We start from the raw sequence: 243,793 nt of genomic DNA, 5'->3' as shown, positions 1-243,793 counted from the left end.
TTTCATCCACGGGCTGACTCAGACAACCTCCTGAGCTCTCCAGCCCCTGCCACCCTTAAACCGGACAGTCAATCCACAAGCAGGCCCAGGCACTCCTGACCCAGGCTCACCAGCCAATCACACGCCAGACACAAATTACACAAATATGCCAACTTCTAAAAGTGGCACTTCTAGACTAGACACAATCATGCCGCATATACCATTTCTCAGCATTCAGTCTCACGAGTTCTCTCATACCAACCTCGCCCCTGCACTCCCCACACATCAGGAACTACCATGGGCATACATATTCCCCATTCATTCCTATGGGAGGGCAGGTCACTCACCACACATACACAGAGAGCTCAAGCACTTTACACGGTACCACAGTGAAAAAGTGCGCAGAGGTCTAAAATCACAAACACCAGGTCACAGAAACAGGCTAGGAAAAAGCAAAAAGTCTCGGGGTGAACCTGCCTAAAGGGCCGGGTCCAACAGGTTGCCTATCAGAAAGTGGGTTGTTTTTCAAACTTTGCTGTCCCACAAGTAAGGCACTATACAAGGCCCACCCAGCCTATCCGTACTCAATCACTATATGCCCCCAGAACGCTAAGGTCCTCAAATAAAGCACTTTCGCAGATTCCAAGCATTCGCACCCCAAGATTTGTGGGAAAATCCTTTTCTGCTATGGCCTCATACCACTGGAATAAACTCCCTCTTCATCTTCATATCTGCCCAGCTTTTATAAACTTCAAGAAGATGATAAAAACCTGGCTCTTTTAGAATGTCCTTGCTTGTCTGATCAACACAGTGCCAACATATTCCTCCAGAGGTGAGCTGCGTGCTATACCAAGATAGCGAAATAAATAAATTCGGAACAGGTGACACTACCCGATGCAAGTGTTGGACTCTTTGCTTAAAGGTGGTAGGTTTAATAACTTCATGATGCTGCTAGTTTGATTTGCCTTGATTCGCTGTAGATTTCGTTTGGCTTGTCGGTGTGTGTGAGACTCAACCACCACTCAGGTTTTCCAGTTGGAGCAGGAAGCCTGATGTTGTTGATGTTAGGCATGTCTTTGCTTGCCTTCATGGATGGGCGTTCTGCTCTTTCTTTGTGGTCTCAGTAAGAACACAGCTGAATTTGCTGGCTTTAGCTTGCTGTGTCCTCTCATGAGAGCAGATTTGGTTGCTTAGCAACCTATATAAAGGCAGAGGTTGCTGCTTCAGTGTGCTTTACGCTACTATAGAGGCGATGCTACTACTTTGGATGCTGGCCAAGCTGAAACTGACGAGATGTCGACTGCTTCAGACAATGATTTAGAGGCTATGATTGGTGAGGGTGTGGCAGCAACTTTGACACAACCAGCTGCTAAGCATCAGAAACTAGACCCAAACGATAATGATGATCCTGATGTGGGTCACATGCGGCAGACATGTTCAAGGTATACAGTTCCAGGACATGTTAAAGTTTGTGAGATACATCTTGAGTTTCCAGGAAAAGCAAGTCCAGGAGGTCAACTTCTTCTCGCAATGAAGTCTCCTGTGGCTGATGATTTGCCTATCCATTATATGGCTGAAAACATTTCTCTGCAAAAAGGGAAGGAACTTCATAAAACAAGTTTCCCTCATTATTTGGTAAAACATTGTGTCTTGCTGTCTTTTTTAATAAATTAATAAAAATGTCATAAAATACCGAAGGTCAACACAATTATGCCCAGCATGGTCTCCCCTTCCTCTTTGGTATTTAAGTATGAGTCTTTATCAGATGCTACTGAAAGGAAAGTGGAAACAACTTCAAAAAGAGCATATGTAATCTCCAATTTTTTTCTTCGGGTGGCTACAGATGCAACATATTTATCTCATGCTATTTTGGAAGACTTCCAACTGTTATTTGATGCCCTTCATGAACAGAAGGATAATAATGAAATTTTAACTAATATAGACATTTTAGCTCAATTTCTCTCTTATGCTTCTTTTGACTTCATATGGTCTTCAGCCACAGCAGCAGGTGCCTCGATCTCTGCAGCTGGAGGAACATCCCAACTACAGTTGTAGTCTCAGTAGCAGCCCCACCAGCTTAAATGACAATCACGCCTCTATGGTGGGAGAACCAATGGTCCACTTTTTTTCAAAAGAGGCAGAAATTGGTGTCCGACAGATGTGTTCTCTAGATTGTCTGTCACATATATCAAATTCCTTTTAACACTCCCCCTCAAGAACCCTATTTTGTGAAAATCCTTCTCCCAAAGGATCCACGGAAATTGCTGGTGATTCGCCTACTGGTTCAAACTCTCTTGCAATGCCCACTCCACCAACATTGGCAAGGCTTCAATTCTGTTACCCAAGACAGATGGCCCATTTTATCCAATTATGGGTCTAAAGTTCCTCAACAGTTTTGTGCAATGCCTCTCTTTCAAAACGGTGACACCGCAGCAAATAATTCCTGCAGTTTCACAAGGGGCTAGATGGTCATGCTACACTTACACATACCCAATCATCACAGTTCTCTGAAGTTCCTTCATTTCGCAGAGGGGATGGAATATTTTCAATTTCGAGTACTGCGTTCTGCTCCCCAGGGTCTTCACGAAGGTACTCACTCCAGTTGTTGCTCATTTGCATTTACTTGGAGAACAAGTATATCCATATCTAGACAGCTGTCTAAATGTTGCATCTTCTTTTTTTTAATGCACTGGAGGGTGTCCAACGGACCATTCAAGTATTGTCTTTGCTGGGTCTTCTTCTCAACAAGGACAGTTCACATCCCCTTCCAGCTCACCAGTAACAGTTCATGGGGTGCATTTCGATTCCAAGAGTGCAAAGGTTTTTCTTCTGGTGAACATAATGTTGACTCCCCAGCAACATCACCTTTGGTTACCTCAGCAGCTGTCAGCCTTGGCCAGGCAACAACTGCATATACAGGGACGTAAGTCCTCATGTACGGCAGTGGTTCCATGAGCTCAGTTCCACCTCAAACCATTGGTGCCCCATGTTCTATCCTATTGGCCTCTGTCTTCCCTGAAGCGCAACATTCAGATACCAGTGACACCACTCATTTGTCAAGGTTTTCAGTACTGGGTTTTTCTTATGAATCTCCTAGAAGGGCTAAGAATGTTGGACCATTCACAACAGATGGCAGTCAGTGGGGATAGAGTGCCACATTGAATGAGTGGGAGGTTCAGGGGCAGTGCTAAACTTCTCTGAGACAGAACTCTTCAAATTTGAGAGAATTGGCTACCATTGGAGATACACTCCTACTGCAGAAACCAGTTCTAATCAGGACAGACAACCTGGTAGTGAAGGCTTATGTAAACCGGAGAGGGTGAAAACACTCTATAGCTCTTTGGTCTTTAGCCATGGAGATTCTTACATGGGTGGAGGCTCATCTTTGCTCACTCAGTGCTGTTTATATTCTTGGGTCTGCCCATTCCCGTGCAGACTGCCTGAATTGCAATCTTCATCCCTCTGCATAATTTCACCTGACTCCTCAGACCTTTCAGTTGGTGGTGGATGACTTTGGGCTGCCATGTATCAGTCTTCTCCCCAAATTCTGTACAGAGGGAGCTCATGTGGAAGCCTGGGTTATGGTGACCATTTGGTGATTCCATGACCACAGGCTCTGTTGTGTTCCTTCGCTCTGTTTCCCCTCCTCTAGAAAGTGCTTTGGAGTATTCGGCGGTAGAGTGCTCCAATCATAATCATAGCCCTTTATTGGCCTCCAAGACAGTGCTTCACTTTGTTTACTCAGGTAGATGTGGAACCATATCTTCCTCTACCATTTTCTGAGTCCCCTTAAATTTCTAGATCTGACTGTGCCCTCCATGAATTGCCTTTTACGTCCTGGAAATTGAACCAGCTCTCAGTATATGCATAGGCTGTAAAAGGATACTGTCAGTCCTTATCAAAATCAAGAAATTTGATGTATAGATGGAGATGTGAAAATGGGAGGTCTGGAGTTTGAACGGATAGTCAAGATGAAGGCAATTCAACTAGAGGAATCTTTGCACAGTAGTATTTATGTGAATGCTAACATGAGGGAGTGTGGACAAGGGCAGTGCAAAAGTAGTTTGCAATTTTTTTACCCAAGCTATGCCACAAGTTTTCTTAATCTACTTTCATAAGAACATACTGTGCTTGCCTGGATTAAAAAAGCAACTAATCAAGAATATAGATAAGCATGGTTGTAGACCGATGGTCTGCATTGTCAAAGCAAAGATGTCTATTGAATTGTGATCCTATTCATCATTCAGAATGACTTCACCCATCCTTGCTATTTTGTCCTACATCTATTCTGCCTCTATGCTTAGAATTTGTAATGGACCCTCCCCATATCCCTAGCTTGAAGCAGAGCATGTTTGTCACTCCCAGCAATCATTGGGTACGGTAAGTGATGCAAATATTTATTTACCTTGCACTGATGAAAGACTGAAGCCTGAAGAATAGATCTTTTTATTTTAAAATGAGTTCCAGATTTACAATTTTTTTATATTTACAAAACAATTCTACGAGTGATTTAAAAATTCTAGAATCGATTACTTAGAGTACCAAACTGTACATCCCGTGGCCCAAGAAAACAGAAAATGTGTATTGTTTGTTGCAATCATAGGCAAACACCAGATTCATCTTTCTGTTTACATGACTGATGACTAAATATTATAGAATAGGCGATACTTAACCAGTGGTCAGTGTAAAAGTAGAATTTGTTATTTGCTAGCCTTTCTGTTAAGTAGTAGACAAAACAAGCTATTTAGCCAGAAAATATATATATAGAAAAATGACAGAATTATTTGTTGCTTGGATACATTCTTGCAGCTTCAGGAAAAGTTGTTCTATTTGCTGACTAGCTGCTGGCCAATTACTATAGAATCCCTGCTTCTTTTGTGAGTATTGTGTAAATAAACACATTGATTAGCTATTTGCTTAGTTTCTCATCAAATCGTACTTAATCTCTGTTGCTGGGCCGGTCCATAAATAAATGGTGTTCTCTCTCCACAACCATCCCATTGGCCAAATCATGCATAATCTTTGCTATTTACCCAGCAGCATGGTAAAAATGAGAGATTATTTGCTCTTTGCACAGGTGCTGGCCTTATAGTGTATAATCCCTTCAATGTCATCAGCAATCTGGATATTAGTGCTGTTTTTCTGCTATTTGCCAGATAGCCAGCGAATTTATTGCTTGACCAAGTGTTAAATTGTGCATAATAACTGCTACTTAGTTTGTGGGTGGTAGATGGTGAAGGTGTATCTGGCCAAACAGTGCATAATCTCTGCCATGTAGCTTGCAGCCCAGAAAAAAGTGAAGTTGTATAATGGTTTGTATTGCTCCTAAACAACTAGTGCATAATATCTGCTATATAGCAGCTGCCTTGGACACAGTCACGATTTTACTATTTGCAAGGCTGCTAGCCAAACAGTGAAAATTATCTCCTTTTTACTCTGCAGTCAACTAAATATTGATATTATTTTGCTAGTGCATAATCTATGCTGTTTTGCCAATTTCTGGGTAAATAGCAGCGACAATTCACTATTTACCTGGTGGCAATACCCATCGCCACCACTTTGTTTTACAGCTATGTTCATGCTTTATAAATACCATAAATAGCTATGGAATTGCAAAATGTCCTCTGTAAAATAACAACGGAAGAGTAAATTTATCTCCTTAATTCATGTATATTCCTCTCTTTTACAGCTCAGAAAACCACAGCAACTACCAGAAAAAACACTTCACCAGGTATGGCCTTTGATATAATTATCATGTTCAAATAAATTAAAGAAGAGAGTATCATATGCATGTTATACTGAAGAGCACTTATAGGTGCATTACTTGGATTCGCCTCAGACTGCTCTTGGATGTAATTGTGGGAGGCTGAGTTTAACAAGTGGCACAAGAAGGTGATGATGGGGCTTGGATATATTTCCCAGTTGCATATAGTGAAAGGCCCTAGACGACCCTAAAGATATAAGTGATAAAGTGATCTTCACTGGACACTAGTGCAAGGATGGGCATGAGAGGACTTTTGCACTTATGCATATAGATATATATAGTTAAACTATCCCAAAAATTCCATTGATAGGCAACAGTTGAAATAAAAACAAACAACACGTTGGTTCACATCCAGAGGAAATGTAACCCTATCGAATTTTGAAGCTTGGATCAAATCCTAATTTATGTGCACCATTCATAGTGAACGATGCAACCACAGTCAAGAATACATGTGAAAACAGGCGGCCCAAAAAGAACGGATTGCCCACTAGTCAGAGTTCAAACTCTATACAAATTAAAGATGAGAAGGTTAAAGTGCTCATCTATGAATTGTTGAAGCATAAGCACCACCATAAATTGGTGGGGCTTTCACCCTGCCGCACCCACTTTTCTCTTTTAGAGATGGGTTAACTGCCAGGGTTAACTGCCAAGTTTCTGGTGGGGAAGCCTCAGCTGCCTCTGTAGCCAATATCCTGAGTCCCAGCAACCTATCTGCCACAGAACCAATGGGTCAGCCCATCAGAAGGCCTGTCCAATAAAGGGTGGCCCCAGACTGCTTTGAAGAGCAGTACAGACACAGCCATGAAGAGTCAGCACCATGTGCAATAATGCCAACAGTTTCTTTTATTTTAGAAACAAGCCCGCCCCGCCATCATGTGACAGTTGGCCAACATTTCAGTTTTAATAAACTGGTATTGCCATGGTAGTGGAAGCAATTTTGCAAAAACAAGTTTGTGTGAACTATATTAACAATGGAGATGAAACTGCCATACAACATTTAAGCATAGGAAGTTCAAAGTCCTTTTTTCTGGTTTTATTTTCCTTCTGTCTTTTTGCAATTTGATTCCCATTTTATTTCACCCTACCTTTCTTTAATTCTATCAATTTCATCGTTCCTTATATCTTTTTTTGTTTCCCCTTCTTTTTTTAGTTGTTTAGTTCTTTCCTTTTGCGCTTTCCAATGTGCAAGAATTCCCATTCAAGATACACAATGAACTGTGACTTTTTATTTTTTCTATTCACTTTGCCTTCTCTCGCGTTTTGCAACCACAGCTCCTACCTACAAATCCACAGCAGTGACATCCCCATCATCTACTGCTATTATGAATAATTTATAAGTTAGCACTGTGGACACAATTTTCAGTGGTAAAAAAGAATCTTAAGGCAGAGAGTACCACTGGACCTTGTGTCACCTGCAGTGCAGACCCTCCCCAGGGCTCCTAGTCCTGTGAAGTTCCTCTTCTCCCACCTCTCATCCTTGCCTTGTATTTCTGGGTTTGATGGGGGCCCACCACCCATTGATGTACCCCCACTCCTAAAGTTTGCCCCTTCAAGATGCTGATCAGATCTGAGGGACCTCGAAGTGAGCAACCCAAGTCGTGTCTCTGTGGAGGAGGGCAAATGAGCCTAGGTGTATGAAAGAAAAATGGTAAATAGGCTTTTTTATATCGTTTTTAGTTTAATTTTTGTCCCTCTTCCGTATTACCTCTTACCTACTAATAGAGAAGTCCCTGTTTATTTTATGACTCATAGGCTTCATATCGCATACCTTCAAGTATTTTCACTGTTGTATACCCTAAGGGTCAGTTATAGATGTTCCAAATTCTGGCCCTCATTACAATAGCCATTGCTGTTGGCAGGTGTCCGTCCGACAATGAGTCGACTATCCCACCTGCCCTATCATGATCATACCACCGTGCAGACGGTTGGAAAATGCCTTTTCCTAATTCAGCATGCACTGTGGCCCAGGAAAAGGGCCACAGCACAAGGCACAATCGAAAAAGGCACTTTGTGCACATCCATGCACCGTGTACCAGGCAAAATGTGGTGCATGCCACGCAGTGCATGGATGTGTAGTGTAGGGGGACACTACATGTGCCTCAAGGGCCATTCAGCAGTGGCCCACAGGGGTCAGGGGGCCATGCTTGGGGTCCCCAAAGGCCCTTTCCAAAACGGCAGTTAGAAACAGACATCCTAATCCCTATGACGGTCCCTGTATTAAATAGATCAACCACAGTCTGTAAGTAGTTAATGGCAAAATCCTATTAAAATGAATGAATGAAGCACTAAACTTTTGTTGCAGCTAGTGATCTTTGATAGTGTGGGACATTAACACCTGCCCTGACGTAACTTGTGAATCATGTTAGCCTAACTTGTTCCAGAGATTCTCCCCTATGTAAAAGTGTGAAAACTTATGTCAAACAAATGCTGTACAATTTTCACTGAAGTTGACTAAAAAGATATATGGACACCGATGAAGTTTTCAAATATGGAATTGTTGGGTTTTTCCCCTCCCAAGATGCATTAACAACATTTTGATATTTAATTACATATGGTTTACCATTAAAAAGAATTACATACAACAGTCTCCTCTCTACTGACTCCACGTTGATTAAAAGTCAATTAAGAACATTTGTCAGTTTAAGAGTGGAAACATTTAATGTTTTTCAGGTCTCACAATTTCAGTAAATGCCAAGAGTCATGTTAATCGATACCTTTTTGGACCTACAGATATCTCAGTAGTAGCATTGTTGGATAGTAACACATGGAATGCTTGTTGATAGACAGTGAGCCACTAAAAATAACATTCCCAAGAGAGTTAAGAAGTTATTTGAAGTGCTGGCTCACCATTAACTTTAGGACACAGTTGAAAGATATCTGCTCCATTTCAAGTCTTATTTGGAGATTATGTAGAAGGGTTACCTTTTGGCATTATCGCCTCTTCTAATTACAGTGGCATTTTTGGAATTCCTTGGTTAAGGAACATTAATCTATTATATTCAAACAACATCTTTGTCATCACATTCTTGCTATGATCACGGTTATGCCTGTGTAAGTTATTGGGCACTGGGTGATTAGGTATAGGACTCCAAATGTAATTAGATGAGGTTAATTATTCTTCTGTACCACTGCAGTACTTGTACCTTTCCTCCATTTGTATCCAAGCCTAAAGTGTGTTCACTTCCTCTTTATATTTAATATAAATTGATGCATTCCAATTAAACCTGAGGCTGTTGTTCCTTTTGGACATATCTATTCTCTAACTGAGAAAGAGAAGGTGATAATAAGGGCTTATGTACAGGACAATTACAGAATATGTTAACTGTGCCATCTTTGGCCCCGCTGGAGCATTTACACACCTTCAGCACAAGGGGCCTAAACCCCAACCTTGTATTGATTGTAGAAGCTTAAATCAGACCAGACCATTATCAAGGATATATACTGTTTACATCTAGTCAATGCTTTTTTGACATTAGTTCAAGGAAGACAAGTTTCAATCAAACTTGATTTAAAGGGTGATTTTCATCTTCCAAAAACAAAGAATGGCAATGAGTTGACAATAGTCTTTACACTCCTATTTGGCATTATGAATACAGTGTAATGTCAATTGGTTTGTACAATGCTCCGGCCATTTTTCAATATGAAATTGGTTTAATATTCGCAAATATTGTTAACCAGTTTGTGTTCCTTCATTTGCATAATAGTCTAGTGATTTCAATCCATTGTGAAGAACATTAGGAACATATGATTATAGTATCAAAATTTCAGCAAAAGTATTTGTCTCATCAACCTGCAAAATTGAATTTGGTAGGAATTGAGTATGTTGGGTTTAAATTGAATGCCTCTGATCTCTGTGATTGTAGCCATGTTTTGGAAGTCCGAATATGATGAAAGAGTTTTTTTTTAATAAATTCTGTTTATTAAGAAATGGGCAGTTTGAAAAACTCATTACAAATTGAAAAATTGTTGCTGTTTGTTTGGTGCAAATTCTGATTGCACATACACATCAACAATACAGTTAATACATAAAATATAAGATTGAACAATCTAAATCCCCTAGTTTCCCATCACCTCCCTCATACAGAACCTTCAGCAGATGCTGTCATAGGCGGAGTACAAATATATCCTCTATATTTGTTCCATGCTCGCCATATTCTCTCCCATTTGTGGGGACAGCCCCGGTGGACATATGCAGCTTTTTCTGCCACCATGGCCTCATCCATATCTGTGCACCAGTCATGGAGCTTTGGCGAATACCGTGAGCCCCACAATCTAGCTATATTGCGTTTGGCTAACATTATTCCGAGGGCCGCCCAATCTTGTGCTGCATGGGTAAGATCTGTGGGCTACGTGATGTTCAATAAACATCTTTTGTGCTCCAGCATAAGTGAGACTCCACCAACTTGGGATATAGTTTGCATTACCGCTGTCCAGTATGGCTTTATCTGCGGACAGTGCTACAGGGTGTGATCGAACGTACCCTCCTTCCAACAGTCTCTCAAACAAAACGGATTTGTGGCATTCCCTATCTTGTCAAACAAAAAGGATACACTGTTCCCCAAAGGTGGGAAAGAATAAGAGAACCAAGCAAAGGTGGGAAAGGAGAGGGAAGCCCCCTTTCGGAACTAAAACCCTCACACACCCAGCAAGCTAGGTGTCATGCTTCATCATCTGGGTTTTGCTCCTCGTCAGACTGCCGGTGCAATGTCTGATGGGCACCCGTGAAGGGGCTCTTTGTCGGAGATCTTTTGTTCCTGCCAGTTGGTGCATGTGGGTGTGAGGGCTTAGGTGGAGTGTAGGCGTAAAAAAGGTGATAATTAAAAAAGGTTAGGTAATCCACAAGTAATTTTTAATGGTGTGGTTAACTACCTTAATAAAAACAGGAAGGAGAATATACACACCGGTACAAAGATCCAGTGATGTGTGTTCTATTTATTCCCTATCTTGTGTAATGTCACCCTGGTATAGTATGTGCAGTGCAGTATCTTGAGTTGTATCAGTCACAATCGTGAGGGTATTGCTACTTCACTCGGAGATGAGAGTGCCTTCTGCCAGTCCGTGTCATCTAATTCCCACAGCTCAGCGGACTATTTTATGTGTAAAGAGTGCATTGGATTCAGTAAATTGTTGAAAGGTTTACGGTAAGTAAGAGAGGTAGCCTTTTTATCCATGTAGTCAGGCAGCAACCTATCTTCCAGGGGGTAGGCCTCCGGTAGTGCGGTGCCAGGTGGTATAGCGGCCGTAAGTGCATGCCTGATCTATATGTATCAGAATATTTCAGAGGGTGCCAACTCGTATTGTTCCTGCAGGTGTGCAAATGTAGCCATCTCACCCTTAATCCATAAGTCACCCACCGTAGAGATTCCTTCAGCAACCCATCTGTGGAAACCTTTACTATTTCTAAGTCATCCTAGCCGCTGCGTGTCCCAAAGTGGGGTGAGTTGGGTAATGACCCCCCTTCCAGCCTAATTTCGTAAGTGCTGTGTACCAAATCTGAACTGCATATGCCGCCGTTCCGAATAAGGGGTAGATCACTTTTTGGAATATGGCGCCCTTATGACTCCTCCCTCTCCTAACCCATATCTGTCTGCTTTGAACCCTGGATATGTTTGCGGGGCTTTTATCCACTGATTAAGCACTTTCAACTGCAAGGCCCAGTAATACAATAGTATGTTGGGAAGAGCTATGCCTCCATCATACCAACCTCGGACCAATTTGTACATAGCAACGCATGCCGGTTTGTTCCACCACAGTAAACTAGAAACCTCTGCCGTTATCGCTTTAAAGTAGTTTGGTGGCACTAGAAAAGGAGTATTCTCCAGAGCATAAAGAAGCCTGGGGGGCGTCATCATTTTAAAAAGTGCAGCTTCCCCAAGCAACGTCAATGGTAGGGAGAGCCGGTGTACTGTGTCACTTTTGAGAGGTTCCAGGGGAGGCATGAGATTATTTTTGATAAATTCATCGGGCCTAGGTGTGATGTGGATTCCTAAGAAATTAAAACTGCTCTATGTGATCTGCAATGCACAGCCTTTTGGGAGCTACAGTGGTGGGCCGTGAAGTAAATATATATAATCGGTTTAGACCATTTAATGGTGTAGCCAGAGACTTGGCCATAGAGGTTACAGATATTCAGGAGCACTAAGATGGATCGCCTGGGCCATGTCATATATAATAATACATCATCTGCATATAGGGAGATGCGATCCTCCCAGTCCGCCGCCCATTTGAGCCCTCGTATAGTTGGTTCCCACATAATCCATGCCGCCATGGGCTCCAAAATGAGGGCGAATAGTAATGGTGAGAGGGTACACCCCTGACGTATTCCTCGCCCAAGTAGAACATCTTCTAATATGTGACCGTTTGCTGTAACATGAGCCAAAGGCTTTGGGTAGAGCAAGTGCACACACGCACAAAATTTGGGGCCAAAACCCAACTGCTTCAAGACCGCGAAGAGGAAGGGCCACTCCACCATAACAAACGCCATAGGTGCGTCCAAGGAGAGGATAACGGCTGCTTCTTGGATATAGGGTATACGGGCCATCACCCCATGTAGGCATCTCAGATTGAGGGCCGTGTTTCATCCAGGCATAAAACCCGATAGGTCAGGGTGTATTAGGGCAGCGTGATGGGGGGTTAATCTAGTTGCAAGGAGTTTAGAGAGGATTTTATCTTCAGTATTAATCAGTGATATTGAGCAGTATGAGGTAAAGTCCTCGGGAGCTTTACCCGGTTTAGGGATCGTCACTATGGTGGCCGTGCGTTGATCCTGTGGGAACTCCTTCACCTACAGACTTTCTAGATACATATTTAAAAGATATGGGGCGTTTGTGCTAGTTGTTTATTTGTAGAGTTCTATGTGTATGCCATTAGGTCCCACTGCTTTTCCTGATTGTATGGCCCCAATAGCTAATTGTATTTCATCCACCGTAAGGTCAGCTTCAAGCGTGAGGACCACCTCTGGTGTTAGTTTGGGCATGTGGATCTCTTTAAGGAAAGCTTGTGATTCCTTGATCGTTGTCTTGGATGTCCAGGTATATACTTGCTGAAAGTGTTTAGCTAATTCCTTTACAATTCCCTGGGGATCCATTATAGATTCGCCCTTCCCTGTTCGTAATTGTGCAATCCACTGATCAGAACATTCCCTCTTATCGAGAGAGGCCAGAAGTTTTTCTGCCTTATCACCAATTTCATATATCTTATGCTGTGTGTCTCGCAACCTGGTCTTAACCGTCTCTTTTAAGATATTCCCTATACTCCTGCTGTTTGAGAAGTAGGAAGTGGGCCGATCCTGTTGTCAGGTTTTGTGCGTGGTGTTCCTCGGCCTAACATAGTCCTTATTCCATGGTTTCTAACAATTTGCTCTTTTCGAGTTTATAACCCACAATGGAGGCAATAGCTTGGCAACGGACAACTGTTTTGTAGGTCTCCCAGAGGATCGACGGGAACCAGACTACCTGTACATTTTCTTGAAAGTAGTGTGTGTTATGTTAGTGATGTCCTTGAGAATTTTGGGATTATTTAGGTAAACAGGGTATATGGGGTAGATGTGACGTCTCACCGTGTGGTGATACGTGTATGTGAGCAATAGGGGGGAATGATCCACAATGCCCCTGGGTAGGGTATCAATGTCTACAATATTATGCAAACTATCTGCCTATGTGAAAAAGTAGTCAATCCTCGAGAGGATGTTGTGTACCCCGGAGTGAAAGGTAAACCGTTGAGTTGATGGGTGACGGTAGCGCCAAGCATCCATTAGACCAAGTGCGTCTAAAAATCCTGCCAGTTGGGAGGTTCCAGTACTTTGGGCTTTGGGAGGGGTGGCGGTCTAGGGTCTCGCAAATATTAGCATTAAAATCACCCCCAATTATGAGTTCCCCCTCTGGAAGGAGGAGCAAGAGTTCACTAAAGGCTGGGAGGGCTACTCGGTGGAGTGCTGGAGGAATGTATTTAGACACTATATTAAGGGCCAGTCCCTCACATTGGCACGCAATAGCCGCAAACCGACCCCGATCATCCGTCCATGTGCGTTTAATTAACAGTGAAAATGGCTTTTGTACTAAAATACCTACTCCCCGCGACCCAGAGGATAACTCAGAATGCACTACCATTCGAAATCCCCACCTGTCCATAGCTTTACAGGACAGGCCCGTCAGGTGCGTTTCTTGAAGTAAGGCCACTGCAGGTGCGTGGCGTTTCAAATATTGTAGGACTAGCCCTCTGTTGATCTTGTTGCCCAGTCCATGGACATTTCACGCAATTACTGTTAGGGGAGCAACTGCAGTAGATCTCCCCTACATCTTCCAGGAGGTAATCAAGAAATGTACATTCCTGGTGCCACTTGTGTCTTCGCATGGTGTTTTAGTTTGTGATCTTTCAGTCATCCTCAAAAGGTTCTTCTTTAGAGCGCCTGTCACTTAACAGTATTGTTTAAGTGTCAGCCGATTCAGTCAACAAGGCATGAAATTCCGTCATTTTCTCAGAGTCGGGTTTGCTTCACATCTAGGTTGTGGTCATTCCCTTCCACTGGCGCTTGAAAATTGTGTCGTAGCACTTGGCTACTCCAGTTTGGCTACTCCCTCACTGCAGTTCCAATGCGTTGTCCGTTCCCTTCTCCAGAGCGATCTGATCGCAAAGCTCGAAGCCAGCCCTCCAGCCATTCCCAGGAGTTTTCATGTGTCAGAAAAAAACATGCTTTACCTTCGGCCTCTATCCTTAGTTCCGCGGGGAACAGCATTGAATATTTGAGACCACAGTCTCTGAGTGCTTTTTTTACTTCTAAGAAGCCACGGCGCTGCTTCGTGACTGCCGCAGTGTAGTCCGGAAAAATTGTAATGGTAGTGTTGTCAAGACGCAACGGAGGGGCAGCTCGTGCAGCTTGCAGTATCACATCTCTGTCTCTGTAATTGAAAAAACGGGCCAAAATGGGTAACATGGGGCCCCCGGTCTCGGTTTTCCTCCGTGGATCCGGTGTACCCTTTCCACGGAAAAATAGTTGGAGAGGCCTCGTGGCTGGAGATGCTTCGTGACAAGGTCTTCAACTAATAGGTCGAAGGCTGGACCACCTGTCTGTTGCGGCACACCTATAAGGCGAATGTTGTTGCGCCTCGACCGGCCTTCCTGATCTTCGAGTTTTGCGACCAGCAGTTTGTTATCTGCCTCAAGCTGGTGTACTTGCTTCTTGAGAGTTGAGGAATCACTCACAAGGGTTGTTGCCGTGGTTTCTACTTCCGATACTCTGGCGGACATTTTGTTGAAGTCAGCCCAGATTAATGAAAGTTCCACTGAACGAGTCCCAATGCGAGAGTCCAGGGATGTGTGCACGTTATTCAATGTGGTCATAATGTCTTGCAATGTAATTTCACATGCCTCTGAGTCCTTTGGGTTTGGTGCAGATGCAGTGTCCTGCCCAGCGGGGTCAGGCTGCGATTTAGTGTATGCATCTTTTTCAAGCTTCGTCTGGTTCTAAGTGGCGATAATTCTATCGCACTACTAGCCAGTTGTTGCTAACTGCTGTTAGCGACAGCTTGTAGGCGATAGCGAGCGGTTTGGGGCCCGCTTTGCATGTCAGCGATATTTATCTCTAATGACATGCAAAGTGGGCGTTCCAAACCTGTTAGCGACTGTAAGCAGTCGCTAACCTCGCTATCGCCTATTACCAACACAGGCGTAGTGTTGCAAATATTCGTGCTAAGCGCGAATATCTCCAAAAACTAACACCTGCTCAGACCAGTTCTTAGCCATTATATCCAATGGGAGTTGGGTATAATGGCTAAGACCCTGTTAACGATAATGCGTGGATATCGCTGTATTCTCTGCGATATTCACTGATTTTGCCGCTATCACCTGGAATTTTATCGCTTTTGAGATAAACTTTGCTAATAGCACGTTATGTCAGCAATACATTTCAGTGAGGCGCGGCAATAAAAAAATAGCCGCTAAGCCTAGATAGCAATAAATATCGCTATTTGTTGATAATACGCCCCCTAGTCTGTTGTGCCTGCGCTCCTGCTGTTTGCCCCAAATTGCTCCTAATTACTCGATTAGGCTACTTGCCCAATAATAAGTTCCAAGAGTAATGCAGATTTACTGAAATTACTCCTATTACTGTGGTGTAATTCAAATTTCACCCAGACCTAGTATGATATTGTCCAAGTTACTTTCATAATTTTGCTCCTTTGCCTTTCAATATGTACAAGTCTAATGTCTTCATTGGAGATAGTCCACTGTACCATGCATGGCAGGAATGTGCAGTACAACTTCTATTTATGTCAATTGTATTTCCTCAGTGGTCTGAAAAAATTCCCCATTGTTAAAAAACAGTCTGTACTGTTATCAATGCATTTGAATATCTGGATCGATTGTCTCTAGTAGAAAAGAGATCCTCATTCCCGAATTATGTATAACTTTGAATTGACAACAGATAGTTTCCATTTGAGGATCCCTTTTTGCACACAGAAATTCCATTTAATCAGGCAAACCAAAGATTTCTTTGAAACTCAAATTCCAGATTTCTTTGAAGCCGCAAACACAGATTTATTAGAATCAATAGAAACAGTCGTGTAGAAGGCAAAAAAAACTATTTAGGACACCTGTTAGCAGATTTGTCAAGTATCAGAAGGCTGGTTGACAATGGGATATAGGATTTGATACACATATGGAATCATTTTTGGAACCTAAAAGTAGGGTCTGAGATTCATAAGATGAGTCAAATGCACAACATCCGTAGAAATAGGAAAAAGGCAAGATTGAGAAGAGGAGAGAGGGATGGGAAAGTGACGTGAAGAGTCGCAGAATGGGCTAGATAAGAGAAATAGAGAGGACTGAGAAAAGGGGAAAAAGGCAAAGATCTAGAAAGGATGGCATAAAAGCTCCAGAGAAAGAAGAGGAGATAGAGAAGAAGCACAGAAAAAGTAAAGAACAAAAACTAGGAGGCATATAAAATACTCAGTGAAATGAGAGAGACAAAAAGAAGACTTATGGATAAAAAGGACACATCTTGCAGGTTTTCCAGGAAATACTGCCCACTTTTAGGCATCCAAAACCCTCTGAGAAGTACAGGGTGAAGCCAACTTAACAGTTCAAGCTAGGAAGTAAGACAGGACTCTACATCTACATATCTACTTCAGGATGAAATGTCCAAGGTAACAAATTCAGTCATAGTGTGAGACAAGGGTATTATTTATTAGTGAGTTCCAGTGCTCGTTTTTTCTCCAAACATGAACACACACAAGAAACCACACTACATATTTAAAAAGGCTTTATTAATAAGTAAAGCCCTAATCTAGTGCAGAATATGTGAATCGATGGTATTAACAAATAAATATGATGGCTGCAATACAAATAGCCAATTAAGTACTTGTTAAATAATCCACAGGAACTGGTTCAGGAATAAGCTGATTTAATGAGCAGCACAGCAACATGTAGATCAGTCTCTTGGATCCAGGAACAGTGCAACTGACCAGAAACCAAGAACATAGTGGTGTTCTAAGAACACTTGAAGAATAACATGTAGGATTTAAAGGTAGAGGGAATATGCAATGGGATAAGATGTAAGAGTACTTCATTTAAAGGAGTTGCAGCCTATTACAATGTGTTTAGATGGTGTTCATAAATCATAGCATTTTGGAATTAAATCAGCCTATGACAAAAAACAAAAGTCCCTCCCTTTCTAGCATTTTGCTAACTCCGTCTAAGTAGCAAAGTGCCCACATAGCTTTGCTGGATAATTAATGTGTTTGATCCGCTAGTCCGCTTGGAGAAGATTGCATTTTGGCTTTGGTATGGTGTTGCTAGCTCCAAAAAGCATCAAAAAGGCTGGCCGTGCCAGCCCTTGACCTTCATTTCAGCTACGTTGTCTGTAGCCTGTTTCTCGTTTGATGCTTCCAGAAAAAGATTAAGATGTCTTCAACAAAAGATGCCTTTGCAACAGACTTAAATACCCTTTTCTAAAGGTTATGAAATGTCCAGACCTTATGATTAGGGATGCGAAGTGCAAGAATTGGCATGTCAATTTGTTGCACATTTACTAGAATCTACTACATAATATAATTCATTTAAATTGGTATACAATATAGGATCAGTTGGTGCACTCCCAATCTATAACAAAGCAAACATTGTTTGATAGATGTGCAATTAATACTAGCAGGAACTTGTTTATATATGAGAAATTTCATGCAAATATTACGAGTACACAAAATGCAACTGAACACATAAGTAGGGAAAACGCAAAGCTTGCTACTGAAACGGTGGTGGGAGATAATGAAGATTCTTAGATGGTGGAGAGAGAAAGATGATGGAGGAGAAGAGTATGGAAGATCCAAAGAAAGGTTGAGGGGGTAACCAAAGAAAATCTAGAGAATGATTTCAATGAGAGATGGGAAAGGCATCCAGGCATGCACAGGAGAGAATTAGAGAACATCTGCAAAATGTGAAATGAGAACAGCAAATGAAGAGTCAGATAAGATGTGTTGGGAGGAAGAGACCAGAGGGGATTTTATTAAAAGATTGCAAGGTGAAAAGCGAAAACAACATGCAAGGGAATTGAGGTAACCGAGAGAACTCAACACAATTAATTTACCTACTTTAATCATAAGGGTAAAAAAACCCTTATAATGCATTTTCTGACAATAAGTACAGTTAACAAATAGATCTCAAAACTACACATTTAGGAATCGATAAAAGAATGCCAGCACAATTATTTAGCTCAAACTGTATTAGTTTCAATACCAAGAAAATTAATTTCATTTTAGAAAGTGTATCTAATTGTCACCTTCCAGTGGCCTACACCACAAAAAGGGAGAGTTTGTAATATTTCTAACTGTACCATAGGATCAATACTGAGGACTATCGTAGTCCCCACCATTTGGTTGCCCCATACTTTGAGTGAGGTTGTGTTTACTATAATGTTGATACAACCAACAGTCATTTATTTTGACATCATTTTCATGTAGTAAGTAGCCAGACATTTATCAGCAGCACGAGGCAAAAATGGAGCTGTAAATAGCTCCATTTTTGATTAATCCTAAAATGGCACCTACTTGGTAACCCTAAACTCCACAATAGTAAATGCCTACGTCACTGGTGATATGACTACTGTGAAAAATTAGATTACTAAATTGGGTAGACCAATGTATGACCTCTTGCACAGTTACTTAATCAAGTAACCAAGTAGAAACAAAAGCTTGCAATGCCAATAGAGCTCACTTGTTATTTATGCAAAACGTAGTAGCTGTTAGTTTGTTGAAAAACATAATTTGAAACACTTGAGTATATTTTTTCTCACATTTATAAAGTTTTGTATAACATGACCGTAGTGGGTATCAGAATGCTTAACATGACGAAAAGTAGAGTAACACTTGGCCTGGTAAACAGGAAACACATGCGTGAGAACCAAACAAATGACAAAGTAAAATAGGATAACACAGATTGGTCTTGAATAAAGTCAGTAATAGGAAGGTCAATCCCTGTAAGAGTTTGGCAGCTATACGTTCAATGTCACCGATATATTGTCTCAGGGTTTAAACTTAGTCCATAGAAAAGATTTGGCTTTTTTTGGAGGGAAGCTCTTAGAGGGAACAATTTGTTTCGGGGTAAGCCACATAGTGTGGCACTAAAATAATCCTGTCTGGTTAATACTAAGGTTTGGACAGCTTTTTTTAGGTCTTCATATGGTAGGTAGGGTTTAGGTTTCTGCAGATTTCACATTTGGTAGTTCTCTCCTTTGGTGGCTGCGCTGATGGGATCCTGCATATTTAGGTGTTTGTCTAATGTAATACCTAAGGATCTGGCGGAGTCAATGATGTGAGGAGAGAATATGAGGTCTGTAAGATATTTACCAAAGATAAATCTTGGGGCTGTGGTTCGATGGAGAGATGAGAAGAATTGGGTTTTGGTAGGGTTGAGCTTGAGATGGTTAGCCGTGAGCCAGAGGTGTGTATTTTTTAGAATGGAATTGAGGGATATAGTGTCCTCTGGGGAGACAATTTTGAGATACTGCTGAGTGTCATAAGCGTACATATGCTATTGGATGTTAGAAGGTTTTAGGAGGTAATCCAGTGGTTCCAGGAATAGGTTAAAGAGAATGGGTGGGAGAGCAGATCCTTGAGAAAGGCCAAGAGTTATCGTCTGGGACTTAAACAGAGATTGATCCATTTTGACTCTTAGGGATCTGTTTTGGAGGAATGAAAAGAACCAGTATAATATTGCCCCCTGATAAGCTTTGTTCTAGTAAGTTTAATAGTTTATCATGTCTGACAGTGTCAAAGGCAGCCGATAAATCAAGCAATATTAGTTGGCATAATTCATTATGATCCAGAATTTTTAGTATGTCATCCACTATATGAGTAAGCGCAGATTCAGTGCTGTGATTGCCAGGACCCCTGCATGTTTTTTTAAAGGACTCAAGCCGAGGGCTTAAATCATTAAAGAAACCTTCTACTACCTCTGTACCGAAATGCCTGTTAGATACAGTGGTGTATACTACCCCTCCCAAAGTAGAAACCCAAACCATTCTCAATAAGTCAATTCCTTTCCCTGCACCTCAATTATTAAATACTAGAGACACCATTGGGACCCCTAAACAACTAAAATGGCTTTATTACAAGTCCAGGTAAATCCCAAAGCACGCACTGGAAATATGGAGCTGTCTCGACCTAGAAACAACAGATATTTGTTTCATTACTGAAACCTGGCTCCATGAACAGGCCTTCCCTGATGTAGCAACTGCATTTCCTTCAGAATGTCATCTAACTAGATTTGATAGAGTTGCCAGAAGAGGTGGAGGGATTGCAAAGGTCACCAGGGAGGGACTAGAAATCACCACACTAGACTCCTCTACCACAGAAACATCCGAAATGCTAATTTTCAAATGGTAACTTAATCAAAAGGAACATGGAGAGGTGCTCTAGTTTACAGACCTCCAGGCCTGAAAACTACTTTTATAAACCATCTATTTGAGTTAATTGCCCCACATGTATTGGCTGCTGATAACTTTCACCTCATTGGAGATTGTAATTTCCATGCAGCACTGTAGTCAGACTCCGACACAAGTAACTAGTGACGAATTTGAACAAACTGGGACTAGTCCAGATGGTGGTGGGACCCACTCACCTGGCTGGCCATACTCTGAATCTCTTGTTTACCAACTTAACCAATGTTAGAGTTGAGCAATCCCATTCTCTACTTTGATCTGATCATAATTTACTAAAATTCTTCTTACCAATGGGCAACTCAAAAAATTATCCCAGTAGTGAATCCACCTGGATAAGGCCATGGCGCAAAGTAACCTTAGCAACTTTCTCAGCTAATTTTAACCTTCATTCCTTATCCCACACAGAGAATATTGATCATACAGCTACAGCCTTTGAGGACGCAATTATGTCAGCCCTGAACAACGTGGCGCCTATGTCTAGGGTCAAGATTAAACCTAGGACATCACCCCTTTTCACATTAGCACTGAAAGACAAAAAACTGTCTAATGCCGAGCGTAAATGGAGAAAACCAAGGCCAATGAAGATGGTCAAAAATATAAACAGATCCATAGAGGATACCTAGATAACATCAGACAGGCCAAAAAGTTGTATCTCCCTGACAGGATTAACAAAGCTGCTAATTCCAAAAAGTATCTTTACAAAATATTAAAGGAGTTCACTACTCTCTCTGACCAGCCCGGTAATACATCCTCACAAGAATATGTTGACACGCTGTCTACCTTTTTCGATGAAAAAAATTAAATCTATTCATAGGTCCTTTCTCCACCATGATATCAAAAATCCAGATAATAATCTAGTTACTTATTGTGACCCCACTGTTCCTCTATTATTGGAATTCACTGTGCTTGCATCAGAGGAAGTTTTCACCGACCTAGCTAAGATTAAATCAGGTTCTGTAGCGGACCCACTTTCACCCCGTTTCTTTGCAACCATTGCTCCTTTGCTGATGGATAAACTCTCGGATTCATTCAACATGTCACTAACACAAGCCATGGTCCCACCCAGATGAAAAGCAGCACAAGTTAAGCCAATCCTAAAAAGCCCTCTGCTGATCCTAATGTACCTGGCAACTACCGTCTAATCTTGCTGCTTCCAAATTTTGGTAAGTTACTTGAGTCCTTGGTTAATAAACAGTTTACCACCCAACTTGAGAGTCATGGACTCTTAAATCCATCACTGTCGGTGTTTAGGGCGGCACTAGGCCTGGGCAGTAAATTCCGTTCCGTTCTCGGAATTTGCGGAATTTGCGGAATTTGGGTAATTCCGCGTTCTGTGGAGAACGCGAAATTGCCCAAAATTCTGCGTTCCGCGACTTCAAGAAATTTGTTGCTTGTTTGCATTCTCAAATGCGTGTTCGCAAGATATTTCTCCCCGAGTACGCAAACATTGATTGCGAACAGTAAAAAAAGCATGGCGAACAAGCAATTCCGCATGTTCACGGAATTTCTGCATGTTTGTGGAGAGTTTTTTACAGTTTTGTGGAGATTTGCGTAACACAATTACGCAAATTACGCCCACCCCTAGGCCGCACATAGTACTGAAACATCATTGATGCAGATTGTAGACAACATCAGACAGGTCTTGGAGAACGGGCAGTCAGCCATGCTTGTTCTGTTGGATCTATCAGCTGCTTTTGACACCATCTCCCATAACATTATAGAGCAGTGGCTCTTGGAAGTAGGTGTCAGGGGTACGGCCTTGGACTCATTCAGGAACTATTTAATGAATCGAACCACCACTGTAAAAATACGCACCCGGGCCTCGTGCAGTCCATCTGTAAGCATAGGAGTCCCTCTAGGCTCCATCTTAAGTCCCATGCTTTTCAACCTGTATGTAACACCCCTGGCCAGGGTAATCAGGTCCTACGGCTTTGATGTAGTGTCAAATGCTGATGACACTCAGCTATTAATTACTCTTGGCACTGGCCCCACTGACAGGAATATATGTTTTAAAAATTGCATGACCCATATTGAAAACTGGATGTGCACCAATCACTTACAACGTATTGGAAGTAAGAAAAATGTCATCCTTTTTGGTAAGGCGGATGAATACTGGTCCAGTGACTGGTGGCCTCAGAATTTAGGCCCATGTCCATCTCCCAAACCAGTAGTGTGGAACCTCGGAATGATGATTGACAATCAGTTGTCAATGAAAAGCCATATAAATCATGTAATTGGCATCTGTTATGGCATTTTGTGTAAACTGGGCAACATTTTGCAATGGATTCCCATTGAATCCAGGAAACTGCTCGTCCAGGGGCTTATCATAAGTCATATTGACTATGGCAATGCCCTGTTGGCCTCCATAAACGAGGAGCTCTACTCCAAGCTTCAGGTTTTGCGGAATACCGCCGCTAGATTAATATTAAACCTTCCATCAAGAGCCCCATCAGTGCCCAGTTTGTTGACTCTTCACTGGCTTCCTGTTAAGAAGCGATGCCATTTCAAAATCCTCTGTCTCGCTCACAAGAGCTTGTATGGAACCGGGCCAAGCTATTTTGCCAAGAAACTCAACTGGTATCATCCTAGTAGGTCGCTCAGATCAAGTTCTAAATGTCTCCCCACCCCTCAAAGAATCCTCACCGCAAGAAACCGCAGTCGATCCTTCTCCTTTCTCGCACCAGCTTTCAGGAACAAGCTTCCAACGCGTCTTCTTTCCACTTCTAATCATAAACGTTTCCGTAAGGAACTCAAAACGTGGTTATTTGACCATCTATAACGCCTCCATATCTGATTTTCAGACCTCACAGAGTCTTCACAAGCGCCCTGAGACCCTATGGGGATATGTGCGCTTAATAAGTTCTTCTGACTTGATCTTGACGGAAGCCTAATTGGTGTTGGTCAAGGAGTTGATATTTGTCTATTTGATTGCAGAGTTGACTCTGGACACATTTTTATAAGAGCTTTGCCAGAGTAGAGTTGTTGGGGGATTGGTCGGTAGTTGGTAGGATCAGAGCAGTCTGCCATAGTTTTTTTTAAAATGGGTGTTACATGCCCTACTTTAAGGAAAGCAGGGATAGTGCCTTGATGTAATGAGGTGTATGCAATCTTGGTCCGGAGGGGGAAAACACAGGTTTGATCTCTTTGAGTATGTGAGGTGGTAGAGGGTCAGTGAGTGGTTAGATGGCTTTAAGGAAGAAAGAATCTTGTAGATGTCATGTTAGCTGATTGGAGAGTAATTGTTCCAAGTGACATTGTTTTTGGAGGAGGGCCAGGATGGTTCATCCCCTACTGTGAACTGTGAGGTGTACGATAAATTGAATGGGGTAGCTGTTTTTTCTGTTGAAGGGGTGCGATGGAGTCCATGACTTCCAAGATGGAAGTATTGTATTAGCCTATGAGGTCATTGACATCATTCATGTTGGTCTGAGGGATCAAGATATTATTGCATAGGGTAGTTAGTTCATTGTGGTCCATATTATGTAGATTCCATTTCCAAAGTTTTATTTCTTTGGTTGGCAATTCTTTGGGATCACATTTAAATTGATGAGGAAGGTGATGCGAAAATGGTCTGTCCAGTCAGAGGGGCTAATAGACGCTAAGGAAATAGTATCTGTTTTTGAGATGATAAGGTCCAGAGTCTCACCCTTGTTGTATGTTGGCCTGCAGCAAATTTAGGACAACTCACTGTTTAATAGGAAAGATTTTGGGCTAATCACTGCTTTAAGATTGTCATTCATTGTGATGATTTCCATGACTTGTTCAATGAACAAAGAGTTATCACCCGAAGGGTGAAAGAAGGTATGTATATTACAAATAGATCTGCTTTTGAATGAGATGTTGATGCTTTGATATTTGCATGTTGTTACAGGTATTGTTTCCAATTAGCGTACTGAAAGAGTATTGTGATAGATGCATGTTATTCCACCCCCATTTTCTTGGGTCTATCAAGTCAAATGCGCTTGTGACTAGGTGGGACTAGTAGATCTATGGTGGGATGAGATGAGTTGTCTAACCACTTTTCCGTGAGGATAACTATGTCAAACTTGTGTATATATAAATATAATAGAATGGAATTGTAAGACTTTTAAAGGACTTACAGACAAATCAATTAGCATTTTTTATATTGGTATAAATTGTTTAATTTAATATTGCTAATTGTGTAATTGTACTGTACTATCCAATAAGTAATGGAGAATGAGAGCACTCGAAGTGGGTTGGTAGAAATGTATCAGCTGTTACATTTATTTTATGTTTTGTGATTTTTTAGAGCGTGGTTGAAGTGTTAGTAAGTGTTGAAGTTGATGGAACAGTAGTGTAATGTGTTTAATCGTATCTCTTTTGAGCTAGAGAGTGGTGGTTTTGAGAGTATTTATATGTTGTTAATTGTATGTTATCGTAAAGTACATTGTGATTGTAAAGGTTTATGGTCAGTAGCTGTTAGATTGTAAGCTGTGGCATGAATGTTACTTTATGAAATAGTGCAAAGGAAGAAGATGTAAGAAGTATGTGATTAATATATGTAGGTTATGTTAGTTTTACCAGAGTTTGAAAGCATCCATGATACTGTGAATGCAAATTTTTATTTCAATTTAGAAAAAAGAAATGTTTAATGCTTCTTCGTTAATGTTCTCAAATTCAAAATAACTTGGGTCAGGTGAGGTTAGGCATGGTAAGTTAGGTGTGGTTGGTTTGCTATGGTACATATGATAAGTATGGCAGGGTAGGTATGGCAGATTAGGTATGGTAGATAGGTAAGTTAGGTGTTGTAGATTAGTCTTTGTAGCCTAGGTGCAGTTGGTATTAGTAATTGGTAGAACTAGGCAGTAGTTACAATAGGTGGGGGTTATCAAAAGTAGGTTTGTTAGGTACTATAGATAGTTATGGTAAGTAGATACAGTAGGTACATATTTATGGTATGTAGGTATGTCAGGTAGCTATGGAAGTTGTGGCAGTTTAGGTGGTATAGGTTTGGCAGGATATGATAGAAAGGTTAGGTATGCTAGATACAGTCTAGCAGTTCATCCTGGTCAACAGTTATCTTCTCAATATATTCTCAACAACCCGCCAGCTGTTTAAGTTATGATGAATGAGAGGCAGGGCGAGGCCAAGCAACTTTATTGCGCTCTTAAGCGCCCCATTAATCCTGCAGCGTGGGTCTTACCTGGTGGTTTCCCTGCCCACATACAGCTGTTCCAGAACCTTTCTTGCCAGACTGGGGTGGGACTACGTTCCCAGTGCTCCAAGGGGTAGGCGGGGCCAAGCAACAACAGTGTGCCCTTAAGCGCACCATAAATCCTGCAGCGTGGGTCTTACTTGGAGCTTTCCCTGCCCGCATACAGCACAGGCCTCTGCCTAACCTGAAAAAATGAAACAGAAACATTTCATTCTTTATTTGAAACAAATCTTGTACTGCACTTTTTTCCTCTTGATGAAGAAACTTCTCCTTTCTTACTGGCAATTTTAGCTCTAACCGAAAACATTTTCAAAGAATTACAGTATGTATTTTCAGGGTATTAGATCGAATGAATCCCATTTGTTAAAGAGAACATAAATGGTATACCATAGAGTGCAAAACATTTCAAAAAGAGCTAAAGAAGGTTATCAATGACCACAATTGCACAGACATTTCTGCAGCACGGCATAGATATAAAGTGACCTTAGATAAGGTCAAAAGTGAGTGGGTCGATAGGAATTGGCAGGACCTGTTGTTGGCTGCTAAAACTAACAACAGCAGATCCTTATGGTATATCATTTCCCACAGGAGCTTAGAGACTGTTAAGACCCATCCCTATTATATTGAGCCAGAGAAATGGTTTGACCACTTTTTCACATTACATGCAGAAGAAACTGTTGGCTCCCAGTCACAGTCCCTGAGTTAGAGTGCCCCCACTAAAGACATGCTACACTCTAAAAACAATAATGACCTAGGGCCTCATTTATGAAAAGTGACGTATCGCTGCGTAAAAACAGCGATGCGCCACTTTTCATTGCGCCCTCCTTGTGACACTAATGATGCACCATATTTACAGTATGACGCATCATTGCGCAAGGAGTTACAGATACGTCAGTATTTTTGACGTATCGGTATGACGCAAAAGTGACGCATTGCTGGAGTGTGTCACAAAAGTGACGCAACTCCAGCAATGTTTCCTTTCACATGGGGCAAGCCCCATGTGAAAGGGCCTGTGTCAGTCTTACGCCTGCTGTGAGGCAGGCATAAGAAATTGACGCATTTGCGTCCTAGAAGTGGTGCAGTAAAATCTTATAGATTTCTTTCGTCACTTCTATGACCTTTTCTTGCGTCAGAATGCTCCCCTGCGTACATTATACCTGGTGCAGGTATGATGTAGCATAGGGGTTTACAAAGTGACGCATCTACCTAGATGCGTCACTTTGTAAATATGGTGCAACAAGGCACATTTTTTACGCTGCTGGTGTGTCACAAAAAGTGACGCACCGTCGGCGTAAAAGTGACGCACGGCCTCATAAATGAGGCCCCTAGTCTTTAGCCTGGCATGTACTGATTCTATCAATAGCTGTCCAAAAGCAGGAAAAGTCCATGGCCCAAATCACATACGAGGAGATTTGTTTAAACCTGGACCTCTAATCTGGGCTTCTTTTGTTAATCTTTCAACTAATGGAATAGCGGCAGGGAGAGAAATCCAAGATTTCAGGAGGGGGGCGGAGATCACTCAGTTTTTTAAGACAGCTGATGCTCCTAGTCCATCTAATTATAGGCCTATCAACCTAATTGATAATTTGCATTAAATCTTTGTTAGACACCTACTCGATAAGCTGCAAAAGTGGATGACAGTCATCGGATTCTGTCTCCCCTCCAAACGGGTTTCCATGATAAAACCAAAGGGCCTCATTTATGAGAAATGACGTATCGCTGCATGAAAGCAGCGATGCGTCACTTTTCAGTGCGCACTCTTTGCGACATACCTGATGCATCATATTTACTGTATGACGCATCATGTCGCAAGGAGTTACAGATACGTCAGTATTTCTGACGTATCTGTATGGAGCAAAAGTGACGCATTGCTGGAGTGTGTCACAAAAGTGACGCAACCCCAGCAATGTGTCCTTTCACATGGGGCAAGCCCCATGTAAAAGAGCTTACGTCAGTCTTACACCTGCTGTGAGGCAGGCGTAAGATTTTGGCGCATTTCAGTCGTAGAAGTGACGCAGTGAAATCTGGTAGATTTCACTGCGTCACTTCTATGACCCTTTCTTGTGTGGGAACATCCCCCCTGCATACATCATACCTGGCGCAGGTATAATGTAGCGCAGGGGTTTACAAAGTGACGCATCGACCTAGATGCGTCACTTTGGAAATGTGGCGCAACAAGGCGCATTTTTTACACTGCTGGTGCGACACAAAAAGGGACGCACCAGTCGTGCAAAAGTGACGCAAGGGCTCATAAATGAACCCCTTAAACTGTATGTTGTGTTTATCGATTTGAGTGCAGTGTTTGATATTTTCTCCAAGAAGAGCCTGTGGAAAATGCTAATAGAAATGGGAGCCCCTGCAATCTGAATAATCTGATTGTTAGGCTACATGGAAATAACTATGCTCGGGTGTGATGGGGAAACCAGGGGGAACTGACCAACCAAATCCCAACCCAACACGGAGTGCACCACGGTTGTGTCCTTGCACCTATCTTACTTACCCTGTATATAAATGCTGTGGACAAGGAACACACAAATTGCAATAATGACTCCCCTGTCCTGAATGTAACAAAGATTCTGATACTGCTCTTCGCAGATGATTTGTTACTCATCCCAAAGACTCTTATAGGTCTTCCGAATGTCATAAATACATTTCTGGGTTTCTTTGTTCCCTGGGGCTTAGAAATAAATGCAACAAAACCAAACGCATGCTACTAAGAAGGGCAGAAGAAGAAATAGTATTGTTAAAGTTGCTAATGAACTCCTAGAAAGAGTTTTCTGTTTAGACCCTTTGGGTTGTGTAGCTGTCAGATAAGCTTTGCTGGGAACCCTAACTCAGCAAAAGCTCTTTGAAACAAAGATCTAAAGCCATACTGCGACTACACGAGCAGACCCAGTCTCGATCTATAACCCTGACTCTGGGGGGCAGATTTATGAGGTTGTTGCGCCTCTTTGCGCCGCAATTGCGTCACTTTATTTGACGCAACTGCGGCGCAAACAATGTGCCCTATTTACAACGTGATGCATCTAGGAGATGCGTCACGTTGTAAAGCACTGCGCCATAAGGAGGCGTTCCTGCGCAGAGGGGGGGGGGGGGGCGTTCCTGCGCAGGAACGCCTCCTGAAAGTGGCTGAGTGAAATCTATGAGATTTCACTCAGTCACTTTCAGGGCAATGCTGCGTCAAAAGCCTGCGCCTGCTTGAAGCAGGCGTAGGTCTTGACGCAGCATTGTGCAGATGGTGTACCCCCGAGCCTTGCTGGAGCTGCGTCGCGCTTGCGACGCAACTCCAGCAATGCGCCACATTTCCGGCACTGATGCGTCACGCATCTGTGCCGTTTTTGCACCATGGGTGGCGGAGCTGTGGCGCACTGTGGCGCACGTTAACTGGCGCATCCCTGGGGATGCGCCAGTTAACATGAATCTGCCCCCAAGTGTGTTGCAGACATGGCACAGCTAAAACCCCCGATGTATTGTATATGTATATGGTGCAACACTGGATTACTGGAGTATCCATTGTGGGACAATCATGGGGAAATTAAAAAACCTGAGGCTACAGTTCTAAAAACAAGATATTGGGCATTTATGTATGATCAGTATTCCACGAGGGTAACTTCACGAATCACGACCAGTCAGTTTCTTGGGTTCAATTCAAGCCCAAAGTTTGAATTTTTTGTAGATATGATTAAATCACCTTTGGCAAAAAGTGTGTATGTGTGATTTCACCTAGGCAGTCTACCTTTAAAAGCCTTCTCCAAGAAATAGGCAAAAGACAGCGACTCGGATAATTGCCCTGCCTGTGGGTTGGCCCCTGAGATAGAGGAACATTTTTTGTTCTTCTGCTCTGAATACTGAGACCCCCGCAGGAAGGCTATATGCCCAGTATGCTTGAACCAAAGGATTACTCCCTACTTGATCACACATAGAACTTTAGATATTGATACCTCTGGACCAATAGTCTACTTTTTTAGTCTATGTTTATCAAATGTTTGGTTCAAGCATGCAAAGATTGCACTTTAGCTAGGAAGAAGAACATATGTTTTATTATACTAACTGTTATGCTGGGTCTGGTGGCTTAGTAGACTGTGTTCGTCTTATGATCACAGTTCAAATTCCGGAGGGTCCACTCAGCCTTTCATCCTTCTGAGGAAGGAGCTGAGATAGATGAACTATTACTTTTAGGGAACGTTTTGTGAAGATTCCTCAAATAGCTACTGCCACTGTGTAATACATATACACCCCTTCTGCAAAAATGTTTATATAACAACAGAACAATACTACTTAATAATGTTCAGATCACAGCAATAATATCCAAAGATGCGCGCATGTACATACAAGGTAAAAAGGGGTGACAGCACATAGTTATTGATTTGCAACAAGATATAAAAGAAGCTGAGAGGAACAAAGCAATAAATCTAATGAAGGATTTCCTCACAGCTCAGCCCGCTCTACGTCTTCGGTCCTAATTACAAGCTGGCGGCCAAAAGTGCGCCTCTGTGAAAACAGGAGTGTGCTCATGGATCGGATTTCCAAGCTTTGTGGTAATTATCACAACCGTCACTTTCTCCCCACAATAGATTTCATTAAGTCAAACCTCCCAAATTTTATTGGGAAAAAAGCCTCGGAAAAGCCAAAACATGCAATATCTAGTTTTGTACCTGGTTATTTAGCATGTAATGCCTTTTTAAGTAAATAACATGTAAAAAAAAAGAAAGCATTCATCACACCTGGGAAATACCTCAACTAAAGGTAATGAATGAATGAATGTCTGCCAATGCTGGGATCTGTTTCTGACTTTCCGGAACCTCCTGTCCTGCAAACACTTCCTCGCTTTTTGCACCTTCTGATATTGCTTGAACCTGAGAGTACTGTGTCCGCACTCCCCCTTCTCTTGTATAGCACTCCAGTGTTTTATAGTTATGCTTGTGCTATGCAAGAACCATAAATACTGTCAGAAACTGGTCCCCTAAAAAATAATGAAAGGGTATAAGCACAACTTCTATGTTCTTATCTATTGTCCTCTCTTTTATAGCTCAAAGGACCACTGCAAGTTCCAGAAACACCATTGCACCAGGTATGCCCCTTGTCGTAATTATCATGTGTGAATGAACGAAAGAGCAGAGCCTCGTATGCATGCCAAATAAAACTACATTTCTAGATGTAGGGCTATAATTCATAAAATGGGGCAGTAGGAACAAATTAGGGTGGTTGCTGTCAAATAGGAGCTCCACCAAAGGCGACAGCCTGGAGTTAAATGGGACAACAAGAGAGCCTTCGCAGTAACCATAAACTGCTGGAAGGTTGGTAGGGGCACAACAACATCAAGTTATGGTAGTTTCTGGCAGTAATTGAAGAATGCTATGTTGTTAGTGACTATTAGTACGGCTGGCATGCCTTAAACCTCCAACTGAATGAGAGTTTTGGAATTTGATTACATTCTTATTGTAAATTAGGAAGGCCCATGATTGAAATTAAAGAGAAAAGAGAAAAATTCCTGTCCTTCACTGGAAACGTATACAAGACTCAGACATATTTAACAAGTTCCATGACCATTGATGCCACTACCTTAACCCAGTGCAGCTAAGATCCCTCCCTCACCATTACATGCCCATTATAAACACATGCTTACTATGCTGATTACTTTGTGCTATTACTGATGCCTGATATTTCAAAATGGAATGTAGGCTCTTCTGTATCTGTGGAGCACAACTGATGTGTCCTTAAAGTGGAACATGAAAGGGTGATGTCAGTCAATGGAGGTGGGATGGTGCGATGCTAGAGCATGTGTTAGCATGTTTGGGATATAGGGGGTTGGTTAGTGGTTTTGAATTCCGAAGATGAATGGTGCTGTCTGTGTATTCCCCGGGTTGTTTGAATTCTAATTCTAACTGTACTTTCAATGTATTAAAGTGTATCTACATCTTCCATCTGTGGAACTATTCTACACTGCTCCATTTAGTGACATTTTAAAACCCTGTTGTGTTTTGATGTACTTCAGTAGTACTTTATGAGAAATGCTTGCATTGAGCAAACATTCTTCAGATTGAGCCTTGCCAAACTTCCGGTATCATGGATTATTGTAAATATCCTACCAAACATCTCAATAATGCTTCTCCTGTTGAGAGGAAAGTGCCAGAGCACTGTTGATCTCTCCACGTCCAACAAAACCATGAAATGCTCATGTGGTCACTTCACTACTCAGCAGCCAGTTGTCCCCCTCCAGCTGGAAGTGCCCCGCCAGCTGCAGGTTCCCCTCCAGCTGGACGTCCCACCCCACAAGCCGGTTGGCTACAGAGATTAAATTACATTGACAACCATTAGTAGCTGTCTCTTTCAACGTACTGAGTGTCAGCAGGTACACATAAAAATGCCACCTGTAGGCTGTCCAGTAACGCCATTCGCACATTTTTTCGCTGTTGCCAGGGTCCCTTTTTGCCACTATGTTCTTTAAACTTTCCCAAATCTCAACTTTTTAAATCTAGTACAATTTTGAAATAAAGTCATACAGAGACACAAGACACTTGTTTCTACAAGATCCGAAAAGCAACATTACCCTACCTCTGTCCTCATTGTCATAGCTGTTAATGTGAGGCCCGGCTCCTGAGAGGGAAAGGCTTCCCAAGTTTTCTTTTATTTATAATTTTAAACCCAATGGGATACAAGCCCCTCACCCATTGAACTTCCTTCCTTCCCTTCCTTCATGTTATTTGGCAAACCCAACATGACATGATAGGCGGACTGGTGGCCCCCCAGAGCTTGGTTCAGATCCTGCACCAAAGTAGGTGGTGAAAAATCTTGGAGATGAAAAAAGACCAATCACAGTCCTTGAAAGATCAAGGAAATGCCACACGCAGCACTTGTTATGCCACTAAAAGAGCTTTCCTTTGGCCTCTGGGCACTTCCAGAAAAACCCTCATCTAGGCTGTCATAACCAACCGCCTGCTCTATGGGAATGCTTTACTGGTAGCAGTAATGCCACCCTGCTGACCAAGCTGCAAGTAATGTAGAACACAGTGGCACATCTGATTTTTTTTTTGGTAAATATTTTTTATGATTTTCAACACACACAAACCCCCCATTTATACGACACATTATCGATGGGGGCACATCCCTTGGTACATTTGCATGAATATTCCTTTTCTTCTGTTGAGCTTGTGTTCTATCATAATCACTATCGCATTAGCCTTCCCAACCTCCCCAACTTCTGTCAATGACTTCACTATTACACGCGTTCTAGAACATCATGCTACATTGCAGTGTCCAAGCTTGGCGCCCCCTTATTAATCTGCATCTCCCTCACTCTCCCCCCTTGCCCTATCCACCTGTGTGCTTCAATTAATCTAAACAAGGATTATCAATCACCACCATTGGACAAGGTGCGCAGTTCTTCTACTGTATTAGCGCTGCGCTCAGACTCATGCCATTCCTGATCCCGCTTCCATAACTCAACAGCCAACCTGAGCCTCGTTAAAAGCTGTGTGCTCAGGTAGTCTCATGAGGGGCTTCCTTGGAGTCAGTGTCCGGCTCAGACTACGTCAGCGATACTACCAAGGCTTCCCATGCCTGTGCAGGTTCCATCGCTTTTTCGTTGTTCGCTCTTCTAGCCTGCTGGAGCCGAACCATACTCTCACTGGCCGCCTAGGTCGTGAACTCCGTCCTCCACTGCTCTATGCTAGGTCCCCACTTGGATTTCCACTGTCTTGTTAGTTCCCTTTTAGCTAGTAGCAACCCCAAGTCAATAAATTTGCCTGTGACCTTTGTTCGCGCTGTATGCGGAAACCAGTGCAGTATCTTCCCAATATGTTCCGAGCTGCGGGCAACTCCACAGCATATGTTGGAAGTCTGCCGCATTTGATTGGCACCGGGGGGCAACAGGCTGTATCCACCTTAAAGTATATATCTCTCTGCTCTGGGGTTAAATACGCCCTGTGTATGATATAGAAATGAATACGTTGGAATCTAGCATTCCGCATGCTTTTCCACGCCATTTCCACTATTTTAGCCTAAGTCGTTTCGGAAATATCCTTGCCCAGGTCTGCCTCCCACTTTCCTCGCAACTGACTCAGTGGTTGCAGTCCCTCCTCCACCATTCTCCTATACAGGCATGTCACTGCCTTTACCGTCCCTGCTGCCAACACAACATATTGACATGTCGGGGACATCTGTGGTTCCGATAGCCCTTTCCCCCAGTGTTTCTGAATCGCCGGCACTAGGGCGGCATGCAGCAAGAAGTCACCCCTGAGCAAACCATACCTGTCTTGCAGTGCCTGAAAAGGCACTGGTTGACTGGTTGGGGACGTACAGGTCCCCAACCATTTGCAGCCCCAACTCCTCCCACTCTGCCAGTGGACCAGTCTCCCGGTGCGGGAGAGCTGTGCACATGCCCAGAGGTATCTCCGGTGCGTACGGGCGATTGACGCCACACCTGCGCCTGCTTCTATTTCAGCACGCTCTCAGCGCTTTCTCCTCATGCATCAATGAATCCACTCGCATCCGCTGGCCAAAAACAACAAAGGACAGAACATGTCATGGGAACCATCGGTCCACTGTGCCATATGGGCCCCGAAACTCCCGAGCTACCACCTGCGTAAGACATTGCAACTGGGCTGCCAAATAATACAATTCAAAGTCCGGGACCGCCCATCCTCCCTCTGCTTGCGGTCTCATCATTGTGTTCAGAGCCACCCGCCGCCTGCCGCCTGCCGCCTGCCGCCTGCCGCTCCCCCACAGAAATCCCCCCACCATGGACCGAAGCGTCCTGAACACCGAGCCAGAGATCCAGATCGGTAGCGTCCTAAAATAATACAACATTATAGGCAGTGCTACCATATTCAGAAGTGCTAGTCATCCTGCCACCGAAAGTGGCAGTGTACTCCAAAATGCCATGCTCCCTTTGATCCCTCGCACCGCTCTGTTCACATTACCCTCCAAAAGGTCCGCCTGCCCATGATAGATGTTAGTTCCCAGGTAAGGCAGGCAGCAGGGCTCCCATCTTATTCCGTCCCTGCTAGCTGGGCTCCCCATCGCCCGATGTACCGGGAACAGACAAGTCTTCTCCCAGTTCACTCTCAAGACCTCCCCAAACTCCCGTAACAGTGTCGTCGCTCCCACTAATACCTCGCCAGAGGCGGCGAAAAACATCAGCAGATCATCTGCATAAAGTGATATGTAGTGCATGTCCCTGTGTATCTCCAGCCCGACATAATGCTTCCCCGATCTAGCCTGCACCCCCAGTGGTTCCATCGCCAGTGCGAACAGCAGAGGAGAGAGCAAACAACCCTGTTGCGTTCCCTGCTCCACTGAACAGGATGACTTCACCGTTGCTACCGTCCTCACTCGAGCCGTCGCTGATAGTATTTGAGTCCATCCCACAAACGCCTCCCCCAGGCCCATCTTGCGCATGACCTGGTAAAGAAACGGCCATTCCAGACTATCAAAAGCCTTCTTAATGTCTACCGATAGAAACAGAGTAGTTGAGGGCAGACTGTGCTGTTCCTCCAGAATTCGAAGCAGCTGCCTCACATTAACAGACGTGTTTCGCTTAGGTATAAAACCCGATTGATCCCAATGTACTAGCTGTGACATATATGGGAGTAGTTGGGATGCTAGGATCCTGCTCAGAATTTTGTAGACTGTTGTCAACATTGAGAGTGGACGATATGCCTTCATGTCTGTAGGTTCCCTTCCTGGTTTCAAGAGGGGGTGATAATAGCCTCCCTAGTGGTCACAGGCAACTTCCCCACCCTACGTGCCTCCCTATATATCACTTGTAAGCACGGGGCCAACAATCCACGTACCTGGAATAAAATTCTATGGGGAGACCGTCGACCCCCGGGCGTCTTGTTACTGGCCATATGCTTAATCGTGCTCCTGATCTCTCTCACCGTGATCTCGCTTCCCAGCAGGTCTTCCTGCTCTTTACACAAGCTCGGCAGGGCCACCATGTCTAGATACTCCCCTATGCCGTCCACCCTGTGTCAATTGGCTATTGTAAAGCCCAGTATAATACTATTTATCTCCAATTGAGTGTTCACCATGTCCCCTGTGGGGGCTGTCAATCCCAGTATCGGTGCCTCCCTGGGAGTCGGGTTAGCCAGCCACGCCAGCAAGGCACTCAATTTTATGTGTGCATCCTTGCCCTGTAAGTCTTATAGTCAAAGGAACACAATCTTTCCATCTGTACTGCCACTGCCTCTCTAGTCTCCAAGACCTCATTCTGCGCCCCTGGATCCCCAGATCCGGCTCTCTTCGCTTCACGTAGCCTGCGTCCAAGCACCTTTGCCAACTCCATACATTCATACCTCAAAATTTGGGGGCAGATCCTTTACAAATCCTTGTCATAAATGGCCCCATAACACTGGATTTTATAAACTGTCTGATCAGCACTATTTTTTTATTTTTTATTTTTTTAAACATAATTTTTATTATTTTGTTGCCAACTTCCAATGCAGTACTAGTACGTGTCATAACAATCTTGTATATCGGCAGTCCCCAGTGTACTCAGTAAGAAACAGAATCATTTATACTGTTAAGTCTATTGCTTTGTCTGCAGCTGTCTCGATGTTCCGGTCCTGGCGCAGTTTGTTAGCGGGTGCTGTGCTAGTATCCATTCTCAACTGCCCCCAACCCCAAACCCAGCCCCGACTCGGTCACTCCCAACCACCTCGCTGCTTCCCTCCCCACTCCCCCAGGCGTTTCATAGTAGAGCATTCGCCGCTGCCCTGAGGGGCCAAAATCATGAGTGTTCTATGCAACTGGATCAATGAAAGCGCTGAGGTATTAAGCGTCCTACATGTGGGGCGAGTGCAGCACTTCGCCGATAATCCATAGCGTAACCCTACCGACTGCTGTGTTGTGCTATGTCGTGTATGCCTCAGGGCTTTCTACTCGGACATCATCATCTGCATCTTCAGGGACTGTAAGTTCCATACCTAGCCTCTCCCAGGCTCTCGCCCTCTCCAACGCCTTCTCATTTCCCGTTCTACGTGCAATTTATAACCGGACAGTGCCCTCACACTCAGCCCACTTTCGGAATTCCGCCTTCCACTTATCTACACTAGGGCCCTTTTTCGCTTGCCAATGGGAGGTTATAGTTCTTTTGGCCAATAGGAATCCCAAATCTATGAATTTGCTAGTGATTTTGTTCTTTGAGGTGTGGGGAAACCAATGTAGGATACAATGTGCCATGGAGGGTTGTAGGTCTCTCTCAGTTACAGCCATCAACAGGGCCGTCACCTCCCTCCAAAGGAGGTCAAGAGATGGACAGTCCCACAACATGTGTTGAAAATCCGCTTAAGCCATAGCGCACCTCGGACAGGACGCCGACTGGGTCAAGAAATATTTATGCAAGCGGGCTGGTGTTAAGTATGCTCTATGTAGGATGTGAAAGTGCACTAACTGAAATCGCGCATTTCTTGTGCTTTTCCAGGCCCTCTACTATCCCACTCCATGCTGCATCTGGGATGTCCTTCCCTATGTCCCGTTCCCATTTAAGCTTCCGGGCTGTCAGACATGTCACCGCCTTTATGGTGCCCGCCGCCACCTCAACATATTGGCACCCCATGGAAGTGGGTGGCTCTGTAAGGCCCGTTTTCCAGTGTTTTCTAATAGCTGTCGTGAGGGCAGTGTATTGCAGAAAGTCGCCACCTGGCAGGTTATATTGGGCTCGTAGATCGTCAAAAGGTATCAGGACTCCGTCCTCGTATAGGTCCCCTATTGTCAGTAATCCCTGCCGTTCCCAGGTCTCCAATTTCTGCCAGGTGCCCCCATGCGGTAGGGCCCTGCACATCTTCAGCGGTATATCAGGGGTGTAAGGGGTCCTTATAGTCAGTCTCCACAGGTACCTATTCCAGCATTTCCGGGCTATGGCAAATTCCAGGGTAAGGTGTGTGGTCCCGAGCGGGACCCATAGTACTATGCGGGCTAGGACAAACAGGGGACCCGACATCTCTCTGGGTCCACCTTCTTCCCTAGTGACCCTCGCCACCCATTGTGTATGCCATTGGAGCTGGGCTGCTAGATAATACATTTCATAATCCAGGACCGCTAGTCCTCCCTCCGCCCAGGGTCTCATGAGTGTATCTAGGGCTACTCTGTGTCTGCCCTTATCCCACAGAAAAGAGATGACCATCGCCCTGAGCCATTTAAAATAGGCTGTCGGAACCCAGATCGACAGGGCCCTGTAGAAGTACAGTAGATGCAGATGGGTCACCATTTTAAGAAGCGCCACACGTCCCGCCACTGATAACGGCAAGGTTCCCCAGAATTCGAAGTTAGCCCTGGCCCCCCTAATCGCCTTCCCAATGTTCCCCTCAAGAATATCTGCCTGCTCGTGATAAATAAGTGTGCCTAAGTAGGGCAAACATCTTTCCTCCCATCTCACCCCTTCAGTGGTCTGGGGGCCTAGCCTGCTCTTGCGCACCGGGAAGAGACACGATTTTGCTCAATTGACTTTTAAGCCAGCCACTCTACTCAGTGCCCGCATCAGGGACTTCGCCCCAGCAATGCTTCGCCTGTGTCCGCTAGAAACATCAACAGGTAATCCGCAAATAGTGTGAAATGGTGGATCTGCCCATATACATTGAGACCCCGGTACGCCCGCCCCAAACGACCGTGCGCCGCCAGGGGCTCTATTGCAATAGCAAATAATAATGGGGAGAGGGGACACCCTTGTCACGTGCCCCTCCCCACCCTGCATGCCTCCAAGATCACCCCTCCCGTCGTGACCCTGGCGGTCGAGTCTGCATATATTAGGGCCGGCCACCTCACAAAATCAGGGCCAAGGCTAATTTGCCGCATCACATGGAATAGGTACTCCCATTCTAAGCTGTGGAAGGCTTTCTCTATGTCAATAGCAAATATAGCGGCGGAGTCCACATTGTAGGAATCCGCTTCCAAGATATGTAGGAGCCTTCATACATTAAGCACTGAGTTGTGAGCTGGGATGAATCCAGATTGGTCGGCATGGATGAGGGTAGGCATGTGGGGAAGCAATCGAGTGGCCAGTATCCTGCTCAGGATTTTGTAATCAATGTTGAGCATGGATAGCGGTCGATATGCTGTTCTGTCCCACGGTTGTTTGCTTGATTTTAATAAGGGAATAATGATCACCTCCCTAGTGGAATCCGGCAATCTGCCTATCCTTCTAGCCTCGTTATATAGGCATGTGAGGTGGGGGCAAGCAGATCAATGTAAGTGAGATAAAATTCCACTGGGAAGCCATCTGAGCCCAGAGTTTTATTACGGGCCATACTTTTGATGGCTACTCACACCTCCCACACGTCAATGTTCCATCCGAACAATTTCGCCTCCTCCTCGTCCAACCTCGGCAGGACAATGCCCTCTGTGAATTCCTGTAGTTCGTCCTCAGAAGGGGCTACCCGGCTGCGATAAAGCTGTGTGTAGTAATAAAAAAACAGATCATTTATCCCCTGCTGATCAAAGCGGGCAATCCCCTTCTGATCCCACAACTCCAGTATGACTGAGCCGCGACGAGCCGGATTGGCCAACCATGCTAGAAATGCCCCCGACTTATCCCGCTCCGAATGCGCCTGTGTGACATATTGTTTATAATCAAAGCAATGCAGGTGCTCTACATTGGCTGCCACTGCTTCTCTGGCTTCTAACAGTTCACCATGCTTGGTCGGATTTTCAGGGCATCCCCTCTCCAGGGTACGCAAGCGCTCGTCATCCCTTTGGATGTCTTGCAGGAGGACTTTTCTGGTCCCAGCCACAGCAGAAATGCATCTCCCCCTAATGACCGTCTTACAGGCGTCCCACTCCACGGTCACTCCCCCAGCCGTTCCCTCATTAAACTGGAAGTATCCTGTAATAGCTGTTGCAATGGTGGTGCGGAAAACCTGATCATCAATCGCTTCCGGGCGCAATCTCCGGGTGGGTATTTTGGGGTGCGCTCACGACCATCCCAACTGTACTAACACCGGATTAAGGTCAGAAATCGTCCTAGTGAGATATTCACTACTGCGGATCTCCCCATGAAAGTCCGGGGAGCACAAGAAGGCCTCGAGGCGAACATGCAATTCATGTAGGGCAGAGAAAAAGGAGTAATCTCTGGTCAATGGGTGTTGGGCCCGCCAGGTTTCAACTAATTCCCATTTCTGTTGCCAGTTGCTACGCACTTCTGCTAGCTTATGCACTGGCGCATTCGGGAGAGGGGGTGAGAGCGATCTAAGGTGACATCCGCAATACAATTAAAATCACCCCCTATGGTCCTGTGAGGGCAGTCGCTAGTTTGAGCGATAGTAGGGAGAAGAAGGCAGGCTGGTCTGCATTAGGCGCATATACACACCCCAGAGTAAGGTCCCTACCATCTAACTTCCCCTGTACTACCACATATCTGCCCTCCAGGTCGATCAATTGTGTTGTGCATTGGAATGGAACCCCAGCCCTTACCCAAATCAGGACCCCCTCATGTATGCAGAGTATGCAGTGTAATAAACCTGACCCCTCCAGCGGCGCTGTAGCACTTTCCCCTCTTTCGCCAGGAGGTGGGTTTTTTGAAGGAATGCAATTTGTATGCCCCTACGGATCAGATATAAATGTATCTTGTGGCGCCTAACCATAGTGTGCATGCCCCGTACGTTCCATGTGAGACATGGGTAATCTAATATGGGTCCCATTGAATGTAGTGACATTGAAAATGTTCAGCAACTCCCACCCCGTGACACGCCTGGGTTCCCTAAAAAAGAAACAACAAGTAAAACATCCCCAACACCCCCTCCCCAGGAAAGACACCCAACGAGGCAACCCCATCCAAACTATGGAAATGTTCATACAAAGATCTATCAAGAGAAGGCGGCTCTGGGCTCTACCACAATGTCCCCAGAACCCCCCCCCCCGGCCCCCCATTCGAGCTAATACATCCATTTGGGACCCCCATAGACCTTGCGGAGTGTCCTCGCAGCCCGCCACCACATGGCAAATGAGTCTCGAGGTCCAACAGTCAGAGCAGACACCTTACCAACCTCTTCAGGCTGCCCCATCACCCAAGCATCCCATCCGCCATTTGTGGAGTAACAACTGGAAGATCTGCGTCCGAGAGCCCCTGGGCACTACTCAAACTTGGGCCCTCCACTCCATTCTTCACGTGCTCCGAGTTGCTGCTGGCTGGACTAATAGCTCCCTGGCTGAAGGACGCCATTGCTTAAACTGCCCTGTCTCACTCCTGACGCCAATCCTTGGGAGATACAGGTCTCTGTGTCGGCGGTGCATTAGGCGGCCGTCTTCGAGGCGAGGCTGCCTGTGGCGAGCGTGCACCGGTTCCTCCCTGGGCTTCCAACCAGTCCCAAGCGGCCTGCGGTGTGAGAAAAAAGTGTGTGTCCTCCTCTGCAGTCACTCGTAGCCGAGCGGGGAACAGCATGGAATAAGGGAGGTGAAGTTGGTGCAGCTTCCGTTTAACAGCCAGGAAGGAGGTTTTCTGGTGCTGTACCTCCCTAGATTAGTCTGGTAATATCATTACTTTGCTGTTCCCAATCCGTTAATTCTATTGCTCCAGGGATCTCTGCAGTATGAAATCGCGGTCTCGGTAGTGTAGCAGTCTCACCATCATTGGTCGGAGCGGAGCCCCAGGTTTAGGCGGGCGAGCTGGGATCTTGTGAGCCCACTCCAGCGCATAAAGCGGGGAGAGGCCCTCCCAGCGCCACCTCCGCTTTCAACCATGCCTCCAAGAACTGTACCGCATCTGCTTCTTCCTCTCGCTCTGGGACTCCTACTATGCGGAGGTTGTTGCGCCTTGAGCGCCCTTCACTGTCCTCCGCCCTCACCTCCAACACTTTAACCCTTTGCACCACCTCATTCAGTGACTTTTGCAAGGTGGTAACCGTATCAGGAATGTCTTTCGTGGTGGTTTTGTTGGTCACCACCCTCTCTTTGAGTTTCCGGTGGTTGTCCTTTAACAGGGTAAGATCCGAGCCAATGGCATCCATCCTCTTCTCCCGCCCCTCCCTCAAGGCTATTATGGTCTGCATGATTTCTCCCAAGGAAGGGTCTGCGGGTTGTTTGGGTGCCACACCCCCAGTGGTAGTACAAAAGGGGGTGGTAATGGACAGAGCATCTGAACCAATCAAACACTCACACCCAGTCAAAAGATCTGGGTTTAATCCATCACCGTTCTTTAGCCCACTCTGCCACCCCAGTTCAGACATGGCTATATGCAAATCAGTCTGACCCTGTGCCTCATGGGAACAGTCCAGCCCGAACTGCCAAGCCATGCCTTCCCTGGGCCGGAAACAAGCTTCAGAGGACCGGTTTCTGGCATTCCAGCCTTCTTCAGCCCAGCTTGCTTGAATCCAGTGGCAAAGTGAGCAAGGGACTCACGTCTGAGCATACCCTCCCACACTTATGGCGGCCAAAAGCGGTACAAAAGGGGGTGGTAATGGACGGAGCATCTGAACCAATCAAACACTCACACCCAGTTAAAAGATTTGGGTTTAATCCATCACCGTTCTTTAGCACACTCTGCCACCCCAGTTCAGACATGGCTATATGCAAATCAGTCTGACCCTGTGCCTCATGGGAACAGTCCAGCCGGAACTGCCAAGCCTTGCCTTCCCTGGACCGGAAACAAGCTTCCGAGGACCGGTTTCTGGCATTGCGGCCGTCTTCAGCCCGGCTTGCTTGAATCCAGTGGCAAAGTGAGCAAGGGACTCACGTCTGAGCATACCCTGCCACCCTTATGGCGGCCAAAAGCGGTACAAAAGGGGGTGGTAATGGACGGAGCATCTGAACCAATCAAACACTCACACCCAGTCAAAAGATCTGGGTTTAATCCATCACCGTTCTTTATCCCACTCTGCCACCCCAGTTCAGACATGGCTATATGCAAATCAGTCTGACCCTTTGCCTCATGGGAACAGTCCAGCCCGAACTGCCAAGCCATGCCTTCCCTGGACCGGAAACAATCTTCTGAGGACCGGTTTCTGGCATTCCAGCCGTCTTCAGCCCGGCTTGTTTGAATCCAGTGGCAAAGTGAGCAAGGGACTCACGTCTGAGCATACCCTGCCCTACTTATGGCGGCCAAAAGCGGTACAAAAGGGGGTGGTAATTGACGGAGCTTCTGAACCAATCAAACACTCATACCCAGTCAAAAGATCTGGGTTTAATCCATCACCGTTCTTTTTCCCACTCTGCCACCCCAGTTCAGACATGGCTATATGCAAATCAGTATGACCCTGTGCCTCATGGGAACAGTCCAGCCCGAACTGCCAAGCCATGCCTTCCCTGGACCGGAAACAAGCTTCCGAGGACCGGTTTCTGGCATTCCAGACGTCTTCAGCCCGGCTTGCTTGAATCCAGTGGCAAAGTGAGCAAGGGACTCATGTCTGAGCATACCCTGCCACACTTATGGCGGCCAAAAGCGGTACAAAAGGGGGTGGTAATGGACGGAGCATCTGAACCAATCAAACACTCACACCCAGTCAAAAGATCTGGGTTTAATCCATCACCCTTCTTTAGCCCACTCTGCCAACCAAGTTTAGACATGGCTATATGCAAATCAGTCTGACCCTGTGCCTCATGGGAACAGTCCAGCCCGAACTGCCAAGCCATGCCTTCCCTGGACCGGAAACAAGCTTCCGAGGACCGTTTTCTGGCATTCCAGCTGTCTTCAGCCTGGTTTGCTTGAATCCAGTGGCAAAGTGAGCAAGGGCTTTACGTCTGAGCATACCCTGCCACACTTATGGCGGCCAAAAGCTGTACAAAAGGGGGTGGTAAAGGACGGAGCACCTGAACCAATCAAACACTGACACCCAGTCAAAAGATCTGGGTTTAATCCATCATCGTTCCTTAGCCCACTCTGCCACCGCAATTCAGACATGGCTATATGCAAACCAGTCTGACCCTGTGCCTCATGGGAACAGTCCAGCCCGAACTGCCAAGCCATGCCTTCCCTGGACCGGAAACAAGCTTCTGAGGACCGGTTACTGGCATTCCAGCCGTCTTCAGCCTGGCTTGCTTGAATCCAGTGGCAAAGTGAGCAAAGGACTCACGTATGAGCATACCCTGCCACACAAAGAACGGTGATGGATTAAACCCAGATCTTTTGACTGGGTGTGAGTGTTTGATTGATTCGGATGCTCCGTCCATCACCACCCCCTTTTGTACCTCTTTTGGCTGCCATAAGTGTGGCAGGGTATGCTCAGACGTGAATCCCTTGCTCACTTTGCCACTGGATTCAAGCAAGCCGGGCTGAAGACGGCTGGAATGCCAGAAACCAGTCCTCAGAAGCTTGTTTCCGGTCCAGGGAAGACATGGCTTGGCAGTTCAGGCTGGACTGTTCCCATGAGGCACAGGGTCAGACTGATTTGCATATAGCCATGTCTGAACTGGGGTGGCAGAGTGGGCTAAAGAATGGTGATGGATTAAACCCAGATTTTTTGACTGGGTGTGAGTGTTTGATTGATTCGGATGCTCCGTCCATCACTACCCCCTTTTGTACCGCTTTTGGCCACCATAAGTGTGGCAGGGTATGCTCAGACGTGAGTCCCTTGCTCACTTTGCGTTTGGATTCAAGCAAGCCGGGCTCTCAGGTTTTAAATTTTAATTTCAGCTATCTGCTTTTTTCTCCCCTTTTCCTTCTTCCACGCCAACAGGCGGTTGTTAAATTGTTATAATTAATCTGGCAGGCAAATGCTGTTAATATGTCAGTCCTGATGATGGTCCCATATAATTGAGCATAAGGGATCGAAACGTCGACTATGTACAGTGCTTTCACGACTTAACTATTATGTTGAATCTTGTTGTGTCTGGCACTTTTTTGGCATAACTTTAATTTGACACTGATTGAAAAGTGGCCAATATATGCTCTTTTTTTCCTATGAAACTCTTCTTAATTGTTGTTTGTCTTTTCCTCAATACGGTTCAGGATTGTGCCTTATTATTACTTTTCCATTTTCTTTACACTGTTGATAATAAATATCCTGTCCGGGTGGGCTATGATTGAATATAGTTTCCTATTATGGCCTATATTTTATTCTTTTGTTTGATTTTGAAAAGCTAAGGACCCTTGTGTTCAATAGCAGTTGACTGACTTCCAGCACCATCATTTCTTGATAGCATAGTGATAAATGAGAGACTAGTCAGAGAACCTGGTCCTTTGGGTAAATGTAGCTCTCATTATTGATCAGTTTCAACACTTTTTTTATTGGAAAAGCACTAGCGTCTAAATTCCATACCATACATTCAGTTTTAGCTGTGTTTATTTCATATGCCGAAACACAACCGAAATGCTGTGCTTCTTTGTAAATTAACGGGATTGTAACCTTCAAGTCTGATGTAAATACCATTAAGTCATTGCAGTATAACGCCACCTTCCTTTCCCAGTTCTTAATTTTAAAAGAAGGTATACTTGGAAGTTGTCTGATCTTTTCAGCCAAGGACTCAATGTATAAGTTAAAAACCAATGGAGATAACTGGCAATCCTGCCTTGTGCCTCTCTCGATTTTTACTGGAGGAGATAGGTTCCCCATTCACTGCAATTCTGGCTACAGGGGCTTGACATATCAAGGAAACTGTCCTACAGACATGTGTTTCCTAAATTACTCTCTTTTAATATATATTTTAAGTAGGCCCAGCTTACTCTATCAATAGACTTCGTGGCATCTATAGTTATTATGGCCAGAGGAGTTTTATGTAGAGTTGCTATATTGATTGCCCCTATCAGATTATAAGTGAGATCCCTGATTCCTCTCCCCGAACAAATTCCTTTTGATCCCTATGGAGTAGGACCTCTATCACTCCATTCAACCTCTCTGCCAATATTTTTGCAAAGATCTTATAATCAATATTGAGCAGAGAGATAGGCCGGTATGAGTCACATGAGCATGGTGATTTTGAGGGTTTAAGGATCAAAGCTACATTTGCTTCATTCCAAGAAGGTGGTTTATCCTCTCCCTCTTCAAAAATGTGAGAGAATAATGTCGTCATAACAGGGATAAGTACTACACTCAAGGCTTTATATTGTTCTGCAGGTAGTCCATCTGGGCCTGCTGCTTTCCCGGTTTTGCCAGATGCTATGGCTTTTCTGATCTCAGCACTTGAGATCCGCATATCCATATTGCAAGATTTATCCTCAGCAATCCTGTTCTGGGGGCCTGGCCCATCCAACCTCTGATTTACCTTTCTTGGACAATTAAGTCTTCACGATAGACTTCCTCAAAATGCAACTGAGAGCCTTTTTCGATTTCAGCTGGGGTCTTAAGTTAATTCCCTGTGACAACAGAGTTTACCTCATTGATGGTGCTTCTGGCCAGATCTTGTTTGGTCTTCCATGCCAGAAGCTTTCCACATCTCTCCCCATACTCAAAATGAGCTAATTTACTGGCTTGACATCTCTTTTTCAACCTTGAATCAAGCTCACCCGCCAAGTCTGACATAAGAGACTGTAGCTTTGATGACATATCCGCATCTGGAGAGCTACTTTCAGGAGTGGTAAAGTAATGCTCTGTTTCTTGTATTTCCTTCTGTATCCCCTCAACTTTGGCTCTATACTGTTTGTGCCAGGCAATTTGTAGAGATGTTATTAAACCCCTTAAAAAGGCTTTGTACGCATCCCAGACCACTTGTATCGGAGCAGTACCTACATTTATTTCTAAAAAGGCTTTTGATTCGAGAGGTAACTTCTCAATTATACCCTCCTCCAGAAGGATGGCACACTCCAGTGCCCATCTCTTGAGGGTCGATTTTACAGGTACCTTAAGTGATAATATCACTGCTGAATGGTCAGAGAGATGTTCCCCCACATGGTTTATATTCTGAACCCATTGCTTTAGGTCTGTGATCAACAGGAAATAGTCTAATCTAGACTTGTGACCATATTTTTTATTAATGAAGGTGTAACCTCTTCTATTTCCCATTTTACTCCTCCACACTTCATACCAGGCTAACTCTTTCTTTGCATTTTTAATCAGTGCACTCATTTTAAGATTTTTCATTGCTCTGCTTTTCTGTGATTTATCCAACATTGGTTCCAGGACCACATAAAAATATCCAGCCAGTATTAATGAATCCATATAATTTAACAAGTGAGAAAGTAGATTCTTAAAGGGAGTAGGGCCATCTGTATTTGGGCCATAGTATCCTGCTACTGTGAACTTATATGCATATATGCATAGCATTGATTTTAGCCATAGCCGATCTCCCCATCTTATCCACCGTACTAGAATCTAGAGAGATAGCTGAGTTCTTTTTAATAAGTATTGCAACTCCCTTAGTTGAAAGTTGTTGCATTGTACAGATCACTTCTCGAATCCACCTTCTGTGTTTACATAAGGATTTTAACCCACTTTCTAATAAGTGGGTCTCTTGCAGTATAAGGATCTGTTCCGAAGTATCTCTCAAATATTGGAGAATTTTCTCCATCCTATATTTGTTTTTAGATCATTCAAGTTCCAAGAGAGAACCTTTAACCTAAAATTCTGACTTTCTAGTGTTGAGGTATGTGAGAATACTGATTACCCAAAAATTTTATAATACTGCAGAAACAAATCTTCAGAAAATCAGAAAAAAAATACATAACTCTTTAAGGGGCTGAGCTTATTTACCTTTGACTCTAATAGGTAGAGTCAATTTAATAAAAATAATGCTGCTTCCTAAAATAATATTTTTATTACAAAATATCCAGCTGGCATTTAATGAAAAAACTCTGAAAAATCTCCAGTCAAAAATAAATACCTTTATTCGGGCCTCGAACGGTATCAGAATATTGTAGACAAAGCTGTGCAGAAAGAAAAACAAAGGAGGCTTATGCCTACAGACCTAGTTCTGTATGCAAGAGTTTTTTCATGGAGGGAGAGAAAATGCTCATGGACTTACCAGACGGCTCAGACATTGGTGTAATGTTTAAAGAAATGCTGCTAGATGTTGAGAGAGGAAATCAGGGCTTCCTATATGAATATGGAGACCCAAGATTTTTTAAGAAAGTTAGTCTAAAGATACTAAAAGGCTTAGTTGGTACTTGGGTTAAAGTTAAGAAGGCCTTAAAGATGAGCTAATTTAGCACACTTGCACCCATTTGGAAAACCCGAGGCTCACCAGGGTGGACCAGAGATTCTTTCAATAATGGTAAATTATTGAAAATTTGTTGTACATATGGAGTTGGTACAAAGACTGTACCGCAACACAGACGTTAGTATTATTATCAATACAATAGAGGTGGGGAAAATCAACATCCTGCGTGGAACCCGATAGGGCTGCCCGCTATCCTCTGTTCTATTTGCCTTTTTTATTGAACCACTAGCAATCAAAATTAGAGAAAACGTCGATATCCGCCCATCCTACCATTAATGGCGGAGATAAAACTATATACCGACAATATTATGTTAATTCTTGATTGCAGTAAGGGCATTCAGAAGAAGGTATCCAAGACTTTTGCACATTTCGAGGGATTAGGAGATTATCAAATTAATAAAAAGAAAACCAAAATAATATTATGTGGGTTTAACCCGGACGTTCTGCATTCAGATGTCAGTCTATACGTGAATCAGCACCCTAAAAGATATCTAGGGATTAAGTTATCATCACCGACTGAGAATCTATCAATCAATCAATCAATCAAGTATTTGTAAAGTGCACTACTCACCCGTGAGGGTCTCAAGGCACTAAGGAGCTGGGAGAAGCAGCTGCTGGTCGAACAGCCAGGTCGTGTGAAGTCTCCTGAAGGTTAGCAGGTCCTGGGTCTGCCGAACGGGGATGGGGAGGGTGTTCCATGTCTTTGCAGCGAGGTGAGCGAATGATTTGCCGCTGATGGTCATTTGTCGGATGCCTGGGACGGTGGCGAGGGCGCGGTCGGTGGATCAAAGCTGGCGGTTAGGGGTGTGGAAGTATAGTCGTTTGTTGAGGTATGCAGGTCCGGCGTTGTGGAGTTCTTTGTGTGCGTGAGTGAGGAGTTTGAAGGTGATCCTCTTGTTGATCGGGAGCCAGTGCAGGGCTCTTAGGTGGGTGGTGATGTGGCTGTGGCGAGGGAGTCCGAGGGTGAGGCGTGCAGAGGCGTTCCGTATTCGTTGGAGTCTCTTCTGGAGTGTGGTCGTGGTTCCTGCATAGAGGGCGTTGCCATAGTCCAGCCTATATTATCTCAATTTCTATTCTCACGCTGGAGTTCTCTCCCCAAGACCATTGTGGGGAAGGTCTCCTTGATTAAGATGTCTATTCTTCCACTGTTTAACTGTTTATTTTCAGCTATCAAATGTGGTTTAACTGCATCCTTTAAGAAAAAAATTAAAGTCCATGTTTATGTCCATCATCTGGCGAAAACACATCACTAGAATTGCACTAAACACTTTACATGAGGACCTGGAGAAAGGTGGGTTAGCGCTCCCCAACTGTAGGGATTATTATTTTGCCTACTTTGCACAGCATAAGTCTAGGTTTAATGTAAAGCCCCACATAAAAATATTGTTTAATTATTTTATGCAGTTGATCTGTGCAGAACATCAGATAGGCAATGTGTTTAAAATCAAAAAAATAACCCAAAAAAGTTGAGTATATGAGCATGCAGTGGTATCTTTGAAAATGCAGGGATTTTTTTCTAAAATACGCTAGTCCACAAAAATAATGCCACAACAACTCTGTCAGAACTTGTCATAAAATCAAGGAATAAATTACTGCCGAATTTAGAGCGCCAGAGAGCTGAGAGACGGAAGTGCCAGAACGCCATTCCAAGCTAATCCTACAGCGCAGCGCAGCTAACCGGCATCATCTTTGCTACTTGCCCGCCGTGAAAACCATTGCCTGGCCAAACCCCCGCCGGTGTGAAAAGAACAAGGAAAATACCCTGCCGCTTGATCAGAGGAGGTCCTAATAAAAGGATCCTATTTCGATAGAAAGAGGGGGTGGTTAACACAGTGATTGAAGCTGAACACGGCAAAATTATGTCATTCCAAGAAGGATCAACAACATATTATGAAAAAATATATTTTTTATTATTATTCTTATTTTTTTCTTTTAAATATATTCAAATCACATACATATAAGAATTTATACATTAGCTGGTTATAGAAAAGAGCACAAGAACAAAATTTCATTTCAAAATTAAGAACTGCCCATACTTCATACACACTACCACAGTCATTCACACAGGGGTTTTCCTAACTAAGGTAAAGACATTCAGCTCTCATTAATCCAATTATCTAGTCCTGATATAGACAACAATAGATCTTAATTTGGTTGTCTAACGCGGGAGATTGTTAAAATCCAGGTAGATGTTATTAATACGGGTCCCGATGTAATTGGAGGGGGTTGCCGTATTCCTGGGACAATGTGCCCCCGCCGGTGTCCGCTGGAATTGCAGAAGCCTGCTGAGCTCACCCGCACCCGCACCCTCACCTGAATCCACTCTGCACCCGCGAAGCTCACCGGGATTGCCGAGCTGCAGAGGCTCGCAGCAGCACCTCCTCCTCTGCGGCTCCTGAGCATCTGAAGCCGCCGTAGCTGAGCCGCGTGAGCCAAGAGTGTGAGGGGGGGTTCGGCTCCAGTCCCTGCTCCAGCCTCGGCCCGGCTCAGCCCCAGCAACCAGCCCCACAAGTCAGCAAACAACAATCGCTGAGAGGTGGGCTACCAGTCCAACAGGTTATCGGATAACCGGCCCATCATTTGACCACCGCCTGCCTGCCTGCCTGCTGCTGTGACGGTTTAGGGGGGCCCCTGACTGTCGCAAAAGCGGTACAGTGCTTACTGTTGCTCACGGAGGGCAGCGCCTCCCCCTCTCACCTCCCTCCTCCCCTGCAGCTCCGGAGCCATGAGAGCCGTGTGAGTGAAGGGAGACCAGCTCCAGCCCTGCTCCGGCAACCAGAACTGGCAACTGCGGGGGGGGGGGGGACTGAACCGGTAACCACGGGGGAGGGTCAGCCGGGAAACCACCGGGTACCCGCTTGGTCCGCTTGGACTGTTTTGGAATGGAAGAAGTCATAGTGGTAGCGGTCCTGTGCGGTAACAGTCCTCTGCTACATTAAGCTGCATTAAGCACTAAGCTGGATCGAGTAGGACGCCCTGCTGTGCAGGCTGAGGGCCCCAGCACCAACTACGTGCCTCCTGCGGGGATACTTGCCAAGCACTGGAGACTGTTTGGTGTCCTAGAATGCCTAGAGCACCTCTGAGCACCTCTGAGCGCCACTGAGCCCCCTCCTCTGTGACTCGGGGTGACTCTGGGGGGAAGTTGCCCGAACTGAACTTCCGGGGCGAGGTGCACATCCGCAGCAGATGAGCCTGTGACCGGTATCAGGAACCGGGAGACGGGAAGGTGAGCCTCGACTCTCACGAACCGTGGATCCTCCACTGTGACCCACTGACCCACTGAGACCCCGGCCGCGACTCACGGAAAAGGCAGCAGGGTCCCTGAACCTTCCATCACCACAACCAGCAACCAGCAATTCACCAGCAAAAGGGGAGGTTAGTGGTCACTCTTAATCCCCCCTATTGACGTTCCATTTCCATCTTGCATCAAACTAAAACCTGCTAGTCGTCAAACTACTACAGCTTCAACAGTTCTTTGTGGATCGCTTAACTCACCAACTCGCTTAAATCACCAACTCGGACAAAACGACCTTCGTCCCTACCCTGCCAGCCAGCCAGCCAGCCACACAGGTCAGGCCAGTAAGCCAGTCCCCCAGCCTCAGCCTCAGCCTCAGTCCTCCGGCCTCAGTGAGCAAAGACCCTGCGGTAAGGGTGCGCAGCAAGTTGGGAAGAAAGTTGGGAAGAAAGTAAGGTCAAAGACAAGCGTCTCATAGGACATCCAGCACCATAACATTCTGACCCCTTATTCCCTTGGGAGTGGTGCGCGACTACCCCTGACAGCACCGCAGAGGCCCAGCAAACTCAATATGAGGTCAGGAACGAAAAAAGGATCCACCCCGAAAGCAAGCCAAAGTCAAAGGCAAAGCTGGAGACCACAACAAGCATCAGCAAAACAGAAAATGTCAAAGAAGTCAGTGGGAGTTGGGCAGCGTCTCAAGGAGAACTTGGAGCATTCAGCGATCGAGTCTCTCCAACTGCGATCCCTCGTCCCAATCTACGACAACCAAAAATCACATCAAAATGTAATTTCCTGAAAGATCCTTTTTCCACTATCTTCTCGTCCAGTGGAAAAATCCAGGGCCTCCAGGACTCACTTCTTCCCCTATCCCCGGGGGACCTGCATCTTGTTCAAGCTTCGCAGCAAGCCAGCTGCACTTCATCTCACTATTCCACATTGGCCAGCCAACCAGCATTGAGTCCTGTGACAGCAGGGGCAACAGGGGCCTTGGTTGAACGCGAGCTCTCCAACAAGGCCACTTGCAGACTATCACCACCCCTAGCAGGCGACTGGGGGGCAACGTCTGTTATTCATCTATCCTCCTCTGTCACGGATCTAAATTCCCCCCCGGCACCAGCAGCCTCATCCCAATGTACAACAAGCCAGAGACATAATCGTTCCTTGCACAACTCTCCCACCAGCAGCGGCGCGGAGTTCAATCAATGGCAAGAAGCCCCGAGCAGTGATGACCCAGGACACCCAAACACCTTGCCGACTGCAGACAAAAGCCATCTGGTCCAACTGGATAGTATAAGACCCCATTCACAGCCCCTAGAAGGAGCAGTAAAAGACCAGCTAGATCACAGCAAGGAGGACTGGGTAAATAAACCAAACCTTGGGAGCAACGGCCTCGCCAACACAACCTACTTGGGCTCGCAAGAATGGGCCGATCTAGTTGTTACATACATTCCACCTACGCGTATGAATCCATCTTCGCCAAAGGTGGAACCAACTAATAAAATCCAGGCCTCCAGACTGGGCCCAATCCAGGAGGGTGCCCTCTCAAATTCAACCTCTTTTCTGAATTCTTCACTGTTTTCAACTCCCAAAAAAGGGGCCAACGATATGGGGTCACCAATAAGATCACAAGCAACAGAAGTGTCAAACACGTGGGACATCCTGCTCAATACTATGCAATGAACCGTTGACACTCTCCATTTTTATTCAGACAAAATGGACCTACAGCTGACTCTACTCGACACCCTGGCTGTTTTTGTAGGGCGGATAGACGACAAACTCGGCCAATTAAACTTGCGAATCAGTAGGGCCCAACAGGAGGCAAAGCTGGCATGTAGTTGCGGTCCCATTATCGACAAACTTGCAGCACTCCCAGAAATCGTAACCTGCCTAGTAGAAGGGCTGCCAAAAGGGACAAACGCAATGCCACAGTGCACCAACCCGGGCGAAACAGCCTTCCACGTAGCACCAATAGGAGGGCCCACTACATCAAGCACCTCTGACAAAGTCTCACCGGTGCCGCCATCGGGGTGCCTGCCACCGGAACCGGCCCACACTGCAACTTGTTCCACTCCGCCTCCAAACGCCAGCAAGCTGCCCCTCAACGCAAAAGGGCGGCGTCAGCTGAAAAGGAAAGGCCGGAAAAAACAAACTCTAACAAGTATACCAGAATTTTACCCACTCTTTCAATCAGGAAAAAGATTTGAGCAGCTGCCCAGGAGTCCTAATACAGCAAGCATTGTCAGAAGGGACCTACTTCCTATGGGTCCCAGACTTTCCCCCAATGGAGTACCCGCAAAAGCAAGCACTACTGCTTCCACGTTGGAGGATGGTAGAGTCTCATCCGGCAGGAAGACCGGAATCCCACACAAGTCTGATAAACACAGCCTCTGTAAAGGGACTGATGAAAGCCCCCTTATTCTACTTCGGACATCTGAACCTGCAGCGGTACAGTCAACTCAAAACTCGGATCCTGCACGGGAAGAATCAACCACGAACACCTGTGTAAGCTCACATGCCCTAGAACTGGTGGAACCACGGCTCCTGAGCCCTCAAACTAAGTTTTTATCCACCACAGCTAGCATCACCACAGGTCCTTCTGTGCCCGTTTCAATATCTTTCCCCTCTGGAGAGAATCCCATTGAAATCCTGCCTCACTCTGAGCACAACAATTTAAGCCCTCAAGCCCCAAATAATCGGCTAATCCCTCTGCCGTATTATCCAAACGAGCTCTCTACCAGCATCCTCTTTACTCCTGAGTATCAATCAAAGGGCCAATTTGATATCCTGAGCAGAGGGAACTTACTACGGCTACTCAGCACTATACCAGCAAGGACTTATCTTCAGCGGACCTTCTCTCCATAGAATTCATAAGAACTGACAGGTTGGGACCAACTACTACCGACCGACATGCCGGGAATGGTCAGTCAGTCTGGGGAAAACATGGCGGCCGCCAGTTAAGGGGTCGTAGTGCTCCGTGACCGGCTCCCCGGGAGAACACTGCAAATACAAGAATTCGTAAGAAAACTTTTTGCGCGATGTACCTAGAAAAAAGGTGAGCGTTGGCGGCATCTATCCAATGCCTTTCAGGCTTGTTGGAGTTTTTTGGATTCGGGAAATAGCTGTTTGTTTGCTCCTCAGCGATGCAGTGGAGCCGCCCAGCTTCTGACCTAACCGCTCAAGCAGTCCGCTTTCTCTGTTTCTCCGGAGCTGCAACGGTGATCGAGGAGTGCGCTCTAGACAGCAGGGCAGAGCGGAGTGGTTTCCTAGCCTCTCCTGTCAGGTACGGTGGGCTCGGTTTGCATGAGCAAGGTGGAGATGGGTGTCAGTCGTTCCCTCCTTGTCACCCCCCACAGTTAGAGCAAAGTGAGCCGATATTTTGCTGCTGGGGTGACGCCGTTTTCAGAAAAACCAAAGTTAAAAGCGGGGGCCTGCACAACTTGTATATTCGGAGGTTCCCTAACTCTGAGCATCAAAGTCCTTACAACCTACTCGACCTTATCCAGGGGTCGGGGCCAGAAGGTAGTGAATCACCACAATTGCCTCTCTGGGCAACAGCGCTGGAGCAGAGGAGAGGGAGACTGTTGAGGGGCCTGGGGCTTCCCTATCAAGCTGTCTCTTCGCCCGGTATATCTCGAGCTCCCCCAGTCGATTTAATCCCCCAGGAAAGACTTGATAATACAGAAAAAGACACAGAAAAAACGGAGGATTTTCTGAGAAAAGTTTTGCCTGCTGCATCCTCAGTTCAGGAAAGAGTAAAGCGGTCAATACCCCCCCCCCCCCCCCTGATTCTGTAGGAGGGGTGCCATCTTCCCGTAGTAAGACTAGCGCCAAAAGCTACGGCAAAAGAGGACGGAAGAAGCAAGCTCAGTTGCAAGAGCGAAAGGGTCTTACTCTAGATTTGGATAGTAGAGGGTCGGATCAAATCACAGCAGTGGAAGGAAAAAAATTATCCTCCTACATCAACACAGAGATTAAAACTAGAGGTACTAAGTATACCGCCAAATCTATATCTAAAGCTAAAACTAAAATACAGCAATCAGAGATAGAGAAAGGCTCTAAAATTACGCCATCTTTAAGATCCTATTTCAAGGCCATCCCCCAGATATTACACCTTTCAGGGGACCAAACAACACTATCCGAATTAGAACTGGAGTCCTCTCCTTTACCAGAAGACCACAATATGGCCTCCTCTCTTCCTGGAATAGAACCAGAGCATGAAGCCATTGAAGAGGGGGTCATTGAACGCGAAGATTCTATGTGCGATTCAGGAGGGCGGGGAAAAAATCAACCTCTTCAGCCTCCCAGCCAGCTAAAGAAAGGGAGATTATTTCACAGGTTCTTTCCGGCCAGTCGGTCTCAGAGCGGGGGGCTTCACTGAACACAACTCCAGGAGTCTCTGTCTCCGATTTCCAGGTTCTCACTACAATTCCTGTTAGTGGATCTGGTGAAACAGCAATGGCCTGTGGAGGAGATCTTATTGATCAGATTGAATGCCCGGCTGTATTTCATATGGATTAAATTCTATCAATACCTAATGACAATATTACTTCAGCTTCTATTCTAAATATGTTCTCAGCCCTCACGATGGAAATAAGGAAGGGATTTGCGGAGTCATCAGCTAACCAAGCAGAAATAAGAAGCTATTGCGAATCCCTGGATAACAAAATTGATGGGCTCACAATTAGAATTGGAGTTCTTGAAGAGACAACATCGTCACTATCGGTTCATTTAGACCAGGCAAAATTAGACATTCAGAGGCTTACTAGGGAGGAACAAGCACTCTCCGATAGATTGGAGTCTTTAGAAAACAACGCGAGGAGGGGGAACCTTCGCATTTTGAATGTACCAGAGGGCTCTGGGGGGTCAGACATAAAGCAATACATAGCAATATTGCTCAAAGAATCCTTAAACTTAGACTATGCATTGGAGGAGCTTGAGAGAGTTAAACCTCGTAAGATCTTGGTTAACTTTCACACATACGTCCTAAAGGAGAAAATCCAAGCAGAAATCCTTGCCTGGAAAGGGGTTTTTTTCACAATAAGATCAGATCTCTCAAGAATCACTCTGGAGAAACAGTGGGAGTTTGGGAGGCGCCTTGAGGCCTTTAGAGCACTGGGAGCTACAGCTCAACTTGTATTCCCGGCGGCAATGAAAATCATGCACAACAATAAGATGACTAACATTAGATCAATCCAGGCAGCAGATGATCTCTTGATGCAGATGGGAAGTAAAAGTAAAACTTAAGCATTAGCTGAATAATCTAACTAGTAAAAGTCTTTAACTTTTATGATCTCTTATTCTTATTCTGATCTAATAGTCTCTAACTAGAAAAAATGGAAAGAAGGAGAGAAAGCGAAAAATATATAAATAAATAAATAAATAAACTGAAAAAAAAGGAGAAAGGAGAAGAAAAAGGGAAAAAATATAAATATAATTTAGACAAGTAATTCCTAAAAGACCTGAAAAGGTAGAAAGGAGACTGATATGATTAGATATTAATAAGGTATTGTTTTTTTTTTTTTTTCTTTCTCTTTTTCCTTACACTTTGAGGTTGGCGTTCTTCTCGGGAGCTCGCGGAGGGGCGCTATCAACCGGACATTGTTCCGGTTAGATATCGCAAGGGTTTTCCAAGGGTGGGGAGGAGGGATAGGGCGGGGCACTTGCTAGGGAAGGTGTTGGGGGGTAAAAAATTCGGTAAAAAGTCCTCAGTAAGCCAAGTTATTTTGAAATCTTATGGAAAGCTTTTTGGTAAAATGGGGTTCCATTTTCACGATATGATTGTATCTCTGTCATTTATGAACAGTTATGACAAAGTTGGTTAATATAAAATACTTCTCCTGGAATATCAATGGCCTGCGCACCTAACCTAGGGCAAATAAAATCTTACAATACTTGCGGGATATCGATGCGCAGGTCATTATACTCCAGGAGACGCATCTCACTTATTCAGAAATGGCTGATTTGACTAAGAAAAATAGATAGATTGATTTTACAGTTTCTACCACTCAGACGTCAAATACAAGAGGTGTCTCCATAATTTTCAAAAAAAGGGGCCAAAGCCAGATTGATATCTCAACAGGTGGACTCGGGTGGCAGATGGGCCATCGCATCCGTGGTGATCGCGGGATCACAAATTACAATTTTGGGCTGTTATGGGCCAAACCAGGACGATCCATCTACACTCGAGTCCATGTTTTCACAGTTGCTGTCTTTCCCTGAACCAACTATTATAGCGGGCGATTTCAATGTGGTACTGGACCCGATCTTGGATAAATCCCCCAATAGTAGATCCTTAGTTTTGTCAAAATCTAGGGTTTTACTACAATCGATAATGAAAACATATGGATACCTGGATATATGGAGAGACAAGTCTGGGAATCAGCAAGGGGTGTCTTTTCGGAATTATAAGTATAAACACCAATCAAGGATTGACTTTATTTTAATTAGCCGGAGGTTGGTGGAGTATGTTAGATCCATTGTATATCTCCCAATACACCTTTCAGATCATTCCGCAGTGGTAATGGATCTAGCACAAGGAAAGGAGGGAGAGCTGCAAAGATGGTCCTTCGATCGCTCACTTCTCTCTTCAACTGAGGACACTATACATCTCAACCTTGAAGCGCATAACTTTTTTTTGGATAACAATAACTCTGCGTCCACTAGGATTATCTGCAATTCATTTAAAGCTTTTTTGAGGGGGGTTATAACAAAGACGATCTCATATAAAAGGAAAAAGTATAGAGAGCAAATTACCTCAATTGAAGAAAGTATAGTTACCCTTCAAAATATCCTGGATACTAGTAGAGGGGCAGATGAATCCATCATTGAGGCACAAAGAAAAGAAATGGCATCTCTAAAGACTAACCTTAGAACAGTATTAGATCTCAGATTGCAGAAGAGATGGCAGGCAAGCAAGCTGGCTCATTTTGAATACAGTGAAGGGGCAGGCAAAATGCTTGCCTGGAAAACCAAAACAGATCAGGCCCGGAACAATGTAGCTAACATTAATGTGGGGAATACATCTTTAACATCAGATGCTGAAATAAGGAAGGCCTTTAAAGATTTCTTTGAAAGCATCTATAGGGAAGAAATTGCAACTCGCCCCGAAAAGGTCACGGATTGGTTATCGCAAATAGATCTACCTAGATTAACGAACGAACAATCTTTTTCTCTGGATAGCGCTATAACTGAAGGAGAAGTAAGGATCGCTATAAACAGAAGTAAGAAGGGTAAAGCCGCAGGGCCTGACGGCCTTCCTGCCGAAATATATAAAATCTTAGAAGGTGAGACAGTTCCCTTTCTTACCAAGATGTTTAATCAAATCCTCCTGGAAGGTTATTCCCCGCCGCCATCATGGGACAATGTATCAATCACGCTTATTCTGAAACCCGGAAAGCCTAAAGACGCTTGCGAATCATACAGGCCAATTTCAATTTTAAACGTGGACTACAAGATCTTTACCACAGTATTGGCCTCCAGACTGGCCAAGGTAGCTCCATCAGTATTACACTCAGACCAAAAGGGATTTGTAAAAGGCCGACAACTGTATGAACTGATGTACGAGCAAATAGGGGCAATTGATACAGCGGTTTCACAGAATCTGCCCCTGTCTGTCCTCGCGCTGGACGCGACCAGGGCCTTTGACAGGGTCAATTGGGTTTACCTGTCGGGGGCCTTGGCTAAATTCGGCGTGGGTGAGGCTTTTCGTCGGACAGTTGGTCTGCTGTATCGAAGTCCGAGGGCAAGCCTTTTGATCAATGGAGAGCTGTCGGATCCCTTTGACATAACTAGAGGGACACGGCAGGGCTGCCCGCTCTCCCCACTCTTGTTTGACTTTTATATTGAGCCTCTTGCACAACAACTTAGGAGAGAGAATACCATCAGATCGTTTGGTTATAATGGGTGGGTCTATATGCCGATGACTTGCTTATCTTTACACCAGATGTCACTACAGCCCTCCCTGTAATTTTCGAAATTTCTCACCGTTTTGGTCAGATATCGGGGTACCAGATCAACACTGTCAAGACTGAGATGCTGATTTGGAACAATGATGTCAGGGCTTTGGAAGTGCAACCGGGCCAGTCAATGCGCTATCTGGGTTTAAACATTGTAAAAGACCTTAATAAACTCACTATGGTAAACTTTACAGCAGTTGCCAAAGAGTGTAAAAAGTTGATGCAATTGTGGTCTCATCAATTTGATTAAAATGTCCATCTTGCCTAAAATATCATTTCTGTTTAACACCATTCCTCTTTATTTCGAACAGACACACATTTCTAATCTACAATCAGATATTATCTCTTTTATCTGGAACAAAAAACTTCCAAGAATTGCCAGGAAAAAGCTTAGGAGGCGATGGGATAAGGGGGATTGGCTGCCCCAGACTTAAAACTATACGCTTGGGCATTTCAGTTGTCGCACACCCGAATGCTGTTGAAAGAACCAATAGACCATGGGGTGGGCCTGATGTTTTCAGCTATGTTGGAGGGGGAAGGCCTTAGTCAGTTGGGGTACCTATTCAAATTTGGCAATCCGAAATTTTTTTAAAAGATTAAACTGAAGATCTTATTTGGACTAGCGAAGATGTGGAATGAGTTAATCAACTTCATAAAACAAGGGTATTTTTGTGAAAAGACACCGCTCTGGGGACTACCTGAAAGTCTGGCCTGGTTAGAAGATACGCTAGCCATACCTTTGAAAGAGGCTGGCCTTAAAGTTTGGGGAGATCTCTTCCATGAGGGAGATTTACTCTCGTGAGAGTATCTCCAGAACAGGACAGGGTCAACAATATAGAGCTTTAAATATCTACAAATGACTAGTTGAACACAGGCCTATAACTCTAAACCCTTAAAAAGAAATAGATTCTCTCTTGGAGGGTACAGTCAAATGATAACGATCTTGGTGAATACTGGTCCCATAAAAAAGGAGGTCTCAAAATGGTATAATTTCCTGCTTGAGGAATCAGACGGCGAATTTAAATTACCAGTCCATCTGTGGAGAACCTTGATTGTGGGACAGGATCCACTAAACCTTTGGTCATCCTCTTTTGAACTCCTAAAAAATTTAGTAAAACCCTCATGGCTCCGTAGGAATCACTTATTTACCCTACATAGAGCATATTTTTCTCCCCAAAGATTATCTAAATTTTCTTTAGGCAACCCAGTGGCATGTCCTAAGTGTGGATTCCAGGCAGCACCAGACACTCATATGTTTTTTGAATGCCCTCGTCTCGCTACATTTTGGGAAGCAATAGGGAAGACCCTTACAACATCATTGGGTTTCCCAGTTACCATAGATTTGTCTTCAGTAATTTTTGGAATCCTGACAGGTGCACAAGGAGCAGCAAGAAGTCTTGCCTTCTACACTATTCTCTTGGCAAGGAGAGAGATTTGCAGAAGGTGGAAGGGCCCTCTACCCCCCTCACATGGGGACTGGCTGGCATCTTTCCTACAGACGGCCAGAATGGATCTAGCTAGATTGGGAAATAAGAATAAAAGAGCTTTTTGGCACATGCTGGTTTGGGCACAATAAAGATCCGGGGTTTTTTTTTTTCTTTTTTCTTTTTTTCCCCAGGTCCTATGATTACACTACTATGGTGCCCATGATTCAGCCTTTGATCCTGTAGATAACCGGTTAAGCCCGGTATAGGACAAGCTGAGGGTTTTCCCAGTGGTAGCCAAACACGAGACTCAGCCATCAACAGCTGTGGGATTTTGGCCACTCCCCTTCTGGTAATGACCCCATCCAGTAGTATACTGAGACAGCAGTTCTTGGGCTTGTTTCTAGATGGCTTTCTTCTACCATGGTGGATATGAGGACAAAAAAAAATAAAAAAAATAAAAAGAACTGACAGGTTGGACGGGAATGAGGCGACAAAAGCTACATGGACTTCCCCTGAAATCGTCAATAAAATCTTCGAGGAGCATGGTCTCCTTAAAGCATAGGGGATCAATACAGCTGCCCACCACAATATAGGATACCTGTTGCCTCTGCTCGAGAGGCCCAAGCAGCGACCGCCCAACACAACCTCAACTACAAGGTCCGTGCTGAGGGGCGCACTGGGTCACTCTGCTACAGCAGCCCAGGTGATACCCACGGAAAACAGTTCAAGGTTCACCAACTCGCACCGTATGATTGAACATCAGCTCTTCAGGATATGTAACTCACAAGCCAATCCCCAATGACAAGGATATCCAACAGAGCCAGATATGCGCACGGACGCACCGCACATGGAACTATGCTCATGGAATATTAACGGGCTCTACAACAAAGCAGCGGACACTGACTTCCTACAATACGTCAAATTGTTTGACATCATCCTCCTTCAGGAAACATGGTTGGAAGAGCCGATTCATCTAGAGGGCTACACCTGCTATCATTCCCCAGCCACAAGGAAAAGCAAGTTTGGTCGTCTGTCAGGTGGCCTAGCAACCTACCTTAAAATATCAACTATTGGCTATGCTCAGGTACTCACCACAAATTCCTCAGTCATAAACACAGTGGAGTTATCACTTAACTTCGGGGGCAAGAAGAAGGAGTTCCAGCTGACCAACACCTACATCAACCCTAAAAACAAGAGACAGGAGGGGAAACTCTTAACGGACCACTTACACTATGTTATGACTACTCGAACATCACAAAATCTAATTCTGTCTGGAGACTTCAATCAATGCATCTTAGGGTCTTCCGTTAACAGTGACATCCAGGCCCAGTCGACCTACTGGAACATACCAACCCAATCATTTAGCAGCCAATGCAAGGCATCTAAGTCTGCAAAGGCGCTACTGGAAGATCTGGAACACATGGGCCTAAGGGTCTTAAATGGAAGATTCCCAGATGATTCATCATCTGTGGCCTCATTCACCTCAGGCAAGACTATTTCTTCAATTGATTACACGTTAGTCTCCCTCACGCTATTTCATGACGTTTTGGGCTTCAACTTAGGAGACAAGGGTGATAGTGACCATCGCCCTCAAGAAGTCAGTCTAGGAGCTCTTCCTGATGATATTCATTTAAACGCAATAGGTCCGCAGGACAGTCACACCATCAACCTTAAACGAATCACATCTTCAGTAGCAAATACTGCGGAGGTACTTCAAGCTGCAAAAATTCAACTGAACTCCTCAAACTATCCTTCTGGCAACACAGTAGCAGGCTGGGAACTATTCACAACGGAGTTTGTAAACAATTATTCAACAACCGTACGGCATTTTCCACCACTAGCATCTGGTGTCAGAAGGAAGATCTCGGGCACCCAGAAACTGCCCATGAAATCCCACAAAAAAGCGATTAATAAATCTTTAAGACTGTTGAAGAAAAGCCCAGGGGATAGAATTCTTCGAGCACAGCTTCACAAGCACTGTGCGGATCTCAAAAAGTTGAAATGGGCAATCAAAAGAAAAAATGGAGAAGACTTATAGGCCAAAATCCACCATGCTTCCAAGGGCAACAACAGTGCCCAGTTCTGGTCGATTATAAACAAATTGTTAAATCCGAAAAACAATGGTATAACATCTCACATAACGAAATCGTCTTGGGAATCATTTCTTGACAAACACTTCAATCATCAGGACGGCAAAACAAGTGACCACCACAATCTTCTGGAGGGCCGACAACCTCAAATATGCTCACCACGTGAAGACGACAAACTGGTACTCCTGCGGCCCAAATCAGGAAATTAATTTGCAAAGGTAGGAAAGAAGGCGCAGCTGGACCTAACGGTATTCCACCGGCCCTCTTCAAACTCGAACCGGAATACTGGGCTGACATGTTGATCCCTCACTATTCATCCGTCAATAGCTCTGGGCACCTTCCTGCCTCATGGAGGGGCTCAATTATCTCACCGATTTACAAGGCGGGGGACAGACTCCTTCCAAAAAGTTACCACCTGATTGCACTCCTTGACATTGAGGCTAAATACTTTGCTGGCCTTTTATTGACCCCGCTGCGAGAATGGGCTGCAAACCAAAGCTTAATACCATCTAGCCAAACAGGTTTTTGCAAAGACACGGGAACAACAACTAACCTGGTGGCCATCTCGTTACTCATCGACAAGGCCAGGGTGACCAAACAGGCTCTCCACCTTTGCTTTGTGGACTTCAAAGCGGCCTTTGACAATGTCAACCGAGAAATCCTCTGGCGAAAACTGGCCTCCTGGGGGATCCCCTCGCCTCTATTAAGCCGTGGATCCAGGTAAAGCTTGGGAACGGCTCGCACCTCTCTAGGCGTATTTCTACCACAAAGGGCCTAGAGCAGGGGTGGGTGCTAGCTCCAACTCTTTTCAATCAATACACAGCTGACCTACCACCTGCCCTAGAGGCTTGTAATTCTCACACCCCCCGGTTAGGGGGCAAAGGGCAGCCCAGCATTTCCTACGCAGACGAAGTGGTCCTAGTCAGCCACACGAAAGTTGGTCTTCAAAACCTTATTAACACGCTTCATGGTTATGCCGCTGAAAACCTACTAGAAGTGAATATCAGCAAGATAAAAGTTCTGTCCATAACTGGGAACAAAAAATCGCACACTTGGTCGCTTGGCACAAAAGTAATTTCAAACTGCTCTGAATACAAATATCTTGGGATCCTAGTCGACAAAGGCGGCCGCTACCTAAACCAACTAGAGGCCATCAAGAGGAAAGGCATGCTAATAGCCACGACACTGAAACAGCTAAATTCCAACTTGAGCGGCGAGACTCTACTGCTATTACTTCGAGTAGCTAAAATCAAAATAGAGTCATCAAATACGTATGGCAGCGAGGCCCTAAAAGGAACTGACGCAAAACTTCTGGACACAACTATTTCAAAGGCCTATAGACTTCTCTTCAACCTGCCATCCTATAATTCACAAGCCCAGATTCGGTTGGAATTCGTGCTGACGTGCCAATCGCTTGCATGAAGAGGGTCATACATCAAGGTCTGGCACAGATTAAAGAACTCTCCAGAAAACACCTTGAACCGACAGCTCTGGCAAGACATGATTAGCTCATCCAGGATGCCGGCGAAAAAATACTTAGAGGAGTCCCTGACATCACAGGACTAAAAGAGCTATGGGAGACTCCTCTATCACATGTGCAATTCAAGCACACAGTGAACGAGAGCTTAAAGAGACACTCTCATGTGGAGGACAAAGACACGCATTCTCAAAGGCGCCATGCCTGGATGAGCCTGTGTACATACAAAACACCGGGGCTCCAAGCATATTTTGGTCTGGGGTATGGCTGGAAAACTAAAGAAGCCTTTTTAAAACTCAGGCTAGGGATACTACCTGCCATTCCTCACCTACCACCGTGGCTGAGACAGAACTACGGGACTAAATGCTGGCTTTGCGGAACAGGGACTGAAGACTTAGAACATCTACTATGCACTTGCTGGAGGCTGAACGAGGAAGAGCAGCCCTGTTGAAAACAGCATTTAACGAACTAGGAGTCCGCTCATGCAGACGAGCCGTCCTTGCCTGTTTCGATCCTGGTCTCCCGCCACTAAATGGGAAGCTGGTAAAATTCCACAAACTAGCAGAACGGAAACAAACAACCCAGGCACTTGGCTAAGAGGAAACCTCGGGCTAGGACCAAGTTGCCACGAACAATATACCCCATCCGCATTTTTACTGTCTTTTACCTTTGCCATTCTTTTAATCAAAATTCTTGTTTTTAAAGGTTTTCTTTAATTTCTCTTGTGGAGACCTGTTTTTAATGCATTTTTTGTAACGTTTTTTATTAACCTAAAAACAATAAACATTTACTTACTTACTGCCAAAAATAGTAAAAAAAATCGGCAAAAGCAATGTTTAGGAAAATATCAGACTCCCTTGTGACAGAAAGAGGGCTCACTAGTTCTGAAATTCACGAGTTTATGCAGAACTATTTTTTGTCTTCTTGGCTCGTACAGAATATTTTATAAAGATTTCAGCAATCTGGAACTGGGCCAGATAGACTTCAGTAAAAATATCGGGGCAGATTTATGAGTTCTGGCGCATCTCTGCAAATCAGCAGGGATGCGCCAGAACTGATGCGTCACGCAATTCCCTCCTTGCGGCACCACAGATGCGCCGCATTTACAATGCGGCGCACCATGGTGCAAGGAAGGACAGATGCGTGACGCATCTTGTGGTGTACGGGCGGTGCATTGCTGGAGTAGCGTCGCAACTCCTGCAATGTACAGAGGCCACCCATACATAACGTGGTGCGTCACTCCTTACGCCTGCTTCAAGCAGGCGTAAGGATTTGACCCAGCAGCGTCGTAAAACTGACTCGGTGAAATCTTGTAGATTTCACTGCGTCAGTTTTACGGGGCTTTCCTACGAGGGAACGCCCGCCCTGCCACAGAACGCCCACATGAAACTTGACGCAGGTTTCATGTGGCACAGGGCTTTACAACATGATGCATCTGCCTAGATGCGTCACATTGTAAACAGGTCGCAGGGATGCCCCAGGTTTCCGCGCCGTTGCGTGACGCAACTGCGGCGTAAACATGGCGCAAGTCCGACATAAATCTGCCCCATTGTATTGGCATTATGTGATGCTGACAAAGATGCAAATCCTACTGGGCTCACATCTAACTGGGCTCATATCATCAATCAGCGCCCTCTTATCCAGGAGTTCTGGAATGATATATTCCTGTGCCTGGAGACTGAACAGCAAATCAGACAGGTATCTAGCACTTATTTGAATGTTTTGGGATATGATCCATCTCTCGGCCTAATTATCAAATGGGCCAAATTAGTTTATATCACAATGGTAGTGGCCAGATCCGTCTTGCTCCAACAATAGCAATCACGACAGGTTCCAACAATACGTGATTAGGTAGGGAAAATGAAGCAATTTGGAAACAGTGAACAGTTATTTGAAATGCGCAAAGGAGGGACTAAGAAGTTTGATAAATTATGGTAAAATATCTTGAGTAAAAACAAAGGTTAGAGCTGAGGATTCGATTGCCATATTGCTATATGGCACATCTTGTTCCGCATTCACTTTAGGTACTTGACATCGCCAGCTCAGGAGGCGGCTGCATCATTTATTTCATATTTATTTCCTAGGTTTTTTTTTAGCTACTACTATTCCTCCTCAGAACGTTGGTTGTATTATCATTTTTCGATTATGTATGCTGTATTAATGTATGACTAGTGCATGCACAATATTTATGAATCGAGTGTACTGATATATTGGTGACTATATTTCGAATCTCAATAAAAATGTAAAGAAAAAAGAAAATATATTGTAATATTCTATAAAGAGAGGAAGAGCGGGTAAGAGTCCTGAGAGGTTTGCCTGAGCGATGACTACTTAATAAAGCAGTGGGATTGTCAGTCCTGTCTTCAAGTTAAACTATCCTTTCCCTTTATATTTTACACGAACTGCTGCAGTCAAAGGAAACTCACCTGGGGGAGTAGGCATGACACCTATGCTTTGTGACCCGTTTTACACGTTTAAACCATGTATTGTCTATTATTTCCTTGTTATCAATGATGGTTATCGTTTTTGCTATGTACGATTGATTATACTTTATATCGCGTATGCAAATAATGTTTACAATAGACTAGCTTTTCCTTCATGATTATCCTTTTTCCCCACATGCGTCTATAATTTTTTATCTTGAAATGTATGCGTTTGTCATCAATATTTCCTGTATGTGTATGACTATCCTTTTCATTTTATAAGACTTTACTTTCTCTTTTGACTTTACTATGATTATCCTTGGTCTATCTTATTCTTTTTATTATGCATGATTTCCCTTCATATAATTTATGATTATTTTTTTAAGGTCTGAATTGTCTCTTTTAAACTTAAGGGATTGCACACATAGCATATAATAATCATTGATTACCTTGATTAGTCTGATTACAAAAAATGCATTAAAATTAAATCGTCCTGCACCATAACTATCAATATATGTTCATTCTTGGTTTCATACATTTTCCTAATGTATGAGACAAATTAATATATAAACACTAAAGAGTTTTACCTAGATTAAGAAAAATCATGTGAATAGCAGGGGCACAGTTATCTTATTGTAGAATGACTGACTGACTGGATGAATGAATGATTTAAGTCATGTCTAGCTCTTAAATATTCTACTCTCTTATTACTTGCCACAATAAGTTGTGCTAATGCTCTGAAGTACTCCGTTTTCTGGGTGATGTTTCCAGTTTAGTGGTCTCATCCAGGCCCCAAACGTTTCTGAGCACTGTAAACTGAGTTCCATTTTTTGTTCCTGTGACTATGGTGTTCACTTTTGCTTAGATTAAAAGTAAAATGTTTCTAAACCATTTAAGGCAGAAGTGGGAGTGAGAAAGGTTTATTATTTGGCCTAAATGGGTCCTTAGAGCTGGAACGACGAGCAACTAAGTGGGCAGAATCGCTGTTTCCCTGTCTGCTATGTTTGATACCCCAACATGATTAGCAGCGAGTTAGATAATTTCCCCTTGTACCATACTCATTTGGAATAGTGCCGAGGAACAAATAGTCTAATTCATATATGCTGGATTTTAAAATAGCATACATTTCTTTTTCATGTGCACTGCATCCTGGACTTTCAAAGATCTGGTATGAAGAGCGCACATTGTAGCGTTTGAAGAGGTGTCCAGGCCATTAGAGTGGTTGGGGGTATTCATCTTCTAATGGCGTTTTAGAAATATTTCTACTTTCCTTAAATATGACTCGTGCCCCATTCATTTATTTCTATATTGGTTTCAGTGTGAGTCAATTGTCGCCATCTAACATTTTATGAAACTTCTATAAACTAATTTCAAGAAATATTTATTGGGGCAGATTTACAAGCCCCTTGCGCCTCATTTACGCTGCTGTTGCGTCACTTTTGTGATGCAGTGGCGGCGCAAATCCTGCTCCATGGTGCGGGGGTACTTACACTGTGACGCATCTGGGAGATGCGTCACGTTGTAATGCCCTGCGCCACATGTAGGCGTTCTTGTGCAGGGGGTAGGGGCGTTCCGGCACAGGAACGCCTCCTAAAAGTGGCTGAGTGAAATCTACAAGATTTCACTCATTCACTTTTAGGCCCATGCTGCGTCAAAACCCTGCGCCTGCCTGAAGGATTGACGCAGCATTAACTAGATAGGGCCCCCCAGAGCATTGCTGGAGCTGCGTCGCGTTAGCGACACAACTCCAGCAATGCGTCACTTTTACGGCACAGATGCGTCACGCATCTGTGCAGTTTTTGCACCATGGTGCGCCGCATTGTAAATGCGGCGCATCCATGATGGTGGAGCTGTGGCGCACAATAACTGGCGCATCCCTGCTGATTTGCAGGGATGCGCCAAATATTGTAAATATGCCCCATTGTATCTAATGATCACAGCTACAATAGCTGGCAGGCTTCACTCATCTTGGTAAAGATTCTACTCAGGCATCACCTGTTCATTGCATCATCCAGTCTGGTTGAACATCAGCCATCCCCTTCTCTTGCTGTAAGCTTCTTAGAACAGTAAGTCCCAATCCGGTTGAGAAGCACACCATGCAATAGGATCCTCTGCATGCTTCATAGGGGTTATAATTCGGGTTGATGACAATCCCACTGCCTTTACTGAGCTGTCTTTGACCAATGAGCATTCACTCGCCCATGCAGTGTTCAGTCCCACTGCCTACACTATAGTTGTTCCTTGAAACCCTGGCATGCGTGTGCAATTAGTTGGTGATGTCCCAATTTTAAACCTGTTCACAGAGTTTGGACATCATTAATTAGGTACAAGCAGCTGCTGTGTACAATGCCAAAATCTGACAGGGATTTTCAGGAGTCATTCACTGTTTTCAAAACTTTCCAGAAGGTGATTTCACAAAGAATTATTGTCCTGCCTATTTTAAGGTCAAATTTCAAAAGCCAATTCAACTGGAAGCAAATGTTGCCTGTATTGTATTAGTACACCTGTGTTTTGTCACTCCTCCTTTTAGGCAACTCCTCTTGTGGCGGAATCCTGTCTCAGCCCACGGGGACTTTTGCCAGCCCCAATTATCCCTTCGGTTACCCCAACAATGTACAGTGCAACTGGCAGATAGAAGCAAACAGCAACTTTTGCATCAAGGTTATCATCCCCAGCCTAAGGTAGGTAACACTCAAAAGTATACTAGAAACCTTCGCCGTTAACAAATGTCACGTTAACCCATTGTTAGGAAAGAAGGAAAAATGGAAAGAAGGAAAGAAGAAATAAAGGAGAGAAGGGAAAGAAAAAGGACATAAAGAAAGACAGAAGGAAAAAGGAGTCACAGTATAAACTATTGGATACTAAAACCCAGAGGCTTAAGTAGGTTGACCCATTGCCCCATGCTGTATGCTGTAGTGGGCCGACACAAAACGGAAATGACACAACAACAGACTAATGGGTGAAGAGAGGTAGCTGAAAGCCCCTATTAGTAAGTGTATTATGCATATTATTTTAGTAAAATCATAAGATCTTGGCTTAAGCCAGACCCAATCAGTCTTGGTCTTTCTGTCGCAGGCACAGTCCAACCCAAACGACTGTGACTACGAATCAACTTTACACTTTAGCAGCTTTTGCGTTTTGCATGCACTGGTTTTTCTATAATGTTATTGTTGGGGAAATAGATAGACAGGTATAGACAGACTGGTAGAGAGAGAGGTAAATAGAAAGATAGGGTAGATAGATGGAAAGACAGACAGGAAGACAGGTAAGTTGACATGTTGATAGTTAGGTAGACACAGACCAACAGACAGCGACAAAGATAGGCAGTCGGGTACATAGAATGATAGGTAGGCAGACTGGTAGATAGATTGTTTTGCAAAGAAAGATAGAAAAGAACATTGGAATAAACTGCACATTTTCAATTAGTGAGAGTAAAGTTAGTTGTTATGTAAGTACAACATACTAGAGCATGGCATACTTACAGATTGGTTTAGAAAGAATAACTAGTCCTAAATTATAATTCATAACAGCATGACATGAAGGATTGCAGTACTAAATGAACTTTATTGCGTGCATACAAAAAAGAGGATAACTTTATTAAGAACAGTTTCAAATTAATGCAATCCGGTATGCTGTGAAATAGCATCAATCAGATAAAGGCCGCTCCAAAGGGAATTTACAACAGCATTAGCAGGAGAAAGGCAGTGAAAAAGCTGGAATGTATCATGTGTTCAAATCTGGGAGAAAGTAAAAACGCCAGCATTGGCACTCAGGGGAACTACCCTATTTGTGGATGTGCTTCTTGTGAAAGAACAAAATGCAGTCACTCAGGAACGTTAGCCAGTGGCGGAAGCAGGCTGACTCAGTGCCCCCATGCTCTATTCATAAGTGGGCGAAAGCAAAATGTGAATAACATAACAGACCAATGATTGAAGAGTGCTGGTTGAAGGACGCTTCAAATATGCACATTATCCATATCATTTTAGTAAAACTAAAAGCTCTTTGCTAATGCTAGACTTACAAATGAGGGTGCTCCATTATATAATTGGGTTACAGTTTGCTATAAATAGGAAGACCTGATGGCTTTGCTATTGCTTTTTAAGCCATTTATTTGTTATGTAGCTTCATTTCCTCAGAAAGACACGAGTAGTGAATGCAATGAAGAACATTAATCACCAGCACTAAACTGTGCCCCAACACTCATTCACTACTTACACAACTTTGTCATGCTCTTGGCAAGAATCACATGCCCCAGCTTGTAATCAACCCTTGCAACTTCAAAAGCAGTGTGTCCTATTTGCTTCCTTGAAGCAACCCAAGGCCCTCTTGTGTCTCCAGCAGGGTTGAATTGGCAATAGGGCAATCATGCAGTACCCGATGGGCTGGTCTGACAAGTCAGGGTGTGGGACAGTTTTTGGGCTATTTATGGACCTGTTTTATGGTCTACTGTGCTGTTTATTCCTGTTGATTTCCCTGATAGTAAAACAAATATTGACTGCCACATTGACTGCCACAAGCTTAAATCCTTGCAGTCTTCTATACCTTACAAAACATTTGTACGGTGTCTTTACAAGTTGAAAACTGCCCCAATTTTCAAACAGTTTCAGCCTTCCAATTCAATAATGAGGCCACTTTTATTTCGATGTTCGGTCCTGTGTACGGTCCCAGTGCCACCCTGATCTCCAGAGTGCTCGATATGCTCTACAGTAGGTCTTTGGATCTGTACAAGATTTAACATGGATGCTCTGCGGATAAGCTGATGGAAATTATGTCTATATCCAGATTTCCACAAAGAAGAATCAATGGTCCTTACGGCCCCTTCCCCGGCACTGGTCACACTCCTACAAGCTACAAATCGATCATATTCAAATTTTCAAACATAAATGTTCCCATGAGTGTAATGGAAACTTTGTTTTCTCTTCACAGCTTAGAAGTGTCTTCCAACTGTGTCTTTGATTCCATTTCCGTCTATGATGGGCCCTTCAATACAGCACCACTACTGGGGAAGATCTGCAGCAACTCTCCATACAGCTTCGTGTCTACCTCCAACAGCATGAAAGTTGTGTTCAGAAGCGATGTGAGCGTCACAAGCTCTGGGTTCCAGGCCAGCTATTATACATACCGATGTGGCTCCAATGACACATGTAGGTTCAGCTTAAGATGAAGAGCTGTAGAATAATTCTGTTAACTGTCCCCAATTTATCATGTAATCAAAATAATTATCCTCAACTTGTGGAAGCGTAAGAACACTTGGTTTCTCAATGAGTCTCTCATCTATGGCACTATATCAGTTCTCTAGGAAGACAGACTGGTCAGAATTTCAGGCTATGCAAACATAGAAGTGCCCTATATAATGTGTGCAGTGTAATCTTGCTCCTGCTAAAGGGAACTATATGCAACTAGCAGGTTGTAGATTTAAATCCCAGATGTAGAGTATCGGAATTTTTAAGCCTTGCTAAAGAAAGCTGTAGCCTCAAAATGTGAACTTGAAAGGGTGGGTTCTAAAAGGTATCATGTACCATTTTTCATTGCAAGTTAAATGTAGCACCATCCTTGAAGGACTATCATGTAATGTATGCTCCACTCACTGTGCGCACACCGCTGGCACCTCTGTATTTTCCTCAGGTTCTCTGCATATACAGGCAGGTGAATGAATGATGGTGAGCAGGTGTTGTAACAGATTCCCTTGGGTAATCAATGCACCCAATATCTGATGTCTCTTGTAAGTGTTCAGAACATTTAGACACATTTGCAAATTATGGTGATTTTATAAAAGCATTAAATGTAGCAAGCCATTCAAGTACACTGTCTTAAAGTGGAATGATCTTGAATAATTCAACACAAACGAAATTCTGTTAAATCATGTTATAATGTAAAACTACAGGTTTCGTTTGAAGAACAGTGCAACAGTTTGCCTAACCCTTTTCTAACTTCTACCGGCTAGTTTTCCTTGCAAAAACTTGTCATGACTATTCTAAAAGTATTTGGAGGGACTTCATCAGGACAGAGGATCAATTATGAAGTCATTGCAATTTTTTGAAGAAATGGAAAGAGGTACAACACTGATCTTTGCTCTCTGGACATTCTCACTTTAAAATGTGAAACCTTTTGGATTAGTATACTAAACTATATCTTATAAAAATCTTTCATTGGAATTGGGCTATAATCCTTGTAAATCGTAATATAATTTAAAAGAAAAGATTCAGTATCATTAATGGATTAACCACGTAAGTACCGAAGCTCCATTGAACTGAACCATTTTTTTATGTTTGGGGCACTTAAGCATTCATAATCTTTTTTTGCATATAAGGTATCCAGGACAAATTTGCATCCTCCTTTACCCTCATGATAAAGATTCTAAACATACCCATATCTGAGAAGGTGGAAAATTCATTGGAGTGGGTGTATACCCACGACAAAGAAAAATAACTCTAACTTGTCAGGGTAAGCACCAAAAGTCACTAAATACCATGTGCTCAGCCACCTGGTACCTATGACACAGAGCAGACAGGCTTACCCTAGGGCAATGTGTAAAGTATGTATGCTGTACCAAAACAGTAATAGAGTCAAAACACCAAAAAATTAAAATCTTAAATGGAAATAGCAAAACTGAATCAAAATGATAAAAATCATTTAGGAGTAACAGGAGATATGAATTTTTAAAGTTTAAGTGAAAGCAGAATCAAAAACGATATTTGCCCGTGATAGCCTATGGTCATAGTAAACTAGTCCTAGGCGCACTTTGAGGATGACTAGGAGGGATCCCAAGGTTAGATACACCATGTGGAACAGCCCAGTCAAGGATGTTACCTTCTGACTTGGACTGCAAAATGGAAGTTTGAATCTCTCAATGGGGCAAGCAGCAGGCTGTATCCAGGAAAGTTTCACCAAAGTTGAATAGGCATTGAGCGAGGTCCTGATGAAGCCATTGATTTTGGAAGCTCTGAGCAATAAAAGTCAAATGTTATGGTCAGGGCAGTTGTAGGGTCCGTCAGATACTTTCAGTACCTTTACCCGATCAAGGTTTCTACCATGGGACTTCGTTTTTTAAATAGAGATCCATTGGGACAAGCTGGAAGACTGCATCTGAAGAGGGATTCATGGGGTTGGATAATTTCTCACCAACATGGATTTGCACCTGCAGAGAACCTCCAAGCAGGACAAACCTCTTTCTTCAGCCCTGCAAAGTCTCACCTTCACTGGATTGCTACTGGTGGTTGGCCCCAGTCAGACAGTCTACTGGTGGAGGCCAAGTCAGAATGTGTCTGACTACCAAAATGTTCAAGTGGTTAGCCCCCTTTTCCTAAGCTCTACACCTAATGTTCCCAGGTTTTATGGGAGCTCCTAGGACTTCAAGGCTTGATTTCCACAAAGGCCTTGCAGGGTCCTGTTAGTTGCTGCAAGAATTGTCTTAAAGAGGAGATTTGCTCCTGAAATTAGACATAGCATGCTTCTACTCCATAGGCAGAGCATTTTCCTCCAATTTATGATTTCAAGGCTGGAAATCTCCATGGGTCACAGAAAGATCTCTCTATGAGTGACCCATTGTTTGCTGTGATAATTATTGCACCTGATCAAATTGAACACTGCAGGGGGCAGAATTCAATGGGTTTGGGAAATAGCGCCCATTGCATATTTTGCCCCTGGTAATAGGGGATACCGTGTGATTTTGGTATATACCACACCAATATCTGCATATCCTTGTTATTACCAGGTGTTTTCACCATGTAAAATTTCAGCAGGCTTGACCTGCTGAAATTGAACAAGGTTTAGCTGGTGCAATAAGCATCATGCCACTTGTAATTCTGATCCACAGGGATCGCAATTATCAAGCCCCTCATTACTGGGGCCTTAAATGTCCTGATATTTTATCACTGGTTTTGCAGAAAATTACACTAGTCTGTCACACACTCACTCATATCTTCATTCATCCAAACTCTTTCATCCATGTATAAAGACACTCATCTCTTGCGTCACACACTTGCTTACCCATCCTTTAACTCAGTCTTGCATTCAACCGTCTGCATAACCACCAATACAAAATCAATTAATGAAGACACACTTTCTGCCAAAAAACACCTAGATCTGCTGGCTCGGCCAATGCTTGTTTCAGTTACCTCTGATCCTTAAATGACTAGAATTGGTGCACAATGTGACCTTCTCTGCTCCAAGCCCACTGACCATATGAGGTACCTGTCCACTCATGGATCTCATAATTTTCCTGTCACCATTCAGGATCTCTGTTCACCTTATTGAGCAAGACAATGACAGTGGTAACCCATTATGATACACCTTTGTGCTCATTTACCTCCCTACTATTAATTGCACCATAACAGCTGTTGTTTCTTGTGCCTAGGTGGCATGCTAAAACTGAAATATTTCCTATTTACAGTGTCTCTCACGTGTTCTGCTGATTTTATGCAAGCTGCGATTCCCATGGCCTATCTCCAGTCGCTGGGTTATTCTCCAGGAGATGTGTCTTTGAATCAACCCTACTGTTTGCCTCAGGTCACACAAGATCATTTGATATTCAACATCTCGTACAGCAGCTGTGGAACAGTTAAACAGGTGAGACCAGAAACGTCTGTCTACATGGGAGACGATGAGGTGGGCTGACATATAATGCTTAGTAGCCGCAGACTTTGCTGAGTGTGAAATGATGCCCCCAAAAACCTGGGATATATGGTATGACTAATGTCATTTTTCCTGTGTGCAGTCCATGTTGTTTTATGTTATCACAAATAAGTTAGTGTGCTGATCTCTTGGTTCTCTGTCATGAAAGTCTTCATGTACTCGAGCATTATTTGTAAATTCACTATTACACAGACACCTAGGGTATGAGGCTTGAAAAATATGGTCGCAAAATGTAGTCACAATATGCAACCAGACTCCAATGCTAGAAATACAATGTTGACACTATCCTGCTGGTTGTTGAATGAGTCCTGCAGGAACGATGTTCATCCACCGGGACCTCCTTTGCTTGTCCCAGATTACTATTACTGGAGCACGTGAGCTAACCACCACCCATGCAGGGCAAAGGGGAATAGGAGAAGGAGGGACAGACAGGCTGGTCATCGTCTGATATTCTATGCTTGGGAATTTTGTTGCCAACAGTTCATCATCATCTACCTGTGTGAGTCAGAATTTCTGAGAATCAGAAACATCTAATGTTATCTTCAAATATTTCTTCCTAATCCCTACTTTATTTATCTACTTGTGGACAGGACTATTGTAAACCTGTTACATGTTTCTGTTGACCTTACATTGAATGATCCCACTGCTAAGTATATGGATCAACAGGAGCTTTTGCAATGCTTAGCATTGCAAGATAAAGGAAGAGCAAAAGTGACCCATCTCTCTCCAATCGCTACTGTGTACGATTTAAAGTAGGAAAAAATGAGGTGAGCACATTCAGTCCTGGTGAGAATAAAATAACTACTGTCAGTAATAGATTGGAGAGGATACTACCAATACGAAATTGCTCTGAGCTGTACTTTCTGTCTCTCTAAAGTAACATAAGAAGTCAACAAGTCAGAAATGCAACAGAATATTATCTTGAATGACTACTAGAGTCAGTGAGGGAACACGACCTGAAGTAGCAGTAACTAAGGATTCTCAATAGGCAGGCATGGATACCTCTGGTATCACCAAGAGAGATGCTGGAAAACTGGCAAAAACACTTGATTTAAAAGCGGTAATACATTGACAACTGCAGAGCCAGCCTTACCTGAATGCTCCGCTTTAAACCCTCCTACTTTGAATGTTGTAGTAATTGAATACATGATATCTCGCACAAAGTGAGAGAGGATGTGAGTGTCTGACAACCCCACTGGCACTTGGATAAACTAAGTGTTGTGGGAATGATGGTGTACACATTTAAAGCAAGGTCTTTTTGCAGCACAATACAACACAAGTACTAATTGGTCAGATAGCACAATCTCCTGCTACAGGGGGTCACAGAACAACCTTGATTATGAATATTAATTAGGCAGGTTGCTCTTAGTAACCCCTTATGGGTACCAGGACTCTCTAGGCATCTCTGTCTTTGACTTTTCTTCAATCTGACTTCAGGTGTAGCCCATCTCTTTGCAGTCATCCTCAAGGGCTCAGAGCCAGGTGTTTCTTGGTCTTCCTTTTCTCCTTTTCTTCTGAGGGCTCCAGGTCAGGACTTGCCTGGTGGTATTTGATATGGGCTTATGGAGGGTGTTACCTGTCCATCCCCAGCGTCTTTTCAAGATTTCTTCATTGCCAGAGGTTAGGGAAGTCTACCGCCAAAGGTCATTGTTGCTCATGATGTTGTCCAGCAGATTTGGAGGATTTTCCTCAGACAGGTGTTGATGAAGGTTTGGACTTTGTTGGTGGCGATCACTGTTATTCACCAAGTTTTTGTTCCATACTGAATGACATGATTTTATGTTGGGGTTAAAAAGCCTGCTCTTCGTTTTCAGTGTTAGGTCCTTGGAGCTCCAGATTTTCTTTAGCTAAATGAAGGCAGCCCTCCATTTGCAGATTCTTGATCTGACGTAGGTGTCTATGCAGCTCTGTTTATCTCTGACACCTTCGAGGTAGGTGAAGGCCTCAACCTATTTCTGTTCATCGCCTGCAAGAGTGACTGCAGCTGGGCAGGCCATGTTAGCCTTCAAGATCTTAATTTTCCCCTCTGGATGTTGAGGCCAAGTTGTGTATGCTAATGGGTATTGGAGAGTAGGGCCAGGTCATCTGCAGAGTCCAGATCAACGAGCTGTGTGCAAGGTGTCCACTGGATTATATTACTTCTCCCTGCTGGGGATTTCTTCGTGATCCAGTCTATGGCCAGCCGGAAGAGAAAATCTGAGAGCAAGCAACACTGGCAGAGTCTGGTCCTCACTATCATTCAGGTCATTCCCTCAAAAGAGTTACTTATGATTCTTAAGAGTTTGTCTGACACACTGTAGTGGTGGAAGAGTTTGCAAAGGGTCTCTAATTCCACGTAGTGGAATGCCTTCTCATAGTTCATGAAATTGACATAGAGGGGGGAATTCCTGTCCATCAACTGCTTGGTGATGATATGGACCAGTATAAATGATGCAAATAAAACAAATCCTCTACGTCAGCTAATCTGATAGATATTCTAGACAAAATCGAGTTGGAGGTTAAACACACAAACTAAGGTTTTCTTAAATGACTTGTTGAGATTAAAGGTAAATTAGAAGCTCTGGATGTATAACTGGGAGCATTTCCAACCAAGGTGGCCAACCAAGGTGGCCAGAGTTGATACTGGGATTTTACAAGCAGAATGTGTGGTAAGGAAAAAGGATTTGGATTCTGCCTAGAGAAAACTGCAGATGAAAACAGAAGATCTGGGAAATAGATTATGCATGGCTAACCCTTCATTTTATTGGCGTTTCCAATGGATGAAAGTTTATTTCAAATTTGGAAGAATTTATTTTGACACGGCCAAAAGATACTGCAAGATTACCGAACAAAGTAATCTGAGGCCAGAGAATCCTACTGCAGAAGACTCAGAAACAAGGACTAAATAGAATAGTTAGGGCTAGTTCCAAGACTTTAACGTAAAAGGAAACATTTCATGATAGATTTATTGTTGTTAAAACACCCTGAGAATATTTCTGTACCTTTCCTTAGAATTAGTGCAGAGATGAAGGAAAAAGGATTAATTCTTCATTATAAAAAAGCAGAGGCACATGGCAAGAGATCACAACAATATAACCTAAGCACTTGATAGGAAGTTGAATTTTAGATTTTTAAAGATGTCTCATAAGCCCAGGAATGTTTCAGTGGAATGCTGTGGTGACAGAATGATGAGAGTGGCATGCCCTGAGCTTATTAACAGTAGGTGCAATGAGAAAACGGGTTACACAATAAATTGACTATTTTTCCTAGTTAGGGATCATGAACCTGGAGGAAATGGCTTTCATGAGGATTCCCCAGTGATAAAAGGGAGTGAGGACAGAAAAACTAAGGAAATCAAAATATTGGCGGACTGAATAGATAGGCGTGGGTCTCACATTTGAAAATGAAGTTATTTTGGTACTGGTCATGAAGAGGTGAAGAGACGTAGTAGCTTTTTCTTTTAGCCTTCAAATAGAATGAGCTATTTACAACTATGTTTCTTTATGTTTACTGATGGTTTTGCTGGGTGGAGAGAGCTGTGAGTGGTACACTTACATAGAATCATTTTTCTGCAGCAATGATTATGTCAATAGATTCTTCTAGGAATCAGAGGGTCGAAAACATGCTCTGATTTTCCAGAACACTATCTCACTATATGAGGCATTGAAGGGGGTATGGTGGGAGAAATCAGAAGGAGGGGCTTGAGCATCATGAAGTGGGGGGGGGCAGAAAAATAAAGTATTTCGGCCAAAAGGGGGACCACAATATGAGTCTGACACACAACAGGAAGTGGAACGTATAGCAAAGGGAATTAAAAAATAATATCAGTTTAAATTGAATTCTAAAGAGAAAAAGGAGCATGCAGCATTTGCAGGATACTAAAAAAGAGAGCTGACTCCCACAAGAAACCCATTTAATTAAATAACATCAAGATTCTTTAAAAAATATTCATCTATGCAAGAGGGGAGATTCTTGGATGCAGGGTTCTCTGTCAGAGGAGTGTCATTTGTAGTAAGGAAAGAAGACAGTGGGAGAAAGATCAAGAGAAAACAGATGAAGAGGGTAGATGGCTTGTCCTGGATCTCTTTCGGGGGCAACTGACATTTTTAATGGGATATTATTGAGGATTAATAAGTGATAGTCTGGTGTTATGCTATAGAAGAGGGCCTAATTAAGATCTGGGGGAAGCTTCACTCCAAGGTGTTGGTTATATATTTATATGTTTGTCGCAGTTATGCAACCCAAGCCCAATATTGTTTTGTTTCATCTCTTCCTTGATTAATTTTATTGAGGCAATTACTCTACCAATCAGATCATATGACAATCATTAGTAATTGCCAATTTGGGAGGTTAAGATCTACTATGGAAGATCATCTTTTACAAGAGGAGGAAACTCGTAAATCCTTTGGAGTAAAGATACAAAAAAGTATTCAGTATATTGTGGGTTTGACATCTAAAATCATTGTCTTGGATACCTTAAAACACTACATTAGTACAGACATCTTAATAAGCACAATTATTTTCATAAATGCAGCAGAAGAGATTTTCATTCCAAAAATAGCTAATTTTATCCATAAGAGGTATGTAATTTACGGTATAAGCAGCTATCGCTTGGTTCTTGAAATAAACCCCAAAATACCTTTTAGGATATTGATTGTAGTTTGCCTTTAGCTTTGATGTTAACATTCCTGGAGAAATGTTACATAAGAGAGATTCAGTCTTTGAGTCATTAATTTTGCACCCCTCCCCCGCAAGGTATAGCATTTTATGATTGGAAGAGCTGTTTCGATATTACTTCTCTCTTGGGATAAAAAAGAGTAACACTATCCACATACATTATCCACATACAGATTCATCTTAGGACCCCCAATCCCCAGGAAGGAAAGTGGCGGAGAAATCGGTGAGGACAAATATATTGCGCTAAAGTTTCAATAAAAATAGCATAAAGAACAGGGAACGGGGCAGCCTTGTGAGGTGCCTCAAATAAGGAATACTATTACAGCACTCTGTTTATTGATTATGACTTGTTCAATGGTGCCCTGATAGATATTGACCATTGGCCTCCTGAGTTTCACAGAAATCTTAATTTTTTGTAAGATTTTAATAGAAATTTCAGACTCATGAGGTTGAAAGCTTTTTCCACATCAAGTAAACGTGATGCAATTATCTCCAGTAACCAAGTCAATTACTCAAAAAGATGATGAGTGTTGTCACTCAATGTTTGACCTTGAACAATACCATTTTTATCTTTATCAATAATTTTGCTGATTATTTTATTAATGTGATTAGTTTATATTTTTATAAGACTTTTATAGTCTGTGTTAAGCAGTGTTATTGGTCAGTATGAAGCTGGTTTTGTTTCTAGTTTTCATTTTTCAAAGAAATTGATTAATACCCTTGTTTCCAATAGTTTAAAATACTTTAAGGATTTATTAATTAATTGATAAATAAAGTGCAGCCCCAAAACCGTCTTCTTTGTGAGTCTTTGAACCAGGCAGATGTTTATTTGCCTCTCTTATTTTTTCCTCTGATATAGGATGTACTAAAAGATTTGCAGCATCAGGATTCAAAGAGAGAATAGATTGTCCTTATAGAAAGTGTATTTATTGCTATAGAAATCTAGCTTCATATTCTCCAGCTTTCTTTGTAAGGGCAGAGTAATGCTCCAGATCCACAAAAACTTTCTTAATTTCTTAGGAATCTCTAGCTATGCTATTGGTATCAGGACATCTTAGCTTGCATTTTTTTACTTTCTTTTGATAATCAGGCCAAGAGGAGAGGGGAACCTCTCACCACATCATAAACCCGATATTTTCTTTGCGTTCCACCAATTTGTGTTCTATCCTATCTTTTAAAGCATTTTTCTATGCCTGAGCAGCAGTGGATTTTCTGCAGCTTCACTCTCTCTCTCTCTCTCTCTCTCTCTCTCTCTCTCTCTCTCTCTCTCTCTCTCTCTCTCTCTCTCTCTCTCATCATGATAAGAAGATAATGAAATATACACACCCTTAAATGTGGCCATAAAAACTTTACAGACCATTGCTATGTCTGTGGAGCTTTCATTTTGTGTGAAGTGATATTCAATGTCAATTTTCAATGTCTTTATGCTTGCTTCAGTTGTTAACAAGATCTTATCCTATACCCATCTATTAGGTTCTAGGGGGCAATTGATTGAAAAGTTCATGATTACAATAGAATGATCTGAAAACATGCTAGTGTGATGTTGTATGGAGATTTCTTGGAGTGATGAAAGGACAAAAAATATAATTTCTAGAAGCCAGGCCAAATTTCTTAGAAAAACAAGTATATATGTTACTACGTGGACTCAACGTGTCCATATTTCAATTACCTCTAATCAGGTAGAAAATGAATTGTGTTTTTTTTCTTTTCTCTTTTGTGTTGACCATGGTTGGGATTGGGAAGCAAATGATTAATAATGCCCACCTATGATGCAAACACCATGGAAACTGCATATTTCTCTTTCTAAAGACTGTCAAGGTTGGATAGTATCCTGTATTGGACTGTTTTAGGACACTGTATAGTACCTACATTTTTTTATTAATAACCAGTCAAATTATCCAAAAACTCTTCTTACCTGTTATAGGAGTGAGGCAGCTGATATCAAATTTCCCATTAATTATAATAGCAGTCCCTCTATGTGGAGCAGTTGCAGATGAAAAAAGCCATTTAGAATCTAAGGGTATTTCTATGCATCTTTTTTCCTTACCTGCAAAGAAATGTGCCCCCTGTATGAGAATAATGGCAGGCTTAAATTGTTGCAACAACATGGAAGTGGCACCCCTTTTCCGTTTATTATTTTTCCATCTGCTTGGTAGCTAATAATCTATAACTTTACCATTGAATTTGTTTTTCAATGTTTGATTTTTTTTTAAAGGATCTGTTATACCCAAAGAGAAAAGTTCTCCTAGCCAAATATGAATGATACACCTGACTTAGCTTTGTGACTACTTCTTAGGCTTTCCTTAAGCACTTTTTAAAATGTTTGCTGTGCCCAAAATTTAGTTACCTTATTTCTACCTGGAGTTGTAAATCTCACCCTCACCCTTTTAACCAATCTGTGCCCTCCCTAATGAACCAATGTGACCTATTCGATGCGCCCTGAACCCAGGAGATCATTTGCACCAGTAGCAACCCAGAGTACCCCCCCATTTCTTAAAATGTCGTATTGTAGGAAAAAAGACTGCACTTCATATATTTATTTATTTATTTATTTTGAAAGTTTTATATAGCGCGAACAAGATCTTCGCAGATATCAGAGCGCTTTACAGAGGAGGGGAGCATATATACACAGATACATCAATAGTGTTAAAAAGTACAGTGTAGTGATATCATAAACAATCAAGTAATTCAATTTCAAAGTCATACAAAAATGCAAAGGGTTCGAACAAGTAGTACAGATCAGTATCAAGTCTTTGAAGTTGATCCCCAGTAGTGGTTCAGGTGTATTTAGCCATGAGGATTGCTTTTACTTCTTTCTTGAAAAGTGTGGTAGAGGGGATGAGCCTGGTTTCAGGGGGGAGTGAGTTCCAAATCCTTGGAGCCATTCCTGAGAAAGAGCGTTTATAGGTTTTTTCCTTGCGGAATCTTTTAGGCTTTAGCAAAAGATTGTTTGTGCCTCTAGTGTTTCTGGAGCCTCCAGAAATCGTCAGCTTCTGAGCGAGGTATCTAGGTGAGCTCAGGTGGACAGCCTTATGCGTCAAACAAGCGATTTTCAGGTGTATTCTGGCTTCAAAAGGCAGCCAGTTCAGGGATTTGAAGTCAGGGGAAATGTGTGAGTGTTTTTTTGATCCAGTGATGAGTCTCGCTGCGGCGTTTAAAGAGGCTCTTATGGGTGCCGTAGTAGCTAGGGGGAGACCGCAGAGGGCGGTGCTGCCGTATTCTATTCGAGGTATGACTAGTGATTGTACCGCAGTTTGGAAGTCTTTGGCTGGAAGGAAGGGTTTAAGTTTCCTAAGGGTGTTGATTTGGTAGTTCGCTCCCTTAGTTGCTTTGTTGATGTGCTCCTGCATGCTGAGATTGGTGTCAAGTGTTATGCCCAAAGATTTTGCTGAGTTCACGATGGTGGGTTGAACATTGAGGGTCGTTAGGTGTTTAAGCCACATTTGTGCGGTAGTGATCTTCGCGGGAGGTGAGATCAGAAGGAACTCTGTTTTAAGGGCATTGAGTTTGAGATGATTAGCGGCCAGCCAGGATTGGGTGCTTCTGATCGTTGAGTTCAAGAGCGTGATGTCTTTGGGTGATTGTAGTTTGAGATAAAGTTGGGTGTCATCAGCATACATGTGGAAGTGTACATAGGATTCTTGTAGCAAGGTGGTGAGAGGTTCCATAACTAGGTTGAACAAAGTTGGGGATAGGCAGGATCCTTGTGGTACGCCTAGCGATACAGGTCTTGGCGCGGACATCAAGTTGTTGCTCTTGAATTTCTGCGACCTGTTATGCAGAAAGGACGTGAACCATTTGAGCACAGTTCCAGATAGGCCCATTCTTGTGTTTAATAGTTCGAGTAAATTCTCATGTTTGACTGTGTCAAATGCGGAGGAGAGATCAAGGAGGATGAGGAGGCAGGTATCGTTATGATCTAGGATTTGAAGGGCGTCGTCTATTATGTGAGTCATAGCAGTTTCAGTACTGTGATTTGCTCGGAAGCCTGATTGATGAGAGTTGAGGAGATCAAACTGAGTAATGTGTTTAGTCAATTGTATGTGTGCGCATTTTTCCAGCAGTTTGGCAAGAGTCGGAATGTTGGTAATGGGACGGTAGTTGTTTAGGTCAGAGGGGTCGGCTGTAGGTTTCTTTAGCAAAGGTGTGACTTGTCCAACTTTGAGAGAGTCGGGAATGGTCCCTTGCTGAAGTGAGCTGTTAATGATTTTAGTCCAGAGTGGAAGGAGCGACGGGGTAAGGACTTTGACAGCGTTAGCAGGAAGGGGGTCCGTGAGGTGATTGGATGGTTTCAGAGTGCTGAGCAGTCTGCCAATTTCTTCTTCCGTGTAGGTGACAAAGGTTGACCAGGTGGCATTGTTTTTTGGTTTAGTGGGTGCTATGCAGTGGGGTTTGGGATAGAGGCTTGCGTCCATGAGGAGATCATTCTTTATGTTGTCAGTTTTTTGGTTAAAGAACGAGGCGAAGTCTTCGCAGGAGGGAGCTTCGCACATAGTGTTGAGAGGTTGGGAGAAAGTATGAAAGTGCCCGGGCCGGAGTACCTTCTATTCTTCTGGTTGAATAATCTGTGTTTAAGCACAGTTGCCTTTAATTTTTCCATCATTTGCTTAAATTTCCATTGATACCAGAAAGTCTCATACCAAACAATAGAGAAAGTGAAGTCATTGTCCACACTGATGCTTTTAATTTGAACTCCCTTTAGTAAACCTTTTTCAAAAATTCTGCAATCTCGAAAATTAACCAGGATGCTCTGAGGTTTAGTCTCCTCTTTTGGTGGGAAAAATGAAACCCTGTAAGATCTTGCAATTGATATGTCTGTTTGAGGTTCTGTCAGAACATAAGTTGAGATCAATTTAGAATTCAGAAATTGCCCATGGTGTTTCCATATTTTTTCTAATTTCTTCAGCACACTGAGTAGGTTTTACAATGTCCTACAGTTCAGTATTAGACATTTTAATTTCCTTCTGGAGTTGTAAAACAGCCTGCGAGTGGTTTGTTTGAATGTCCTCTGTAGCCAAGACTCTTTGCTCAACTTATTCTCACTGTGCACTTAAGTACTGTAGTTTCTTGTCTAATAAATTCAGTTGTGACTCCATTTTACCTGTCATCTCTGCTTGCACAGCTTTTATTTCTTGCACATCTGCAATCAAAAGCAGGAGTTGTGAGAACATCTTATTGCAGGATATAGCCGAGTCATCTAGTGGAATACCCCCATCTTGCATAGTTTGCTCTCTGTTTGGAGAAGAAACATCCACAATATTATTCATACTTAATGGTATCTCTATATATGTTGAGTCTGGATATTATTGGGCCTAATAGTTAGAAGTATTTAGTCATTGCCGCTAGTATTTAAGCCCAGTACTTCAGTCTGGGCATGGGGCACAACTCTTGAGAGTGGGCATGCCGCTGATTGAACTTATCAGAAGCAGCTTGAGATGCGATTGGCCTGTCCACTTTAGGATTAAAAATCTGATATTGTTGTACAGGAATATGGCAGCCATCATTATGGATGACGAGAAGTGATCGAGTAGTTCCGTCACCTGTAGTATTTTTCCTCGCACCTGTTATACTATCAGCACAACTTTACATGTCTGTTCCTCAACATCTCATTATTCTCTCATTTCTCTGTGGGGATGCGCATTGTATAGCTGTAGTGTCTGTTCTTCCCTCATTTTAAATTCTTTTCGCTTGTGTCCATTGCAACTTAGATTCACATTTTCCCACATTGGAAAGCTGTATTAAATCTTTCATATGGATCACAGGAAGCTGTGAGTCTATATAAAGATATTGCAAATGTCAAGACCAGAAGGTGGGTTTGGGCTTCCCAAATTAGCTATATAATGTGGCCTCCTACTTTCTCTTGATGCGCCACTTTTTCGATGTCAGTATCTCCATTGGATGATTCTTTCATTTTTGGTGGAAATCAGCAGCTGGTTAGAAATATTTCAAGTTTGGCTAGGCACTTGTTAGAGGGGCCAAGTTTTATAGAATGCTTCTTGCAATTTGTGCCTGTTGTATTATGCTCCTGCAAGACTGAATAAGATGCTCTCCACTGTCAGTACTGATGAAAACGCCTCTTTGACAATATTTTTATGGGCCGATCGAACTAAAGGCTGTATTGCTCATATTTAAAGAACTCGCTTCGATTTACTTCTTTCAGATCACTCTAAAATTAGAAACACATGGGCTCAGGAACTTCAACTCGAAATGTCAGAGAATAAGTGGTGAAACTTAAATTTTGATATTTACAGATGGTGAGCTGATATTTAAGGCAAATACAATATTTTTGGTTCTACGGACTTGTTTTTACACTATTTATTTATTCATAAAGTTTTATATTGGTATCTATTCTACCTTTGAATGGTTAAACAAGATTTTGCCTGAATATAGTAATCTTTGCTCAGGATGAAGTACGACGACAGGTGTATGAAAAGGGATGTTTTGGGATTGTTTGAAGTTAAAAGGAATTTTGGGGAATATTATCAAGCATGGGCGATAAAATAATCGCCGCTTTATCGGCAGGAAACTGCTGATAAAGTGGCGATAATGGGCTTGATAATATGCTCTATGGAATTCCAATCGAAGCTCATGTTAGATGTCCTTCACATTTAACATGAGCTTCGATTGGAATTTCATAGAGCATATTATCAAGTCCCTTATCGCCACTTTATCGGCAGTTTCCTACCTATAAAGCGGCGATAATTTTATTGCCAAGGCTTGATAATATGCCCCTTTGTTAGCAGGTTTTGAATTGCTTGAGAAAGGCAGGCAGACAGAATGTGGGAATCGAAGAACCATTTCCCTTGACAGTATGAAATATTAAAGAAACTTTGAGGGCAAATAGCTTACTTACCGATTGCTCAGAAATAGAGGAGCCTTCCTAGTACACGTGGCTGAATCCATAAAAGGAAAAATGTTAAGAACCTTGAAGACAGTTATTATAAGAGGAATGGTTTCTGGATGGAAGTTTAAAAATCTCTGGGAAACTTTTCAAAAAATAAATTAATGTGTATAATGTGTATAATGTATACATTTTATACCCAGTGTCTAAAAATTAGGAACATTTTCAAAAGCCATAGTACATTTAGAAGAATGGTACAATGGTAACAAAGCAATTTCTTCACACTTGTAATGTATAGGCGCCAATTAAAAAGGGTAGTCACCTTCCCCAAATTCACATCATCAAACAACACACACCTCACAACAGGCTACTAAATACGCCTTTCATATTTTCACACCTCAAGAAGACACGCACAAAGTATGTAGTCCCGAAACCAAGAAGATGGCTAAACTTCCCCTCTAGTCTTGCACATTTAAACAGTAATACACTAAAGCCCAAATGTGCTTTTTTATTTTTTTTAAGCACAGGTAGTCTTGTGATACAAGTGTCAACAACCAATATCTTTCTCGCACAAAATATAATTTGAGCTAAAAAGTTGATGCAAGCACCCGACAAGATTGCTTTACATTGTTGATCCCTAAACCCCATAGACTACATGCAAAGGAGACCAAATGGCATCAGTGGGCCCCCTGATGGCAGCGCGCTCTGGAAAGAGGAAACGGTCCGGTGTGCCCCCCCCCCAGACATCCTCCTACCGACAGGTGCAGTGACTTACTTCACCCGCCTCCAGGGTTGTCTCTAATCCCTTTTTAAAATACAGGTGGATTGCTGCTTGCTTAAAAGATACATAGAGAGACTTTTAAGGGACCGCTCCGTATTTCACTGAATGCACTGGCCCCAGGGCAGCACATCCATCATAATTGGGTGTGTTGTCCCTATTTACACCCAGCACATCTGGTTAAAGGTGTGCCTTGGCGCAAAGAAGGACAGTATGCCCGATCAGTATAGACTATCCAAGTATCTGATAGGTAGGCCTTGGCTCTACTTGCATCCGGACTCACCAGTACTCATTTTGTGAAGCATGACCCAGAAGGGAGCTGGAGGGCTTTTTCTGCATTCTAGTCTGCCTTCGATTGCAGTCTGCCTGTTTTACTGTTTAACCCCAGGTCAATTCTTTGCTCAGGTCAATAAAGTGACAGGGATGCCACTGCTGGCGTCACATGTGTGTGCAATCTATTAAAGGCTAGACTAAATGTGACATGGCCTTGCTTGAGGTGAAGGATCGAAGCAAGAGGGAAAATGTTGCCCGAGTAGGGGTTGATAAAGTATGTTGCCATTAGTCATGAACAACAGTGTGTTTTCCCTGTGGTGTGGTGGAACTGTTGGGCTGTTCCTACTGTGAATGTTTCTCATTGCTGCTAGGCTATTGAAAACACGTATGAGTAAACAACACAAGAAATTGAGCTTTCTTCTTTATTTACAGGTTGAAAATGGCACTATCACCTACTCCAACACAATTCGCGCTTACCCACGAGATCAAGGAATCATTCGCCAGAAGATGCTCAGCATGGACGTGCACTGCCGAATGTCGCAAGAGACATCAGTGGAGTTCATGTATATGGCAGATGACACCATTGAGATCAGTAAAACAAAGTTTGGTCATTTTGACGTGCGCCTTTCCTTCTACAACTCCTCATCCTTCCGTCAGCCAATCAGCCAGTTTCCTTACTTCGTCACCCTAAACCAGGAGTTGTACCTACAAGTCACCCTTCAGAACTCTGACCCCAATCTACAAATATTCGTAGACACATGCGAAGTCTTTCCTAGCTCAGCAAATTTCACGTCACAGAAGTACGCCTTAATCCGGAATGGGTAAGTATCTCCTAATGTGCTTCCTGTTAATATTGTACCACGCAAATTGTCTATAAATATCCTCCATGAGCTGTGCACTCAGAATTTCAATCCCAGTATATCAGGAATTCATTCCCAGTATAACCGGCATCATATTTACAATACATGAATTCTGCAGTCCTAGTTTCTAATATTCCTTTCCCCCTGACCCCAGCAGCACACTCTTTTTTCTCCAGTGTTTCGTTCCAAGTGACCCCAACAGTACGCTCCTCTTTCCCCAGTGCTTCATTCTCAGTGACTCAATCAGTACACTCCGCATCCCCCAGTGCTTTGTTCCCAGTGACCCAAACAGTACACTCCTCTTTCCCCAGTGCTTCATTCCGAGTGATCCAAATAGTACACTCACTGCTCTTGCCCCAATGCGTCGTCCCAGTGGTCTCCAACAGCGCACTCCTCTTTCCCAGTGAGCTCCAGCAGCACACTCCTCTTTCCCTGGTGATCACCAGCAGCACACTCCTCTTTCCCCAGTGATCTCCAGCAGCACACTCCTCTTTCCCAGTGATCTCCAGCAGCACACTCCACTTTCCCTGGTGATCTCCAGCAGCACACTCCTCTTTCCCCGGGGAGCTTCAGCAGCACACTCCTCTTTCCCTGGTGATCACCAGCAGCACACTCCTCTTTCCCCAGTGATCTCCAGCAGCACACTCCTCTTTCCACGGTGATCGCCAGCAGCACACTCCTCTTTCCCTGGTGATCTCCAGCAGCACATCCTCTTTCCCAGGTGAGCTTCAGCAGCACACTCCTCTTTCCCTGGTGATCACCAGCAGCACACTCCTCTTTCCCCAGTGATCTCCAGCAGCACACTCCTCTTTCCCTGGTGATCTCCAGCAGCACACTCCTCTTTCCCCGGTGATCTCCAGCAGCAGACACCTCTTTCCCCGGTGATCTCCAGCAGCACACTCCTCTTTCCCAGTGATCTCCAGCAGCACACACCTCTTTCCCCGGTGATCTCCAGCAGCACACTCCTCTTTCCCAGTGAGCTCCAGCAGCACACTCCTCTTTCCCTGGTGATCTCCAGCACCACACTCCTCTTTCCCCGGTGAGCTTCAGCAGCACACTCCTCTTTCCCTGGTGATCACCAGCAGCACACTCCTCTTTCCCCAGTGATCTCCAGCAGCACAATCCTCGTTCCCCAGTGATTCATTCCCAGTGACTAAAGCAGTACACTCCTCTTTCCCCAGTGTTTTCCCCCTATTGACCCCAGCAGTACACTGCTCTTTCCCCGGTGTTTTGCTTTCGGAGTGATCCCAGCATACACTACTCTACTGTAATATTACTGAAAAGGGACAATCTGGGTAGAAATAAATTCTTATTAGGAAGCCAACCACAGTTCTACGATTTAAATCCAGTCTGTTTTCTGCAGACCACGCACTCTTAAAATATACTACCTACCACTACGGATGACATGTGACTCCTACACCTTTGTCTCTTACCCTCTTTGTCTTGTGTAACATTTCATGTCCACTGATTTACACATGTATGATTCATTGTTTCTTTATAATGTGTGCGATGTAAAGTGCTCTGACACCCTACACTGGTATGATTAGCGCTATGAAACACATTATTTACGTGTGTAAGAGGGGCTATGGAGAGATGAAAGGCATCATTAGAGGTGCTGGTGAGGGAATCCGTGAAGAAGGAGGTTACATGGAGGGGGGGCAACAAAAACTGTCCACTGGGCGCCACCAGCACTAGAGCTGGCCCTGTTTACAAGGTATGCTAATGCCCAGGCTTCTTTCCTGTAAATCTCCTGTCACTGTTTTATTTTGAGATTCAAATGGTATTTCATGCTCGATTTGCCTCAACATTGAATTTACTCCGTGTTTCATTCAAGGTGTCACAGAATATTAAATTCGACCTACTCTCATTCCACCTTTTCTAGCACATCAGGGGCTAGATGTAGGTAATTCTAATTTACCGACTCATAAATACCGAATTTTACCGATTTGGTATTTATGAATCGGTAAATTGGAAGGAGGGAGATGTAGGTAAATCAAAAATCTGATTTACCGAATCAATAACATTCGGTATTTACCGATTCGGTAAATACCGAATCGGTATTGCCCATTGATTCCTATGGGCTTCAAGGCCCATAGGAATCAATGGCCAATACTGTTTCGGTATTTACTGAATCAGTAAATACCGAATGTTGCAAGGGTGCAGGGGGTGTCACTTTGACACGCTCTAGCACCCCAAGTTCGGACTTGTGTGCCATGTGGCACACAGACATGCCCTAAGGGCATGTCTGTGTGTCACATTGCACAGATGTGCATGCACACCTGAATTCGGTATTTTACCTCCCAATAGGATTGGGTGGTAAAATACTGATTCTTAAGGGCCTGTGGCACTCTTAGAAGTGCCACCTACATGTGGATTTACCGAATCGGTAAATATACCGATTCGGTATTTTACCGATTCTGTAAATTTACCGATTCGGTAAATTTACAGAATCGGTAAAATATAGGCCCCCTACATCTGAAAACCCTAATACCGGTCGGTAACGGCCGAATTCGGCCGTTACAGACCGTTATTAGGGCTCCTACATCTGGCCCTTAGAGCTTTCATTGTGTCCCCCTCAGCATTAACTTATTTGTGCTTTCAGCAGTGCACTCCAGTGAAGCCACTATTTCAGCCACAGTACCTCCATCACATCACATGTGTACTCCAGCATCTTACTAGATTGTCCCAGATGGATGCCCTCGTTCTTCCCATTCTACAGATTGAAATGGCATTCTGTTTTAATCATGTCACCTCTTTAGAGCAACCTGACGTCCTTCAAGGAAACCATTTTATCCAAGCTTAATTTCTTTGTTACAGGGTGTCTGTTTAGCAGAGAGCATCTCTCTGTCATCACTGTGTTAAAGGGTGCAAATGAGACAGTAGTTTGCAGAGGACGGTCATGAGTAAATAATATGTGCTGCTTTTATTTTAAACAAAAACTGAAATGATTTTGTTTGTCATCTAAAATAATTATTTTAAAAAAAATATGAGTAGCACTTTTTTACTTACTCATAACTGTGGTGAAAAGTGTATGTTTTAAGCAGGTATCATGCCTAGTCACGATAGGACGTATCTGTGCTCGGACCTCCGTCCAGGCAAGGTCCTTTTGGACCCCCCTACAGGGCGTTGAGAACCTGCCTCAAACCTCCGCTGGTCACTCTTGTGGTCTCTCGTTTGCCAGCTCCTCCTCTAGTTGGTCCCAGCCTTTGTGTTTTGCTTTTCTCCTTTAGTTTGTGATCTTGCACTGCCTGACCCATGTCTCTGTCCAGGCAAAGCCCTTTCGGACCCTGCTCCATCGCGTTGAGACTCCCGCCTCGCTCCTCCCCTGGTAGCTCAATGTCTTTGTTTCTCTCTCTCTCCCCTCAGGTCTATTCCAGTCTTTGTGTTTTGCTTTTCTCTTTCTCTTCTTTTTTATTCACTCACTTGCCATCTTTCAATATTTGTGCGATTTATCGTTGCACTTTGTCTGTGCCTTTGTTTCTGATTTTCCCTTTCTTTGTGCCATCTCTCATTGTCATTGCCCTCTGCCTCTTTTGTTATTCCCTTTTTCGCTTGTTAAGTTCCTTTTCTTTTTGGTTATTGCCCTTTTTTATGTCCTTTGTTTTTGCCCCATTTCTCTTGTTTGTCCTTCGTTTTTCCAACTCTTTTCACCTTCCCCAGTGCTCTTCATCTCTTCCTGCTGCCCCGCTTCCCACCTACTGCTCTTCTCCCCCCTCTCAGGACCTGATGCTGTCCTCTGTGCTCTTCACCCCTGGCCAAGTTACCAGAGAAAATCATGAACCCTTCACCGTAGACGCTTGTGACCGCTTTGCGTAGTCCCACAAGGTTCCTCACTGACTCTCTTCAATGCTTACCTGATCTCTCTGGATATCCTCATTCCCTTTCACGATGTCGATGTCACATCCTCTCCTACGTAAATTACACACATCTTATCTTCGCCCTCAAGGACAAGACTCCTAACACCTGAAACAAGTTTAAGACAAGTATGACCATAATCGCTAACTGGATGAAGTCCAACAGTCTAAAACTGAACAGAAAAAAGCCAGAAGTTGTGTTCTTTGGGAAGAACTTCTCACTGTGGGTCTCCACCAGGTAGGCAGCAGAGCTGGGACGACACCCATCACCCAACACCAACACCAAGAACCCCAGGATAATTATCGACTGCAAACTAAACATGAAAGCCCAAGTCAACACAGTGACTGCCTCATACTTCCACACTCTGAAAATGTTAAGAAAGATTTTCAAATGACTTCTGACTGACACACAAAACACAATCACCCAGCCCCTCAACACCAGCAACATGGACTATGGGAACACCCTATACTCTGGGATCAACAAACATCTCACCGGGAAACTGCAGACTACTCAGAACTCAGCAGCCAGAATACTTCTCAATCTCGCATGCCACATGCACACCTCACCTCACATTAAGGAGCCACACTGGCTACCCATACACAAACTACCACAATTAAAACTCTTCCCCCACACCTACAAAGCACTACATAACATGGTGCCACCACATCTAAAAAATGCCATCTGGTTTCACAAATCCCCAGATACCTCTGCTCGGTTGAACAGATCCCATGCATTTCAAAAACCAGATCCGGCAGTTGAGCCTTTTCCCACATCACTCCTAAAGCATGGAACAACCGGCCACTACATATCCCAGGCTACCCTTCACTTTTTGAATTCTACAAGAAGCTGAAGACCTGGTTCTTTAAATAGTCCAAAACCCTTCGATGGATAGGTTTTTCCTCAGTTTTGACAACATAATGCATTTAGGACCAGTTGTAGGTAATCTCAATTTACCTATTCTTAAATACCGAATTTTACCGATTCGGTATTTAAGAATAGGTAAATGGGATGTAGATCATTTTTCGGTAAAAATTACCGAATTGGTAAGATTCGGTAATTAAGAATCGGTATTTACCGATTCGGTATTTACCGAATTGGTAAATACCGATTCGGTAATACCCATTCATTCCTATCGGCTTGGAGGCCCATAGGAATGAATGGGAATTACTGATTCGGTGAATACTGCGGGGAATGAGATTTTGATATCAATTTATGATTATGATCAATTTAATAACTTATCTCATTCGTCAATTTCGGATCGAGTTTTATCTGTCATCGAGTAAAAGACAACTCCCACATAAGTTTAGTTAAACCCCATTAAATGACGCCACTCTGAAGAACCACTTACAACTGATAAAGTTTTAAAAGGTTTATATAAAATCAAATTTGAATGCAAATTACAATCCTCTCAGGATAAATCTCAAAGTATACAAAGAATACAAAATCAATTAAAGCTTCGATGTAAAGTGGTTCCTTTGCGTCATCTACAGAAAGAGAAAATAATCAAGTTAAATCTGTCCCTACTCTATACTAGGTGACATCCCTTCTGCGCAAGTTTCTTCCCTAAAAAGGTGTCAGCAGTTTGACTTCCAAAGAAGTTCAAACTCTCTTAGCCTCTAAAGGTAACTTAAGTTTAAGAAGCAGTACCCTCTCTGCCTACCCATCCGCTCTTCTAAGGGTCCTCGGCCTACTGCTCCCTTGCGCTCTGATCTCTCTCAGCGCATCTGCTCAAGGCATCTACCCTTCTAACTTGCCTCTCGCTGTTCTCTCTCTGAGCTCTTCGCTATCTTATCCCCGGGGTGCTGTCCCTAAAATACACAATCACAGTGTGGGTGGAACGCCCCTTGACGCCCACCACGGACTTTCCCCGATGATGTCAGTTTCTGGCTCTTTCCATTGCTTCATCTCTTCGCGTCGTCCGTTAGGTTGACCCTTCTCCTTAGATGTCATCTTCATCTTCTCGTTGGCGACTTTTAGTTGACACTTTCATCCAAAGTCAGATAACCTTAAACAAGACCTTAACATTATAACTCTTTCTCTGACCTTACTAGATCCTGTGAATGGTCATTCAAAACAAATCTCAAATTCCAATCGCCTCTTCTCATGTTTAGGCAATAAACTTCGTTCGACATTTGTCACCTTAAATCTAACAAATGCTAGACTCTTCGGCTCGCACCTTCATGTGAAGACTATTCACGACTCCTGTGAGCCCACTAAATTACATACATTGGACTACACTCTTGCGAACCCTTGGTCATTCAGGTTATAATCACAAATGACCTAAACTCTTCTAGCATTCCTACAAACTTCTTCTACACAGTATAACCTTTAACATACATTTATATGTGAACGCTTTTAGCAAACACGTTTCTTCTAAACGAATACAATTTTACATAGAATATAAAGTTCACACAGAATATAATCTCATACATAGAATATAAACCCTATACACAGAACATAACTTTATATTCTCATTGGTTACTTCGTTATGTATGCTCTCTGCACGTTTCTCCATGTTACATTTCTCTTGCCATTTCTGTATTTAAAGCTACACTCGTACATGAATTCTACTCTGCACGTTCTACTGTTCGTAGGCATTTCTACATTAGCCCACTACGTATACGGCCTTCTAAATCTAATACATTCTAAAGTGAATGCAGTTATACATTTCCTATACCATGTTGTCACTTTCCGTTGACTTTTATACTATAGTCATCAACTTCACATTGCGATATGCATTTCATTCCTACGTTTATAATATATACGTCTAAATATGGCTACGATATACTTTATATTCAAATTGCGCTCTCTCAGTTCCCCCCTTTGATGACTTTTAGGAGTCATCACTAAAAGCAATTTGAATACAACCCTTTATACAGAACTAGTTACATCATTTCCTCTTTTCATCATTTCAAGTGCTCTCAAACTTCTATACTGTTGATCTTGTAAAACAGCTAGTCTCCTTTCTTGTTCTTTCATCGATCTTTGTAACCGGTTCGTCTTATACCATTTATATAGTTTCACAAATCCTAACAATGAGATTATGCAAATTAATACTATTAATACAGGTTTTAATATATACCATATAATACTTTTGCCAATGTTAGCAAACCAACTCCCAACTTTTCCTACTCCATTACCTACTTTTTCCCAAACATTTATTTTTGTCAAATCTTCGATTTCTTGGTGAATCTGTGTAATGTTTCTTATAACCTTCTCAAGTGGTTTTGAATTATCAGGAATATAAGTACAACATTCCTGAACCTTCAAAGATTTACAAACTCCGCCTTCTTTTGCTAATATTACATCAAGAGCAAGTCGATTCTGAAGAACCATTGCTCTAATCGATTGCATCTCACCTTCTATTAGCATTAATGATCTTGCAGTACTTGCAGATAATCTATCTACGACTGTAGCTAGTCTCCTGATCTTAACATCGTTAAGTATTAAACCTAACATAGGAAACATCGCTCCAAATACGTCTCCTACTACTTCTGCATCTCCTACTTCCCTTTTCGTTCTTGTCGAAGCCTTTCTTTCTATTATCGCTAAATCCTTTGCATGGTATATTTTGGGGAAGACAATTGCCAAGTAACATGAACCATACCAATTGTCAGGTAGTTTTACATAGGCATTTCTCCCACATACAAAATATACATTAGGAATAGCTTGCATTCCTTTCATGAAATCTTTCGTGTAGTACTCTAATTTAAAAGAGTGCTCGCAACTAACTTCACCTACAAATTCACTCTCATAATATGTCTTGCTTCGAGTTAAACATAACTTTCCTTTCTGCGTTCTATCCAATGCTATTGGACCATTGCTACCTTTCTTTTTATGTGCCTTCTCTTCTTCGGTCCAATCAGTTTTCCACTGTCCTGACATTTTTAAGATTTTCTGCCTTCTGTATCGATCATCTACTTGTCCTATAAACTTCTTTTCTACCTCTGACACTTTGCAAGTCAGATTATTTCTGCGTGCATATGATGTATCTAACGTATCCCAAGGAAGAAAGAATTTTGCTAGTCTATCCTCCTTTTTGTAATAGTCCCACTTATTCATTTGCTTATAATTCGGAACTTCAGGCAGTACCGAATCATAATTTGAAAAGTAGTACTCGAATCCTTCTCTACCATAAAATATACTAAGCAGTAAGCTACATGTTATCCCATAAGTCAATGGGAGATGATGATATCGAATGCCCTCATCTACAGAAGCCGGCAATTGCATACAAACGTAGCAATCCTTGGCCTCCATGGCATCGATATATTCATATAATAGTTTTGCATATGCGTTTGACCTAAAGTTTCCCTGTGACTCATCTACGTGTAATCTACGAGTTTCATCTGCTAGCAACGCCTTTTCACGTATAACATTGCTCTCCTCCTTCTTTCCCACAAGAGCAGGTTTCAAAGTCGTTACAAATTTTACATTTGCTATTTCTTTATCGTTTTCATGTCCTACTATGTATGATATTGTCACTACTGTAATTATGAGAGATATTACTATCGCTATAAGTGTACCTATTATACATCTAGCTTTTCTGTTTGGGTTGCCGTTCTCCATGTTGTCAAAACAGCGTGACTCTTTCCCTTGCGAAAAAGTTTATCAGTTCAGTCCTTCGTTTGCTTTGTTTTCTTCTCAGTTCGTAAAGTGTTTTTTTTTCTTTCAACAAAGTCTCTTTTTCGCAACAGTGTCTCTTTATTTTTAACAACAGACAACCCTAACCCTTCTCCGTCCTCTAAATGTAAACCCTAATTTTATTCTTCTTTCCACTCGGCGCTAGGTTATCTTCTTCTTATAACTTATATACAAAAGTCTTTATACATCAACAATTATTCTCGTACCTGCAGCTCTTGCAACAAGTTCCAATAATTCAAAACGAATGATTTTGTCTTCTTCCTCTGATATTTGATGACCAAATGTTGGAAATTGTAATCTGTTCAACACTAAATCCTTAATCCGACTCAAGTATGGGGGTATGGGAAGTGTGAAAGTCAGTAACCCCTCAGTCTCGAGTCCAGGCGTCAACATCCATATCTCCACTGCCACAAATGGATCGAGATCGATTACTTTCACACTCTTCACTCTCCCAGATTTCTGTCCCCAAGACATCTGATAGATAAGTCCACTCTGGGGTGGCGTACCTCCTGCAGGGCACACGTACCCTTCTCGACCTTCGTGGACTCTCAGTTCCTGAGTCTGTCGTTTCTTCCTCCTGATCCGATTCTTCAGCGATCGGGACAAGAGTTCTTTCTTGCTTTTCTTCCGAGCTTGGCCTTTTCTTTCTCTCCGGCCAACTGGCTTCTTCACTCCTTGTTCTTCTGCTCCTTGTTCTTGGACCAGTCTCTTGGTCGCTCTCAGCTTGTTCGGTATCCGATTCGATCTCCCAGTTACTCTCTTCTCCTGAGGCGACTTCGGTCTCGCTAGTGTCTTGACCTTCGTCGACTTGTTCCAACACAGGTTCAGCCTCTTCGATCACCTCCACAGCTTGGCTTTCCCCCTCTATGGCTTCTCCGCTTTCCGCCGGATTCTCATCCGAGAGAGGAGCTGTTTCTTCTAGAGGTGTTGGCACTCTTCGAGTGTGTGAGGCATGTATCCAGTTTGGCAGGCCTCCACACTTCACCGCTGTGTTCGTGACAAGTATGACTTGAAACGGTCCTCTCCAGCGCACGTCTAAGCAGTTCTTCCTGACATGCTTTTTCACCAGGACCCAGTCTCCAGGACTCAGGTCATGGCACAAGTCTTGTGCTGATGGAACCTCTGCAGCCTGGACCTGGAGGGACACAGAATTAATGGCATCAGATAGTCCCTTGCAGTAGTCCAAAATCAAGTCGTCTGTGATGTTCACTAGCGCTGCAGTCGGAACCGATGGCAATCTCATAGCTCTCCCCATTAGCACTTCATGTGGAGAGAGGCCTGTTTTCCTATCAGGTGTGCTACGTATGCTCATAAGAACCACTGGAAGTGCGTCTGGCCAACTCAGGGATGTCGATGAACAAACTTTAGCCAGTCTGGACTTGATTGTACTGTTGATTTGTTCTACAATCCCTGAAGCTTCGGGTCGATAGCTGCAGTGTAACTTCTGATCAATATTCAAAGCTGAGCACAACATCTTCACTATTTCGCTGTTGAAATGAGTTCCTCTGTCTGATTCCAAAGAGGATGGCACCCCAAATCTCGGTATTAACTCTCTAAGTAACAGTTTCGCTACTGTAAGTGTATCGCATCTACGTGTAGGGTAAGCCTCAACCCATCTAGAAAATATACAGACAATCACTAAAACATATCTGAGTCTGTTACATGGAGGCATTTCTATAAAATCAAGCTGCATTCTATTGAAAGGCCCCCCAGACCTTCCAATGTGACTCAATGTAACGGGCGTTCTCTTTCCCACGTTTAGTTGCTGACAAATCGCGCATCGCTGACATACTGCTTCTGCCGCTACTCTAAACTTAGGATTAAACCACGTTTGTCTGAATACTCTCACCATTGCATCTCTTCCTATGTGTGCTGATCCATGCAATTTCCTTGCCATTGGACTAACAAGCTCATTTGGTAAAACTGCTCTCCCATCGGCAGAAACCCAAAAATTCATTTCGCTTTTCTCACAACCCGCTGTTTCCCAGCCCTTTTTCTCATCATCTGGTGCATTCTCCTGAACACTCCTTAATTCATCCCACGTATCCACAGTGTCTAACAACATGGTCAATTCAGTTCTTTCCTGTACTCCCCCCACTTTCACATCAGTGTGAGAATAACCTTGCTCTGCGCAATAACGTGCTACTTCATCAGCATAGCGATTGCCCTGCGACACAAAGTCTACGTTCTTCGTATGCGCGGCACATTTGACAACGGCTATGGCTGACGGACCTTGCAATGCATCTAACAGTAATCTCACGAATTCTCCATTCCTAATGGGAGAACCCGAGGAGGTCATGTAACCTCTTTGAGACCATAACTGCCCATAATCGTGAACTACCCCGAAACCATACTGGCTATCGGTGTATATGGTGACTCGAAGTTTGTCGCCTGCTAAGCAAGCACGAGTCAAAGCAACAATTTCAGCTACCTGTGCGGAGCGTACTCCTTCCAGGCAAGCGGCTTCTATAACTCTGGTAATCGTGCATACTGCATAAGCTGCTCTCAGCTGACCGATATCGTCTCTTACACATGAACCATCAACAAAGAAAATTTCATCAGGGTCAGTCAATGGCTCATCTACAATATCGGGTCTCGGTTTGGTGCATAGTTCAGTCACATCGAGGCAGTCATGATCTGTACAATTTTCGTCATCCACCTCATTTGGAAGTGGCATCAAGTTGCAGGATTCAAGACAGAGCATCTTTTTAGGGTCACATTTTCGGCAGCCAGTATGACTTGCTCGTAGCGTGTGAGCCTGCTATTCGTCAGATGCTGAGTCTTCGTCCTGGTCATTAACAATTCCACAGAATGCGGTACGTACACCACTAACTGGTGTCCCATCACCACGCTTTCAGATCTTTCAATGCTGACACCCGTTGCAGCTACGGATTTGAGACATCCGGGCAACGCTGCGGCTACCGGATCTAATGTAGCCGAAAAGTACGCCACTGGCCTACGCGCATCTCCGTGGATCTGAGCTAAAACTGCTAAAGCGCATCCCTCTCTTTCGCAGCAGTAAAGCAAAAATGGTTTCGTATAGTCAGGCATTCCTAAAGCCGGGGCGCGACATAAGTCCTCCCTCAGCTGCAAAAACGCCATCAAGCAGTCTTTGTCCCATGGTACCGGATCACTCACTCCTTTGTGCGTCAGTTGTAATAACGGTTTTGCCTTCAGTGAGAAGTTGGCTATCCACTGTCGACAATAACCGACCATGCCTAAAAACATCCTGACCTCTCTTTGTGTGGTAGGCGCGTTCATTTTCATAATCGCCTCTATTCTGTCTGGAGACACCTTCCGTTTCCCCTTTTCAATCCTGTGGCCCAAGTATTGCACTTCAGTCTTACAATATTGCAATTTACTTGGTGACACCTTGTGCCCGTTCTCGGCCAAGTGATTTAACAAGGTTATGGTGTCTTCTCTGCAAGCTTCCTCTGTTTCTGACGCAACTAGGAGGTCGTCTATGTACTGGACTAGAACTGAGTTCTTGGGCAGTACTAGACTTTCAAGATTTCTCTTTAAAAGCTGGTTAAAAATCGATGGGCTTTCTGTATACCCCTGAGGGATACGACACCATGTTAAAACGCGATCTTCCAGCTTAAAAGCGAAAAGATACTGGCTCTCTTCATCTAAAGGAATCGAAAAGAAAGCCTGACACAAATCTATCACTGTAAACCATTCAGCTTGGAACGTTATCTGAAATAATATCACTGATGGATTCGGTACCACTGGACAACATGAGACAACAATATTATTAATCTTTCGAAGATCCTGCACTATTCGGTATTTTCCACTAGGCTTCTGTAAACCCATAATCGGTGAGTTACATGGACTACCCACGATCTCCTTCAGTATTCCCTGTTTAATCATGGATTCGATCACAGGCTTTATTCCCGCAATCGTCTCTGGTGTCAACTTGTATTGTGGTGTTCTTGGGTACTCAGCATTGAGTCTTACCAAGATCTTTACTGGTTCTACTCCTTTAATCAAGCCTATTTCTTCTCCAGTAAAATCCCACACCTCAGCTGACACTTTCTCCCTCAAATCCTGTGGAAGCTCCTCCACTGTTAAGGTAGGATATAATTCCACACATTCCTGCGAATTTACAACTTTGAAATCTGCATCCTCATCGTTGGTCTGTACTTCTACTCCTTCAGGTGTGCAATGTATTGTGCAATTCAGTTTACACAACAGGTCTCTTCCTAACAAACACACCGGACTAGAATCACAGATCACGAACTGATGTTCGTCACTGTAATTCCCTATCTTTACTGACACCGGTTCTGTCAGAGGATTCGTCATCCTCTTGTTTGCGACTCCTACCACCTGAATCATTTCTCCTGATATCGGCAGACCTGGGACTACCGCTGATCTCAACGTGGATCGAGTGGCTCCCGTATCCACCAAAAAGGTTGTAGGACATCCAGCTACTTCAGCTTCTACGTATGGTCCTCTCTGATCTACTTCCAGGGCTGCTCCTAAGGTACAATCTTCTTCCCTATTCACTCGTTGCCCTGTAAGACGATCAACGTAGTAGCATTCTTCTCCTCCTACGAACAATGGCATTTGTCTGTAGGTTTTCCCTCCATTCGCAATTCGAGGCGGTTGAGGAAACGGGGCTCGAGGAGTCTGTGTCCCCCCTTTGATAAACTTTCCCTTCGGGACTGTTGCTCCCTTAACCACGTTGTTCTGTACCTCTTCCTCCTCCTGTTCTAATTCCCCTGTCTCAATATTATAAGGACACTCGCGTCTCCAATGTCCCACCTCGTTACACTGATGACACCTGGTTGTCCTTTTCAGCGTTGCGATATCCATTCTCGGTCTCGGTCTTTCTTCCTCTTCTCTGCTCTGATTATTCTGTTTCTTTGCTTGCGTTCCTGTTCCCTGCTGTCGCTGTCCACCCTTTCCAGCTGCTTGCATCTGTACTAACATTAACTTTTCCTTGAGCTTCTTCGCTTTCGAGTCTATCTCATCGCTACAGTATCTAGCGTACCTCAGAATTTCGTCTAAAGGTTTGTTCTGCCAACAGATCAAGTGCTGTTGAATCATTAGGCTTATGTCTGGTCTCAGTCCGAGAACAAACTTCGACACAAACTGTCCTATGTCCTTAGGATCCATTACGTCCAACCCACTATACTGTTTGAATGCTTTCAGTAACCTCTCATAGAACTCGTGAACTGTCTCTTTAGGCTCCTGAGTTGTTCGATCTATCTTAACCCAGTCTATGTCTTGCACCGGCACTTTCTCTTTTAGCCATGTTATTACCCTTTCGTATTTTTCCATGACTCTGTCTGATGGACCACCTGTCTGGGTATCTCTCTGAGGCTCACAAGTGGGCCATTCAATACTAAGTTTGCATGCCGTCCACAAATCTCCGGGTACCACGATATCGAACAATGTGTTCAAATCGATCCAGAGAACCTTAGAGATCTTCACGAATCTCTCTACCTGCTTGTACCACTCAACGGGATTTTCTCTAAGTTTCGGGAAGGAATTAGTGAATGCCGCTAAATCCCCCCTACTCCATGGTACATGCACGTAGTTTCCGTTCGCGATTTCTCGCAAAGGAAAAGCTTCCATTCACATTAAGTCTGTATCCTGAGACTTTACAAGTGTACTCCGTCTGACAGATCCCTTCTTGGACCATCTTTCCTCCCATCTATCCAGATCTCTCCAAATTCTAATACACATGACCAATTCCCTTATGTGTACTCTCAGCCCAATCGTTCTGCGCTCATCTAAGTCTAGATCCGTGCAATTCAACCTATGATTGGCCTGCAAAGCCTTAGTTCGTGATATGTCTATCATGTACTTGTCAGCCAGTTCAGATAACTTCTCATGAGCTGCTCTTGCCTTTCGAGTAACATCCTTGGATAAAAACAGTATCTCATCTGGAGCGTACAGCTCTAACCTCTCGATTGCCACTGTGCTGTCAATGATTTCATCTAAGTCTGATTTTAAACTCATTACATCTATGCGTCTTGCTTTTATTTCGGTTTTCAGTACGTCAGTCCTAGGTTGTTCTCTTGCGTCCCTCTCTCCTCCACTATGCGCCCTACGCCTGAGCACAGGTGAGTTATGAGGAATCTTTCTTCCATCTCTTTGTTCCCACCTCTCTAAATCCCAAGCCTTCCCATCTTCCCTTGGGGTGTGGTGGAACAATACTCCATCCCTTAATCCTACATTCCGTCTTTTCGATTCGGTTTCTCCAGACACAAGATAAGATCCTCCGTGCTGTTCTAAACCACTGTAACTCGCTTGCTGTCTGGTATCACTTAACAGACGATAAGGACCTTCATGGCTCTCCATGCTCCCGCGATCTCTTTCGTGATCACCGGATGTATGGCGAGACGTTTCGCGACTCCCTATATTCTCATGACTTCGTTCTTGATCACCGGACGCATGGCGAGATCCTTCGCGACTCTCCATGTTCCCGTGATTCCAATGTTGAACATTGTCATCCGGAGTATGGTGTGTGCATCTGAAAGTGTTTCGGTATTCCTGCGTCCTTCGTTCTCCCTCATTGAAAGTGACGCGGGGCACTTCGCCACACCCTGCACTCCTGTCATCGCACATTTGCCTATTGCCACTAATGGTAGGGCAATTATCTCTTCTGCTTCCTTGACTCCCTCTCTCCCACTCTGGGCTGCTTTCGCCAGCTCCACAATGAGAGAGGACCTTGTTATCCTGGTCTCTCCATTCAGCTCCTGTTTCTAAACTTTTATTCCTAGCCTCCTCAGCAGTGTCCCATTCTTTCAGATATTCCCTTAATTCCTTATAGGATTTCGGTTTTGGTCCCCTCAGATCCATTGATCCTCTCTGACCCCCTTGTTCTATCCAGGGACCCGTTGCGGAATCTAATGGGGTACTCCGACTTACTGGTGCTAATCTCTGTCTTTGAGGATTCATCGTGTTATTCCTATTCTCCATCTCTGCCCTTTCCCTGTCCCATCGTGCCTGTTCCTCCTGCTGGACCCCCTCTGGGTTGTAGATTGACACAATAGGGCCTATGGTAACAGGTACTTGTAAAGCGTCTGGCATTTGGTACGACCTTGCACATTGCGTCTCTGGCACCTTCTGGACCACGAATCTTCCCACTACTCTCTGTTCGGAACTAGTTTGGGGTATCTCCTCACTCTTGTTGGAGTCCCACTCTGTTACTGGGATCGATTTATATTCTCCCCATCTAGCTCCTTCCCCTTGCTGTAATATGGGACTTGCGGATTCACCGCTATACGGAGGTGGTCTATCTGTTAATAGCCTCTCTAACAGTTCTTCTTCCGTTTCGCTATCCTCGTCTTCCTCTTCTAGGGGTTTCTTTTCTCCCGTGGCTTCTATCATGGTGAACAGTTTGTCTGCTTCTATCTTTTGCACTCTCCACTTCTTAGCTTCCTCATCCCATTTGGCATCCTGTAATGCCTTTACTGATCGTCTCACTCTTTCTTGGCGCCTCTTTACGCCTTTTGCGTGTGCTGCTCTAAACCATGCACTAAGAGCTTCAAATTGTGTTGGCCTCGGTAGAGGTCTTGTTGCAAGCATTACCGCTTTCAATTGGTTCAACACGTCTAGCTTAAACGTTCCGAATCTTGGAAACGCCAATTCCTTGTCTCCTTCTGTTAGCCTATTCCACTCGGAAATCCATAATATCGAGTGTAAGCCTACATTTACTGCCATATGATAAGCTGGTGTGCCTTCTGGTGGAGCTTCTTCTCCGGCATATAAGTTTCTTCTATTCTTCCTAAACATCTTTCTTAAACCCTTAAAGCACTTCATTTTTGATGATCTACGATTTTCCTCTTATTAATTCTCTTCCTTATTTACGTCCCGATGACAACCACCAATCCCGGTGCGACTCTCGCTAGTCAGCCTATCTCAACGCTGTTCTACGCCGACTGACCAATCTCAGCGCGACTCTACGCTGACGTCACTTGTTCCCTCTACAGCAGTTTCCTTCGTTTCTCAACTCGTCTCGCGGTCTCACATGCGTTTCATTCATACGCCGAAAAATGACTACTTCCGTCCAAGCGATCACTTTTCTCTGACTGTACGGCCACAGTCTAACTGTAATTGTCACCTCAACTGGCGAGACGTCTTTCCTCGTACGGTCAGACGTTCACCTCAACTGATAGGTTACTTTCACACAGTAAACGTACGACCAGCATGCGTTTACGCATACACTCACTCAAACGCTCCCCCTATCATCGGTCTGCGGGCGATCAATGGTACCTCATGACCCCCATTAAATGGTAGACAAATTACTCTGGGTGTTCGATACACCCGAACCACTTAAGCCCTCTGGACATAAGATTTTATCCGGTTGCGCGCGCTCACAACCTTCCCTCAATCACACTACAGGCATTCAACTCCGCTTGACATTACAACACAGGAACAACATAAAACACCGCAATCTTACAACGCATGACCCTTATACTCACTCTCGACCGATTCTGCTGCTTTTCTCTCGACGCACCGTCAGCACCTTCTTCGGCAGGGATTCGTCTTCTGGTCGTCGATGACAAGGGACCTTGGGGTAAACTAGACCTGGCCTAGGTCGTCTTCCTCAAGAAGATAACCATCATACTCTGCTACCAACTGCGGGGAATGAGATTTTGATATCAATTTATGATTATGATCAATTTAATAACTTATCTCATTCGTCAATTTCGGATCGAGTTTTATCTGTCATCGAGTAAAAGACAACTCCCACATAAGTTTAGTTAAACCCCATTAAATGACGCCACTCTGAAGAACCACTTACAACTGATAAAGTTTTAAAAGGTTTATATAAAATCAAATTTGAATGCAAATTACAATCCTCTCAGGATAAATCTCAAAGTATACAAAGAATACAAAATCAATTAAAGCTTCGATGTAAAGTGGTTCCTTTGCGTCATCTACAGAAAGAGAAAATAATCAAGTTAAATCTGTCCCTACTCTATACTAGGTGACATCCCTTCTGCGCAAGTTTCTTCCCTAAAAAGGTGTCAGCAGTTTGACTTCCAAAGAAGTTCAAACTCTCTTAGCCTCTAAAGGTAACTTAAGTTTAAGACGCAGTACCCTCTCTGCCTACCCATCCGCTCTTCTAAGGGTCCTCGGCCTACTGCTCCCTTGCGCTCTGATCTCTCTCAGCGCATCTGCTCAAGGCATCTACCCTTCTAACTTGCCTCTCGCTGTTCTCTCTCTGAGCTCTTCGCTATCTTATCCCCGGGGTGCTGTCCCTAAAATACACAATCACAGTGTGGGTGGAACGCCCCTTGACGCCCACCACGGACTTTCCCCGATGATGTCAGTTTCTGGCTCTTTCCATTGCTTCATCTCTTCGCGTCGTCCGTTAGGTTGACCCTTCTCCTTAGATGTCATCTTCATCTTCTCGTTGGCGACTTTTAGTTGACACTTTCATCCAAAGTCAGATAACCTTAAACAAGACCTTAACATTATAACTCTTTCTCTGACCTTACTAGATCCTGTGAATGGTCATTCAAAACAAAGCTCAAATTCCAATCGCCTCTTCTCATGTTTAGGCAATAAACTTCGTTCGACATTTGTCACCTTAAATCTAACAAATGCTAGACTCTTCGGCTCGCACCTTCATGTGAAGACTATTCACGACTCCTGTGAGCCCACTAAATTACATACATTGGACTACACTCTTGCGAACCCTTGGTCATTCAGGTTATAATCACAAATGACCTAAACTCTTCTAGCATTCCTACAAACTTCTTCTACACAGTATAACCTTTAACATACATTTATATGTGAACGCTTTTAGCAAACACGTTTCTTCTAAACGAATACAATTTTACATAGAATATAAAGTTCACACAGAATATAATCTCATACATAGAATATAAACCCTATACACAGAACATAACTTTATATTCTCATTGGTTACTTCGTTATGTATGCTCTCTGCACGTTTCTCCATGTTACATTTCTCTTGCCATTTCTGTATTTAAAGCTACACTCGTACATGAATTCTACTCTGCACGTTCTACTGTTCGTAGGCATTTCTACATTAGCCCACTACGTATACGGCCTTCTAAATCTAATACATTCTAAAGTGAATGCAGTTATACATTTCCTATACCATGTTGTCACTTTCCGTTGACTTTTATACTATAGTCATCAACTTCACATTGCGATATGCATTTCATTCCTACGTTTATAATATATACGTCTAAATATGGCTACGATATACTTTATATTCAAATTGCGCTCTCTCAATACCGATTCGGTAAATACCGAATCGGTAAATACCGAATCGGTAATAGGGGGAACCCTTTCAAGGGTGGCAGGGTGTCAGTCACATTGACACCCTGTTGCAGCCCTGAATAGCCCTAAGGGCATGTATGTCTGCCACATGGCACGGAATAAAAAGCAAAAAATTGCTTTTTTTAACGGTTTTCGTCAATAACGAATCCTTACAGGTGAAAACACTCACTTGAGTGCTTCCTACATTTCAGTTTCAGTAATTTACCGAATCGATATTTAAGAATTCGGTAATTTACCGAATTCTTAAATACCGATTCGGTAAATTACCGAATCTGAAATGTAGCCACCTAGGGCCAGATGTATGAACACATTTCCCCATAGACACAGAATGGGTAAAACTGTTTGATACATCTGGCCCCTACATCCCAAATGCCTAATACCGGTCGGTAACGGCCAAAATTCGGTAATTTCGGCCGTTACCGACCGGTTTTAGGGTTCCTACATCTGGCCCTTAGACTTTCTCCCCCCCCCAATTTTTTTTTTTTTTATATCATTTCAGATTTTGTTTAACAAATTATTCAAAAATCAGGGTGCTCCAAATAGTTTGATGGTGTAGTGCAGGTGACAAAGTGAATATGACATGTGCTAGTGCCATAGAAAAAGTGACTGAGAAGGATAAATGGATGACTTGGAGAACACTAGTGTAGGAGTGTTGGTATCCTTAATCAAATAAAAACCATTCCACTATAATAGATGTCGACGTTTCAACTCAAAATACAGATTATTTAGACAAGGCTCATCATCAGTACGGAACAATATGTAGGAGACAGCAGAGAATTAAATAATCCTGTTTCGATAAAATGTGTTTGAGCGGTTTAAGAATATTCAGTACGTTTAATATTGTAATATACTGTTCAGTTGTACTAAAACTAGCACGATTAGTTTGTTTACCGTGAGAGGTGGTCTTTTTGAATCATCATCATGGCTTGCGTTTGATTTAGCAAGCAGTATGAGAAAAAAACATTCTTTTAGTTAGCTTAAAGAATCTAGGCACAATGCATTTGACTGCTTCATTTCAGAGGGACTCACTAGATAGAGTGAGCAACCAACACTATCTAGTAATAAGTGAGAAATATAAAGGTCCACTCGGTCAGTCAAGTACTTGTATTCGACTAATAGCCATAACAAGATAGAAACATCGGCCAAAGCACAATTACATACAATCCAATATGCAGAGCAAAATCATAAGGAGTTAAAATGTGCATGAATCAAAAAACAGAATACGATTTAATATCATACAAAACCTAATCGCTTACTTTTGAGCAAGTCAAATAATTTTGGCTAACCTGTTTGGAATACACAATAAACTAGGTGACTCAAGGAAGGGCAGACGATTAAGAGGTTTAAAGCTCTCAAGATTTCTAGAGGTCTATTTCTCATCTTATCCTATGTGCTTGTTGTACACAACTAATGACAGTGTGGCAAGTATACTGCAAATCTAGGTGCTGTTATATTTGCAGACATAAAATGGGTGATCTAAAACCAGTTAAGCGCAATATTGGACATAAAAACAGCTGTAAGGGACATATGTAAAAGCTGCAGAATAACATAAAATGGGCGAGTGACTGCTGGGAAATGTTGCCACAGGGGCAATAGGGTAAAGTAGTGAACCAGGTGACCTGCTGAGGGAAAGCTACCAGAAAATGCAAGGTGCCTAATCTACAAAGGGTCAAATAAAATCTATGTTCGTGGTTCACAACCCAAGATACATATGATTCCATCTCTTCTCTATGTTTTATCTCTAAATAATGACAAACCAAGTTCAAAGATAGAATATTGGAGAATCTAGCCTGGTTTCTATGTTGATAAAAAAGAGATTTTAATAGGTTCATTGAGTTGTTATCAATTTCATTGGGTGAGTAAACAAATGTGTTAAACTATTAACGGTGAGAGCTCTCTTTTAAAAAAAAAAAATGTTAAAAGACCTTTATTGAAAATCGTGCACATCATATTACAAGGTAATCATATAGTACTGCATCACATGACAGGAGAAAATAGGAACATCGCATCAATCATAAACAGCATGGAGGTAATGGTACAAAAGCGGCACATCGTGGGATGAAAGGCAAAGCAGAGCATGAGAGGGCATCAAGGGGCATCAAACAGTGAGGAATAAGGGTGTGAGGGGCACGAGTGGACAGCAGCGAGCAAGGTAAGGTGGGTTATACCTATGGACCAGCACTGGCGGTCGCCGTGGGAGAGGTCGCAGAGGGAGAGGCATTCCGGGAGAGGAGGTACGTAACAATAGGGCCCCAAATATCTCACGGCCGACCAGTAACTGGCTTTAGTTCCCAAAATTCTGATAGAACCGGCTGACACCGTGCAGCATCTTCGAGCGAGGCACTTGCCTTGGGTGCGGGGCCTCCAACCCCAATGTATAGCAACTCTACGACGCGCGAGAACGAGCAGCATAACCGTGAGTCGGCGGGAGGCATCAGGGCATTGCCTCACCAAGTCGAGTAGGCTGGTCAGGGGATCTGGCAAACCAGGTGAGGAGGTTATCTCTGTAATAATAGTGCACACTTCGCACCAGTATGTAGAGATCAAAGGGCACAGCCAAGCAAGATGATAGAAGTCCGCCGCGGGAGACGAGCACCAGAGACATCTATCACTAGGGAAGAGACCCATTCTAAATTTACTGAGCGGGGGGGGCGGTACAGCCGGTGAAAATATTTAAAAAAGATGAGGCGCAGGCGGTAGTTGGGAGACAAGCATTTATTCTGCTTACAGCAGTACAGCCAGTCCTCCTGAGAGAGATCGATGCCTTAGTCCTTGCTCCAGGCCATGCGGGACAGATCAGCAGATATTGAGTAGCCCACTAATGTGGTGGCATAGAGCCTAGCGACCAGTCTGCGTGGAGAGGAAGAAGTGTATGTCAGGCCAAGGGCAGCCATCGAAGGAGGGGGCAGCGGGAATGCATATCCCGACAAGACGCTCTAAGTTGATAATATAGCATTGTGCCCATTCCTGCCATGTGCAGTGAGGGGAAAGCTGGGTGGTATTCCACAGGCATGGCACTGGCAGAAAGCAAACCTGAGCCTGAATATTTGAGGAAGACTGTCCGAAGGCAAGTGCAGGGTCTACACCTGTCTGTAGGTGCCAAGGGGGCCACCAGGTCTGCTTCGACTGCCACATGAGGCTGGAACAGCGTCGAATGTAGCCAAAAATTAAGGAAGCTGGCCTGAGCACTGAGAGCATATTATTTTAAATCCGGGGCACCCATCCTGCCGCACGCAAGGGGGAGCGATCAGCAGATATTGAGGAGTCTACTAACGTGGTGGCATAGAGCCTAGCGACCAGTCTGCGAGGAGAGGAAGAAGTGTATGTCAGGTCAAGGGCAGCCATCGAAGGAGGGGGCTGCAGGAACATGGAATGCATATCCCGACAAGACGCTCTAAGTTGATAATATAGCAGTGTGCCCATTGGGCCAGACTCGGCCGGTAGCGAAAATAAATTGCATTGGTGTAAAGGTCAGGTAGAGTGGTCAGACCCATGCCAGCCGCACGTTTCGCCATTCCTACTGTGTGCAGTGAGGGGAAATCTGGGTGGTATGCGACAGGCATGGCACCGGCAGAGAGCAAGCCTGAGCCTGAATATTTGCGAAGACCGTCCGAAGCCCAGAGCAGGGTCTCCACCTGTCTGAAGGGGCAAGGGGCCACCAGGTCTTCTTCGACCGCCACGTGAGGCTGGAACAGCGTTGAATGTAGCCAAAAATTAAGGAAGCTGGCCTGGGCACTGAGAGCGTATAATTTAAAATCCGGGGCACCCATCCTGCCGCACGCAAGGGGAAGCGTAAATGTAAATGTAAATGTATTGGCATTTACATAGCGCACTACTTACCCGTAGGGTCCCAAGGCGCTTCGACCGCTGCGAAACCCTTCCTGGCTTCCCTGAGAGATGGTCCCTTAATGGGTATCTCCAGGGTGAGACCAGGCATCCCCGGCGGTCTGGTGGGGCCGTTAGTGAAGATGAGGCAATCTAATGCCCAGAGTTGCCGAGTGTGACCGCTGATCAGAGTGGGCACCGAGGCGAGATTATTATCGAGTCCGCTGACCCTGGTCCAGAAACCTGCCATGCCGGGAATCGAACCCTGGTCCCGGGCCGTCCTCTGCTCTCGGGTCTGCCGCCTCTAACCAGTGAGCCACACTACTTCACTCGTGAGGATGTCATACGCGATTCTGGGCTGACGCCCGGCCCAGACAAGGGAGATGATGAGGGAACGGAGAGTGAGGAAAAAATGAGCTGTGAGAGGAACAGGCACATTTAGAAATAAATATACAAATGTTGGGAGCACTACCATCTTAGCGATGGCAATACACCCCGCCCGGACAGAGGTGGGCGCCGCTAAAGGGGATTCTAGTTCTCCTCTCCAGTCCATCACCCAGCCGACCAAAATTGGCTTTCCAAAGTTCATCCACTTTCTGAATGAGCCAGACGCCCAGATATCTGGTGGGCCCTGATGCCCACACGAAAGGGTAGTCCGGGGGGAAGGGGATTGTGGCATCCGTCAAGGGAAATAGAGTAGACTTGCTCCAATTAACCTGGATGCCGGATAGACCCCCGAATCGCACCACCTCACGGACCATGGGGCCGAGGCTCTCTTGAGGATGGCAGACATAGAGCGTGAAATCCTCCACGTACATGGAGATGACCAGGGCACGGACCATGAAGCCCAGGCCCCTCTGAGTGTGGTGCTGCCTGAGCCTGGCTACAAGAGGATTCATGGCCACAGCGAAAAGCATAGGCGAGAGTGGGAATCCCTGCCTAGAACCCCTCGAGACTCAAATGGGTGCTGATATTTGACCATTGATCCGGAGTTGGGCCACCTGGAGGGCCTAGAGGAGATGGACTTTGCGCAGAAAAAACGGTCTGAAGCCAAGACGGGGAAGGAGATAAAAAAGGAAGGGCCATTCAAGAGTATCAAAGGCATTGGTGGTGTCTAAAAGAGCTGCCACAGCCGGTAGAGCGGGGTTGATCTCATAAAGTACAGCAAAGATTGTGCGAAAGTTAGGCAATGTTGCGCGCCCGGGGATAAATCCGGACTGATCCGGGCGAGTGATATTGGGCATAAGGGGCAAGAGGCGGGAGGCCAGAAGCTTGGCGAAGATCTTCTTGTTGGTGTTGATGAGTGATAAGGGGCAATATGAGTCCAGAAGTTGAAGGAGTTTGTCTAGTTTTAACAGCAGTGTCAACAGGGCCTCGCAAATGAAAGGGGGAAGTGACCTGATTCGAAGGAGTCATTATACATAGTGGGAAGATGCGGGATAAGGATGGGCACAAATGCTTTATGGAAAGAAGCGGCCAGAGCGTCGGAGCCGGGCGCCTTACCCCAGGGCAGACTATTGATAGCAGCTAGGATCTTTTCCTTAGAGAAGGGTTCATCGAGGTATTCCCGATGGCCATTGTTTAGCAAGAGTAGCTCAAGAGTGTTGAAGTACTGATCCAGGAGGTCACACGATGGAGTAGGCCCTGCGGTGCAAAGTTTTGTATAAAAAGCTGTGACTCATGAAATGACCTCAGAGGGAGAGGTAGTGCATCCCGGACCCCGTCCTGCAGTGCTGTGATGTAGGAGGCAGCATGAGGCTGTCATAGAAGATTGGCTAAGGTCTTACCGGAGCGGTCACCCTCACAGTAACAACACGCCCTTGCTTCCCTACCCAAAAAGGAGAGCTCCATGTCGGCTTCTTGCTCGAATTCAGAGACTTTACCTCAGAGCTGTGCAAGGGTTTCGGGGTGGGGGCTGACAGAGTGTAGAGAGTCAAAGGCCTTGATTTCTCCCTCCAGGCACTCAAGAGTTCCACGGATAGAGCGCATGACACCTGACTGTTGGGAGATAGATGCGCCCCGAACCACCACCTTGAAACCTTCCCAAAGTGTGGAGCGAAAATCCACTGAGCCGGCATTAAGTTCAAAATAGTTCTCTATTACAGTTTGAATCTCGCCACAAAACACTGAATCGCGGAGTGCATTGGGGAGCATGCGTGGGGAGCAGACTGAAACTTATGGGTGCGTGGTCCAAAAGGGTGCGCACCACATGCTTGACCGATGTGAGCCATGCATATGCATTGCGAGTGGTAATCCAAAGATCCAAGCGGGACCAGCAGCCAGAAGTGCCTGTAACGTAGGTGCCCTCGCGCATGTCCGGATGGGTATGGTGCCATGCATCCAACAGGGAATTGTTGACCAGGTTGGAGCGCAAAAGAGAAGTGGAGCATAAGTGCAAAGGGCATGGCCCAGAGCGCCCCAGGGTGGCTAAGGGTGTAATATTAAAATCGCCCCAGCATGGCAATGCAGCGGCCCCAGGGAGGATATGTATCAACAGACCTGCGCAAGGTAGTTGGGATCATTGGAGTTAGGGCTGTAAATCACTGTAAGGATCAGGGGCTGGGCTAAAAGGGTACCCTCAGGATCGGCAATGACCTTAGTGGTGCACCAGGGGAGCCCTCTATATAAAAGGATAGACACCCCACGGGAGTAGCTAGAGTAGAAAAATGAGTGGATTTCATCCCAGTGCCAAGAGTGGAGCCTGGAGGCGGTTGCGGGGAGCAAGTGAGTTTCTTGGAGGAAACAGATGTCGGCTTTGTAACGAATGAGGTTTTATTGTTATTGTTAGGTAGTTTTATAGAGCGCGCAGCTGCCCCAGCAAAGGGGCGTCCCGGCGCTGAAAGTGGAGTCAGAAAGGCAGCAGGACTAGCCCATTAGAAATAGATGAGTTTTGATGGCCTTGCGGAAAGGAAGCAGGCCATCCAAGCGACGGGTCTGAACGGGAAGAGAGTTCCACAGCTTAGCGGCCAGGTTACGGAAAGACCGGCCCCCGGCTCTGAGGCGTTTCACCCGGGGGACCGCCGCCAAGTATTGCTCGGCAGAACGTAACTGGCACGTGGGGACAGAAGGGACCAGTAGATTAGATAAAATCTCAGGGGACAAGAGTTTTAGGATTTTAAAGGTAAGACAGAGTGCTTTAAATTCAATTCTCTTCGGAACAGGTAGCCAGTGGGGATGCCGCACTGCGCCCGACGTGGAGCAGGTTCTAGGGAGCCTGAGCAGGACACAGGCGGCAGCATTTTGGATTTGCTGAAGGCGATTCACCTCCGCCTTATTGGCGGCTAACATCAAAGAGTTGGTGTAATCTAGTCGCGACAGAATAGTCACCTGGATAATCAGTTGGCGTGTGGCTGGGTTGAAGAACCCCAGGATGGGCCTCAGACCCCGTAAGAGTCCAAAACAGGTACCCTCCACCTTTTCGGTATGCTCCTAAAACCCAAGAGTGGAGTCAAACAAGATCCCTAGGTTCTTCACCACCGACTTAGGGGTTGGGGCACTGCCAATGGACATAGGCCACCACTGCGTGCTCCATCGCTCTTTGTTGTGCCCCACCAGCAGCACTTCAGATTTCCTAGCATTAAGTTGAAGGCAATTGGTGGTCATTCAGCATGATACCGCCTCCAGCCCATTTCGGAACTGCGTGGGGCCCTGTTCAAGGTCATCTGAGAGGGCCACCACCAGTTGCCTGTCATCCGCATAAGAAACCATTGTCAAGCCGTGGTCATGCGCTACTCCTGCCAGGGGCTGGACGTAAAGGTTGAAAAGGCCTGGACTTGATGCTGATCCCTGAGGAACCCCCTGCTTGATGGGATGGACGTGAGAGAGAAAAGGGGGGGGGGCTGCAACCTGGAAAGCTCTGTCAGAAAGGAAAGAACGGAACCAGTCCAGGGCCAGACCAACTACCCCCGCCTCCTCTAAGCAACGCAGAAGGATCTGAGGAGAGACAGTATCAAATGCAGCGCTGAGGTCGAGCAGTTTCATCACCGCAGTCTGTCCCTCATTCAGAATGGTCCGCAGATGTTCGCACACCGCTAGAAGCACGGTCTTGGTACTATGACTGGGACGAAAACCATTCTGCGAACGGTCAAAGATACCATTGCTGTTCAAGAAGCCCGAAAGGATGTTGTTGGTGTGGGCCTCCGCAATTTTGGCGACCCAGGGCAAAAGGGATTTGGTCAAAAGTTTTCGGCTTACTAGGGTCCAGAGAGGGATTTTTCAACTGGGGGACCACCCTTGCTTGCTTCCATGACAAAGGCACCACCGCCGTTGTGAAAGAAGAATTGATCGTTTGACATAGGGGTGCAAGAAGGACCGGATGGGATCTAATGGGGACCCTGATTTGACCTTCATACTTAGTGCGAAGAGCTCATCCAGAGTAATAGATGGCATTGCTTTCAAGGTGGCAGTAGGGGGAGAGGCATAAGGAGCTACCGGGTCCATGGGGCAACTGGGGAAAGATTTATAAATGGCTTCCACTTTCTGGACAAAGAGCTTGGCCAGTTCCTCACATTGCTGACCTGACATGATTGTGTGAATAGGTTTTTTTTTCCTGTTTTTAAAATCGTTAAGCATTTTTAAAATACATTTAGCGGGTTTTTGCTAGACTTAATCTCATTGGTGAGGTAGGTTGCATGTGCCAAATGTATGGCTTTGTGGTAGCGTTTTATCTCGTCCTGGTGCAACTTTTTTGCCCCAGGGTCATATTTTTTTCTCCATGCCCGTTCTAATTTTTTACATGCAATCCGCAAGGCAGCTAGAGAGTCGTTATACCAGGGGTTGGAGCTAGAGCAGCGACCAATGGACTGTTTTGCGGAATCAGGGTATCTAAAGCACTTATAAGCCAATAGCAAAGTGCTTTATATGATTGTTCAGGATCAATGCCTAACGTAGGGGGACAAGAAGCTAAAACGGCAAGTAGGTCCTCCAACTTAAGTTTATGCCAGCAGCGTCTATGGGTGGCCTTAAAGTTTGCTCTGGGAAGTGTGTCAGGGAGTGGAAAGGAGAGGGACACTAGGAGGTGATCTGACCAACATACCGGGCTTGGAGCATTAACCGTGAGCAAGGGAATGTTGGAGAAAACTGGGTCTAGTAGATGTCCAGCAGTGTGGGTAGCACCCACCACCAGCTTTCTCAGTTGACAGGCAGCGAGGTCGGCAAGTAAGCTACTGATTTCTGGGTCCAAAGGACGATCAAAATGTAAGTTAAATTAGACGCAGTCAACGCTAGGGAGCTCACAGCAGGCCCGGACTGGCATAGCAGGCACCGGGCAATCCCCCAGTGCACTGCACGGGTGGGGGGCGGTTTTGGGCCCCTGGGGGCCGATTTTGTTACAGGGACGTTTTTGCAGCATAGCTGCAAAATCGGCCCTTTAACAAAATCGGCCGAAAACCGGCCCTGGCAAAGAGCTCGGCCGCACCCCGGGGGTGGGGGTTTGCCCGAGCCCTCTGCCAGGGCCGGTTTTGGTTCCCAGTCTGGCCCTGGCTCACAGCCTCAACAATGGCTGATTTGATTTCTGCGGTCGGTCCTGGGGGGCGGTAAACTAAGAGGCCAGTGATAGAAAAATGCACACTAGCTGATATAACAAAGCGGGCGCATTCGCACCCCGCTACGTCCTCCCTAACAAATGAACAGAGGAGGCGGGAACTGAAGATGACAGCTATGCCCCCACCTCTAGTCTCCCTGTTTAGAGTCTGGATGCTGCACCCTGGGGGGAGTGCGAGGCCCGGCTAAGCCACAGTATCATCGGTTAGCCAGGATTCTGTTATAAAAAACACGTCAGGAGATTCATCTTCAATAAGGTTGTAGATCTCCATATAGTGTTTGACCAGGGAGCGGACATTAAGGAGCAAGATTTTCAAAGTGGGTCTTTGTGGGGCAGGGGGCGGTGAGGGGCAGGAGTTAAAGCCACAATTGCGGCAACAAAAAGGCCCTTCCATTTCCTCTCCCAGGCCCAGGTTGCATGGGTGTGTCTGCTGACCGATGGACAGCAGGTGCTTCCTAGTATAGGCTGACACCCCTGATTTCAAACCACCACATGTCTGGCGTTGCCCAGGCGCGGACGGGCACAGACGGGCTTGCCTTTGGCACGCCTTCGGCGCGCCAGCCATGCGCCCCCTGCGCGTCCTTCCTGGCATGCTCCTTTAGTAGTCCCCTCCCACCTCCAACTAAACCGCTGAATGGGCCCAGACCGTGGAGACCGGAAGCACTACTGAAAGACCGGGGCGGGAGGAAGCAGCAACAAATTAAAACCAGTGAGTGAGTATCAGGTAACTGGTGCAGATACACAGATTTTATAAAACAATCAGCGCGATACAAAGATGCCCAGTAGATTTTACTGCGACCAAAGAAGGTCCCGGCAGACTCTGCCACTGTCTGCCTTTCGCCGCAGCGCACTTTGCCTGGTGTGCGCCTTTAGTTGTCCCCTCCCACCTCTAACTAGACCGCTGAATGGGCCCAGACCGTGGAGACCGGAAGCACTACTCCTGCCTTCCCTGCCCTCCGTTCAATCGGCACTGCAAACGCCTTGACATTCAGGGCGGGAGGAAGCAGCAACAACTCAAAATCAATGAGTGAGTATCAGGTAAGTGGTGCAGATACACAGTTTTTTAAAACAATCAGCGCGATACAAAGATGCCCAGTAGATTTTACTGCGACCAAAGCAGGTCCCAGCAGACTCTGCCACTGTCTGCCTTTCGCACCAGCGCTTTGCCTAGTGTGCACCTTTAGTAGTCCCCTCCCACCTCCAACTAGACCACTGAATGGGCCCAGACCGTGGAGACCGGAAGCACTACTCCTGCCTTCCATGCCCTCTGTTCAATCGGCACTGCAAACGCCGTGACGGACAGGGCGGGAGGAAGCAGCAACAAATTAAAACCAGTAAGTGAGTATCAGGTAACTGGTGCAGATACACAGATTTTTTAAAACAATCAGCGCGATACAAAGATGCCCAGTAGATTTTACCGTGACCAAAGCAGGTCCCAGCAGACTCTGCCCTGTCTTCCTCTCGCCGCAGCGTGCTTTTCCTGGTGTGCGCCTTTAGTAGACCCCTCCCACCTCCAACTAGACTGCTGAATGGGCCCAGACCGTGGAGACCAGAAGCACTACTCCCGCCTTCCTTGCCCTCCGTTTAATCGGCACTGCAAACGCCGTGACGGACCGGGTGGGAGGAAGCAGCAACAAATCAAAACCAGTGAGTGAGTATCAGGTAAGTGGTGCAGATACACAGATTTTTTTAAACAATCAGTGCGATACAAATATGCCCAGTACATTTTACCACGACCAAAGCAGGTCCCAGCAGACTCCGCCACTTTCTGCCCTTCACCGCCTGTGTGCATGTACAAGACGGGCCTTTCGATGATCATTAATGCTACGGACATTCCAAGTTCAGAGTGTGGTGGCTGTCATAATGCTATGCCAGGGCGGTGAATGCCGGATGAAGCCAGGTGCAAAAGAGGAACCTGAGAAGTGTAAGGTGCAATGTGCAGTACAGAGAGCAGTGTATAGGACGGCACGGTACAAATTAGGTCATAAAAAAAACACAACAACAGGCCTCAGAGGAGAGGCAACAACACCCAAAGACCCCCCCCCCCCACCACCACCCACACCAACCCCCAATCAGGTTGAGAGACCAAACCCACCCGTCCAGGGAACCCCCAACTGGGAAGGGGAAAAGCTGAGTAAGAAAAAAGGGGAATCATCCCATAGAGACGTGGCTCAGTGCAGCGTATGCCCCTGTCGCTAGGACCGGGTGGCCAAGCCGTGGGTAAAGACAGAAAGACCAGGACCAAACATATACACAAATAACAAATATGGTGCATCAAAAGTGTCAAAGCTGCATAAAGAAGGACAGAGAAATGTAGGGCTATGGTGTCCGGTGCAGTAAAATGTCCCATTAGCAGAGAAGATTAGCCGGTTCCAAGAGCTAGGGAGCTTGAGGGCGACAAATGTGGGTCAGTGTATGAGTAGTGGAGTTACAACAGGAACTAGGACCAGAACGACAAACTCATGCCATATAGTGCAGGAGATCAGAGTATATGAACAAGGTTTATTCTGAGTCATTGTCACTTAGATCGTCAGTCGCGGTCGCTTGGGAGCTGGAGGGGGTGGATCGCTGTGATTTGTCCAGTTTTTTGGCATGGGCAAAACCGCTTTTGGTTCCAGAAAAGTGTGGACCTGCGAGCCGTGTCTGATGCGCAGTTTGGCCGGATACACCAGAGAGTAAGACACTTTGTGTTTTTGCAGCAAACGTTTGGCTGGGAGAAATTTGCGGCGGGCAGCCTGAACCGCCATTGTATAATCAGGGTAAAAGGAGATCATGTTCCCCTGATGGCAAATTTCCCCTTTCTCCCTGGCAGCTCGGAGGACCACGTCCATTGATGGAAATTCAATAGTTTGGCAATGATAAGTCGAGAAGGAAGAGAAGGAGCAGGCGATGGGCACTCTCGATGGTTGTTGTCTGTGAGGAAGAGGATGAGCGCCTGTGTCATCTGCGCCGGATACAATGTTGATTCTGTAGGATCTTAACACATGGGCGAGTGGCTCCATGTAGATGTTGAAGAGTTTAAGATTGATAATGGACCTACAGGACCCCAGTGCCAAGACACTTCTGACTATTTTCTTAGAGTGGGAGTGGACTCTTGAGTTAAGATCTACTAGTGAGGATTCCCTGGATGCTGCCACCAGTGATTGGGGAATAATTACCACATTGTGAGGATGCTGGTGAGACAGGGATTTACCAGTGAACACTATAGCTCCGACCTCAAGGAGAAAATGTGTTGTTGTCTATATGTCGTAACCTACCTGTGAATGTGTAGAGTTAGAAATAAAATACTCCTTATTATTATAAAAATAGGTATTTGACTGGACATTGATTTGTTGATACTGCTGTGCACTCTTTGAATTATGAGTCATGTTCACTGAACTGTATCTACACTTTTCCCGAGGAGCCTTTCTTTGACTGCTCGTCCACAGCTACCACTGAAAGTCAAGTTCAGGATGGGTACTTGACCCATTTGCTCAGGATCCACTGTAGGTCAGGCCAAAGAACATAGGGAGTAAAGACCCTCAAACACCACAGTGGGGCCCAGTAACCCCTGCATGCCCCGTGGCCCTCTGAAAGTGGTTCTGACAATACTTTACACATTGTCCCTAAGTTAAGCCTGACTGCTTTTGCGTAAAGCTACCAGAGGATTAAATGCAGGTTTATTTAGTGACTTTTGTGTTTTACCCTGAGAAAAATGTTGTTTATTATTTGAGTGGGGCTTTTTCCCCTCAACTAATAACCCAATTTATTACATGTTATATTTGGGCACTACTTAAATCATCCAGGTAAAAAAAATGTACATTTTCACTACTAGCTCACATTTTGTTTTGTTTCAGATTTGTTTCAAATTATTAAATGTTTCTAATGTTTCATTCGAACATCTGGTGTTAATTGAATGTTTCCTATTTTCAACTTTTCCTCCATTTTTCCTTTTATCCATCCCTGTTTCCTTCTTTTTGATCTTCCTTGCATGTTTCCTCGTTTGTCTCTACTTACCCATCCTTTCCTCACTTACATCTCTTTAATTCTTCATCCTTTATTTATTACCCATGTGCCTTCATCACTTTTTCTCTCCCCTCTCCTCTTCTTTTGCTTCTGGCATCCTTCCATCGCCTTCTCGTTCTTTTCACTGTTTCAACCTTCCTTCCCCCGCACCATGTATTCCATCTCTTCTTCTTCATTTACTTTCCCTCCATTGCTTTAACCTGAATATTTCCACACACTCTCCTTTCCTCCTCACCTCCCTTCTGTTCTCTCTATGATGATTCTTCCTAGGTGTATTCGAGACGCGACATACCAGACGTACCCCTCTCCATCCCTGGACCGCGCTCGTTTCTCCTTCCGGGCCTTTGGGCTCCTGCACCAGCACTCCAGGGTGTACCTGCAGTGTAAGATAGTGATCTGCGACTTGTTTGATGACGCATCACGCTGCCGCAAAGGTTGCCTCGTGAGGCGGAAGAGGTCAACAGTCTCCCACCATCCAGAGGTGGAAGTCGTCGTTGGACCCATCGAAATTACGAATTAAATAAACGGCGAAAAAAATCTTTATGCTTAGATGAAAGAATGACATTTGGCGAAAGCCCCTCAAATCATATATCTACAGAGAATTGCTTGTTTAATGACATTTAATGATTTTCTCCTTTCGACAGACATTATGATTTCATATTGCACAGGCTAACTAGACTGTAGAACTTCAACAGAGAAGTTGCTTTATTTTTAAAGACATGAAAAATCTATGCACTTAAATGATTACAAAGGCAAAACAGTAAAATGAATCCATGTTCCTATTGTACATCATTTCCCTCATCATCAGCCATGCGGACCAAATATATGACGCTACAGTGCAATACATCGATGGCAAATCAGTTCTTTAGCAAAGTGCCAAAGTGCCCTCCTGGTTCCTAACGCTGTAAGCCATACAGAGAGCAGTAACAGTCTTTTCATTCGTACAGAAACAGATCTGGTGACAAAGCATAACGTGCACGGCAGTTCTTGCAGTTCTTGCAGTTGCTGCAGTGCATCGTTGCGCAGGGGTTCTTATGAAACCTGGCTTGAAGTCAAGCAGAATGTAGCGAGAGCTTGGTCCAGGTACACAGTTCAGACCCATTTCAACCCTTAATGGTGGCCCCCGGGCGCCATCGCAAAAGGCCTCCTACAAAGTGGCTCCCAGTTTTTTTTGTGTATGGCCCACACTATCCAAGCCCCATGTGTCTGACAGAAGCTGATCTTACTGTTTTGTGTGACAGACAAGGCTGATCATTCCATGTTACAGTCAATGTTCGCATTTTTTGGCTTCGAGTGCCAGATGATTTTTTGGGGCACAAGTCACTCACCTCGTGCGGATCCTCTCTCGGACACGTGTCAACAAACTGTTTCACTGTTTTAATCCCTAATGACATTTCGGATTACGGAAATGAATTGATGGCACACAGATATCCAAAGAAAGTCTATATTTCGAAAGTTACCTTAAAATTCGCACACTGGGAGTCTTGTTGGTATGGTATCTGCATATGGAAAATATTGGCTACTGAAGGTTTCATGGGATCCGTCAGTTTCAGAGTTGCGTACGCACTGTTGAGTGAATATCTGGGAAATGTAATACGGGTTACAGCCAACAATTCTACTTCATACATGTGATTTCTGAATGTGCCTTTGAGTATGTCTCTCATTAAATAAATCACCTGAATATTTCTTGCAATAAACAAATCACCTTTACCTCCTTGCGTTTTATTTCATTTTAATCTGACAGCATGTGGGAAGTTTTAGGTCCTCGGGTACATTTGCCACCTCACATTAACATTTTGGCTGCAGCATCCGTGTCCACGTGGCCCAGGTATGGTTGACCATGGTTTTGATGGGGTCTACAAGGTGCCTGTATGAGAGGCTCCAGAAATTACTTGTCATGAAACAGCATTTGTCATCAGTCCCAATTTGAGGATTATTGGGGCCCTGGGCAAGACCTAACTTGGAAGCAGCTCTTTGAATCAATTTGGAACTTATTACCCACTTTCAAACAAATCCAACCTTTATGATATGAAACAATATTGAATTATACATTAAACATTCAGAAGCAGCAGCGTGCAAAAGCAGCCACGCTAAAAGATCAAGTTGCAACATCTTCCAGTCAAATGAAAGACTGAACTAGCATTGATAAGGCTAATTATTTCTGTGCTTCGATCTAGATTTTTTTTGTTTTGTAACAAATATATTTTATGTGGAATGCATTATCGAGCCAGCGTGTTCTCCCATTCTCGGGAGGACAAGGTAAAGTTGACTTGGTAGATGTTTATTGAACTACTTCATAATATCAAAATAAGACATATGTATTAGTGCTTGACATTGTACCCTAAGTTGGTAAATACATCACCCTTTAAAACTGGAATTCTTGTGAACTACGACAAATCAAAGCTCCGTAGCCAGAATCTTTACAGTTCTATTGAGTGAAATCTGATCACTTTCCCATCTATTCACTTCTCCTTCCCTGTTGTCTCCTCTTTAAACATGCCAACTTATCTGGCCTTGTGCTCTCCAGAGTAAGAGAAATGGGATAGGGACAGGAAACAGGCAAAGTACACAGAGGCAAAGAGAACAGAGTAGCAAGAGAGGCGAGGTAGAGGGAGAGAGGAGGCACACATGAGGTTGCCAGATAGGTGAGGTAAGGTGAGAAAAAAAGGAAACAGAGAAATGAGAGATTGTCAGAAAGAAATACAGAGCTTAGGGCTGATTAAGAAAGAGAGGTTGTTAGATAGGTGAGTGTTGTAGGTAAATGAAGATAGATGACAGGATACTTCTAGTTGATTACATGTAGATTTATTGTAGGACACAGCTGAGTACAAAACCTCGCCAGCTGACCAGACCATCAACTGACACTGGTAGAACACACTGGTACAGGTTAGAACACACACAGGTATACAGGAAGGCTGAGAAGGTGAAAACACTAAGGAAGGACTAAAGACTACAGTCAGCCATATTACAAGAATAATCAATCTACAACACATCTCCCTCCTTACAGAAAAGAAATGAAACAAACATTAAAATAAAGCTTGATGCATGGGAGACAACAACAATAATAATAACAACAGAAAGGAGGTCTAAGACGACATGAACCAATTTCTTATTTCACGAAGGCAAAAGAGCATATTGGGGCAAAGAGTGTAAAAGTGAAGTGTGAGGTGAGACACAACACTTAAAACAACTAATAGGCATCACCACTACCTCCTCCCCGTAGACTGACAAAACAGGAAAAAGATAGTGCACTCCCTCCAAACTGTCTTTGACCAGCAAAACAGGAAGAGACAGGCCACTCTCTAAAAATCTGTTTCCGTCCACCAACACTTTACGCTCTGAGTTGAAGATAGAGAGTTCAACATACGCCTTCATGCTTTAAAGATACCACATTCTTACATAAACTTAGAAGATTCCAAACGTAGGTACTGCTGAAGATTACTAAGAGCAGTATCGCAAGCGATGTAAAGAAATTCATTTTCCTTCTTGAAGCTTTCACTCCAAAAGATGGATTCATCCATCCTTGCTGTAAATCTTGAAACCTTTGTCCCAAGTACGGGCTTTCTGACTTTGCGTCCGTTGTGGACTTCATGTCCAAACTCTGACCTAGGACCACAGTTCCTGTTGTGGACTTTCTGTCCAGACACTCACTAGGAACCTTTGCCCCCGTTGTGGACTGACCGTCCAGAGTCACACGTGGATCCTCTGTCCCCATTGTGAACTCACCGTCCCGAGTCTCACCTGGAACCTCTGTCCCCGTTGTGGACTTACCGTCCAGAGTCTCACGTGGGACCGCTGTCCCCATAATGAACCTATCGCAGAGACTCTCACCTGGGACCACTGTCCCCATTGTGGACTTACCGTCCAGAGTCTCACGTGGGACCGCTGTCCCCGTAATGAACCTATCGCCGAGACTCTCACCTGGGACTACTGTCCCCATTATGGACTTAAGGTCCAGAGACTCACTTGGGACCAGGACCTTTGTTTGTTTCATTTCTTTTGATAATGTTACTGGCAGCAGATAGGTGGACCGCAGTGGGTTCTTTTCGCGAGGTGTAGCTCAGGCTGTGTTAGATGGTTTCCTCTCTGGTCTGGTCAGCAGAAAACGTCGCCAAAATGTTGTAGGTAAATGAAGATAGATGACGGGATACTTCTAGTTGATTACATGTAGATTTATTGTAGGACACAGCTGAGTACAAAACCTCGCCAGCTGACTAGACCATCAACTGACACTGGTAGAACACACTGGTACAGGTTAGAACACACACAGGTATACAGGAAGGCTGAGAAGGTGAAAACACTAAGGAAGGACTAAAGACTACAGTAAGCTATATTACAAGAAGAATCAATGTACAACAGTGAGTTATAGTAACATCAGGTACAGGAAACGAAATATAGAGCGATGGAGCTGCGGGGTACTTCCAAGGGTGGAGTAAAGAGAGAGAGCTAATGTAGAAAGAAAGGCGAACTAGCAAACTGTTGACAGGCAGAAAGGTGAGGAATGAAAGGAAATATAGAGAGATGCAATGTAGACTGTCAGAAGCCAGAGAGAGGGTCAAAATGAGTGAAGTAGAAAGAATGCTCAGGGAAAGATTAATGAGGCTAAGACAAAGGTAGAAAGAGGCAAGAAGGACTGAAAGAGAATTAAGGTGTAGAAAGAAAAGATGTGCAGTATATTGAGTGGAGAGAGAGCACAAAGCTGAGGTTGATACATCTATAGCAAGAGGGTGAGGTAGAGTCATTGGTGAGCTAGAAAGTGAGCAACAGTTAAGGGGGAGAGATGTATAAAGAGAGTCTGTAGCTAGAGTGGGTAGTTGAAATAGACAAGGCAGAGATATAGATGAAAGGGATGATTTAAAGGTAGAGATATCCGGAAAGGAATAAGGTAGAGAGGGAAGTGACCCAGGGTGACATAGATAAAAAGGAAGAGGGGACGAGGCGAGTTAGAGAACACATGGGGTGGTAAATTGAGAGATTAAGTACTGTGATAAAGAGGTGCATTCGTGTTGAAGTAGTGAAATAATTAGGCTGGGAGAGATGAGATATAATGAGAGTAATGAGAGAGAGGTAGAGATGAGGTATAGACAGATAGAGATATGTAAAGGCATTGAGAGAAGAGAGATGACATTGAGGAAGGTTGAGGAGAGCTACAGGCAGATGGAATTGTAAAGCCAGGTGAGATAGAAAAGAGCAGCAGGAAGGTGCAGAGAAGAGGGGTGGGGTAGAGAGATGAAAAGAGGCGGGCCTAGAGAGAGAGAGACACATATATAGATGCAGCCACGGAGGACAAGAGATTAGTGTGCCATGAAGGACAAAGGTTGGATAGGAAGAGGTATATTGAAAGTGATCAAATAGATCGGTTTTGCAGCAGATTTAGATCGTGCTGATCTTAACTGCACATTCAAGTAAAAGCAGCGCTCAAGCAGATGGACCTTTACTCCCAGACTGAGGCATACAAAACACATCTAATACAGTTAATTGACTTGAAGCATATTTAGCCCCACAAAAATGATGGAGGGTGGTAGATATAAAAAGCATGAAGATTTATTAACAGATTAGAAAGTTACAAACTCATGCCCGTCAATTTAATCACATTTCAGTAATCAGTACATGGATCCAATAGCCAATATAATTCAAAGCAATTCAAAATCGCTAATCACCAAAAAAAACGGTTGTCATGAAATTGATGAAAGCCGCAACAGTTTTCCATGAAGGTAAGTTCCCTAATTTGCTAATCTAGACAAGATGGGCAAGTTGGTAAGAAATCAGGTGGAACGTGTCAACATGTAAAGCCTCCAAAGGTAGAATCAAATGTAGATTTAATCAAGTAAGTGACAAAGGAATGTGCTCAGTAGTCTCGTTAAAGCAAGGGTATAACTGAACTTTCAAAAAGAAAAATCTTACTATCCGAAGAGAGCACGAGAAGAAAAGCTGTAACCAGTAGCGCCCCTCCAAAGTAGAACTGGACTGCATATTATTTGGAAATCTGTACCAAGATCAAAAGAGACAATTTGCCAAATACAACACCACAAACCTTTAGCCCTCATCCTTACAAATGTGACATAGGTCACACCTACAATGAGCTGCAGGATATATCTATCGACCACAGCATGAAACTGTTTTTTTATTCTACAAACAGCAGAGGCAAGATTGTGGTTTATTCCGCTGAATGATGGTTAACCTGAGACCAGTCTATTTCATTATGATCATATTATGATCATATTCTAAACACTGGCAGCAAGTAGTCTTGCAACACCACAGAGCACTACTTACCTCGCCTGAGTCCTGCCGGTACATTTCTTTTCTGGATGCCATTGCAACACAGAGCTCCTTCCCTAAGAGCCCGGAAAGACTCAAACAGTTCTTCCTTAATATTCGTGATTGTTTATGACAGGGCCGGATTTGTGGGGCCCCATGTAGAATAGGAACATCGAAGGCCCCTATAATTTGCATAAGATTTAACCTGACAGGAAGTGACCTCACAGGAGGTAATATCAATCTGACATTAATTATATGGCATTGTTTGAAGCCGCTTTGCAAGAAGCTACTTACTTAGTTTTGATTTAAGTAAAATGGTTAGAAATAGCATTAATAATCCTAATAAAATACATACATACATTTTAACTCTCTAATAAGTGGAAATACATTAGATGAATTTAACTTAGTTATTGTTCTCTTGAATGTGATGAATGAAAATTATATGCAAATCGGGTATTCTGGCACTAAGAGAGCTCTAAAGGAAAAGTGCAGACTTTACTAATGTGGAGAAAGGACAGTTTTAAGTGTTTTTCCAAAAAATTGGAGTCACGCCATAGCTCAAGAGGGAGAGAGTCAAAGTTCAGCACAACTAGAAAGGAGAAGGATCTGTCTCCAATCAGGACTATCACAATTTTAGGATGGCACAGGAGATTGGATGGCACAGAGTATAGGATTCTGGAATGAACAGTACAGAGTGCTGCCGAAAGAGGGAACCCTTTTAATGCAGTGCACAACGACAAATGGATAGTGCCTTGCAGATGTAGGGTTTCAAATAAAAAATACAGCAAACAGGAGGAAGGTGATAAGGAATAGCATTGCGATGCAGCAGTCTCAGATGAGGAGTCTAGCACTGTCCTGAATGATTTGAAGGGTATTGAATGCTAAAAGGCAGGAAGCCCAAGAGAGAAGGCATACTAATCTAGTGAGGAGATAACTGACTGCACAGCAGCCTCACTGTAGTGAGAGGGGAGAAAAGACATGATTATGTGTAACTTATGAATGTTGTAAAAGCAAGTGGATGAAACATGGTTCATCTATTCCGAATAAAAAAGTGAAGATGCTGGAAGATCAATTGAAGATTTTTTTTGCTGACCCCACCAGTGTGGGCAATTGACCCAGCTCCACCAGCCACCAAAGAGAACACCATATGGTATGAGATCCTTTACAAATGAGAACCCTTGATTTGTCACTTCAAGGTTTTAATGACTTTGTCTTCATTCAGAAATCAACTATTAGCATGCACGTACAAACATATTCTTCGACAAAGACCAGTTTGCCACTGAGGCAAGTGATGTTTGGGTATCAATATGTGCAAAATATCAGCAAGAAACCAAAGTACTGAACGAGTAAGACTAAATGGGAATTATATAGATTAAACAGTGGAGACCCAATAAATTCCACAAGTCAGATGTTTAGAACATTAAAGAAATAGGTGTTGAGTGGATTATTTTAGATTTCTCAAATCAGATACAGGCAAAGAACACAAGGGGGATGCTTAAATTCCAGGTGGTGCTAGTTGATTTATAAGCCCTGGCTGGGAAACAGTGTCAAATGTGGTGCTAACCTTTAGTAGTATTAAGGCTGCTCTAACTCTGCGATCGAGAGTCAGCCACAAATCATCTGACACAGCACAAATGCTACTTCAAACTCCTAGAGTTGTCAGAAGCTGGCACATTGTCAAAAAGTAAATTATGTTTTATGGAAGAGATTTGGAAGTTGACTTCTTTTTTTCGAGGATTCAAATTTCTCTTGCTGGTTCTGACCCTTCTAACTTCAACCTCTCCCCTCCTGTCTCATCCCGCCAAACCTCTGACATCTTTCAGTGGTCCTTCTTTCTTCCATCCACCTCTCACCAATACTTCTCTCTGCACTCTGCTTATGTTCCCTTGCTGGTTCTGTCTCTCTTATAACCACACATCTTATCCATACACTCCCCTTCAACCCACATCTCTCCCCAGCCTCATTACGTCTTTCCTTGTTCTGCTTCATTTAAATCCACCTCTCCCCTTCCATCTTCCTGGAACATCTTATCATTTCTTGTTGATGATGACCCGTTTAAATCCACCTTCGAGTCAATGCTAACCTCTTCTTCTCATCTTTCCCTCAGCTTTCTGTGATTGAATCCAGAAATATAAGACAACAACTGACTTGCATCTGAAAACAACTAGGGGTATTGGTTTTGTCAATGGCTGTTTAAGATATACGAGTAACAACAATAAATTATTTTAGGTTCACCCTGTCACTGTTTTGACCAATGAGTACCTCCTTCACACACATTTGCACAGAATACCAACTGTAATAGGAATACAGGACTGTTGCTCTGCGTGCTCTGCAGAGAGGCCAAGTATTGAATGGCAATGTATTCTGTACACCTTTTTGATCCACAGGCAGGCACAGTGTGAAAGTTGTACTGCCTTCAGCCTCAACTCCAAAGTACTCAACTGTAGACTGTTATAAACACCTGGAGGCGACTCACTACGATGTGTGCCTGTTAGATCTGGGGGTCTCTAGTTGGCAGAGGTGGGTACCACTGTCCAAATAGGGACCCTTGATTCTAGTCAGGGTAAGGAGGATACACTCTTTAGATAACCCCTGCTCACCCCCTTGGTAGCTTGGCATGAGCAGTCAGGCTTATCAAAGGCAATGTGTAAAGTATTTGTACCAACACTCACCGTGACACAGTGAAAACACAACAAATGGACTCCACAACAGTTTAGAAAAATAGACGTATTTAATCTAAACTAAAACAAGACCAAAACGACAAAAATCCAACATACACAGTTCAAGAATATGGTTTCAAAAGAGTTCTTAAGGTTGCGTTAAAATAATCCACAGTTGCGTCACGTTTTAGCCAACAGTACCTTTAGATGCGACAAAAGTTCCAAGTGAAAGCTGCAGCGTTGAAAAACAAGCAATGCGTCACTACTAAGACCGTGGGAAGGCGATGCGACAACCCCGCTGGACGCAGCTGGCGTGTTGCGATGAATCCGGTCTCTATGGGGAGGGAGGCGATACCTTGTATGGATTCCGGTGCGCAGGTTTCGTAGGAAGCGTCTCGCAAAAGGAACTATGTGACAATCTTCGGGACGATGACAATCTCAGGTGCGGCGGCGATGCATGGTGCAGTGTCGATCTTCTCCTTTCGTGGCCCCTCGATGTGATGGCTCTGCGACGACTCTTGCAGCGACGTGATGCGGTTCGAAGCAGGCGGTGCAACGATCGCACCCAGTGACAACAGGCTCTGCGACGATATTCACAGCGATGGTACTTTTCCCGCACCGGAGCGATGCGTTCCGCAAGCGAAGGATGTGTCGGTTCTTGCAGCGGCAACAGGCGCTGCGACGATCTCGATCTTCGCGTCGGCGGTAATTTCCTCGCACTGACGGGGATGTGCTCCACAAGCGAGCAATGCGTGACACTTTGCAGAAAGTCTTTAGTATCTTCTTTTCCAGCTCCCCAAACACAGGTACAGATTCCAGAGGCACCACAACTGGCCCAGGCACTCTAGGAAGGACAGAACTCTCTGGGTAGAGTTCAGGGAAGCTGGGGGTGAAGTCCTTTTGTTCCTAGGACTTCTTAAGGGGAACCCAGCTCAACTCAGGCCCTTGGAGATCTCTTCAAGCAAGGGGACACAGCACAAAGCAAAGTCCCTCCCCTCTCCTTGGCAGCAAAGCAACTGCAGGTCAAACCACAAGCACACAGCAGGACAGTCCTTTTTCATCAGTCTTCCAGCTCTCTCCATGGCAAAGGTTGATCTAATTTTCTGTAGTCTGGGGTCCTGTACTTATACCCCTAAAGGTCTTTGTTCCCTTTGTGCAGGAGAGCTCTGAGCCCGGTCTGAACCAGTTCTGGGTGTTTCTTGAGCACTTTGTTTTCATGGCTTCTTCTTTCCTTTCAGAGAGAGGGGATGGGTCGTCAGCCGCCCAGCAGGAGGTGGAGCCAGCATTGTGAAAGGCAGGCACAGCCCTATTCAGGCCCAGCTGCTATCCCCTCCTACCACTCTAGATGCAGATGGAGCTATTCAGCCCAGGGATGGCCCACTCAGCCTCTGGGAGCCACCCAGCCCCTGCCACTCACAAACCAGACAGCCAACTCACAAACACGCCAAGGCACACAGAAAGGTCAGACAAGAGAACAGCCACTTTCTAAAAGTGCTGTTGCCAAACACAGGATTTAAAAACCACCTTTCCAAAAAGATGTGTTATTAAATTCTGAGTTCAAGGATACCAGACTTGTATGTCCTATCTTGCTCCTATGGGAAGATATGCAGGTAACCACTGTAGTCAGCTTTCCCCATGATAGCCTACGGGCAAGAAAGCCTTACAATAATGAAAAACGAAAATGGCTGTAATTCAATACCAGAGCATGTCACCTGCACTAGTACATGCTCTACCTTTCACATACATCTCATCCTGCCCAAGGGGGTACCTTGGGCCTTCCATAGGGGTGACCAATGTGTAAAGAAAGGGAAAGGTTAGGCCTGGTTAGTGGGGACACTGAACAACTACAAACTTAGGGGTCTCCAAAGGGATCCAGAAGTGATCCGCTACTCAAAGTATCCAACATCATGTGGTAGTACCGAGTGATTGTGGGTCGCTACCCCGTATCTGGTTATCTGGGTATGCCGGTCTCAATGATCTAGAGACACAATACCCGATAAGGATTACCAAATGATAATATTGATCATCACAAGACCGTTGATGGGAATCCTAAACCAGGGGTGACTCACGTTATTGGTTCTTCACATCTTGTGATCTGGTCTGTGAGTGTCACTGTCATCGTACCCTTGTACTGTTGATAAGGTTACTTTGAGTAGCGGATCACTTCTGGATCCCTTTGGAGACCCCTAAGTTTGTAGTTGTTCGTTGATTTCTACGGGGGATAATACTTAGGCATGGTCTATAAACATCCCTCGAGCCCTGCAAGATAGTGTGTTTTTCCATAGTGGGGACACTGGCCAGGTTGACATGGCAGTTCACAGACTGCACACAGGCACTGCGGTGGCAGGCCTGAGACACCATTTTAGGGCTACTCATGTGGGTGGCACAATCAGTGCTGCAGGCCCACTAGTAGCATTTGTATCACCAGCCCTGGCACACTCAGTGCACTTTACTAGGGACTTCTTGGTGATACAAATAAGCCAATCATGGATAACCAATTACAATAACAATTTACTCCGGGAGCACTTGCATTTTGACACTGATCAACAGTGGCAGAGTGCCCAAAGCATCTAAACCAGCAAAAACGAAATCCAACGCAGCGTTACAAATACAGGAGGTAGAGGCCAAAAGACTGGGGAAGCCACGCCAAAGATGTCAGGTCTAACAGTGCCCCATACAAGAGTAATATGCTGTGAAATGAAATACAGAAACACACATCCTGGACACAGCTAACACTTTTGGGGAAAGCAAGATTAAGTAAAGCATGTGAAATATAAACAGGAACAACATTGCTGCCATGGCTTACCCTAACATGCAGTGTGAGACTGGGTCAGGAAATAGGCCATAGCACCAAAATAATAGTGGTCCCCATTAATGAATTAGTTATCTAGAAAAGTATCCCATGTATCAATATTAGGGCAGTGCGCAGGCAGCAGCGGGTGTCCGGCTGCTGATGGACCCACTGCCCCAGCACCAAGCCGTAGTCCTGAGTGCAGACTCCGACGGTCTGTAATCACAGCACTCATGCAAATGCCTTTACACGTCCTTCCTGTTCAGTATTTTGTGGCAACTCAGCTGGGGGCACTTGCTGGGGCTGTACTCAAGGAGCCCAAGTGCTCATCCAAGTCTTGCAAATGGAAGGTGTTGCTGCAACCCCTTCCCCGGTTACCAGACTTTAACTCCAGCCCCTGAATGAGATCTCTAATCGGGGGCACCTGGTGCAGCTCCCAGACAGAGGTACGGTGATATCTCAGTGAGCAGAGCCCCTGCTTCACCGCTAACAGGTGCAGACAGCCGGGACAAAAGATGTGCCCACAGGGTGTGGACAGGGGTTCCTCGAGCACTCGCGTGCCTCTGTAAAAAGCTCGGAAATACAAGAGCATGCGCGAAAACTAAGACATACGAGACGCGGAAACAGACAATCTGCACATGAGTTTTGGGAGTCCGGAACATCTATCAAAGCTTATCGAGACACTGCCTACCTGCGCAGGCTCAATCAGAGCTCGAGTACTTCATTTTTGTTTGCGCAGTAACAGTGATCCACGTATGTAACATCACTAACTGCTTTGGTTCCAACTGGAAAAAAGCATTTGCAAAGCAATAGGACTCGCATTTACCTGAGTTCTATTGCAATGCAAAAGTCCGTACAGTGTAACACTTAAAGTAAAGGGGCCAGTAGCCACGGAAGGATACAAATGACGACATGGCATAATAAGGCAGGACTTAACAAGTCTCTTTATCAATCAGAGGACAGAATTGACGAACGACAAACACAGAAGCTAATGAAAAATATGGGCGGAGAGTGAGAGCAGCTTGTCTCCCTATACTGGACTATTGCATGCCTCGTAGAGTGAGCAGCGCATGCGCACTGCAGCTAAAGCTAGACCTAAAAAGTAAACCAGGGATCTAAAGGTTTTTAAAATTCCAACTGTGAACCAATCCATGATCTTGACCAAGCCCCTCAATGCCTGAAAAACCTTTGGTTTCCTCTCAAAGGGGTCCATTAGGATGGAGGACGGATGCATGACCGCTGTGCTGGAGGCGGCGGAAAATGCACCTCACCGTCCGCCAGCAGTGGGCCTTCCGCCCGCCATATCAGGAAGGGGAACTGGGCATATTTACCATCCGCTGCGGAAAAACGTGAACTGCCGCGGGAACACACCAGACACCACGGCGGACGGAGCCAATCCAGCGTACTTGAATGACGTCCCGACCGTCCGCAATATTACGTAGTCGCAAACAAACCAGAACACCGCAGCGGAAACACCACCATCTCATAGACGGCGGAAGCACCACAACGCATAGGGAAAGCAGTGACTCGAGACCCACCGCACAGACCCTACCGCCATGGACCCAGCCCTACACGCCTTCCGGGCCCTGTTCGCACTTCACTTCCAGCAAGCCATGCACCGACAAAGATGCCGCAGCAGGTACGCAAGCATGGCAATACACACATACCATGCCACAGCATACATGAACAGTGTTACCTGTTCACACCAGCAGGGTCGGATTAGCAACGAGAGCACCAGGGCACTGCCCGAGGGGCCAGTGTCCAGTCCCAGCTGAGGGCTGCTTTTGAGGGCAACTGTGGTGGACCGATTTGGGCGGTCCCTGCATTTGTAAACGACCGCCAGCAGCCCAGTGGGTGCCTGAGAGGCCTTCCTGCAAGTAAATGTGCGTTCATTGCCACTCTCCCATCAATAGTGTCAGGCAAGCTGATTGAAACGCTGCCTAGAGGAGACTCCGCGTTCTTAACTTGAAGACCAAATATAATCTGGCATGAACCTATCCTGATGACAGTCAATTCCAACAGCAAAATATTGTATCAAGAATAAATAATTCCGTCCATCTTCCTCAAACAAACAAATTTTTACCAAAGACAAGACACCTCAAGGATAACCGATTAATTCCACGTATGGTCGGGATGAGAATTCCACCAACGTTTGGGATTCGAAACGCGTCAACCTTTCTTCCTTTTCTCCTTTTCTTCTTTTAGGCTAATCATTTGTGATTTATCATGAATGAAAAGACTGTGTGATGGCCTAATATTATGATTATGAAAATATTTGAAAATATTTCTTTGTGATAGATGCCCCACCCTACTAAAAGAGATCAAACAGCACAGGGTCACCCATACACATTCTTCGAACAAAGAGCTTTTTTCTTTTCCTTCTGGATGTATGAGCAAGGATGTATGAGCAAGTTTTTTATGAATGTATCACAGTATGATAGTTGACGTTGAGACTGACATTTGAAGTACGCTTGATTTTTCCTTATATTTTTTCTTCTTATTGCACTCATGTACATATTCACACATTTTACATAGAAAATAGAAGCCCTCCGCTCTCCTCAATGAGAATTTAATGTCTCAGTTTGATTAGAAATAATTGTCAAATATTAAAGTTTTCTGTACACATTTGAAAAAAACAAAAAAACAGAATAATAGAGCTTTGAAATAATAAAAATGTTTTTTTGAAAGAAAACTTGGACTGAAAGAGTGGTCCATGCAGATGAGCTGCTTGTTCCTCGTTTTGCAAAAATAAAAAATAAAAAATGAGCAGTATTGGCACATTGTTTTGTTTATCACCCTCCCATCAATGGCAGAGGTGTCACTGCCTTACTCTTGCTGGGCCGGACCAGTAATACATGCATATTGAGAGGTGCAGGGGGCATGATCAAAAGCCTCCTCACTTGTTGTCAGGTGCGTCACCAGTGTGAACTAATCCGTGGTAGACAGGGCATGTTGTAAACACAAGAAATCCACAATGCAAGTACACAACAAGCACGGACACTGACAAAGTACACAACATGAGTAACTGACTTTATTAAACATCACAAAGATAGCACTCTGATGTACCCAGGAGCCAGCCCAGTGGCCAGTACACATTGCAAAGCATGTCCATGAGAAGCTGCACAACCAAGGGGCAAGAAGCAGCACAGTTCTAAGCAGGCCAATGAGAGAGTGCAGAGCATGTCCATGAGAAGCTGCACAACCAAGGGGCAAGAAGCAGCACTGTTCCAGGCAGGCCAATGAGAGAGTGCAGAGCATGTCCATGAGAAGCTGCACAACCAAGGGGCAAGAAGCAGCACAGTTCCAGGCAGGGCAATGAGAGAGTGCAGAGCATGTCCATGAGAAGCTGCACAGCCAAGGGGCAAGAAGCAGCACAGTTACCACAGAGCCAGTGGCCAGAACAGAGCAGGTCCATCTGAGGCAGCAAATGAGAGGGCACAATGCAGCAGCAGAACAGCAACAGGGCAATGTTCACAACAGAGCAGGTACATCTGAGGCAGCACATGAGAGGGGCAAAGTGCATCAACAGCCCATGGTACAGAACAGAGCAGGTCCATCTGAGGCAGCACATGAGAGGGGCAAAGTGCATCAACAGTCCATGGTACAGAACAGAGCAGGTCCATCTGAGGCAGCACACTAGAGGGCACAGTCCAGCAGCAGAACAGCAACAGCGCAGTGTTCACAACTGAGCAGGTGCACCTGAGGCAGCACAAGTGAGGGGGCACATTGCATTATAACTCAAACATGGGCAGTGGCCAGAACAGAGCAGGTCCATCTGAGGCAGCACATGAGAGGGCACAATGCAGCAGCAGAACAGCAACAGGGCAGTGTTCACAACAGAGCAGGTACATCCGAGGCAGCACATGAGAGGGGCAAAGTGCGTCAACAGCCCAAGGTACAGAACAGAGCAGGTACATCTGAGGCAGCACATGATAGGGGCAAAGTGCATCAACAGTCCATGGTACAGAACAGAGCAGGTCTATCTGAGGCAGCACAAGTCTGTGGCATATTGCATCATAACTCAAACAGGGCCAGTAGCCAGAACAGAGCAGGTCCATCTGAGGCAGCAAAAGTCAGTGGCACATTGCATCATAACTCAAACATGGCCAGTGGCCAAAACAGAGAAGGTACATCTGAGGAAGCACAAGTCAGTGGCACATTGCATCATAACTCAAACATGGCCAGTGGCCAGAACAGAGCAGGTACATCTGAGGCAGCACAAGTCAGTGGCACATTGCATCATAACTCAAACAGGGCCATTGGCCAGAACAGAGCAGGTACATGTGCACGGTCTTAGTCGACCGTGTCAAAGAGGCGGGTATCACTGGAACGGCCCTTAACTGGGTTCGCTCCTTCCTGGCGGACCGCCACCAATCAGTCCGTCTTTCCCAGTTTACGGCAGGCAGGACGAGGGTCACCTGTGGTGTCCCACAGGGTTCGTCCCTGTCACCCCTTCTTTTTAACCTGTACCTTTCCCCCCTGATCCGCTCCCTCCGCGGCAGGAATGTCACTGCATTCAACTATGCAGACGACATTCAGCTCGTTTTCAATCTCGACTCCTCGGATGAAGCGGCCCAAGATTTCCAGTCCACGCTTTGCCACATCAGTAATTGGATGGGCGTTCATCATCTTAAACTTAATCCCGACAAGACGGAGCTCGTTCTTGTCGGAGGCCCATCCAATCCCTGGAACTCCACTTTTTGGCCCCTTTCCCTTGGTCCCCCCCCCCTCCCTGCTGACAAAGTGAAAAGCCTGGGGGTTTACATCTCCCAGGACCTATCAATGAAGCACCAGGTTAGTGCCACTGTGTCTTTCTGTTTTTTCCAGCTTAGGAAGATCCGGAAAATCGCCCACTTTCTGACTTCTGAGGCCCTCACCCTAGCACTGTTGGCATTAGTCATCTCTCGGATTGACTACGCCAATGCCCTGTACGCTGGCATCCCACAATATCAAATTAATAGACTACAACTGATACAGAATCAGGCAGCTCGCCTGATTTATCACCAACCTAAACACCACCACGTCCGTCCCCTCCTCAAAGCCCTACACTGGCTTCCAGTCTCAGAGCGCTGTAAGTTCAAACTGGGCTGCCTGACTCATAAATCTTTGGCCGGCATTGGTCCCTCCTTTATTTCCTCTCTCCTGCATCCTTATGCTCCCTCTAGGCTCCTCCGCTCTTCTCATCTTGCGCTCCTCCAGACTCCCCGTTTTAGACGCAAAAAACACGGAGGCCTCAGATTCTCCTTTCTGGCACCTTCATTCTGGAACTCTCTCCCGCTGGAACTGAGACTCTCTCCTTCCTACCTTCACTTTAGGTCTCTCCTAAAAACTCATCTCTTCCGTAGCATCTACACATAAGCCTTCCCCCTCCCGCCCTCTGCCTCTACCAAACAAGTGATCAGCGCCAAGAAACCGTCCGGTGAATGCCGCGCTTTATAAGTAATTTTTACATTACATACATTACATTACATTACATTACATCTGAGGCAGCACAAGTCAGTGGCACATTGCATCATAACTCAAGCAGGGCCAGTGGCCAGAACAGAGCAGGTCCATCTGACGTAGCACATGAGAGGGCACAATGCAGCAGCAGAACAGCAACAGGGCAGTGTTCACAACAGAGCAGGTGCATCTTAGGCAGCACACTAGAGGGCACAATCCAGCAGGAGAACAGCAACAGGGCAGTGTTCACAACTGAGCAGGTGCACCTGAGGCAGCACAAGTGAGGGGCACATTGCATTATAACTCAAACATGGGCAGTGGCCAGAAGAGAGCAGGTCCATCTGAGGCAGCACATGAGAGGGCACAATGCAGCAGCAGAACAGCAACAGGGCAGTGTTCACAACAGAGCAGGTACATCTGAGGCAGCACATGAGAGGGGCAAAGTGCATCAACAGTCCATGGTACAGAACAGAGCAGGTCCATCTGAGGCAGCACAAGTCCGTGGCACATTGCATCATAACTCAAACAGGGCCAGTAGCCAGAACAGAGCAGGTCCATCTGAGGCAGCAAAAGTCAGTGGCACATTGCATCATAACTCAAACATGGCCAGTGGCCAAAACAGAGAAGGTACGTCTGAGGCAGCACAAGTCAGTGGCACATTGCATCATAACTCAAACATGGCCAGTGGCCAGAACAGAGCAGGTCCATCTGAGGTAGCACATGAGAGGGCACAATGCAGCAGCAGAACAGCAACAGGACAGTGTTCACAACAGAGCAGGTGCATCTGAGGCAGCACAAGTGAAGGGCACATGGCATCATAACTGAAACATGGCCAGTGGCCAGAACAGAGCAGGTCCATATGAGGAAGCACATGAGAGGGCACAATGCAGCAGCAGAACAGCAACAGGGCAGTGTTCACAACAGAGCAGGTAAATCTGAGGCAGCACATGAGAGGGGCAAAGTGCATCAACAGTCCATGGTACAGAACAGAGTAGGTACATCTGAGGCAGCACAAGTCAGTGGCACATTGCATTATAACTCAAACCTGGTCAGTGGCCAGAACAGAGCAGGTACATCTGTGGCAGCACATGACAGGGCACAATGCAGCAGCAGACCCGAACAGCAACAGGGCATTGTTCACAACAGAGCAGGTACATCTGAGGCAGCACATGAGAGGGGCAAAGTGCATCAACAGCCCATGGTACAGAACAGAGCAGGTCCATCTGAGGCAGCACAAGTCAGTGGCACATTGCATCATAACTCAAACCGGGCCAGTGGCCAGAACAGAGCAAGGCTGTGGGAACTCGTAGCTTCGGACATAGTAGCAGGACCTGATACAGGAGTGTGAGAAACAGCCACAGCTCCAGTGACTGACACATGAGTGATAGACCCTGACACACTGGCAGGACCTGATACAGGAGTGTGAGAAATAGCCACAGCTCTAGTGACTGAATATTGAGCGATACACCCTGACACACTGGCAGGACCTGATACAGGAGTGTGTGAAACAGCCACTGCTATAGTGACTGACATATGAGCGATAGACCCTGACACACTGGCAGGACCTGTTACAGGAGTGTGAGAAACAGCCACAGTTCTAGTGACTGATACATGAGCGATAGACCCTGACACACTGGCAGGACCTGTTACAGGAGTGTGAGAAACAGCCACAGTTCTAGTGACTGATACATGAGCGATAGACCCTGACACACTGGCAGGACCTGATACAGGAGTGTGAGAAACAGCCACAGCTCTAGTGACTGACACATGAGCGATAGACCCTGACACACTAGCAGGACCTGATACAGGAGTGTGAGTAACAGCCACAGTTCTAGTGACTGACACATGGGCGATAGACCCTAACACACTGCCAGGACCTGTCCCTGGACACTGACCAACAAATACCATGCCAGCATCTGGGACATGAGATTGGAGGACACACACAGTGGCAGTACCTGAAACAGGAGAGAGCACAAATGACACAGTGCTACTACATGAGGCATGACAGTGAACAACAGGCACAGTGCCACTATCTGTCACATGAGAGTGAACTACAGCTGACACACTAGGACCACTGAAATGATGAGCCACAGGGCTGTATGGGCCAGGAGGCAGTGTGGCTTTGGGAGCTGGTGACAGCTCTACTTGTGCGACATTGGGGTAGTCAGTTGTCACCGGTGTGTGTTTCCGTTTCTTTGGGACTTGGAAGGGCACCCTGGACATGACTGGACTGGTAAGTGTTGTGGGCTCATCTGAAACATCACCCATCAAAGGGCGATCATGTGCAAGTGGGGTTCTGCTCTCTGGGGACGTGCTGGAACCTGCTTGACGCTTGCTCTGGCCCTGCCTTCTGCCCTCTGCATCATGTGTAATGGGGGATGCAACAACAGTACACTCCTTCCTCTGCTTCACCGGGGTGTGGATGGGAGTAGAGGTATGGGGGGCCTTCAACTCTGACACATGTGGTGTACGTTCCTTCACCAACACCAGCTTCAAGGGACGCATGGTTGATGGATGTCTGTCCTTGGGAGACGCCGTGGCCCTGGGAGTTGCCTGCTCCCTGGAAGGTGCCTTGGGTGTGGGAGACGCCTTGGCCTTAGGAGGTGTCCTGTCTTTGGAATGTGCCTTATCCGTGGGCGGTGCTCTGTCCCCGGGAGGTGCTCTGTCCATTGAAGGTGCCCTGTCCTTGGGAGGTGCCCTGTCCTTGGTAGGTGCCTTGTCCTTGTGAGGTGCCCTGTCCTTGGGAGGTGTCCTGTCCTTGTGAGGTACCCTGTCTTTGTGAGGTGCCCTGTCCTTGGGAGGTGCCCTGTCCTTGGGAGGTGCCCTGTCCTTGGGAGGTGCCCTGTCCTTTGTAGGGGACTGGTCCTTGGGAGGTGCCTGCTCCTTGGGAGGAGCCGTGTCCGTGGGTGGTGTCCTGTCCTTTGCGGATGCTCTGTCCTTGGTCTGTGCCTTGTCCATGAGATGTACCTTGCCCTTGTTTGTACCTTTTGAGGGGGATGTCTGTGTGTAACATGAATCTGTGCCCCCCATCACCCCTTGAGGGTCCTGTGTGTCATCTCCAGGGTAGCTGATGTTGTGTTCTGTGAAAGATATCAAGATATCCCTTTCCCAGGGGATGGTGTCTGTGGCCTCCATTGCCTGCCTTGCTGCCGGTGCCTGCTTCTAGAGCAATACCCTGAAAATGATGCATGTTCAGAAGTGTCACTCTAACCTGAGACAGTAAGTGGTGTGGATAGGGGAACTGAAGTAGAAGCTTGTCCATGTGACTGTTTAATGGCTGCAGATGCTGTGTTGGATAAGGACTATACTGTCCTGTGGAGACCAGCAACATCACCATGCATCCCCTCCATGAATGCTACCACCTGCCCCAACTTCCTATTGTGGTCCAGGAATGCATGTATCATGTCCCTACATCCAGCTGTCTCAGCAGATCAACCGCCTCAGCACTAAGGACAGTTTGTGTCACAGGGGCAGCGGCAGTGGTACCTGCACCAAAGGCCACTCTGCTCCTCCTACTCTTGCGAGCACGAGCAGTACTTTTCGCAGTTGTTGGCAGTGTGGGCCCAGTGTGCTGTGTACTAATTGAAGGTGTAGATTGTCTACTTCCTGTGTCTACCAACAGTGCTGACTCACCACCGCTGTCTGAAGATGAGGGTGATGGTGTCTCCACATGTGAGTCCTCAGGGATAGTTCTGTCCCCCTCTCAGGGGGGGGCCCTCTTCAGTCTCAATCTGCGTTCGTGTGATCTCTGATCCTGAATGCATTGTCACCACTAGGCTCCATCGTTTGTGGGTCAATGCCCTCGTCCAAAGCTGAAAGAGAGAGATAAGAGGTATACCTAAGTGCCTCACTCACGTACTGCAAATTACAAAATCAACACTTCCTTGACTGCTAAACAACATGTAGCACCCATCCTGCACATGAACCACCCCACCAGACATCCTCATGTCAGAGAATTAGTTGGCCCTGTGACACATGTACATGAAACAAACAGGGAAAAGTGCATGCAGCCCACCACACATGTGATGGCATGGGACCACAGACCTGAATGGCATGTCCTGGGCCCCTGCACTACAATGCAACTGGTATGTCCAGCTGGCTGACATGGATTCTAACTCTCACTCTGCTAATGCCACCAGCATGCAATAACAGCACACCATATACACCACAGAGGTCACTACTGTGTCTGACCAGCAATACATGCATGCTCTCCCAAGTCACAGACCCATTCAGTGTGCTTACCGCTAGTTTGCTGCTGCTCCCCTCTCGACCGTGCGGACAGGTCAGGATGTGTCACAGCCGTGATACGTAGCATTAGATGGGTCATGGTATGACGTGCAAGACGGCCTGATCTTGGAATCATCCCAGTGTCATCTCATCCACATTCTTGCTGAGCCTGAAGATGTCGTCCCACCGCTTATGGCAGTGTGTGTGTCGCCTGTTGCACACCCCCACCTCCAGTACATCATGTGCCATGGCCCTCCACACTGCCTTACGATGGTGCAGGCTGACCTACCATGATGGGAGACAAGAGGGGGCAAGTCAGTGACCAGTTGGCCGTTTACACAGATAGAAGGTACAGGTATCTGTCAGCAAGCATGCACAGTACAACGTATGGGACGGACAGGTCGATATAGCAGCATTAGTCCATCATGGAAAGCAGGTGAGGTACACACCCACAAGATAGATGCGATAGGTCGTGACCCAGCACAGCCACAAGACTACACATGTCATGTTTGTGACCCCTCAAAGATAACACTTTGCAGCATAAAGGTAAATCAGTCAGTGACAGAACCAGGAACACATCACAGCGTGCTATGGCCTGCTGGGGCATACCCACACTGCCTCCCACAGAACACCTCCCAGATTGCAGAGGCCAGGAGTCAGGGACCACCTCATGCACACCAACATGTTCCCCACTGCACTTACCACCTGTCCTGGGACACCGTAGAGCCTTTCATAGTGGTGGAGCACACCGTCCACAAGGACCTCCAGCTCCTCTGCACTGAATGGACGGGACCGGATCTGTCCAACTCTCGCCATGGCAAGGTCCAGGACACTGGCACAACAGCAGCAGTTGGTGGAGTGGGCAGCAGCAGCAGGTAGAGGTGATGGGTGCAGGCAGCAGTGGCTGGAAGCAGTGGATGTGTAGTGCTCAGACCCACACATTTATAGGGCCCTGAGCTAATATCAGTGGCACACGTCTTGTCAGAACTCAGTACCTGGTCACGTTCTCCACGGGAACTGAATGGCTGAAGAACAGTGCTGATATTTTCCCAGCTCCCCAATGCCTCTAACCACAGATTATGGGCCTGATTACGATTGCGGTTTTCCCGCATCCTCTGGGCCGGCGGAAGCCACCGCCGGCCCGGAGGATGCGGGAAAACCGCTGCGTACTGAAAAAGACCCACCGCCAGATTAGGATGGCTGGGGGATCGTTTTTCAGTCCGCAGCTTTTCCGCCGCGGTCGCCTTCCGACCGCGGCGGAAAAGCTTTAACATGGCTGGCGGTGTCTATCAGACACCGCCAGCCATATTAGGATGTCTGCGGAAAGATGCCTTTACACGGCGGCATTTCCGCCATGTAAAGGCATACGGATTTGTGTTTGGGGGCCCGTTGCGGGCCCCCAGGGGTGAAGGGGGGTGGGGGGGTGCACATGGGGGTACCTTAGGTACCCCCCTGCATTTGCCTGCACAAAGCGGCAGGCACCGCGAGGTGCCTGCCGCTTTGTGCATGCAAATGCACAACTTACATTTTTATGATTGCGGCGCTCCGCAATGATAAAAATACAGGGTGTGACCGCCAGGGTGGCGGTCACATCCTAATTTGCACGGAGGGACTGCCGCAACCCCTGCGGACGGTCCCTCCTACTCTATGGTGCCGTCCGCCATCATAATCGGCCCCTTAATCTGGTGTCAGAAACAGGGGGAGAAAGAGAAGTTGAGAGAAAAAGAGAGACTGCTACACTGGTGTTTTCACTGGGTCGTTCCGATAGGAGCAAACTGCACCTGCAATAAGAAACATAACATTACTAAGCTCAGAACACCCAGGTGAACCACTCACAACTAATGCTGTTATCCTTTGAACGTATTTCCTTGACTTGTGTGGAATCTTGCCTCTCTCTTCTACTATTCCGGAATGTGTGTATGTAAGATTTTTCTTTTCAGTGCTAGACCTTGGTTTCAGCAAATACATAAATGAAAATGTCTTTAGGTTCCAATCCTTGTAGAGATACCTCAGGAAGAGGTACAGGAAGTCTGAGAACGTGGGTAAGAAAAATTTATATATGCATATATAACTTCGCTTACAAGAACAGCTAGAACTGGAAGTGCTTGAAGGAAAATACTCTGTAGAATGGAACAACTGCTTTGCAGAGTTCTTTTGTAAGTCTTTACCAACAGTAGCAACTTTTCCCCTCCTGAGGCGGAAGCCGGGAGGTCTCTCTCCTTTACTTTGTGCAATTTAGCATTCTGCTTGCATTTTTAAATTTGTGTGTTTTAATTCGCTTGATTAATAAGCGTTAGAGACTTCCTTAGCACTCCTTTGCACTTTGTCTTCCTTCCCCCCTCCCCTGCCTCCGGACCGCTTTCGGCCGAGTATCGACGCCAAGGGCAGGGTTCCCGGTTTTTGGCGGCCATATTGGGTGTGGGCCAGGCGGGTGATGCACTCTAGCAGCGCTTTAAAAAGGAAATAGTGAGCCTGCTCTAGTGATTACCAACAGTAGCAACGTTTCCCCTCCTGAGGCGGAAGCCGGTAGGTCTCTCTCCTTTACTTTGTGCAATTTAGCATTCTGCTTGCATTTTTAACTTCGTGTGTTTTAATTTGCTTGATTAATAAGCGTTAGAGACTTCCTTAGAGCTCCTTTGCGCTTTGTGTTCCTTCCCCCCTCCCCTGCCTCCGGACCGCTCTCGGCCGAGTATCGACGCCGAGAGCTGGGTTACCGGTTTTTGGCGACCATATTGGGTGTGGGCCAGGCGGGCGACGCGCTCTAGCAGCGCTTTAAAAAGAATGGCTATGACTCCGTGCAGCGGACGCGTACTGCGGACACGCCGGACCTGCGCCGGAGTCGTGCCAGAGTCCTGCCCGTCTGCGCCCATCAGCGACAGGACGGGACCAGGGGCCATGGGCCCGACATCTACGCCTAACACATCTGCAAGGACCCCTCACATCAGGTATACGGCGCAAACTCTGTTACACCTCAGACCAACCCCTCTCACAGAATGCTCCAGAGTTTCCTGGCCGTGCCCCGAGGGCCCTTTCTCTTGCATTCACTGCAAGTTTCAAGCATCACACACCAAACCCAGTACTGAGATGTCCGATAAAAGGGAAAACTCCACCCAAAGGGACAAAAGGGACAAAGTGCCTCCTCCTAAATGTCCGCTCCCTACCTAGACACTAACTAGAAGTATGGGACCTAATACATACAACACAACCCGACCTCTGCTTCCCAACGGAAACTTGGTTGAAACCACATACGGTCCCTGCTATTGCCGTGGGGGTTCCTCTAGGCTATAAGTTTGTCCATTTTGACCGCCCAGAGAAAACAGGTGGTGGCCTAGCCATCATGCATAAAGAACATCTGAAGATCACAATACTAGAACAGAAGCACAGCCCTCTCCTTGAGATAATAATTTCTAAAATGCATTATGCCACAAACAGATTCTGGAAAGGAGCCTTAGTCTATCGCCCCCCGGGGCCCACTACAGACTTCTCCCTTGCACTACTGGAACTCCTAGCCCCACATTTTAAAGCAAAGGAAGACTTTCTCCTTCTTGGCGACTTTAATATTCACGTTGATAATTCCGCACTTCCGGAAACAATTTCCCTGGTTTCTGAATTATCTTCCCTCGATCTGACTCTGCAAAACCACAAACCCACCCATATAGGAGGTCACCTCCTTGATCTGCTATTCACCAATTTCCCCAAAGTACAATGTCTTTCCCCGGTTCAAATAATTTGGTCCGACCACTTCATTGTGGAATTTTCAATATCTAAGGCGGATAAGCCCTCTCATGAAAACTCCCTACCACCTGTCTGGCGTCGACAGTGGCATAAAGTCACCGTAGAGGAATTGCAAAAGGAATGGAAGCAGCCCATTCCCACAGAGACAGATAGTATAGAGACCGCATTGACCAAATTCAACAACTCTCTTACAGAAGCTATTGACAAAATAGCACCTCTAAAGCTACACAAACAATACCCTGCCACCAAACAGTAAATATGGTATACTGAGGAGCTTAGAACAGAAAAACAAAAATGTAGGAGGATAGAAAAGAAATGGAGAAAAACACGAACTGAAGAAAACAAGATAGCACATCATGAGGCCCAGACCAAATATTATAAAAATATCAAACTTGCTCAGAGGAATAGCCTCTCTCAACAACTTGCAGAAGCGGGTAATCGATCTAAGGAATTATTTAAAATTCTTCAGGAGTTTGTAAAACCTACCGCATGCAAAAGCCCTGATGACTTCTCCCAACAATTATGCGACGAAATCTCCTTGTTCTTCGAAAATAAAATCAATTTCATTTACGAAAAAATCTTACAGGCCTCCAATCAAAAAAGTAACAACTCTCTCTCTTCTCCAACTCTGCCCACACGGAGTAAAACCACACCTACGACATTCCCAGCAGTCAATTACTCAGATCTCACCTCCCTTATGAGCCGCATAAAATCTGGATCCCCAGATGATTTTCTATCAGCCAAAATAACTGCCTCCCTGCAAAATCTGCTTAGGCCCCATATTCAAACACTGGTTAACCATTCTCTTAGGGAAGGATCTGTGCCCACAGAATGGAAAAAAGCTGTGGTGAACCCAATCAGAAAGAACGCAGCAATTCCATGGACCGACCTCTCCAACCTCCGACCCATCTCCCTCCTACCCCTTCTCAGCAAGATGACCGAGAGACACGTAAACACTCACTTGTCCAAATACATCGAGGCAGCGGAGGGCCTAGATTTCTCTCAATCTGGATTTAGGCCCAATCACAGCACAGAATCTGCCCTCCTCTCAGTGACTGATAACATCAAGATGTCACTGGATGGAGGAGACTCAATTATTCTAGTGCTGTTAGACTTATCCGCTGCCTTCGACACTGTGTCTCATGAGATACTTCTCGATCGTCTGAGGGAGAGGAGAATAGAAGGTGTGGCTCTCTCCTGGCTGGAAAGCATTCTTTCGGATCGCCAACAAGAGGTAAGATTGGGCTCCCATCATTCTATCTTAAGGGAGCTCACCAAGGGAGTGCCACAGGGCTCATGCCTAAGCCCCACACTCTTCAACGTGTACGTGGCCCCCTTGGCGGACATTGTAAGATCTCATGGTTTTACCACCGTGTCGTACGCTGATGACACTCAGCTTTTGTTCCCCTTTAAAACCCTAACGCCCGCAATACAAAAATCTTTTGCGGACGGAATGAGGGCAATATCTTACTGGATGGCCACTAACCGCCTCCAGTGCAATGTAGGCAAGACTGAGGTAATGCTGTTTGGGGAGTCCACACTTTTGTGGTCCCACGGATTGGTGGCCCCCGGATTTAGGACCAACACCAAGCCCCAAACAGATCGTAAAAAATCTAGACAAAACACTTCTGTTTAAAGAGCACACAAATCAAGTAGCAGGTTCCTGCTTCCGGGTCATTGGACTGCTACGACGAGTCTTCCCATTCCTATCAGATTCTTACAGGAAGACTCTTGTCCAGGCCTTGGTTATAAGTAGACTGGACTATTGTAATGGCCTGCTGATCTCGGCAAATGAGGACCAACTACAGAGACTACAGGTGGTCCAGAACACTGCTGCGAGACTAGTTCTCAACGCCCAGCCAAGGTTTGCCTCACTCCCCCTCTTGACAACACTCCACTGGTTGCCAATTAGACAGCGTGTAAAATTTAAAATCTGCTGCACTATTCACAGATGTCTGTTTGGCAATGGACCTAAATATTTTAAAGAAATATTCAAACCCTACAAACCCAGCCGTACCCTGCGCTCCAGCAGTCAGCAACAACTCCAGGTTCCAAGGATAACAAAAGCTAGGCAGGGAGGGCGAGCCCTGTCCTACAAAGGCCCCATCCTATGGAACTCACTGCCCCCTGCCCTCAAAAATACTACCAATTTTCAATCCTTCAAGAAGTCCCTGAAAACTTTTCTATTCGTCGCCTGTTAGGATTCTCCCCCCCATCCTTTTCACAGTTCAGAACTAGGTCCTGGCCTCTTGGTAAAGCGTAAGCGCGGAAATACCCTTTCGGGGGTTGAATTCCAGCGTTATACAAGAATATAAATAAACTCTTTGAAATAATAAGAACAATAGCGCCTAACAATGTATTCTTGTAGAGAACTATTACACTGAGTCTCTCTTTTGAATAAAAGTCTCTCAGCAACTGTTGCCAAAATAATAGATACAAATAGGCATACCTTGAACTGTCTATTTGAGATTAGAACAAAAGCTTCACCGGAATTGCAGAAAAGGAAAGTGAGAATATCACCTCACCAATTGACGCCAAACGTCACAGAAACTAAAGCATTTTCTTCCCTAAAAAATGCGTGAGGAAACCTGGACGCTTGAACTTTCACACTGGAAGGGCCGGAAAGATGCAAGCGTGAAAACACCTCGCAAAGTCCACAAATGGTCTCAGCTAAGACTAGAAAATCAGGAACCAAACGTTGGGAAAAGTTCTCCGTCGATCTGACAGAGAAACGCGTCTCAACCGGAGAATTACTTCAGTTGACGTGCGCAGAATAAACAGGTGAGCGCACTCGAACAAGATGAGCTGCCACCTGTTGGATCAAACACTAGAACGCTAACTGAGAAAGTGAACCGCCATCTTGAGTCAGTGCAAATCAAAGTTTTTGCCACCAAACGACTCCAATTAGAAGCAAAGGATGGCAAAGCGTAACCCTGTTTAATCTTGAAGGTGGGACCGGACCTCTTATGTCTGTGTAAAATCTGACCGATCCTGACAGTACCCCCCACTAAAACCCCCTCTCTAGGCTTCTGCGGATAGGGTTTGTGAAATTCTTTGATCAGTCTCGGGGCATGAATAATAGAGTTGGGTTCCCACGATCTTTCCTCAGGACCAAACCCCTTCCAGTCCACTAAATAAAACAGTTGACCCTTCTTGACCTTAGAATCTAAAATTCTCTTAACTTCAAATTCTTCTTCAGATTGTACTTGAATTGGGACTGGGGGTGAAACCTGTCTCAATTCAACTGGGCTTCTCTTTACCAAAGATACATGGAAGGTGGGATGGATCTTAAACTTACTAGGCAGTCTGACTCTTACACTTACTGGGTTTATCATCTTTACCACTGGATATGGACCCACAAATCTAGGCTGGAATTTCCTATTCCCTCTCAACCGCATATGTCAAGTAGAAATCCACACCTGCTCTCCAGGTTTAAACTGTGGGCTATCTTTTCGTTTTTTGTCTGCCTGCTTCTTCTGAGAATTCTTGGCCTTAACCAGATTAACCGAAGCCTTCTGATAGGCTTCTTGCACATTCTGTATTACTTCCTCAGCTACAGGAACATCAACCTCAACCTTACCAAATAACATGTTTGGATGTATACCTGCATTTAAATAAAAGGGTGAGTAACCAGTAGAAGAATGGACGTAGTTGTTGTATGCAAACTCAGCAGTTTCAATGTAGTCCAGCCACTCTCCTTCCTGATCCATCAAATATAGATGCAAATATTGTTCTAGATCCTGATTGACCCTCTCAGTCTGCCCATCAGTCTCGGGATGAAAACTGGTGGACAAACGAGAATCCACTCCTAAACCCTTTAAAAAGGATTTCCAGAATCGAGATGCGAATTGTGGGACTCGATCAGAAATCACCACCCTAGGAATTCCATGAAGTTTCACAATATTCTGAATGAACAATTGTGCCAATTGGGATGCATTTGGTAGGGCTTTTAACGAAATGAAATGGCTCACTTTGGAAAAACGGTCCACCACAACCCAGATCACTGAAAATCCCTGACTGGATGGTAAATCTACTATGAAATTCATGGACACCGTATGCCAGGGATAAGGGGCGACTGGCAACGGCATGAGGAGGCCCTGTGGGATGTGACAATCTACTTTTCCCTTCGCACACTGCTCACAGGAAGTGACATGCTGCCTCACCTGAGCTTCCATACCAGGCCAACGTAATGATCTCCTCACAAGTTCCAAAGTTTTTTAACACCCTTATGTCCAGCCAACGGGGGGTCATGGAATACTTGAATTACTTCTTTTCTGAGATCTTCATTTGGCACAAACAATTTTCCTGGTTTACCATCCTTTACTTCTGGATCTGGACCTTTCAACGTCCAAGATTCCAAATCACTGTGAGAGAAACTTTCCTGGATGTTTTCTTCAAGCCTTTCAAAAACTGTAGTACTCACAAACTTCTCTTCCAGAATGATGTAACCTTCTTTCACCTCTTCCTTCCGGTCACCAACATTCAGTTGAGACAAGGCATCAGCTTTCCCATTCAATGAACCTGGTTTGTAAGTCAGGACGAAATTATAGTCGGCAAAAAAGAGAGACCACCTAAGCTGCCTGGGGGTGAGTGTTCTGGCAGATTTCAGAAACTGCAAGTTTCTATGGTCTGTAAAGACTGTGACCTCGTGTTTTGCTCCAAAAAGATAATGCCTTCACTCCTGAAAGGCATTCTTGACCGCCAGTAGTTCCTTGTCTGCAATGGAGTAGTTAATTTCAGCAGGTGATAGCTTTCGAGATCGATAAGCTACTGGATGGAGTTGTCCAGTGTCTTTATGTCATTGAGACAGAATTCCCCCAATTGCCAGATTGGACGCATCTGCTTCAACAAAAAAATGGTTCAGATAACCTTGGATGTTGCAAGACTGGCGCAGTAATAAAAGTTTCTTTTAATAATTGGTAAGCCTTTTCCGCTTCATTGCTCCACACAAATTTCTCGTTCTTATTAAGTAAACATGTGATGGGGCTAACCTTTTCTGAAAAGTTCTGGATGAAGCGTCGATAAAAATTTGCAAACCCCAAGAAACTCTATATTTCCTTAACTGATCGTGGAGCTGGCCAGTCCTTAATAGCTCTGACTTTAGAGTCATCCATAGCAACCCCTTCAGGAGATAGGATAAACCCCCAAAATTCCACCGAGAGGAATGGAAGACACATTTCTCCAGTTTCACAAACAGCTGATTTTCAAGCAGACGTTCCAAAATGGCCGAACATGTCGTACATGTTCCTCCTTATTCTGGGAGAACACTAGGATGTCATCAATGTACACTACGGCAAAGCGATCTAAAAAATCACGTATAATATCGTTAACAAAGTGCTGGAAAGCAGACGGGGCATTGCATAGGCTAAATGGCATGACTTGATACTCGAATAGGCCAAATCGAGTTCGAAATGCCGTCTTCCACTCATCTCTTTCCGCCATGCGAACCAGGTGATAGGCGCCACGCAAGTCCAGTTTTGTATAGACTTGAGCCTCCTTTACTTGGTCCAAAAGCTCGGAAATCAAAGGTAAAGGATACCTATTCTTTTTGGTGACCAAATTTAATGCACAATAATCTATGCATTTTCACAAACTCCCTTCTTTCTTAGGGATGAAAAATAGAGGAGAGGAGACGGGAGACCGGGAAGGTCGAATAAATCCACCTGCTAGGTATTGATGTAGGTAATCCCTTAAATGTTTGTTCTCCGCTTCTGATAATGCATAGATTTGACTATAAGGGAGTGAAGCTCCTGGTTCCAACTCAATCTTACAATTGTACTCCCGATGTGGAGGTAATTTCAAAGCTTTTTTATTGAACACCTCCTCCAGATCTCGATATTCTTCTGAAATGTTCTGAATTTCCACAGTGCAAATCATTCGGGCCTGTTCAGCTAAACAAACTGATGGGGACGGCCGAGCTTCAGCCTGATCAGAATGAAAACAATGTTCGATACAATATTCTGAATTAATTTCTATCGACCTCTTGGCCCAATCGATCCTCGGATTGGTTTCTGTGAGCCAGGGCAATCCCAGAATTAACTGAAATTGAGGGGCATCAATCAGATTAAAACGTATTCGACTATGATGCTTTTCTGGGCCAAACACTGTAATTTCCTCAGTATCAAAAACTATAGGACCAGAAGAAAGATTGGTCCCATCCACAGCTGTCACTGGTTCAGGTCTTTCCATCTTGATAAAAGAGATTCCCAATTATTTAACAAACTGGATGTCACAAAAATTTCCAGTCGCTCCAGAATCAATCATAACTGAAACATTCTTCTCCATCACCTCTCGAAACGAAATCTGACTGGAAATAATTAAATGTGGCGCAGAAAACTGGAGAGTGTTTGCTAACTGCTGAACATCTGGAGTTGTCTCTTTGACAGCGCCCACCAGAGCAACTCCGTCTACTGGTGGAGCCGGTCTTTTACCCATGGTTGACGCTTCGGTTTCTTAGGACATTCTCGAACAAAATGGCCTGAAGCCCCGCAGTACATACACAGCTTTCCTTGTCTCCTCTTTTCACGTTCTTCTTTAGTCAACGGCCCATGTACTGTGCCAATTTGTATGGGTTCTTCCGAAGTTGCTCCTTCGCTGAACTTTGGTACTTCCAATCGACTCCTATCAAATCTGGGGGAATCAACCTGGTTTCTTTCAGTCGTTCACATCTTCTTTTCGATTGACGCTGATCAATCTGCAGCACTAAATCAATTAACTCCGATACATCGGTAGGTCTCTTTGGAATCTGAGAAAGCCCATCTTTCAATTCATCTTGAAGGCCTCTATAAAAGATGGCAGCTCGTTTTGCTTCTGGCCAGTTAGTTTCTACAATTAATTTGTTAAATTGAGCTAAATAAGCCACTAACTCACGATTCCCCTGTTTCAAATCCAGCAGCTCATTATCCTTAGTTTGGGAGACGGTTCGGCGATCGAAGATTCGTAGGAATTCATCCTTGAATTCTTCAAAGTTGAACAAAACTGGGCCATTAGTAGTAACTAGCGGCATTGACCAAGCGGCAGCATCTCCACTCAGGTAAGACAGCATGAACGCCACCTTTGACTGATCTTCTTTAAAGATAAAGGGTTTGCACAAAAAATGCAGTGAGCACTGTGTCAGGAAAACTTGTGCCTTATGGGGGTCTCCCTGAAACCTTTCTGGAGATGCTAAAGGAATAGTGGGAGACATTTCGTGGACTACCGGAGTCGTTAATTCTGAGGTTGAAGGAGTTGGTGCAAAAGAGGAGGGTTTTGGCCCACTGAAATTCGGACTTGGAATAATGGCGAGTTCATCTATTCTTTGTCTTTAATAACTGGCCTCTTGATTTGGTTTTCTGACTTTCTCCCTAGTTTCATGTAATTGTTTTTGTAAGCCATCTAAAATTGATGCCAACGTCTTGACATCTAATCCTTCAGCCATTCTGCTCGGGTAGAGTTTAAGTTATTTGGGCACTTCAATCTGTCAGAATTCAGTACCTGGTCACGTTCTCCACGGGAACTGTCTGCATGGCTGAAGAACCGCGCTGATATTTTCCCAGCTCCCCACCGCCTCTAACCACAGATTATATCTGGTGTCAGAAACAGGGGGAAAACGGAAGTGGAGAGAAAAAGAGAGACTGCCACACTGGTCACTGGGTCGTTCCGATAGGAGCAAACCACAACTGCAATAAGAAACATAACATTACTAAGCTCAGGACACCCAGGTGAACCCATCTATACTAATGCTGTTATCCTTTGAACGTATTACCTTGACTTGTGTGGAATCTTGCCTCTCTCTTATACTATTCCTGAATGTGTGTGTGTAAGATTTTTCTTTTCAGTGCTAGACCTTGGTTTCAGCAAATACATAAATGAAAATGTCTTTAGGTTCCAATCCTTGTAAGATACCTCAGGAAGAGGTACAGGAAGTCTGAGAATGTGGGTAAGAACGATTTATATACGCATATATAACCTCGCTTACAAGAACAGCTAGAACTGGAAGTGCTTGAAGGAAAATACTTTGTAGAATGGAACAACTGTTTCGCAGGTTTCTTTTGTAAGTCTTTGGAATAATAATGACAATAGTACCCAACAATGTATTATTGTAGAGAACTATTACAATGAGTCTCTCTTTTGAATAAAAGTCTCTCAGCAACTGTTGCCAAAATAATAGAGACAAATAGGCATACCTTGAACTCTCTACTTATGATTAGAACACAAGCCTCACCGGAATTGCAGAAAAGGAAAGTGAGAATATCACCTCACCAAATGACGCCAAACATCACAGAAACTAAAGCGTTTTCTTCCCTTCAAAATGCGTGAGGAAACCTGGACGCTTGAACTTCCACACTGGAAGTGCCAGAAAGGTGCGAGCGTGAAAACACCTCGTGAAGTCCCAAATGGTCTCAGCTAAGACTAGAAACTCAGGATTCAAACGTTGAGAAAAGTTCTCCGTCGAGCCAAAAGAGAAACGCTTCTCAACCGGAGAATTACTTCAGTTGAAGTGCGCAGATCAACAGGTGAGCACGCTCGAACAAGATGAGCTGCCACCTGTTCAATCAAACACTAGAATGCTAACTGAGAAAGTGAACCACCATCTTGAGTCAGCGCAAAAACAAAGTTTTTGCCACCAAACAACTCCAATTAGAAGCAAAGGATGGCAAAGCGTAACCCTGTTTAATCTTGAAGGTGGGACCGGACTTCTTATGTCTGTGTAAAATCTGACCGATCCTGACACGTCTGCAGCAATTGGTGTTCCCGGGCTGCCTCATTCAAAATGAAAGGGTAGGGAGGCCTTCAAGGGATTTGATTCAAAGCAAAAAATACGTGGTTCAATTTACTATGAGGCTAAAATCAAATAACCTAATGTATAAATCGTGTAATTGAATACATACAGTCAATTTATAAAACACATAAAAACATATAAACATATAAACAACAAAACACACTCGGCTGTTTTCTTCCCCGTGTTTGCAGTCAGATTGATTTTGACCCGCGTTTCGATTTCTAAGCTAAATTTGAAGTGAAGCTGACAAGCGCGTATTCAACCATCGTTTGGATAACAGCACCAACCCATAAGATCCCATATTCATGGACTAAAATATCCTGCGCTAATAAAAAGGCTCCTTGGTCTCCAAGCTCCATTCTATAGAGACTGTTCAAGCATCCCCCATGGTTTGAGCCATTCATCTTCCTATACTGATCAACCAAGGTATCCGTGGCGCCCTCACCTATGGGACAACTGTGCTCTCTCACATAGGACTCCTGTCCAGGCTTCCATAGCGTGACTTTTGCCGCAAGACAAACACTGTGGTATCATATTTGGATCTCAGCACAGTTTATAGCAGTGTTTGAATGACAACAGTCCTGAAGATGGTCTCGATAACTTTGTTGTAGAGAGACCGAAACGTCGACCCTCATCTTATCTCTACAGTGTTTTATTCACTTTGTTTTTTGAGATAGATGTTTTCTCTAGGTTTTGCTGTATTATTGATCATTTGCTACTAGGTTTTGTCATACCAGCATTTCCTTACCTGCTTCTTTGATTCTTTGCTGACTTAATGAATTTTTGATAAAGCTCTTTTTTGATACACCTTTGTGTTTTGTTGTTTATATGTTTATATGTTTTTATGTGTTTTATAAATTGACTGTATGTATTCAATTACACGATTTATACATTAGGTTATTTGATTTTAGCCTCATAGTAAATTGAACCACGTATTTTTTGCTTTGAATCAAATCCCGTGAAGGCCTCCCTACCCTTTCACTTAACTACCCAAGCCCTCAAGGGTATATTTGGGTTTCTCACTTTTTGTGAATCATCATTCAAAATGAGCCAATGACTGGCCCGCTGTAGTGGTGCACGGCTTCCGCATTTTTAAAATTTGCTTACGCGTCCCGCGGTACCTGTTTCCATTGGCTGCATGTGCAAAGACCATCACAGTCACACACCCCCAATCGCATGTGCGCGCTACCGCAATGGTGCATCATTTGAAAATCATCACTTGCTGGCATCACAATGGCAGAGCACGCATTCATTGGGGGTGGGGCAGGCTAATAGATACATTTGAATGTGCAAGAGGCAATGGCAGTTGGTTTCCCCTCATTCAGTCACATAGCGGCACCCACTGCCCAGTCCCGGCGGTGACCATCCATGCCCATTCAGTCCTGGGTCCCGCCATGCAGATAGCGGTACCCACCGCCGTTCCCTGGCGGTGACTCACCACCCATGCCAATGCCCATTCAGTATAGGCGCCCGCTTTGCAGCTAGCGGTACCCACCGCCGGGGCACCGCCCATGCCCATTCAGTCTAGGGGCCGGCCATGCAGCTAGCGGTACGCACCGCCGTTCCACGGCAGTGGGTACCGCTATCTGCATGGCGGGCCCCTAGACTGAATAGGCATGGACGGTGAGTCACCACCAAGGAACGGTGGTGGGTACCGCTATCTGCATGGTGGGCCCCTAGACTGAATGGGCATGGCCATGGGTGGTGAGTCACCACCAGGGAACGGCGGTGGGTACCGATATCTGCATGGCGGGCTCCAGGACTGAATGGGCATGGATGGTGAGTCACCACCGGGGAAAGGCGGTGGGTACCGCTATCTGCATGGCGGGCCCCTAGACTGATTTGGCATGGGCATGGGTAGTGAGTCACCTCCGGGGAACGGCGGTGGGTACCGCTATCTGCATGGAGGGCCCCTGGACTGAATAAGCATGGGCGGTGAGTCACCGCTGGGGAACGGCGGTGGGTACCGCTATCTGCATTGTGGGCCCCTAGACTGAATGGGCATGGGCATGGGTGGTGAGTCACCACAGAGGAATGGCAGTAGGTACCGCTATCTGCATGGCAGGCCCCTGGACTGAATGGGCATGGGCGGTGAGTAACCGCCGGGGAACGGCGGTGGGTACCACTATCTGCATGGCGGGTCCCTGGACTGAATGGGCATGGGCGGTGACTCACAGCCAGGGAACGGCGGTGGGTATCGCTATCTGCATGGAGGGACATACCAACTGCCATTTCACAATGTAGATTTAATTGTTGCGGAAAACCTGCCCCGCCCCTGCGGTATGCATGAACCTCCATCGTGGTGCCGGAAACTGGATGCTTTTTAAAGATGAACTCTAGCAGCAGCGCACGCATGCCCACGCCGGTGTGTCCCCGCCTTGGCACCCTATTCAACAGCCAATGGGAACCGCTTTCGTGGAGGCTGAATGCAAATTTTGGATTTGCGGCAGGCGTTCACTGCCAGCGCGAGGCCAATTACTGCATGCTCAGGCACACATTCCGTGTTGGCAAGGGGACATGGGTGGCTGAGCAGGTACATGGTACCTGCCAGCACATCATGCTGTGGCGCGGGCGCTGTCCAAGGGTATCCATTGGCCACCATGATCATGCAACAGGGCAGTGCAAACATTGCAAGTTACCCACCCAGACCAGTGCTGAGTGCACATGTCAGGCCAGTGCACATCTGTGTCAATATAGTGATGTGGTGGCTCACATGTGACATGGGTTGTTGGTTAACATTTCCACAGTTCAGTGTTACCATGGACCTGCAGATTGTGTTACATGTGAGTCTGTGCATGGTCTCTGCAACTACATGTGATGATGTGATGGATGCACTAAGAATTTGTTGCTGTGTGATGTGTGCTTGATGGATTGCCCTCTCATGTGTCCTTGTCCAGCCTATACAAGTCCAGTCAGAGGTGCATGACCTCATGGACTGTGTATTTATGTATTGGCATGGTGCAGCACAAAGATTGTGGCCTGTGGGGATGCAGATCCACACATGAGGTGTATGTTGCACAATCAAGGATGTCTGTGCTACATGTGGAAACGTGCCTTTGTGCATACACATGTCATTGTGGGGATGTCAATGTGTGGCAAGTCTGCAGGTGTGCCATTGTTGTGTGCCAGAGCCAACCCACATGTAGTCTGTGGTAACATCACTGGTGATGTCAGTCATTGTTATTGCTGTGTCTGTCATGATCACAAATGTGGGACAGATGTGTTGTGTTTACAATTGACATGTGCTTCCATCCTAGGAGGGCTCTGAATGTGCACCGTCCATACACTGTGCTGGAGGACATTGTGGCCAACGAGGTGATACACAGATTTTGCTTGGACCGTCCCACATTGCAGATCCTGGTAGCCCAACTGGAGCCCCACCTGCAGCCGTGCAGGGAATATTCCGGGACAATCACGCCAACGGCCAAGGTGATGGCGGCACTTCACTTCTTCGCTACTGGCACTTTCCAGCACACACTTGGTACAGCAGGGGGGATGTCCCAACCCATGTTTAGTGTGGTACTGCGTGATGTCCTGGCAGCCATGATGTTGTTTAAGGATGAATATATCCATTTTCCAGGGGCAGCGGAATTGCCAGATGTGAAGGCTGATTTCTACGCTCTGGGTTGGATTCCACATGTGGTGGGTGCCATTGATGGCACACATATTGGTCTGGTTCACCACAGGCACGTGAACACATTTATCGTGATAGGAAGCATTACCACTCCATCAACGTCCAAGTGGTGTGCCAGGCCAATCAGATCATCATGCATGTGTGTGCCAGGTTTCCAGGCCCTGTACATGACTCCCACATCATGCGGAGCAGCATTGTGCCCCGACTGATGGTGAATATGCCTCCGGAACATGGCTGGCTTGTTGGTGAGTTATAAGTGTCAAACACTGTGTTGTATGTGTGCCCTGCTGACCCCCACACCAGTGGTAATGTTGGATGTGCCTGTCCACCTCTCCCATAGGTGACTCTGCGTATCCGAATCGCCCATGGTTGTTGAGCCCAGTACGGAATCCCACTACACCAGGCGAACAGCGATATATTGTGGCACATGGCAAGACACGTCGGGTGGTGGAGCGCACATTCGGGCTGCTGAAGTCAAGGTTCCGTTGCCTGGACAAGACCGGAGGGGCCCTGCCTTACTCACCTGCAAAAGGTTTGCAAAATCGTGGTTGCCTGCTGCATGCTCCACACGTGGCCCTGCCCAAGGGGATCCCCCTGATCCTGGATTCTGCAGACCAACAAGTGGCTCCTCATGCTATCCTGCCCGTGTCTGGTGATGATGATAGTGGAGAGGAGGAAGGTGTGGAGCAGAGATGTCAGCTCATTTAGCGCTACTTCCCTTCAAAGTGGGTGTCAACGTATGGTGTTGACATGGAATGAAGGAGGGGTGGTTGGTGATGATGTCTGGATGTCTGGATGTGTGTTGTGACTGCTGCCTGTGGTTGGCTCTGTGCTGGTTGCAAATGTGTGTGGGACATGGTAGTCATGCACGGCTCACGAATGGGTATGTTGTGACTGGTGCAAATTGTGGAGTGGATAGATAGCTCAGCCGTGAAATGCAGGGTGGTGTGAAGGCTGTGATGCAGTCTCCTGACATGTATATGTTGTTCTCTTTTTCTCCCTAGGTCGCTTCATTTTCACCATGAGTACAGACAGGCATTGCTCCTTTGACATGGTAACGTTTACATCATTGTACACCCTGTGATTAGAACATAGAGTACAAACAGACATGAGTGTTTCAAGGGTGTTTATTTACAATGGTGGCAGTGTTGGTTGAGTGTATATTTACAAGATGCTGGGTGGGGATCAGGAAGTTGAGAGTCATGGAGGTTGAGAACATCGTGTAGAACCCACATTGTTGTGGGAACCCAGTACAACAGATATATGCGATGGCCTGGCGGTGTGGGGGAGGATAGTCAGCAGAGTGAATCCCAGGCTCAGGGTGTTGAAGTCAGCGCTGGCTCCTCGTCTGACGGCTGGCTGGTGCTTTGCCACTGGTTTCGCCTGGCTGTTTCCTCGGACGTCCCCTCTGTATTTTGGCTGGAAGGGGGGCTGCTGTGGGGGCAGCTTGCTCGGGGGCCACATCCCTCTCTGTGACCTCAGGGGATGTTTGTGTAATGACATCCTGCAGGCCACTGGGGGGAGGTGGAGGGGAAGGTGGTATATGGCCTGCAGGCTGCTCCCTCCGAGATGCTGCTTGCTGCCCCATGGTGTTGACCAGTTGTGCCAGCCTGTTGTCGATGGTCCTCAACAGCTGCCGGTGCTCCAGTGTGCCTTGGTGTGCCTGTGCCTGTGCACGCTCATATACGTCCACAACCCTGTTGATGGCATCCAGGGCCTCGGCACCACAATTGGGTGGGTGTTGCTGCCCACCTGCCATTGCACCTGCCCTCCTGTCCAGAACCTGTTTCCTTACCTGGGTCCTAGCCCGGACACTCTCCCTGGTCTCCTGGGATGTGGACGGTGTTTCATTGTCCAATGGGTCTGGGAGGGTAGCTCAGGGAAGACTTGTTGCAGTGGTGGTGGTGGTGGTAGTGGTAGTAGAGGTCCCGACGGCAGGGGCCACTGTTGGTGTTGTGGTCAAGGTGGTGGTAACAGTAATGTCATGGTACCATGGAGTTACTGGCGACACTGGTGTACTGGCTTCATCCACAGCGTCCGAGGCGTCAATGTCATCTGCTCCAGAGAGTCCATGGTCTGAGGGGGGTGCCTGGTGTTGCTGGTTGCTCACATTTCCTGCCAGTTCACGATCACCTGTTGTGCAAAGGATAGAGAATCATTGATGTGTACTGCACAGGTTGGTTGTTGTGACAATTGGGATGTCATGTCATGCAGCACAAGATTGACAAACTCATCACATTGTTGTGGTACACAGTACTGGGCATCATGACGGGTTGGCTAGGTGTTATACTGTGCTGGCCCCTCAACCAGATACACCCCTCCCTGTGAAGATGGCTACCTACCTGTTACTTTGGTGAGGCTTGCACATGGTGGAGGGACTCCATCTTGCTGGGCTGTGGGTGAAGGGGGCCTGTTGGGAGTTGTAGTGCTGGCCACTCAACCAGGTACACCCCTCCCTGCGAAGATGGCTACATACCTGTTACTTTGGTGAGAGGGGTTGAACTGCTAGAACATGGTGGAGGGACTCCATCTTGCTGGGCTGTGGGTGAAGGGGGCCTGTTGGGAGTTGTAGTGCTGGCTTCTCAACCAGCTACACCCCTCCCTGTAAAGATGGCTACCTACCTGTTACTTTGGTGAGAGGGGTTGAATTGCTAGCACATGGTGGAGGGACTCCATCTTGCTGGGCTGTGGGGGAAGGGGGCCTGTTGGGAGTTGTCGTGCTGGCCCCTCAACCAGGTACACCCCTCCCTGTGAAGATGGCTACCTACCTGTTACTTTGGTGAGGCTAGCACATTGTGGAGGGACTCCATCTTGCTGGGCTGTGGGTGAAGGGGGCCTGTTGGGAGTTGTAGTGCTGGCCCGTCAACCAGGTACACCCCTCCCTGTGAAGATAGCTACCTACCTGTTACTTTGGTGAGGCTAGCACATGGTGGAGGGACTCCATCTTACTGGGCTGTGGGTGAAGGGGGCCTGTTGGGAGTTGTAGTGCTGGTCCATCAACCAGGTACACCCCTCCCTGTGAAGATGGCTACCTACTTGTTACTTTGACAGAGGAGTTGAATTGCTAGCACATAGTGGAGGGACTCTATCTTGCTGGGCTGTGGGTGAAGGGGGCTTGTTGGGAGTTGTAGTGCTGGCTGCTTAGCCACATGTGACCCAGGAAATGGTGGTTGCTCCGTGTGTGGGTGGTCATGGTGGATGCATTTTGGCCCTGGCATGCACACATTTGGATTTATGTGTGCTCAACATGCATGGTGTGGGGCCTAGGCGGAGTATCTTAGCAGTTGTGCAAAGCAGTACTTGGCATTGTGATTGTGGTCATTAGTTTGTACTTACCAGCCTCCATTCTCTCTGCTATTCCTTCCAGGCTGTCCGGGTGCAGTATTCCAAGCACCTTCTCCTCCCATTCAGTGTATGGTATTGGCTGGATGGGACTGCCGGCGCCAGTACGCTCGGCCCGCTCACGTTTCTTGATTCTGATTGACTTCACCTTTGCCTTGAGGTTGTGCCACCGCCTCTGGATGTCTCTTTTGTTGCATGGCGCGGTCCCTGATGTGTTCACTCTGGTGACTATCCTTTCCCACATTTTGGTTTTGTTGGCCAGTGTGGTCTGTTGTACAAGGGTTCCAAATAGGTTGAGTTCTTCATGTATAATCTCATCCACCATGACTTTCAGCTCACTCTCTGTGAATTTAGGCTGTTTCTTGTGGGCCATGGTGTGTGCTGTGCAGGGTGTTGGGGGTGAAGGTGTGTGGTTTGTTGGGATGGTTTGTGGTGGATGGTGAGGTGTGTGTGTTGATGTGCAGGTTGTTGTGTGGCTAATAATGTATGTGGTGCTGTGCTAAACTGTGTACCTCTTCCTCTCAGTTCTGCTGTGATGCAAAGGATTGTGGTGATGGGAGGGGCTCCTTTTATTTTCTTCTTTGTGGCTGTGTCCCAATGGTATCTTGCAGTCAGGTATGTTGTGGGTGTGGACCCTTGCCTGTCAGGTGTTCCACCATGAGGGGTGTGTTTTTGATGTGGGTTATTGGGGGAGGGGTGTGTTCATGGTAGGTTTGGGTCCTGATTTGCTGGATTGCATGGGACCTTGCAGCTGCCATTTTCTTGCGGTCAGACCGCCGCGGGGGATTAGCTTTGGGCCTTCCGCTGTTACTTACATTTGTCGATGGTATTTTCCGTGAGGGTCGTGGATGGGAAATCTTTACGTTGCCCTGGCGGTGTTATCCTAATGTGCGGCTGGTCACTCCGCTCCACTACGTCCATGGCGGTCGTTTTTTTCAATGGTTCCGTCAGCTGTCTTTGGTGGCATCCCTCCGCCGCGGACAGGTTACTATGCTTCCGTCCGCGGTCGGCGGTCTTTGGTGAGATCTGTCCGCCGCAGTCTGCTTTTGCTGGAGGGCAATCCTATTTGCACAGCCGGTTTCCCCACGGTTTTGGTCGGACGGTCAACTCCCGCAGGACTGGCAGTCAGGACGTTTTCCGTCCGCCATCCTAATCAGCCCCTTAGTGTCGCCAACCCTCCACCAGGGATCAATCACTTGGCAGATTGATGTTACAATCTCCCCATAAAATAAGTGGGAGAGGCCATACTGTTAGTTCCGTAGAAACAACTTTGATTGCTCCAGGGTCATCAAGATTTCTCCCATACATTACGCATAACATCATTCTCCCCAAGAGATTAATTAGCATTCTGTTTAATTATTTATTTAGTTAATTTTATTTATTGCATGTTATGTTATGCTTTGTTATGTTAATATAACTTATTGCACGCATGAATACCCAGGTGTCTTGGCACTAAGGAATTGCAGTAAGCCGTGGAGATTCTTGCCTTAATTCAGGAATAGCCATGTCTTCAGACTCTTTCTAAATAAGTCCTGAACTTGCAGACCAGATGTGTATAGGATACGTATTCCAGAGCTTTGCCATGGCATAGCCAATGCTTCGTCCACCCCAGTTAGAGGTGCGAATCCTGGGAACCAGCATAAGTTTGGTGCCAGTAGATCATAGCTGTCTACCAGGGCAGTACCAATAAACCGATCAATCAATCAATCAGGACATTTGTTAAGTGCGCTACATACCCTTGAGGGTCTCAAGGCGCTGGGGGGGAGGAGGGTGCAGCTACTGATCGAAGAGCCAGGTCTTGAGAAGTCTTCTGAAGGCCAGTAGGTCTTGGGTCTGCCATAAGTTGGTGGGGAGGCTGTTCCAGGTCTTGGCGGCGAGGTGGGAGAAGGATCTGCCGCCGCCGGTCGTTCTTTGGATGCGGGGGACTGTGACGAGGGCAAGGCCGGCTGAGTGGAGCTTGCGGATAGGGGTGCAGAAGCTGAGTCATCTGTTGAGGTACGCTGGGCCGGCATTGTGGATTGCCTTGTGTGCATGGATAAGGAGCATGAAGGTTATCCTCTTGTTGACGGGGAGCCTGTGTAGGTCTCTCAGGTGGGGTGTGATGTGGCTGCGGCGGGGGTTGTCCAGAATCAGTTATGCCGAGGCCTTCTGGATGCTTTGCAGCCATCTCAGGAGCTTGGTTGATGTTCCTGCGTAGAGGGCGTTCCGTAGTCCAGCCTGCTGGAGAGGAGGGCCTGGGTGACTCTTCTCGTTTTAGTGGGGATCCACTTGAAGATCCTGCAGAGAATTCATAGGGTGTTGAAGCAGGATGAGAAGACAGCGATGACCTGTTTAGTCATGGAGTGGGTGGAGCCGAGGATGACCCCCAGGTTGCGTGCGTGGTCAGTGGGTGTCAGGGCTGTTTCCAGTGATGTCGGCCACCAGGAGACATCCCAGGCTGAAGGGGTGCAGCCGAGGATGAGGACCTCCGTCTTGTCTGAGTTCAGCTTCAGTCGGCTGTTCCTCATCCATTCGGCGACGGCCTTCATTCCTTTGTGGAGGTTTGTTTTGGCGGTGTGAGGTTCTTTGGTGAGGGAGATGATCAGCTGAGTGTCATCGGCATAGACGAAAATGTTGAGGTCGTGCTGTCGGGAGACGTGGGCGAGGGGTGCCATGTAGATGTTAAACATTGTTGGGCTGAGGGAAGAGCCCTGGGGTACGCTGCAGATGATCTCGGTGGCGGTGGAGCGGAAGGGTGGGAGGCGGACGCTCTGAATTCTGCCGGAGAGGAAGGATGTGATCCAGTCCAGGGCCTTCTCTTGGATCCCGGCATCATGTAGGCGAGTTCGTAGTGTGCGGTGGCAGACCATGTCAAAGGTGGATGAGAGGTCCAGGAGAATGAGGGCTGCTGTTACTCCGTGGTCGAGCATGGTCCTGATGTCGTCGGTGGTGGCGTTGAGGGTGGTTTCCGTGCTGTGGTTGTTGCGGAAACCGGACTGGGATAAAACATTTTCCTTGCTAAATGACTAGCAAGCATTTGCAATGCAATAGGTCTTTCATTTGCAAAGGTTTGAGCTATTGGCATTGTCTTTTATTTATATCTTTAGAAAAGCTGCAAGTGTTGCGTAAACACACACTTTCTACTTATAGTCCTTGCTTACTTGAAGCAAGGCTGACAGTAAAAGAGGCGTAGGTACTGCCAGTGTTGCTTCCCATAAGCAAAACTGTATGTACAAGCTGTGTGTTTATGCACCACTTGCGGGTTTTTAAAATAAATAAATAAAAGGCATTGGTGTTTAAAATGCTAATAGCTCAACCACTCGCCAATGCAAGACCTATTGCATTGCAATTGCTTGTTATTTATTTTTTGCAGTTTATATAGCCCAAACTCGGCCCAGAGCATTGGAGTGCTTTGCGTGAGCAAAAGTTTACATTACACAAGCCCAGATTCCTTTTTTTATTTTTTTGGTAAGGCATTGGAGATTACGTTATTTGGCCAGATACCGTAACCTGGTTTCCGAGTTGCTAAGTTTGCAGTGGCTTTGGCCGTTAGGCCATATCTCCTACAGTCGCCTTCAACTATTGTGGGATGTCCACAACTTTTGTTAACCATTCGTCTGAGAAATGTTTGGGTAGGAGACTATTAACCACCTTTTAGCATTTGTATCGTAGGTTATGATTGGCTAAAGGATGAAAATGTAATTAACAAATTTTCTTATGTACCAATATAGTTTTTTCGTCTATTTTGTTAACTGTTACATTAAATAATAGCTTTGTTGAAATGTGCATGAGCTACACAAATGGGGACACGATATGTTTAAGATGTACATCTGAGCATGAAACGTTGGCAAATTACTATTAAATATATTTCAGACTTGTTGAGCTGTGCCTACACTCAAAACCTGATAAAAGGTTGGATTAAAGTATATCTAAATTAGGCAGCAATATTAGCATCTGTCACGAAAGTCAAAAAAATACACAGCACTACAGCTTCTGAATGTAAGGACATTAATAGATACATCTATACGGCAGTCGCTTAGACAAGGGCAGACTGAGGGGCATATTACCAAGCAATAGCGATAATTATCGCTATTGCTTGGTTAGAGAAAAAAATTTACCGCAGCGCTGCGGCGATTTTTACCGCAAATAAACCTTGGTATTATCAAGGTTTAACGCAAATGCGGTAAAAATCGCCGCAAAGCATGAATATCGCTGAAAAGTCAGCGATATTCATGCATTAGCGAGCTAATGCTCTTAGCCATGTTATCCACCTCCCATTGGATAACATGGCTAAGAACTGCTCAGGGCAGGTGTTAGCTTTTGGAGATATTCCCGCTTAGCACGAATATCTCCAAAAGTTGGTAATAGGAGATAGCGATGTTAGCGACTGTTTTCAGTCTCTAACATCTTGGCACGCCCACTTTGCATCTCATTAGTGATAAATATCACTGACATGCAAAGTGGGGCCCAAGATGGTCGCTATCTCCTACTAGCTGTCGCTAACTGGTGTTAGCGGCAGCTAGGTAATAGGGAGATAATTTTATCTCCGCTTTCTTGGCTTTTAAAGCCAAAAAAGCGGAGATAAACCCCCTTGATAATATGCCCCTGAGTTCTCAAAGAGCTAGCACAATTGGACCCTGGCGATTCTCACCTGTGTTGTTTCCATCTGGCGCCGACAGGTGGAACATTAATTAGTCTTAGTCACCGGCGTGCAGAGAGCATGAGCGCCTCGGATCAAGCCACCCTAGACTCCCAAAATAGCAGCTGAGGCCAAGCCCCAGGGGAGGCTCCTTCCTTCGAGTGCAGACACGCTGGAGTGACTGCTGCCCCTGCCCTTCGCATGTTTAGAATCGATGACAGAGGAGAAGACTTCACTGAGGAGCTCTGCCCCCCAATTCAAGTAATCATTGCAGCTGTCTCCAATTACATTTATACATATTTTTGCAGTTTTATATAGTGCGAACTCCACCCAAAATATTAGAGTGCTTTACATGAGAAACAGATAGATTACACAAAGATGCATTCTGCTTTGTTAAGACATGGATAGATAAAGTGATTTGCTCAGAATTACAGAAAGTTGAGCAGACTCAAGACTCAAAGCAATCACAGAACGTTGAGCAGACCCCAAGGCTCAAACTGGGTTCCCACATTCCAGTCATCAGCTCAGGTTGTAATGCCAAACCATCTCCCAAAGACCTCGCCCGCTTTTAGTCACTCTTACTATGCGCCTACTCGCATTGATGGCTGCTAACAATGACTACAAACTCTAGGCAGCTGCGCATTTCCCGTTCCAGTTCAAGAAGTGCTTTATTTTAACACCTTGGCGCTAGGGGGGGAAGGGGGTCCACGCGGCGCCGCCATGCTCGTGACGGAACCACTCCGTCACAAGCCGCGGTGGCGCTGTGCTTGTGACGGAATGGCTTTGTCACGGCCCGCCTGCCTAACAGAACGCTCAGAGCAGGTGTGAAATGAGCGCCGCGCAGGCGTGGCGGCCGGGCCGTACCAGCACAGCACCACCGTGGCTCGTGCCGGAATGGTTCCTTCACGAGCATGCGAGAGGTTAAAAAATACCATTGTAAACCACCAATTATCATTTACCTCATCCATTAGACGTTAACAGAACATCACAAGCATTTGCTATGCAATAGTACTCATATTTACGCAAGACCTATTGCATTGCAAACGTCCGTACAGTATACCACTTGAAGTAAGGGGGCCAGAAGCCCGGGAAGGATACAAATGACGACATGGCATAGTAAGCCGGGAGTTAACAAGCCTCATTATCAATCAGAAGACAGAATTGACAAAGGACAATCACAGAAGCCAATGAAAAATATGAGTGGAGTGTGCGAGCAGCTTGTCTCCCCATACTGGACTACTGCATGCCTCGCAGAGCGAGCAGCAAATGCATGCTGGTGCTAAAGCTCGACCTAAAAAGGTGCCCACAAGACCAACAGGAACTATCATTAGTGTTGGAGAATTTGAGAGTAGAATCTAGAGTATGATGTAATCTGTGATATAAAAAGAGCAATTATTGGGTAGTGGTAGCCTGTTAGAAATGCATTTCTGGTTGGCTAGGCCTAGCGCCTAAGCCAGGCAGAAACCACCACTCTTGTCAAGGCAGGAGAGTTCCACACCAAGGATAACCCCTGCTCACCCCCTTGGGAGCTTGGCAGAGCAGTCAGGCTTATCCCAGAGGCAATGTGTGAAGCATTTGCGCAACACACACACACACACAGCAGCGACACACTAGAGACACCACAAAAAAAACTCAATACAAGGGTCACTGGCATAAGCAACATATCACAATTATTGACAGTAACTAATGGCAATAGGGCACTGTACGTAGCATAAACAAATTATGCATAAATCATGAGCAGTGCACCCTATCAGTATCACTGTAAACAGGGATATTCAGAGTGCACATTCCATAAGCCTATCATGCCCCCCATAAAATGGCACAGTATGATACATATGATCAACATACCAGAACATAGTAAAAACAACCAGTAACTCCTGGTAGAGGTACCCTTAGCACATCACCTCTAGGCATAACATATCCTCAGTAGTACAGTAGAATGAACATTGGTAAATTGCACACCTCCCAAGCCCATGGGCATGACACCATTTCATACCACTACTGTACATATCCTGCAGGTACTAACAGATGCGGGAAGTGGAAGGAGGTTCGGTGGGGCGGAAAGGCAGGGGAGGGGCAGGGTGGGGGGTAGTAAAAACCGGAATATGGATGATGACAGGTAAGTAAACAAGTTAATGAATAAAGCAAATTTCGTAGCACGCACTGCATCACATTTTACAATACAGGGCACACAAAGAAATTAGTTTTATTCATTTAATGGTGGCTGGCGCAGTGTAGGATCAGAAAGTAGTGAACAAAGATTTTCCAAAATTACATCAATAAGAATAGTGAATCTATGCCAAAACTATTGAGGACCCTGAAAAACTGCTTGAACGTGAGGAAAGAAGCAAGAATTAGAACTACTAAATAAGTAGTGGGCCAAATTATACCCTTTTGCCTCCAATATTTCCAATATAGGGATCTATTGTTTCTGGTACTAAGATGGCTGTACCATAAGGGAGATTTTAGAAAAGTCTCACAAGAAATTGACTGGGTTTGATAATAGTTTTTCAATGTACTATAAATGTGCTTAAATAAATGTGTGGAAAAAAGAGAAAGAACTTCTCTAGTATAGGATGGAGCAAGCAAGGCTTGTTCAATATTACACCGCAAAGGAGTAAATGAGGAGGGCGATGTATGAAGTCATTTCGAGGCCTACCTCAAACAAAAATCTTTCTGATGGGTCCGAAAATCTTGTAAATTCGCACCACCCTCTGTTTTAACTTTTATAAGATGCAAAGTGGATACTCTAGATTTTTTCCTTCGCCAAAGATTGGAGGAAAGTAGAGAATCTGTTCTTTTAAAAAATGTACGAGGAATGAGAACTTGCATTGTGGACAAGATGTACAATACAATGGGTGAAATCATTATCTTAATGGAGTTGAGACAGCCCCGCCAGGAAAGGAATAAAGCATTCCAGGAAGAGATGAATGTATCAATTCTATTTATTCCTTCTATTTATATTTATAGAGACCAATTCTTTAATAGAGTTGGTTAACCAAATACATAAGTATTTAATTTTAAAAGTATTGCAATGGAAACCAGAAGAATGAAAAATTTGTTTAAGGAAACATTTGGTATTAGGCAAGATCTCTGTTTTATCAGAATTTATTTTATGAACCAAAACGAAAAAGAATTGAGACATTTTATAAAGTAAGGCAGGAAGCGTGTGATCAGGGTGGGATAGGAAAAGAAGAATGTTGTCTGCATAAGCTGATAGTTTCAAGTGTTTATCTTTATGTTGATATCCTGTTATTAAATTGTTATTAAGAATTTCATACTAAAAAGGTACAAGGGCTAAAACAAATAAGAGTGGCGATAAAGGGCAACCCTGCCAAACACCTCTTTGTGATGGAAAATATTGGGAAAATCGTCCATTAACCAATACATAGCGGGTGCCTTATACAAAAGAGAAATAAGAGAAATAATAATAGAGCCAAATCCATGGCAACAAAGATATTTAAGTAAAAAGGACCAGTCCACTCTATAAATTGCTTTTTCTGTATCAATAGCAACAGAAGCCAATAGGTAAGAAAGAGAAAAGGCTTTATTTAATAAATTACAAAATAGTAGAAAAAGAAGAAATATAGAATTGGTGTTCTAGATGCTTAATTTTAGATAATACGGACTTTGGCAAATTGTTTCTTCTGTTTTTTAAACAAAATCAATTATAAAACCTCGAGCAGGAGCTCTTTAAAATTGCACCATAGTAATTGGGGAGATACAGCTGATTCCACATTTAGGTAAAACAAAATACTCAGAAAAAAGAAGTGAAAGAAGTAGAGAAAACTGGGTCCTGCAAGAGAGAATTATTAAACCTTCACATACCGGATTTAGGATTAAGTCCATATCAGCAACCACTGGGGCATGAGCAGAAATACAATAGGATCAATAGTAGAATTAATACTGTTTTGTGAAAGGGACTTACTATCAAAGATGTGATCTAATCGTGTGAGAGTACAATGTAGGGTATACAGACAAAATAGCGAATCAAAAATATATAATAGCACTAATATCCAAGTGAAAATATATAATTGACAAAATATTTAATGGACAGAATATATTCAACAAAAATATCGAATTTAAGGTAAGTAATTTAATATCGATTTTCATAAATATAGAAAGTCAAAATATCGAAGTATATAATATAGGTATTAAATATATCGAATTTTTTATAATATCGATTTTTTTAAAGTGTTTTGTATGTTAGTATGTGTGTGAAAAGTGTATATTTATTTTGTAATTTATTTTAAGTAATTCATTTTATGTTATTTAATTTTTGCATAATTTAATTCTGTAGCGGGTTGTGGGTTTATAGAGGAATAGGGTGGGAAGTAATGTAATTATAAATAATTAAATATGTAAATGTATTTATTGGTATTTATTTTGAATTAATTGTTAAATAATTTTCAATTGGTAATTAATTAAATTTTAATTGGCAATCAATTTTACTTAATTGATTATTTGATAATTATGTTAATTTTATTATTTTATTTTCCGTAGCGGGTTGTGGGTTTATAGGTGAATAGGGTAGGAAGTAATTTAATCATAATTAATTAAATATTTTAATTTATTTATTGGTATTTATCTTAAATTAATTGTTAAAAAACTTTTAATTAGTAATTAATTAAATTTTAATAGGTCATTAAGTGTTATTAATTGATAAATATGGTAATTTTATAAATGTATTTCCCGTAGCAGTTTGTGGGTTTATAGGGGAATTGGGTGGAAAGTAATTTAAATTGTAATTACTTAAATATTTTAATTTATGTATTGGTATTTATTTTGAATTAATTGTTAATTGATTTTTAATTGCTAATTAATTAATTGGTAATTGGTAATTAATTTGTATTAATAGGTAATGCATTTTAATAGTTAATTTTTATTTGTATTTTTAATTGATTAATTATTATATTATATTAAATTGGTAATTACTTTTAATACATTTTTTATTGGTATTAATATTTAATTTATTTGTATTAATATATGAAGTATTTACTTTCCATACTGTTGCACTCACTGGAGTGGGAATAGTAATTTGTACCCCTATGCTATCCAAAGCTTTCCCTACTGTTGCACTCTCTGGAGTGGGAATAGTAATTTTTACCCCTACGCTATCCAACGCTTTCCCTACTGTTGCACTCTCTGGAGTGGAAATAGTAATCTTTACCCCTACGCTATCCAACGCTTTCCCTACTGTTGCACTCTCTGTAGTGGGAATAGTAATTTTTTACCCCTATGCTATACAATGTATTTTTCTACTGTTCACTGTCTGGAGTGGGAATAGTAATTTTTACCCCTAAGCTAACCAACGCTTTCCCTACTGTTGCACTCACTGGAGTGGGAATAGTAATTTTTACCCCTACACTATCCAACGCTTTCCCTACTGTTGCACTCACTGGAGTGGGAATAGTAATGTTTACCCCTACGCTATCCAACGCTTTCCCTACTGTTGCACTCACTGGAGTGGGAATAGTAATTTTTACCCCCACTCTATCCAACGTTTACCCTACTGTTGCAGTTGCTGGAGTGGTAATGGTAAATTTTACCTTCCCGCTATCCTACAGTAAAAAGATTGTATATTATTAATTAATATTATGTTAATATATATATATATATATATATATATATATATATATATATCTATATATATATATATAGATATATATATATATATATATATATATATGTTAAAAAATTGAATTGTATGTTTATTTTTTTAACTTAAATTAATTATTTAATACTTTTAAAGTTATTTAAGTATGTTTAAGTATGTTTTAGTTAATTATAGTTATTATTTCAGTCATTTTAAATTACTTTTAAGACATTTAAAAAAATTCGATATTTTGACTAACTATATATTATTCTCGATATTTTTGATTTGATAATTTTGTACTTACCTGTTTGTAGATAGGACTTCGATATTTTTGCTTTCTATATTTTTACTTCGATATTTTTAGTATTCTATATTTTTGTATTCTATATTTTGTCAGTGATCCACATGTAGAGGGGAGTAAAATTCTTTTAAGGAAGGACTGGCCAATCACCATGTGTCTATTAGATGGCTTTGGGAAATAGTGGATTTAAATTGTTTATACGTTCTGTGGGGAACAAAACAAACTTGAGACTGTCAATCTATAAATGGATCAACAATCTGGTTACAGCCGCCCCCTAGAAAGAAAAAAGCATCAATATATTGAAGACATTTCTTAGACATATTGGGACACAAAAAATAATCAGGTTAGGTCAGTCGATACACATTGAAAACCGGTAATGAAATGTCATTAATAATACACTTAATAAACACCTACCATCTGGATGAATCTTTTGAGTAACAACATTGCATTTCAACTTCTTGTGGCATAAAATGAATACTCCATTTTTACTATTTAGAGGAGGTGAAGCAAAAACAGAACCTACACAATTACGTTTGAGTTTTAAGGCTTGTAATTATCTTAAATGAATCAAAGATGAGGACTAAATGTGGATTATAGGTAGCTGAAAGATAACATTCTATGCCTTTTTATTAGATTAACAAATTCTTACACATTCCATGAAATAACTGAGAATGCAATAAACAATCAATATTTATTTTTATTTATTTTGATTTATATAGCGCGTTATAACCCAGGGGTCTCTAAGCACTTTGTCAGGATCCACACAACCGAGTACAGAAAACAGCTGGTCATGAATTACAGGCCACCCAACGCTTGCTGAAAGAGCACTGTTTTTAATTTCTTTCGGAAGGACAACAAGTTGGTTTCCTTCCGCAGTATATAAAGCTGTTCGGTCAAAAGTCGCAACAGAAGAGATATAAAATATAAGGACAGAGAAAGTATAGAAGGAGACTGGGTGAGAAAGATGAGGAAACTAAAAAATAGAACAAGTAAGTGAAAGAAAGGAAGAAAATGAGAAAGTTGAACAATAGAAGACAGTACATGTTAAAAACTGATGACAGAACACATACCTTGTTAAAAAGGAAGACGAATAATGGTGTGGTGATGTACATATGAAGAGGACATAGAGTCAGTTGAATGAGAATGAATAAAGTGTCTGAGCTTTGCTTGATCATCATATGAAGTGGTCTTATTCTGGTATCTGACTAAGGGGTCGATTCCGAATCGGGAAAAAAAGCGTCCGTCCGATTCGTCTCCAGAGCCCTCTCCGTCCGAATCGTACACGTCTGACTGAATCGCGTAGTACGATCCGTATCTCGTCATTCTGTCCGAATCATCGCGAACCGTCCGAATTGCAAGGGTGAAACGGTACAACAAGGACCCTTCACAGTGAACCGTACGATTCGTAAACATGCTGTACGACCCGACCCGTATGATCCGGACCAGGGTATGAGGACGCGATTCGTACGGTCCATGTCATGTAAGGCGGTTCATACGGAAAAGCACACTATCACATACACACCATACGGTCCATACACCCCATGATCGCGGGGTATGGTGCGTACCCCTGCGATCATGGGGTGTACGGACCGCACGGTTGCGATCGCAGGGTGTACGCACAGTACACCCAACGAACATGGGGTAAGGTGCGTACACCCCATGATCGCTGGGGTATGGTGAGTACACCCCATGATCCCGGGGTACGCACCATACGACTGCGATTATGGGGTGTACCACCATACCAGGGGGGGCATTCCATACCTGTTTCGGGGTGAACTCTGCTTTTACGGCTGTTTTCAGCTCCCGTAGAAAAAGGGTCGTACGGTGCGTACCCGATACGAATCGTACTTGCTGGGTCGGAAAAACCAGCCGCGAACCGTATAGATGTCGCGTACAGCGGGTTCCGAGGGAGATTCATATGGGATTTGATTCGTACGGTCTCTGTACGATTCGTACGGAGTCCAGCTCCTGGTACGAATCGTACTTCAGCGTACGTACGGGGGACGATGCAGAGTACGATTCATACGGGAAAACGCTCCGAACGTTAGGATGTACATTTCTGTTAACATGGCATCGACGATCAGGGTAACTTAAGTCAGAACATTATTTCTTTTGTATGCTTATAATGTCGAAGTATGATTTATTACTACCAAATATATAAAACATATTATTTAGTATTATTTGGCAGGGACTCTTGCACTTCTCAGTTAAACCTGTTTTTTTTATATAATGAAGGAATTCACTTCTGCAGATTCGACTTAATAAAAGTAATGGCTACTGAACTAGAAAGAGAGGGGAAAAGAAAGGCAAGGTATACAGAAGGAGTCTTTTGATGAATCCTAATCGCTTTACCAAGTGGGGATTTGTAAGCCCAGGGGCCTTCAAATGTCTGTACCACACACAAACGAGGGGAGGAGGGGGAAATCCTACTTCAACCTCCTCTAAAACAATCCAACCACACAAAGAGAAGTAGGAGTAGACTAAAAGTTGCTTGTAGAGATTCATGGCAAAGTTAATATGTTTGAAAAACTGCCCTCACCCACAAAATTGTGGCAAACTTCATCATTGGGCTGCTAAATGACACCTCTGCACAGATCAAATCATGAGCTGGAGCAATATGGTAGGAAAAAAAATACAAATCAGTGAAGAGATAAGGATGCACACCTATTTCATCCAAATGTATTTTCTTTTCCTCTTGGAGAGTGCTTTGCTGGAGTGAGTGCCTTGCCCAATTGACACTATGAATTCAAACACACATTTTGAAGTGTGGGGTTGCAATTCGCCCCGCTTCCAGCCGCACTGCAATGCGCTGCATTTTTCGCGCCAGTTTCTTAAGGTTTTCCACAAGTAATCCACGGAATGGGATTATAACGGTCGGAAGTAAGGACGTGTTGGACGTGCTTTTGATGATGAGAGAACGAGGAAGAGGACTTGGCTTTTAAACACCACGGCAGCTTTTAAACACCACGTTACCCCTAAGGATGGGCTTTGGCCTGAAATGCATCAGGTTTTTAATAAACACTGCCTGAAACGAACAATGCACTATTCGTGTTTCAGTATGAGGCCCGGTTCAGCACTACATAAGAAGCTTGTGAAATGGCATAAATATGTCTACGTCTGAATTGGATTAAACGCATGAAAGTTAAAGTTTGCAATATGAAAATGGGACAACATGGATTACTTGTGGAAAACCTTAAGAAACTGGCATGAAAAACACAGCGCTTTGCAGTGCGGCTGGAAGCCGGGCGAATTGCAGCCCCACACTCCAAAATGTTAGTAGGAAAAAAAATACAAACATAAAGAAGAGTAGGGATCAAGTAAAGCAAATGTGCAGAACATTGAATATTAAAACTAGCACATGGATATCCAAGTCCCTATTTTATTCCCGGATTCAGTTCTCCGTCCCTTGTCTGATTGCTTTTATGGTCAAACTGCCTTAATAAATGGTTGATTATTAACTTTTCTTTAGTTGGGAAGAAAATGCAACTTTTCCCTAGCATAGCCCAATATCAATGATAACATTACAGTGTCACCTTGCTTCGTTGTGGCGTCATATTTGCTCTGAAGACACTCAATATAAAAGTTTCACTGAACCCCATAGACACGGTCCCCTTCGTTTAGCCAGGTGAGAATGGCAGGTGCATATATGCAAAACATTTTGAGACTAATACCCAACATTTGTGAATGCAGTTCTGCCATTCACAACCTTCTGATGGACCATCCGCCATTAGCATTTTTTCCCCAAAGTGGCTGATGCCTTGTGGGTGTGATGGTCATCAGGGTGCAGAATGTTTATCCCTCCAACAAAAAGTACAGAATTTGTAACCCTAGCTGCCACTCAAAATGGCACTTGCAGGGTGATACCGCATAGTCACTTTATATTCTTATGCATAGTTTGCACACCACCTATATTGTGCGACTCGTAATAAGTTTCTCTGTATAATTATCCCTTGACAACCACCTTTCTACTAGAGACAGTACTGTAGGTCTTCTTGCTTTATCACAAACATCATTAAGCTCTCTAAACAACACCTTCATTCTACACCTCACTGGGTATCACCAGGAAATCATTTTTTTGTTTGGCCTATTAAATATGGGCCAACACAGCATATAATGGAACAAAATATGTATCTACATTAGTCTCCTTCAGCTCTATTTCCCCATAACAGTATTGACACAGGCATTCATATTTTGTAATGTGTCAAATACAGATGTGAATTTGGCGAAGCATCACACAAATCCAAATTATTCAATCCACAAATTTGATCCAGAGACTGCATTGCTATTTATTGAATCCCAACTAAACTTGTAATCTTATCAAAGTCAAAATGCTTTTATGGACAAAGCAGGTCATATAGACTTTGGTGAGTGGCCTGCATGTCCACTAGTTCTGTAGCAGTCTGGCCTCCATTCAATGACGGAGGACCACCATACATATTTTAAGACTCATCGCCTTCCTGGTTGACACCTTATTGTCTACAATGCATCTGATGGTATGGTGGATGGTTTGTAGTTAGAGCTTTTACTGAGCGCAGAGCTTGCAATTTTCTGGCCAAGTTCCTCAAACATTTCTAAAACAAACTCACAAAGCTGGAATTTGTTTTAGAAGAGCTGAAAAAAGACTGGTCCCGACTCCCTCTCCCTGAATGTCAGGGTCATCATTTGATTACCTTATCTGGGATTACTATCACTGGCACTGCTATCTCGGGAGGCTAGTCACTGAAGGGCAACTTCTTCAAATAGGGCAGATGAATTACACAATGATCTGCCAAAGGAACCCAGTGGAGGACGGTCCATTTGGTCACTGGTTTCCAAAGACAGACTGTTATATCCATTCCAAGATGTCTGATGAGGGCAGTTCCAAGAGCTTAGCAGAGTCCACTTAAGTTCAGGCCTGAGCTTCATCTTTGCATTGTGAATGTACTCAGCCTATAGCTGGGAGTCCTTCCCACCTGTAGCGTTTTGTTGATTCCACATTCAAGGTATCCCAGGGAGGTGAAAGCACTCAGCGCTGAAGTGTGAGGTGAAGGGCTGCCTCAGTACTCAAGAGCCCTGCTCAGTGTGGAGGATGTCACACTTGAACTTCTTCTTCATTGTCAAACAACCAACCTTGTCCTGGAGAGGGGTGGGAACAAACCTTACCAATAGCATTTTCCAAGATTACACTCAGTTCACTAGGAGGGTTTCCGAGGTTCCCAATATATATGTAGTAGTCTTTTCCTGAGATGCCTGTTTCTGTTTGAAGCCTATGTATAGGAGCCATTACATACCTTTTATTTTTCAGTCGCTGTCAACGCGTTTAGCCTGACCCAGCAGGCTTGGTCACGATAAAGTTTAACAAACACATACAAACATTTAAAGTGCACAAGAGTCACGTGATGCATCACGTGACAACTGAAATCATAGAACTGGAAGAAAGATTTACATTGGTTTCCATGATTCGTGTTTCCGGGAATAATAATATGTATAAACAAAATTTCATTAAGGGGTTGATTGGTACAAAAATTTCATCAAATATCAAAAAAAGAACCTTAAAATCAGTAGTCATAACGGTGTATATTCAACAAAACAGCGCTAAAGGTTCGCGCTCATTGTTCAGATCTTTAGTTATAATTAAAGGTACCTTCACAGTTATTTTGCACAAATTCAGCCCAAGTGGGCAAATCTACTGCCAAGACTACATAAAGCGGTTTATCTTCAATGATTGCATTTGTGTCCAATAATCCCCAAATATTCTCACGGATACACTTATGGAACAAAATCAAAAAGGTTTTTCCAAATAATGCCCAAGTGGGCAAATTTTATCAGTTCTATTACTTAAATGTGAAAACAAAAAATTCTAAAACCAATAACACAAATTTTATAAACTCTAAACCCGAAAAAATGACTTTTGCTATACAAGAAGCTAAATATACCACAGAATAATATCCATACTACAGTTAAGTCAAAATTCATAGGTGTGTGTACAGATCCTCTTTGATATTCAATCCGTACGGGCTTTTTGTATTCAGTTAAACTATGTACCATGACTCCAGTTTGCGTAGCTTTAAAACCCTATCCCCCCCTCTTTCACTCAAGGGTACGGAATCAATCTCAAAATAGGACAGACTGCTTGGATTCTTCTCATGGACCTTTTCGAAATGTCGGGCGACTGGATAGGATCTATCCGCATTCTTGATCGCCCTTAAATGCTGCAGCACCCGTTGATGAACGGGTTTAATTGTACTCCCTACATACTGTAGGTTACATCCACAACATAAAACATAAATCGCAAAGTCTGTCTTGCAGTCAAATTGTCCTTTAATCTTTTTTGTTCTGTTAGAAAGGCCTGGTCGGTATGTACTCGCATTTTTCCCATGTTCACAAGCCTTACATTTGCTACATTTGAGGAACCCATCCTTTCTGGACAACCAATTACTCTTCTTGTTTTTTACCTTTTTCTTTGCTTTAGTCAATGTGGTTTTCACTAGCATTTGTTTAAAGGATCTTGCCTTCCGAAAGGTTATAAGAGGTCTGTTGGTAAGTAAAGGACCTAAAATTGGGTCATTTTTGATGACATGCCAATGTCGAGTTAAAATTTTCCTCACTGATCCATGCAATTTGTTGTAATTAGTGATCAACCTACATTCATTCTCTGCTCGCTTTTTCATCATCCTTGTGTCTTTGAAGAGGACTTCCTCTCTGGTTTTTTGTTTGACTTTGCTGAAAGATGTATTAAGACAGTTATCACTGTACCCCCTCTGTTTAAAACGTAACTGGAGCTCAGATAATGCACACTCCCTGTCCCTCGGGTCACTGCAATTTCTTAGAACCCGTAGACCTTCCCCATAAGGGATACTGTTTACTAAACAAGTAGGGTGGAAACTACTGGCATGTAGCACAGTATTTCCAGAGGTCTCTTTTCTGTATATTTTAGTTTGTAATTTATTATCCTTGATGTAAACTGTAAGGTCTAAAAAATTAACAGATTCTGTACTAACGGTACTTGTGAATTTCAAATTCAAACTGTTTTTTTGTATTTTGGCCAAAAAGAGATTTAGATCTAATAATGAGCCTCTCCAGACAACAAACAGGTCGTCAATAAAGCGACTCCAATGGAGGATGTTGTTCTCCCATTCAGTTTGGCACTGCTTCCGGATCACCTGCTCCTCCCACCAGCCCATATGCAAATTAGCATAACTGGGGGCGAAGCAGGTGCCCATCGCAGTGCCACAGGTTTGATGGAACAATTCATCATTGAAGATGAAAAAGTTGTTCTTTAGGCAGGTTGAAACCATTGATAACAGCATTTGGGTATGAGCCCACAATTTAATTGGTCTTGTCCCCAGGAAGTGTCTTATGGCATTCAGTCCATCACTGTGCTTCATGCTTGTGTACAAAGTGGTAACATCAATAGTTACCAGAATTAAATCATCTTCCCAGGGAATATCATAGATAGATTTCAGAAAATCCCCTGTATCTAGAATATATGACGGGAGTTGTGCAGCTAAGGGATTCAGAAATGAGTCGATAAATTTAGAGGTATTTTCTAACCCACTACCTATGGCTGAAATAATCGGCCTACCAGGGGGGTTACGTGTATCCTTATGCACCTTCGGGAGCAAATAAAAAACTGGAGTAACCGGATTGGTTATCTTAAGGTACTTGTACTCATCATGAGTAATCAAGGACTGTCCAAACCAGTTTTCTAGTTCTGAATTGTACTGCGCATGGCTGTTAAACATAGTCTCTGGTTTAACTCTTACATAGCAAGTTCTATTGTTCAATTGTTTATAAGCTTCAGATAGATATTTCTGCCCGTCCCAGAGGACCACATTGCCGCCCTGATCAGCATTACGTACAATACAATTATCCTCCTGCTTGATTTTATTAATAAGGGCTGTCTGAGCTTTTTCTTGCTTGCGGATTTTTTTATTGCACACACTAGTACATTTTTCCAAGTTTTTTAAATCATTTACCACCAAATCATTGAAAATGTCAATGTTGTCTCGTGCAGTGTAGGGGATATAACGGGATCTGGGACGAAAACAAGTTGGATCACTAGCATTGATAACCAGTCCTTCAGATCTTGCTACCTCATCTGCTTGACTCATAAGTTCTGATGATTCATCTGTTGTCTGTCTCCCAGAGCTCTCTCCATTCTCGTCGTTCCCATATATTCTACCTGAAGGTTGAAAATCCAACATGAGGTCCATGTCTTGTACATTAAGTTCTCCCAATGAGGCCTCGCTTGTCAGGGACTAGCAAGGCGCCTACCTAAAACTTTATTAAACTACATCTCCCAGAAGTCCTGGTAGTGGGAGTGGCCCTATAAAGGAGGGGTGGAACCACCTGACTTTGTTCGTGATTTGTTTTCCACGGTGTTTGTTTGGTTTTCCCGTAGCTGATGGCGGCGGATCGTCTGCTTTAGGATCCTAGCAGAGAGAGGCCGGTTATGCAATTGAACTCTGTTAAGTCGGCGAGTGGAAAAACGGAAACGCGCTTTTTGTATTTGACTCGGGGTTCCCGAGTAGCGCGTGTAAGACGCTTCTGTTCTCAATCTCTGAGGGTTATTTTCAGCAAAACACCTTCGAGGCTGGAAGGAAAGGAGTGCTAACAAGGAAGAAGAATCGTTGCAAGTACTGTGAGTTGGAAAAAGAGCCGCGTGACAATCAACGCGTTGCTTTTGTTGAGAAGTAATGTACAGTTTTTTGCCTGCCAGATAGATAACTCGGTGATTTATTCAGGCGCGGCTGCGACCTGTAACAGAGTTCAATTTGAGTGTAAAGAGAGAGCGGAGTGTGGTGGGGCTGGCCGTTCTGCGCACTACCGCTACGAAGAACGGCACTAGTGTCTAGCAAGTCAAGTGCCAAAGCGGAAGGTCGTGGGTCGTCTACACCTTGCCGTGTTTGGAGTTATCGTTATTGAGAACTTGGTGAATGTGCAGGTTTAGAGCGGAAGACAGTAGTAGGAAGCTACGTCTTGCCGTGTCTAATAAGGATTATACTGGTTCTTTTATTGTGGAACGTTTCCTCTTTCAAATAACTGATTTTGTTTTGGATTCAAGGGTGGAAGTTACTCAGTTCAACACGATTATATTTTGGGCACTGATCTATCACAAGGCGGGGTATGTGCAACCATAGCAGAGAGAATTGGCAAATTGCTAACTGTGGAATATGAGAGTAACTGTTGTTATTGTTCCATAGGGACTAGCTGTTTGGTTATCCTGTTCAATACACAGGGAGGAAGTGGAATACATGGCATTCAGAAAAGGTGAACCTTTTAGTATACTTAGTGAGAATGAAATGAGAGTAGGTTTTTCCATGTGATCAGTGGTAACCAGTATACTTGTTTTCTTGTCTTTCAGCCATCCCTTCCCTGCTGTCCCCTTCCGTCCCCTCCTTGTTCTGTTTCTTTGTTTTCCCTCGCCCTATCCCTTGAACACACTGTGTTTTCAGTATCAGTGTGTTGGTGTGGTCGGGAGGTGGAGCCCTATGTGCTACAATCGGATCCTGCAGCGTGGTGTCTGACAGAATCACGAACCCACAAATTGCATACTGCCTGGTCCGGTTGTTGTACATATGGCCACCTTGGAGGACGTGATGCGGGCGTTGGTCTTGGTCCAACAGGAGTTGGCAACATCCAAGACAGAGGCTGCTGTACTTAAAGATAGGGTAGAACAGTTATCCAAGAATCCTTTTTCCGCTAGTCCCTCTCAAATACAAGTTACCGTTCCTCCCCCTATTCCGTTGGCTACCCCAGAAAGGTATGCAGGTGATCCGCGTAAAACACAGGTGTTTTTGACTCAGGTGATGCTCCATTTTTCTTGTAAACCGGCTTCCTTCCCCACCAATCACTCAAGGGTTGCCTTTGCTATTTCGTATTTGGTGGGGGATGCCGCTAACTGGGCAGTACCTCTGATAAAAAGAGACGATGCTATCTTGTCTAATTGGACAGCATTCAAAAACGAATTTGAGAAGGTTTTTGATAGGAGGGCCACAAACTTCAGTGCCGATAAAGAGTTGTTGACCTTGCGTCAGGGCAGAAGCGATTTAATAACGTACCTAACAACTTTTAATCGATTAGTGGCTGAAACTGAATGGCCAGAAGGAAAAAGGATGTCCTTGTTTTATCAGGGATTAAGGGATGAATTAAAAGATATGGTGGAACAGATAGACCCCCAACCCACTACGTGTGTAGACATGGTGAATCTGGTTTTAAGGCTGGATGGTAGACTGACTGAGCGGAGTGGAGATAGAAGAAGATGGGACAGGGGTTACAATCGTATAGTGAGTTCCCCTCCTTTAGCTATAGAAGCAGCGGAAGACGGGTCAGAACCGATGGAAATAGGAGCTATTAGACCCCCTCTGTCTAATGATGAGAAAGAAAGCAGAAGAGTACACGGCCTTTGTATGTACTGTGGCAAAAAGGGGCATTACGTACGGGAATGCCCTTCTAAGCCCAAGAGTCCCTCTAGTTGGAACACGAATAAAAAAGTAGCTATTTCCACTATAGGAAGGGAGACAGTCAATTTGTTAGTGCCTTCATCCCAAGAGAAAGAGATACCTGAGTGGAGACTCACTTCCCTATCTTCACCTGGGATAGGAGTGAATGAGTCACACCTGGTTCTCACCATGTCCTTAGAGTGTGAGCAAAGAATCCATCAAGTCAGGGTTATGTTGGACTCATGAGCTACGGGTAATTTTATTGATGACGGGTTAGTGTCTCGCTTGGCCATACCCAGAGTACCTAGAGATAAACCAGAGGAGGTTTTGGCAGTAGATGGACAGCCCATAACCTCAGGTCTAATAGTTGAGAAAACAGCTGAGGTGGTGTTATCAATAGAAGTGTCAGAAGGGTGACATGTGGAAAAGATAGCATTGAACATTATAGAAGCTCCCCAATATGAGATTATATTGGGGATGCCGTGGATTACGTACCACAACCCTGTTATAGACTGGAAAACCTGAACCGTGCAATTTTTGTCTGGGTATTGTCAGGAACATCTGGTGTCTTATGCATCCTCACCTATAGTGGGGGCCACATTGTCAGAGAAAGAGGTGGTCACCGCCCGCCCTGGGTGGGAAAACCGGAAGTCAGACACAGTAACTCGACAGACACTACCGATTAAGGAGGGAGTGGAAAAAAACAGTCCAATATAACTACAGGGAAGGTTATTTGCGTGGTGAGGGAGGAGAGGTCCAGCAAGAAAGCGTGGCATAGTTCCACGGGAATGCTCCCCTTACTAGCTAATTCCGGAATTGACGCTATCACATTGCCGGTTGATATTCCTGTCGATCTCCACTATCAACCCTCTGTCGAGGAAAAGGTATTAAAGCTGACGAGGGTTCACAAGGGGGTGCAGGTGTGTCTGAACAAGGTCAAGGAGGTGTACACTAAGGGGGTGGTTTGTTCCGATGTACATGCTCCTGGGGCAGTGCGGACTTTTCATCGAAGGTTTCCTGCTAAGCCTGGTCCTAGGAGGTGCTAGGGACGGGGACATACTGTCAGGGACTAGCAAGGCGCCTACCTAAAACTTTATTAAACTACATCTCCCAGAAGTCCTGGTAGTGGGAGTGGCCCTATAAAGGAGGGGTGGAACCACCTGACTTTGTTCGTGATTTGTTTTCCACAGTGTTTGTTTGGTTTTCCCGTAGCTGATGGCGGCGGCTCGTCTCCTTTAGGATCCTAGCAGAGAGAGGCCGGTTATGCAATTGAACTCTGTTAAGTCGGCGAGTGGAAAAACGGAAACGCGCTTTTTGTATTTGACTTGGGGTTCCCGAGTAGCGCGTGTAAGACGCTTCTGTTCTCAATCCCTGAGGGTTATTTTCAGCAAAACACCAGCGAGGCTGGAAGGAAAGTAGTGCTAACAAGGAAGAAGAATCGTTGCAAGTACTGTGAGTTGGAAAAAGAGCAGCGTGACAATCAACGCGTTGCTTTTGTTGAGAAGTAATGTACAGTTTTTTGCCTGCCAGATAGATAACTCGGTGATTTATTCAGGCGCGGCTGCGACCTGTAACATAGTTCAATTTGGGTGTAAAGAGAGAGCGGAGTGTGTTGGGGCTGGCCGTTCTGCGCACTACCGCTACGAAGAACGGCACTAGTGTCTAGCAAGTCAAGTGCCAAAGCGGAAGGTCGTGGGTCGTCTACACCTTGCCGTGTTTGGAGTTATCGTTATTGAGAACTTGGTGAATGTGCAGGTTTAGAGCGGAAGACAGTAGTAGGAAGCTACGTCTTGCCGTGTCTAATAAGGATTATACTGGTTCTTTTATTGTGGAACGTTTCCTCTTTCAAATAACTGATTTTGTTTTGGATTCAAGGGTGGAAGTTACTCAGTTCAACACGATTATATTTTGGGCACTGATCTATCACAAGGCGGGGTATGTGCAACCATAGCAGGGAGAATTGGCAAATTGCTAACTGTGGAATATGAGAGTAACTGTTGTTATTGTTCCATAGGGACTAGCTGTTTGGTTATCCTGTTCAATACACAGGGAGGAAGTGGAATACATGGCATTCAGAAAAGGTGAACCTTTTAGTATACTTAGTGAGAATGAAATGAGAGTAGGTTTTTCCATGTGATCAGTGGTAACCAGTATACTTGTTTTCTTGTCTTTCAGCCATCCCTTCCCTGCTGTCCCCTTCCGTCCCCTCCTTGTTCTGTTTCTTTGTTTTCCCTCGCCCTATCCCTCGAACACACTGTGTTTTCAGTATCAGTGTGTTGGTGTGGTCGGGAGGTGGAGCCCTATGTGCTACAATCGGATCCTGCAGCGTGGTGTCTGACATCGCTGTCACCAGGGTTTAAAACTCCACTCCTAGAACCAGGGTTCAAAGAGAAATGTTTTTTAAGTTTCAAGAGTCTTGCAAATTTGAAGATGTCTATCCGAGTTTGGACGTAATTAAACTCAGCACCTGGGCAAAATGACAGTCCTAAATTGAGAGTCTGTTCTTCCTCAATAGAAAGTTCCATATCTGTCAAATTAATTATTGATGGTTGTGGTTGCGTCAGATTTGGGACATTGCCAGGAGACATTTGTGCATTATTTATTGCTCTTTGTTTTGCACCTTGGCGCCTTTTGCACCTTTGCCTTTTCCTCTTGGCGGCTTGGCGTAGTTTACCTTTGTTCTTGGGCGGAGATTGAATCGCCGGTCCTCTTGAAAAAAACCAAATTCATCAATGACTGTAGGGATTCGTTCTTCCATTTCCCCACTAGGACCTTCCTCCGCTGAGGTAACCACATCAGAGCTTGGTACGCTGCTTACACCAGATTGAGCTACCTGTTGTTTTTGGGCTGCGCCACTCATTTTCATTCTCCTTACGTTTTCAAATTTCTTGGCAAACGTGTAAATCTGCCCACGATCATAGTCTTTTTTGTCCCTTATAAACTTTTGCGCTTTTCGCTCTTTTTTGTAGAGGGTGATTGGTTCTTGATTCTCCTCTTTAGCCAACATGTCATTAATTTGACTTATTTCCTCTATCATTTTTGCACGGTCTTTCTCCGCATACTTAATTAGGATTCTTAGCATGCGATAGGATGATTCCTGGTTATTATCCGCCCACTCTTGTAACATTAGGGGATCGGGGTCTTCGTAGGTCGGAGCCACAAGAATTCTCAGCCCCCTTGGAATTCTCCCTACTTCTAGATAGCGCTGTAGGGATCTCGATTCCCACCATTTTGAAAGTTCGCCCGGGATAATTTTTCAAGGCGCTTCAATCGCACCAAAACATCAGGCATCTTCTCATTGCGAGCTGTTGAAGACTGTTGTTTTGCCGCTACACCAGTGGTTGTTTCATCAAATATCAATAATGCTTCTCGCTCGCGTTCGTTCATTTCTTCTTCTAGCGACATTTCAGTAACTTCTAGTCTCTGCGTTTTTCACCAACCGCTAGCGTGGGGCTGACTTAATCTCAGACCCTCCCACACTCAGCTTTCCCTCTTCCTCAATGCCGCAGATACTAATGCCTTGAACAGTCCCAAACGCCCATTTACCGCTCAAACAAATAACCGGTGCTTGCTGTTATGCACTCACCAAAGTTCCGATGCGGTATTTACACGGCGAGTGGACTCGAGGCACAGCGGAGATTTTTTCTGGCTTCTCCTGCTTGTTCTGCGTGAGGGGGACGGCAGCAAACAAAACTCCTCCAATTGCTCACGAACTGCTGCGTCACCAGACCAGAGGGCGCGTCGTCTTTCCGGCCTCATGTGCAAAGGCAGGAATCACATTACCAGCTCTAAACCTCGACAAACTTTTCGAAGAGGAGACGACACAGCGTGGTGGAAAACCTTCTTTTATTTTTCAGTCGCTGTCAAAGCGTTTCGCCTGACCCAGCAGGCTTGGTCACGATAAAGTTTAACAAACACATACAAACATTTAAAGTGCACAAGAGTCACGTGATGCATCAGGTGACAACTGAAATCATAGAACTGGAAGAAAGATTTACATCGCGTAAGCGCGCCCGGAAGCACCCACGCGCATACGAACGCGCTACATAAGCGCCCCGGGGCGCGTAGCGTAAGCGCGTCGGGTCATGTGACCTGAAAATAACACTTTTCATTGGTTCATAACAGTTTTGGTTTCATAATGATGAAACCCCTGGTCTTGTGACCTGAAAAAACACTTTTCATTGGTTCAGAACAGTTTTTTTTCCAAATGATGAAAGCCCCCACCTTTTTTCCTCATTCTCACTTTGTACTTTGAGTGAGGAAGACCTGTTTCCAGAGCTATTACTACCTATTTCTACTCAGAAATGGCTACAGTAGCAGCAGCAGCTGGATCATCTGCCCCACCACCACCACCACCACCACAAGGACCACCAGAACATCTCATTGGTGGTCAAGAAGAAGAGGAGGAGGAGGAGGAAGAGGAGACAGGGACAAGGCAGTTCCTGCAAGAAAACACTCCACCATACAAACCTAAGGACCACTTCATATGGGAGTTTTTTAAAAATCCCAACTGGTTTAAAAAAAGTAAACGCTGCAAAGGTGACCTGTCTCATCTGTGGTGCTGTGCTATCCAGGGGGAACCCTACAAAAAAATATTCCTTTGGGAATCATACACTGATTCGGCATATGCAGCGTTTGCACCCTATTAAGTTTTCAGCAGCAGAGATGAGAGAACTCTGCAAAAACCTACCCCAATCATCTGGCACAACCTCAACAACCAAAGAACCCACTCCATCGGGTCCAGAAGCAAGTCAGTCGATTTCAAGTATCCAACCAAAATTTGGGGGATACAAAATTGTTTGTGTACATTGTGGGAAATTAATCACTTATGGTGAACAGAGCATTACACTCATCATGCTTGCTGGTGATAACCACAAATGCACAAAGAAGCCTTAAATTTTTCCTGTTTTTTTTTTGCTCCAGTTGAGCCGTTTCCAAATCCCCTTTTTTTTGTTTTTCCCTATAAAAAATACAAAAAAATATAAAACTGTTCATAAAAGCCAAAAAAAGTAATAAAAGTTCAAAAAAACAATTAAAAAAAATATAAAACAGCAAAAAGAATAAAAAAACAGTTATTTTTAGAACTACCTCCAATTTATAAAAAAAGGCTTCATTTTTTTTTAAAGTCTGTCATTCTTGCCAGTAGGTAGTTATAGTTAGGATTTTTTTCAATGCAAAATCTCAAAATTCCATTGTGAATAACTTTGGCGCCGGTTGACGAATCTGCCTGAAAATTTCCTCAAATTTGCCTCGCGGAGCTCCGGTCCTTCCTTGAAAGGTTATTTTCAGGTCACAAGACTAGGGATTTCATCATTATGAAACCAAAACTGTTCTGCACCAATTAAAAGTGTTATTTTCAGGTCACATGACCTGATGCGCTTACGCGACGCGCCCCGGGTCGCGTCGCGTAAGCGCGTCGGATGGTTACGTTGCGCGATCCTATTCGCTCGAGGGCTTCCAGGTGCGCTTACGCTGTGCGTATCACGTGGACGCGGGTACGCGATAGGTCATGATGATGTTTTCGTTCGCGGCAATAGCGCTAACGGGACGCTCTCCGGAGCGCACCCTGGGCGCTTCAAAAGACTACGCTTTCCGGGGCGCTCACCAGGGCGCGCCCCGGGAGCGCTCAAGGGCAAAAAAAAAAAATCATGAACAATATACATAAAAAAAATAGTATAACATAAATATACAATATAGGACTCATTATAAAAATTATTACATTTCATAGCTATAGAAATTTGCTATTAAAAAACCTTTGAAATTCACTGAAAAAAACCAAAGGTTTCACACCAGTTATAGTTAGGAATTAGCATTTAAAAAACCTATGAAATTCACTGAAAAAACCATAGGTTTCACACCAGTTATAGTTAGGAATTAGCATTAGGGTGCATCAGGGCACGTACTGGTGAGCGTCCCGTTAGCGCTATTGCCGGGAATGAAAACATCATCGTGATCATGAAACTAACATTTTTAAAAAAATGGAGATACCCATACCAGTTACAACAACCAATTCAGTAATTCCACCATCTATATACACATCCTCTCATTCAGCAACAGTTCTATGTAGTCACTCATACATATACTCACTCATCATATGTAGTGATACACATATACATCCTGTTACACACCGACAGTCATCCAAAAGTTACTCACACATGCAAATAAACTATTGAACATCCATTTATTTGCATATACAACTATACACACACTAGCACATTACTTCTAAGGAAACTTACACATACTTACTCTCTTAAACAATCAATTACAGAAACACATACTTATTTAAACAGGAACTCTTTCAATCTCTCACTCTCACATATACTCACTTATATACATCAATACTCACATATACTAGATTAAAACATATGTAGTTACTCATAAAGACACTAGTGAGGCAGGCATTCACTCACTAACACACACATATACACACTCATCCACCCGTACAGTCCTGCACATATGCTGTCTTCAAAACACATACAAACAGTGAGTCAGTCACCAACCCATGCTGCCACTTATACACAAAGTGAAACACTGATACATATATTTAAATATTTAAAAATTACTCGCTAATATATGTATTCACTAAGATACACTTCATAAGCCAGTTAACCAATCAATATTTTAGTAAAAAAACATCAATTTACACACTTATTTAAACATCTAGGTTCCGACCGGTATTACGTTTTTCAGATGTAGGGCATGCATTTACAGAATCGGTGTTTTACAGATTCTGTATTTACCGATTCGGTAAAATTACCGAATCGGTAAATACAGACTCAGTAAAATACAGATTCTGTAAATGCAGATGTAGCTGGCACATGTCAGAGTGCCACAGGGCTTTAAGAATCAGTATTTTACCACCCAATCCTATTGGGTGGTAAAATACCGAACACAGGTGTGCATGCACATCTGTGCATGCACACCTGTGCAATGTGACACACAGACATGCCCTTAGGGCATGTCTGTGTGCCACATGGCACACAAGTCCGGAATGGGGGTGCTAGAGGGTGTCAAAGTGACACCCCCTGCACCCTTGCAACAATTGGAATTTACCAAATCGGTAAATACCGATTCGGTATTCCACATTGATTCCTATGGGCTTCAAGGCCCATAGGAATCAATAGGGGATACCGATTCGCTATTTACTGAATCGGTAAATACCGAATCTTACCGATTCGGTATTTACCGATTCTGAATTACCTACATTTCCCCCCCTCAAATTTACCACTTCTTAAATACCGAATCGGTATGATTCGGTATTTAAGAAGTTTTAAATTAGAATTACCTACATCGGGCCCTTATTCTTCCATTGACCTTTACAAATACATATATAAACATATTTATTTTTCAGAAAGACACACATTCACTGGATGGTGTCATCAGGGATGTCATGAGTGATGTCACTGACCATGTCATGAGTGATGTAATATGTGACGTCATCAGCAGTGCATTGCAGGCGCACAAGTTATAGTGAGTCCAACTAACTATAACGTGGGAATTTCAATGTTTTTATGTCAGTAAAATGTCCAGCTAACTATAACTGGTGTGAAACCTATGGTTTTTTCAGTGAATATATATATATACTAATATAATAAAGAGAGAGCCCAAACCTTTGAGGCGGGTAATCTCAGGAACCACAGCACCAATCACAACACCCAATACAGCGTTGGAAAGGGCAGTTGCAGCAGAAGGACATAGGCTATGAAGAAGCCCACCATAAAAATATAAAAGGTAAAAGAACCGTGCCAGCAAAGTAGTCCCTTGTGGGCGTGTCTGCGTTATGCTGTGGGTGTGTGCTGGGGGCGTGACAAACACGCTGGGGGCGTGTGGTACGTTCCACCCTTCATGCCTTGTCTCATATCGTGTGCTGTGGGTGTGTGCCATCCATCACCAACCCCTTTTGTACCGCTTTTGGCCGCCATAAGTGTGGCAGGGTATACTCAGACGTGAGTCCCTTGCTCACTTTGCCACTGGTTTCAAGCAAGCCGGGCTGAAGAAGGCTGGAATGCCAGAAACCGGTCCTCGGAAGCTTGTTTCCAGTCCAGGGAAGACATGGCTTGGCAGTTCGGGCTGCACTGTTCAACATGAGGCACAGGGTCAGACTGATTTGTATATAGCCATGTCTGAACTGGGGTGGCAGAGTGGGCTTAAGAACGGTGATGGATTGAACCCAGATCTCTTGACTGGTTGTGAGTGTCTGATTGATTCAGAAGCTCCGTTCATCACCAACCCCTTTTGTACCGCTTTTGGCCACCATAAGTGTGGTAGGGTATACTCAGACGTGAGTCCCTTGCTCACTTTGCCACTGGATTCAAGCAAGCCGGGCTGAAGAAGGCTGGAATGCCAGAAACCGGTCCTCGGAAGCTTGTTTCCAGTCCAGGGAAGACATGGCTTGGCAGTTCGGGCTGCACTGTTCCCATGAGGCACAGGGTCAGACTGATTTGCATATAGCCATGTCTGAACTGGGGTGGCAGAGTTGGCTAAAGAATGGTGATTGATTAAAACCCAGATCTCTTGACTGGGTGTGTGTCTGATTGATTCAGAAGCTCCGTCCATCACCAACCCCTTTTGTACCGCTTTTGGCCACCATAAGTGTGGCAGGGTATACTCAGACGTGAGTCCCTTGCTCACTTTGCCACTGGATTCAAGCAAGCCGGGCTGAAGAAGGCTGGAATTCCAGAAACCGGTCCTCGGAAGCTTGTTTCCGGTGCAGGGACGACATGGCTTGGCAGTTCGGGCTGCACTGTTCCCATGAGGCACAGGGTCAGACTGATTTGCATATAGCCATGTCTGTACTGGGGTGGCAGAGTGGGCTAAAGAACGGTGATGGATTAAACCCAGATCTCTTGACTGGGTGTGAGTGTCTGATTGATTCAGAAGCTCCGTCCATCACCAACCCCTTTTGTACCGCTTCTGGCCGCCATAAGTGTGGCAGGGTATACTCAGACGTGAGTCCCCTGCTCACTTTGCCACTGGATTCAAGCAAGCCAGGCTAAAGAAGGATGGAATGCCAGAAACCGGTCCTCAGAAGCTTGTTTCCAGTCCAGGGAAGACATGGCTTGGCAGTTCGGGCTGCACTGTTCCCATGAGGCACAGGGTCAGACTGATTTGCATATAGCCATGTCTGAACTCGGGTGGCAGAGTGGGCTAAAGAACGGTTATGGATTAAACCCAGATCTCTTGACTGGGTGTGAGTGTCTGATTGATTCAGAAGCTCCGTCCATCACCAACCCCTTTTGTACCGCTTTTGGCCACCATAAGTGTGGCAGGGTATACTCAGACGTGAGTCCCTTGCTCACTTTGCCACTGGATTCAAGCAAGCCGGGCTGAAGAAGGCTGGAATGCCAGAAACCGGTCCTCGGAATCTTGTTTCCGGTGCAGGGAAGACATGGCTTGGCAGATTGGGCTGCACTGTTCCCATGAGCCGCAGGGCCAGGCTGATTTGTATATAGCCATGTCTGAACTGGGGTGGCAGCGTGGGCTAAAGAACGGTGATGGATTAAACCCAGATCTCTTGACTGGGTCTGAGTGTCTGATTGATTCAGAAGCTCCGTCCATCACCAACCCCTTTTGTACTGCTTTTGGCCGCCATAAGTGTGGCAGGGTATACTCAGACGTGAGTCCCTTGCTCACTTTGCCACTGGATTCAAGCAAGCTGGGCTGAAGAAGGCTGGAATGCCAGAAACCGGTCCTCGGAAGCTTGTTTCCAGTCCAGGGAAGACATGGCTTGGCAGTTCGGGCTGCACTGTTCCCATGAGGCACAGGGTCAGACTGATTTGCATATAGCCATGTCTGAACTGGGGTGGCAGAGTGGGCTAAAGAACGGTGATGGATTAAACCCTGATCTCTTGACTGGATGTGTGTCTGATTGATTCAGAAGCTCCGTCCATCACCAACCCCTTTTGTACCGCTTTTGGCCACCATAAGTGTGGCAGGGTATACTCAGACGTGAGTCCCTTGCTCACTTTGCCACTGGATTCAAGCAAACCGGGCTGAAGAAGGCTGGAATGCCAGAAACCGGTCCTCGGAAGCTTGTTTCCGGTGCAGGGATGACATGGCTTGGCAGTTCGGGCTGCACTGTTCCCATGAGGCACAGGGTCAGACTGATTTGCATATAGACATGTCTGAACTGGGGTGGCAGAGTGGGCTAAAGAACGGTGATGGATTAAACCCAGATCTCTTGACTGGGTGTGAGTGTTTGATTGATTCAGAAGCTCCGTCCATCACCAACCCTTTTTGTACCGCTTTTGGCCGCCATAAGTGTGGCAGGGTATACTCAGACGTGAGTCCCCTGCTCACTTTGCCACTGGATTCAAGCAAGCCGGGCTGAAGAAGGCTGGAATGCCAGAAACCGGTCCTCGGAAGCTTGTTTTCGGTCCAGGGAAGACATGGCTTGGCAGTTCGGGCTGCACTGTTTCCATGAGGCACAGGGTCAGGCTGATTTGCATATAGCCATGTCTGAACTGGGGTGGCAGAGTGGGCTAAAGAACGGTGATGAATTAAAACCAGATCTCTTGACTGGGTGTGAGTGTCTGATCAATTCACAAGCTCCGTCCATCACCAACCCCTTTTGTACCGCTTTTGGCTGCCATAAGAGTGGCAGGGTATACTCAGACGTGAGTCTCTTGCTCACTTTGCCACTGGATTCAAGCAAGCCGGGCTGAAGAAGGCTGTAATGCCAGAAACCGGTCCTCGGAAGCTTGTTTCCGGTCCAGGGAAGACATGGCTTGGCAGTTCGGGCTGCACTGTTCCCATGAGGCACAGGGTCAGACTGATTTGCATATGGCCATGTCTGAACTGGGGTGGCAGAGTGGGCTAAAGAACGGTGATGGATTAAACCCAGATCTGTTGACTGGGTGTGAGTGTCTGATTGATTCAGAAGCTCCGTCCATCACCAACCCCTTTTGTACCGCTTTTGGCCGCCATAAGTGTGGCAGGGTATACTCAGACGTGAGTCCCTTGCTCACTTTGCCACTGGATTCAAGCAAGCCGGGCTGAAGAAGGCTGGAATGCCAGAAACCGGTCCTCGGAAGCTTGTTTCCGGTCCAGGGAAGACATGGCTTGGCAGTTCGGGCTGCACTGTTCCCATGAGGCACAGGGTCAGACTGATTTGCATATAGCCATGTCTGAACTGGGGTGGCAGAGTGGGCTATTATTATTATTATTATTATTTATTTTTGTAAAGCGCGATAGTCACCCAGAGGTATCCCAGCGCTGAAGAACCCTGAATTCACCAGGTAAATGGAGCAAGAAATTGAGGAGGACAAGGGAAGAAAGGGGGAAACTGAGGCAGAAAGGAGGGGAGGGGGTGTGCAGGATTTAGGGAAAAAGATGAGTTTTTAACAGTTTCCTGAAGCGCAGGTATTGAGGTTCAAGACGTAAGTTACGGGGAAGTGCGTTCCAAAGGCGGGAGGCTTGAACCGAGAAGCGTCTTCCTCCTGCTCGTGTTTTTCTGAATCTAGGAATGGTAGTAAAGTTTTCTGCGTTGGAGCGGAGGAGCCTAGCGTTCCTATAGGGAGTGACCAGTTTGCTGAGAATAGGAGGGCCTTGGTTCTGCAGCGTTTTGTGAACGAGACATAGGGCTTTAAATTTGACTCTCTCCCTTATGGGGAGCCAATGGAGAAGTTTGAGAGCGGGCTTGGCAGATGATCTGGCCGGGGTGTTAGTGATGATCCGGGCGGCCGCGTTCTGAATTGTCTGTAGTTTAGTAAGGGTCGCTTCGGGGGCACCCAGATAAATCACGTTACTATAGTCCAGTCTCGATATTATGAGACCTTGGACTAAAAGTTTTTGGGATTTAGGGGGGAGAAGGGGCAGGACTTTCCTCAGAGATTTTAAGAGGCCGAAACAAGTCCCTGCCACCTTCTTGGCTTGTGAGGTGAAGGAGAGATCGGAATCGATCCACACCCCCAAACTTTTCACCTCTTCCTTAGGGTCAGGGGGCGGACCCAAACAGGCTGGCCAGCTGTCCAGGGGAAGTGAGGCTCCTTTTGGGCCAAGTATAAGGACCTCGGTTTTTGTCCCGTTGAGTTTTAGGGCTGATCTGTTCATCCAGTGGTGAACCTGCGTAAGACAGTTGAACAGATCAGCTTTCTGCTGCTTGGGATGGGACAGAGACACCACTAGTTGAGTGTCGTCGGCGTAGCTGACGACGCTCACTCCGAAAGGGATGATAACCTCCTCCAATGTGGACATATAGATATTAAATAAAGTGGGGCTCAGGGAGGAGCCCTGAGGGACACCACATTGGAGGGGCATTTCGGAGGAGCGGGCGTTCTTTTCCCAGATTTGGTAGGAGCGTTGGGCCAAGAAAGATGAAAGCCAAGATAAGGCTGTTCCTTTCACTCCCATCCTAGTCAGTCTTTCGATAAGTAGTTGGTGGTCGACTGTATCGAACGCTGCACTAAGGTCGAGGAGGATCACTGCCACTGATCCTCCCCCATCCAATAGTGCTCTTGCCTCCTCTACAGCAGCCAGAAGGGCGATATCCGTGCCCTGTCCAGGTCGAAAACCTGTCTGGGAGCTTTTTAATTTATTATTGGTTTCTAGGAACTGAGAGAGTCTCCTATTGACCAATTTTTCTGCGACCTTGCTTACTCCAGGCAGAAGGGAGATGGGTCGGTAGTTAGCCATATTCTCGGGGTCCAATGTAGGTTTCTTCAGCAGGGCTTTTACCACCGCCTTCTTCCAGCTTGGGGGTACAGCTCCTTGTTGGAGAGAGGTATTAATCAGGCGGGTAAGGGAAGGGATGATAGTAGGGGTTACCTCTTTAAGGATATGGAGAGGAGCAGGATCACTGGGGGAGCCGCTCTTCTTCTAAAGAACAGTGATGGATTAAACCCAGATCTCTTGACTGGGTGTGAGTGTCTGATTGATTCAGAAGCTCCATCCATCACCAAACCCTTTTGTACCGCTTTTGGCCGCCATAAGTGTGGCAGGGTATACTCAGACGTGAGTCCCTTGCTCACTTTGCCACTGGTTTCAAGCAAGCCGGGCTGTTGAAGGTTGGAATGCCAGAAACCGGTCCTCTGAAGCTTGTTTCCAGTCCAGGGAAGACATGGCTTGGCAGTTCGGGCTGCACTGTTCAACATGAGGCACAGGGTCAGACTGATTTGCATATAGCCATGTCTGAACTGGGGTGGCAGAGTGGGCTTAAGAACGGTGATGGAGTGAACCCAGATCTCTTGACTGGTTGTGAGTGTCTGATTGATTCAGAAGCTCCGTTCATCACCAACCCCTTTTGTACCGCTTTTGGCCGCCATAAGTGTGGTAGGGTATACTCAGACGTGAGTCCCTTGCTCACTTTGCCACTGGATTCAAGCAAGCCGGGCTGAAGAAGGCTGGAATGCCAGAAACCGGTCCTCGGAAGCTTGTTTCCGGTGCAGGGACGACATGGCTTGGCAGTTCGGGCTGCACTGTTCCCATGAGGCACAGGGTCAGACTGATTTGCATATAGCCATGTCTGAACTGGGGTGGCAGAGTGGGCTAAAGAACGGTGATGGATTAAACCCAGATCTATTGACTGGGTGTGAGTGTCTGATTGATTCAGAAGCTCCGTCCATCACCAACCCCTTTTGTACCGCTTTTGGCCGCCATAAGTGTGGCAGGGTATACTCAGACGTGAGTCCCCTGCTCACTTTGCCACTGGATTCAAGCAAGCCGGGCTGAAGAAGGATGGAATGCCAGAAACCGGTCCTCAGAAGCTTGTTTCCAGTCCAGGGAAGACATGGCTTGGCAGTTCGGGCTGCACTGTTCCCATGAGGCACAGGGTCAGACTGATTTGCATATAGCCATGTCTGAACTCGGGTGGCAGAGTGGGCTAAAGAACGGTTATGGATTAAACCCAGATCTCTTGACTGGGTGTGAGTGTCAAGTCAAGTCACAAAAATTTGTACAGCGCACTACATACCCAGAGGGTTTCAAGGCGCTTAGGAGGAGGAGGATTATTTGTCAAATATCCACGTTTTAAGCTGCTTTCTGAACGCTAGGTGGTTCTGGGTGAGGCGGAGTTAAGCGGGGAGTGAGTTCCATGTTTTAGCAGCCAGGTAAGAAAAGGATCTGCCTCCCATGGTGGTCTTGTTGATGCGAGGTACAGTGGCGAGGGCTTGGTCAGAGGAGCGTAGTTGGCGGGAGGGGGTGTAGAAGGACAGTCGAGAGTTGAGGCAGTCTGGTCCGATGTCGTAAAGTGATTTGTGTGCGTGGGTGAGCAGTTGGAAAGTGATCCTCTTATTGACGGGTAGCCAGTGGAGGTCTTTAAGGTGACCAGAGATGTGTTCGTTGCGTGGGATGTCTAGTATGAGCCTGGCTGAGGCGTTTTGGATTTGTTGGAGTTTCTTCTGGAGTTTAGCGGTGGTACCTGCGTAGAGGGTGTTTCCGTAGTCCAGTCGGCTCGTGACCAGGGCGTGGGTGACTGTTTTCCTAGTTTCGGAGGGGATCCAGCGAAATGTTTTTCTGAGCATGCGAAGAATGTTGAAGCAGGAAGAGGATACGGCGTTGACTTGTTTGTTCATTGAGAGTGAAGAGTCCAGAATGACGCCAAGGTTCCGTGCGTGGTCTGTCGGGATGGGTGCTTTTCCGAGGGCATCCGGCCACCAGGAGTCGTCCCAAGCAGAGGGGGATGTGCCTAGGATGAGGACTTCTGTTTTGTCTGAGTTCAGTTTCAGACGGCTTTGTTTCATCCATTCGGCGACTTCTTTCATTCCTTCGTGCAGGTTAGCTTTGGTGGCGCCGGGGTCATTGGTGAGGGAAAGGATCAGTTGAGTGTCGTCCGCGTAAGAGATGATGTTGAGGTTGTGTTGGCGTGCGATGGCCGCGAGGGGGCTCATGTATACGTTGAAGAGGGTGGGACTGAGTGAGGATCCTTGAGGTACGCTGCAGATGACTTCAGAGGCCTCGGACTTGAATGGAGGAAGGCGGACTCTCTGGGTTCTACCGGTGAGGAACGAGGTGATCCATTCCAGTGCTTTTCCTTGGATTCCGATGTTATTGAGGCGTTGTAGAAGGGTGCTGTGGCAGACTGTATCGAATGCTGCAGAGAGGTCGAGGAGGATGAGGGCGACTGTGTCTCCATTGTCCAGTAGAGTTCGAATGTCATCTGTTGCTGCGATGAGGGCGGTCTCGGTACTATGTTTTGCTCGGAAGCCAGATTGTGAGGGGTCGAGGGATTTGTTGGCTTCGAGGAAGGCGGCGAGCTGGTTGTTGACGGCTTTCTCGATGACTTTGGCCGGGAATGGAAGAAGCGAGATGGGGCGGTAATTTTTGAGTTCGGTGGGGTCCGCTGTTGGTTTTTTCAGAAGGGCGGTGAGTTCAGCGTGTTTCCAGTCTTCAGGGAAGGTAGCGGAGTTGAAGGAGCAGTTGATGACGTCTCGGAGGTGCGGTGCTATGACGGAGTCTGCTTTGTTGAAGATGTGGTGAGGGCATGGGTCTGTGGGGGATCCTGAGTGGATGGAGTTCATCAGGCGGATGGTGTCCTCAGTGGAGATTGGCTTCCAGTCGTTAAGGGTGTTCACGGGGGGAGGATGTATAGCAGACGGTAGGGTGGGTTGGTTTCCGGGTTGGTTGTCAAAGCTGTTGTGGATGTCTGCAATCTTGTTGTGGAAAAAAGAGGCTAGGGAGTCGCAGAGGGTTTGAGAGGGGGTGATGTCGTTGGAGTTGGCCGAGGGATTGGAAAATTCCTTGACGATGTTGAAAAGTTCCTTGCTGTTGTGAGCGTTGTTGTCAAGTCGATCCTTGAGTGCTGCTTTCTTGGCTTTTCGGATTAGTTGGTGGTGAGTGCGGGTGGCGTTTTTGAAGGCGTCCTTGTTGCTGGTGGTTGGGTCTTTTTTCCAGGCCTTTTCAAGGGAGCGGCAGAGTTTCTTGGACTTCTTGAGATCATCGTTGAACCATGAGGCCTTCTTGCTGCCAGGTTTGTTTTGATGTTTTTTCAGAGGTGCTAAGGTGTCCGCGGTGTTGGATAACCATAGGGTGAGATTAGCGGCGGCTTCGTTGGCGTTGGAGGAGGGGGCTGGGGTGTGTTGAAGGAGCGATGCGGAGATTTGGTCCGTGGTGATTTTGTTCCAGTTCCTTTTCAAGGTAGGTTGGAGGTGGATGCTGGGTTTTGGTTTGTTGTAGGTGAAGTGAACGCATCTGTGGTCAGTCCAGATGAGGTCCGTAGTGTGGCTGAAGGAGACATGGTTGCTGGAGGTGAAGATGGGGTTGAGTGTGTGACCTGCGATGTGGGTGGGGGAAGTGACCAGTTGTTTAAGTCCGAGGTTGGTGAGGTTGTCCACGAGGGTGGCGGTGTTGCGGTCGTTGATCTTATCGAAGTGAAAGTTGAGGTCTCCCAGAAGGATGTATTCTTTGGAGGGGAGCGCGTGTGGAGTGATGAAGTCCGTGATGTCTTCACTGAATTTCGCGCGGGGTCCTGGTGGTCTGTAAAGGAGGGTGCCTCTGAGTGTGGTCTTGGGGTCGATGTGGATCTGGAAGTGAAGGTGTTCGGAATTGGCGAGGGTGGCGTCAGAGCTGGTTGAGATGCGGATAAATTTCTTATGGACTATAGTGATTCCTCCTCCTGTGTGGCTGGTGCGGTCCTTGCGTGTGATCTTATATTCATCAGGGATGGCAATGGTGATGTCTGGTGCTGAGGAAGCATTCATCTATGTTTCCGTAAGGAAGGCGATGTCCGGAGAGATGGTGTCTAGTAGGTTCCATAGGTCCATCACCAACCCCTTTTGTACCGCTTTTGGCCACCATAAGTGTGGCAGGGTATACTCAGACGAGAGTCCCTTGCTCACTTTGCCACTGGATTCAAGCAAGCCGGGCTGAAGAAGGCTGGAATGCCAGAAACCGGTCCTCGGAATCTTGTTTCCGGTGCAGGGAAGACATGGCTTGGCAGATCGGGCTGCACTGTTCCCATGAGGCACAGGGCCAGGCTGATTTGTATATAGCCATGTCTGAAATGGGGTGGCAGCGTGGGCTAAAGAACGGTGATGGATTAAACCCAGATCTCTTGACTGGGTCTGAGTGTCTGATTGATTCAGAAGCTCCGTCCATCACCAACCCCTTTTGTACTGCTTTTGGCCGCCATAAGTGTGGCAGGGTATACTCAGGCGTGAGTCCCTTGCTCACTTTGCCACTGGATTCAAGCAAGCTGGGCTGAAGAAGGCTGGAATGCCAGAAACCGGTCCTCGGAAGCTTGTTTCCAGTCCAGGGAAGACATGGTTTGGCAGTTCGGGCTGCACTGTTCCCATGAGGCACAGGGTCAGACTGATTTGCATATAGCCATGTCTGAACTGGGGTGGCAGAGTGGGCTAAAGAACGGTGATGGATTAAACCCTGATCTCTTGACTGGGTGTGTGTCTGATTGATTCAGAAGCTCCGTCCATCACCAACCCCTTTTGTACCGCTTTTGGCCACCATAAGTGTGGCAGGGTATACTCAGACGTGAGTCCCTTGCTCACTTTGCCACTGGATTCAAGCAAACCGGGCTGAAGAAGGCTGGAATGCCAGAAACCGGTCCTCGGAAGCTTGTTTCCGGTGCAGGGACGACATGGCTTGGCAGTTCGGGCTGCACTGTTCCCATGAGGCACAGGGTCAGACTGATTTGCATATAGACATGTCTGAACTGGGGTGGCAGAGTGGGCTAAAGAACGGTGATGGATTAAACCCAGATCTCTTGACTGGGTGTGAGTGTTTGATTGATTCAGAAGCTCCGTCCATCACCAACCCCTTTTGTACCGCTTTTGGCCGCCATAAGTGTGGCAGGGTATACTCAGATGTGAGTCCCCTGCTCACTTTGCCACTGGATTCAAGCAAGCCGGGCTGAAGAAGGCTGGAATGCCAGAAACCGGTCCTCGGAAGCTTGTTTTCGGTCCAGGGAAGACATGGCTTGGCAGTTCGGGCTGCACTGTTTCCATGAGGCACAGGGTCAGGCTGATTTGCATATAGCCATGTCTGAACTGGGGTGGCAGAGTGGGCTAAAGAACGGTGATGAATTAAAACCAGATCTCTTGACTGGGTGTGAGTGTCTGATCAATTCACAAGCTCCGTCCATCACCAACCCCTTTTGTACCGCTTTTGGCTGCCATAAGAGTGGCAGGGTATACTCAGACGTGAGTCTCTTGCTCACTTTGCCACTGGATTCAAGCAAGCCGGGCTGAAGAAGGCTGTAATGCCAGAAACCGGTCCTCGGAAGCTTGTTTCCGGTCCAGGGAAGACATGGCTTGGCAGTTCGGGCTGCACTGTTCCCATGAGGCACAGGGTCAGACTGATTTGCATATGGCCATGTCTGAACTGGGGTGGCAGAGTGGGCTAAAGAACGGTGATGGATTAAACCCAGATCTCTTGACTGGGTGTGAGTGTCTGATTGATTCAGAAGCTCCGTCCATCACCAACCCCTTTTGTACCGCTTTTGGCCGCCATAAGTGTGGCAGGGTATACTCAGACGTGAGTCCCTTGCTCACTTTGCCACTGGATTCAAGCAAGCCGGGCTGAAGAAGGCTGGAATGCCAGAAACCGGTCCTCGGAAGCTTGTTTCCGGTCCAGGGAAGACATGGCTTGGCAGTTCGGGCTGCACTGTTCCCATGAGGCACAGGGTCAGACTGATTTGCATATAGCCATGTCTGAACTGGGGTGGCAGAGTGGGCTAAAGAACAGTGATGGATTAAACCCAGATCTCTTGACTGGGTGTGAGTGTCTGATTGATTCAGAAGCTCCATCCATCACCAAACCCTTTTGTACCGCTTTTGGCCGCCATAAGTGTGGCAGGGTATACTCAGACGTGAGTCCCTTGATCACTTTGCCACTGGTTTCAAGCAAGCCGGGCTGAAGAAGGCTGGAATGCCAGAAACCGGTCCTCTGAAGCTTGTTTCCAGTCCAGGGAAGACATGGCTTGGCAGTTCAGGCTGCACTGTTCAACATGAGGCACAGGGTCAGACTGATTTGCATATAGCCATGTCTGAACTCGGGTGGCAGAGTGGGCTAAAGAACGGTTATGGATTAAACCCAGATCTCTTGACTGGGTGTGAGTGTCTGATTGATTCAGAAGCTCCGTCCATCACCAACCCCTTTTGTACCGCTTTTGGCCACCATAAGTGTGGCAGGGTATACTCAGACGTGAGTCCCTTGCTCACTTTGCCACTGGATTCAAGCAAGCCGGGCTGAAGAAGGCTGGAATGCCAGAAACCGGTCCTCGGAATCTTGTTTCCGGTGCAGGGAAGACATGGCTTGGCAGATCGGGCTGCACTGTTCCCATGAGGCACAGGGCCAGGCTGATTTGTATATAGCCATGTCTGAACTGGGGTGGCAGCGTGGGCTAAAGAACGGTGATGGATTAAACCCAGATCTCTTGACTGGGTCTGAGTGTCTGATTGATTCAGAAGCTCCGTCCATCACCAACCCCTTTTGTACTGCTTTTGGCCGCCATAAGTGTGGCAGGGTATACTCAGACGTGAGTCCCTTGCTCACTTTGCCACTGGATTCAAGCAAGCTGGGCTGAAGAAGGCTGGAATGCCAGAAACCGGTCCTCGGAAGCTTGTTTCCAGTCCAGGGAAGACATGGCTTGGCAGTTCGGGCTGCACTGTTCAACATGAGGCACAGGGTCAGACTGATTTGCATATAGCCATGTCTGAACTGGGGTGGCAGAGTGGGCTTAAGAACGGTGATGGAGTGAACCCAGATCTCTTGACTGGTTGTGAGTGTCTGATTGATTCAGAAGCTCCGTTCATCACCAACCCCTTTTGTACCGCTTTTGGCCGCCATAAGTGTGGTAGGGTATACTCAGACGTGAGTCCCTTGCTCACTTTGCCACTGGATTCAAGCAAGCCGGGCTGAAGAAGGCTGGAATGCCAGAAACCGGTCCTCGGAAGCTTGTTTCCAGTCCAGGGAAGACATGGCTTGGCAGTTCTGGCTGCACTGTTCCCATGAGGCACAGGGTCAGACTGATTTGCATATAGCCATGTCTGAACTGGGGTGGCAGAGTGGGCTAAAGAACGGTGATTGATTAAACCCAGATCTCTTGACTGGGTGTGTGTCTGATTGATTCAGAAGCTCCGTCCATCACCAACCCCTTTTGTACCGCTTTTGGCCACCATAAGTGTGGTAGGGTATACTCAGACGTGAGTCCCTTGCTCACTTTGCCACTGGATTCAAGCAAGCCGGGCTGAAGAAGGCTGGAATGCCAGAAACCGGTCCTCGGAAGCTTGTTTCCGGTGCAGGGACGACATGGCTTGGTAATTCGGGCTGCACTGTTCCCATGAGGCACAGGGTCAGACTGATTTGCATATAGCCATGTCTGAACTGGGGTGGCAGAGTGGGCTAAAGAACGGTGATGGATTAAACCCAGATCTCTTGACTGGGTGTGAGTGTCTGATTGATTCAGAAGCTCCGTCCATCACCAACCCCTTTTGTACCGCTTTTGGCCGCCATAAGTGTGGCAGGGTATACTCAGACGTGAGTCCCCTGCTCACTTTGCCACTGGATTCAAGCAAGCCGGGCTGAAGAAGGATGGAATGCGAGAAACCGGTCCTCGGAAGCTTGTTTCCAGTCCAGGGAAGACATGGCTTGGCAGTTCGGGCTGCACTGTTCCCATGAGGCACAGGGTCAGACTGATTTGCATATAGCCATGTCTGAACTCGGGTGGCAGAGTGGGCTAAAGAACGGTTATGGATTAAACCCAGATCTCTTGACTGGGTGTGAGTGTCTGATTGATTCAGAAGCTCCGTCCATCACCAACCCCTTTTGTACCGCTTTTGGCCACCATAAGTGTGGCAGGGTATACTCAGACGTGAGTCCCTTGCTCACTTTGCCACTGGATTCAAGCAAGCTGGGCTGAAGAAGGCTGGAATGCCAGAAACCGGTCCTCGGAATCTTGTTTCCGGTGCAGGGAAGACATGGCTTGGCAGTTCAGGCTGCACTGTTCCCATGAGGCACAGGGCCAGGCTGATTTGTATATAGCCATGTCTGAACTGGGGTGGCAGAGTGGGCTAAAGAACGGTGATGGATTAAACCCAGATCTCTTGACTGGGTCTGAGTGTCTGATTGATTCAGAAGCTCCGTCCATCACCAACCCCTTTTGTACTGCTTTTGGCCGCCATAAGTGTGGCAGGGTATACTCAGACGTGAGTCCCTTGCTCACTTTGCCACTGGATTCAAGCAAGCCGGGCTGAAGAAGGCTGGAATGCCAGAAACCGGTCCTCGGAAGCTTGTTTCCAGTCCAGGGAAGACATGGCTTGGCAGTTCGGGCTGCACTGTTCCCATGAGGCACAGGGTCAGACTGATTTGCATATAGCCATGTCTGAACTGGGGTGGCAGAGTGGGCTAAAGAACGGTGATGGATTAAACCCAGATCTCTTGACTGGGTGTGTGTCTGATTGATTCAGAAGCTCCGTCCATCACCAACCCCTTTTGTACCGCTTTTGGCCGCCATAAGTGTGGCAGGGTATACTCAGACGTGAGTCCCCTGCTCACTTTGCCACTGGATTCAAGCAAACCGGGCTGAAGAAGGCTGGAATGCCAGAAACCGGTCCTCGGAAGCTTGTTTCCGGTGCAGGGACGACATGGCTTGGCAGTTCGGGCTGCACTGTTCCCATGAGGCACAGGGTCAGACTGATTTGCATATAGACATGTCTGAACTGGGGTGGCAGAGTGGGCTAAAGAACGGTGATGGATTAAACCCATATCTCTTGACTGGGTGTGAGTGTTTGATTGATTCAGAAGCTCCGTCCATCACCAACCCCTTTTGTACCGCTTTTGGCCGCCATAAGTGTGGCAGGGTATACTCAGATGTGAGTCCCCTGCTCACTTTGCCACTGGATTCAAGCAAGCCGGGCTGAAGAAGGCTGGAATGCCAGAAACCGGTCCTCAGAAGCTTGTTTCCAGTCCAGGGAAGACATGGCTTGGCAGTTCGGGCTGCACTGTTCCCATGAGGCACAGGGTCAGACTGATTTGCATATAGCCATGTCTGAACTCGGGTGGCAGAGTGGGCTAAAGAACGGTTATGGATTAAACCCAGATCTCTTGACTGGGTGTGAGTGTCTGATTGATTCAGAAGCTCCGTCCATCACCAACCCCTTTTGTACCGCTTTTGGCCGCCATAAGTGTGGCAGGGTATACTCAGACGTGAGTCCCTTGCTCACTTTGCCACTGGATTCAAGCAAGCCGGGCTGAAGAAGGCTGGAATGCCAGAAACCGGTCCTCGGAAGCTTGTTTCCGGTCCAGGGAAGACATGGCTTGGCAGTTCGGGCTGCACTGTTCCCATGAGGCACAGGGTCAGACTGATTTGCATATAGCCATGTCTGAACTGGGGTGGCAGAGTGGGCTAAAGAACGGTGATGAATTAAAACCAGATCTCTTGACTGGGTGTGAGTGTCTGATCAATTCACAAGCTCCGTCCATCACCAACCCCTTTTGTACCGCTTTTGGCTGCCATAAGAGTGGCAGGGTATACTCAGACGTGAGTCTCTTGCTCACTTTGCCACTGGATTCAAGCAAGCCGGGCTGAAGAAGGCTGTAATGCCAGAAACCGGTCCTCGGAAGCTTGTTTCCAGTCCAGGGAAGACATGGCTTGGCAGTTCGGGCTGCACTGTTCCCATGAGGCACAGGGTCAGACTGATCTGCATATGGCCATGTCTGAACTGGGGTGGCAGAGTGGGCTAAAGAACGGTGATGGATTAAACCCAGATCTCTTGACTGGGTGTGAGTGTCTGATTGATTCAGAAGCTCCTTCCATCACCAACCCCTTTTGTACCGCTTTTGGCCGCCATAAGTGTGGCAGGGTATACTCAGACGTGAGTCCCTTGCTCACTTTGCCACTGGATTCAAGCAAGCCGGGCTGAAGAAGGCTGGAATGCCAGAAACCGGTCCTCGGAAGCTTGTTTCCGGTCCAGGGAAGACATGGCTTGGCAGTTCGGGCTGCACTGTTCCCATGAGGCACAGGGTCAGACTGATTTGCATATAGCCATGTCTGAACTGGGGTGGCAGAGTGGGCTAAAGAACAGTGATGGATTAAACCCAGATCTCTTGACCGGGTGTGAGTGTCTGATTGATTCAGAAGCTCCGTCCATCACCAAACCCTTTTGTACCGCTTTTGGCCGCCATAAGTGTGGCAGGGTATACTCAGACGTGAGTCCCTTGCTCACTTTGCCACTGGTTTCAAGCAAGCCGGGCTGAAGAAGGCTGGAATGCCAGAAACCGGTCCTCGGAAGCTTGTTTCCAGTCCAGGGAAGACATGGCTTGGCAGTTCGGGCTGCACTGTTCAACATGAGGCACAGGGTCAGACTGATTTGCATATAGCCATGTCTGAACTGGGGTGGCAGAGTGGGCTTAAGAACGGTGATGGAGTGAACCCAGATCTCTTGACTGGTTGTGAGTGTCTGATTCATTCAGAAGCTCCGTTCATCACCAACCCCTTTTGTACCGCTTTTGGCCGCCATAAGTGTGGTAGGGTATACTCAGACGTGAGTCCCTTGCTCACTTTGCCACTGGATTCAAGCAAGCCGGGCTGAAGAATGCTGGAATGCCAGAAACCGGTCCTCGGAAGCTTGTTTCCAGTCCAGGGAAGACATGGCTTGGCAGTTCTGGCTGCACTGTTCCCATGAGGCACAGGGTCAGACTGATTTGCATATAGCCATGTCTGAACTGGGGTGGCAGAGTGGGCTAAAGAACGGTGATTGATTAAACCCAGATCTCTTGACTGGGTGTGTGTCTGATTGATTCAGAAGCTCCGTCCATCACCAACCCCTTTTGTACCGCTTTTGGCCACCATAAGTGTGGTAGGGTATACTCAGACGTGAGTCCCTTGCTCACTTTGCCACTGGATTCAAGCAAGCCGGGCTGAAGAAGGCTGGAATGCCAGAAACCGGTCCTCGGAAGCTTGTTTCCGGTGCAGGGACGACATGGCTTGGTAATTCGGGCTGCACTGTTCCCATGAGGCACAGGGTCAGACTGATTTGCATATAGCCATGTCTGAACTGGGGTGGCAGAGTGGGCTAAAGAACGGTGATGGATTAAACCCAGATCTCTTGACTGGGTGTGAGTGTCTGATTGATTCAGAAGCTCCGTCCATCACCAACCCCTTTTGTACCGCTTTTGGCCGCCATAAGTGTGGCAGGGTATACTCAGACGTGAGTCCCCTGCTCACTTTGCCACTGGATTCAAGCAAGCCGGGCTGAAGAAGGATGGAATGCGAGAAACCGGTCCTCGGAAGCTTGTTTCCAGTCCAGGGAAGACATGGCTTGGCAGTTCGGGCTGCACTGTTCCCATGAGGCACAGGGTCAGACTGATTTGCATATAGCCATGTCTGAACTCGGGTGGCAGAGTGGGCTAAAGAACGGTTATGGATTAAACCCAGATCTCTTGACTGGGTGTGAGTGTCTGATTGATTCAGAAGCTCCGTCCATCACCAACCCCTTTTGTACCGCTTTTGGCCACCATAAGTGTGGCAGGGTATACTCAGACGTGAGTCCCTTGCTCACTTTGCCACTGGATTCAAGCAAGCTGGGCTGAAGAAGGCTGGAATGCCAGAAACCGGTCCTCGGAATCTTGTTTCCGGTGCAGGGAAGACATGGCTTGGCAGTTCGGGCTGCACTGTTCCCATGAGGCACAGGGCCAGGCTGATTTGTATATAGCCATGTCTGAACTGGGGTGGCAGAGTGGGCTAAAGAACGGTGATGGATTAAACCCAGATCTCTTGACTGGGTCTGAGTGTCTGATTAATTCAGAAGCTCCGTCCATCACCAACCCCTTTTGTACTGCTTTTGGCCGCCATAAGTGTGGCAGGGTATACTCAGACGTGAGTCCCTTGCTCACTTTGCCACTGGATTCAAGCAAGCCGGGCTGAAGAAGGCTGGAATGCCAGAAACCGGTCCTCGGAAGCTTGTTTCCAGTCCAGGGAAGACATGGCTTGGCAGTTCGGGCTGCACTGTTCCCATGAGGCACAGGGTCAGACTGATTTGCATATAGCCATGTCTGAACTGGGGTGGCAGAGTGGGCTAAAGAACGGTGATGGATTAAACCCAGATCTCTTGACTGGGTGTGTGTCTGATTGATTCAGAAGCTCCGTCCATCACCAACCCCTTTTGTACCGCTTTTGGCCGCCATAAGTGTGGCAGGGTATACTCAGACGTGAGTCCCTTGCTCACTTTGCCACTGGATTCAAGCAAGCCGGGCTGAAGAAGGCTGGAATGCCAGAAACCGGTCCTCGGAAGCTTGTTTCCGGTCCAGGGAAGACATGGCTTGGCAGTTCGGGCTGCACTGTTCCCATGAGGCACAGGGTCAGACTGATTTGCATATAGCCATGTCTGAACTGGGGTGGCAGAGTGGGCTAAAGAACAGTGATGGATTAAACCCAGATCTCTTGACCGGGTGTGAGTGTCTGATTGATTCAGAAGCTCCGTCCATCACCAAACCCTTTTGTACCGCTTTTGGCCGCCATAAGTGTGGCAGGGTATACTCAGACGTGAGTCCCTTGCTCACTTTGCCACTGGTTTCAAGCAAGCCGGGCTGAAGAAGGCTGGAATGCCAGAAACCGGTCCTCGGAAGCTTGTTTCCAGTCCAGGGAAGACATGGCTTGGCAGTTCGGGCTGCACTGTTCAACATGAGGCACAGGGTCAGACTGATTTGCATATAGCCATGTCTGAACTGGGGTGGCAGAGTGGGCTTAAGAACGGTGATGGAGTGAACCCAGATCTCTTGACTGGTTGTGAGTGTCTGATTCATTCAGAAGCTCCGTTCATCACCAACCCCTTTTGTACCGCTTTTGGCCGCCATAAGTGTGGTAGGGTATACTCAGACGTGAGTCCCTTGCTCACTTTGCCACTGGATTCAAGCAAGCCGGGCTGAAGAATGCTGGAATGCCAGAAACCGGTCCTCGGAAGCTTGTTTCCAGTCCAGGGAAGACATGGCTTGGCAGTTCTGGCTGCACTGTTCCCATGAGGCACAGGGTCAGACTGATTTGCATATAGCCATGTCTGAATTGGGGTGGCAGAGTGGGCTAAAGAACGGTGATTGATTAAACCCAGATCTCTTGACTGGGTGTGTGTCTGATTGATTCAGAAGCTCCGTCCATCACCAACCCCTTTTGTACCGCTTTTGGCCACCATAAGTGTGGTAGGGTATACTCAGACGTGAGTCCCTTGCTCACTTTGCCACTGGATTCAAGCAAGCCGGGCTGAAGAAGGCTGGAATGCCAGAAACCGGTCCTCGGAAGCTTGTTTCCGGTGCAGGGACGACATGGCTTGGTAATTCGGGCTGCACTGTTCCCATGAGGCACAGGGTCAGACTGATTTGCATATAGCCATGTCTGAACTGGGGTGGCAGAGTGGGCTAAAGAACGGTGATGGATTAAACCCAGATCTCTTGACTGGGTGTGAGTGTCTGATTGATTCAGAAGCTCCGTCCATCACCAACCCCTTTTGTACCGCTTTTGGCCGCCATAAGTGTGGCAGGGTATACTCAGACGTGAGTCCCCTGCTCACTTTGCCACTGGATTCAAGCAAGCCGGGCTGAAGAAGGATGGAATGCGAGAAACCGGTCCTCGGAAGCTTGTTTCCAGTCCAGGGAAGACATGGCTTGGCAGTTCGGGCTGCACTGTTCCCATGAGGCACAGGGTCAGACTGATTTGCATATAGCCATGTCTGAACTCGGGTGGCAGAGTGGGCTAAAGAACGGTTATGGATTAAACCCAGATCTCTTGACTGGGTGTGAGTGTCTGATTGATTCAGAAGCTCCGTCCATCACCAACCCCTTTTGTACCGCTTTTGGCCACCATAAGTGTGGCAGGGTATACTCAGACGTGAGTCCCTTGCTCACTTTGCCACTGGATTCAAGCAAGCTGGGCTGAAGAAGGCTGGAATGCCAGAAACCGGTCCTCGGAATCTTGTTTCCGGTGCAGGGAAGACATGGCTTGGCAGTTCGGGCTGCACTGTTCCCATGAGGCACAGGGCCAGGCTGATTTGTATATAGCCATGTCTGAACTGGGGTGGCCGAGTGGGCTAAAGAACGGTGATGGATTAAACCCAGATCTCTTGACTGGGTCTGAGTGTCTGATTGATTCAGAAGCTGCGTCCATCACCAACCCCTTTTGTACTGCTTTTGGTCGCCATAAGTGTGGCAGGGTATACTCAGACGTGAGTCCCTTGCTCACTTTGCCACTGGATTCAAGCAAGCCGGGCTGAAGAAGGCTGGAATGCCAGAAACCGGTCCTCGGAAGCTTGTTTCCAGTCCAGGGAAGACATGGCTTGGCAGTTCGGGCTGCACTGTTCCCATGAGGCACAGGGTCAGACTGATTTGCATATAGCCATGTCTGAACTGGGGTGGCAGAGTGGGCTAAAGAACGGTGATGGATTAAACCCAGATCTCTTGACTGGGTGTGTGTCTGATTGATTCAGAAGCTCCGTCCATCACCAACCCCTTTTGTACCGCTTTTGGCCGCCATAAGTGTGGCAGGGTATACTCAGACGTGAGTCCCCTGCTCACTTTGCCACTGGATTCAAGCAAACCGGGCTGAAGAAGGCTGGAATGCCAGAAACCGGTCCTCGGAAGCTTGTTTCCGGTGCAGGGACGACATGGCTTGGCAGTTCGGGCTGCACTGTTCCCATGAGGCACAGGGTCAGACTGATTTGCATATAGACATGTCTGAACTGGGGTGGCAGAGTGGGCTAAAGAACGGTGATGGATTAAACCCATATCTCTTGACTGGGTGTGAGTGTTTGATTGATTCAGAAGCTCCGTCCATCACCAACCCCTTTTGTACCGCTTTTGGCCGCCATAAGTGTGGCAGGGTATAATCAGATGTGAGTCCCCTGCTCACTTTGCCACTGGATTCAAGCAAGCCGGGCTGAAGAAGGCTGGAATGCCAGAAACCGGTCCTCAGAAGCTTGTTTCCAGTCCAGGGAAGACATGGCTTGGCAGTTCGGGCTGCACTGTTCCCATGAGGCACAGGGTCAGACTGATTTGCATATAGCCATGTCTGAACTCGGGTGGCAGAGTGGGCTAAAGAACGGTTATGGATTAAACCCAGATCTCTTGACTGGGTGTGAGTGTCTGATTGATTCAGAAGCTCCGTCCATCACCAACCCCTTTTGTACCGCTTTTGGCCGCCATAAGTGTGGCAGGGTATACTCAGACGTGAGTCCCTTGCTCACTTTGCCACTGGATTCAAGCAAGCCGGGCTGAAGAAGGCTGGAATGCCAGAAACCGGTCCTCGGAAGCTTGTTTCCGGTCCAGGGAAGACATGGCTTGGCAGTTCGGGCTGCACTGTTCCCATGAGGCACAGGGTCAGACTGATTTGCATATAGCCATGTCTGAACTGGGGTGGCAGAGTGGGCTAAAGAACGGTGATGAATTAAAACCAGATCTCTTGACTGGGTGTGAGTGTCTGATCAATTCACAAGCTCCGTCCATCACCAACCCCTTTTGTACCGCTTTTGGCTGCCATAAGAGTGGCAGGGTATACTCAGACGTGAGTCTCTTGCTCACTTTGCCACTGGATTCAAGCAAGCCGGGCTGAAGAAGGCTGTAATGCCAGAAACCGGTCCTCGGAAGCTTGTTTCCGGTCCAGGGAAGACATGGCTTGGCAGTTCGGGCTGCACTGTTCCCATGAGGCACAGGGTCAGACTGATCTGCATATGGCCATGTCTGAACTGGGGTGGCAGAGTGGGCTAAAGAACGGTGATGGATTAAACCCAGATCTCTTGACTGGGTGTGAGTGTCTGATTGATTCAGAAGCTCCTTCCATCACCAACCCCTTTTGTACCGCTTTTGGCCGCCATAAGTGTGGCAGGGTATACTCAGACGTGAGTCCCTTGCTCACTTTGCCACTGGATTCAAGCAAGCCGGGCTGAAGAAGGCTGGAATGCCAGAAACCGGTCCTCGGAAGCTTGTTTCCGGTCCAGGGAAGACATGGCTTGGCAGTTCGGGCTGCACTGTTCCCATGAGGCACAGGGTCAGACTGATTTGCATATAGCCATGTCTGAACTGGGGTGGCAGAGTGGGCTAAAGAACAGTGATGGATTAAACCCAGATCTCTTGACCGGGTGTGAGTGTCTGATTGATTCAGAAGCTCCGTCCATCACCAAACCCTTTTGTACCGCTTTTGGCCGCCATAAGTGTGGCAGGGTATACTCAGACGTGAGTCCCTTGCTCACTTTGCCACTGGTTTCAAGCAAGCCGGGCTGAAGAAGGCTGGAATGCCAGAAACCGGTCCTCGGAAGCTTGTTTCCAGTCCAGGGAAGACATGGCTTGGCAGTTCGGGCTGCACTGTTCAACATGAGGCACAGGGTCAGACTGATTTGCATATAGCCATGTCTGAACTGGGGTGGCAGAGTGGGCTTAAGAACGGTGATGGAGTGAACCCAGATCTCTTGACTGGTTGTGAGTGTCTGATTCATTCAGAAGCTCCGTTCATCACCAACCCCTTTTGTACCGCTTTTGGCCACCATAAGTGTGGTAGGGTATACTCAGACGTGAGTCCCTTGCTCACTTTGCCACTGGATTCAAGCAAGCCGGGCTGAAGAATGCTGGAATGCCAGAAACCGGTCCTCGGAAGCTTGTTTCCAGTCCAGGGAAGACATGGCTTGGCAGTTCTGGCTGCACTGTTCCCATGAGGCACAGGGTCAGACTGATTTGCATATAGCCATGTCTGAACTGGGGTGGCAGAGTGGGCTAAAGAACGGTGATTGATTAAACCCAGATCTCTTGACTGGGTGTGTGTCTGATTGATTCAGAAGCTCCGTCCATCACCAACCCCTTTTGTACCGCTTTTGGCCACCATAAGTGTGGTAGGGTATACTCAGACGTGAGTCCCTTGCTCACTTTGCCACTGGATTCAAGCAAGCCGGGCTGAAGAAGGCTGGAATGCCAGAAACCGGTCCTCGGAAGCTTGTTTCCGGTGCAGGGACGACATGGCTTGGTAGTTCGGGCTGCACTGTTCCCATGAGGCACAGGGTCAGACTGATTTGCATATAGCCATGTCTGAACTGGGGTGGCAGAGTGGGCTAAAGAACGGTGATGGATTAAACCCAGATCTCTTGACTGGGTGTGAGTGTCTGATTGATTCAGAAGCTCCGTCCATCACCAACCCCTTTTGTACCGCTTTTGGCCGCCATAAGTGTGGCAGGGTATACTCAGACGTGAGTCCCCTGCTCACTTTGCCACTGGATTCAAGCAAGCCGGGCTGAAGAAGGATGGAATGCGAGAAACCGGTCCTCGGAAGCTTGTTTCCAGTCCAGGGAAGACATGGCTTAGCAGTTCGGGCTGCACTGTTCCCATGAGGCACAGGGTCAGACTGATTTGCATATAGCCATGTCTGAACTCGGGTGGCAGAGTGGGCTAAAGAACGGTTATGGATTAAACCCAGATCTCTTGACTGGGTGTGAGTGTCTGATTGATTCAGAAGCTCCGTCCATCACCAACCCCTTTTGTACCGCTTTTGGCCACCATAAGTGTGGCAGGGTATACTCAGACGTGAGTCCCTTGCTCACTTTGCCACTGTATTCAAGCAAGCCGGGATGAAGAAGGCTGGAATGCCAGAAATCGGTCCTCGGAATCTTGTTTCCGGTGCAGGGAAGACATGGCTTGGCAGTTCGGGCTGCACTGTTCCCATGAGGCACAGGACCAGGCTGATTTGTATATAGCCATGTCTGAACTGGGGTGGCAGAGTGGGCTAAAGAACGGTGATGGATTAAACCCAGATCTCTTGACTGGGTCTGAGTGTCTGATTGATTCAGAAGCTCCGTCCATCACCAACCCCTTTTGTACTGCTTTTGGCCGCCATAAGTGTGGCAGGGTATACTCAGACGTGAGTCCCTTGCTCACTTTGCCACTGGATTCAAGCAAGCCGGGCTGAAGAAGGCTGGAATGCCAGAAACCGGTCCTCGGAAGCTTGTTGTTTCCAGTCCAGGGAAGACATGGCTTGGCAGTTCGGGCTGCACTGTTCCCATGAGGCACAGGACCAGGCTGATTTGTATATAGCCATGTCTGAACTGGGGTGGCAGAGTGGGCTAAAGAACGGTGATGGATTAAACCCAGATCTCTTGACTGGGTCTGAGTGTCTGATTGATTCAGAAGCTCCGTCCATCACCAACCCCTTTTGTACTGCTTTTGGCCGCCATAAGTGTGGCAGGGTATACTCAGACGTGAGTCCCTTGCTCACTTTGCCACTGGATTCAAGCAAGCCGGGCTGAAGAAGGCTGGAATGCCAGAAACCGGTCCTCGGAAGCTTGTTGTTTCCAGTCCAGGGAAGACATGGCTTGGCAGTTCGGGCTGCACTGTTCCCATGAGGCACAGGGTCAGACTGATTTGCATATAGCCATGTCTGAACTGGGGTGGCAGAGTGGGCTAAAGAACGGTGATGGATTAAACCCAGATCTCTTGACTGGGTGTGTGTCTGATTGATTCAGAAGCTCCGTCCATCACCAACCCCTTTTGTACCGCTTTTGGCCGCCATAAGTGTGGCAGGGTATACTCAGACGTGAGTCCCCTGCTCACTTTGCCACTGGATTCAAGCAAGCCGGGCTGAAGAAGGCTGGAATGCCAGAAACCGGTCCTCGGAAGCTTGTTTCCAGTCCAGGGAAGACATGGCTTGGCAGTTCGGGCTGCACTGTTCCCATGAGGCACAGGGTCAGACTGATTTGCATATAGCCATGTCTGAACTCGGGTGGCAGAGTGGGCTAAAGAACGGTTATGGATTAAACCCAGATCTCTTGACTGGGTGTGAGTGTCTGATTGATTCAGAAGCTCCGTCCATCACCAACCCCTTTTGTACCGCTTTTGGCCACCATAATTGTGGCAGAGTATACTCAGACGTGAGTCCCTTGCTCACTTTGCCACTGGATTCAAGCAAGCCGGGCTGAAGAAGGCTGGAATGCCAGAAACCGGTCCTCGGAAGCTTGTTTCCGGTGCAGGGAAGACATGGCTTGGCAGTTCGGGCTGCACTGTTCCCATGAGGCACAGGGCCAGGCTGATTTGTATATAGCCATGTCTGTACTGGGGTGGCAGAGTGGGCTAAAGAACGGTGATGGATTAAACCCAGATCTCTTGACTTGGTCTGAGCGTCTGCTTGATTCAGAAGCTCCGTCCATCACCAAACCCTTTTGTACTGCTTTTGGCCGCCATAAGTGTGGCAGGGTATACTCAGACGTGAGTCCCTTGCTCACTTTGCCACCGGATTCAAGCAAGCCGGGCAGAAGAAGGCTGGAATGCCAGAAACCGGTCCTCGGAAGCTTGTTTTCGGTCCAGGGAAGACATGGCTTGGCAGTTCGGGCTGCACTGTTTCCATGAGGCACAGGGTCAGGCTGATTTGCATATAGCCATGTCTGAACTGGGGTGGCAGAGTGGGCTAAAGAACGGTGATGAATTAAAACATAGATCTCTTTTGCATGGGTGTGAGTGTCTGATCAATTCACAAGCTCCGTCCATCACCAACCCCTTTTGTACCGCTTTTGGCTGCCATAAGTGTGGCAGGGTATACTCAGACGTGAGTCTCTTGCTCACTTTGCCACTGGATTCAAGCAAGCCGGGCTGAAGAAGGCTGTAATGCCAGAAACCGGTCCTCGGAAGCTTGTTTCCGGTCCAGGGAAGACATGGCTTGGCAGTTCGGGCTGCACTGTTCCCATGAGGCAAAGGGTCAGACTGATTTGCATATAGCCATGTCTGAACTGGGGTGGCAGAGTGGGCTAAAGAACGGTGATGGATTAAACCCAGATCTCTTGACTGGGTGTGTGTCTGATTGATTCAGAAGCTCCGTCCATCACCAACCCCTTTTGTACCGCTTTTGGCCGCCATAAGTGTGGCAGGGTATACTCAGACGTGAGTCCCCTGCTCACTTTGCCACTGGATTCAAGCAAGCCGGGCTGAAGAAGGCTGGAATGCCAGAAACCGGTCCTCGGAAGCTTGTTTCCGGTGCAGGGAAGACATGGCTTGGCAGTTCGGGCTGCACTGTTCCCATGAGGCACAGGGCCAGGCTGATTTGTATATAGCCATGTCTGTACTGGGGTGGCAGAGTGGGCTAAAGAACGGTGATGGATTAAACCCAGATCTCTTGACTTGGTCTGAGCGTCTGCTTGATTCAGAAGCTCCGTCCATCACCAAACCCTTTTGTACTGCTTTTGGCCGCCATAAGTGTGGCAGGGTATACTCAGACGTGAGTCCCTTGCTCACTTTGCCACTGGATTCAAGCAAGCCGGGCTGAAGAAGGCTGGAATGCCAGAAACCGGTCCTCGGAAGCTTGTTTTCGGTCCAGGGAAGACATGGCTTGGCAGTTCGGGCTGCACTGTTTCCATGAGGCACAGGGTCAGGCTGATTTGCATATAGCCATGTCTGAACTGGGGTGGCAGAGTGGGTTAAAGAACGGTGATGAATTAAAACCAGATCTCTTGACTGGGTGTGAGTGTCTGATCAATTCACAAGCTCCGTCCATCACCAACCCCTTTTGTACCGCTTTTGGCTGCCATAAGTGTGGCAGGGTATACTCAGACGTGAGTCTCTTGCTCACTTTGCCACTGGATTCAAGCAAGCCGGGCTGAAGAAGGCTGTAATGCCAGAAACCGGTCCTCGGAAGCTTGTTTCCGGTCCAGGGAAGACATGGCTTGGCATTTCGGGCTGCACTGTTCCCATGAGGCACAGGGTCAGACTGATTTGCATATGGCCATGTCTGAACTGGGGTGGCAGAGTGGGCTAAAGAACGGTGATGGATTAAACCCAGATCTCTTGACTGGGTGTGAGTGTCTGATTGATTCAGAAGCTCCGTCCATCACCAACCCCTTTTGTACCGCTTTTGGCCGCCATAAGTGTGGCAGGGTATACTCAGACGTGAGTCCCTTGCTCACTTTGCCACTGGATTCAAGGAAGCCGGGCTGAAGAAGGCTGGAATGCCAGAAACCGGTCCTCGGAAGCTTGTTTCTGGTCCAGGGAAGACATGGCTTGGCAGTTCGGGCTGCACTGTTCCCATGAGGCACAGGGTCAGATTGATTTGCATATAGCCATGTCTGAACTGGGGTGGCAGAGTGGGCTAAAGAACGGTGATGGATTAAACCCAGATCTCTTGACTGGGTGTGAGTGTCTGATTGATTCAGAAGATCCGTCCCTCATTAACCCCTTTTGTACCACTTTTGGCCGGCATAAGTGTGGCAGGGTATACTCAGACGTGAGTCACTTGCTCACTTTGCCACTGGATTCAAGCAAGCCGGGCTGAAGAATGCTGGAATGCCAGAAACTGGTCCTCGGAAGCTTGTTTCCGGTCGAGGGAAGACATGGCTTGGCAGTTTGGGCTGCACTGTTCCCATGAGGCACAGGGTCAGACTGATTTGCATATAGCCATGTCTGAACTCGGGTGGCAGAGTGGGCTAAAGAACGGTTATGGATTAAACCCAGATCTCTTGACTTGGTCTGAGTGTCTGATTGATTCAGAAGCTCCGTCCATCACCAAACCCTTTTGTACTGCTTTTGGCCGCCATAAGTGTGGCAGGGTATACTCAGACGTGAGTCCCTTGCTCACTTTGCCACTGGTTTCAAGCAAGCCGGGCTGAAGAAGGCTGGAATGCCAGAAACCGGTCCTCGGAAGCTTGTTTCCAGTCCAGGGAAGACATGGCTTGGCAGTTCGGGCTGCACTGTTCAACATGAGGCACAGGGTCAGACTGATTTGCATATAGCCATGTCTGAACTGGGGTGGCAGAGTGGGCTTAAGAACGGTGATGGAGTGAACCCAGATCTCTTGACTGGTTGTGAGTGTCTGATTCATTCAGAAGCTCTGTTCATCACCAACCCCTTTTGTACCGCTTTTGGCCGCCATAAGTGTGGTAGGGTATACTCAGACGTGAGTCCCTTGCTCACTTTGCCACTGGATTCAAGCAAGCCGGGCTGAAGAATGCTGGAATGCCAGAAACCGGTCCTCGGAAGCTTGTTTCCAGTCCAGGGAAGACATGGCTTGGCAGTTCTGGCTGCACTGTTCCCATGAGGCACAGGGTCAGACTGATTTGCATATAGCCATGTCTGAACTGGGGTGGCAGAGTGGGCTAAAGAACGGTGATTGATTAAACCCAGATCTCTTGACTGGGTGTGTGTCTGATTGATTCAGAAGCTCCGTCCATCACCAACCCCTTTTGTACCGCTTTTGGCCACCATAAGTGTGGTAGGGTATACTCAGACGTGAGTCCCTTGCTCACTTTGCCACTGGATTTAAGCAAGCCGGGCTGAAGAAGGCTGGAATGCCAGAAACCGGTCCTCGGAAGCTTGTTTCCGGTGCAGGGACGACATGGCTTGGTAGTTCGGGCTGCACTGTTCCCATGAGGCACAGGGTCAGACTGATTTGCATATAGCCATGTCTGAACTGGGGTGGCAGAGTGGGCTAAAGAACGGTGATGGATTAAACCCAGATCTCTTGACTGGGTGTGAGTGTCTGATTGATTCAGAAGCTCCGTCCATCACCAACCCCTTTTGTACCGCTTTTGGCCGCCATAAGTGTGGCAGGGTATACTCAGACGTGAGTCCCCTGCTCACTTTGCCACTGGATTCAAGCAAGCCGGGCTGAAGAAGGATGGAATGCGAGAAACCGGTCCTCGGAAGCTTGTTTCCAGTCCAGGGAAGACATGGCTTGGCAGTTCGGGCTGCACTGTTCCCATGAGGCACAGGGTCAGACTGATTTGCATATAGCCATGTCTGAACTCGGGTGGCAGAGTGGGCTAAAGAACGGTTATGGATTAAACCCAGATCTCTTGACTGGGTGTGAGTGTCTGATTGATTCAGAAGCTCCGTCCATCACCAACCCCTTTTGTACCGCTTTTGGCCACCATAAGTGTGGCAGGGTATACATAGACGTGAGTCCCTTGCTCACTTTGCCACTGGATTCAAGCAAGCCGGGATGAAGAAGGCTGGAATGCCAGAAGCCGGTCCTCGGAATCTTGTTTCCGGTGCAGGGAAGACATGGCTTGGCAGTTCGGGCTGCACTGTTCCCATGAGGCACAGGACCAGGCTGATTTGTATATAGCCATGTCTGAACTGGGGTGGCAGAGTGGGCTAAAGAACGGTGATGGATTAAACCCAGATCTCTTGACTGGGTCTGAGTGTCTGATTGATTCAGAAGCTCCGTCCATCACCAACCCCTTTTGTACTGCTTTTGGCCGCGATAAGTGTGGCAGGGTATACTCAGACGTGAGTCCCTTGCTCACTTTGCCACTGGATTCAAGCAAGCCGGGCTGAAGAAGGCTGGAATGCCAGAAACCGGTCCTCGGAAGCTTGTTGTTTCCAGTCCAGGGAAGACATGGCTTGGCAGTTCGGGCTGCACTGTTCCCATGAGGCACAGGGTCAGACTGGTTTGCATATAGCCATGTCTGAACTGGGGTGGCAGAGTGGGCTAAAGAACGGTGATGGATTAAACCCAGATCTCTTGACTGGGTGTGTGTCTGATTGATTCAGAAGCTCCGTCCATCACCAACCCCTTTTGTACCGCTTTTTGCCGCCATAAGTGTGGCAGGGTATACTCAGACGTGAGTCCCCTGCTCACTTTGCCACTGGATTCAAGCAAGCCGGGCTGAAGAAGGCTGGAATGCCAGAAACCGGTCCTCGGAAGCTTGTTTCCAGTCCAGGGAAGACATGGCTTGGCAGTTCGGGCTGCACTGTTCCCATGAGGCACAGGGTCAGACTGATTTGCATATAGCCATGTCTGAACTCGGGTGGCAGAGTGGGCTAAAGAACGGTTATGGATTAAACCCAGATCTCTTGACTGGGTGTGAGTGTCTGATTGATTCAGAAGCTCCGTCCATCACCAACCCCTTTTGTACCGCTTTTGGCCACCATAATTGTGGCAGAGTATACTCAGACGTGAGTCCCTTGCTCACTTTGCCACTGGATTCAAGCAAGCCGGGCTGAAGAAGGCTGGAATGCCAGAAACCGGTCCTCGGAAGCTTGTTTCCGGTGCAGGGAAGACATGGCTTGGCAGTTCGGGCTGCACTGTTCCCATGAGGCACAGGGCCAGGCTGATTTGTATATAGCCATGTCTGTACTGGGGTGGCAGAGTGGGCTAAAGAACGGTGATGGATTAAACCCAGATCTCTTGACTTGGTCTGAGCGTCTGCTTGATTCAGAAGCTCCGTCCATCACCAAACCCTTTTGTACTGCTTTTGGCCGCCATAAGTGTGGCAGGGTATACTCAGACGTGAGTCCCTTGCTCACTTTGCCACCGGATTCAAGCAAGCCGGGCTGAAGAAGGCTGGAATGCCAGAAACCGGTCCTCGGAAGCTTGTTTTCGGTCCAGGGAAGACATGGCTTGGCAGTTCGGGCTGCACTGTTTCCATGAGGCACAGGGTCAGGCTGATTTGCATATAGCCATGTCTGAACTGGGGTGGCAGAGTGGGCTAAAGAACGGTGATGAATTAAAACATAGATCTCTTTTGCATGGGTGTGAGTGTCTGATCAATTCACAAGCTCCGTCCATCACCAACCCCCTTTGTACCGCTTTTGGCTGCCATAAGTGTGGCAGGGTATACTCAGACGTGAGTCTCTTGCTCACTTTGCCACTGGATTCAAGCAAGCCGGGCTGAAGAAGGCTGTAATGCCAGAAACCGGTCCTCGGAAGCTTGTTTCCGGTCCAGGGAAGACATGGCTTGGCAGTTCGGGCTGCACTGTTCCCATGAGGCAAAGGGTCAGACTGATTTGCATATAGCCATGTCTGAACTGGGGTGGCAGAGTGGGCTAAAGAACGGTGATGGATTAAACCCAGATCTCTTGACTGGGTGTGTGTCTGATTGATTCAGAAGCTCCGTCCATCACCAACCCCTTTTGTACCGCTTTTGGCCGCCATAAGTGTGGTAGGGTATACTCAGACGTGAGTCCCCTTCTCACTTTGCCACTGGATTCAAGCAAGCCGGGCTGAAGAAGGCTGGAATGCCAGAAACCGGTCCTCGGAAGCTTGTTTCCGGTGCAGGGAAGACATGGCTTGGCAGTTCGGGCTGCACTGTTCCCATGAGGCACAGGGCCAGGCTGATTTGTATATAGCCATGTCTGTACTGGGGTGGCAGAGTGGGCTAAAGAACGGTGATGGATTAAACCCAGATCTCTTGACTTGGTCTGAGCGTCTGCTTGATTCAGAAGCTCCGTCCATCACCAAACCCTTTTGTACTGCTTTTGGCCGCCATAAGTGTGGCAGGGTATACTCAGACGTGAGTCCCTTGCTCACTTTGCCACTGGATTCAAGCAAGCCGGGCTGAAGAAGGCTGGAATGCCAGAAGCCGGTCCTCGGAATCTTGTTTCCGGTGCAGGGAAGACATGGCTTGGCAGTTCGGGCTGCACTGTTCCCATGAGGCACAGGACCAGGCTGATTTGTATATAGCCATGTCTGAACTGGGGTGGCAGAGTGGGCTAAAGAACGGTGATGGATTAAACCCAGATCTCTTGACTGGGTCTGAGTGTCTGATTGATTCAGAAGCTCCGTCCATCACCAACCCCTTTTGTACTGCTTTTGGCCGCCATAAGTGTGGCAGGGTATACTCAGACGTGAGTCCCTTGCTCACTTTGCCACTGGATTCAAGCAAGCCGGGCTGAAGAAGGCTGGAATGCCAGAAACCGGTCCTCGGAAGCTTGTTGTTTCCAGTCCAGGGAAGACATGGCTTGGCAGTTCGGGCTGCACTGTTCCCATGAGGCACAGGGTCAGACTGGTTTGCATATAGCCATGTCTGAACTGGGGTGGCAGAGTGGGCTAAAGAACGGTGATGGATTAAACCCAGATCTCTTGACTGGGTGTGTGTCTGATTGATTCAGAAGCTCCGTCCATCACCAACCCCTTTTGTACCGCTTTTTGCCGCCATAAGTGTGGCAGGGTATACTCAGACGTGAGTCCCCTGCTCACTTTGCCACTGGATTCAAGCAAGCCGGGCTGAAGAAGGCTGGAATGCCAGAAACCGGTCCTCGGAAGCTTGTTTCCAGTCCAGGGAAGACATGGCTTGGCAGTTCGGGCTGCACTGTTCCCATGAGGCACAGGGTCAGACTGATTTGCATATAGCCATGTCTGAACTCGGGTGGCAGAGTGGGCTAAAGAACGGTTATGGATTAAACCCAGATCTCTTGACTGGGTGTGAGTGTCTGATTGATTCAGAAGCTCCGTCCATCACCAACCCCTTTTGTACTGCTTTTGGCCGCCATAAGTGTGGCAGGGTATACTCAGACGTGAGTCCCTTGCTCACTTTGCCACCGGATTCAAGCAAGCCGGGCTGAAGAAGGCTGGAATGCCAGAAACCGGTCCTCGGAAGCTTGTTTTCGGTCCAGGGAAGACATGGCTTGGCAGTTCGGGCTGCACTGTTTCCATGAGGCACAGGGTCAGGCTGATTTGCATATAGCCATGTCTGAACTGGGGTGGCAGAGTGGGCTAAAGAACGGTGATGAATTAAAACATAGATCTCTTTTGCATGGGTGTGAGTGTCTGATCAATTCACAAGCTCCGTCCATCACCAACCCCCTTTGTACCGCTTTTGGCTGCCATAAGTGTGGCAGGGTATACTCAGACGTGAGTCTCTTGCTCACTTTGCCACTGGATTCAAGCAAGCCGGGCTGAAGAAGGCTGTAATGCCAGAAACCGGTCCTCGGAAGCTTGTTTCCGGTCCAGGGAAGACATGGCTTGGCAGTTCGGGCTGCACTGTTCCCATGAGGCAAAGGGTCAGACTGATTTGCATATAGCCATGTCTGAACTGGGGTGGCAGAGTGGGCTAAAGAACGGTGATGGATTAAACCCAGATCTCTTGACTGGGTGTGTGTCTGATTGATTCAGAAGCTCCGTCCATCACCAACCCCTTTTGTACCGCTTTTGGCCGCCATAAGTGTGGTAGGGTATACTCAGACGTGAGTCCCCTTCTCACTTTGCCACTGGATTCAAGCAAGCCGGCCTGAAGAAGGCTGGAATGCCAGAAACCGGTCCTCGGAAGCTTGTTTCCGGTGCAGGGAAGACATGGCTTGGCAGTTCGGGCTGCACTGTTCCCATGAGGCACAGGGCCAGGCTGATTTGTATATAGCCATGTCTGTACTGGGGTGGCAGAGTGGGCTAAAGAACGGTGATGGATTAAACCCAGATCTCTTGACTTGGTCTGAGCGTCTGCTTGATTCAGAAGCTCCGTCCATCACCAAACCCTTTTGTACTGCTTTTGGCCGCCATAAGTGTGGCAGGGTATACTCAGACGTGAGTCCCTTGCTCACTTTGCCACTGGATTCAAGCAAGCCGGGCTGAAGAAGGCTGGAATGCCAGAAACCGGTACTCGGAAGCTTGTTTTCGGTCCAGGGAAGACATGGCTTGGCAGTTCGGGCTGCACTGTTTCCATGAGGCACAGGGTCAGGCTGATTTGCATATAGCCATGTCTGAACTGGGGTGGCAGAGTGGGCTAAAGAACGGTGATGAATTAAAACCAGATCTCTTCACTGGGTGTGAGTGTCTGATCAATTCACAAGCTCCGTCCATCACCAACCCCTTTTGTACCGCTTTTGGCTGCCATAAGTGTGGCAGGGTATACTCAGACGTGAGTCTCTTGCTCACTTTGCCACTGGATTCAAGCAAGCCGGGCTGAAGAAGGCTGTAATGCCAGAAACCGGTCCTCGGAAGCTTGTTTCCGGTCCAGGGAAGACATGGCTTGGCATTTCGGGCTGCACTGTTCCCATGAGGCACAGGGTCAGACTGATTTGCATATGGCCATGTCTGAACTGGGGTGGCCGAGTGGGCTAAAGAACGGTGATGGATTAAACCCAGATCTCTTGACTGGGTGTGAGTGTCTGATTGATTCAGAAGCTCCGTCCATCACCAACCCCTTTTGTACCGCTTTTGGCCACCATAAGTGTGGCAGGGTATACTCAGACGTGAGTCCCTTGCTCACTTTGACACTGGATTCAAGGAAGCCGGGCTGAAGAAGGCTGGAATGCCAGAAACCGGTCCTCGGAAGCTTGTTTCCGGTCCAGGGAAGACATGGCTTGGCAGTTCGGGCTGCACTGTTCCCATGAGGCACAGGGTCAGATTGATTTGCATATAGCCATGTCTGAACTGGGGTGGCAGAGTGGGCTAAAGAACGGTGATGGATTAAACCCAGATCTCTTGACTGGGTGTGAGTGTCTGATTGATTCAGAAGATCCGTCCCTCATTAACCCCTTTTGTACCGCTTTTGGCCGGCATAAGTGTGGCAGGGTATACTCAGACGTGAGTCACTTGCTCACTTTGCCACTGGATTCAAGCAAGCCGGGCTGAAGAATGCTGGAATGCCAGAAACCGGTCCTCGGAAGCTTGTTTCCGGTCGAGGGAAGACATGGCTTGGCAGTTTGGGCTGCACTGTTCCCATGAGGCACAGGGTCAGACTGATTTGCATATAGCCATGTCTGAACTCGGGTGGCAGAGTGGGCTAAAGAACGGTTATGGATTAAACCCAGATCTCTTGACTTGGTCTGAGTGTCTGATTGATTCAGAAGCTCCGTCCATCACCAAACCCTTTTGTACTGCTTTTTGCCGCCATAAGTGTGGCAGGGTATACTCAGACGTGAGTCCCTTGCTCACTTTGCCACTGGATTCAAACAAGCCGGGCTGAAGAAGGCTGGAATGCCAGAAACCGGTCCTCGGAAGCTTGTTTTCGGTCCAGGGAAGACATGGCTTGGCAGTTCGGGCTGCACTGTTTCCATGAGGCACAGGGTCAGGCTGATTTGCATATAGCCATGTCTGAACTGGGGTGGCAGAGTGGGCTAAAGAACGGTGATGAATTAAAACCAGATCTCTTGACTGGGTGTGAGTGTCTGATCAATTCACAAGCTCCGTCCATCACCAACCCCTTTTGTACCGCTTTTGGCTGCCATAAGTGTGGCAGGGTATACTCAGACGTGAGTCTCTTGCTCACTTTGCCACTGGATTCAAGCAAGCCGGGCTGAAGAAGGCTGTAATGCCAGAAACCGGTCCTCGGAAGCTTGTTTCCGGTCCAGGGAAGACATGGCTTGGCAGTTCGGGCTGCACTGTTCCCATGAGGCACAGGGCCAGGCGGATTTGTATATAGCCATGTCTGAACTGGGGTGGCAGAGTGAGCTAAAGAACGGTGATGGATTAAACCCAGATCTCTTGACTGGGTCTGAGTGTCTGATTGATTCAGAAGCTCCGTCCATCACCAACCCCTTTTGTACTGCTTTTGGCCGCCATAAGTGTGGCAGGGTATACTCAGACGTGAGTCCCTTGCTCACTTTGCCACTGGATTCAAGCAAGCCGGGCTGAAGAAGGCTGGAATGCCAGAAACCGGTCCTCGGAAGCTTGTTTCCAGTCCAGGGAAGACATGGCTTGGCAGTTCGGGCTGCACTGTTCCCATGAGGCACAGGGTCAGACTGATTTGCATATAGCCATGTCTGAACTGGGGTGGCAGAGTGGGCTAAAGAACGGTGATGGATTAAACCCAGATCTCTTGACTGGGTGTGTGTCTGATTGATTCAGAAGCTCCGTCCATCACCAACCCCTTTTGTACCGCTTTTGGCCGCCATAAGTGTGGCAGGGTATACTCAGACGTGAGTCCCCTGCTCACTTTGCCACTGGATTCAAGCAAGCCGGGCTGAAGAAGGCTGGAATGCCAGAAACCGGTCCTCGGAAGCTTGTTTCCAGTCAAGGGAAGACATGGCTTGGCAGTTCGGGCTGCACTGTTCCCATGAGACACAGGGTCAGACTGATTTGCATATAGCCATGTCTGAACTCGGGTGGCAGAGTGGGCTAAAGAACGGTTATGGATTAAACCCAGATCTCTTGACTGGGTGTGAGTGTCTGATTGATTCAGAAGCTCCGTCCATCACCAACCCCTTTTGTACCGCTTTTGGTCGCCATAAGTGTGGCAGGGTATACTCAGACGTGAGTCCCTTGCTCACTTTGCCACTGGATTCAAGGAAGCCGGGCTGAAGAAGGCTGGAATGCCAGAAACCGGTCCTCGGAAGCTTGTTTCCGGTCCAGGGAAGACATGGCTTGGCAGTTCGGGCTGCACTGTTCCCATGAGGCACAGGGTCAGATTGATTTGCATATAGCCATGTCTGAACTGGGGTGGCAGAGTGGGCTAAAGAACGGTGATGGATTAAACCCAGATCTCTTGACTGGGTGTGAGTGTCTGATTGATTCAGAAGATCCCTCCCTCATTAACCCCTTTTGTACCGCTTTTGGCCGGCATAAGTGTGGCAGGGTATACTCAGACGTGAGTCACTTGCTCACTTTGCCACTGGATTCAAGCAAGCCGGGCTGAAGAATGCTGGAATGCCAGAAACCGGTCCTCGGAAGCTTGTTTCCGGTTGAGGGAAGACATGGCTTGGCAGTTTGGGCTGCACTGTTCCCATGAGGCACAGGGTCAGACTGATTTGCATATAGCCATGTCTGAACTCGGGTGGCAGAGTGGGCTAAAGAACGGTTATGGATTAAACCCAGATCTCTTGACTGGGTGTGAGTGTCTGATTGATTCAGAAGCTCCGTCCATCACCAACCCCTTTTGTACCGCTTTTGGCCACCATAATTGTGGCAGGGTATACTCAGACGTGAGTCCCTTGCTCACTTTGCCACTGGATTCAAGCAAGCCGGGCTGAAGAAGGCTGGAATGCCAGAAACCGGTCCTCGGAAGCTTGTTTCCGGTGCAGGGAAGACATGGCTTGGCAGTTCGGGCTGCACTGTTCCCATGAGGCACAGGGCCAGGCTGATTTGTATATAGCCATGTCTGTACTGGGGTGGCAGAGTGGGCTAAAGAACGGTGATGGATTAAACCCAGATCTCTTGACTTGGTCTGAGTGTCTGATTGATTCAGAAGCTCCGTCCATCACCAAACCCTTTTGTACTGCTTTTGGCCGCCATAAGTGTGGCAGGGTATACTCAGATGTGAGTCCCTTGCTCACTTTGCCACTGGATTCAAGCAAGCCGGGCTGAAGAAGGCTGTAATGCCAGAAACCGGTCCTCGGAAGCTTGTTTCCGGTCCAGGGAAGACATGGCTTGGCAGTTCGGGCTGCACTGTTCCCATGAGGCACAGGGTCAGACTGATTTGCATATGGCCATGTCTGAACTGGGGTGGCAGAGTGGGCTAAAGAACGGTGATGGATTAAACCCAGATCTCTTGACTGGGTGTGAGTGTCTGATTGATTCAGACGCTCCGTCCATCACCAACCCCTTTTGTACCGCTTTTGGCCGCCATAAGTGTGGCAGGGTATACTCAGACGTGAGTCCCTTGCTCACTTTGCCACTGGATTCAAGCAAGCCGGGCTGAAGAAGGCTGGAATGCCAGAAACCGGTCCTCGGAAGCTTGTTTCCGGTCCAGGGAAGACATGGCTTGGCAGTTCGGGCTGCACTGTTCCCATGAGGCACAGGGTCAGATTGATTTGCATATAGCCATGTCTGAACTGGGGTTGTAGAGTGGACTAAAGAACGGTGATGGATTAAACCCAGATCTCTTGACTGGGTGTGAGTGTCTGATTGATTCAGAAGCTCCGTCCCTCACCAACCCCTTTTGTACCGCTTTTGGCCGCCATATGTGTGGCAGGGTATACTCAGACGTGAGTCCCTTGCTCACTTTGCCACTGGATTCAAGCAAGCCGGGCTGAAGAAGGCTGAAATGCCAGGACCCGGTCCTCGGTAGCTTGTTTCCAGTCCAGGGAAGACATGGCTTGGCAGTTCGGGCTGCACTGTTCCCATGAGGCACCGGGTCAGACTGATTTGCATATAGCCATGTCTGAACTGGGGTGGCAGAGTGGGGTAAAGAACGGTGATGGATTAAACCCAGATCTCTTGACTGGGTGTGAGTGTCTGATTGATTCAGAAGATCTGTCCCTCATTAACCCCTTTTGTACCGCTTTTGGCCGGCATAAGTGTGGCAGGGTATACTCAGACATGAGTCACTTGCTCACTTTGCCACTGGATTCAAGCAAGCCGGGCTGAAGAATGCTGGAATGCCAGAAACCGGTCCTCGGAAGCTTGTTTCCGGTCCAGGGAAGACATGGCTTGGCAGTTCAGGCTGCACTGTTCCCATGAGGCACAGGGTCAGATTGATTTGCATATAGCCATGTCTGAACTGGGGTGGCAGAGTGGGCTAAAGAACGGTGATGGATTAAACCCAGATCTCTTGACTGGGTGTGAGTGTCTGATTGATTCAGAAGATCCGTCCCTCATTAACCCCTTTTGTACCGCTTTTGGCCGGCATAAGTGTGGCAGGGTATACTCAGACGTGAGTCACTTGCTCGCTTTGCCACTGGATTCAAGCAAGCCGGGCTGAAGAATGCTGGAATGCAAGAAACCGGTCCTCGGAAGCTTGTTTCCGGTCCAGGGAAGACATGGCTTGGCAGTTCGGGCTGCACTGTTCCCATGAGGCACAGGGTCAGATTGATTTGCATATAGCCATGTCTGAACTGGGGTGGCAGAGTGGGCTAAAGAACGGTGATGGATTAAACCCAGATCTCTTGACTGGGTGTGAGTGTCTGATTGATTCAGAAGCTCCGTCCCTCACCAACCCCTTTTGTACCGCTTTTGGCCGCCATAAGTGTGGCAGGGTATACTCAGACGTGAGTCCCTTGCTCACTTTGCCACTGGATTCAAGCAAGCCGGGCTGAAGAAGGCTGAAATGCCAGGACCCGGTCCTCGGTAGCTTGTCTCCAGTCCAGGGAAGACATGGCTTGGCAGTTCGGGCTGCACTGTTCCCATGAGGCACCGGGTCAGACTGATTTGCATATAGCCATGTCTGAACTGCGGTGGCAGAGTGGGGTAAAGAACGGTGATGGATTAAACCCAGATCTCTTGACTGGGTGTGAGTGTCTGATTGATTCAGAAGATCCGTCCCTCATGAACCCCTTTTGTACCGCTTTTGGCCGGCATAAGTGTGGCAGGGTATACTCAGACGTGAGTCACTTGCTCACTTTGCCACTGGATTCAAGCAAGCCGGGCTGAAGAATGCTGGAATGCCAGGAACCGGTCCTCGGAAGCTTGTTTCCGGTCGAGGGAAGACATGGCTTGGCAGTTTGGGCTGCACTGTTCCCATGAGGCACAGGGTCAGACTGATTTGCACATAGCCATGTCTGAACTGGGGTGGCAGAGTGGGCTAAAGAACGGTGATGGATTAAACCCAGATCTCTTGACTGGGTGTGAGTGTCTGATTGATTCAGAAGCTCCGTCCATCACCAACCCCTTTTGTACCACTTTTGGCCACCATAAGTGTGGCAGGGTATACTCAGACGTGAGTCCCTTGCTCACTTTGCCACTGGATTCAAGCACGCCGGGCTGAAGAAGGCTGGAATGCCAGAAACCGGTCCTCGGAAGCTTGTTTCCGGTCCAGGGAAGACATGGCTTGGCAGTTCGGGCTGCACTGTTCCCATGAGGCACAGGGTCAGACTGATTTGCATATAGCCATGTCTGAACTGGGGTGGCAGAGTGGGCTAAAGAACAGTGATGGATTAAACCCAGATCTCTTGACTGGGTCTGAGTGTCTGATTGATTCAGAAGCTCCGTCCATCACCAACCCCTTTTGTACTGCTTTTGGCCGCCATAGGTGTTGCAGGGTATACTCAGACGTGAGTCCCTTGCTCACTTTGCCACTGGATTCAAGCAAGCCGGGCTGAAGAAGGCTGGAATGCCAGAAACCGGTCCTCGGAAACTTGTTTTCGGTCCAGGGAAGACATGGCTTGGCAGTTCGGGCTGCACTGTTTCCATGAGGCACAGGGTCAGGCTGATTTGCATATAGCCATGTCTGAACTGGGGTGGCAGAGTGGGCTAAAAAATGGTGATGAATTAAACCCAGATCTCTTGACTGGGTGTGAGTGTCTGATCAATTCACAAGCTCCCTCCATCACCAACCCCTTTTGTACCGCTTTTGGCTGCCATAAGTGTGGCAGGGTATACTCAGACTTGAGTCCCTTGCTCACTTTGCCACTGGATTCAAGCAAGCCGGGCTGAAGAAGGCTGTAATGCCAGAAACCGGTCCTCGGAAGCTTGTTTCCGGTCCAGGGAAGACATGGCTTGGCAGTTCGGGCTGCACTGTTCCCATGAGGCACAGGGTCAGACTGATTTGCATATGGCCATGTCTGAACTGGGGTGGCAGAGTGGGCTAAAGAACGGTGATGGATTAAACCCAGATCTCTTGACTGGGTGTGAGTGTCTGATTGATTCAGAAGCTCCGTCCCTCACCAACCCCTTTTGTACCGCTTTTGGCCGCCATAAGTGTGGCAGGGTATACTCAGACGTGAGTCCCTTGCTCACTTTGCCACTGGATTCAAGCAAGCCGGGCTGAAGAAGGCTGAAATGTCCGGACCCGGTCCTCGGAAGCTTGTTTCCAGTCCAGGGAAGACATGGCTTGGCAGTTCGGGCTGCACTGTTCCCATGAGGCACCGGGTCAGACTGATTTGCATATAGCCATGTCTGAACTGGGGTGGCAGAGTGGGCTAAAGAACGGTGATGGATTAAACCCAGATCTCTTGACTGGGTGTGAGTGTCTGATTGATTCAGAAGCTCCGTCCCTCATTAACCCCTTTTGTACCGCTTTTGGCCGGCATAAGTGTGGCAGGGTATACTCAGACGTGAGTCACTTGCTCACTTTGCCACTGGATTCAAGCAAGCCGGGCTGAAGAATGCTGGAATGCCAGAAACCGGTCCTCGGAAGCTTGTTTCCGGTCGAGGGAAGACATGGCTTGGCAGTTTGGGCTGCACTGCTCCCATGAGGCACAGGGTCAGACTGATTTGCATATAGCCATGTCTGAACTGGGGTGGCAGAGTGGGCTAAAGAAAGGTGATGGATTAAACCCAGATCTCTTGACTGGGTGTGAGTGTCTGATTGATTCAGAAGCTCCGTCCATCACCAACTCCTTTTGTACCACTTTTGGCCACCATAAGTGTGGCAGGGTATACTCAGACGTGAGTCCCTTGCTCACTTTGCCACTGGATTCAAGCACGCCGGGCTGAAGAAGGCTGGAATGCCAGAAACCGGTCCTCGGAAGCCTGTTTCCGGTCCAGGGAAGACATGGCTTGGCAGTTCAGGCTGCACTGTTCTCATGAGGCACAGGGTCAGACTGATTTGCATATAGCCATGTCTGAACTGGGGTGGCAGAGTGGGCTAAAGAACAGTGATGGATTAAACCCAGATCTCTTGACTGGGTGTGAGTGTCTGATTGATTCAGAAGCTCCGTCCATCACCAAACCCTTTTGTACCGCTTTTGGCCGCCATAAGTGTGGCAGGGTATACTCAGACGTGAGTCCCTTGCTCACTTTGCCACTGGTTTCAAGCAAGCCGGGCTGAAGAAGGCTGGAATGCCAGAAACCGGTCCTCGGAAGCTTGTTTCCGGTCCAGGGAAGACATGGCTTGGCAGTTCGGGCTGCACTGTTCAACATGAGGCACAGGGTCAGACTGATTTGCATATAGCCATGTCTGAACTGGGGTGGCAGAGTGGGCTTAAGAACGGTGATGGATTGAACCCAGATCTCTTGACTGGTTGTGAGTGTCTGATTGATTCAGAAGCTCCGTTCATCACCAACCCCTTTTGTACCGCTTTTGGCCGCCATAAGTGTGGCAGGGTATACTCAGACGTGAGTCCCTTGCTCACTTTGCCACTGGATTCAAGCAAGCCGGGCTGAAGAAGGCTGGAATGCCAGAAACCGGTCCTCGGAAGCTTGTTTCCAGTCCAGGGAAGACATGGCTTGGCAGTTCGGGCTGCACTGTTCCCATGAGGCACAGGGTCAGACTGATTTGCATATAGCCATGTCTGAACTGGGGTGGCAGAGTGGGCTAAAGAACGGTGATGGATTAAACCCAGATCTCTTGACTGGGTGTGTGTCTGATTGATTCAGAAGCTCCGTCCATCACCAACCCCTTTTGTACCGCTTTTGGCCACCATAAGTGTGGCAGGGTATACTCAGACGTGAGTCCCTTGCTCACTTTGCCACTGGATTCAAGCAAGCCGGGCTGAAGAAGGCTGGAATGCCAGAAACCGGTCCTCGGAAGCTTGTTTCCGGTGCAGGGACGACATGGCTTGGCAGTTCGGGCTGCACTGTTCCCATGAGGCACAGGGTCAGACTGATTTGCATATAGCCATGTCTGAACTGGGGTGGCAGAGTGGGCTAAAGAACGGTGATGGATTAAACCCAGATCTCTTGACTGGGTGTGAGTGTCTGATTGATTCAGAAGCTCCGTCCATCACCAACCCCTTTTGTACCGCTTTTGGCCACCATAAGTGTGTCAGGGTATACTCAGACGTGAATCCCTTGCTCACTTTGCCACTGGATTCAAGCAAGCCGGGCTGAAGAAGGCTGGAATGCCAGAAACCGGTCCTCGGAAGCTTGTTTCCGGTGCAGGGAAGACATGGCTTGGCAGTTCGGGCTGCACTGTTCCCATGAGGCACAGGGCCAGACTGATTTGTATATAGCCATGTCTGAACTGGGGTGGCAGAGTGGGCTAAAGAACGGTGATGGATTAAACCCAGATCTCTTGACTGGGTCTGAGTGTCTGATTGATTCAGAAGCTCCGTCCATCACCAACCCCTTTTGTACTGCTTTTGGCCGCCATAAGTGTGGCAGGGTATACTCAGACGTGAGTCCCTTGCTCACTTTGCCACTGGATTCAAGCAAGCCGGGCTGAAGAAGGCTGGAATGCCAGAAACCGGTCCTCGGAAGCTTGTTTCCGGTGCAGGGAAGACATGGCTTGGCAGTTCGGGCTGCACTGTTCCCATGAGGCACAGGGTCACACTGATTTGCATATGGCCATGTCTGAACTGGGGTGGCAGAGTGGGCTAAAGAACGGTGATGGATTGAACACAGATCTCTTGATTGGGTGTGAGTGTCTGATTGATTCAGAAGCTCCGTCCATCACCAACCCCTTTTGTACCGCTTTTGGCCGCCATCAGTGTGGCAGGGTATACTCAGACGTGAGTCCCTTTCTCACTTTGCCACTGGATTCAAGCAAGCCGGGCTGAAGAAGGCTGGAATGCCAGAAACCGGTCCTCGGAAGCTTGTTTACGGTCCAGGGAAGACATGGCTTGGCAGTTCGGGCTGCACTGTTTCCATGAGGCACAGGGTCAGATTGATTTGCATATAGCCATGTCTGAACTGGGGTGGCAGAGTGGGCTAAAGAACGGTGATGGATTAAACCCAGATCTCTTGACTGGGTGTGAGTGTCTGATTGATTCAGAAGCTCCATCCCTCACCAACCCCTTTTGTACCGCTTTTGGCCGCCATAAGTGTGGCAGGGTTTACTCAGACGTGAGTCCCTTGCTCACTTTGCCACTGGATTCAAGCAAGCCGGGCTAAAGAAGGCTGGAATGCCAGAAACCGGTCCTCTGAAGCTTGTTTCCAGTCCAGCGAAGACATGGCTTGGCAGTTCGGGCTGCACTGTTCCCATGAGGCACCGGGTCAGACTGATTTGCATATAGCCATGTCTGAACTGGGGTGGCAGAGTGGGCTAAAGAACGGTGATGGAATAAACCCAGATCTCTTGACTGGGTGTGAGTGTCTGATTGTTTCAGAAGCTCCGTCCCTCATTAACCTCTTTTGTACCGCTTTTGGCCGGCATAAGTGTGGCAGGGTATACTCAGACGTGAGTCACTTGCTCACTTTGCCACTGGATTCAAGCAAGCCGGGCTGAAGAATGCTGGAATGCCAGAAACCGGTCCTCGGAAGCTTGTTTCCGGTCCAGGGAAGACATGGCTTGGCAGTTTGGGCTGCACTGTTCCCATGAGGCACAGAGTCAGACTGATTTGCATATAGCCCTGTCTGAACTGGGGTTGCAGAGTGGGCTAAAGAACGGTGATGGATTAAACCCAGATCTCTTGACTGGGTGTGAGTGTCTGATTGATTCAGAAGCTCTGTCCATCACCAACCCCTTTTGTACCACTTTTGGCCACCATAAGTGTGGCAGGGTATACTCAGACGTAAGTCCCTTGCTCACTTTGACACTGGATTCAAGCACGCCGGGCTGAAGAAGGCTGGAATGCCAGAAACCGGTCCTCGGAAGCTTGTTTCCAGTCCAGTGAAGACATGGCTTGGCAGTTCGGGCTGCACTGTTCCCATGAGGCATAGGGTCAGACTGATTTGCATATAGCCATGTCTGAACTGGGGTGGCAGAGTGGGCTAAAGAACAGTGATGGATTAAACCCAGATCTCTTGACTGGGTGTGAGTGTCTGATTGATTCAGAAGCTCCGTCCATCACCAAACCCTTTTGTACAGCTTTTGGCCGCCATAAGTGTGCCAGGGTATACTCAGACGTGAGTCCCTTGCTCACTTTGCCACTGGTTTCAAGCAAGCCGGGCTGAAGAAGGCTGGAATGCCAGAAACCGGTCCTCGGAAGCTTGTTTCCGGTCCAGGGAAGACATGGCTTGGCAGTTCGGGCTGCACTGTTCAATATGAGGCAAAGGGTCAGACTGATTTGCATATAGCCATGTCTGAACTGGGGTGGCAGAGTGGGCTTAAGAACGGTGATGGATTGAACCCAGATCTCTTGACTGGTTGTGAGTGTCTGATTGATTCAGAAGCTCCGTTCATCACCAACCCCTTTTGTACCGCTTTTGGCCACCATAAGTGTGGCAGGGTATATTCAGACGTGAGTCCCTTGCTCACTTTCCACTGGATTCAAGCAAGCCGGGCTGAAGAAGGCTGGAATGCCAGAAACCGGTCCTCGGAAGCTTGTTTCCAGTCCAGGGAAGACATGGCTTGGCAGTTCGGGCTGCACTGTTCCCATGAGGCACAGGGTCAGACTGATTTGCATATAGCCATGTCTGAACTGGGGTGGCAGAGTGGGCTAAAGAACGGTGATGGATTAAACCCAGATCTCTTGACTGGGTGTGTGTCTGATTCATTCAGAAGCTCCGTCCATCACCAACCCCTTTTGTACCGCTTTTGGCCACCATAAGTGTGGCAGGGTATACTCAGACGTGAGTCCCTTGCTCACTTTGCCACTGGATTCAAGCAAGCCGGGCTGAAGAAGGCTGGAATGCCAGAAACTGGTCCTCGGAAGCTTGTTTCCGGTGCAGGGACGACATGGCTTGGCAGTTCGGGCTGCACTGTTCCCATGAGGCACAGGGTCAGACTGATTTGCATATAGCCATGTCTGAACTGGGGTGGCAGAGTGGGCTAAAGAACGGTGATGAATTAAACCCAGATCTCTTGACTGGGTGTGAGTGTCTGATTGATTCAGAAGCTCCGTCCATCACCAACCCCTTTTGTACCGCTTTTGGCCACCATATGTGTGGCAGGGTATACTCAGACGTGAGTCCCCTGCTCACTTTGCCAATGGATTCAAGCAAGCCGGGCTGAAGAAGGCTGGAATGCCAGAAACCAGTCCTCGGAAGCTTGTTTCCAGTCCAGGGAAGACATGGCTTGGCAGTTCGGGCTGCACTGTTCCCATGAGGCACAGGGTCAGACTGATTTGCATATAGCCGTGTCTGAACTCGGGTGGCAGAGTGGGCTAAAGAACGGTTATGGATTAAACCCAGATCTCTTGACTGGGTGTGAGTGTCTGATTGATTCAGAAGCTCCGTCCATTACCAACCCCTTTTGTACCGCTTTTGGCCATCATAAGTGTGGCAGGGTATACTCAGACGTGAGTCCCTTGCTCACTTTGCCACTGGATTCAAGCAAGCCGGGCTGAAGAAGGCTGGAATGCCAGAAACCGGTCCTCGGAAGCTTGTTTCCGGTGCAGGGAAGACATGGCTTGGCAGTTCGGGCTGCACTGTTCCCATGAGGCACAGGGCCAGACTGATTTGTGTATAGCCATGTCTGAACTGGGGTGGCAGAGTGGGCTAAAGAACGGTGATGGATTAAACCCAGATCTCTTGACTGGGTCTGAGTGTCTGATTGATTCAGAAGCTCCGTCCATCACCAACCCCTTTTGTACTGCTTTTGGCCGCCATAAGTGTGGCAGGGTATACTCAGACGTGAGTCCCTTGCTCACTTTACCACTGGATTCAAGCAAGCCGGGCTGAAGAAGGCTGTAATGCCAGAAACTGGTCCTCTGAAGCTTGTTTCCGGTCCAGGGAAGACATGGCTTGGGAGTTCGGACTGCACTGTTCTCATGAGGCACAGGGTCACACTGATTTGCATATGGCCATGTCTGAACTGGGGTGGCAGAGTGGGCTAAAGAACGGTGATGGATTAAACCCAGATCTCTTGACTGGGTGTGAGTGTCTGATTGATTCAGAAGCTCCGTCCATCACCAACCCCTTTTGTTCCGCTTTTGGCCGCCATAAGTGTGGCAGGGTATACTCGGACGTTAGTCCCTTGCTCACTTTGCCACTGGATTCAAGCAAGCCGGGCTGAAGAAGGCTGGAATGCCAGAAACCGGTCCTCGGAAGCTTGTTTCCGGTCCAGGAAAGACATGGCTTGGAAGTTCGGGCTGCACTGTTCCCATGAGGCACAGGGTCAGATTGATTTGCATATAGCCATGTCTGAACTGGGGTGGCAGAGTGGGCTAAAGAACGGTGATGGATTAAACCCAGATCTCTTGACTGGGTGTGAGTGTCTGATTGATTCAGAAGCTCCGTCCCTCACCAACCCCTTTTGTACCGCTTTTGGCCGCCATAAGTGTGGCAGGTTATACTCAGACGTGAGTCCCTTGCTCACTTTGCCACTGGATTCAAGCAAGCCGGGCTGAAGAAGGCTGGAATGCCAGAAACCGGTCCTCGGAAGCTTGTTTCCAGTCCAGGGAAGACATGGCTTGGCAGTTCGGGCTGCACTGTACCCATGAGGCACCGGGTCAGACTGATTTGCATATAGCCATGTCTGAACTGGGGTGGCAGAGTGGGCTAAAGAACGGTGATGGATTAAACGCAGATCTCTTGACTGGGTGTGAGTGTCTGATTGATTCAGAAGCTCCGTCCCTCATTAACCCCTTTTGTACCGCTTTTGGCCGGCATAAGTGTGGCAGGGTATACTCAGACGTGAGTCACTTGCTCACTTTGCCACTGGATTCAAGGAAGCCGGGCTGAAGAATGCTGGAATGCCAGAAACCGGTCCTCGGAAGCTTGTTTCCGGTCCAGGGAAGACATGGCTTGGCAGTTCGGGCTGCACTGTTCTCATGAGGCACAGGGTCAGACTGATTTGCATATAGCCATGTCTGAACTGGGGTGGCAGAGTGGGCTAAAGAATGGTGGTGGATTAAACCCAGATCTCTTGACTGGGTGTGAGTGTCTGATTGATTCAGAAGCTCCGTCCATCACCAACCACTTTTGTTCCGCTTTTGGCCGCCATAAGTGTGGCACGGTATACTCAGATGTGAGTCTCTTGCTCACTTTGCCACTGGATTCAAGCAAGCCGGGCTGAAGAAGGCTGGAATGCCAGAAACCGGTCCTCGGAAGCTTGTTTCCGGTCCAGGGAAGACATGGCTTGGCAGTTCGGGCTGCACTGTTCCCATGAGGCACAGGGTCAGACTGATTTGCATATAGCCATGTCTGAACTGGGGTGGCAGAGTGGGCTAAAGAACGGTGGTGGATTAAACCCAGATCTCTTGACTGGGTGTGAGTGTCTGATTGATTCAGAAGCTCTGTCCATCACCAACCCCTTTTGTACCGCTTTTGGCCGCCATAAGTGTGGCACGGTATACTCAGACGTGAGTCTCTTGCTCACTTTGCCACTGGATTCAAGCAATCCGGTCTGAAGAAGGCTGGAATGCCAGAAACCGGTCCTCGGAAGCTTGTTTCCGGTCCAGGGAATACATGGCTTGGCAGTTCGGGCAGCACTGTTCCCATGAGGCACAGGGTCAGACTGATTTGCATATAGCCATGTCTGAACTGGGGTGGCAGAGTGGGCTAAAGAACGGTGATGGATTAAACCCAGATTTCTTGACTGGGTGTGAGTGTCTGATTGATTCAGAAGCTCCGTCCATCACCAACCCCTTTTGTACCGCTTTTGGCCGCCATAAGTAAGGCAGGGTATTCTAGGACGTGAGTCCCTTGCTCACTTTGCCAATGGATTCAAGCAAGTCGGGCTGAAGAAGGCTGGAATGCCAGAAACCGGTCCTCGGAAGCTTTTTTCCGGTCCTGGGAAGACATGGCTTGGCAGTTCGGGCTGCACTGTTCCCAACAGGCATAGGGTCAGATTGATTTGCATATAGCCTTGTCTGAACTGGGGTGGCAGAGTGGGCTAAAGAACGGGGATGGATTAAACCCAGATCTCTTTACTGGGTGTGAGTGTCTGATTGATTCAGAAGCTCCGACCATCACCAACCCCCTTTGTACCGCTTTTGGCCGCCATAAGTAAGGCAGGGTATTCTAGGAGGTGAGTCCCTTGCTCACTTTGCCAATGGATTCAAGCAAGTCGGGCTGAAGAAGGCTGGAATGCCAGAAACCGGTCCTCTGAAGCTTGTTTCCGGTCCTGGGAAGACATGGCTTGGCAGTTCGGGCTGCACTGTTCCCATGAGGCATAGGGTCAGATTGATTTGCATATAGCCTTGTCTGAACTGGGGTGGCAGAGTGGGCTAAAGAACGGGGATGGATTAAACCCAGATCTCTTGACTGGGTGTGAGTGTCTGATTGATTCAGAAGCTCCGTCCATCACCAACCCCTTTTGTACCGCTTTTGGGGGCGTGGGCCTGTGCAGGGCGCGGGATTACGGAAAAAAAAGTGAGCGTTGTGCCCAATATTTCATCGTTTTATCTTCCCAGGTTCTGTACATTCCAGCTCTGGTGTCCACCCTGCTCCCTTTAAATACCCCTGCACCCCATATTCATAACCCACCCTTCCTCCTTAAAATACCCTAACACCCTTAAACACTAACCCATCTTAACCCTATAAATATACCCGTACCTCAAAACCCAAACCTATTCCTAAACCCTAAAAATATCCCTGTACCCCAAAACCCAAACCTAACCCTGAACCCTATAAATACCCCTGCACCTCAAAACTCAAACCTACCCCTGAACCCTACAAATACCCCTGTACATCAAAACCCAAACCTAGCCTTGAACCCTAAAAATACCATTGTACCCCAAAACCCAAACCTACCCCTGAACCCTAAAATACCCCTGTACCGCCAAACCCAAACCTAGCCCTGAACCCTTAAAATACCCATGCACCCCAAAACCAAAACCTACCCCTGAACCCTAAAAATACCATTGTACCCCAAAACCCAAACCTAGCCCTGAACCCTAAAATGCCCCTATACCCCAACACCCAAACCTAGCCCTGAACCCTTAAAATACCCCTGTACCCCAAAACCCATACCTTTCCCTAAACCCTAAAACTACCCCTGTACCCCATAACCCAAAACTATATATGAACCCTTAAAATACCCAAACACCCCAAAACATTTTCCTCAGTACCCCAAAATACACATACCCCTATACCCATATTTACCTTATCCAAACATTAAAAAAAACATGCTTTTACCATTCATGCATTTACAACGAATTTCGTTGTAAATGTATGTGTGGTAAAAGCATATAAAATATAATGCAATGCATTATATTGGCATTGCAGAGTCATGGTACTTTCATAATGAAAGTATGCGGAGTGATGGTATGCGGAAAGAAAGTTGCAGAATAATGGGTGTTTACCCTCCCCCTGTAAGACAATTGGTTGCACGGCGGCCCACATCTCCAGCAACATACTTGTATTTTTTCACCACCGATTTCAAAACTGCACAGGTCTCTCTCATTGATGGCCAGCACCGACATACACTTTTAGACACTCCTCTCGCCACAAGTTCTAGAATTGCGAACTTTAGAGCTGGGGAGCTACGTTCGAATTTCGGCATCAGCTCAACATCCTGTGATTCCAGGCAAATTGCTTTGTCTCCCCGTGCCTACCACAAATGAATGTGTTCTCTGTAATGTAAATTGTGCTCATGCCATGTTGTTGAGTTCGCGCCATATAATATTGCAAGAAAAAATAAAGTAGGGAAACTCGAGTTCACACACTTCTGAACGTGCATCAGCAGTGCACTGTGAATCGGAGCGTTTCACAGGCCTGTCACAGATAAGAAATGCTATCAAAACGAAATCCTACAAAACAATATACTACTGGCCGGCAGCAATTCATACTCGGACAACGTCGGGACTGGCTGCTAGTGTATATATATTGAAACAAACAGGTTACCCTCGATAAGGCGCCCACTCGGAAAATACCTCTTCCATCGAGGACTGCAGCAAGGTTTGCATTTTACTTTACATCTCTTGGTGTCACGCTTCATATACATATATATATATATATATATGATCCAAGAAACTTATGTCGATCCACAAAAGGTCACTCAAGCTCAAATCCATAAAGCAATGAAGTTGTTTATTTAGACAGGAAAGCAAGCAAAATACCCGACTGGTTTTTTACTGGTTAAAGGACTGTTTGTCAAAACAAAATACATATAGTGCACAATCCACAAAATTGATGTAGGACTACTTATCCCAATGTCTATGGAAAAGTGGCATCCATTTTCATATGCGTTTTAACAATGCAACTTAAGCTCATACAACCACTTATTATCATATGACTGGGAGATGTAGTGATACAAATATTGAATGTAGGAATGCATGGACAAATCATTTTTTTAGAGTACATGGTGAACATCATTCAAATATTGAAAAAATGTATATATATAAATGCATCACATGATGTCAAGTCCTGCCCCAGTGGGCCAATATACAAAAAGGTAAATTTCTTTCTATCCAACGATAGAATATTCGCCACAAAATGTCTCATTCAATTCCGCCCCAGTGTCCAAAAATATGAATCTATTATAGCACGACTTTGGGAAATTATTGCCTGATTCAGCCAATGACATATATCCTCTACTGTCCCACACACATCATTTCAGTCGACATTAAATATTTCAATGTGGTATCGAAAACGCTTTCATGCATTTCTTTACATGTTGATAAATCCGTACAAATGGTGCTATCAATACTTGAGAAATGTGAATTAAAACACGAGCATGGCTTCGATATAGTAGTTACTATCCATATATTAGAACAGACCTAGTACATTCGACATTTTGGTGAAACATATTGACCCAGATGGACCCACATCCCCTTATCCTTGTTCAATCCCTTCGGATGTCCTGTAACATATTTAATAATTATTTTGAACACAACTACAGCCCGAGCATCTTAACAGAATTACACCAAATTTGGCAGAAGGATAGCTCTTGGTCCAGAAAGATCCCCTTTTGGAATTTAGTGTAAATCTGTTCAGTAGTGTTGGAGTTATTAAAGAAAAAGAAATATAGATATCAAAAGACATGACCCATTCAAGGATCTTAGAGATCTCATGCTGAGATTTGATTGGCTGCCAGCACTTCAACCAGGTGTTAGCTGTCATTTTGGGACTCGAACTCAGTCTTATCCCTAAAAAAAGTTTTTAAAATAAGGGAAGGGGGCAGTGTAGGAATACCCTGACCCTAGGCCTGGTGGTGGAATCGCCCAGGGACTCTGTCAGGGACAGAAAACATTTTTTTAACATGTTTCTGTCAAAATCATCTGCATATCTAGGGAAAAATAAAAGTAGTTGAGCCCCCGGGTGGGCCCGCTCCCCTAAGGTAACTATAACTCGTGCCCTCACCATGCAGTGTTAATTACCCAACATATTGCATCACTCATAACATTTTCAATGACATCAATAATATCACTGCAACATTTGCTGTTAAATTATTGATGAGAAAACTGTGCATGGCTGGGGCACGAGTTATAGTTACCTTAGGGCACAAGTTATAGTTGCTTGAGATAACTCTAACTATAACTGCTGAATTTTTGTGGTCCTGTGGGTGTAAAATGTGCACCTAATTATAACTTTGCTGTAACATTCGGTCTTTTTAAGGAAATTTCTACGTTTTTTACATTTTATTTTCTAACGATAAAGTCTCCATAAACTTAGTTTTTGTGTGTGAAAATATTATATTTTATACACATGGTCAAGGTACATATAACTAATATAACTATATGTATATACTTACCTTCTCAATGTTGATATTAAGGGCCCATTAGGATGGAGGGCGGGCTTTGCCCACCCGCCATCCTATCGGAAATCGGGACTGCCCGCCCTAAGGGCGGGGGTCCCGCACGCACCATTAGGATGTGCCCGCCACAGTGGCGGGCACATCCTGTATGTATAGTATAGTGGCGGGCGGAGCTCTCTGGTCCGCCCGCCACAATACTAAAAATGCCGCTTTGATTATGCAAATGTAGGGGGGTACCCCAAGTACCCCCCGTGTGCCACCCCCCTTTGGCCTTCACTCCAGGGGCCCACAGGGGGCCCCCAGAGTGAGCACCGCCTGCCTTTCTGTGGCGGCATTGCCGCCGCGGAAAGGCATTGCACACTTGCCATTGCAATATGGCTGGGGGTGTCTCATAGACACCACCACCATATTAATCATTTTCCGCCCCGGCCGCAATGCGACGGGGGCATAAAAGTGGCAGGCGGTGTTTGCCTCTGTTGCGGTCCCCCCCGCCATTGTAATGTGGCAGGGGGGAAAGGGTGGCAGGCTATCATTTCTGTCGGGCGGATCGCCACCGCCACCATGGCGGTGGCGATCCGCCCGACATCCTAATGGAGCCCTATGTCTCAGGTACTTTGGTAGGACAATATTTAGCACATGATATTCTGGTAGTAAGCCCATCTCATTGGTACTGCACAGTTTTAATCACATGTGCTTCTCTACAGCAATATGGAGATGGGGAAAGGCGTTATATGTTTTCTCTAGAATGGCTCAAACTACTCAACATTCTAGAATGGCCAGCCTCTAGTTAGCTCGAGGACAGGATGGTTGCAGAGTGACAAAAGAATGCTTAGTGAGTTGCCATGAAGTGGATAAGTAGTAGTCTGACAATAGAAGGGATATGGTTCCTTTAACTGTCCCTAATCCAGGCTAAGGTCTTGCCTGCTTTGTCCCCCACCTCAAAATCTGTTTTGTTGTACTATGTGGGTACATTTGCCCTTCTTCATGGCCAGTGTTCTAAACTGTGTGTTATCAAGAGAGACTAGCTTAAATATGACCAATATTGTAAGGACTCTAATTTAGATTTGTCATGGACACCTCGTTGGTGAGTTCATGAAGCCCTCACCCACCAACCTAGTTGGTGGCATGCTTCATCATCGGGCCCACCCAGTGACACCCAGTGTGTCCCAGGTGTGCAGGGATTCCTGATTACAGCAGATCTGGTATATTACTGAGAGTGCAGTATGAGGTGAAAGGTGAAGTGTGAGTTAAAACGGCTTGGCGAGGGTCCCAGTACCCGAGGGTAAATTAAATTTTAATAACTGGGCCCCCCGTCAGCAGTTAAAATAAGGCTGGGGATGTTTAAGGGAGGTGAGTTACTAGCCCCTACATCCATCAGTTGGTCGACATGTTTCAGCCAGTGCCTTAAATTAAATCTGGCTTTCCTCAGGACCTTTTAAATATAGTGTAGTGTAGTGCAGATTAAAAAGGAGTGTAATCCAGGCTATGTGTTACACTCACTAAGGTGTTTGTCTAAGTGTGAGAGGGGATTCCCTTCTCATAGATGCCTGTACCGACAACATTAAAGACATAGACAAAACATATAGGAAAAAGGCGAGTCAAAAAGGCGTCTTCATCACATAGTCATATACGTAGAATGCCGACACTATAGTGCTCAGTGGATAGTCTGCAGTCGGCAAAGGTGTAATGGCACTGGTGGTACCATTATAGTGAGAATCGCAAATAATAGGGGTGGTGTCGCTAAAACACGAGTATCACACATATCCATGAGGTACAAAGTGTGATGGGGCGTAAGTATAGATTCTTACGCTTTTATTTTCATGCCAGTGCTTCCAGGAGTGAAGCGGTAAGGGGTTGACCCTGTAGGGAAATAATGTTGCCCACTGGGGAGTTAGAGACCTGTAGGGAGGAAAAAGCGCTTACCCAAAGATTGTTGCTTGGAGGTTGTCATACTCACAGCTTTTCTGGTCAGAGCCTGCCAGGTACCTGTTGCACCGTCCTCGTACTCCGGTAGAAAGAGCTGAAGTTTTTGGTTTGTTTTTATATGCTCGCTAATTGGTAAAATTGTTGACACCTGTAGCGGGTAGTAAGAGTACAAAGACTGCCCCGGGTGTGTCCCTAGCTGTCTGCTCATGGGCGGTATAAAGAGACTGATTTTTAGCGCATGCGCGTGCTAGGGTGTATCTATTGCGCATGAGCGAAGATGAACCGCTAGTTTTTAGCGCATGTGCAGGTACGGGTCTAACGTGGTAAAGGATGTGCTGTGTTGGACAGGGAGAACCCTTTTGGTAATATCTATGTGCATTAGTGTTAAGCGCACGTGCAGGTGCAGGTCTGACAAGGCAATGCATGTGCCGTGTTGAGCAATGAGAACCTTTACCATTTGTTAATAGTGCGGGCTTGGAATTAATCAGTAACATTCGATCATTCCAGAGTGCCGTAGGGGCCGGAGACTATGGTTGGGTATGGAAACTAGTCACAGCCCGGTATGAGTTGGGGATCATGGGTAAACTAGGTC

The 243,793-nt window shown here is 46.1% G+C and overlaps 1 protein-coding gene across 1 annotated transcript; it reads left to right on the top strand.

Annotated features, from left to right (window-relative positions):
- The first annotated feature begins 1,272 nt into the window (after positions 1-1,272).
- On the top strand, positions 1,273-122,370 carry LOC147662063 (scavenger receptor cysteine-rich domain-containing protein DMBT1-like). Its single transcript, XM_086951138.1, has 9 exons — positions 1,273-1,614; positions 1,976-2,153; positions 5,669-5,710; positions 30,878-30,919; positions 69,009-69,159; positions 71,405-71,622; positions 74,871-75,046; positions 88,093-88,481; positions 120,931-122,370. Exons 1-9 carry the CDS (start codon positions 1,273-1,275, stop codon positions 121,178-121,180), a joined length of 1,788 nt encoding a protein of 595 aa, XP_086807264.1. The 3' UTR covers positions 121,181-122,370.
- Positions 122,371-243,793: the final 121,423 nt, after the last annotated feature.

Source organism: Lissotriton vulgaris, unplaced genomic scaffold (genome assembly GCF_964263255.1).
Source record: "Lissotriton vulgaris unplaced genomic scaffold, aLisVul1.2 SCAFFOLD_1121, whole genome shotgun sequence".
NCBI lineage: Eukaryota > Metazoa > Chordata > Amphibia > Caudata > Salamandridae > Lissotriton > Lissotriton vulgaris.
This window is presented reverse-complemented; position numbering and strand designations above follow the sequence as displayed.

Bases quoted from the DNA above. Each gene is read 5' to 3' on its own strand.
- LOC147662063 (XM_086951138.1), top strand. From the start codon at position 1,273: ATGTCGACTGCTTCAGACAATGATTTAGAGGCTATGATTGGTGAGGGT. The intron at 30,920-69,008 runs GTATGCCCCTTG...TCCTCCTTTTAG, and splicing joins CAGAAACACCATTGCACCAG to GCAACTCCTCTTGTGGCGGA. The intron at 88,482-120,930 runs GTAAGTATCTCC...GATTCTTCCTAG, and splicing joins TACGCCTTAATCCGGAATGG to GTGTATTCGAGACGCGACAT.